This window comes from Telmatherina bonti, assembly GCF_933228915.1.
Source record: "Telmatherina bonti genome assembly, chromosome: 13".
Taxonomy (NCBI): domain Eukaryota; kingdom Metazoa; phylum Chordata; class Actinopteri; order Atheriniformes; family Telmatherinidae; genus Telmatherina; species Telmatherina bonti.
In genome coordinates this window covers 29,534,631-29,797,516 of record NC_136611.1, presented here as the reverse complement: position 1 = coordinate 29,797,516, position 262,886 = coordinate 29,534,631, and the positions used below count along the sequence as shown (strand labels likewise).

The window sequence follows — 262,886 nt, the reverse complement described above, 5'->3', positions numbered from 1 at the left end:
TCAACAAAGCACACGACTGGTTATTATTGTAGTTCAACTACCCACTCAATACCCAATTAATTCAGATATATTTTAAATGTTATTTTTAATGTTAATTTAGAGGGACTTCAATGCCATATTGCATTCAAATATGTCTTGGTACTAGACTCACTGTAGGTTCAGATGACCCAAATAGTTCCACTGTTTTGATATTATTGGTCTTGGTGTAATTATTGATACCATTGCACAACAACTGTCTGCAATTGTGGTCTGAATGTACTGACCCATTCCATCTAATAGTGTTCAGTGTCCTATTAGCGTACATTCTAATATAGTAAAAGTAATACATAAAAGTAATAACAGCACCTATCATTATGTGGTAGAGGTATTATGTAAATCATTGTCTGACTGGTGAGGTGGGATACTTGTTCTGAACTGGTATCTGCATATACGTTATTCTTATTTTACATAGAAAAAAAACCCTGCTGCATCAATATGTTCATGTCTATTTAAATGCATAAAGTACTTCTTTTCAAACACGAGAAGTGCCAACAGTTTTACATATTTACATATATTTAAAATCTGGAAAGCAAGAATGAGTGCCTAATTAAAATACCACAAGTCCTCAGGTTACATTTAGCATTGGATGAGGACTTAGTATTTGCTCTTTAGGATTAAAACAAAGATTTATTTGAGCAGTACATATAACAGCTGCAATAAAAACATTATGTATCAGATTTTTACAGTGTGAAAAAGTGAAGAGTAAACAACAGCTCAGGTAATGTGGGATAGTGTTAAATTGACTGCAAATGTAGCTTGATAAAATTCTCCATGTGTAATCCTGTTTAATCTTATTACATAAAGAAGCAACATGACATAATGATATGTATGAATGCACTTAATGCATTATACGCAATATGTAAGACTAACAAACAGACATGTATGTTATGGCAAGGCACATCCTTATAGCAGAGGCGCTATATGGGGGAGGGGAGTTAGGATGATTCTAAGGGCCCCATGACTTGATAGGGGCCCAAAGAGATGTACAAACTGTATAAGAAAATCATTAAACCTTCATTAAAAATAATAAATACTTTTTCAAAGGTTCTAATAAATTATAGCAGTAATATAAACTGATAAACCATTTATATTAAAATAACCTAGTTAGTTGTATGCATGTGATTTAAGCCTTTATAAGGCACTCAATAAAATACCTTCATGTTAGACATTTGAACCTGAAATTGTCCTGGTACATACCAAGACCTCCATTCTGTTGTTACATTAACAAAAAAAAAAGTTTCATGCTGAATATGAAAGGAAACAAAGTGATCAAAATTGTCACTTGCCCCATAAATGGTTAAACACAGCCCTAGATTTTTATTATTACCGTGAAAGGCTATTCTTTTTATCAGCTTGTAGAAATTGAAGCAAAAACAAAAATCTAAAATTTGTGATCAAGTGGTGGGATCTATGCCATTGTCTTTCTTAGGGCCCAAAATTCCTGGTGGCGCCCTTGCCTTATAAGTGTATACCACAAGATATACTACCAGTAATATTTTACTACATACACCAGCAACATTGTCCGTTCCATAATATGGTTCGTGTGATGGCCTTACATTACATGTATTGTGGGCCTTTCATTAGTAACTGTACAATTGTTTAATCATTGTTATTTGGTACTGAAACTGTAACTTTATAGCTACAGTGAAAAGCCCTGCTGTTCTCTTCCAAGTTTTTAATCTCCTTTCTTTTCATACTCAACGTTGTTGGTGGACTTCTGTTTCTGGTCGGACAGATAAAGGGACGGACACTAAACAGCCACGTAGTAAAAGCGAAGCTCGCAAAAAAGGGTGAGTATTTATTGTCTACGTAATATTTAGCGTTGTTGTCAGTTCATAATTGGCACACTAGAGGTTTAACGCAAATATGCGACAGTGCGTAAATTGTTTAATTGCTTATTGTTTTCCCCAAATTGCGCCTCCAATGGCGCTGACGAACCTAGCGAAAGAGTTAGCATTATTAGCTTCCTTTGGAAAACACACCTAGCTGCTACGTTAGCATCGCTCTCTGGTATTAGCCACACATCTAGTCTTTCACCTGTCATTGATTTGTGTAAGTGAAGCAAACAAGCTTACAAATAAAGTTGGAAAGATTTTATTTTGTGTAATGTTGTGTATATTTTTCGTATTGACAAAGGTGCACTCCTGCAGGATCCGTGCTTAAAAAAGGGAGAGAGACGGGAAATAAATTAGCCACTGAACAGCTTTGTAAATAGAAACGTTTAGACAGTGTCAGAGGTTATCATTATTAGTTAATTTAAAGATAGCATATAATAATACTGTCCCACCACACACAATTAGTACTACTGTCACAGTGTGTGGGTCTGCGACGTGCGACTTAAACTAGTTAGAAAATGGTAAATCAAGTCAGTCTTGACCGCCATTATATTCAAATATGTGACTTTACATTAACAATTGGGAGTGTGTCTTCCTCATTCGGTCAGTATGAGGATACCAACAGTATCAGATAGCTATGGAGCCGTGAAACTCTTATTTTGATCCTGCTATGATTGTTACGAATTTGTCTGAACGACCTTAAAAAATAAAAACTTGATGTGATTCTAATTTCTTGCAATTTAAGGTATATGTAACGCGGCACAATCGACTTAGCTTACGAGCAAGCTGGTTAGCCCTTAACTCCAGCTTATGTTTAAAGCAGGCTGTGTTGTTACATAACTTTGTCAGTGTCTGCCACAGAGCAGAAGCGATGAACTACGCGATCTTCTGGGATGCGCATTGATTTTTATTCATTTCTCTTCTCAGTGTGCTGAAGTGCCCCTGGGTGCTGACATGATCCCAAGTAGTCTCCCTCCCCAGAAGATGATTTTATAGGACTTTCAATCTAAAAGAGACAGCACTGGGACTGTTACCTTTTCTCGGAATGGAAATGGATACTGGCCAAACAGAGAGAGCACAGATGGAGGCTGATGTTAACCAAGATGTCAAATCCAAAGAGACTGAAAACCCTGCATGTGAAACGCGGTTGAAACAAGGGCTGGAGAATACACAAAACACAAAGGAAATTCACAATGGTGAGTGCTTATCCTATACTATATACTATACTACAATACTGTTTTAAAAGAAGATTTGTCTTTAAAACTATATTCCTTCTAAAGTTGTGTGCTGATATGACGGCTCCACCCCTGAGCTGAAAAAACAATGGGCCAGTTGTTAATAGATGGAGTTGTAATTGAAGAAGAACCTGCATCTGAAGAGAAATGTATCTCGTGTGGCTATCATACAATGCTATCATACAATCCTATAAAGCTGCTACCGTGCTCTTTGATCTGCAGTCTTGTCCTTTTATAATATTAGTTGTACCTATTTTTTCTAAAACTTGTATTCTGCCATGCCTGACCTGTTTTAGTGGTTATTGCTGTTTGTTGTTACATTTTCCACGGCTCTTTGAACCTGCTTTGAACTTGCATGTTTAGCTCATCAGTGGAGCAGCTGTGTTCATGTTATACAGTAGGCAAGCCTTTGGTGGGAAAAAATCTAAATGCAAGTGCAAATATATTTCTAGATTTTCAGCTTGGAATTCATAACAAAGACAAAAAAAGTCAATCATTTAAAATGCAAAACAACTTTGAATGTTTTAACATTCCTTTGTATTTCACATGACCTCTTGGATGACTTGGATTCTTGGTATATATGATGTCATAAGTTAGATATTAAGATTATACAACAGAAAGCATTTAAAATAACATTTCTAATTAGTTGTTAAAATTCTATTAATTGTAACTTTTTTTCTTTTTATAAAGAAAAGTTTACTACAAAATGAATTTTCCTCTGGGATTAATAAAGTATTTTTTGTTTATTTTCATTTAATCTCATTTACTTGACTGCTCTGTCAGTTCTTTGTAGGTTTTGTAAGTTTTTCATTGATAGATTAGTAATATGAGCAGAAACTTACAGAAATCCTATGAAGATTTTCTATTTAATTTTGATGGACCATATACGACAGATTTGTGAGTCACATTTGCCTGTTACACCCTGACCGCTTAAATTAGTGAAAAAGGCATATAAAAAAAGTAATTCTAAGTGTGCAAACATACTCCAACTTATGCAGAATAATTACTACAGTATTTATTTAACAAGACGCTGGCAATGGTCTAAATTTGACAAAGTAAATAGCAAGAGTTTACAAGAATATATGCAGTTTCTTTTAGCTTTTTCACTGAAGACATTGTTGCTTGACTCAGTGGTTTAGCTGGTATGTTAAGAGAATCACATTCATGGTGGCTTGTTCGCAGGGTGTTGCATCTAATTTTCAAATTCATAAGCCCTTTCTTCTCCCTTGTCTTTCAGGCCCTGTCACTTCAGATGTGATTCCAAATGGAAATGGAGTAGTAGCTGGCCACGATGCTGCAGGGGACACCCTTATAAATGGGCCCCTGCCTCCAACAGCTCCTCCTCAGAACACCAGCTCCCCTGTCAACTCGCAGACCCAAGAGGCTTCCCAAGGTGTGGCTGCTTATCCACCCATGATGCTAGAGGAGACTGAGGGAGCTAGTGCTGAGGTCACGGTTCACAGGGGTGATGCTTTGCAGTCGCTCAGGCTCAGTATGCCTATGCAGGAGACTGAACTGTGTAAGCATAAAATTATGTGGAGTGAATGCCCCCTCGTTAACAACCTGTTTTCTGACTTCATTTTGGTGTTGAATGTGAGCATCTTTTGGTAATTTCTATGTCTTTTTATTACCTGAACAGAAGGACTCAGAGGGAATTTCTTTTAACTGTTTCAACTGTCTTTCTAAAACTCTTAATTACAGTTAATTCATTATTTTATATTTGGTTGTTTTATATTTGGTGTGGGTGTTTGATTTGGAACACTGTGTGAGCTGATGACTGTGTTTTGGAACTAATCCCTGTGTTTATCTTTGGGTGGTGTTTTGTGTGTAGGCACAGTTGCATCGTTATGAAATGCATTATTTTTAATCAGTGATTTACTTTGACTTCCCATTTGTACTATTCCCACAGATAATGTGTATTACCAAAGGATCATAACTAAGTAAATCTTCTTAACACTTTTACAGAACTCTTGATTATTCCATAAAAAATTTATAATTCCAACTTTATTAACTTGTTTATATTTAGGCGCCAAGTAACTTTGTTCCATATTGTAGACAATAAAATTGCTCATGCATGCACATCGAATCAAAACATTATCACTTGACTCAGCAACAAGATATGGCACTTCCTGTCAATAAATTTGATATGTGAATACAGTCCTGTAGTATATTTGGGCTGTATTTGTTGGTGGGAGCCAGTGTTAAGTCTGGCCTGACGTTTTTTCTTTAGCCAACCACAAGCCATCGCTGGAAATGGAGAATGAGGAAAAGATTCGTTTGGAGGCTCGCCAGCGTCTGGAGGAGCAGCTCAAACAGTACAGAGTTCAGAGACATAAGGAAAGGGTAAGTTACTACAGCTGCAATAAGGTTATGAGGGACTTGTTGTTGTTTTTTACATAATATCTTCGATTATTCTTTTCTTTTCTCCCCAAGTCTCACCGCACCAATGCCAAAAACAGACCATTCAGCACTCTAGATCCAGAACTCATGTTGCATCCCGAGGCCCTACCCCGGGCTAACACAGTTGCTATGACCAAGGAGTATTCTTTCTTGAGGACCAGCGTTCCACGTGGCCCAAAGCTCGGTAGCTTGGGAATTCCCCCTGCCAAGGAGCGAAAGTCCAGGTCACCTCGTCCAAGTAAGATCCACTCTCTGGCTGACTTAAAATCTCCTGAGAGTGATGGTGCAAGTGGGGGAGGAGGAGGCGGCATAAGCATGGCAGATAACACTGGTGGCTCCCTCCAGTCCTCCATCAGCACTGTGTCCACACTATCCGAGGTCAGTGTGGTGTCAGAGTGTAGCACTTGTGAGACGGAGACACAGCCCAGTGTTTCACTCCAAGTCGGTGACAATATATCAGAAATGGATGGCAGTGAATCGGGAGCAAGGCCAGGGAATGATGGCAATGACAGTGACAGCTCCTCTTACAGCAGTGTGTCCACCAGGGGAACCTTTGGCATGCTCTCTGCTGCAGTGGAGCGGCAACGGGGACCGTACACTGTGGAGGGGAAGGAAATTTCCCCTGAGGCCATGGGTCAGTTCCCCTCTCTTCAGGAGGTGCTGCAGGCAGCCAGTGAGGAGCAGCACCTGCTGGAAATGGAGCAGGACAGAGAAGGAACAGCAGAGCCTCGCAGCCGCAGAGATAGTTTCTCCAGCAGGTTTTTTTTTTTTTTTTTTTTTTTTTTTTTTTTGTTCCTCCTTTTAGATACAGAATTTAAATGCTGATGTTAATCTATAAACTTTTAACCTGATGGTGTATTTGATAACTAGATGCATTTTCTTTTTTGAATGTTTAGGTTTGTTCACTTGCTTTAATGTTTGTTTTTAGCGTTTCCCTGGAGAGTTCTGTGATGGGTCATGATGACATGCTCCAGGTGCTGAAAGAGAAAATGAGACTTGAGGGTCAGCTGGAATCGTTGTCTTCTGAGGCCAGTCAGGTAATAATTTCTTTCTTTTTTTGGTCCCTTTGCACATAAGCACCTAATGCATCTACAGTTGTGGCAAAAATTGCATCAGTACCTTAAAACATCATCAAAACAGCTCCATCACAGTTTAGCTTGACTTTTAATGGCTAAATATCTAAACCATTTAAAGTAAAGGTAATTACATTTATATAAAAACATGGCATGTCCTCTAGGCTCTCAAGGAGAAGACAGAGCTTCAGGCCCAGCTTGCTACAATGAATGCTCAGCTACAGGCTAAAAAGGAGGAAGCTCAAGCCAGCCAGGAGAAGCAGGGTGCCCTCACTACGGAGGTTGGCACACTGCGGCAGAACTGCAGCCAGCTAGAGAAGGCCATGGTGGAGCTCCAGGGCAGTCTGGAGAGCAAAAATGCCAGCCTGACATCTCTCAGTAATGACCTGAAGGTTTCTGAAGACCAATACAACAGGTTGATGGTGAAGGTTGAAGAGTTGCAAAACAATGTAAATTTAAGGGACAATACAGGTGAGTGATAGACTGAAAGTCACCTCTGACCATTTGTTTTTTTTCTTTCTTTTAAGTTGTACAATTTGATCCTTCTCTTTTGCAGTTCAAGATTTGCGGCAACAGATGGGTGGCCTCCAGAGTCAGCTTCAGCAGGTGCAGCTGGAGCGCAGCACTCTCCAGAGCCGGCTTAAGACTTCCCAAGCTGAGATCGACTCACTCCAGCAGGTCAGGCAGTGGTACCAGCAGCAGCTAGCGCTGGCCCAGGAGGCAAGAGTACGACTGCAGAGTGAAATGGCCAACATGCAGGTAAGGTTGATGCTTATGCAGTTGGCTTTGTGATGACTTGGCATAAAACATGCAAACAACTGTCTAATTCTGTTTCTATCTAAGGCTGGACAGATGACTCAGATCGGTGTTGTGGAACATCTGAAACTGGAAAATGTGACACTTTCTCATCAACTCACAGAGACCCAACACCGCTCCATTAAAGAAAAGGAACGTATTGCTGTACAGCTGCAAAGCATTGAGGTATATCCTGTCAACATCCTTTTACACTCAACTGGTTTAGATGTAAATGCAAATGAATCCTTTTATCTTGACTGTCAGGTCTGTAACATGTGTCTGTCAAAGTTTGTGTGAACAAGTCTCTGTTTTTAAACTTTATTTTTATATCCTTGTAATGTCTGACACAGGCTGACATCTTAACCCAAGAGGCTGCTTATAAGCAGATCCAGGATGCAAAGACTATGGTGGAAGATGACCTTCAGCACAAACTGGAGGAGTTTGAAGAGGAGCGAGATCGACTAATAAAACTAGCCAACACAGCTAGCACCCTGGAGAGGGAACTCGAGCAGGTGCTCTTCTAAGAAAACAGTACCTTGTTCTCCATCTGATATTGGCTCTGCTTTGCTCTAAACCGTATTTGAACTGTGTTTCCTTTAGGTGAAGTTCACCCTTTCCCAAAAGGATGTGCAGCTGCAGTCACTTCAGAAAGAACATCTGGAGCTGATGCGGCAGCTAACAACCACTCAGGAGAGTCTTCACACCAAAGAACAGTCCATAAACCAGTTGGAGGCTCGCTACCTGGAGCTGGAGGCCCAGTTAGCAGAACTGCAGACAGAGAACAGTGCCAAGGATGACAACATCCAGTACCTCCAGAACGAGAAGATTGTCCTGGAAGTTGCACTTCAGGCGGCCCGAGCTGATAAGAGCCAACTTGACGAGGGTGCTGAGCGGCTGGGAGAAGACGTTTTAGTGGCCTCAGACTTATTGGATCAGCTCAGACAAGAAGTTCAAATCAAAGCCAATCAGGTAGGAGACAGCTCAAAAGATGACATAACCAAAGGGGTTATTGAGACTCAGCCTTGAGGATATATTGTTTACCAAAAGGGAATGTTCAAACATGTTCATCTTTATAGTAAAGGTATTTACATATTGAGATTAAATTCAAGACATTTTTTTTAATGTTTTGGGATGTTATTAAATTGTTTTGCAAACTGAAATTGTTTTGTTACATCACAGGTTGAAGCTCTACAGCAAGAAAACAACTCCCTGAAGAAACAAGCTCAGAAGTTAAAGGAACAGTTTCAGCAACAAAAAGTAAGATCTCCACCTTGCTCCTACTTGAATGTGTCTCCCTCCCTTTGTATAAAGTTAGTCAAAAGCCGGGAGAAGATGAGACTGCATGTACATATAGAGGCGCTTGTCATAAATCCTCCAACTGGCCCACTGATGATTGCGTTGTGGGAGGATGCATTGTAGAGCCAGCAAGCAGTCAGATTCTCTGAAGAATGCCCAAAGTCCTAGATGACATGCCTCAGCGGATTGAGCAGTCATTGCTTTATTGCACTGACAGGCTGTCATAGAGAAGGAGGAGTCAATTGACAGAATGACAGGAATTTTCTCTGTACAGTATCACTATAAAGGCTCGAGTCTTTGTAGACTCTTCATTTTCATTTCGGTCCATCAGATTCTTTATAAATTGCTTTGAGTAAACTCTGCAATGTAAACTATGAGGAAACTTTTAAGAAATCTGAAAATGTCACCATATTTCACAAACATTTTTCTCATAGCAGAATGTGATCAAAACCACTCCAACGAAACTAAAATCTGTGAAAGATTCAGACAATTAAACAAGACTGAATAACGACCAAGCATGTGCATGTTCCTGGAAAGCAAGTATGATGAGGTAATGCAGCTGACAATTTCCAGGTTAAAACAAAACAGAGCAGTGTTTTTAATTTTAGTCCTTTTTGACGATTTTGTCTTTTCTTTTTTTTTTTTTCTCTTTTTTTTTTTTAAAATACGTGATACATGACATGACAGATCATTTCTTTATTCGCTTTACCAAACTTATATACACTAACATTTTATTTTTATCATTTCTGGGTGGAAAAATGAAAATCTATTTCTTAGTTTCTCCTTTTTCTTTCCTTTAATAATGAGTATTCCAGTTGCTACAACAAGGCTGTTTAATAGGAAACTCTTTAAAAAGCAAAACTAGATTATAGGGGTTTTTTGTCTTGGCTTTTGTGTTGTATATTTTTTAAGTTTGGCCTTTAAATCCTGTTGCAGCCCTCTTTTTTTCAGCATCCTGCTAATAAGCTGTTAAAGCTTTTTGCAAGGCAAACATCAGCAAGACAGCTCAGATTCTTTGGCTGGAGAAATGTTTGTTAGGAGTTTGCCATTTTTTGTATCTTTGTTTTCATCAGGCTCACAATGTCTTTGGCTTTACAGGTGATGGTGGAAGCATACCGCCGGGATGCCAGCTCCAAGGACCAGTTAATCAGTGAGCTCAAATCCACTAAAAAGCGTCTGTTGGTGGAGGTGAAAGACCTGAAGCTGGAGCTTCTGGGAGTCCAGGGCGAGAAGCAGAAGGCAGAGCTCGAACAAGCTCGGTTGCAAAAAGAAGTGGCAAGAGTCCAGGAGCAAATGAGTAACATGGAAGCCCATTTGCAAGCCATTCAGACAGAAAGGGATCAGCTAGAAACCCAGATTCAGGTACTGAAATATGTTTGATATTTATTGTTGTAGCAAGTATTTTCCAAAGCCGTCAGGAATTATTTTGTTGCTAAGAGAAATGTATGGTTTTCCTCCCAACCAAGTCTCTGCAGTTCGATCAGAACCAGCTGGCAGCCGTGACTCAAGAGAATGCGGGCTTGAGAAAGCAGGTGGAGCAAATGGAGGGAGAAGCCAAGAAGTGAGTCATGTGCTGCTTTGAGATTTCAGGAACTTAAATGAGGAGTCAATAATGACTTGAAATATGATGTGCATCTTTGTTGTTAGCCTTTATTTATATACAATTACAGTATAATTTTTCTACAAATTTCCTCCTGAAATATGCATGACAATATGTGACTGCCTGTTTATCAAGTTTGTGTCCTATTTGTATCTGCAAATGCACAGTCTGACTACATTGTGTGCTCCTCATACATATGATCAGCTGTCAGAAACGCCATATTTCACTGGACTGTTTTTCTTTCTCTTTCTTTTTTTTTTTTTAAAAATGTGCATCAAAATAGAGCCATCTCAGAGCAGAAGGTGCGAATGAAAAGGCTGGGAACAGATTTAACCAGTGCCCAGAAGGAGATGAAAGCTAAACACAAGGCCTACGAAAATGCTGTGGGTATCTTGAGCAGGAGGCTCCAAGAGGCTCTGACAGACAAGGAGACAGCAGAAACGGAGTTGGTCAAACTCAAGGCCCAGGTATCAGATGGAGGAAACAGTCAAGTCTTACAGGTAATGCACAAACCTGCTGGACCCTGACTATTTCTAGGAATACCATGTAACTTATGGCCAATAGGGTGTTAACCCTGTTACTTCCAAGATTAAACAGTCACTATTATTAAATTATAGTTTTGAGTATCAAATGGAGCAGTAACTTTGGCAGAACTCAATAAATGTCAATAATTTATTGTTGTGAAAACATCAGCATTAGCTCTTAGCTTATGGGACATTACTGTCGTACTGCTTCTTACTGAACCGCGTATGAAAACTATAAAACTAAGCCAGGCCAGTTGCTACCATAATTTTTTTCAGATGTAAGCCACTGTTTTGAATCCTGTGGCTTAAACAATGATGCTTCTAATGTATAGATTTTTGCTGGCAAACGAGTCATTTTTCACTTCATGCACACACCCTCATCATGGAAAACACTCAAAGAAATGCATTTTCACGCAGTCTTCAAGTTGAAGGCAGTCAATGTGGCTGTTAAAGAAGGAAATAGAGCTGCTGCACGCTTGGTGAAGGTGCTGCTTATATTCATGTGCACTCAATGGCCTGGAAATTAATGTATTTGTGTTGTAACTTCTTTGATATTTACATAAATTATAGGAAATGAATTTATGGCATGCAAACCAGCCCAACTTGTGCAAAGTGTTTAGGTAGTCAGATTAGCTTTATGTGGAATAATTGCTGGCTGAAAGATGTAAAAAAAAGTACATAATAATTTTGTACATTTGCACAACAGGCAACGAGCTAACTTGCCAGTGTAATAATATTGAGGCAAATGGAGTGAGCTTTGCATCCACGTTGTTCTTTCATCAGACACCAACAAGCGAATTCAACTCGTGTCTTTGCTCTGGAGTGACCCCTTTCGCGCTTTCTCTTTCTGGCCTCTTCAGACACCATTGTCACTTCCTTACTTTGTTCAGCCATCAGAAATTTAAGTTAGAAGAGGAGGAAAAAGTAGCATAAAGCAGAACCCTCTGTGTTTTATGGAGCAGGAGCCAGAAAGCAAAGCACCTCAGGTCACATGATCCCATGAGAGACGGACACTCTTCTAAAGTTGTGGCTGTTCCCAACATATTTACCTATACAGTGTTCATACCATTTTCTAGGGGTGTCCGAATGTCCAGAGAGAAAAAAATGTGCCCATAAAATTACCTGAAAAGCATCTTAAAAAGTAGTTAACGTTGATAGTCACGGATCAACATAGACCACAGTGCAGGAGCCCTAAACGGTGCACAAAGGAGGTTGGCAAATTAATTTACTAAAAGTTAAAAACATTGAATGTACAACAAAGGATAAAATACAATCTAAGAAAACGCTTTCATACAAGAGTTTGGACCAGATTTGGAATGACATGTTGATGGCATCATGGTTGTTATGGTGACCGCTGGTAGCCACCTGATCTGCAACAAGGAAGAAACTAGAAAACAGATAAATAAATGGATAATAAATGGACTATGTAGTGTGCTATATTGTGCAGCCCCATGTAGCAAATGAGGGGTTAGCAGGGTTCTCCAGCTCTGGTCCTTGTCAGCGACCATCCTGCAGGTTTTAATGTTTCCCTGGCACAACACGCTTTATTCAAATGAAAAGGTTCTCCAACAACTTGTTGTCATCTTCTGCACCTACCTGTTAATAGGCCGTTGATTTGGATCAAATCAAACTTTATTTCTATAGCACTTTTTGTGCTTAAAAAAAAACAATACAAAGTGCTTCACATACTAAAACAATTTACATAAAATACACAAAACATACATCCACAGTCTCCTTACACCCACCCACAACCACCCTCTCCCTTGCCCTATTAGCCCCTATAACGGTTAAAAGAAGACGAATGGCCAGGTACATGTGCACCATAAGGAAACGATATCCTCAGGGTGCATCTACACAAAGGGCTACCCCCACCCACGACCACCCAGGCTATCACCGTGGGAGCCACCCGAGTCCGGGCAGACAGGACCCACGACACAACTGTAAGGCTGCAGCGCTGGATCCCGACCCACCAGACAGGGACAGCCCCCACAGCAACACCCAGGCAGTCAGAGGAGGGGCAGCCCTCAGTGGAGAGGACCCCAATGAGGAAAGAGCTGGAATGATAACTAAAAGTAAAATCCATCCAAAAATAATAAAATTGCAGCCCTGAGGCTCTCAGGCAGCCTGTTCCATAGGCGAGGCCCGTAATACTGAAATGTGGCCTCGCATTTCAGTATGCAAGGTCAGGTGTGTCACAGCAGAGAAACCTATGGGAGAAACACTAAAATTCACAAGGACCAGAGGTGGAGACCCCTGGGTTAGGGAATATTGTGGAAATTTGGACACAGCCAGTGTATAGTTTCTGAAGATGGCACCCACATGCGTTAAACACTGTATATTGACCCCTGAAATCATTATCATTTATTATTATCATTATGACTCACAAAGTCAAAAGTTACATGGTAGCCCTTTAAATTCACTGCTAAAATATAAAATTAAGCACAGAATCTTGCATGTTAAAACTGCATCAGTGTTGGAAAATTGTTATTCTCAAAGTAAACTCATTCACGTCTCTGGTGCCTCTCAAGGCTGCACTGCTTAGGTCTCTGATAAAAGGTAGTCTTTGACAAGCAAGTGCGTTTTGTTTTTATCAAAGCCTGTCTAACACAAAACAAGACATGATTGACTGTTCAAATGTTTCTTTTTCTTTGTTGTTAGCCAACTACAATTATTTGTGATTATTATCTGAAATCTATTGAAATACATAATAGTTTTGTTTGTCAAACAGGAGAAGATTGAGGCTTTACAGACTGAGCTGCAAGCTGTTACCAACAGCAAGACAATGCTAGAGAAGGAACTACAAGAAGTGATCACCCTCACCTCCACAGAGCTAGAGGAGTACCAGGAGAAGGTTCTGGAGCTTGAGGATGAGGTGAAAAGTGTGATCATTTTTTATCCGTTTTTGATTTCTTAACGTTATTGTAAGACGAAATGTTTGTTTTTAATTAAAAAATTATTACTGGAATTTTTTATATGCATATTTACAATACAGACATGTTTAAGTTGTATGGTATCATATCGAAAATACTGTGTTCACAACATGATTCCTTTTACAGCTTCAAGAGTCTCGCTGTTTCAAGAAACGGATCAGGAAGTTGGAAGATGCCAACAAGAAGTTGGCTCTTGAGCTGGAACATGAAAAAGGGAAACTGACTGGATTAGCACAATCCCACAATGCATTGCGGGAACATGCTAATATTTTGGAATCTGCCTTAGCTAAAAGGGAGGCAGATCTTGTTCAGCTCAACTTGCAGGTTAGTCTTAACTCCATCTTTTCATTGTTCATTAGCTCAGTGATGCTCCTTGTAGTTCCATCAGTACCTCAAAGTCAGAACTGTACCTTTAAATGAACATCTTTTTTTTTCCTTGTCTTTGCTTAGGTTCAAGCTGTTCTGAAGCGTAAAGAGGAGGAGGACCAGCAAATGAAGCAAATGGTGCAAACTTTACAGCTTGCTCTGGAGAAAGAGAAAACCAAAGTCAAGGACTTGAAAGAGCAGGTAGATGTTCTATGATGTACTAGATGATGTCTTTTCTTTGAAAATAAAATGGAAAGCAGTATTTCAGCTTATGAAATTTGCCACCAGTCATATTCCTCATTTGGACGCATTCATTTTGAGATCATTTGGTTTTCCTACAGCTAAGTAAGAACTCTCTTGACAGTTTTAAAGTTGGCGACTTAATTACAAAATGCATCCATTTTTTAGGATTTACTACTTCTCTTTCCCATCAGTCTTGGATCTGAAGAGCTGGACTATGGTATTTTCAGGGTGTAATGATTAAATTTGTCCTGTAGGTGGCAGCAGCAAAGGCAGAGGCAGCCCACAATAGAAGGCACTACAGGGCAGCCATGCTGGAACTGTCAGAGATCAAGAAAGACCTGCAGGCCAAAGAGGACCTTGTCAAAGCTCTTCAGAATGAAGCTCAGAAACTACAGTATGTGCATATGTTTAGACTGCAGCTAATTTGTTTTAAATCTAAAATTGTGCTGCAAGTGGCTGAAAATCTCACCTTCAATATATCAGTGAGTATCTTCTTCTCTGCAGGGCTCAGGATGATCAGCACACTCAGGATGTTTCCAGGTTCCAAGAGGAGCTTGCTGAGGCTAACGCTCAGCTTCAAATCCTCCAGAAACAACTCGATGAGGAGCTAGCTAAGCAGCCCCTCACCAACCAAGAGGTATAGGCTCTGAGTCATGATCTGGAATTCCTTTTTTTATTGTGTTTTTCAATAAATCCCTTTTTATGTAAATCTGATATCTCTAAATGGCGCTGACATATAATATTGACTGCTGTCTTAGGTTGAAGACCTGAAGTGGGAGGTGGAACAGAGGCAGAGGGAGATTGAGACTCAGAAGCAGCAGGTGGAGATGATGGAACAGTGCCACCACAGAGAGTTGGACAATTTACAAACAGCTCTGCAGGCAAGCATTCACCGTCCTCCAAAATATGAAACTGTGTGTGACGTTTAATTTACAACTTTTTGTGACATAGAGTTTTGTTTTTTTTTGCAATTCATCGCATTGCCTTTATAACGAGTAATTAGGAGAGCACTTTGGGGTTTTTTTCAGTAGGGGTGCGACGATATGCTTTTGTCCCGATTTGATTCCGATTTTTTTTTTTTTTTTGGAGGGCCGATTCGATTTAAATTTAAATTGCTGATTTTTGTAGATTAAAAACAAAAAAGTGTAAAAAAAAATGTTTCTTTTGCTCGTCATTTTTCCTAATTTCAGTGGGGGAAAAAACAACGCAGTAGCCAGACCATCATTCTGCTGCTATAATGCCCAAGAAGACAAGTAAAAAGATCAAATAAAAAACACAAAAAAAATTTTTTTTAAATTTTATAGTGCATTCATTTTATTTGGAAAAAAAAAATGTTTGTTTTTTTTTAATATAAATGTATTTATTTTTTTTAACAAAAAAATCTATTTTAAAATTGTGAAGGAAAAAAATCCTGATTTTTCGATTAGATTTTCCCACCCCTATTTTTCAGTGTCATTGAAGCCACCTTCCTGATTGTAAAGTGATTTATAACTGAAAGAAAAACAACCTGTCTGTTTCAGAACATCAAGGTGGAGCTGGAGTCTGTGCAGGAGGAGCTGACCAGCACCAGGAAGGACAAATTTATGCTGCAGGCAAAAGTGGGTGAGCTGAGAAACAGCATGAAGACAGTCCTGCTGCAAAACCAGCAACTCAAACAAGATCTCAAACAGAGTCGCCTTAGAAAGGTAATTCACCTGTGTTTGGTACCAAACATGTAAAAAAACTGTCTGCTCAAGATGAGTGGCTAAACCATTAACTTGTAATGATTCTGGAGCAGCAGCGCATGGAGTTGAAGAGTGAGGGGAACCCATCCAATCCAATGACGCCAGTTAAGATCCCAGACTGTCCAGTGCCTGCCTCTCTGCTGGATGAATTATTGAAGCCGTCAACGTCTGTCAACAAGGAACCTCTCAACAATCTGCACAACTGTTTGCGGCAGCTCAAGTAAGCCCATTGTCCTGACTGAATGAGTTAAACATCATCCCCACACCTAGATTAAACTTTTTAAAGGTACCTGAACTGATGTCATATTTATTTTTGTTTCGTTTCTTCCTGACAGGGAGGAGATGGACAGCCTCCAGAAACAGATGGAGGAACACACAGTAACAGTACATGAGTCAATGAGCTCATGGACAAACGCAGAGGAGGGACTGGCTCAACTGGAGCTTCAGAACAACAACCCCAGATCATCAACAGTGGTAAACAACATGGTGGAAAATGATAATGAAGCAGACCAGCAGCAATCATAACAATTCAAAGGTTTTCTCAGGCTAATAGAGGAAGAGTGGAGTTTTATCCACAAAGGCACTTTTAAACCCCTTATTCCCTTTCTCTTTTCTTCACAATTGCTGCCAACATTTGTCTTTTTTTTTTTTTTTTTTCCATCAGCACAAAGGTGCTTTTTGCAAAGTAATACTTTATATATCATAGCTTTATTATTTCCTCTTTTTATTTAGCAGTTGTTTATATTTTGTTTCTTTTGGGGTTTTTTGGTCACATTTATTTATTAAGATTTAGAGATGATGTTTTGTTTGGCAGCCTCCCCCCGAGGACCACCCTTTTTCAGATTTTTTTTCATAGATTCAAACATTGTGTAGATATGAAGGTTAATCTGTTGAGACAGTTTCTCCTAATAAGCAGTTTTACTTATTAAACTGTTGTAAATTCTCTTTCACATGTTAAACCAGTGGCATAGATGTTGCTTACTGGCTAACATAATTTGAAAAGTGTTTTCGATGACAAAAACTACAAGCTGTTCTTCCATTTATCGGTGCCTGTTTACTTGTGATGTCACTCATCTATGATTTTCACAACATGGTTCGACATTCACGCGTTTTTTGAGGAGTTTGTAATGAAACTGTTTCCCTCCTGAATTCCCTTGTGTTAAAATACAGTGTTTATTTTATCTGTAACCATATCACCCTGGGTTCTAAACTGTAAAAACATTTATCTCAGTTATGTTTGTCAAGCATGGACTGCAGTAATTTGTATGCAAAAAAAGCCTTAAGCAATCTTTGATATGCTATTTAAGGACTAACTTGGTTTGGATGAGTGTTTTTATTCTGCAAAGGGGGGTGTGTGCAAGATGTAATGTTATATTGTACTTGTGGGTAAATTATCTGAAGAACTGTTTGTTGTGAATTGCAGCACATCAGCTGATATTGCACACTAGATCGAAATCAAACTGACAGAGAAGGGCGTGATCAGAAACAAACAAAAAAAAAATACTACTTCTGATAACAGTGATAACAGTTGTTCACTTGTTCATTTTTTGTTACATTTGGTACTTATTGTATTTACCCCCCTCCCTCCCAAAGAACACAAAAAACCCTTCTGATGTTGGTGAACTGTTTCTGGGGTTATGGGATAAATAATTGTCTTCAGAGTTTAATATATACAATACATGTCCATTATTGTAAATTAATAAATTGTGAGTGCAAAAAAAAAAAAAAAGGAAATACAAGAGACTATTCCAACCCAATCTGATAATTCTGCTACAGTTGCACCACGATGTTAATGCAAAGTGGACATTGGATGATGCAGTGACAGTAGCTTTCTGCATGCAGCTGTGCTGAAGCTCCTGTCACACAGGAGAAAATCCTTTGTTTCTTTTCTTTACTTTTCAAAAGGATAATAAACATTAAAGTGTTTATGGGAGAATTACTTGCAAATGTATCAATATACTATGTTTAAAATGATTTTCCAATTTATCTATATACTTGCACCTTGTTGGATTTATTTTTATTTTTTCTGACAGATTGGAATAACCTAATTCCTGGTGGAACATTTGTGTTGGGAGACGTGATTGTATTAATCATAAAGTTGCACTATACATCTGCGGTTAGCTTGTGTTCGTTCAGTGTGTTTTTTTACGTGAACTAAAGTCAAGGCCGGATTATCCAATGGGGATTATGGGCATGGGCCCAGGGGCACACACCCATTGTGGGCCCTTGTGGGGCCTACATAGGGTATACACCAGCAGTTTGGACATGAAACAAAATGTATATAAAAGCTTGATAGTTACACCACGCTGTATAGGGCAGGGGTTTCAAACTCCAGTCCTCGAGGGCTAGTATCCAGCAGGTTTTTGTTGTCTTCCTGCTCCAACACACCTGACTGAAATCCATAAATATGTTGACAAGAAGCAGCTGGATCCATTTGATTTGAATCAGCTGTGTTGGTAGAAGGAAACAAAAACCTGCCGGATACCGGCTCTCTAGGAATGAAGTTTGACACCCCTGGTCTAGTGTATTGCAACTGGAACAACTGGCTGAGAGATGTTAGAAATGTTGTTTTACAGTGTATCACTCACAATTTTTACAATGTTATGGTGTGGAACGGGGCCCCTGGAACACTCTGGGCCCAGGGGCCTGTGCCCTGAGAAATGATCCAATTTCACCTGACTGGTCTAAAAAGCAGCTCTGTGTTCATCCAGGGCCCAGGTGAAAGATAATAAAATTCCTTTTTCTTGTGTTTATCTTTTTTCTATTAAAGGCCACGTTGACTTTATATTACTAATATGGGTTTTTCTTTTTTTTTTCTTTTTTTTATAAAAAACATTTTGGTTTGTGGTGTGCCTTGTGAGTTTTCAGTGAAAAAAATGTGCCTTGGCTCAAAAAAGGTTGAAAAACACTGCAATAGACATTGTGATTCTGTTCAGGCAGGGTGTAGGACGAACAGTGGGTCCTTGCTTTTAACGTTTTGAAACCGTCGCGGTGAGAAGACGCCTAGCAATAGTAGCCGGGCAGAGAGAGGAGGAGGTGGGCATGGTATAATTCAAGCTATTATATTTTCATATAGCAGTACACAATGTTTAAATTTTCCGTATGTTTATATCTATGTGTGTCAAAAATACACGACTTGTTATTTTGGTGTTCATTCAGATTGTGTGCTAATACCGCGGTTAGCTTATTGCCATGCTAAATGGCTAACGTCTGTTAGCAGGCTGGGAAAACATTTTCCTTGAATGAAACATGTAGCTTATGTACATTTATTTTTTCTTTCAACGGAAAACTACTTAAACAGGTAACTTACAAACATTTCCCTTGAATGCAACATGTAGCTTATGCACATTTATTTTTCTTTCATCCAATGGAAAACTACTTAAAACAGGTAACTTAAATTTTCTTCAACGTTTATGTAAGTCTCTGTAATGTCTCTACCATGTGTGTAAAGAACTTGGCCTGCATACGTTTTAAGTTTGTTCAGAACATTACATCAATCACTTCCTTTCACTTATTACAAATGTACGTTGGCCGTAAAAACCTATGAAAAAGTTTGCCATGGTTTTGCTTCTTTAGGTAGCCTTTTACCTTGGAGCATGATGCCATATTATCTCACAGAAAGTACATACCCATGGTGTAATTTGGTCTAAATTAGGTGGTCTAATAAAAAAAAAAATCGTTTTTTAAACTAGGGAGGCAGTAAAATCCCCCCGATTAAAAATCAATTGGCTCGAGTCATGAACACGCATGTACATGCCTTGTCATTTTTGGGTTTAGTCTTATGAAAATAGGCACGAATCGCCTCACATTGGCATAATTTGTGACATTTAATAATGTACCATCAAACATGAGGTATCTTTCGCACTTTTACATTTACATTGTGTTTTAATGACACTTAATTTGCTTTGCAATCTCAGCCTTTCACCTTCAAGTCGGCTAGTTGTGAGTTTTCCTACGGGTGTTGAACGCAACATGCGCCCTCCCTTCGCAACTGCGCATGCGCGGGATATGTTGTAAACAATGAGACTATTCCAGACCGCCTTTAGCTTTGTGTCTTACTAACAGTTAATCTGTACAAAACTAAGCTTCTTTCCACATCTCTGGTTATGTTAAATAATATGTTCTGCGGTAAGTACGGGGGCACATATTTAAATAGTTGTCATCGCGTGTGGACTTGATTTTTTTTCGGCTTTCATGGCCACATATCAAATTTGTTACGGTGCAGTCCGAAAACCCATCTCGAATGACATACTTGGGCGTGACAGCATACGAAGGAACAGACAGAAATTGTCATTATTTAGCAAGTCTTGTGTGGATTTGTAGTGGTCACTATTGCAGTCCGGGTGTCATGCTTTAACACACACATTTTAAACAGGAGGGGCTATAATGCTGTTAGCTCTCCAAGACACATTTCCCGGCTTTCAGAGCTGGCTTGCTGCTTAGCAAGCTAGCCAGCAGAGGCTAGTGCAACTTTGTTGTCGTTGGTTTTGTAAAGACAGCATATGAAAAATAATTCTATACTATTAGTCCACATGCAAGATCATTAGCAGCCTTTTCGTTTAGCCTTTTTGTAAAAAACTTCACAGAAAACAATTGGAAAAAGAAGTTGAGTACACATATAAGCTACTGGATAGTAAATGTCCTAGAAAAGTCATATTTTGTGAGTTATGACTTATTGGATTTAAAAAGGTACATCATTTAAGTATTTGTTCGCATGATCTGAAGATTTTGAGGAGTCTACTGGAATGTGAAGACTTCGGTTTCCTTCTGTAGTTTTGACATTGATAAAATGTGGATTTGCTAAAGTTCAAAGTGTAGTGGCCACGGTATTGTATATTAGAATCCTTAGTTATTTTATCCAACACAAAGGTTTGCAATGCACAAAAATAGTTAATTTTCTGCATAATGTTTTTTATATGCTGTTTGTTTACTTTTTGAATGACTGTTGGTCATAACTGCTTGAGTGTTAGGTGTGTTACAGGGAGCTGAAGCATGGAGGCAGTTTTGAGCAAACTGAGGGGGCTAAGTGCTGCTGAGCTGTGTGAGGAGTTTGCTCGAGCAGACCTCAAATGTGGACCCATTACATCTACCACCCGAGCCACCTATGAGAGGAAGTTGGCCCGCGTGCTTGTGGGTCCAGAGGGCAGTGCCACTGAAACGGACAATAGCTATTCAGAAAACCGCTCAGACAGTGCAGCTGATCATGCCAAAACTGTGTCATGTGCCACCTCATCAGCTGCAACTGCTACAACAAGCATCAGGTCCTCTGAGACTGCCACCGAAGAGTTGGACTTTGGCTACGGTGTTGGTTTAAACCCTCCAGATGAAGAGGAGATTTCAGTGAAGATGACCTCTAACAGCTCGGCTGAATGCAGTAACTCTCAGTCCAATACTGAAACTCCTTCAAAACCAGCACAAGTGTCTCCAACCTTTTATGGAGTATGCCCACCGTGGGAGGATGTCTTAGCTAGAAATGGTAAGTGACTCACAAGACCACTTACAGTCACTGCTACGTACAGAATGATGAATAGTATTTTGATATGGAGAATTGTCAGAACATTTATAAAATAGCACTAGTAAGTTGGTGTACAAGTATTATATAAAGTATATTTTACCCCGAGGTATCCTATGTCATCAACCTTAAAACCTAATTTAATTGATAGGGTTAGGTACTGGCTATTAGCTAAAAGAGGCTAAAGTCCTTCCTATCATTGTTGTATGTGTTTACTTGCACCATGTACAGTTCTGTCCTGTGTTTTTGCTGGAGCACTGGCTACTGTTTTCTGACATTTTGATGCCTTTAGTCCTTTTACTTGGATATAAGAGGTCGAGGCCTCCTGACAATTTATCATTCGTTCATTTTCTATACCACTTCGTACAGTCCAGGGTTGTGGGCTGTAGCCTATTCCAGCAGTTCATGGGTGAGCGGGAGGGTACACCCTGAGCAGGTCACTAGTCCATTGCAGGAACAACACATAGATTCAAACATCCATCACACTCATTCCTAGGAGAAATTTAGAATGACCATTTAAGCTAACATTGGATGGAAACTGGAGTGGCCAGAGAGAATCCATGCATACATGGAGAGAACATGCAAATTCTGCATAGAAAAGCCACTGTTCACCCAGCTGAGGCTCAAACCAGTGAGCTTTTTGCTGTGTGGCAGCACTGCTAAAACAGAGTAATTATGATGCATCTTAAGTTCTGACAAAAATAATTTGTGTTGATTTTTGTTTTTTTGTTTTTTTTTAAACTGGGCAGGTCTTGCTTTTAATGGAACTGCAAAACCAGCAACACTTAGTAGAGTCCCATTAAGATGACTTAACAGGCCGACTAGACGGAAGGAAAAAGACAAAAACCATTAATTGATAAGAATGCTACATTAAGAGATGGTAGTAAATGAAACTAGAGACCAAAATGTAAGGAATCACACTGGCCACTACACCACTGACCGCTTAGACAATCCTCATTGGAGAAAATATTTCATACACTCGACAAAGCTACTTCACGTGGGAAGCTATAGATCAATCGCATGGAACAAGAATGTCAGAAAGGATCACACTGCCCTTCGCCTCTTTGTTTGTCTCCTGTTTAATGGCCTTTACATTTGCAGTCTTAATTAGACATGTGTAAGGTGTTTGGATTTTATCTTGCACCATTTTAAGCCAGTTAGGTTGAGAAAATTTGGCAAAACAAACTCCAACACCTACTACATTAGGTGTCACCAGGTAGAAATCTTTCATCGGCGAGCCTTATTACTAATGATGAAATGCAGAACATATGTGAGTATGCAGAACACCAGGTAGTGCCTCTCACTTGCTAGATCCAGTTGCCTTCACTTCAAGAAAGGAGAGGGCATGGCTAACGCTAGAGGTGAGGCATTCATTTTGTACTAATGGCTACTCTTTTATTTTCATGGTAGTTCTGCATGGTACTGTTTGTAACAAGCTTTTTGCTAGACAAGCTATTGAAGAAAAAGAAATGTGGCAATCTGATGGGTAAATCTTCTTTTGTGCTACAGAGGGAGCACATGTATACATGGACAAAAAAGATGCACTTCAAGCTGTAAAGATGATGAAGGGAGCCCGGTTCAAAGCCTTTTCCAACCGTGAAGCTGCAGAGAAGTTTGCAAAGGGAATCTGTGACTATTTCCCTTCTCCAAGCAAATCCACACCCTGTGTATCTCCTATCAAGTCTGGCCTGGTCATCGGAAAAGGTAAATTTATCAGTGCCCTCATCAGATTTTTGGCTCATATGGGGGGCCAGAATTTAACATTGAAATGCTTTTTTAAAGTGAAAGTCAAATTAATGGTTGAACTGCACACTGATCTTAATCCCATCTATACAGAACAAAACACCATTTTGCACTCCAGTCTTAATTTTTTTTTTTTGCTTTCACTTGTCTTTCTTTCCACAACAGAGAATGTTGAAATTGATACCATCAACAGGGAGCGGGCCAACAGCTTTAAGAGCCCACGCAGCCAGGACTTGACAGCCAAACTAAGGAAAGCTGTGGAGAAGGGGGATGAGTTGGGCTTCAGTGAACTGGTCTGGAGCAATCCACGCTATCTCATTGGCTCAGGAGATAATCCCACTGTTGTCCAGGTGAGGACATAAAAGTTTGTTTTGGTATGACTCAATATACAATGTACCTAGGTATTTAGATCCCTCATTTAGTACTGGGTTGAGACCCTTTGGGAATAATTCTGTAACACTTGTGCACATTTTTCTCTTTTCAAATTTTTCTTGTTCATCTTGGCAAATATTTTAGCGTTTAACCACTCAAGGCCACAATATATATGCTCTGTATCACTATGTATTTATGTGCACTTGTCTGCTGTCCTGAGACAAAAAAAAAATACTGCCATCGCCATGTTGACTGTTAAACTCCTTTCATACATGGACTACTTTGTGTCTCATTTTAACAGCACTGGATGCTTTCCCCCTCAGTATGCATTTCCCCATGCTTCTCACATATGCATGTATACAGAAAATGAATACGATGAGGAACTGAAAAGGGCATCATTCATTATTTTGCATATTTTCCAAAGAGAGCCACCCTGCTGTCTTCTTTGACCAACTTTTATAGTCTGGATCTGATCTGTGTGGCTGGATTTGAGGCATAATGCATGAAACCTTAACATGTATGTCAAAATTGTTCTTGTGTTTACAAGCTGTGGAAACTCTGCTGCTCATCCCTCAAATTCAATATTTGTTTATACAAATTGTGACACCATTAAAAAGGATCTCAACAGGGTGGCCACTGGTACAGGATTCATTGATAAGAAGCGTTGTTACAACAAAGAAAAGATTGACGAGACCCAAATTTCCTTCACACAGAAACACACTGCTATATTTACATATCTCAACAGCATAATCTGAGAGCATTTTCTGTTGTGCAGGCAGTGCACTTTGTCAGGCGAGGTGTCATGTTTTGCCTGAGAAAGCAGACATCATATTCCTGCAAAATAACTGCTTGACTCTGAAAACCAAAGCAGAACTTACTTTGCTGTTATTGCTCTTGTAAGGGTTTTGTTAAATCATTATAGCTGTATTATATTTTATGTATGAAGTGAGCTTTAGGTCAATTTTCAGTGTTTTTTTAAAATTTATCTTTGTTGAAGCTGAAACTTTAGGACTCAGTTCAATTTCAAACAGAAAATCCATTAAAATCACTTTGTAATATAAAGACTTGGAAAAGGTTAAAAGAGAGATTTTCTGTCTCATTGTAAGCCATGGCATTGTTTTAGCTTGTTGTGATAATTAGGTCATGGCTTTACAAACCCTGACAACTCTATTAATAGGAAGACTTAACCTGACCTGGAACCTTGACATTTGTTAATACATAAACATTTTTTCCATTGTCAGCGCCAGCCATCCAGCTACTGCCTGTTTTAAACTTTGTTTGAACAGGACTATACAAAAGCCTTGAAACATTCCTCTTTTCTTCTCAAGTTATGAAGAAAATCTTGTTCTTTCCCAGTTAGTCTGTTACGTGCAGACTCTGTACCGGTATCCCTTTTAGTATAGTGACTTTTACGCTTGAATGATTTGCAAGGCAGAGTCTTATTGTTAAATAGAACAAAACAAAGAATACATTACTCTTATACAAGACGGGTACAGGGACTAGATTAAACATGGGTAATTTTTAATAATGCTGACAATGTTTAAATGAAAATTTAAAAATGTTCAGAGTCTGGATAATTATCACACAAGACCACTTCAAAGATTACAAGTCTGGTTTCTTGGAGGCAAGACAAAAGACATGAAGGATAACTTGAGACTCTTGCTGAGTGCAGTGTTTAATAAAACTCTAATCAGTACAATAAATACATCTTTTTTTCTTCTTCTGTCATATCTTCAATAAATCAAGTTCATTTAAGAGCTTTTTAAACCTGCAAATGATAAGAGAGAACTTTTTCTCAATCTATTTTATAATTTAAATGAAAGTCAAAGGTGGTAAATCCCCAACTGTGGCTGGTTAAATTAAGTTCTGAGTCTGCATTTAAACAAAATTGAGCATCCTCTCCTATTGATGGTAGATTGTAGATTACATTTTCTGATCCATAGTTGCTTCTCTGCTTTGTCTCTTCAGGAGGGCTGTCGCTACAATGTCATGCATGTGGCGGCCAAGGAGAATCAAGCCAGGATTGCCCAGCTGCTGCTTGATACCCTGGAAAACCCAGAGTTCATGCGCCTGATGTACCCAGACGACCAGGAAATGATGCTGCAGAAACGTATCCGCTACATTGTAGATCTTTACCTCAACACTCCGGATAAGGCCGTCAGTTCTTTGCCCATATCTTTAACCAGATTACAATATTTCCAACTGTAATTAATGAGTTGTTTGTTATAATTTACTGGGGGGTTTTTTTCCTCTCCTTGTTTAGGGCTTTGAAACACCTCTCCACTTTGCTTGTAAGTTCGGATGCCCCGATGTGGTCAATGTGTTGTGTTCACATCCTGACACTGATAAGAACTGCAAGAACAAGGATGGCCAGAAGCCTTGTGACGTAAGGAAGGAATTATACTTTAAAATCTTATTTATCGCTGCAACCACACATACGAGGAAAAAACCAGTCATAAATGAGTACACAGAACAAATGGGAGCTGCCCAGAAAAACACAATAATTACACATGCTGATATCCTGAATGTAGACGCAGAGGGATATGCCCACTTGAGCTGTGATCTTTTTAAATCTTCTGGCAACGATCACTCTCTGGACACTCTGAGGCTAAACCTTGATGAGCAAATTGTTTCTTCAGTTTATAGCAGCTGCAACGCTGGATATTTCATTCATGTTTTTATTCTTCTCCTTTCTACAGCTAATTTGTAGCAGAAAAAACAAAAACACAGAAGTTAAACAGAGGATAAGTGAATACCTGGAAGGTAAGGATGAACACATCAATTTCAGTATTAAATGTTAGTGTTACTATTTCCTTGTTTCCTAGAAAAGTAGTAAATTATTTTAGTTTAGTTTTCAAATATTAAGATCCATGAGCATTTGGGGGTAAATCAGACAGTCCCAGTGTTAGACCTGCATAGTGAATTTTGAAAGTGAAGACAGATTTGACGATGACATCGATGACACAATGACCTGCCTACTGTATGAATGAACTCCTTTCCAGTGCAGACTGACGGTATCATGGCAGCAACCATGTTACACTGCTGCCAGCTTTGAGTTTATTATTGTAAATGTATGCTGCCACTGTTCTGTAGTGCGGCCTGAAAGAGTCGGGTCCATCACAAAAGTCTAAACTGTCAGTTGTGTTATCTCGCAGACCGCTATTATATCCCTTTGCTGAGGGCAGCCGACAACACCTCTCAGCCCATCATTGGAGCTCCATGGTCACCTGAATCTTCAGAGAGCTTGTCACTGATCCAGCGGCACACAAGAAGCCCCATGGATCCTCTGATGACTGTCACAGCGTTTGCCGGCCCACTGAGCCCATCCAAAGCAAGTTGACTGCCTTGCTGCATATTAATTGATTTAATTTAAATAGAAATTAACATTTAAAAAAAGAGAAATCTGACAAGGACACATTTTCCTGCTTTGTAGGCAGATGATTTTCGGAGATCCTGGAAGACACCGCCCAGAGACAGGGCAGAGCTTTTCCATCACATTCTGAAGTCTGATCCTGATCGAGGGGCAGAGAGAGTGGGCAGGTACACCCACATCCTTACTCTATTGTTTTTGTGATTTCTTAGGTGCATCATTTACTAAAGATACGGAAAGTGTAATTATTAGTACTATTAACTTCACTATGAATATAGACTTCTAAATCTTTGGGTAAACACCTTCTTTCTGTTCAGCATAACACAGCAGCCAGAAAATCCTTCTGCTTGTGATGCTGGACACAACAAGTTATCGGGAAGAGTGCTTTCTATTTTCTGTTGTCATTTATGTGGTTAAAGTTAACCTAGACTTAGGCTTACTACATAAGTTGTTTGAACACCCTCAGATTTTCTGTTGGTTAAATGTGCTCAAAAAAATATTTTTCTCAAAAATTGATTGTTGAATAGAGGATCTATTTTAAAGCCTGCTGAAAAATGTGCTTCATCTTTACTTGAAATTCTCATTATTACATAATATATATATTATATTACATATAACAAAATACATTATTATTTATTATTATATAAGGCAAAAATAAATCATTCAGGAGTTGAGAGAGTAAACTGTGGATGTCAACATGCCTGTTCATCCTACAATTTGCAGCTACACTGGTTACAGAGATTAGATAAACAATCTGGCCACATGGACTCTTACTGGTAATTTGAAATGAGTGTTGTAAACTGAAGAGCATCATCCCAGTTGTGAAGTGTGGCAGTGGAAACATTTTCTTGTTTTGTTGACATCACATTAAAGAATATCAAGACAATTAAAACTGCTTGACTAACAAGTATTCCAAAAGAACAATAATATCAAGCATATTTAGAAAGTTAGGATGAGAAAAGTGCTCAGACCTGTTGGACTACACGCAGAGAGGGTCTTTGTATCTGTCGGTCAGCCTTAGGAAGGATTGGCCACCTGTCTGGGTTGCAGCACGGGTCTTGCCCAGCTCCCAGTCCCTCCACAGGATAAAGAAGTCAAAGCCAATTCAAATCACCTCTGGTGCAACAAAGATGTTTGAGTGGCCATTACAAAGCCATGACCTTTAAGTGTACCTTTTTATTTTAAGAGTGTAGATGGCTTGATATGTGCAGCACCCAATTGTCCTTGTATTCATTCATTTGTTGGAGTTGGAATATGTTTGTGGACCTGGAATGGTATTGTTGTTCTGAAACACTGATATGAATCTGTCTTTTATCCAAGCATATTTACCTTTTAAATGGGGGATTTACGAAAAAAGAAAAAAAAACCCTACAATTTACATCATAATCTGAAATTATGAATTGTTCTTTCTTTTTCAGAGGCCTGGCTCATGAGATGGGTCACCCCTGGGCTGAGTACTGGGGCTTCATGGACAGTTTTGTGGATTTGTCATCTCCTGAGGGGCTTTGCAAGCTGGAAGAGTACCTGAGCAAGAAGGATTTCAGCCCACGGACTCAAGAGTGGACTGGAGAAAATGAAACCAGCAACAGGTTTAAAACTCCCTCTCCAGGTACCAATTTTAATACCCGAAAAGCTGCATGCCCCCAAAAGAAACTTAAAAGCTGAAATGTAAAATTGACTGTCCACAACATGTAGTGTTTTCAGACCTACTTTATACTAAGGACAATAGAAATCCTGGGAAGTTCTGTGAAAAGCAACGTCTAATGTATGAGTTTGTGTCTGCTCTTATTCTTTCCTGGATCCAGGCAAGCCCAAAAAGTTCTGCAACTCAATTTCTGTCGGTGCCTTCCTGGATGAGGGGGATGATATCAGCCTTGAAGAGATGAAAAACCGACAAAATGCAGCACTAACCAGCATCACCTCGTCTGCTACGTCCAAGGACGCCCTGAAAGGAGCTGTGGGTGGCCGCGAGTTCCACATTGCACTGCACCACCGTGGGGCAGACCTGATAGAGACAGCTGCTGAGCAGGATCTTCTGTGCTGCTGCGATGATGGCCTCCTGTCACCAGGTGTAGCCTGCAAAAACGGGGTGTGCTCCTCTACCAGGGACAGGACTCGTAATGGAGATAAGGTGTCCTCACGCACCTCCCCCTCCTCTTCCTGCCTGCTGTCGCCCATCTCCAATCTCATGATGGAGTTTGAGCGCATGTCACTGCAAGAGCCACCTGACAGTCCAACAAGCTGCCGACAGAGAAGGAACAGCGGCGGGAGTAGGAACAAGGAACTCCGGGACTCCTACAGCTCCTCTTCAGCTACAGACCTGAGTTCTGGGCTGAACCGCCTGTCTCTCAGTCATGGCAGCCAGAACAGTGAAGCTGTGGACGGGGCAGGCTGGAGAACAGATGGAGGAGGTAAAGAGGAGAGGCCCAGCAGTGGCAGCTCAGAGGAGTACTTTGAAGCAGAAGAGAGTCTTGAGGTACCAAGTAGGACTAGGGGCTCGGTATCAGGGGTGCGCAACTTCTGTGCAAGGTCAAAGTCATGGGACCATGGAGGCAGGGATTTGAGCAGCTCAGGATCTTCTGGGTCTTCTTACAAGTCTTTAGATAACTCCCATGAGTTCTTACCCAGGACACCACCGCACATTAGAAGAGGACTTTTTATTGAAGGGTGAGTCGCACTGGTTTTTATAGCCTATTGTAGAAGAAACATCACAATGTTTTACAGGTAAAACATGTTCAGTTGTCCACCGGCTGTTTAGTTTCAATGGTTGTGTTTTTAAATTTTAATAACTTAGTTAATGAATCTTGTGTGATTTTTATTTTCAGGGATTCTCCAACCAAACTGGACATAGAGGTCCTGTCAGCAATAGAGGGCGTAGATGTCGACCCCCAGAAGTATCCCAGGATACACAAGTGGAAGAGCACAGTGAAGTCATACCCCGTGTCGGACATGCAGAGGTTAGTGGGCTTGACAAGCATTTTACTGCATTTACAGCTGAATTCCAGTTTTAAGACAAAATAGATAATCACTGTATGCCACATTTTTAGTTTAATTTTATTGAGGCATTGACTCAGTTATTCCAAAACAACAACTTTCTTTACATTTTTTAATGCTTTTGGTTGTGTTGTGACACAACCCGGTTTATCTTGAGACGGATATGCTGACATTTGTTTTATAGAGGTGCAGGAATAACTTAATAAGAATAAAATGGTGCAAAGTTGTTTTGCCCCAGATTTTGTTGACATTCTAAAATCACACGATGACTTTAATAACATTTTATCGATGGGCGATGATGAGCTACAACGGACAGATTTCATCATCCAAACTCATTCAAATCATAAGTTGCATTTTGGTCTGATTCATATTTCAGATATTTTTCCAGCCGTCTTTTTGACTACCAGTAAGGGAATGAGCAAACGGGGCACCAGTGAACTTAGAGAGAGCTGACTTTACTTACAGCTCAGTCATGAGCACCATTATTCTTCTCCTGATGGTGGTCAATGCGAGGGTGATATTTTGGTCCTGTGTGTTCAATTTATGCAGAAATGGTGACATCAGTAAATTACCAGCTGACTCTCTTCAAGAAATGGTGTCATGTGCATGCAGTGAAAAGCAGCAGACAGGTTATACTGGATGTGTAACCATTATTTCTTTTGTTTTTGGGTGTGTTTTGTGTAGCTGGCCTAGCCCTGCAGTAAAACCCCGTCTCAGGATGCAGCATCAGCCTCCAGGCTCTCCAATCAGTGGCCTGATGTCTCCTTCGGGTCGTTTCAGCCCTGTCCGCCAAGCTGCCTCTCCAGACTTCAGCCCCAGCCGTTACAGCCCTGCCAGTGTTAGTTACATCCAGCGCATCCGCCTCAAGCACTTGAATGAGCCACTTCACTGACCGCCCTCCTCTTCTTGCGCCTTCTCGGAGTCCCACCTACCCCTCCCTCTTGCCCCAAACCCAGCTGCACCAAGGTCACGGCACCACAGCTCAGAAACCATAAACCGGACAGAAATATGCACAAGTGTCTAAAATATTTATATTGATTAAAAATGTGGTACTATTCATATGTAATACAGCAATTCTCATCACATTAGGAAGTGATGTCAATTCAAGACTTTAAAATGGGGAGGGTAAAAAAAAAAAAACTTTGATAATGTATGTACTGTATGGGTGTGGACCATGTTGAATTAATGGTAATGTTGTTTGTGGCAAGCGTGAAACACCTGTAAACATAACCTGAGTCAACTTCTTTTGAATCTTGTGAACACAAGCCACACTTCCCAAAGTTCGTTGGTCTCTAAAACCATGGAGCTGAATCCTCAAATGGATCCTGTCACTGAAGATATCGTTTTTTTAAAATAAAAATTTAAAAAAAAAAAAAAAAAAAAGGAAAAAAGAAAAAGAAAAATGTTAATATTTTAAAAATTATTTTTTTTGTATGTTGGTCAGTAGCACAAAAATTCAGTGTTTTTATTAATGGTGTTAAAACCAACTGCCATTTCCTATTGTTTCTCCTCAGTTCAGAATTTGCCTTAATTTCTGAGGTGAGGGATCAGTTCTGTCGCACTCGAGCTCATACATGAAATGTATGAAATATGGAAAACCCTGAGATCTTCCATGGTATATTTTTCTTCTTTAATAAATGCATACATTTTCCATGTTTCTTGTAGTTGCTGAACATGTCTAGACTTTTTTTTTTTGTTTTTTTGCCACTGACAGCGGCCTTAAACTGTGCCATTTTTTTCTTTTTGTGTATTCTCAAATATTTGTCAAACGTCACCTGTAGTGTACGAATGATCAGTAAAGATTTTATTTGTTTGAAGCAGAATCTAACCCAGCCTGACATCACCTTAAAGCTGTACAGTGATTTTTCTTTCAAGTCACCAGAGGACAGAGACTGGAACGAATTGAAAAGCAACACAATCCAGACCTATCTAGTAGGTTATTATTAAGATAACGTCAACTAAACAAACTGCCTTATGCTTCCAGAGAACACACACGATTAGCTGAGAGCTGCATCATACTGCAGTTTGATTCCCATTTTACTTTGCAACTGTTCATTTAAAAAGTAATGCTGATCAGTGTTGATGCCCAAAAGTGGTTGGGAATTTGACTTGCGGTTAAGTTGTCTACATGTAGCAGGTTCTTAAAGTTGCTAAAAACCTGCTAGGGTGAACGGTGGGGTGTGAATGTCCAAAAACAGTATGTAAAGTTACGTAAGAGACAACTTGAAAGTGTTTGAGAGGCTCAGTTACGTCCAGAGGGGAAAAGCCAATTATCTTGTTTTCAGATTGCCACTCCTGAGTTAAAAGGAACAAATTTTCTGAATGTATTTTTACTTTTGTGAACTAAACTTTTATCAGAGAGCACAACCTCCTTCAACTGATTGTATCGTCGTCCTTGTGCTCTCAGGTGGCAACAGATCAAACTCTGTTTAAGTGTTTATGAATGTGGAACTTTGCAAAAATGCACCTAAAAACTTAAAACATGCTTCTTGTGCTTTTAGCGTTCTGTGCTTTAATAAAATAAACTTTCATGGTGAATTCTTTCTGTATGTCTGGACCGAATTTGCTTTTAACTAATAAATCATCACTCCTAAGTTCGTTTGTGTTTCCAGTCATTTCAGTGGCCGCTGTGTGATCAGCAAAATGTGACAAGACTCTGAGGCATAGATAATTATTTATTTACCACAATTTTTTTTTTCTTTTTTTGCAATACAGCACACCACTGCAGACATGCACAGCTAACTGCATGACTTGCATGTACACCAGCTATACAAACACTGCTTTTGGTTTAAAAATCCATTGTAAAAATCCTAAATCACATTCAGAAGTTGCTTCAAGCTGCTGATCACTTTCTGCTGGCATTTTCAGTTACGGAGGTAATTTCAACGGTACGACGTAATGATCATTTACAAAATAAAAACATCAAAAATGATTTTCAAGACACTTGAGGAGAAAACTTGAGTTGTGACCCTGTTCCAGAAACCTGTCTCCCGCCACTAGGTCCGAGTCAGTTTGTCTGGAGGCATGAATCCTGAGTCTCCCAGAGTCCTGAGGGCCACTCTGCCGTTGGGGCGAATGGTGAGCCACGTAATACTGCCGTTATTCAAGCCCATCCGCAACCAACCTTCTGGGGGAAACTGGAGAGCCCTGTGACGGGGAAAAAGAGGGTGTGAATACGGGAGTAAATCTCTATGATGGTGCACTGCAATTCTAAATAAAATATTTTATTTTATGACGTACACTTGGAACTGCTGAAACTACAGCTTAGTTAATTCTGGTGACAAAACAGGGAGCTGAAGCAATCTGTTGAAAAGCAATGCTTTCTCTTAAAGTCTAATTAAACTATGAGTTTCTTTTACTATGACCAGAAATCCACGACTTATTAAAGCAACAAAAAATAAACCAGAGTCCTAAAACTCCTCGGCAACAACAGCAACAAAGTGATTTAGCAAAGCAGCAAGCAACAACGACAACGTCTGTTCTCAGCTGAGCTGCTGCCGACACAAACCTGCAGACAAAATAACGGATGACATTGGCATGACACACGACGATCTCATAGCTGTCCTCCTTCTGCTTGGGGTCAGCCCGGTGGATGTAGCGGCGGAAGGCTGCCTCAATGCGAGCTCCGTCTTCGTGATACTGCTGGAGGACGGCAGAGAGGTGAAAGCTACCTTTGTCACATGAAAGGGTTCTGTTTGAACCCCTCAGTCAGAACTGAGTCAATACATGATGCTGCTGTGCGTTGTGGGGAATGCACGATGCCTTTCATTCTAAGCCAACTATGTGGAAGATGTTACTTCTACAAAAGGCTAAATATACACACAATTACTACAAGCAGGAAATGTTAGTGGTTACACTAACTTTCACACCAATACACTTTTTCCCCCCAGGATTTTTCAGTCAAAAATATTCAGTCTTACTGCTGTCAGCTTCTAACTTATTAAGAGTAGCTGCATTAATGACTTTGTAATGATTTTATAAATTAAAATTTTTGTTAGGTTGAAAAAAATCCCAAACTCATCAGGTTGTAAGTTCAGGTTCTCAATTACACTCGATTTAGAAAATGTGGCCAGACACTTTTGAACACTGGCTTTTTTTTTTTTTTTTTTTTAAATGAACTTTCCTACAACCTATTCCTGTGGAAATGCACTGATGTATTGGTGGAAACCAGCTGAGTTTAGCAGCTTTAAGCCTAAACAACGACTTGACAGGACTTCTGCACAGACATATGGATGGCAAAAGGTGGCCTGTCCAAAGTCGGTCGTATAGGGACGCTGTCCTGCAGGTTTTTGATGTATCCCTGCTCCAACACACCTGGCTTTCATTAAATGGATCCAACAGCCAATGAAGTTCTCCACAATGACTGATTCATTTGAGTCAGGTGTGTGGATACATAGAAAACCTGCAGGACCCTTAAAGGAACCAGAGCTGGACACCCCTGACCTACACAAAGATATGCAAATACAGAACCCTCAGGCCTATAGCCCACTCTAGTGACGAAGGGGTGTAGCTTCTCTCACCACTGCGTCAGGCTTCCAGTGAGTGACAGGTGGAACCGGTTCAATAGGTGCGCCCTCCCTCAACAAGTCACACCTCACCAGCTCTACTCCTGCACACACATGACATTTAAATGAAAGAAAAAAATGTGAACATGGTTTAGAGATTGTTCATCACCAACAGAGAGAAGCCCATGTGGTTTGGAGAGATGCATCTCTTCACTACCTGGGAGGTGTTTGCTGATTATATGTGCAGTCTCTGTAGCTCTGGCCATGCTGGAGTGGATCAGAACATCATATTTCAGTCCCAGTGCTGCTAACCTCTGACCTGTCAACTCAGCCTGCTCACGCCCTGGAGATTGAGAGATGATGATCATAAAGAAAAAGGCAGATATATGAAACTTTTTTTTTTTTTTTTTTAAGCAAATAGACTAAAAGAAACATAAACAATATATAGAATAAAACAACAAACCTAGGGGTGTGAGGATCTTTTCTTTGTCACTGCTCCCGCTCAGGTTGTACTGAGAGTGTCTGATGAGGAGAATGTTGCGTGTTGCTTTGGGCTTGCTGTTGTCCTGCTCAGACGTGGGGTCTTCAGTTGCTTTCTCCTTCTTTTTCCCATTAGATAAAACAGATGGGTCTCTCCTGGATAGCCGGGACAAGGTGATTTTGGGATTAAGTGTGGCTTAACTTGAGGAAATTAAAACTGACTTAACCTACTGGAACAAAGTAATTAGTGATATCCACTCAGTGTTTTTGAGTAACAGGTTAAGAGAAATGCACTTTAGAATTTTCCATAGGCAACATAGAACTCCTTATATTTTGAACAAGATGGATCCTGCAAGATCTTCGTCATGTCTAAAATGTAGGCAGTCTCCTGCTACATATATGCACTGTTTTTGGACATGTCCTAAAGTATCACACTTCTGGTCTTGCATAGCTAAAGAGACTGGGGCAATTTTAAAATGCAAAATTTTTATAGAACCAGGCCAATTTTTATTGGGACTACCAAGTACAAGTAAATATTCCAATTCAAAATTACTGAAAAAACTCCTGTCACTGGCCAGGAAATGCATACTTAATAAGTGGATCATGGATAAACCACCTACAGTCACAGATTGGTACCGTGAAATTTTTAGAGCGATGCCAATGGAAAGGATAAGCGCTAAATTAAGAGGGAGTGATGATTTATTTACAGAAATTTGGCAACCCCTTTTGGATTACCTGCCCAGAAGTTTTAGAAATATTATAATTAAAAGCTCAGGTTTTATATGTTGTAATTGATCTTACGATGCCTACATTGGACTTATTTATTATTATTATCATTATCGTTATTGTATTTTCTTATGATGCATCCTTTGTATGGTCATTGTATTTTAGTTCTGATCCTAAGTCTTGCCTGCTCAGTACTGCATACACGTTTGTAGTTCTTGTTTACGTGTGTTCTTTTTTTTATTTTTTTATTTTAGTATTTTGTCAACTTTATAAAACCAAATAAAACATTATTAATTTAAAAAAAAAAAAAAACTGACTTAACCTAGCAATGATTCAAGACCAGATTTGTAGATATTTTCTGCATCTTCTTCCAGAAACACCCATCTAGATTTAAAATAGGAATAAGTCATATGCCCGCAAAAAGGTGATTTACAACCAGTTATTGTTGGAAAACAGATACTCTCGTAATAAAAGTTTTAATTTTCACCATTATTTGATGTAAACCAAATGAAGCTGAGTGGAATTAAAAGAGTTTAACGTGAACTATTTGCTTTAATGCTCCACACGAAATAAAAAAAAAGTGGACAAATAGAAGATATGCGGGATGCACCTTTAACAAGGGCAATGCACTGCGTTCACAGAAGCATGCTGGGGAAAAGAGCGTGTGTACAATGGCATACTTGTCCCAGTTGAAGTCCCAGGCGTGTCCAGTCGGGACTGGTGTATGGGTGGCGGATGTCCACGCCGGCTGCGCAGCCTGAAGGACGGTGAATCTCGACCAGCGACTTGCCGCCTCTCCGCGGTGCTCACTGAAGTATCCACGCGAGTCAGCAGCTGCAGCACCAAACACCAACACGGCGGAGGCTCCGGCCACGCCAAAAAATAGTTTAAAAGTTTTTCTGTACATCCTGCAGAAGCAAAGTAGCGCTAGCTAATTAGCTGAGCTTATCTGGTTTGCTGCAAAAAGAAGTGACGCCGTCTTTCCTAAAAGGGAATGCCTTTCTGTAGCTTTAAACAGCGTTTGGTTTTAACTAGCACTTCAGAAATATAACCTAAAGACAGTTCACCCAGATCAGATATCTAATAAGCGTTAGGATAAGTTGTTGGGAAAAATAGAAAGCAAATCAACGCAGGGTGCTCCTCTTGCTACGGTGGCCCGTTAGAGTCAAAACAGGTTAGTTTTGCTATTTAAGTCCCAAGACTTGCCACACGAGGGCGCCAAATTCCTTAAATTTACCTGTGATCTCTGAAAAGCTCTGAAACCATAGAACACTTATTCTTTCGATGCGTGCATGTATCTAATTTATGGTCTGACTTTCAATTAGATCTTAAGAAACTTTTGGGTAAGGATTTCCTTTTAAACGAGTCTGACCTGTTACATATTTTTAGAAATTCTAACTCCACCAAAAATAAGTTATATATCATTAATTTGCTGATTATTTCAGCAATGTTTCACATACATAAAATGAAATACTTGGGGGGAAAAAGCCCTCTTTTTCTCTCTTCAAAAAATTTGATCTATATACTTATTTTCATGTGATCCAAAAATTAAACCGTACTAATCTAAAACATACTAAAACCTTACATCTGTAAAAACTGTACAACTACATCACTAGTTGATTCCCTTGTATTATACTGTTTAATTTCTTTGTTGTTGTTCCTTTTTAATGATCATCTTCATGATTACACTTTGTAAAAACTGACCCACGTAATAACTTTTTGAAAACTTAATAATAATTTTAAAAAAAATCTCTGATGAAAAGCCATTGTAAGCTTATGTCAGCCACCAGGATTTTTAGTGGGAACAAACGCTGATTTAATATTTCAATTTTCACCAGGAACCATGCTCCTTCCCTATTTGTATGTATACGCCATACTTACACACTGTGGAAAAATAGCATATAATAGCCAAGGCCGGTTTATCCAATGGGCATTATGGGCACGGGCCAAGGGGCCCACACCCACTCGGGGCCCATTTGGGGACCAGTGATGCACACATAGGCCAAACACCAGCAGTTTGGACATGAAACAAAATGCACATAAGAGCCAGATAGTTACAACACAGTGTCTAGTGTGTGCCATTGGTACCACTTACTGAGAGATGTTAGAAATGTCATTTCACAGTGTATCATTCACAATTTTCACAATGTTGTGCTGGGAAAGTGGGGCCCATGAGACACTCTGGGCCCAGGGGTCTGTGTACTTTTAATCCAGCCCTGATAATAACTGCAGTGACGAGTGAAAGATAACAGTCGAAGCCCACGCGGTTTTGCGTGTACGGTTCGACATAAGCAAAGAAACATGAAACTGACAGACTCCAAGCCCGGATTATCCAATGGGCTTTATGGGCACAGGCCCAGGGGTCCACGCCCACTTGGGGCCCATGTAGGGCAAACACCAGCAGTTTGGACATGAAATAAAATGTACATAAAAGCCAGATAGTTACACCACAGTATCTAGTGTATTGCCATCGGTACCACTGACTGAGAGATGTTAGAAATGTCGTTTCACAGTGTTATCATTCACAATTTTCACAATGTTGCGGTGGGGAAGGGGGCCCCTGGAACACTCTGGGCCAAGGGGCCTCTGCACTTTTAATCCGGCCCTGACAGACACAAGGTGAAGTTTGGTGTAACCCACCATGGGAATGTTATTCTAAAAACAACCTCGGTGCAGCTTCGACATACAACTTTACTAAAGTCTGAGACACATTTTATTATGACAATGAAGAACCACATTGCTCCAGCAGGGGGTGTTCTTTTTTTTCTTTTCTTTTTTTTTTTCTGTAAAACTCCTCGATAAAAGTAAATTATATAATCCACCAAACAACATATCATAACCAGAATCCTCTCCTTTAGGAAAATGTTCTTGTGAAGACTCTTTCGGGCTGTGAAGCGAGGCTCCACCTCTACAAGCGGTCCGGTGACCTCAGCAGTGGGCTGGATTGGAAGGGTGGGATTTCCAGGCTTTCACAGCTCAATGCTTGCCTACAACCGTCTTGGACCTATGCGGCTTCCACGACAGCAAAAGCGGACTGCTTGTACCCCTCCTTAGCCACATTGCACGCTGGATGTGTTTACTTGTTTTTTTTTTTTTTTTTTTTTCTACATGCGCCTGCAATCGGAATAAATAATTGAGGAATGTGGAAATTACAGAATGCCCAACAGCGCTGGAAAGAGATTTAAACCCACCAAATACATCCCGGTGTCCACTGCTGCCACACTCCTTGTGGGATCGACCACTTTATTTTTCGTTTTCACGTAAGTTTGCGTGTTTTTCTTCTCAACCTGCCCGTGTGAAGGTTTTCACTCAAACTGGGGTGGCTGTAGATTACACAAACGAGACTGGTTTGTAGCGGGAAGTTTGCACCGGTGGTGGATTGAGTCACTTAGGTGGGATAAGTGGTCTTAAAGGGGAGAGGATCTAGCCTTATTCCAGCTGTAAAAGCGGGTCTGAAATGGTGATGATGCGAGGAGCTGCCTTTTCCTGTGCAGATCGTGGAGCCGCGATGCCCGTAAGGAGAAACTTCCAATGAGACGTGCAAGTTTAACTAAACTGCAGAATCGTGGAGGGGGTCGTGAATTGGGCCTCTAGACACCCACTTTCTTCAGCAGCAGGCTGTCGGTGCATTTTGCATGCTTGCATTAACCCAAATGATCTTTGTGTCTCACTAATGCCCTCTTATTTGGGATAGTTGCATCGTCACCGCGATCTGTCACAGAGGAGGGGGCTTCTTGTTATCTATCCATCTATCAACATGTCCCATTTAAAGGGTTGTTCATTGGAGGAAATGAGGGTTATAAGTGTACTTTTGTCCTGTGATAAACTGTGGAGGCTCCATTCATAGTAGTTGCAAGCAGAGGGAGTGCATGGTCACACAGTCTCACAAGGACCCACAAGTAGGGTTTTAGCCCCATACCTCTGCAGCTGATGAATGAGGATGTCAGTAGGAGGATGTAATGCTGAGCTGACACTGTAGCAAGCAGTCAGAGTGATCCCTGTGGTCTGAATGATCCCTCCCCTATACATTCTGCTCCAGATAGCCATCAGGTTATCAATGAAATCAACATATATCCTGCAGGCAAATGTCCTGACAGGAAGTGGCAAGTTGTAAATCCTATAGCTCAAGCGTTGTAGTTTGTGTGTATTAAGTGTTTGAGGGTTTTTGTTTTGTTTTTTTTTTGTCAGTACAGTGTTTTGGCTACGGGTTTGTTGGTGAATAAATAGATGACTTAAGTGATGGATTTCTCCGATCAGGACTATTTTTGAACAACTTGGAAAATGCTTCAGCTGCTCTCTGTGTGGTTCTGTGCTCTCAAGCTTAGTCAGCAGCAGAGAATCAAGGAAACATATGGTGTTTTTGGGCTTCGCTCCTAGGTTGATTGTGTCTTAAAAAACCCAGCACTCCTTGGTGTCCCATCGATGACTTTGCATAAACAAATGGCCTGATTTCCAAGTGTTGACACACAGCGAGTGTATCAGGATTTCGCAGTTCAGCCGGACTGTTTGCACAGAAGTCAGAATCTTTACTTCCCCAAAGGTCTTCTACAAAGTCATTAATCCTTGTTTAGTTGGGGCTCATGTCACTCTGCAACTTAAGGTTCATCCCATAGCAGATGGTTTAAGGTTGAGGATTAAGACCTCCTCCATTTCCCAGATAAAGGTCTAGTGGATTGAGTTTTGTGTTTCCTCTTAGAGAGCAGCACACGTCCAAACAAGGCAGTGCCTCCTCATCCTCAAGCGCACACATGTCGAGTCCTTTGCATTGAGCCCAGTCTGGCCTTGTCTATGGCTGCACAGTCACAGTTTAAGCCATAGAGCAGCAACATGACTCTGTCTGAAATTTCTAAACCAGAATAACATGTGATGAGTGCAAACAGAGGTCCATAGCGAGGCAACATGGCCCATAGGGGTCAGAACTGTGCCAGCCTCTCTTACACACACATCTGTAAGGATATGCAGAATGTCAGAGACATGCAAATCTTTTTTTATTTCTGGACTGCAGTGTGTTAAAGGTCTCGGTGTTGCCAGCAGGCCAATCGGTGTCATATGGTTAATAGAGGATGAGACCTGGAGCCAGCAATGGCTCCCAGTCCATGTTGTGTCACTGTGTTTGGCTTCCTGATGGCTGGCTGTTTGTGTTTCCCACAGGGACTGAATTGGAACACGATTGGTACAGAGTTATTTATATATTCTCACAACAAGACCACGGCTCATCACAAAAAATACTGATAGTAAATTAAGCTTTTAGCTGTGATTTAACACGATACAACATAATATCAGACTTGTTAGTCTCGATTTGTTTTCCCAAATTTTTCTTGCTGCATTTAAGTTTATTTATTTATTTTTTAATTTTTTAAGCCTGAATTACTGCCCTTGACTATGTGCCACATGGATAACCTATCCTGGAAACGCAGCTGCAAGGCTGGTTCTAGGTTATTACATGTGGAAATGTGTGGAAATAATCACTGGATCATCTGGACAGGACTGGTGTTCAGCAGTTTTTGCTGTGCAGAGATGAATTATGAGGGAGGTAGAAGGTGGCGGCAGCAGGAGCCTGAGTATTGCTGGACTGAGAGCAGAGCTGCACCCGAGAACGGACCTGACGGGGAATCTAATCTCCAGCTTCCACATCTGTTTCCTCCTTTTCACTCCAGGTCCAATGAATCAGGCTTCATTCAGATCCAACTCAGCCCTTTGTTTCACGTTTGTCTTCCAATCTGAGCTTCTTGTAAAGATTTTGAAAGGTATTTCCGACACGTTTTGTTGAGAGAGTGCAGAGTTGTCAAAAGATGGGGCCAGCAGTCAAACTGCAATCTGCCGGCGGAACATCAGTTCTGTTTCCTAACACATTTGGATTGCACACGATTTCTGACAAAGGGAGCCATTTCTGTACTCTGAAAGTACCTCAGGCTTTATATTTCAAGTTGACACTTGAAACAGGAGTCGATTATGTGATGTTGACGCCATTTCTCCTATTTGCCCCATTGTGCCTCTGAAATATCCTTATAAAACATGTTTGTTAAGATTAACGCTTCCCTCCTCGGTATTGGTATCCTTTCTGTGTGAGTTTGTCTGTAGGTAGCTGAACTGCTGCTTTCACTCATCTCATCAGAGCTCCGCGTGGGGGCCAGACTGTCCGAGCCTTTTTAAAAATATAACATAACACCAGTTTGGGTTTGGTTTGTTTGTTTAAATGTTTAATTGGGCGTCTAATTGAGTGAGTGTGGTATAGACTAAGATGTCACAAAGGCAGAAAGAGGAAATTACCATGTGATTTAATAGGTGTAAGTGCTCATGAGCAAGCATTTATTAAATCTCGAAACCACCCAGCTCTCCTGATGTGACGCTCATACTGAGGAATGACTCAGGACTTGTGTTAGATACAGAAAAAAAAACTTTCCCATGAGAGGAGAAGGAGATCAGTCTTTATGTTCACTGTGTCCAGCCTGTCATGCATGAGAAGCACGCTGTCGCAGCGTTAAGGTTTCAGCCCTTCAGCTGAGAAAGATAAGCGGTGATCTTGTCCTCATGTCACACTCAGGATAAAATTCTGATAATCTTGACAAGGCCAAAAGGAGTCGACAGACGTACAGGCTCACCAGGGACAAAATTTTCCCTTTGGTCTGCTCATAATATCCATGCAGCGCAGTCTCCTGGTTTGCACAGATATCTGCTTTACTTTATTAACTGGGAGATAAAACCAGTAGCAGTTAGGTGCAGAGTGGAGAGCTTTGTCAGATTAGATAAGGAAGTAATATCCTCTGTAGGTCGTCATTCATCAGCACCTTGGAGTGAGGGCCCTGTAGGCAGACAACTACTAGGATGTGCCACTTCTGCTCTGTTTGGATATTTACGGTGACAAGCAGAGAGAACAGCAGAAAACACATTGTTCACAAATACAAAACCTCTCTGTTGAATAGGAAACTTTCAGAAGCAGCATATCTTGAGTCCATGTGGGGGTTTGAAGGTTAATTTCACTCTAATCGTGGTTTATGGTTAACCACACGGCACATATCCAACCTCTAATTTTACTCCAGATTGACCAGTCCTCTGTTTCTGCTTCTCTACATCCACAAATCTGCTACAGCATCATGTTGAAATAAGAAATCTGCCTCCTGCGACTAAATGATTGTGGATAAATCAGAGTGATGGACTGCCTCCATTGTGAGGTATTTATACTCACAAACAGTTGTGTGCCCTGTGTGATGTTGAACACCCTCTCGCATATGCTGACAATATTATCAAAGAATCCAAACTTCAACGAAGGTCTGTTTATTTGATGCTGTCATGGTGCTCCAGTTTAGCTACCGTCTGCTTTAGTCTTTCAGCTTTTTGTTGTTCCCTTTCGTTGCAGAAGCAGAACCGCAGGCATATGGAGGAATTCAGAGGAATCAAATGTAGATAACATAGATATATCAGTGTTGAATAGATGTCAGCGGAGTAGAAAGATGGTGGTGTTTTATGAAACCCCACCACCATATGAAACGCTCAGGCATCCAAAACAAAGAGTATTCCTCCGCGGTGACTATGATTGACCCCCAAAATTTGGCTTTTTGTCAAGTAAAGTTTAATTTGGTCTTTTATTGCTGTACTTTATGCTGAGCACGAACACAAGCAGAGCTCCTCTTTGATGGAGATGATTCACTCAGAGCAGAATCACTACATCAGCTCACATTTCAGGATTTAATAAAAAGATTTAGTGTGGCTCTTTTTACACTAATGTTAAATAATTGTTTTCTTTTCGTTTTGGAAAAAAAAAACACTTTGTAAATCCACGCTACAGACAAACCAATTCAAGATGCCAGGTCAAGTAATGTCCAACTAATAGGTCTCTTACATCTTGCAAAGATTCCTTATATTCCTGAAATAGCTGCAGTTGATTTTATTAGTATGAATATCTCTATGTGTGGCGGCTGCACTTAGTTTCATGTTGCCACACTTACATTCAAAGGCAAACTTGTCTCCTCATCAGAGCCTTCGTGCAGTCAAAGCTGTGCCCCCCTCCCATCGCTATTAATGAGTAAAAGAAACCCAGTGAGTCCAGCTCATTTAATCTCATTTCATTTCAGCCTCCCTGTCAGCGCTCAACAACTGGGTTAAGATAATGCTGACTGATCATCGTTCATTATTCTGCAGTGCATCCTGCAGCAAGGGGACTGATGACACTAAATGCCACACACACACACACATTACATAAAGCTAACCTGTTTTAAAGGGGTTTTTCTGCTATATAACATTGCCTTCTTGTAGCATTAATCATAATTATGATTAGTGGCAGGCAAGTCTGTATAACAGAGCATTCGTTTTACTCCATGTGCAAAATGCAATCAGAGTGAGGTCATTGTTTGCAGCTTTGCGTGATTGATCATAAATGCATGAAATCATGAGCATCCTAATCTGTACCAGCAGGTGATTAGCAATCTAATTTGTGTGTTGGGGTCTTAGCATGATTTTTCCAACACACGTTGAATTTTAATTGAAATAAGTGCTTTTTTCAATCTAAATCTCTCCTCTCTATTCAAACGTCTTAACGCCTTGTCTTTTGTGAATCAGAGAGCTTTGACAGAGCTGGAAATCATGGAGCAAATGTCTTCCTGTTATTTCTACACCCGATCCGTAGAATTTGGGGAACATTTAGATTTATCTTAATTTGTTGCTTCAGCTTGCAGCTTTATTTCTGTTTGAGGTGTATTTGTAGTCTTTTCGGTTGGCAAAGCAGTGAATTTCTGGAGCTCTAGTGCTTGCCAAAAGAGTAAATTGTGCATTGTGATGGTGTAGTGGCGCTAAATAGATCCATGTGTATTCAGTGCACAGCAGTGTGTGGGCGAAAAGTGCGGGAAAGTGCAGCAAAGCGCTCTCAGAGTTTGCAAACCTCCCTCCAGTCGAGCAAACCCAGGCTGTCTGCAAAGTCTCCTCTTGGGGAACATGTGGGATTAATTTAGACCTCTAGCTAGCCTCTCCCTCCTTGGGTGTCTCCACCCTGTTTCTCATGTTGTTTTGCCAGAAGGAGGCCATGACTAGCAATAAGCAGAAACAGAGCTCTGCATCTTAACACCCTCAGCCAGCAAGCCTTTCTGAGAGATCAAGACGTTTGAAGAGATGAAGCTCCCTGACTTTGTAACTGTCCTGCTATGGGACACAAAGGACGACATACAGGCAGATAAACTCTGCAATTATGAGGGCAGGTCCTCTTTATCTTTGCCACTTTTTGAAGTTAGTCTGGAGACAAAAGCATACACTGCAAATGAGGAGAAAGTAGAAAGTCATAGATAAGCTGCTGTTTTTAGTATATTTATGAGGGCATTTTTATATTTTTCTGATGCCAGTAGTTCATTTGCCTTCATTGAAAAGTGAAGGAATCATTTTGTAAACTCGTGTTACATTTCTGTGATGACTTTGTTTTAGTCTTTTCTTCTTCTCAGGTTTTTAATGGATGTGAAAGGTGTCACTTTTTGTGGTAAACACACAGAGAGCAACAGATTTAGTGTTTTCAGCTCAGTGTTTGGATCTCTGCACCACAGTTCTGTGGGATTCACTCTCACTGCTCTCTTCAGGGTTGTTTCCACACAGCAGGGAGCTGCTTAGCTTAAAGACCTCTGAAATCCACTGTACACTACCTGCCAACACCAAACAGACAGCTGATGTTTCAACTGGCTGCTCTGTGGAGTTTGTAAAGGCAGCACTGGGAATAAACCATCAAGCTGCTTCGCTAATACCTATTTGCTAATACTTATCCTGCCATAACAGTTTAAACAATAATGTGTTATTCCAGGGTAATTTTGCTCTGATTGAGTCATTTAACATGTATGTATGAAGTTAATCTATAAATACTTAAAGAGGCTTTTGGCTTTGAAGCCATCGATTCAGGGATTTTACCTCTTCACTTTGTGGTTCACAGCAGAGGTGACCTTACCCCTCCACATCTGTTGTAGTCTATTATTTCATCTCTCCGGACACTTAAAGAATAAAATTTGGTTTGATTTAGTATATATTCTCACAGCTCAGTCTGCTGATATCCATGTTGACCAAGAAATTCCCAATATTTTGTTCGTACACCTGCACATAAATAATCCAGGACAGAAGAATCAGGCACTGTGAAAATATGGTTTCTGACATCCAGGACATATTTTTTATGATCCAAATATGTTTGAAAAGATAAAAACCCTGTCATGTGTTGGTTTTGAAGTATGAGTGAACAGATTTCTTTGACCGTTGGATCTAGTATGCAAGTAATGTTTTATCTAAAGTTCAGTAAAGCCTCACACTGAACATCTGACCCTTGTCTGTGAGAGCTTTTCAAAAGTAGGTATGACATTTTTCAGGATCCTTTGTCTGATCCTGGTTTAAGTTTTCATCTGAGATGACTCAATGAACTTATTCTTGCTTTCTAAGCTGTTTTGCTTTTTTTGTGATTTTTGATAGATGTGAATTCGGAGGGTAATATGCCAGAAAGCTTCCAGCCAGACCAGAGCTGTGGATTACTTCTGCTATTTTGTTTAGTTTGAGTTAGCAGCATGCGTATTGGTGTTGTTTGACTGAAAGACGAGGACGATGTTTGGTTTTGGATCTGTGAATAGTCACGTCTTTGGACAATTCAGCTATGTGCACACAGAAATCCCTGCAGCTCACAAGAGTGACACAACATCAAACAAAAACACTTTTTTTTAATTCGTCCATGATTGTATTCAGTCTAAGCTGGGCCATCTGGAAGTTTACATTGGGCAGTGCAGCGCCGCTCCTGATATCTCAAAATGCTCAGAGTCCTTCCAAATGCTTCATTATCATCCTGCTGTTTCTCTTTTGAGATAAAGATGTTGACTGGTTTTATTCCATGAGTCTTTTGTTTTTTCTCTTTCTTCCTAGACTGACTAATCATAGTTTTCTAAAAATCAAAAAAGCAAAAGCAAGAGCGTGAGAAGGGGATGAAATGAGGATATTTAGCTTTGTTAGCTGCTGCCACTGCTAGCTTACTGTTAGCATGTGCAGCTAACTTACAACACTGAAGTAACCAAGCATTACTTCTCTAGCCAAATACATCATGTAGTAGCTATTTCACATTGATTTATCACAGGATAAACCAAACCAAATAAACAACAAACTAAAACAAATCCAGTTTATGACCGGCCTTTTCACCTGTTTAGTACTGTTCAAAGTAAGCAAAAGCTAAATGTTTAATTTATTTAAAAAACAATTCCAGCTTTCTTTTTTTAATCATTCAACTGAATACATGAAACCTGTAATATAGTCAATAAATTTATTTTAAAACTTTTTCAAGGCTTTCTAGTGTAAAATCTGTTGCTGCTGTTGTAGCAGCAGTAACAGAGAAAAGTTGGAGGTTTAATTTGTGGGGCTAGGAATGGAGCTTAATCCTTGTTTAGACTCTTATTTTGTAAGGAACTGACCGAATTTCCATTCCATGTGAGATGAGCGAAGGTCAGATCCAGACCTTTCCAGAAGAGCCGTTTATGCAAACAGACCTGAAGACAAATTTGGTGGTGAGCTTATTAGGTGTAAGTGCCGAGAACCACTTTACTCCAAATTAGGGTCTTAGCTGGAGCCTTAATCCGACCCACGTTTGTTGGGATCTGAATCACTGACCTTGTTGCTCTGAATTTGTTTAGTAACCTAAAACCGTTTGATTACAATTGAAAAAACAGACTTTAATGTTGCCCAAGTGTGTTGTGTATTACTCTGTTTTTTCTGCTTCCTCAGTAGTGTGAATAACAGCTAAAATCCTGATTAAACGGCCATGGAGCTCTTAGCCACCAAGACAAATCCAGCTGATCCCTTAAATTGATTCAGCAGCAGTTCCTGTTGACATTAGTGCCACTCCTAAGGCATGAGCCAACACCAAATCTAGGCTGACACCTACTGTTAATTTTCTTAGGATCAGGGACATTAGAGTAGTGGATGACTACCATGGCATGCTTCAGCAGAACGGACTAATTTGATTCATGGTATTAATGTTAGAAGTCCAATTGAATGTTTACATTGCTCTCTACCTGAAACGCCACTTAAGTTCCACTTTACTCATAGAGGTTTAATAATGCAGGAGTTTTATAATGTACCTCTGTGTTGTTCCCATGAGTACTCTGGCTTTTAGCTTCCCTGAATATCAGGCAAATCAAGCCGTGAATATCAATTAGTTTGTTTTATTGATCTCTACAGGCCTTATTGAGTTTTTCACCTGCTTAATTCATTTTTCATCCTGCACTTTTTCTTCCACCAAGCGTTTTCTGTAGTAGGTGTTGTATTGCGTTTTTCCACATTTAAAACATATGAATCTGCCTGAGGTCATCATGAGTTCCACAAGGTACAGGATGCTGTCGTAGTTGACACTTAACTAACCTTACTCATTTACATAAATCACTGCCGCTAACATGACGCCAGGATCAAGAAATTCTGTGTTTCAGGTGAACGCACCCCTTCCATGTGTCACCTGTGGGCTTAGCCTGCCTTGCACAATCTATCTTGCTTCCCAGTTAATGAAATCATTCAGGGTTGCAGAGCTTATCTGTGACGGGTCTCAACTTTTGTAGTTCCTATAAGCTTGCACTAATGCGCTGGGTGCTGCAAGTTTCCCTACAGAATGTGTGCAGAATGATAATAGTATGTCTCAGGGCTTCCCTGAAAAGACATCGCTTTTAGGATATTGTTGTTCCTGCAATATTATATTTTATATGATAAACATTATTAAAATATACTATTTAGATTTTCATTTTTCAGCTACACTATGTGCTAAGTAATTATGTACGCCTGTTATTTAATCCAGCCATTATAGCATGTTTGATTAAAGAGAAAAATAATAGAAAAAGAAACGAATTAAAGTTGGGGGGGGGGGTAAAAGAAAAAAGGGGGGTAAAAGAAGACTACAGCAAAGTCTTATAAAAATACATAAATCTTAGTGTGTGTGAGGCTTTACACAGCGTAGTGTTAAATAAATGATAAGCAGCTGAAGCATTCAGTCACTAAACAACATCTAGAACAGGGTGAAAAGTTACACAGACAAGTGTTTCTTTACAAAAAACGTGAATGTTTGCTTTCTGTGGTAGAATAAGTCTATTCAAGAATAAGGAACTGATGAAACTGCTGATGAGCCAGAAGTGACTCCTGACTAAAGGACAAAAACATCAACATCAGCATTCATTCAGAGTGGTACAAGAATGGCAGTTGTACAGCTGTCCAAATCACCCCTTTGCCCCGAGCTTGAGGACCCTAAGAAGTATCAAATGTGACTGAGTTGTCAAATATCAGTCTGGACTCTAGAAAAACGACAGCTCAGCTGTGATTGCTACGAGCCGTGAGTCATAGTTGTTGTGTCTAGAGGGGATGTGGGGAAAAAAAAGGCCCAGCTCTCAGCAGGGGGTGACGGGGACCAGGACAACAGCTGCCCTGGTTTTCTGTGGCACTGGGTTGAGATGCGGCAGCAGCTGGAAGAGGACGGCACTTACAGAGGCGAAGAGGTTAGGAAAAAAACAGAAAGATGAAGTTATTCTTCATGGTAGTGTGGTGGATTCCGACAAAAGTTTAAGGATTAAAAAGATAAATTTCACTTGGTCTGCAAAAGTTGTAAAATCTCATAAATGCTTTGTTTACATACCAGATGGTGAAAGTTGTATACAAGAACTTGTATTTTCTGGAAGCAATCGGGATATTATGCTTTTGTCCTGATTAGATTCGATTCCGATTTTTCTATTTAAATTGCAGTTCTGAAATTTCTTCAATATGGTTGATTTTTGTAGGATTAAAAACAAAAAACAATTTATAATACTTCTTTTTGCTAGAAATATTTCTTGATTTCAATTAGGAGAAAACAACACAGTAGCCAGACCATCATTCTGCTGCTATGATGCCCAAGAAGACAAGTAAAAAGATGTATAAAAACAATAAAAATGACAAAAATTTTATAGTAGATTATTTTTATTTAATTAAGGAAAAATCAAAAAAGATTTTTGACCAAAAAAAACAATTTTAAAATTGTGAAACAAAAAATCCCAGTTTAAGATTTTTCGATTTGATTTTCCCACCATTATTGGTTATATGATTGTATTTAAATCAAAAATTTAATTCAATTCAACTTTATTTATATAGCGTCAAATCATGGCAATTTAATCTCAAGACGCTTTACAGACAGAAAAAAAAAAGAACAATTCATAAAAGCCTATATAAAGAAACCAACAGATTAAGTTGGAAGCTCTAACTCTATCCCCCATCCTGAGCAAGCACACTGGCGACAGTGGGAAGGAAAAAAACTCCCTTTTAACAGGAAGAAAACCTCCGGCAGAGGTGAAGAAAAGCTTTTGAAAAACATGTACACCAAACTTAAACTGCGCCGTTTACGAGTCTCAGCCTGAAGTGTACTATGCAAATCGGGTGACCTGAGGCCACATGGTCACCAAGCAGCAGGCTGGCGCTGCTAATAGATTCTCTGAGTCACACCACGGGTCGTGTCCTAGCTTGGCATGACCTTACGCCTCCTATACGCAGGCAAAAAAACACACATGGTGCTTTGATTGCATAACACTAGACCTAGTTATGCTATATAGTCTGTGAACTTCTAAGTGTTTTCACCCCAAAACTACAATGATTAGAAGGGACATTAGGCATGGCTGCAGGAAAACTGCTGCTATGCATACTGTGGCTCTTCACACATATGTTCCACTGAAATAATCGCCTGCCTAAAAGCCACGCTGACTAGGAGGAAGGCTGCCGGAGCGCATTTTTCAGGCCCTGTTGAGGCGATGGCCTGTGTTGCGTTTAATGAAGCACAGGCAGAATAAGCAAACATATTGATCTACTATCTAACAGGTTATGCATGAACTTGGGGCTAATTGTGCTTTATACACTCCACAGTGAAGAAAGTTTATAACGCCAGTCTTTTGGACATGGCATTCGTCCATGTAAAGATTTAAAGTTGACATGTTAGACATTTTTCTTCTTTGCCTTCATTTTGCTCTGTAATTTACTCTGGAAAAATGATAGAGTATGCTAAAAGTAGTTGCAGGATGTAGCATAAACGGCATGCATTTGTGGTCATTTATCACATTCCCCATAGCCAAAGAAGAACAACTTCACTCCTTTGTGTCAGACGTTGCCTCACTCTGCTCATCAGTGTTTGTAACTGGGTTTTTGGTCACTTCTGGGCAACCCTCATCTGTCAAACACTGTAACAGAGAGTGACACGTCCTCGTGTCCTTTATGGGTCTGCAAGGCAAAAGTAAAGATTTTAAAAGGTGTGTTTTTTTGTTTTTTTTTGTTGTTTATTATCCAATGTTGAGGTCTAACCATACAGCTGACACTCACAGGGTAACAGAACTGCTGCTGTTCTTATCTTCCCCGCATACAGACCCTTAATGCATGATGAGTGTTTACTGTGCAGTTGTTATGTGTGTGTGTGTGTGTGTGTGTGTGTGTGTGTGTGTGTGTGTGTGTGTGTGTGTGTGTGTGTTACTGCTTTACATTCAGTGTGGGTGTCAATGCTCACAGTGACAGCGACAAGGGCTGCTATTCATGCACTTCAGTCTGCTCATTTAAAATCTGTTCTCCGCATTTCCAGGCTAAGTGGTGACTGAGTGAAGCCTATTTTTAACTTGGCCCTGTAACTGGAGCACAGTGCTCTCTCACTGAAATAGGTAACTGGACTAACAGGCAGGTAGTTGTCAATGAGCAACCAGAGAGAACGACAGCTAGCCTTTTAAACTTGCCGTTTTCTACTATCTTCTATCTTTCTCATTTTCCTTTTCAGCCAAGCAAATTGAGAGATCTACATTTTATTAGTGTGTGTTTACTAGGAGTGTTTAAGGGGGCGGGGTTTACCTTAGCTGTGAGAATATCAGTAGCTTTTTGTGCTCACTGAGTGCTTATCCTCGCTTCATATCCACAGGGCATTTTATCGCCCATCCATGTGTACAAACCAGAGACTGAGGAGGTCTTGCCCGTTTACTGAGCAAACAGCTCTCATAAACTTTTTATCTTCCTCTACTTTAAGCCAAACACTCCTTTGGGATCAGGGAAGCACATACTGTAATGAATTCAGGAGCTTCTTGGGGATCTTTACTTCTTGAACACAATAATAGCTGTTGCATTTTGGCGTTTGCAGAATTCTCTCTTAGATGACGTCCGATCACCCGGTGATCATTCTTTGACCCGAAACGCCCGGCTGTGGCTCTGACCTGTCTCTTCTGGGAGGATTAAAACAGATGGGCCAAGGCTTTAAGTCGGAAAGTAGCTCTGTTGGTGACACCTGTGCGTCTCGTGCTCCCGGCGCTGCATGTGTCCGCTCACACGAGTTGATCTTATTATGTAGGCTAAGGTCAGATCAGACTCGGCCAAATGGGGATAATTAGATCATTTGACTGTAAGTGTTGAATGTGAGAATGCACTGGACTCTCTGCACACTTTACTTTTTCCTGCTCGACTGTAGATACTTATATGATTCACTTTGACATCATAAGCATATTAAAGGATGCAGTAAATAAAGTTTTGTTTTTGTTTTACTGGATTTATTTTCTTTTTTCGGTAAAAACAACGGGCTTTATTCACAATGCAGCTAACAGAGCATTCAGGGCCATATTCAAGGTTAGATGTGTGCACGTTTGGTGCTTTAATGAGTTTTTTGCGATAGGGGAGTGTATGAGTGATCAGCTGAAAATAAAATATTGCCTCCATGTTCTTGGTAATGAATTACCATGTCACAGGCAGCACTGTACATCACTGATGTGTTGGTAATAGGTTTTGGACTCAGTGGAGCACTACAGGACAAAGGAATAAGCTACATTAAGCTTCAGTGACACTGGAGGTGTCAATTGAATCAATAGCTTGTATAAATATAATGTGTAAAACCAAGGCATATCATTTCCATATACTTACATTTCGAAATGATAGATGTTAAAAAAGCATTTTGGTCTGCTGGAAGAGCTAAAATAACTCAAGAACTTTGTAGTTATACTTGCATGTTTTGCTTCTCCTCACATGCTGTGTACAGAAGCTCAGACAGACCTTGGGTTGGATCAATCTGAGTGCTAGAGAGAGACCTCTGTCCCCTTCTGACGCTTGGAGCTCCCTAGCTGCAGGTTCTTGTCAGGCTTGCGTGATCCCACAGCTGGCAGAGCCTCTGTTCCAGCACCGGATACTGATTCCGGAGATGAGGATCAGGGCTCTGCTTTCCAGAGGCCTCCTGTCCACTTTGCATGCCTCGCACCCACACACACACCTGTCTCCACGTAGCTAATTTATATAAACTGAATAATTGACTATGATGTCAGAACAAAACATTGAGAAAAAGTCATGTTTGCATAATTGCCACCTACACGGAAACCAAACTGGCCTTGCCCTTTTCTACCTACCTGAATAAAACAGCTCCACTTAGCCACACATGCAGCACATATCTACACCTGTTCCATGCCATGCTTATACATTTATGCAAAGATGTTCAGCAGCAGCTGATTATCATGTATTACTTGAGTCTGCTTGGGGGAGTAAAAAAAACATTGACATCTGGCGATGCTGGACTCTGCTTTGCAAAGCTGGGCTGAATAGTAAACAAGGTCCTTTCTTTTAACGTGCCTAATTGAATGAATAAAATCCAACCTGATACTTTTATTCCTGCCTGCCGATGAAGACAGAACAGCAGTTCAGATATCTAAATTTTCATGCTTCTGAAGTGATCCTGCTGGTACAAGAGCAGTCTTGATGGCAGAGCGATTGACAGCTGCTTTCATAGACCTGTAGTGAGTGATTGCTCCAGCCGATGTCACACTTTTATGTGCTCTCCAGGTTATCTGCCACCTGTTGAATGTTTATTTCTGTCGAGGCACCCTGCTCAGCCTCACATGGTTGCAACCATTGTAAAAGTGTCAGCAGGTTAGAGACGGTGACATCCATTTTTTTTGTTTAGCGATGATGCCACGGGGTTATGGCCGTTTTATGAAACTGACCCCTGCGGAGCAGAGGTGAGCTTTGTGGCGAGCAGAGAAGTCGAGTCAGCGCTGAGAAGAACCACAACGTACTGCTCGCTTTGTGCTAAACTCCCAGTATAAGCATTTAAGCACAAAGGAGCTGTGATGTTCTCCTCCTATGAGATCTGACAGCATGAATAGACAGAGCAAACAGGCTCAAGAGTTTACAAAACAAACTGTTCGCAAACAAGCAAGAGGCTGACCAAGGGCACATTTAACCAGGGCTTTAGCTCCTTATGGGTTTTTGTCTTTTGGCTTTGTAGCCATGAGTGTTCAGGTGTGTGATCACGTCTCAACTGAGTCATTTTGTGGCCATGAAAAGGTTTAATGTCGTGGCAAGGTGACGGTGAATGCAAGGCCTAGTTTCCTCCCCCTCCTGACTAATCCCTGCTGGATGGGATGCCTGGCTCCACATAATCGTATCGTACTGATTACTCTGACTGCCATTGTGTCAGGATGTCCTGCTTCTTTATTTAATATTATCTGTTGTTTAGTAGACTTTTGTTCTGTAGAGACGCACAAACCAAATATACGCGTACACACCCGGATCTGCTTTTATCCAAAGTGCTTTTATTAGGCTGCACATAAATTTAGTATGGGTGGCTCCAGCAATAATGGAAACATTTTCAGTGGCAGCATGGATGCGGTGCAAGATAAAACCCCTACTCTAAAGTTAGTTTACAGCTTTCTACGGATTGTGCTGCGGTCCAATTTTACCTTGTTGCCAAGCAGTCGGAGTGACAGAAGAACTTCGACTGTCACCATTTTTAATTTGGGCCTGCATACGTCTCTGCTTGCTTATCGTAACAAGAGCATTACTTCATTTTCATTAAAGTTTGAACACCCTGTTCAAATGATTAGGGGATAATCTCACAGCTAATCATGTTAATTGACAATAACTGTGTATCATTTTGTAAATATATATATAAAAAAAAAAAGTTTCACAGATGTGGAGGGGTTAGGCACTCTGTGAGAGACTGAGCAAATGTCTGTATTTTGACATTACAACGCATCTCTCAAGGTAAAATTGAAAAGAATTTGGGAACATAACCAAATTACCAAAGTACAAGGTTGAGAATAAATGGATGAACAACCTCAATCATCCAGCACTCAGACTGTTTTCTGCAGGAAATCTTTGCGTAGGACTGAAAAGATTTCTGATTGCCACTGTCAGTAAACACAACCTGACGTTTCTTCCTGCAGGTGAAGAGCAACTTAAAGATGAGTCATAAACAAGAGCAACTTAAAGATGAGTCATAAACAAGCAAAATGGCACTGTCTGGCCCATGGCTATTTAAGACAAACAGGCTACTTGTAAATCTTTCCGGTGGTCTGACCAATAGTGTGTAAAACTGAACATCTGTAAATGCACATATGCAAATGCACCATTCATGGTGAATGATATTTTAATGAACACATATCAGTTGAAAAATGTGTTGATGTGAAAAGAATTACACTAGATGTTTAGTAATGAGACTCCGATGTAGCATTATAGCAGAGCATGACTTGAAGGAAGGACAGGACAAGAGATGAGATGAGAGTCGGTCTGGAGAGAGAATGAAAGGATAAATATGGTTTTTAAAATGATTGACTGAAAGTATAGCATCATATCCAAAGTCTAGACCGTTAAACCAGAGTAGTGATGTCAAATATTTGTAAATGAAGCAAAGTTTAAACAAAGTGGATGTCATGCAGAGTAGCAGTGGAAAAACTGGGAGTAACATTATTTCACACATACAGAAATTTCATTTACTGGTTCTGGAGTGACACATGTTGCCATTTAGAGACAGCATTTTCAGGTTTATGTCAGAAAACAATTCCCAATAATAATAATAAGCTGCATGTACTACAGCAGCATGCCTCTGAAGGTCAGCTCTGTGTGCTAAACTGACCTGCCTGCAGTCCAGATCTGTCATGCATTGCACCTTTTGAAAGGAAAAAAAACTCATAAAGTAACACAAGAGCTCTTTAAAAGAAGAATAGAAAACATTTTACTCTGAGCTACAGCAGTCTCTCCCATCCAGTTCCAAAATATTTCAGCACAGTGGTGAACTATGGCAAATAAAATGCAGCAGCTTGTTCATTTTATTTGCAGCTGTCCATACTATCCAAGACATTTCATATCTTTTTAATGGTATAATCTTTTAATAAGTTGATTTGCTGAACACATTCACTGACTACTGTAATTGGGGCATTGAAAACTTGGGCAATGCAGTCCTTAACTTGTTTATTGTTGCGATATCCACTAAAGTATTGCACTGAATGCAAATGCTGTATGATGCTTGCATCTTTATTTATGTGATTGGTCAATCAATGTAGCAGCTTTAAATGACCCACCTGCAGGGTTCTTATGCCATTAAATGCACTCAAAGCATCTTGCAGTGTAAAGTTACCAGTGTGTGTCTGTTACATATTGCTAAGTGGTGATTGGGCAGTCTAACACAAACTCTTTGTTCTTTTTCTTTATGACAAAATGCACCTGTTAGCTGTCAGAAGAGTGGTTATAAAGGTCACCTTAATGTTGGACTGTAAGGAGAGAATGTGTGTAAGATCTGGAGCCTGTCACACTGTTTCCTCCACCTTTCCTGACAATAAGCAGTTTGCTTTGCTTGATTTGTGACAGATGAGATGGATGCTCATTGAAGATCTATTAAATTCCATTAATCACTTAGATATAATGTTTTAGGAATCTATCTGATGCAGTGATGAAGACAGATGCTGCAGTTTACTGTCAGCTACAAAAAAAATGACATTTTAAGCGGTCACATCTGGACCTGACTCAAAAATCCATTTCAATGATCTGTAAAGAGCCTTTTTAAAGTCCCAAACCAGTCTTGTTACTTAGCTTACTTAATAGCTCTGCAGTGTTTGTAGTTTGTGTAACAATTCCTCAGAAATGACGCTGCTGGGTTCCTTTCTGTGGGTTGTTTTAGTGGAAAATCACTCAGATTATCAAAATGTCACAATGTTCTCTGACCTAATGGGTATTTTGCTGTAGAGGAGTGAGACAGTTCACTATTTTGGCATTAAAGTATGAGTGTGTAAGTAGGTGGGCAACAGAGAGGAAATGAAAGGCACTGTGAGCTTTTCTGAAAGCTGCAGCTGCTTTAACGCTGTACTGCCGTAACACCCTCTTCGCTCCGGCTTTTTAGTCCTTGTGATGCAATTTTCTATCATTATTTGTACATTTTGATTGTTATATAAAATGTCCAAATGCTGCGGCTGGAATATTTGCAACATGCTGGCAACAAATTATCCAATTTAGCTTCTTCCAAGGATACTTTAAAGTAACAAGCATCTTTTCTGTGATTGTGAGTAACAATGCACCTCATTCAGCAGAAATGGGAAGACTGTCTGAACATAATTGGCACTTTTGTGACAGGGCCAAAAGCATGGGAGGAGGTTGTGACAGCCTTTTTACAGCATGGAAATAATCTTCAAAATTGAGCTCATGTGCTGGTTCTATGAAGCCTTAATTTCACTTTAGCTGGAATAAAAAGCTCATCACGCCAGCCATGTTGTTGAAACAGATGCAGTAGTTAAGGTACAGCAATGTGGATGTGTCACCGTGGCAAGCAAATGCAATATTGGTTTTGCAGTTTCAGTGATGCTTGACGCCACACAAGAAAAGAAATGCCTTACAGCACAGGTGTCAAACTCCAGTTCTCAGGGGCCGATATCCTGCAGGTTTTTGTTGTTTCCATTCTCCAACACACCTGACCAAAACTCATAAATAGATCAACAAGAAGCTGCTGGACCCATTGGATTTAAGTCAGCTGTGGTAGAAGGAAACAACAAAAACCTGCCAGATACCCCTGCCTTACAGTGATCAGTGTATTGAGTCAAATGTTCCAAGCCATTTTCGTGCATGATGTAAAGCATTTTGACCTTTTCTGGGACATAAGCTAATTACCCCCCAACCCCTCACCCCTCATCCCCAAATACAAGCATTTGTATGAAGACTTGGAGCCAGCTTCATCTCTTATGTAAGGATTAAACAACAAGGAACTTTGCAGTGTATATTATAACCGTATAATGCACGCATTCCAGTTGTTTAATCCACTTATTCCATGGTCCCACACAGTAAACATTTCATAACAAATCTTGCTTCTCTTTTACAAAACTTGCTAAATATGCTTTGGTATAGGAATTATTTTACCTCAATGTACTTTTTATTCTAAACAACCGTTGTCAGGCTACAGCGCATTTCTCTCATTCACCTGTCAAAAGCCAGCTGATCTGAATCAGTTGATTAATGTGTTGCTATGGTGATGCCCCTTAACGAAGTGATATTTCAGTGATTCAACTCGCTGAACTACGTGTGAGTAGATATGAAAACAATGCAGCCAGTTGTCATTAGGATTGTCACTGACCGTGGTATGAATTATTTTAACAGCATCTTGCAACAAACAGACTGTGGGACATTAGTTTTCACTGTATTAGAGATTTTATAATATTTTTCATAGCACCGTAGTGTAGTTTTAGCAGCTAATGGGGGACATAGCTTTTTTAGGAGAAACACCTGGGTTGACTTGATTGAATACAAGTCAGAGAATTAGGTGCCATAGTTGTCAGACCTAAAGTCCACCCACAACTCCAAGGATGGGATGAAATGGTTGGCTCAGAGGTTTAAATATTTTTTATTTTGTTGATGAACAGCTTGTGTCCAATGGAGTCAAACATTAATACAATAAATATAGCAAAAGAGGCCACACAGCAACTACTTAGGTTTTAGTTCATCCTGACCACTTAAGGTTGCTCTATGTTTAACTGAAGCAAATTTATAATTATAATGGTAATGATGCATTTTATTTTTTTTAAAAAAAAAGCATCTTTCAGGTCACTCAAGGTCACTGTACAATAAAAACACAGAGGAAACAACAATAACAACAATAAACAAATAAAATATAGACACAAAACCGTGGAACAGAGCAATTAGAGAGAGTATGCTATCTTAAACAGGTGTGTTTTGAGTTAGGATTTAAACCAAGGTAAACAGTAAACGTTTGTTAAAAATCAATTAAATAGAAAGAATAGAATAGAATAACTGAAGCATCTACAAAATTACACTGTGTGTGATTGTATAGTTTAAGTTGTAGTATTCAGGGTGGGATTATTTTCCGGTCCATTTTAAGCCTCTTTCACCTGCCTGCTGCCACTCATCATATTTTCCACTGTGGGCTGAGGCAACAGACCATCCAGGCCCCATAGAGCATCTATTCATTCACTGAACCGGGGGAGGAAGGTGGAGACTAAATCCAGTAACGGCTGCATTTCTCCTCCTCATGAATGGGTGTGGATGTTCATGAGTTGTTTGTTTTATTCGTGGCTCAAGAGAGACCAGAGCAGCTTATGATCTGGACTCCTGGGAAGATATAAGGAACCAAAAAGAGAAGCAGCATTGTTTTGTGAAGATGGACAGACCTTTCTCTGTCTGTGGTGGCTTTAAATGAGATCTGTGTGTGTTTACTCTGAAAGCTTCCTGCTTAGTTAGTCTGAAATAGATATGCAAGGTGTTGGCCTGCTGAGATCTCTAGAGTTCACGTTACACTGCTGATTCACAACAAAGGAATCAAAATGAGTTTTTAATCAGATTCCTGCTTGTACAAATTGCCTCATGCATATGTGATTTTGGCCATCACCCTTAGCATGCCTCTGACTTCATGATTAATGGTTTGGGGAGGAGATGAGTGTCCATTGCTGACAGTGAAACAATTAATACTGCTATCTGCGACTTTTCTCTGCAGACAGAATGAGACCAAGCGCCTTCACTTCTCCACCCATCAGTGAATGTTAGGAAACTTCTCAACACAACCGCAGGAGGAATAATGCTCCAGTTAATTCGTTGTGAGCTGTAAAGTGGGAGAGTTATTTCACTGGTGTTCATTTATAGTCCAGGCAGGTAACGGAAACCGACCCAAGAATATTTCTGTTTCAAAGGCTTGCAGTCATGCGACATTTTTCTTTCATTCTTGGAAAGCCAGTAGTGAAGTAACACCCTCCACAAGCGCACACGTCTCCCTCAACAAGCCGCACTGTGAAACCTGCTCTCGAGCTGGCAGACTGCCACTGTCACAAATGAAACTACAATTAAATTCTCATGTTTCACTAAAAACGCACTTTTAAAAAAAAGGTATTGAAATTATTTATTTTATGTTATTTCTCATGTTTATACCTCCTACTAAACCATCACGGCTTTACACAAAACCTCAAGCTTAGCTGTCTTTTCTGATTCAATTTCCTCAAATCTGGCATAAAATGAACTGAACTCCTGCGTGTTCTGTCAGGAGGGAGGCAGTCTGTCAGGATAAAAGCCGGATTTTTAATGGGAATGAGCTGATTCTCTTTCCAAGATGAAATGACAGTAAAAGAAATAGTCAAAAAGTAGAAGTGTCCACGGAAGATAGGGAGGAGAATAATATAATTTGAACAGTGCAAGAAATTTTGAGATAAAACTTTTGCAAATTGCAAAAATATAGAAAATGGGTTAAATAAGTCAGGTGTTGGGAGGAGCTGATTTTCTTTTTTTGTTTTTCAGGGAAAAAATGGTAAAGAAAAAGTTTTACCTATCCTTTTTGTTGATATCTCTTCAATCCAGACCCTGTGTCTTGCCAGAGAAACAAGATAAGGTTCAGGTCCAGAATGATTTGTTTAGATGTGAAGTCAGAGAATACCATCGGCCTCCTGTTGCATCAATAGGTCTATGCCTTTCACGGGGATTGGAGGCTAACTTTACAAATACGCCTTAAAACCGACACAAACCTTACTCACATCCTACGGGTTACTCTTTAGGTAATTCCTTCATGTGAGATATTCAGTTGAATCATGGGGCATGCTGATGGTGTCAGGCTTTATGTGGTAGCCACAATGAATGTGCTGTTCAGTGGGGTGCCTCGTGGGTAGAACAGCATTAATCTGGCTCATCATTCATTGATAAAGTTAATAAAGGGCAGCTCTCAAGTTTTATGTTGATAGAAAATGGAGAAAAGTGGTGCATGGTTGTCAGATGAGTCTTGGATGTTTGAAGCAAATGAATCACTGAGGAATGAACTGAATTTATGGGAATTTGCTGATTCACTTGCTACACTTAGACTGTTGACTCCGCACATATATTCATGCTTTTAAAGTACTATAAATCATCTTTGTTGGACTCAATAAGAGACATTAAAAAAAAAACAACCTTACAAACTCTGGTCTTCCATGGCTACTGTCCTGCATGTTTGTGTTAGAGCAGGGAAGCATCTCAGAGCTTCAGGACAGTGGCCCTCGAGGTCCCTCTTTTATTCTCACTGTTTTGACTTGCATTCTATGTTTTCATACTTCTGTCCTGATCCAGCAGACAACATTGAAAGGTAAGATGTAGATAAACACCTTCAACTTTTATTAATCATCTACAATTTGCACAATATGAAATATGATAGTTCACACCAAGAGATAGTTGCTTGTTGTCCACAGAGAAGCACCACGTTAGCAGTCAGCCTGTCTGGGACATGCTGCTGGTGGTCTGATCTAATAGAGATTTATATCTACATACGGGCTGCACAGTGGCATGGTCGTTAGCACTGTGGCCTAACAGCAAGAAGGTCGCTGGTTCGATTAATTGTTAACACTAAATTGCCCATAGGAGTGAGTGGTTGTCTGTCTCTGTGTGGTCCTGCGATGGACTGGCGAGCTGTCCAGGGTGTACCCTGCCTTTCGCCCAAAGACTGCTGGGATAGGCTCCAGCTTCCCCACGACCATTCATTGGACTAAGTGGTTAGGAAAATGAATGAATGAATATCTACACGTACTGACCTTTTTAAATTATTGTTTTTCTGAATGCAGAAGTTTTATGATCGACCAGTTTGACTTTGTTATAGAAAAGGACTAAAATGCTGCAGGGATTTGCATTTCACAGGTGCTGTTGTGCTTGTTACGGCCAGTGGAGGTGTGTCACTCATACATGTGAAACTAATTGAATTACTGTGTGTTCCCATTGCTTATATAGCGTCACCATCTGTAACACTTTTAATGTTTCATGTAAAGCACTTTGACTTGTCTTGTACATGAAAGATGATGTACAAATAAACTTGCCTTGCCTTATTTATGTATTTTCAGGTATATATTATGTAAATGAAATAGCTTAACCAGTTATTCAGTTACAGGATAGGTAAAAAAACACGTATGTAGTTGACCAGAGGCATCAGGTTGGAGTTAGAAACTGTGCAATGAACGATGGAGATCTCGGAAAAATAAATCTGTTTGGGGAAAATGGTTTCTTTAGTGAGACTGGAGTAATTTAAGCAATGATTGTATCAACACCGAAAATAAAAATGAAATCAACAATGGTCTTTTAAGATTTTAGCTCAAACTAACTCTTCTTGAAATTTATTTCTGCTGACTGTCAACAAAGCATCATTCTTAATAAAATACAGAAATATTTTAATAGAAGCGCCATTGAGATTTAACTGAATTCTTCTGTCCTTTGCCAAATTGTTACACACATAAAGACCCTGAATACCTCTCTGTAGCAATAATAACAAAAGAGTGAATGAACCTAAACTCAGATAATATTCTGTAAGATTTAAATCCTGATTTATCTTGTAGGAGAGCGACTTGAGCTTTTCTTTGGTTACAAGCTGCATAAAATTTCAAAAAGTTTGACTTCTTGACTCTGCAGTAATGCACAAGTGTATGTCATCATGTTGAGGCTGACACAAGGATATTCATTTATCTACACTACAAATCAATCAATCTTTATTTGGAAAGAAATTTTCTTATAATAATTTTAAAAAGTAGCGCAAAGTGTTTTACATTAAAAGCAAAAGAAAGAGAAAAAACAATATTACCCATCAAATGTCTTTAAATCAAGAACCTATGAAAGCCACATACACACAACGCAATGACCCCTTTTTTTTCATTTATTCTTTTTTACAGAGATATTAATTAATATAAATCATAACAGAAGTACCTCACCCTGTGATGATTTTAATATTCAATAATAACTTGGGAAGAAAATATTTAAAAATATCAACAAGAAACAAAGTATAACAAAATAAAAGGACAAATATATTACAAAAAAAAAAAATTCTGTAGAAATTATGAAAATCTTACACTGATGTGGTTCATTCTGCAACTCTTTCGCTTCAGTAGAAAAAAACCTCAAAATCTGATGTGTAGTATTACCATGGTGCCTGACCAGTGAGGTTGTTACTGTTTGCTATCTGACTGTGGGAGCAACATCAAAAGGTCATATTGGGAGTCCACCCTCAGGTGGGGGAAGGTCACCATTCCCACTGAGAGCCGATGACAAACTTTCCACTCTTTTATATTCCACCGGGTACATCGAACAACGGATGTCAGGGCTTGGTCTGTTCCCTCTCCGTCTGGCCTATCATTATCTCATCTCTCTGTGGATTTGCTGGGCGTCTGTGCCACTGAGCTTCAGTACCAGGAGGGAGAGGGCTGAACACAAAGTCCTGAATGTTTCTCTGCCAGCAATCCTCCCTGATGAGAATCAGTTTTTGGGGTAAATCTTCAGCCCCAGAGATGTTGGGAAGGCTTTTTTCATTTTTGTAGAGCCAATTTTTTTCACTCCAGTATGTTTTTTTTTTTTTTTTTTAACAGTTAGACACCATTAAAAAGATAATGTTATTAACTTTGCCTAATGCTTCCAGCCTCAGCACGGCTTGTTTGATGGTGGTGTTACTGTGCTTGTGTTTAAGTGGAATAAGAAAAACTTTAATGGAGTAAAATTGTTGTCAATGTAAAATAATGTGAAGTTGTAAAACTAAATAGTTTTTTTAATTGAAAAAAATACATGAAATTCTTCAAATATTTAACAGAAAACGTGAATAACTTAACTGAATGGTCACAAGAGGATATGATCTTCTGAGATGCTCATATGTTGCCCCCCCCCCCCCCCCCCCCGGAACATCAGTTAAGTGGATAGGTGATGTTCATGATGAAAAGTTTAACATCCTCCTTTCTGCAGTAGCAAATAAAATGTCCATTTCCACCACCGAACTGGTTTTTTGTTAGTGTGTTCAGGTTTTTGGTGTGACCTGCCTTCAGGATTTTGTCCACATGAACAACATGTAGAAAATAGCACCACAGATTCATCCAGAGGAAATCAGAAGATAAAGACTGATAGCCCGTCTTTCAGTGAGCTGCAGACTTTATGGTCGAGTCCAGGTACTTCTCAAAGTGAACTCCCAGCTTTCTGTACTTCTATATTCTCCATCTTCTCTCTAGAAACACTGTCTACTCACTCCCTTGTGTACCTCTGACAAGAATACTACATTTTTCTCATTCAGGTGGTTTTTCCTGTCTTTTGTGGCCCAGGTCTTGTTTAAAATATCATGTTTTTCCGTTGTTAGGTTTATCCATGCAGGATCCAAATCAATCTGTGGTTGCTTATGCAACCTTGTTCTGAATAACATTATGATTTATGTCTAGAATTCTGTAGTTTGGAGTGATGTTTACATGTTGCATAATTTGATAATTAATGGCGGATGGCCAGATTATATCCCCTTATTCTAATGCAGTGCTTGCACTTGTACAAGTGAACCTAAAAGCATACTGCACTATTCTGGCCTTTCCATAAGGCCAAAACTGTTTCTTTTACTGCCATCCTGATCTACACTGATTATGCAGCATTTACTGTTAATTGGGAACACAGAATTTCTGATTTAAGACAAAAAAAAAAAAAAAATCTGAAGAAATGCAATCAGAGGTCAGATTTACCAGTTGATATCTCGGATAAATCAAGTACAGCTTCAGTATCTTGCATTATTTTCTCTGAAAAGCAGCTTATCAGTTATGCATCAGATCTATCTTTGGTTATTTTGTATGTAATACAACAATGAAAGCAGTACTTTGAGCGTATATTAGCTGACTTTGAGCAATGTGAAAGAGAATTTGCTGATGGGAAACAAACAAAGCAAACCTTGACATCAACCATGATTCATTCTGCTTTATACTGATTGCTTGCAAGTTGAAAGTGGCATGAGTCTGAGTCAGCACCGTTTCATGTTTTGTAAAGCAGCAGTGTGTGTTTCTAAATTCTCACACTCCGTGTAGCTCAAGGTGATTATTGCTTTCTTTGGATTAAGGTGATCAGAAAATCTTTACTTGGCAGTGTGCTTTTACCAAGCGGCAACCTCCGACGGTTAAAAGTGAAGCCAATGTGGAAGTGCATAAAACTGCAGTTCCCCCTTCATCCACTAGGGGCTGCAAAACACAGTAAATCCCCATAGACTCCCATATGAAAAAGGCCAACTTCACGGCAGAAATAAACATGTTTACAGCCTGGTTCAAAAATCCATTTTCGGTTTAATAGGTCAGGTTTACCTTCATGACAACTGTGAGGGGGAGTGAATTTTTTTCTAACTCGCCCGTTTTAAAGTAATTTAATCTCCGAGTTCAGCATATTTAGAGGCGGGTCCTTTTGATTGACAGGTACTGATCTCCGGCTTCAAGTCAGAAGAACGTAAAAGCGCAGTTTTTCATGTGACTTAGCTTTAGCCCGCTTACCTCCGTTAGCTGGTTAGCTCCTGTTATCTGGGGGTTAGCTTGGTTAGCTTTTAGCTACAGAAAGCTCGGCGTTCGCTCGATGTCAATCATCTGCCATGATGCGCACGGCTTCCCTCTCAGCGCCACTTCTTTGCCCATATATGTATTTTCCGGGCAAGACGATGCGCATGACGCTGCCAACATGGCGACGGTAGAAACCGCCCACCGAGCTTCAATTCAGCTCTTCAGAAACCTATGGGTGACGTCACAGAGGCTCCGTCCATCTCTTTATATACAGTCTATGGTTTTTACACTCATATGTTGTCTTGGTCATTTGTCCTCCCTATTTTATACAAAGAAAAAGATCTAAATAGTATGTCTCCTCAGACCTCTTCAGTAGAATCCTGGTGTTGGCAGATTCACACACTACCAAGCAATCTGTACCTGGACTGATGGTAGACCAAGGGCTATAGCAGTTGCCTCTTCTATGGTATAGGGGATTTGTATTGGTAAGAATCTGGCGATACGATATTTATCACGAAATGGGGTTGTGCTGTCCTCACAACACGTGCCTATGTGAAGTTAGACAGTCAGCGAACAAAGCAGCAAATATTTAAAAAAAAGTTCTCCACACAAGGCTTGCTTTTCTTGTTTCTTATTGAAGATTTTTATGAATTATATTTGCATTTCCATTTTTTCTTTTGTAACTGAAACATACAGAAAAGAAAAACAAATTACTGGCTGACACACACATCTCAATGCTACAGTGGAAGTTGGTGGCCTAGCTCAAACCTCATGTGCATATCACATTACCAACATATCTCTAGCAACAAAAATAATACAAACACATATGCCAGTGTTTTCTTAACATTAATACTTACAAAGACGAAAGTTTTCCAAGGTACAAGAGTATGAGGGTACATTTAGCGTGTATATGAGCTGCTGCTTTACTTTCATCGTACCAGGCAAAATACGTCAAAGACCTTTTCTATGTTAAGAGCGCTCACTCGCTCAGGTAACGGTATGATCGATATCACAAAGATTGTTTGCAATACAGATGTCTTACGCTGTCTAATTTTCGATTTTAACATATTTAACCCTTTTAAGCATGGACTCATTCTTAATATTTATTAACTATGAACTCTTGTTTTTTAACCTTATTTATGTACATCATGAACAAAATAGAATTAGTACGGTCCTTGGCCAAAAGGCATGACACTCCCCGCTTGATATAATGATATTCTATCACCATTAAACATCACAACAACTTCCTTAAACAGATTAAACAGATATAGTTATTTGGCATCAAGGAATGTTCATTCAGTCTCTGAAAGCAAAACAATGATCTCTGAAACTGGTCTGAGGAGTACTTTAACAGTCCCTCCACGTGCAATTCGTACTTCCACCTTGCGGACCTTCTTGTCACCACTGGGAAAGGTTTTTACTACTCGTCCCATGGGCCATTCGTTCCTGCTGACTTGGGAGTCCTTAAGCAGCACAACACCTCCTTCTGTGACATTAGGTCTAGTGTCTGTCCATTTTGCACAGCTTTGTAAGGTGGACAAATATTCTCTTTTCCACCTTTTCCAAAAGGTGTCTGCAAGACGTTGAACATGTTTCCACTGTTTCCCAAACAACTGCCCCGAAGAGAAGTTCCCAGATGGAGCATAAACTGCACTTGCCTTTTGTGTTAATAACGTCGCTGGGGTGAGTATTGCAGGACAGTCTGGGTCTGTGGATATGGGAATTATTTTACAACATGAATAAGTCTGGCTACGACTCTGCACAGCGTGGTCCAACTAGAGTATCTCCCAAAACGCTCAGAGCCCAGCTGTGGCTCTGATGTCGTAGTTTTCAATACTTTCACTTCTTGACGTATCTCTTTGTCATTTTCAGGTTCGACAAGCCCAAAAGGACTGGTGTTGTTTGATTCTCTGTGTGTGTCAGAATACAAAAAGTGTGGACCTGAGAACCAGGTACTGTTCTGCAGGTCAGCTGCTGCCATAAACCTTGTGGCTTGATCAGCTGGATTTTGGTCAGTTGGTACATAATGCCATTGGCTAGGGTGCGTGGTTGTTCTAATGCGTGTAACCCTGTTGGCAACATACATGTAGAATCGTTTGGAGTTGTTGTTTATGTACCCTAAAACAATTCTACTGTCTGTGTAAAACATCACATTGTTTACTTTAAAGTCTAGCTCATCTCTGATGAGCTCAAACATTTAAACTGCAAGCACGGCCGCGCAGAGTTCTAGGCGTGCTACTGTGTGTGCAGGGCGGGGTGCAAGTTTAGACTTCCCCATGACAAATCCAACATGACACTTTCCTTCACTGTCAACTGTACGCAGATAAGCTACTGCTCCTATAGCCACCCTAGAGGCATCAGAGAAAATGCACAGTTCTTTCACTTTCAATGTGCTTAACGTACCTGGCCTGTAGCACCTTGGTATTTGAAGGTTTTCAAGAGCTTGTAAAGAGTCTTTCCATAAGACCCACATCTCATGCCTTTCAGGGGGTAGGGGGGCATCCCAGTCTCTCTGATCAGATGACAGCTCTCTAAGTAGCACTTTTCCCTGCATTGTTATGGGGGCAACAAAACCTAGCGGGTCATAGAGACTATTAACTGTTGACAATACTCCCCTTCGTGTAAATGATTTGATCTCGTTTGATACTTTGAACATAAAGCTGTCGGATTGCAGGTTCCAACAGAGTCCTAAGCTTCTCTGTACAGGGAGAGGATCCACTCCTAGATCCAAGTCTTTCACATCCTTTGCACGATCTTCGGCAGGGAAAGCTTCCATAACTTGACTGCAGTTCGATGTCACTTTGTGAAGGCGTAGATTAGATTCTGCCAACATGTTTTGAGTCCTCGTAAGTAGGTCGATTGCTTCCTCTGGCGTGGCGAGTGATGTGAGCCCGTCATCAACATAAAACTGCCGTTCAACAAACTGTCTTGCATCAGAGCCATGTTCTCGTTCACCCTGCTGTGCTGCCCGTCTCATGCATTAGATGGCAACAGCGGGAGATGGACTGTTTCCAAACACATGAACTTTCATTCTGAACTCAGCTATGTTTTTTGTCATGTCATTGTCTTCATACCATAGGTAGCGCAAATAGTCCCTGTGGTCTTCACGCACGACAAAGCAGTAAAAGATTTGCTGCACATCAGCTGTCAGGGCAATGGGCTCTTTACGAAAGCGCAACAGCACTCCTAACAAGGAGTTGTTTAAATCTGGTCCACTAAGAAGCGCTTGGTTTAAGGATATACCATCACACTCTGCACTAGAATCAAACACGACTCGTATTTGTTCTGGCTTCTGTGGGTGGTATACACCGAATGTGGGCAGATACCAATGCTCTTTACCTTCAGGCAGGGGAGGGGCAGGCTCAGCTTGATCATAATCCAACATTTTCTGCATAAACTGGATGTAATGATCCTTCATTTCTGGTTTCTTTTCTAGAGTCTTTCAGAGACAGTGTAGGCGTTTTAGGGCTTGCTCTTTGTTGTTTGGAAGTGTTCTCCTTGGAGAGCGAAAAGGTAACGGTGCCACCCAGCTATTTTCTTGATTTTGACTAACTTCATTGTCCATTATATTCAGGAATGCTTTGTCATCAATAGACAGTGCTTTTTTGCAATCACATTCCGATCTAACAAAAACAGAGTGTCCCAGGTTGTCTGTGTTAAGCGTAGTGTTTACAGCGACACCATAATTCTCTTTGACATGAATGATGTTTGGACAGGGTTCGAAGTAGGACGCTCGGCCGTTGTCCAAGGTGTGCGTTTTGTACACATTGACTTCTGACTGACCATGTGTTTTTCCTAAACATACTTCCCCCACGATAACCCAACCTAAGTCTAGCCTTTGGGCATAGGGTGCGTTATTGGGCCCATTGATTTGGTCGTGTACCTTATGTACCCTGAGGATGTCTCGACCCAGGAGTAAGAGGATTGGAGCATGTTGATCAACAGGTTGGATTTTATCTGCCACTGGAAGCAGATGTGAATGATGCTGTGCAATCTCCGGAGAGGGTATCTCAGATCTATCATCCGGAACAGAATCACATTCGATTAAAGGGGGTAGCTGGATGTTGACCTTTCCATCTATGGACTCAAGAAAGAAGTTAACAGTTCTCCTTCCAAAAGTTTGAGCTTTTCCAGAACAAGTCTTTAAGGTGTATGGAGTTGGTTTGGCTTCTATGTCAAAGAGACTAAAGAATTCTGACTTGGCTAGTGACCTATTAGACTGTTCATCTATTACAGCATACATTTTTATTGCTTTCTCTTTTTGACCTGCAGGGTATGCTTTAACTAAACTGATCTTAGAACAAGAACGTGGGCTATTGCTTTGGCTACATACCTCTGTACACTTTGAGATGACTGAGGGTGAGCTCTCAGTTTGCTCTTCGCTGTCATTGCATGCTGGTGTGGTGCTCTTTGGAGCTGGAGCTGGAGCAGGACCAGGATGCATCGCTGATAAGTGTTTAGGGCTGTCACACTTGATGCATTTTATCACTGTTTTACAGTCTTTTGCAATATGTTGGACAGACCCACAGCACCTGTAGCAGATGTGATGCTCTTTCAGGTAGGCCTGTCTTTCTTCAACTGGTTTGTCTCTGAAGAGCTTACACTTCTTAAGCGGGTGAGGTTTTTTGTGCAAAGGGCACTGGCGATCTGGTTCTTCCGTTTTCTTCGGATTGAGACTATTCTGGTTTGGTTCTGCTACAATGTCTGTTTTGTGTGCTGACACAGTAGTTTTGCGGCTGTAGGGCCTCAGTTTTTCTGAGTGAGATGCAACATGACTGGTGGCATTGGACACAGTAAAGCTTGGGTCGTTCCTCATTTTTGCTTGTTGCTGCACAAACTGCGTAAAAACTGAAAAAGGAGGGAATGACACATTATGAGCCTCTTTGTACTGTATCCCTACTGCTGACCATCTTTCTTGTAAGTTAAAAGGAAGTTTGTCAACTATTTGTCTGACTCCTCGAGCAGTGTCCAGGTAAGCAAGCCCCGGTAGAGCACCATCTTCTTTGGCACAATTCAGCTCCAGTAAGATGTCGCTAAGCTCTTGTAACTTAACATTGTCTTTATTTGTAAGTTTTGGAAAGTCCTCTACCTTTTTTAAGAGTGCGTCCTCAATGGCCTCAGGTGAGCCGTAGCACTCTTCAAGACGTTGCCAGACCATCTTGGCACCCGCAGCAGGATTCAGGATGTGTACAGCACGAATGCGTTTAGCTTGTTCAGATGACTTTGGACCTAACCACCTTGTTAACAAATCCAATTCCTCTCTGGGAGACAAGTTCAGGTCATTAGTTGCACTAAGAAATGAAGTTTTCCATGCCCAATAGTTTTCAGGTTTATCATCAAATTGCAGGAGGCCTGTGCTCACCAGTTCTTTACGAATGAGATATTTTGCAAATTCTTGTGCATTGTTAGTTGTAGGCATGTCGCTGTTAGAAGGATCAGTAGTTTGTTTTGGAGGGTTAAGCAGGTGGGTGTTACCTGAGTATGGGTTCACTGTTGGCTCCAGTTTCATTTCCCTGCTTCCCAGTAGTGGGTTTGTTTGAACATTGGCTGTAACAGGATGGGTCATTTGCGTACTGTCTTGAACATCAACCTTCCCATTTCTCTCGAAAGGCTGTACAGCATCATCTTGAATATCTGAATAAAGTAACTCACTTTGTTGTTGAACATATTCACTAGTGCGCTGTGCAGCATTGATAGGCTCGAACTCTACATACTGGGGTCTGTTGGGCTCCCCGCTTTGGAGTTCTGCCTCTTCATATGCTGTGGCTTCAGCTTCAGCTGCAGCTGCAGCCTTCTGGCACTGTAGAAGATGGAGGCTTGCATCTAAATCAGCTTTTTGCTTTAGCATACTTGCTTCCAATTCTGCTTTCTGTTTCATCACATCTGCCTCTTTCTCCGCGAAAGCTAATTGAGCTCGTGCAGCCTTAGCTTTAGCATAGGCTTTTGTGGCTGAAGAGGTAGTTGATGATGACTGTTGAGACAGCTTACTTGATCTTCTGGATGACAGTGAATTGGTGTCCCCTGGTTGTGACTGTTGCTGTGTTGTAGCTGGTTGAGGTGAAACGTCTGGCTGTTGCTCACCACCGGTTGCTTCACTTAGCTGTTCAGCAGCAAGGTCTTTGAGATAACTCTTTCCTGAGTGTAGACTCATAGTTGCTTAATGTAGCTCTGTATGCTTGAACCCGCCGAGTGAACGTCTTTTTACTGTGCTGTCCTCACAACACGTGCCTATGTGAAGTTAGACAGCCAGCGAACAAAGCAGCAAATATTTAAAAAAAGTTCTCCACACAAGGCTTGCTTTTCTTGTTTCTTATTGAAGATTTTTATGAATTATATTTGCATTTCCATTTTTTCTTTTGTAACTGAAACATACAGAAAAGAAAAACAAATTACTGGCTGACACACACATCTCAATGCTACAGTGGAAGTTGGTGACCTAGCTCAAACCTCATGTGCATATCACATTACCAACATATCTCTAGCAACAAAAATAATACAAACACATATGCCAGTGTTTTCTTAACATTAATACTTACAAAGACGAAAGTTTTCCAAGGTACAAGAGTATGAGGGTACATTTAGCGTGTATATGAGCTGCTGCTTTACTTTCATCGTACCAGGCAAAATACGTCAAAGACCTTTTCTATGTTAAGAGCGCTCACTCGCTCAGGTAACGGTATGATCGATATCACAAAGATTGCAATACAGATGTCTTACGCTGTCTAATTTTCGATTTTAACATATTTAACCCTTTTAAGCATGGACTCATTCTTAATATTTATTAACTATGAACTCTTGTTTTTTAACCTTATTTATGTACATCATGAACAAAATAGAATTAGTACGGTCCTTGGCCAAAAGGCATGACAGGGGTCAACGATACAATATATTGCGATATATCAGGATACTATAAGCAAGACAATAGATTGCCATTTTTGATTACTAGTAATAAACACTGAACATGCTTGGCATCACCTTACTGAATAAGAACAGAGGATCTACAAACTCACTGCAGAAGACTGACTTTGGTGCATTTGGTGCAGATCAATGCTGTTCCTAACCCAGGGCTGTTTTTTTTCTTAGTCTTCTTCTTGCACACTTTAATTATTCAGCCTTAAAGGGGGTTTAGATTTGATAAGCCATAATTAATTTTCTGATGTTTTTTTTTTTAGTGCGATTCAAATTAAATAAATATATACAAAAAATAAAAGAAATCTTATGGCAAATTATGAAAGCTTGTAATTTTAAAGAAGAAGGGGTGAAAAATGATGAATCTCAGTCCATAAAACCCCTAGTACCTCCATTTAAAACCTGAGTCATCACAGAGTCCTGTTCTGTTTTCTCATAGTGACCTCATCTTCAGGCCACATCAAGAAAAGGAGAGTCTTTAAGTAAGCCAGAAACACTTGTCCCATACCGCGATCCTGCTGGCTTTTTTCTACTTTTTGTTTGTTGCTGAATTGACGCAGGCCATGCATGTCACATTGTGTTCACAACAAAAGCCAAGACTGTACCACTTTCATATTTAGAAAGGCCGTGATTGTGCCTGTATGAATAGCCAGCTCCGTAGACTAGCCCTAGGGGGCTGTCAACCCTACTCCCCTGTTAACAACATAGCAAATTTAGGCTACTACAATAAAATGCGTGTCTGCTCACTCTCCAGCTTCTACACCCGTTTGTACTGATGGCAGTGGAGGATTTTTTTTTTTTTTTAAATCTTTTATTTTTTTCATGACTGAGTCTAGATTCCATCAACCCCCCTACTGGTTTTTAGTAGAAATAGTTTTCATTACTGCTTTTCAAACAGTGCCCTGAGCCCTTCTGTCAGCTTGAATAGAGGAAGCTTGGAAGTATGGAAAATGAGACAAATTGCTTTCTGGTCCGAGGGGAAAATTAAAATTAGCAGGGCTTAAACTCTGCTGCTTCTCTGAGAGTTTTGGCTAGCCGTATCACAATGTGGCTGGGATGATTCTGCATTTGAAGGGTGTGATTAATCTGCTGTCAACGGCAAACTTGCACCATATTGTCCCGTCACTCAAGTGTGCCAGGTGTTGCACTGCCTCACAGATCACTTATCTAGAGAAGAAAACAGAAAAAAAAAAACTCAGTCACCAACTAACAGCAACAAAACATTTTAAAAAGAAAAGTTCAGATTGTGCAGACAGATTTCATACAACTGGTTTATAAGTAAACTTATAGCAGGTCTTCATGTAAGTCATAACTGCAGATATTACATGCAAATGATCAGACTTGCTTGTACCCATTACTTCATATTTCCAAAAGTAAATTCAAAAGTTCATCAGTATTTTCTGAACATATGAGAAGTTTTAGTCACATTTATTTGTTTTTGTCTTATTTTAAGGTGAAAAAATATATGAATAAGACCAGTAAGACCAAACTAAAACCCTAATGCTTCAGGACATAAAACCAAAACACAGAACAGCTAAGTGCTTTGACAGTCCTGCACACCTACAGGTACTTGGAACTGAAGCATTACAGGGCCAATTCCTTATGGGCTCATCCCTACAACACAGGGATCCACAATCCTGGTCCTTGAGGACCAGTGTCCTGCAGGTTTTCCAAGCGTCCCAGCAGCAACACATCTGATTCAAATCAATGTGTATTTAGCAGACGTATGTAGAGCTTGTCTGAGTCTGAGTCCTGTGTGTTCCAGCAGGGACACTTGGAAAACCTGCGGGACACTGGGTCTTGAGGACCAAGATTGAGGATCCCTGCTACAACAGACCCTGTTCATGCTGTATGTCAGGGGTCACTGACTGCAGTCCTTCATGGCTACCACCCTGCAGGTGTTAGTGCTTTCCTGGTACAACACACATATGATTCAAAAGAAAAAGTTTTCCAACAACTTGCCATCTTCTGCACCTGACTGTTAACAAGCTATCGATGTGAGTCAGGTGTGTTGTATCAGGGAAACACAAGGTTAAATAAACAAATCTTTTTCCAAATGTGCTGCAACAGTTAAGGTTTACTATTTTGCTGATTTAAGGTGTGATGAATGTGCAGTGCATGTTCACCATTGTTTGCAAAGGCCATACTCCGTAGAACCTTCAGAATCTAGAGGAAGGGTGGTGAAAGCTTTCGTCTGTCAAGTGCTTTTCCTCATGCACATTTCCTCAACTCATTCAGGCCTGAATGCTTTTGTTTCACTGTTCCATGATGAAGGGAAGGCGGAAAAGGGGAAGGAAAAAAAGGGGGTGGGATACTATGAAGAGTGATAGAGGAGAAACAGTGCCTGGATTCCAATGGGTGGATTGGAGAGGATTTGGTACTTTAAATAGAAGCACCTGTTCAGCTGGGATTAGTAGGAAGCAGAGCTCTATTTTGGTTCAGTATGGATGCTTGCCCACCATTGCACTGGGTCCTAACGGCTGCCTGAGTGTAAAGACGAGTTGCGGTACACTAATTTACGATTGTGGTGTGTTTAAGCTCTTTCTGCCTTGACACCAGGGTACTGTTGGTGCAGATGCCTGAACCAGCTGCAGGGCCTTTTTTTCTTCGTTTTGTTTTTTTTGTTCAAATGTCTTGAAAATGCCTGAGAGTATAACTCATGCTAATCAACTGAGCAGTGAGCTCACACATTTACACATAATTACATGTATGAAAAAGCATGCCATAAATGCAAGTTGTGGGTAAAAGGAGCTTTTTAGGGTTTTTCTGATTTCAGAATTTTTGGAAGATGTTGGAAATGGGGGTGGGGGGGGATCCCAAATGTAGGCATCTGACATCCGTCTAGGTTGATAAGAGGATCCAAATGTGCAGTTAGCCTTACAGCTGGACATTGCAGCTGCTTGTCCAAGAATGCATGTGAATTCACAGCATACTTTCAAAATGTGGACCCATTTTCACCAGAAAATATAGCTTTAGTTAGACCTCAAACCAGTTTCTGGAACATAAGAGAGAATCACAAAATATTTTGGCATTGTAATATTATATAAATCTTTCAGCAGCATGCATCAGTCCTAAATTGCTTTTCAATGCTTTTGCAGTGGTTTCACTGGCAATCCTCACCCATACTCATAAGACCAATGACCCTGCAAGAAATTAATAAATCAAACCCACTTCCAGTTTGTGTTTTCATTTCTTTTTAGCTGTAATTGTTTTAAGAGTTTTAGCTAACCCCACCCAGCTCACTCAAGGGAACTTTGGCAAGCTTCAAACAAACTAAATCACAAATGATTCTACTCCACCTATAATTGGGTCAGCATGTATATTTATAGACCAAATCTGTCTTTTAAAACTCATGAAGCACAAAACAGAGCTACTTGTTCTAAATGGCCACAGTAAGACACAAGATAATATCAGTTCCCTATTATTTAATGCCAAAACATCCAGTTAGAAGACCACCTGGAGAACTCAGCTCCTGTAAGAGCTTCTAGAAAGGAAGGAGATATAGCATGTAACTGCAGAGCTATGGAGGAAAAAATAATCCTTCCAAACTTCTGCAAGGTGGCAGGCTAAGTTATGGTTAAGGCTACAGTGATTTATCTTGATGAGCTTTCATTTCAGCAAGTTGCCAACTCTCTACTTCCCATCCCTGTATTGGACCTTTCAACAAAGGAGTAGCCAGGAATTACTTCACGACCCAGTCATGAAATTCAACACCCTTAATATGAATATGTTGTCATTGGAAAAGCCTAGCAGAGCAGTCCTAGAGTCCCCCAAACACCGACACCCCACCCCACCCCCTGCCTTCTGTTATTGAATCAGCAGTGACCTGACATCACCATTTATCCCCGCATATGGCTCCAGCCAAGCTGCTGCTGCTCTGATTCTCCAGTGTTCTCCTGATGCCACATGGAGAAAAATTTCAACAACCCCCCATAAGCGGATCAGACCTTACATATTGCTCCACAATTTCATTAAGGGTCACAATTGGCATGGTTGTCAGTGCCGTAATAAACTCTCCACTGCTGCAGGAGCAGATGGTGCGACCCGAGTGTCGACATGCATCCCCAGGAATCCCCTTAATAAGGGAAGCAGTCCGGCACTGCCACAGGCGCTTCAGAGGAAAACTCCTGCCTTTCCATATGATATTCACAAGATCTGAAACTGTCTCAGAGAGTCACAAGGTCTACTTTTCTTTTCTCATGGTTGCCTTTAACCAAGTTTACACCAAATAAGTAAAGTATTCACATTCTTTTACATCCTTTTTTTTTTTTTTTTTAGTATTTCCTCATTACTGAGTTGTTGACTACATTCACAACACAAATTTAGCAACTCAACAGACTATTGAAGCATATAAATAAATACCAGAATAAAACATAATCAGATCCATAACATGGAAGAAATATGGCCACAGGGTGCATATTTAATCCAAGCCTGTGTCGCTGCTATCCAACCCTATTATGTTTCATTCAGCAAGTTTATAAATTGTCCTCAAGGAAAGAATGGGTGCTCAATTGACTCTGCATTTCTGGAGGAACGCTTATTTTGGTTGGTGGAGACTAGACACTGTAACAGTCCCTAAGAGGGTTTAACGTCAGCGGCCTATATTTACAACTGTCCGCTGGCAGCAAGTTTGCCAACTAAGCAAGGCTCACTGAGGAGTAGTGTTTGAGACGGCACTTGATGTGAAAGAACATATTGATGGCGTCTGTTAAAACGCTAAAGCAGCTTTAATGTGAGTAATGCCACCGTTCGGGGTGAATGTGCCCAGTCATGTATGTTCTATAACGTTGCCTGTGTGTTCGGAGCTTTCATGGGAGACTGTTCAGCCCAGTTTATTGACCCCTCCACTCATTTTCTGTCCCCTTCTTTGTTCCCAAGTTCCCAGAGAACACTGGTGGGATTCTGCCCAGTGCTGCCAGCCACTGTTACTAAAAGGAATCATTGTGTTGTCTCGTTGCTGCCCGGTAAATCAATGGGACTCTTTGTTCCCTGTCGAGCATTTAGGACGTGGAGGCCTGGCCCGCACAGTCGTGTCATGATAGCAGCTTGCTGAACATAGACTCAGCAGATCATGTTTTTGTGTCCTCTGCGCTTTTAGAGCAGTTGCAAAAGTACCACTAGATTTCGTTTCATTCCAGTCCCTGAAGCCACCCAGCCAGAGAAGAAACACCGGAATTATATCATAGCGCTGCCATGCTTCGTCTCCTCGGTGGTTTCCAATCATGCCTTTTTCTCACTCTTAGCCTCTGTGAGGGGTTGTAACTATTTCTCCATGTGTGAGCAGGTTCATTAATATGTATTGTGTTTTTTTTCCCCCATAAATGTTATACTTATGCATCTTGCTGTGGATGTTCTTTTATGCACACATTTCTGTGTGCATACTCAGCTACCCTCCAGGCCTCCAGCTGATCCAGCTCTCCTTCTTTACTGAAAGAAAAAAAAAAAAAATCCCCTTTGACAATACACAATTAAGATTCCTGCAGATGTGAAGAAACCACTGATGATTTCCTTCAGATGGAGGGAGCAGTGTGTGGGAGGCGTGGAGACGGATGAAGGAGGAGGAAGTGGGGGTGGGATGGGCACTCTTTAGGGAGGTTTAGTGAAAGCACCTGCCTCAGCTCTGGGACTCATGATGGATGAAGAGGAACAACTGATACATGGAGGAAGGGAGGGGTGGGAGTGGATTTGAGTTTGAAGTGAAGGACATCTTGTCCTGAAAGTGTTTCCCTTGAAACTGTGTTTGCATTCACATATTATTGGACTGCACAGGGACATGGTTAGTTTGGTTTAACATCACACGAATAAAGCATACTTAAAGAGGAGATCCCATGATGGAGGGGATCTTACATTCTGTTAAACTGATTAATATCAGTTTTGGCTTCATTTTCCACTGTTACTGACCATAAAGGATCCCATGGAAATATTTTTTAAGACCACCTCAAAGAGAAGTCAAGTTTTTCCTTTTATGTTAATGCAACTTTAACTGTAGGTCCTTTGGGATGCACAATTAGCTTAAGCAGTATGAGCTGATTAAATCTAGTTAGTTTTTTAAAGAGTTTGTTTTGTCTTCTTTTCTAACCCTAACCCTCTCCTCATATGTGGGTACCCTATTCCAACTCATGTGTTTGAGTTGCTCTTTTATTGCTACTCTATGTGCTTCATTCTGGTATGATGTAGATTTTTACTATTTTTGGGTGGATGAGTTAGGCCAAGCTACGTAGGGCAAAATCTGTTTAAAAGCATAGAGAATAGTAATAAAATAAAGTTTATTATAAATGTGGATCAGCAATGTCCACATATTTCCTTCTGATTCATCATTATTAGTCCATGGTACCTATTGATCTATACAAACATAATACTTTTTGTCTTTATCAGTAAATTAAATAAAATAATTAAATATTTTTTAAATTTACAATGAAAAAAAACTGACTTAAGATTATTGAAAAATAATTTATTACATTTCTTAAGGCCTAAAAGCTACATTAAACCGATAGATTAACACACAACATCACTAACGCTAGCAGCAGCATCATCATCATTGTGACAACTTATTGGCTGCCATGATCATGTGACACAGAAGACAGGAGAGCACCAGGACTGGTTTTTACTCTTTAAATTTCCAAAGCTCTTTGATGAGAACACAGGTATCATGTTTTGTTTCTGTGAAGTGGTGTCACAATATTTAAAAAAGCATTCAGTCCAATATTTTCACAGATATTAAAGGTTAGGTTGGAGATGTTTTCCAGGAGAATGTTTTACTATATTGCTTAAAATCCCTCTCACCCCCCCCCCCCCCCCCACCCCCTGACTGCAGCCAATAAGTAAATGACTTCACATACCAATTAAAAATGTAGGAACCTGTGGAATATACAGAACTGAAAAAACGGCATCTGATAATTTTAAGAGTCCTGCTCTAAACGATTGGATGGTGACATGTCTACCAAACTCAGCTGCCATTTGTTCCTCAGCCCCTATGAAAAAAGCAATGCAGGTTGCTGTGCTTTGGAGGTGTGGTTTTGGGGTGAAGTCTGTAAAAAGAAGTATGGACTTTACTATTGCATATTTTTAAAATTTAGCTTACTCAAACCTTTTTTTACGCCAGGATCTCCTACTTTAAAGTATCAATTAGAACACTGTTTCTCAAATGGGATTACGTGTACCCCTGGGGGTACTTCAAGGCATTCCAGGGGGTACAATAACTTTTTGAAAACATATTTCTTTTTATGTTTCCTTTAAAACATCCTTAAATCAAATTATATAATATTATAAATGTAAGTGTACATTCATAAACAGAATTTACATTTAGATTTACACCATATCATTCCTCCCAAAATCCCACATTTCAACGTGAATTGAACCCCACGCGTTACGAGCCAAATCATATCTGTCAGTCAGTGTCGCCCTGACAACGCAAACAAACACAACTGGCAAAGTGCAGTATTTCATGGTTTTTTTTCTGAAAAAAACAAAAAACTTTGCAGTGGTTAGGGGGTACTTGGCTGAAAAAATATTTTACAAGGGGTACTGTGTTGAAAAACATTGAGAACTACTGAATTAGACAGTATTGTTCCACACGTTCCTAACTGTAAAGCTTATCAGAATGAACCATTGCTGTTATTTAATATCATCAATCATAAATGCACATCTGACACTTGAACACGAACATGATTTCTAGCAAAAATCCATCAGATATGTTGATGTAATAATTGTTTTTCTTCATTGTGGATACAGCCACTCTGTAATGGGAGGCATCAAGGCTCTGTTTCAACTCAGAGGTAGCAAAGCACACAAAGACACAGCCTGCTTAAAGTTATTAATAGTTTTTGTTGTGGTGAGGATAGAATAAAAGGAAAGAGTTTGTCATATCCAAGTTAACCTTTCCTAAGAGGCAAGTCACCAGAGTTTTGCCACACACACTGTGAGCTGTATGTGTTGGCCATTCAGGAACTGAAACGAAGTCTCTGGAGCACACCACTGTAAGCCATGGCGGGGAGGCGGGGGAGTAGGAACCTAAACTGTCAAAACTTAAAAAAATAAATAAAAAAATAAATAAATAAAAAACAACAACTTTGTTTTGCATCACTTATTAATACATATGCTTTTAATAGATAATATGAAAAAGCAGCTTCCTTTCAACCTATTTATTAATTTCAGTCAGGTGTGTTAGAGCATGGAGACAACAAAAACCTGCAGGATACTGGCCTTCGAGAACTGGAGTTTAACACCTGTGCTGTAGAGACAGAAACCAGTCGGTATATTCATCAACTAGTGCAAATATGTATTTTCTTCATCAGTTCAAATTTAATGCATGCATATCATTTTGTCAGATGAGTTTTTTTTTATTTAATAAATGTCAAGAAAGTAGCTTTATTCAGTAAATCAGCATTTTCAAAAATGCATTTACACCCCCACAAAATTCAGTTTCCTCCAGGACAGAATGAGGAGATTTTTTACATACACCAGGCAAAACTGGTAGCATAAATCTTCCCATCAATGTGTGAACATTGAAATACACACAAAAGCATGCACAAACATTCCTAGCCATTTTTGCCTTATAATAGTAAGCATCAGATCAAGAGCCACAGGGAGGCACATCTGGACATTAGTGTTTGGAGAACAGGTTTAGTCCTGGGCCTAGTCTATCATAATGCACCCAGGCATGCAGGCAGCTGTGGAGGAAAGGTTATTATGGAACCCAGCACCACACCATATACCTCTCCTCAGTGGTTTAGTACGATATGCTCTAGTGAAAAAAAAAAAATGAAAAAAAACCAGTTTTGAATATAATTTGGGATGGTTGTGTTTTGCACAACATGCTGAACAAAGGCTTCTTATGTTCAACACAAACCCTGCATATACCAACTGGGTGCTGCTTTTTGTTTGCTCAAACTAAAATGATATATTTTGTAGAGTGAGTTTCACAAAGATAGATTTAAAACAAGGGATAAACCTTGTTTGAGACTAACAAAAACTGGTGAATTAGTTTAAGTTTGTTCAGAGGACGGTGTGATAAAATAATTGAAGCTGTCTTGTTAGAACATGTTTCGTTTTGTGTTGAGAAGAAATGATTCATACTTAGTCAGCAGACTGAGCAGGATATTCTTTCAAAAATAATGACTCACACAAAACAGTGTTTTATGACCCATGAAAAGTTCATGGTGACATCTTTTTCTGCAGAAAAACAGCCCCTTTACTGATAATTAAGTTCATGAGATTGTTGAGTTTTAATGTAAATTTTGATGCAGCCAGATGCATCAAATAGCTCGCCAGGATTCTTCGGGACGGCCATTTGTTTGGGAGTTTTGGGGCTTGTCCACCCATTCTATGTGGGTTTTATTCCAGACTTTATTCATCCGTGGGATACTAAGGTTATATGTTCTTATCTTCTACCAAATTACCTGTTACTTTCCTTCTATGAAGCGCCTCTGCTACTCTCACTTGTGATGCAAGACAGAAGTAAAGTTTCAGTGCTTTGTTTGCAACAAATTCTAATACAGACAAGAAGTAGCTAACAGTGACTGTGAAGCTCTTTAATCAAGCTTTCTGGGGAAAACCTCTGGCCTGCTGCACTTCTTTACACCAGTCACAGTTGTGTTGGGAAAAGTTGGACTCAGGATGTAATATTATTTAATTCAAAATGAGCATCTGGTTGCAGCTTGCAAAAAAAAGGGGCCTGGGTTTGTTTATATTGTGGGGTCAGCATTAAAAAAAAACTTATTCTACCCACTGTGACTTCCAACTGGGAGGTTTAATGGAAAGTCCCTTTAACCTTGATCAAAGAACTAATGCGGATGTGCATCAATGTAATGTGTTACTAAAACATGCAAAAACCAAAATAAATCACAGAGGGTGGGATTCAACATTGAAACCAGGCTAAAAGCAAGATGCAACCAGGGATACCAGCAAAAAACTTTTTTTTTTTTTTTTTTAATGTCCCTGTGCAGATTTTTACTGCGTTTGTATATTTGATTGTGATGGAAGACAAGTAAATGTTAACATGTCACTTTACTATATTACCATATGTGTTGTCCATCTCTGCCATCTTTTGTACCAGTCAGTGCCTGTGTGTGTACATTAAACTGATTGATGAACTGTTCATTAGGCTGATGGGGTTTGCAGGGGCAGAAAAGCATCCGCCAACGAAAACTGGATTTCAAATACAGGCACAGTTTGCTGTGGCTCAACATCAGCTGCATTAGCATTTGCACTTGTTTGTTCTTTTCTCAAAGTGAAAATACACTTTTATTGATGAGATTAATAATAGTATGCTCATTTTGTAGGTTATATGTGATATTTTCTTTTGTTAATAAGGCAGATTAGCAAGACTCAAGTAGTGAAAATTACAGTGTTTTGTTTTGTTTTGTTTTTTTTTTGGTGGGGGGGTTGCGCTTTAAATATCCCCAGAACCAGAAGGTGGATAAGCAGCTGATCTGCCAACGCTGCCTGCTGAGAGGCAACATGACTGTACATGTCACTATGTGACTGTGCATTTGTGTGTGTGTGTTGTTATTTACCAAAGGATTTATGTTTACTGTATACTCTATCACAGCTTCACGTCATTCAAACTCATGCACACCTGAGCTGAGTAATCCTCAGATTCTGTTATTAAATCTGCAATATGAGTTAAAAACAAAAAAAAAAACCACATAGATTGTGTCAAAGAAAGAACCTTGTCTCACTATACTGGTGCCTTTTTAACATGCTATGCATCCTCCATTTAAAGTATTTTTATGGTATCTGCAGTGTTGAGTGTGCTTCTTTCTTGTATGCAGAAGAGCTTGTGTGTGTGTTTGTGTGTTTGTCCAGTCTGACCTCAGTCTCAGCTTCCTGCAGGAAGTGGAAAAAAGAAAAGGTCTGCATTGACCTCAGTTGTTTGGATGGAACAGCTTGTAGATGGAGCTCACAGATAAGTAGTTCTAGCAGTCATAGTTGTGTTGGAGAGGGGGTGGGGTTGGAGGAGCCGCTGTGCATTAAAGCACAGATATTAAGGTCAACAAGTTCTTGACTTGGTTCTTTAAAACTGCAGTAACTCGTACCTTTACTTGTCTGTTGCCGAGTGTGTTTTTCTATCCATTTATTTCTCTGTCTCTGTATAGTCTGCTGTATTTCTGGAGTAGCTCCTTAAGTTTCAGCTCAGTTCCTCTTATCTCCTCCTTGCTTCTTCTTAGAATTGCTGAGTCAGCTGGGTTGTTTAGTATTGCTACCGTCTGCTTTTGCTGTGCATAAGAATGTATTTACCATGTCCTTACTATAGAGTTGGCTTATATGTCACATGACTGTCTGGTTAAAGGTGTAATAGTGTGTGTTTAAGATTCTTTTTGTTTAAATCATTCATAAATGTAAAAAAAAAAAAGATGTGACGTGAACATTATTTACCAATATAAATTGCAAAGCTGTCTCATGTGATTAGCATAGCGGCTAAATAGTGCCCTCTGTGTGTGTGACCTTATGAAATGTCATCAGGAGTTTGTTTAGATGCCATATTGTATTCTGATTTGCTCTGAGGCTGTTGTTTTATATGCACACCCTGTACTGTAAAACCAGAATGGCATTTCTACAGTAAAACTGTAGGTTTACCCACTAAAATGATATCTCAGTCCATTACTAGCTTGCATAACCAAATTTTAGATATATTTGTCTACCGAATCTCTTAGAAATAACATAATTATTTAACATTGGTAAAAGGAAAAGATAAACATGGGTCTTGTATTGTCCATCTCTTTTTTTCTCTTTTTTTTTTTTTTTTTAAATCTCTTCCTCTAGATTTGATCTTTTTAACCAAACAACACTTTTCTCTGTTTGTCTGTAGTTGAGTAATTCCACTTGGTTAGTTGTGGAGAACTTCAGTAGCTGAAATGAAAGAAATGTGGTTTCCTGTTTGCAAACTGTTAACTGACCCATTAGCAGCAGGTTAGCAAAGTAATTACCTGTTCACCACGAGCAAGCGAGACTTGTCATGGCTCGTAACTCCATGTGTGTTTCCAAGCTAGTCCTGTGAGTAGTTTTTATATAGTTAAATTCATAGACTACACATCATAGAACGACGCTTGCTTTTCCCCATAAAAACACATTTAGTTCCTTGTTAACAAACTCTGATAACTAATTGACCCATTAACAGCCAATTAGCAAGGTAATTGACCGATTACCACTAACTAGCCTGGAGACTAGCATGACTAGCTTGTATGTGTGTGCGTTTCCTTTTTTTTAACCGGTCCTGGCCAACAACATTTTTCTTTTATCCTATTCTGACAACAGAATAATGGTCTGACTGCTGTGTTGTGTTGAATAAATCTACTTTTCCAAGAAGAGCATTTTGGATATGATATATGCATGTGTGTTTCCAAACTAGTCTTACAAGTAGTTACTTTGTAGTGTAGACATGATAAGAGGAAATCTGTTAAATTCAATGTGCTGCTTTGGAGTGGCCAGTCAGTGCTGGTTGAGCTTAAAGTTGTGTCACCAACAGTTTTTCAGCTCATTGACTTGAAAGGTTTTATTAGTTGCTTACAACACACTGGCATAACTGTAGATCAGCGCTGTCCTGCACCCACTTAACATGTTGCAAAACAAACGAAACGTTTCTGTCGCCTCTCAGCCATAAGTATGGGGGCTCTTGACAGTGGGCACACAAGTAATAGTGCTTGGGGCTCAGAATAAGCATGGTGAGGAATGTAATACAGGGAAAGCCAACTTCAGCAGGGATTGCTTTCCGTCTCTGCATATCAGCCTAGCAACAGAGTGAACAGTTCCAAAGGATTTTTTAGGCAGTGGCGTTCTTGTTTGCTAAATCCACCCACTCATCTGCTCCCCACCCACCATGCATAAGGTAGTATCCAGATTGGATAACATGTAGATCCATTTTTCACACAGGCTGGAAAAGCTTACACAGATAGACACGTACACAAATACAAGCAACAGTTGTGCTGGCAGAGTGTCCTGTCTCTGCTGCAACAGTCTAAATACCCTCAGATATTTACTACACGTCTTGTTAAGCCTCAGTGTCTTTGGCCTCATAAGCCTGATTTATTCCATCTGACCCGTGACACTGTACTGGTTTTTAGTTTCCCACGCGGTGCCAGGAGGGGAAAAAACCAAATGAGTAAAAAAAAAAAAAAAAAAAAAAGCCAACACATGTGTCATCACTCCCTCAGGGGAGTTACTGGCCCAACTCACAGCACACAGTGGATGTCAATTCATATGCTTGCAAACCAATTTTCATCAGAAAAAGTAATAGACATTTATTTTATTGGATTACGAGAGCAGGCGTTGCTGATTTATTATGTTTGTAGGAGAGAGATTTCATGGCGAGCGCTTATCAGAGAAATGAATGCAAAGATTAACTAAGCTTATGTGTGTGTTTTTTCTCTTAATATTACACAAACTGTTAGTAGGAGGTTGTGGGATGCAAGAGATAAGGCAAACACCATTTTGGCATGCACACATATTTCTAAGCACATATGCCAACGCTTTCCTCTTCTCTACACAAAATAGTTTATCCGTGAGAAACCATGTGCTCGTTTACATATGACTTTTCAGGTAATACAAGTGGGATTTGATACTTATACTTACTTACTAGTTAACAATACATTTATCTGCATTATACACCAATTCAGTGATTAACAGTTAATTAAATCCAAATAAAAAAGTACTGATCTAATGCATTCATTGTCTGACCCACTTAAGAAAGATTATGTAGAATTTTATTTAGATTTGATGAGAAAAACATTGGTATGACAAAGTCAGATTGTACTACCTTGTTTAGTACGAATAAAAATATTTTGTGTGAGACTTGAACTAAGGGAAAGGTTTACACTACATGAGACATGTCCAGTTCTGATTGAGTTCAAGAATTAAATTATATTTTAATATTTTAGTTGTTTTTTTGTGATTGAATTTGGTTTTAAACAGAAAGTAAATACATTTCTGGCTCCTGAATAAAATCCAATGGAAATGGACTCACAGCACATGATACTGGCAGCAGGTCATGATTTACTTAATCAAAATGATGTTACATTGTGATCAATGGGGATTTACAACTCTGTTTCAAAATATATGATTAATTTTCATTTTATTACATTACTGGTATTATTGGGCAAAATTTAAGTCTGTTTTTTTTCTCTGTAAATATTTGCCTATTGAATAAAGTCTTAATTTATTTTACATTTTTCTCTTGAGGAAGACCTTATTTAGACCTTGTTTTGTACAGGGCAGTCAAACAAGGTGCCATCTGCGTATGTAAACATTTATTTGGCAGTCAAAACCTGAGTGCTGCTTTTTGTTGGTTTTCTTGTTTGGAATTGCACCACCTCTCAATGGAAACAATGTGCATTGCTCTCTGCATCCTAAACATGCCTTTTTTTCTGCTACCAGCTGCACCACAGTTTTAAAATGAATCAAAAATGAAATGAATCATTTTACTGATATTAACTCTAATCATGATATCTGTCCCTAAAACAATCGTCTGCACCTGTTTAAGTTTTTATTCTTAATATCAGCTAAATAGTTAAAGCTCAGAGCTAAATGATGTCAAACTGTAAATATAAATTCAGAGTTAAATGGTTTGTTTATGCATGAGCCCAGTACAAATGGTGCCTGGCAGTATTTATGATATTATGCCTACTCACTCTGTTTATTTTCAGTTTCATGTAATTTACTGCTGTAATCTGGTTAAACTCCATTTAATAGGTAAAGAAATAAAAATGTTTTCCTTCACAAGGCAATGTTCCCATCTTTGTATTTCTAAGAACTATAACAGTTGGCATGATAAATATGTGAAAATATCTAGGGGTAGACTGTGGGGGCAAGTATTTAATTTTTTTTCAAATGGACCTCTTTATGCATTATGAAAATGCAAATGATGCTGAGCTCTGAACAGAAATGCAGATGGATTTGAGTGTACCTTGCAGCTGCACAGGTCCCATCTTCGTTCTGAGGTGACCTTTCCCCAAGGCTCCAAATCAGTAAGCAGAGCTGAAGAACAACTTGATTTTGTGTTTTCTAAAATTCATATTCGTTTGCAAATCTGTAGATGAATCTAAACGTAGTTGGAAAAAAAAAGATAATGAGAAGGACCTTTTTTTTTCTCCACATAGGCGGCTGCAGGTTTTTCTGTACAAAATAAATCCCAGCAAGTGCCTTCACCAGTTTGGTTACAGTGTGGATGCTGATCATTGTCCAGTGAGCCTCCAGTGATCAAACACATGAAGACAATTTAAGCAGCTAGAACAGGGGTGCCCAAGTCCAGTCCTTGAGATCTACCATCCTGCAACCTTTCGATGCAACCCGTGTCCAGCACGGCTGAGTCAAATAGCCGAATTCCTCTTCTGCACGTCATTCAGCTCTGCAGAGGCCTGCTAATGAGCCACTTATTTGATTCTTAGTTGCACCTAAAAACAGAAGGATGGTAGATCTTGAGGACCAGACTTGGGCACCCCTGAGCTAGAATGTTAGTAAATTTACACCAGGGGTGTCCAAAGTCAGTCCATAGGGGCCGCTGTCCTGCAGATTTTCACTGTATCCCCTTTCCAACACACCTGGCTTTAGTAAATGGCTCCAACAGCTAGTAGTTCTGTGCTATACCTGATTAATTTGAGTCAGGCGTATTGGAGCAGGGACACACGGAAACCTGCAGGATTGTGGCCTTCAAAGACCGGCGCTGGACACCCCTGACTTAAACCAGCCACTCAGGCTCAACATTTTGTACCAGTGGTCCTTGCTAATGACTAAATGTATCCCATCAGTGTTGACCCATGCAGGCTAAATTTGTGCTGCTTTACAATTTTTTGGTGCGAATGAAGAAAGTTCATTTTTTATGAACGACTTGCGGCTAGAGAAACAGCCTTTTGTGATGGCTGCTCAATCTGTGCAGCTCTGCTTCTCATCTGACCTTCCTGGAACTGTTCGGCTCCGTGCCTGCAGCAAACATCACTTCGGTCTCCACTGACAACAGGCCCGCTGCCGCTGTGTGTGGAATACTAAATACCATGTGTGTGAATGCGGAGAATCAGAAATATCTTTGCGCTGGAGACGGACAGGTCTCAAATCGGTGATGGGCAAGTGATGCTCCCATTCATTGATCCTATTAAGAGCAAAATATGTTGGATTAAATGGGGGCCGTGTGGATAAATTTGGAAAATAACTCAACTGGGTGGGGAAAACTCTTTAATGGACTGTGGAACATCTGGGTCAGGTGAGATAAAATGTGAAAAATATTTCCTAGTGTGGGATTAAGGCTTTCAATTGAGATCTTGCCCTATTTTTTTTTTTTTTTTTTTTTTTTAACTTGAAAGCCATCACAATTAAAATGTTCTTGGGTGGTGAAAAGACACCAGCCTTGTAACAGATTCTGGATCACTGGATCTCAGCAGGCGTTCTGTAGGAGAACAGGCTTCTCATGTGTGTCCCAGTGGGCTCAGACTTAATTAACTAATCAATAGGATGGCTTTCTCAGCATGAGCTGAATACATTGCGTTAAGTGTTCCCAGTGGCTGGCTCGCTTTGTCGGATATTACAGGAGTCGGTGCCTGCGAGCACTGTCGCTTTATTTCTGATCCAGATTAAGGGTTACATGCATTGTATTGCTCCTGTGAACAGCAGAAATAACAGTGTTCAGTGTTTTCTGCAGAATATTTTCCTTTCTGCTCTTGATACAGTGAAGAATATAAATGTTTTAATAGTCTTTAGGACTGTAAGTGCATTAAAGTTTAAAGCATTTTTTCCAAAATCTTGACTGGCTTTGTGGCACCATAGTTCAAAAGAAGCACCCTCACGGGCATCTTTGGTTGATGTATAAGATTTTTGGAATTTTTTTACCCCTGTAAAGAAAGTGGGATATAAGATAAATGGAAAACCCACCAAATTTACACGGAGCTCATCATTTAGATGGTATAATTTAGCTCAAAAGCATTTATATTTGTAAATTTGAATGTGATAAGCACACCTTGAGGAACAAACAAAACAGACAAGCATGTAATGAAGTGTTTTCTCACTTAGAAAGCCCTTCTTTTAAATACAATGCATTTTCCACCACTTAAAGTTGCAACAGGTGTGAAACTGGTGTACACCTTCTTTGTAGTAGCTTTTGTCAAATCAGAAATTATGCATTAAGGTTTCTTGGCTTTGGATTTAGAGCATCTGCATTAAGAACCGAGGATGTGTTTTACACACATTATTCATACAAGTCGTTAAAGTGGAACTATTATGTGCATTTCAGGCTAATTTATTTTTATTTCTGAGACAAGAAGGGCTGGGATTGATCGAGTTATTGTCACAAATCGCTTTATTTATTTCAGACCAACTCTCTCCGTAGGCTGTCAGATCAGCCTGTGGGCAAAACGAGTGGATTGAGACTCTTCCGCATTAAGCCCCGCCTCTCGCCACTGCACTACATCGGGAGCGCGCACCGCACCTGCTTTCGCCGTCATTGTAACATCTCATAAACAGAAGGATTAGGCTTATATGAACTCAATAAAAAAAAACAAAATACAATGTTAACACATAGCATACAGCCCTACATGTTGGAACCTGAATCAGACCCTGAAAACGAAGTGGAAAACAGCAACCCACAGCAACGAATGCAGCAGGATGTCTCTCTTTGGTAAACTCACCAGCCATCGTTGGAAATAACTTTATCCCACGTTTTCCACCCGCCTGATGTATTTGTACATGCCCTTGTTAACCAGTAGAAGGTAACCAATCACCGAACCTTATCCCCCGGGACGTCACAAGGATTTCCACGTAGAAAAAAACTCTCTAAAACGTCGCGTTTTTTGTCGCCATGGAAACCGGACGGAGAGAGTGCTAGAACTCAAACACAAACTCAAACACGCGTTTAGGTGATAAGAAAAACCGTGCCGTTCACATGTCTGATGAGGATTCAACACTGTAACACTGTAGAAAGCTCAGAAAACTGGAAATACCATCATAGCACCCCTTTAATAAAATAGTCCTTTGGTCCTGAGTATGAATGGTGACTTTATGCTACTTACTTTCCCCAGATTGTTCAGGTCAATCACCTTGATTATTATTATTATTATGGCCATTTTTTTGCTACACACGGCAGTGAGTTTCTACAGTGGATGTAAAACAGTTCATTTAACAAGACAATAAAAACAGCTGAGAAGCACATCAGCATGAAAAGAGCAGATTAACAGCAGCAGTAACAGCTGGAGTACACAAACATCGCTGAGCCATCTTCCAGCATCCAACACATTAACTACTCACACACACATCCGTGCATGTTAGTCTGTCTTCCTCCGTCAAGACTGCAATTGTGTAAATATGTCCACCTTTATTTGACATAAAAGACTAGTTCTTTATATCAGTCTCTGTGCCCAAATCTCTCTGGACTGACTCGGTTTTCTCTTTGATGGTTGTTCAGAGTCTGCTCTGGGAGCTACAGTATGAAAAGTACAGATAAGAGCAACTTCAAAGGAAGGGCTATTTTCCCATCCAGAGGCAAGAAAATGAAAGACAGGCAGATCTGAGCAGTCAAATGGCTTTGGGATGTGTAGCGAGCTTGCAGCAGGGGTTTTCATGCTGGACATGGTTATCACACCACTATTAAGTGCTTTTAAGTGGACCCACAGTCCAGTCCAATCATCTTAAAAAGCTCTGCCTTCCTTGTGTAAAGCCTAATTACTAAAAAAAAAAAAAGAAAAAATAGGTACAGTCCCTCTACATAATTTGTTGCTTTTGCTTTCATTTTAGAATGTATCGACCTCTATTGATATATTGTATCCTGTTGTTTCCAGAAAAGTGTGAAGATGCAAAGATTTTAAACTTATTTACAATTAAACAATGAAACCATGAAGTGAAAGCTGCTGAGGGAAGGTGTTGTTTTTGCTTGCAGTCTGCTTCCTAACATCCCACTCAATGCAATATGTTTTCATCCTGTCATAAGACAAATGTGGATTTTTTTTTTTTTAATCCCTTTTTTTTTTTTTCTTTTTGCCTTGATTTCCTCTTTGACTCACTTTGGAGATAGATTCTAAGTTTCACCGTGTGTGACTGAGTCTTTGATGTATTCAGAGCTTGAATGTTGGCATTTTAAATGCTGATGGCTTTGAAGGCGCCTCCTCGCTTAGTGTTCCTCTTTCTATTTCCAGGCATTTCCAGCACTTTCTTTAATTTTGGCGAGCCTCGGGCTGTAAAGCTTCGGCACGACCAAACTCATCACTTTATCTCGCTTTTGGCAACAACATACCCTTCAGCGAGACAAAACTTTATTCAAACTTCTTGACAAACAAGTGTGTTTTCTGCCCCTGTTGAAGTATCGTGGATATACAAACAGTAAAATTGGCTCATAAATAATGTTGATATGCCGTCTGTGGTTACTTGTCACTCCTACACAATTAACAGTGTGTATGTGTCCCTAATTACTTATCCTGTGACATTTTCCTCCCACGCTGTCGGCTCTCAGACTACTAAAATGGTTGCCATAAACTGCATTTAATTTATTTCTCCTCTGTCAGGCTTGGCAGCGTCACAGTGCGGGCAAAAATAAACAATCCTGGCAACTAGAAAACATGTTTGTGAGACATTTGAGGTGCTTTGGATTGTGTTTCTGTAACAGCTTTTGGACCTTGTCTTTGTGTTGCCAAAGCTGTCTTGATACAGCACACTATTGGTCACAAAAGTTGTTTCTTCTTTAAAAGTAAATGTGTTATCTGATGTTCATCAAATACCAGCAACAAAGTTGCCATTGATATAATTTCTTAAGTAAAGACTCATGAGCAATTTTAATATGTGGGGTTTTTTTGGGGTTTTTTTTTTTTTTTGTCATCTTTTATATTTCTGTTAATTTGATCTTTAGTTTCCATGCAGATTGGGGGGGAAAGAAGGATCTTTGTGCAAATGGCACGTTGTAAAATACTGCAATGCTTTGGGAAAGGTATGAAAACATTTGACATTTCACAAGAACTTAAGCGGATTCAAAGTGCCATTGGGTTTGTTCTGATAAAGGCATATGAAGGAAAGTCTGTCCGGTAACTGCGCCGCTTTTGCTAAATAAACACTAATGAGCAGCAAACGGGTCTTTGGAGCTGCTGGTGTTTATGGATCTCCTCATGCAGGATACCTCAGAGCTGCATTTCAGCCACTATTAACCAAATGCTCATGAGGAGAAATGCTTGCAGTGCACTCAGAAATTCTACATGAAATTAGTTTTCAAACTATTTTACTCACTCATGAATGCCATGTTACAATGGGTGGTCCAGATGGATGGGGTTCTGGATGGTTGGTGGATGGCCACCATGTCCCAGTAAGGCCGCAGTGACAGCTAGATGATGGAGTGATAATTTTGTCTGGACTAATCGGAAGCCAGTTGTAGACCTTTTTTGGGTGTCTGCGGGTGAAAAAAAAAAAAAAGACTTCTGCAAAATCCATGCAGCTTTTTACTGAGCGTTTCATGTCATCATATGAAAGGAAGAAACGTTCCTTCTGCAGTGAAGACAGTGCTCCATCACACGCTGCAAAAAATACCATTAAGTCTTTGGCTGCTATGAGTATAAATGGAGAAAAACTCATGGTGTAGCCCCATTTTCTGACCTCAACCCTACTGAAAACCTGTGGAACAACCTTAAAAGGAGCTGTATGAGCGGTGGGGGGCAGTATACCACCAAAGAGCAACTGTAGGAACAAAACTTGGTCTCTGCTAATGAGATCTGGGCAGAAATTATTCATACAAATGTATTAGACGAGAGATAGCCTCCAAAGTCAACATAGAAGTTGATCTGTAAACATTTTTACTGTTGTTTTTAGAAAGATTATTTCTTACATTCTGACAGGTGAACTTTTCCAGTTCTGTTCGCTCCGTTGTTTGTTTTGGAACCGTCATACTGAATAATTTAATCCACTTTATTTTGAGTGACTAGCAACAAATAAAATGATTTTATGATTTCATCAGCGTTAGTGTTGTTCCATGAAATCCAGATTAATATATAAAGTTATATCATTTTTAATTATTAAAAAATGGTATTCACTGTCAATCACAAAAGCAGCAAAATACTGTGGAAAACAGTGTATTAGCGACCATTTAAGCACAAAATATTTCAGCATATATATTTTTATATATATATAGTCAGTCAATAATAGGTGTTACAGATGTGGGCAGGTCGTCATGACAATGTACAGATGGGATCATTTTCAAAGAAACAAGTGCTCAGTCACATGATGACAGGTAGCTATGGCTTGTGATGATGCTGGTAGGACGGATCAGCTGACGAACAGCACTGAGTGACTACATAAGTGGGGCCAGCTCCTCACAGTTAACACCTCTCTTCAGTGTCAGGGCCTTTTTACAGTCAGCGCTCTAAATAATTCAACAAAGCAGAAGAGGAGGATGTGTGGGCTAAAGATGGTCTCGGGGCACAAGCACAAGGAAATTGACTTTCTGACGTCAGAATAAGGTTCATGAGAGAGTATCTATTACATTAAAACGCAGTGCAGGTGTGTTAGGAGAGAGCAACACGTGTAAAAGTAAGGATCCATGTTTGAAATGCTGTCATCACTCCATTAACTGAACGATGATGCATTTTATTTCTTACAAAGGTGACAAATCAAGTATTTGACATGTATGATGGGGCTAAATGTTTTGCAGTGCGGTGACTGAGCGGGATCCTTCATGTTTTCACCTGTTTGTTTTAAGAAAATTTGTGCCACAAGGTAGGGCTTGGCAAAAAAACTGGCCCACATAATCACTCCTTTGTAGCTGAATAACATTTGCTTGGCTCACATAATTTGGTGTATAATAAATGATGTGCACATGCCTTTTTAAACTGAATTTTATTCATGCTGCACAAGGTCAAGAAAGCATCAATGTGGATTTTTTAAATCCTCTTATTTTCATGAAAAACCTTGTTTTCTTTGTTTATCATATTAAAACAACAGAAATGCACTCACAATAAACGTATGATGGTGTGAAAATGTTTGTCTTTTAAAAAAGAGAGAATCTAAATCCCTGTTTTCTTCTGTCTTTTTTTTTTTGTGTCTTCAAGGTGCCCCTGGTTGGCGAAGGTAATCTCCCCCGCTGTGCCTCTCTACAATGGCCTGGTCTTCCTCTTTGTGTTGGCCAACTTCAGCATGGCAACCTTCATGGATCCTGGTGTTTATCCCAGAGGTTTGTATCAGCACCTGACCTGTTTTTCTTACAGCTTCCTGTCATCAAATGATATAATCTGCAACAGGATCATGTCTTAACGTATGTCCAACAGAGTCATGATTACAGTTGTGACTTCAAGAAGGAACAGCATAACATTCATCAGAGCAGCACAGAGTTTCGCTACCTTAATATCCGCCTCTCACAGCCTGTTGAAGCTGACACACTTCACATGCAGTTATATAAGCCTCCATCGTGGAGGTTGTATTCAGCATCCCTGAGCTGCTCCGCCTGCCAAGCATAGTGCAGGCAGCTCCTTGTCCTCCACCGTACCTAGGTTAAGTAGAGATGATTGGACCCGTCCCAGGGGCAGTGTGATGCTGTTGGAAGAATTATTGTAACTTGCAACGAGATTATCATGATGTAATGCTGCTGGTACCCTGCGTGGCTTTAACTACAGAGAGGCAAAAAGTTATTTTATCTGTTGCTATGTAAATACAGTTGTCCTAGCAGAAAATTAAATAGAAAAAATGCTTACAAAACACACTACAATTTGGGAAAATTAGGAGGATTTGAATTTTTGTTATCAATGCATTTTTTCCCTTTGCATCTTCACACAATTGCTACAATATGGCTGACTTGTGTTGCTTAGGAAACTAGAAAAAAAAAAAAGTAAACTAAACCAGATGAAAGTTAAGTAATGAAAAGAAAGTCCTTTTTTCCTGCAGAAAATGATTCCCCAAATTATATTCAGCATATTTAATGTCCATGAGTAAAATGTAAAGCGTTCTTAGAGCAACAAATCCATAATTAACAATGTTTTTTGTTCCCTTCAGCTTCTTGTTTTAGCTGAACAATAATCACAAAGAAAGATGTGTTGGATGTAGTTACAGTGCTGGTGTCAACAGCACCAGCAATACTACAGTCAGTCCAGTGTAGATAAGTGTCTCAAGTGCTCATTATATCAGGCCAATGGCTTGATTGTTATTAACGGCAGTTTAACTCGGTTAAGTGTCATTGAGCAACATCATAAAAATTTAGTGTCCTCTCTGTGTTATTTGCCCAACTCATAGTGGAGTAAGTACACAGCTTGGTCCCATCATGCAGATGCAGACATCTGTGTATGTGTGTGTGTGTATGTGTGTGTGTTTGGTGACTCATAATTTCAAAGATAATTGATTATTGCAGCCCTGTAATGTCAGTGGTTCAGCTGACCTTCACATGAGCATTCAGGCTGAAGGTAATGAACTCTGTTAAAAGACTCCAGATGCTGGATGAGGAAACATGAACGTTGCCTGTGAAAACTAAGAAATTAAAATACTTTTAATGCTAATTTGTACGAATACACTAACTATTGTCTCAAATCAAGACAATGATCTGTCAGCCTGAATCAAGATTCAGGAAAAAAAAAGAAGCTGAAAGAGGAGATTGAAGTGTAGCTGCTGTTTGTGTCTGCTGGTTTGGCAGGCGGTTCACCTTTAAAATCTATTTGAATCGACTTGAGAGCCATAATAACAGAGCAGTCTCCTGCTATGGAACTGTTTATTTCTGTTCTCTGCCTTTGTTTCTCTCTGCTTTCCTTTCACTCTCCTGCTTTCATTTTTGTGTCTGTCTGTGTATGTGTATGTGTATGTGTGTGTGTGTGTGTGTGTGTGTGTGTGTGTGTGTGTGTGTGTGTGTGTGTGTGTGTGTGTGTGTGTGTGTGTGTGTGTGTGTGTGTGTGTTCAGCTACCTGGTTTCCCCTGCAGTTATTATTGTATTGTGAAATGATTTTCTCAACTTGGAGCTTCAGCTGAATGAACCCTTTGATGAACTGAAAGATTTTTTTTTCCACAGCAGCTGCAAAGCAGAAAGCCTTCAGTTACAGGAGAAGCTTCATATAAACTGTGACTAGAATCCCACCAAAAGCTACGACAATACTTCTTCTGCCTCTCATATTACAGTCATGATGTTTTTGTTAATCAGTCTTAATGTTCAAAGCTGATTGAATAGGTCACAGCTACAGAAATGTTCATCTCTCTGTGTGTTTGCTCTCTGCTGACAGCTACCAGCAGGGATGGGCTTCGTTTAAGGTTCTCTCCTGTAGTTCCTGTCAGATGAAGTCGTAAATCAAAACCAATCTCTCTTGTATGCCTGTTTGTGCTCCATGAATGAACTAAATGTCCCCCCCCTCGAAATGCATCAGTGCTCTGTCAATGTGCTTGTCTGTGGGTGTGTTTGCATCCCGCAGCCGACGAGGACGAGGACAAGGAGGATGATTTCCGGGCGCCGCTTTACAAAAACGTGGAGATCAAAGGCATTCAGGTCCGGATGAAGTGGTGTGCCACCTGTCACTTCTACAGACCACCTCGATGCTCACATTGCAGCGTCTGTGACAACTGTGTGGAGGTGTGTATGTGTTCAAACGCACATCCACAATCTGAAACAGACTGTTTGGGTTGAGTAGACGCTGACTGATACAGAATCACTCCTTTATCTGAATTTTATGGCGTATTAACTATTAAATATCATATCTAAAACACCTTTTTTGGTTTGAATGAACAAACTGTGCAAAGGTAAGTGAACTGTACAGACACACACGTTACAGCACAGCTATAGTCCTGTTTCAGAATCCTGTTCCTTCTGGGTTTATTTAAGAAATATTCATTAAAATATGAAAAAACAAAAAAGTCAAGTGGATGTAGATGATTAGGATTTAAAGTAAAGTAAGTTTAGAAAGACTTGACAACAACTGGATATCTGTTAGACCACGTTGATCTGCATGTTGCTCCTCTGAGGAAGTACAGATCGTTGGCAACTAATCTGACTTAACGGATTTTAATGTGGGCAGGATGTTGAAGTATACATAGTATTTCATCGTGTCTAATAAAATGGTAAAATAAACTCATTTTCGCTTTTTAAAAAATTAAAAGAAAAGCTGTCATTTGCCTGAGTTTATCACCTTTATAAACAGGTTCTGTTTCAATAGCACAGTTTTTCTTTGCTGAAATCTTTTGAAAGAAAACACCTCCTGAGGTTTTTTCTCTTTTTTTGATTACTGTGACTTCCTCCTTCCTCCTCAGGACTTTGACCATCACTGTCCCTGGGTGAACAACTGCATTGGACGGAGGAACTACCGTTACTTCTTCCTCTTCCTGCTTTCGCTGAGTATACACATGGTGGGAGTTTTCTCCTTTGGCCTCATCTTTGTCCTCCACCATAAAGAGAGGCTGGGAACATTGCACACCACTGTCACGTATCCTTCCACTTCAGAAATCTTGTGCAACATTTAAGCTGTGCAACATCAGTCCTGTAGATGTACGTTTGCTTCAACCTCCCTATGAAGTGAACTATGCCTGTACACGATCAAAATGATCAGACCGACCATGCATTTTATTTTGGGTTACATCGTTGTGCAGCAACAGATTTTTTTCTATCATATTTTGCAAACATTTCTGACGTTCTTGCAGAATAAATATTCACCTTATTGTGTTTTTTTGTGGTTAACCTTGACTGTGTGTCCAGCTTGGTGGTGATGTGTATAGCAGGGCTTTTCTTTATTCCAGTCATGGGACTCACAGGTTTTCATATGGTGCTTGTGGCTCGTGGCCGAACAACCAATGAACAGGTGAAGCAGTGAAAAAGTGCTGTTTTTCTATCTGTCTAGCTGTTTGCTTGTTTCACACAATTTTACACAAAAAACTACTGAAAGGATTTTTCTTTCTGAGAATGGATCTTGGTCTAATTTAGATTCCATTACATTCTGGGAGTGATCCAGATCACCATCTGTATCCAGCAAGTTTTTCTAGGATTCTTTATCATTGTGAGATAGGACCGTTTTCAGTATATTTGCATATAACAACACTATAAATACATATAACAACACAAGTGTACTCGGCTAAAAAATACAGAAGTTCTCAACAGGTTTTACAAGATATCAAAGATAGATCAGGATCCTTGCAAAACTCTGGATACTAGGCTCTGGAACAGGAAAAAGTAGGAGATATTTGTAATTTTCATCTCTGCATGAGAACATATTAAGATGTAAACATGCAGCAAATATCAAAATTCAGCCAGGATGTTAGATTTATTATCAATTAATCTAGGACTTTAAAAGCGTATCTGTAGAAAAAAGACAGTGGGATAAGAATATAGAGTGAAAATCACAGTATGGGGGTAATGAGCTGCTCGGCGGAGGTCTGCGCTCTCTGAGGACTTTTCTAGTTTTGATTGTAGTCAGTTCATTCAGTTTTTTTTTTTTTGTTTTTTTTTTAAACTGAACAGACAGCACAGAGGATAATGATCAGCACATATTATATTTCTATACTCACTCTTTTTTTTTTTTTTACATTTTTTTTTTTTTTATGAATCTACTCTGTATTCAAACGCAATTCCTCTGTGTTAGTGTGTTAGCATGTAAATGGTTTTCCACACACAGAGTGTCCTTGTGCTTCCATTGCTGTTGGCTCTAAACGAAACATTGCATTCCTCAGGTGACAGGCAAGTTTCGTGGAGGAGTAAATCCTTTCACCAAGGGTTGCTGTGGCAACGTGGAGTTCGTCTTATGCAGTCCCCTTGCACCCAGGTAAGATGCTTTACTAAGCTGCTTGTGTGCATTTTTGCATTAAATGCATTTAAAATGCTGTTTGTTTGTTTTTAAATAAAAACCATTGTCTTAGTACAGATGTATGCACGTGCATGTATTCATGCAGTGCATTTGTGGCTTATTAAAGCTCATGACATCCATGCAATTGCACAGACACAGCGTGTCTAATCACTGCAATGATAAAACAGACAATACTACAAGTGCATGCACATGCTCTGAGGTGATTGCAGGGGTATGCATCGAGTTCTGCCTGAAGACAGCCAGCAACCCTGGGGGAATGGCAGATGGCTAAGAGAACTGACTCACTCCGTAGAACAACAGTTAATGGGAATCAGTGCAGAGATGCACACAGAGCATCACAAAAGTTTTACATCCTATTGGGACAAGTCTCTTTCCATAAAAATCAACAGCATGACTGCAGAGAGAGAACTGTATGTGGGAGGGAAATGTTGTGTTGCCAGCATCTCCTATTAAGTTGTTGCAGGGTCCCTTGATGGAAGATGTTTGATTTACTGAACCACTGGCTCAGATTATGTTTAACCAGACTGTTACTAAAAAAAAAAGCCATTTTAAAATGCAACAGTAATGTGTGACAGTGACAGCCATTTAATTCTTGTCCTATAAGACTGACTGACAGGCCAGTAGAGAAATGTGTTTGGGGACTTAAATAAATAAGGTTTTGAAATGCAATTTGAATAAATGTCTGATAATGATAAGCCAGCATAGGTTGAAAATTATATATGAAGTTAAGTATAAGTCAGGATGAAGTGGTGTGACGTTACCAGAAAGATCCTGGTTTTTCATGTGCCCAATTTTTTTTATGTGTTTCTCTGCAGGTACACGTTCGACCCCAGGAAAAAGCCCCATGTCAAAATTCAGCCTCCATTCATCAGACCAGACTTCTCAGACAGGCAAATCACCATCAAGGTCAGCGACAATGGTATCCACAGCACCATAATCAGCTCCAAGGTGAGAGGCTCACAATTGCCTCCGAGCTCACCTGTGTTACTCTGTGACTGCGTTGACCTACAGCTAATCGTGTTTCTGATGTACCTTTGTCTTTTGCTTTGATTTCTGCACATTTGTAGCACGGCGCATCTAAGCCTGGTTACAAGGCAAACTGGGATCTAATAGCTCAGTATAGCCATGCATATCTGAGCATTTCCACTTCACTTACAGCAGGATTTCATTAGAACTATGACTACAAAACAGGTGACTCAGACAAGGGATAATGAGTCTGACAAACACTGACCCTGCAGAATGAATTTAAGGCAGAAGCTAATGTTTTGTGTTGATGCTTTTATCTCTCACTCAGCCATTAGTTTACATTGGCTGTGTGTGCCAGAGCCGCAGGTGAAGCCTTCTGTACAGACTATACTGAACATCTGCATTCAGTGCAGCTCTCACCACCACATATGCATCTCATTTTCATCTAATTTAGGGGTATCAATAATTTCTTATTAATACTTTATATTCTGCTAATCAAATATAATCAGCTTCTGTAGTGGTGTTTTAGTTAAACACAGAAGAAGAGGTCCATGACACACAGACTAAAATGTTTTCCTTTATAAATATTCAGGTCTGTTGACTTTATATTGGTCTAAAAGCTCAGATGATACAAGAGATTTACTTAATACTGCAGGGGGGTAACATCAGCAAACAAATAGTGATTATTATTCATTGCTAATATAATAATATATTTAGTTGTGTGGTACGGTGTTGTCTTCGAGTTTTTTTTGTTGGTTGAATGATCTCATTTTCAAACAACCTCAATAACAACAAAAAGCAGTTTCTGTCTTGAATCATCGAGTCAAACTCTAATATTTGTTTGACCCCTGGGTTAAACTGAACAGACTGTGACACTGTGAGATATTTAGACAGGGATATGGGAACAGAGCTGGGAAGTGACATGCAGCAAAGATCCAGACAAAAGAGGCACTCGTGCGTGTGAGCTGCTATTTTTCATTTTGTCAAAAATATTGAGATTGTTTTGTGTGTGGATGTGTGTGTGTGTGTGCGCGTGTGTGATTTAAATGTCTTTTACCATGTAAGAATGCCACTGCAAAATGTGGCTAGTGTAAAGGCAATTATTTTGACACCAGTCATGTAGTTTAATGTGCTGAAGCTCTAAGATTGTTTTAGCATTTCCATTCAAGAAGGAGATCATTTTCTGTGACAGGGAGGGATTAATTTTTTTAGCTTCAAGTACACTAAAAAAATGATTATTTTCTCTTAATCTCTATGCTTTCTTTTGGTATTAAGTCCTCTTTAGTGTCCAGTTACAGTATATGTGTTGGGACAACATATTTGTCACAGAAACTAGCTGAAATCTTCAATAAGTGTTTTGTCTATGCTGCTTATGTTAGTTTGGTTAATGAATGATACCAGATCTTGATAAGCCAGACTGATGTGAGTTAACCTCATAAAACCTCTTAAGTGTTCATTCAACAACTGATGTAAAAATGTAATCAATCAAATTTAGACCTAGTCACTGCAAATAAGTTAAATCAAACCAACCTCAACAGTATGATGCAACTGAGCAGAAACCCGCCCCATGTTTTTCATATGTTCATTCGAAAAGGGCTCAATTTACATACAATTAACAAAAATGAATGATTCAACTGAGCTAAATTTAGTTTATTTATGATTTTTTTTTCTTTGCTTTTGGGATTGTATAAGATCCATTTTTCCCTTACAGTGAGATGCATTGATTCTGCACATCAAACTTTGTATATAAGTGTTGTGGTTTGCTGTTCAGTTAGTGGAAAATCTGAGTAATTTCTAAGTATCTTGCTTGACTGTGGCAGTCATAGTCACTTACCACCATGACGCTGTTAATTCTTGAACTAATAGTGTTTCACTTGTAATTTGCTGGAATCTTGAGTTGAACTAGAAATGTATGTTTTCAAGACATCGTTTTCTGTTTGCCTCATTAGCACCTTAAACTATATATTTAGGCTCATGTAGAGCAACTACCTCGTTTAGCTTCACCACAATGCAGCCCTCTGATAGAGCTGTGTTGATGCATCCTTAGCAACAACAGATGGTCCTCTCTGTTAAAAATGCCGATCCCCCACCTGTTCTGGATGCTTTTAACACCCCACTTTTCTCCTTGCAGTCCAAAAGCAGTCTCGACGGTCTGGACAACAAAGAAATCCAACCACCACTGCCACCCAAAGCTGACAGGTACAACCAGCTTAAAGGCCAGCTGACCTCTAGCGAAGGTAAAAACCACAATCACACCCTTCCTCTTCCTCTCAATCATTGTCGATTAAATTTATCCTACTTATCAGGGCTGCACCAAACAGAAATTCCCCAGACTCCCTCTGTACACCACCAGCGTCCCAGTTTGTGAGTTGGCGCTAGTTAAGCCTGATGAATGCCTGTCCCTATGGTAGGTGACAGCCGATGGCCTTTTTCAAGCTTGGCCAGAGAAGCAGTGTGATCTGTAGTGAGGACGCACAGATTTGTGGTGCTGTTTGACAGTGAATCACCATCGAGATCAACATGAATCACCACCTTTTTTTTTTTTTTTCCATGTGATATCTGATAAGATTGGGAATATGGTGCACAATCAGCTTTTCTGTGTAGACTGGGAATTTCTATGGATGTGGTTTTACAGTTGAGGGTGCAGATCCATTCAGTGGTATGAAGTGTCAATAATGTATAATGTAGTGTGAACAGCAGGTTCCCTTCTGAGGATCAACAGTGTCGTGCTGCATTATGTCAGGGAGTGAACATTTTCTACTCATCCACAGAAAACTACTGCATTCTGCTGGTACCCAGAAGTACTGCAGTTGATCTAAATGGATGGCTTTCCTTTCCAAATTTTCCAAATTTTTGGAATTTCAAATTTGTGGAAATGGGACAAAAGCAGCTACTGGCTAAAATGTACCTTTTATACATTTTCTTTTGCTCAAAGAGTGTAACATGTCAGTCATAATCACTCACTGCTTGCCTCTGCGACGTTGCATCAATCAGGAGTCTGTGGATTTCTGGCAACTCCTTCGTCCTCTAAAATCTGATATTTATTCGTTCCCAAAAATGTCTGTTCTAGCTGCTGTTATGTAGTTTAATCATTTTCATCTTTATTTCATCCTTTCTTTGTGTACTATAGAAAGTTCTCTTTCTGGTAAAACCCACCCATCCACTCCAGCCATGTACAAGTTCAGGCCGTCTTTTGGCACCATGCCTAAAGTCCACTACCATACCGCTGGAGAAAAGGTAAGAAGACTTGTTTTTTTTTAGTGTGAAGTTCATTTTATATTATTTCTGTGAAACTGTGAGACACATTCCCTCTTTATTCCATAGATTATCATGACTGATGAACGAAAGACTTCAGCCATCATGGAAGAAGGTGTCCGTGGTCATGACTACCGATCTGAGCCAAACCTGGACCTGCCTGAGTATGCCAATGCTCCACTCCATCGTACTTTCCAGTCCTCTCCTCACCAACTGGACTCTGACCCCATCAACTCCCGCACTCTCAGCTTGAAGCAGGGTCACCGCCGGCCAGAAAAGGGCCACCTCCAGGCCCTGTCGCCCCAGACGGTCACTTCCACTCCATACAAGGGTGTTTTCTCTCCAAACACTCTTTCCAACCGTAACGGTAGTTTGTCTTACGATAGCCTGCTCAACCCCAGCATCTCTCCAGCCAGTGCCAATGAGTGCATGGCCCATCGCGGAATGCCCTCTGTTGGATTTCACTCACCCTACCTGCCCACCAAAATGTGCCACATCCGGGAAACTGACATCCATAGACAACAAGTTGCTCCCACCTACAGTCCAGTGTTGCCCCCCAGGGCGGTGGGCAGACAGTCCCCTCACCTACGGGACAGAGAGCCATCTCCAGTACGCTATGACAACCTCTCCCAGACCATCATGGCCTCCATTCAGGAACGAAAGGAGATGGAGGAAAGGGAGAAGCGGCAGATGCTGCACGGATGCTCCCAGACCCACATCTATGCCCAAGACTCTGGAGTTTTTGATGGGGGTTATGGTCCACCTACCAATGCTTGCTACCAAGATGGACCTCGTGGCCCTGGCTCCAGAGGTCCAACACCCCCAGCTTATGGAGGCTCCAGGGACAACCTAATGGGGGTTGGGCTGGCGAGCTACGGTCAAAGAACCCCTGTGCTGCGCCACGCCGGCTCCACGCTGGGCCGTGCCCCTCGGACTTCATCCACCTCCCTGCACACAGATCACAGTAGCAGCAACAGCAGCCAGTGCAGGGCACCGGGCTCTGAGGGCCCCTATCGCTCCCCAGCTCACCAGCCCCACTCCCCTGCTATCCCCCGATCCCCTTCCTACTCCCACCAGAAACTCTCCTACATCAATGCTCACGAGAGGACAGACTCACCTCGCCTGGGGGTCAGGTATGAATCTTAACGTCACCCCCCCGCGGAGAGTAGTCTGCATGCAGTGTAGTGAGCCACTGGAAACTGGAGGGCTTTGAATGAATTTCCACTGAAAACTTTGCTCTGTTTGCCGGACGCAACCAGGGATTCCTGGGCTCTAGTGTTCTACTAAAGTTACATGTAGCATTTCCATTTTGATGTATGATATTCTGTTATGACCATTTATTCATATGTTTGCTGTTCATTTGCACTTGTTCTGTTCTGTTTGCCTTTCTAGAAAAAAAGACATCTTTTTTTTTTTTTCCATTATCTCACACATGAAACTTAATAAAACTGTGACTCCTCATTCCGTTTTCATTCGCATGCTTTTCACCGTCTTGTCTAACATTCCCGAACGTTCCTCGTCACTAACGAGTTTGCATTGAAGCAATCTTCCGTGCTGCATTTTTCCAGAAGACTAATCTGCATGTGCACACAGCTCTTTTTATTCCGTCTGTGCTGAAACTCTCTGGTAATTTTTTTCTTTTTTTGCTAAATCATTCTCTCTTCTTCTCTTTCCACTCAGAGAGGCCATGAAAGTTAATGGGCAGATGGACTGTCACCTGAGCACTCACGGTGCCACCCACAGCCCCAGTCGCCACAGTAACGTGAAAAAGGTGACCGGTGTTGGAGGCACCACATATGAAATATCTGTGTGAGCAACAACTCATCTATAAAAAAATTTAAAAAAAAGACACATTACTATTAAAAGAAATGATCCAGTTTGTTATTTAAAAATAATAATAAGCGGTCAGGGACACTTGGTACCTGCTGTTTTTGGATTCACTGTCCAGTTGGAGGATCTGACTCCTCTTGTCTTGATTCTGTTGAGCCAATGGCCATATGTACTTTTACTGGAGGTGAGGTCTTTCAGTTGAACACCACAGCCTGTGTTGTATGTGTGCAAAGTGTTTTGTGGTTTCCATCGCTGCGAATCATTGTCTTGATCGTGGAAACGGAAAGCGCCCGGCAAGACTGTGTCACTCATCTGCAACTACGAAGCATCCGTTGTCCCAGATGTTGCCCATAAGCGTCGCTCCTGTGAAGTCTGGGCACCACAGACAGTAAGCTCAACATCCTCACCTCTGCAAGAAGACTCTTTATCGAGTCGGCTGACTTCAAGGATTCGCGGTGCTTCATGTTAACTTGTACTGTTCATGTCGTCTTTGGCGTATATGGAGGATGTTTACAGCTTTCGACAGTGATGTGTAAGTTCAGAAAGAACACAAGGGAGAGGATACGGGGCATATGAAGGATGGGGAAGTCATCTTGTCAAGCCTGGTTGCAATTCCAAATTAAATGAGAAAGGTTTACTTTAAAGAAAAAAAAAAAAACATCTTAATTTTCTCAGGAATTAAAGCAACCAGCAGAGATGCTAGTTGGCATGAATTCATACAGAATAAATGTGTCCTTTTGTTGACGTGTAAATTACTTTCACAAAATGCAGTGTGGTTTCAGAAATAGTTTCAAACTGAACCACTATCCAAGTGATGGGTTGATATATTTGCATTCGGAAATGCCACAATACCTCATCCCAATGTTTCTCACAAAGTCTCGGACAAGTTAAGCCTTGCACAACCAAAAGAAACAGATATGAAATGATACTGAGTATGTTTCTGCTGTAGTCATATAGCATATATAAGAGAAAGGATATTACAGGAAAGAGATTACAACTTATCATGTTCACACAATTTATCATTTTGTAAAGTTTTTTTTTTATATCAGTTTGGGTTTTTTTTTTTTTTTTTGCATACCCAATCTTTAAAATGCAGTTTTGATGCATCCTTTTAAACAGTCGCTTAAGCCTGGAATGGATATTATCCTTTGAGTGGAATTTCTTTTGAGCTCCTAAATCGTGAAATTACTAAATGAATGAGATCATGAACAATGGGTAAATCTAATATAGCCTGTTATACTTTGCTGTGTTTTTAGTGTATAATAAGTGTAATTGATTGATTTGTGATGTTGTGAAAAAATGGAATCATAAAAGTCGTAATCTTTGACTAATGAACGGACACATGGTTCGTGCAGAGCTGCCAGCATGCTGCACACAAGTCGAGGAATGGGCTTCGTGTCAAAGCTGCCTTGAGACACTGGTGCCAAGTGGCCACACACACACACACACCTTTAACTTCTCGAAGTGTCGAATGTGGCATCACTGCTGAGTGAAAATGCTAAATCAGTTGGTTTGCAGAAGCTGTCTGGTACAGCTCGGGTATGATCCACCATTAAGAGAAAAATTAGAGTCCATGCTTGTATTACTTTGTCCTTTAGTCAACAGTTATTATTCAGACACAAAATGCAAGGAATTATATGGATGTAAAATGCTACATTTGTTTGCATTAAGGAGGAAAAAACCATTGTTGCCTTTTGAAAAGATAAGTTTCCTACACAATGATCTGTGGTTGAAACATTACTATATAAGGGACAATGTAAAATACTTTATGGGGTAGAAATGGAGCTTTTTGAGCATCTTGGACTGGGTACATATGGAATGAAAACTTCCTGACAAATGGCTGACGTGATGTATGATCTTTTTAGTAAAAGAAAAAAAAAAAAAAAAAGGAATTGATGGTTTAAATTCTCCATAGGTTGCAGAATAAAGGCCTGGGGCTTTCTGCAGAGGATGTTACTGACACTTGTAGTTTCAGCTCTTGCTAGCATGGTTTGTGAGGTCTCACCCAGCTGCCTTACAGAGGAGAGTACAGCAGAGTAATAGGACTGTGGTTAAACCACGTGTCTGGTGAAATGCTGAAAGTTTGATGTAAGGCTGTGGTAAACAGGGCTAGCTTTTTGACTAAATCTAAATAGGAACATCTTTAACTAGACAAACCACTAGCTGCTGAGGATCCTTTAAACCCATCTCTCATGACTTTCAGACCCCCATTTGACCACATATCAAAAATGCAATCGATGTCATTCCTCAAGATGACTGCCATGAGTCCAATGTTCCTTTTTCTGGGAAGGACATCACTGCAGGTCAGGGGCCATTCCTGACAGTCAACAATGTCTGAGTTTGTTTTTCCAAAACAGATGTTATAATATAGAATACACTATAACTGTATGTGTTCCTATTTTTGTGAAGAGGAAATATTCCCAACGACATGAGCAAAGTAAATAAAGTTTCCAACTATGAGTGAATTGGATGTATTCTTGCCAACAATCAACTTGCCCATCAGTTCACGGGCCGTCGCACAGCTTGCAGTTTAAAAACATTAATGAATGCAAACATGGTATTTAACAGCTTTTATTTGAAGTTTGAGGAAACATTTGAGATCATCTGAGTGCAAACGAGGAGCAACATTTCATCCATATACATGTATTTACAGATGCACTGGCACTTGGATGCACTGAAGAGGCAAGGTTTAGAACTTATTTAGTGGGGGGGGGAAATGAGTGATAAGCACATAGATCAGATGGGGCACACTCTGTTACATATACTCTACATGCTTTGAAGCCTGGGAATGTAATAAGCTAAACGTTACAAACGATCTCAAGGTGAGGAACTTGAGCCAGAGAAGTTGCACCAACTGAGGAACCGTTTACTCTGGGTTAAATTATTATCAGATACTCTCGATAAAAAAGGAAAAATGGAATTATAAGCAAAGTGCATCTGACCTATCAGTAAATAGACATCTGCAGCACTCATCCAATATACTTCAACGGCCCAAAGTGGATGATTCTTGTCATCTGCTACCAAGAACACTGATTAAAGAGGGAACCAAGAAAACTATCTCTACAAGGCATCCACTGAGACGTCTTCATCTTACTTGTTATCTGACAGTGGAAATGTGAACAGGGTGTGAAGGCCCACTGAGTTGCATCATGGGTTTACCACCTAATGACAATGCACCTCCATAATGCCTGGTCCCTGACCCTGTGCTGCATAGAAGCAGGCTACATTATCCTCTCAATCTACAAACATACTCTGCATCAGAATAACAAAAAGGAGAAAAAAAAAACAAAAAAAAAAAACAAAACCCAATGTGGGAATTATCGCCATAACAAGCCTCCTTTCAGTTTGTCTAAAGTAACTGTTGGATGTAAAAGATGGAGAGCATGGCATTCTGAGGTGGGAAGGAAAGGACATTTTCTTAAAATAAACTCGCTATCTGATATATTTTCCCAATGGCATCAAGAACGTATAATCTTGAGGCAAAACAGATTTTTAAAAAAACAACCCCACCCACCCACCCCAAAAAACAAATGCAAGTGTCCAAATTCAGTTCATTTAGAGTCTATTGTAGAAAAAGAGGAAAAAACTCAAACTGAAAATAAGCAAAGCGAGTTCTTGGTTTTCAATTCTTTTCTGCTTTCACCTCCTTTTTCTCTTCTTTCTTTTCAGGCTCATTCGTGCCCTCTTCCTTCTTTTCCTCCGATACCTTGTCTTTTACAGAGAGTTCCTCCAGCTTCTCTGCCACCTTGTTTGCGCTTTCAGTGTTGCCTGTGTCAAGCAGTGAAATGTGTCATTAACACAACAGTTTTCCTTATTGGCTGCAATTAGAGAATATGCTCCATTTTCATTTTATCTCTCAATCTGTTTTCAGAATGTTCCATAACTTTGGGTAAAAATTTGTTTAGATAATTCAGGAAACACCTGTGAAAAAGAATTTGCAGTGTAGCAGAAAATACCAACACCAGCCTATTGGAAAGCCAGTACTGTGTTACTTTCTGCAGGTTCATGTAGCAGACAGAAAAAGTCCCATGCTGGGGTGCACAGCAAGGAACAGAGTGTGTCTGCATCCTCATGAAATTTATTAAATTTATTCATAAAGTTGGAACTTGGCTTGAACAGATGAATTTCACTTGCTTAAACCTTTGCTAGTTGAAACCGAGCATCATGAATAAATTATCTTTTACAATGGAAAATTACCTGAGATGACGTCACTAGGATTTAATATCTGATAAACATTTCTTCTCATTTGTCATTTACTCATACTTATCAGAAAATTTTCTTTAAAAAAAAAAAAAATCCAAAGTACCTGTTTCTTGATTTTTCCTGACCTCCTCTTTGCATTCATCGAACTTCACCTTGAACTTCTGAGCATCTTTGGACACAAGGCAGAATATATCTCAGTGTAAATGAGCACCCGTATAATACTGGATATAATGAATAAATACTTACTTTCTGCATTTAAAAAGCGTATTGCAAGGAGTTCAGGTTTCGGGCATTCATCGGCATAATCTGCTAGTGTGTTCCACACCCACGCTCTGTCACTACCAGCATTGGGCTTCAACTCCATCATGGGAATAACTGCAATTCACAGGGTAGTGATGAAGGTTATGGATCAAATATACAAGTATACAGTTTGAATTATTACATTTCGTGTTTACATGGTACTGACATGGAGCTATTATCTGTTTGTTGTGTTTCAGAACCCCAACTCTGATGAAAAACCAACCAATCAACAAAAATGTGTGATCAGTCACTCAAACCAGACTCAATCTTTTATACAAGACACCTTAACCATAACTCATTCCTATTTCAACAATTCTTTCTACTCCCTTCTGCTTCCCTATCTTTACCAAACATGTATTTTGGCACAAGTACTACTGTTAAATTAATGAAATATTTCATCAACTTATTGCTCTAAATTTCTTTATACCTGTAAAACACAACAGGAAAATCCATTTAAAGGTACATGATCCTAAATTTAAGAGGCTTCCGCAACTGAGCTCTGTACAACTTAGGAGATGAACACAAGATGGATAACTTGTGATCGACACTTGACATCTATGGTGATGACCCTCTCAGTCTGGTGCAAATAACACAAGAAGTTGAGAAAAGGTAGAAGGCAGAGCAATAATTACAGCATAGCCCAATGCCGGCAATGTTACTTTAGCCATCTTTAACTCAGTCCAGAGTTTGCTGTGTTACTTTGACCCAAAATGTCAGAAAACTGATATTTTTTTTATTAAGTTTACTAACCCTCACTTGACCCACAGGTCAAATTCATCAATCACAGCATTACTACAATAAAGGTGGATTGACTTTAGCCAATATTTGACAGTAAGCTAACGAAATAAAAACATAGTTTATTTAAAAAAAAAAAAAAAAGCATTTATTTTTTAATCAGAACAAAGTGTTCATACATATAATCTGAACTATTTTTTCTATATTCACCTCACATCTCTTCCATTCATACTTGGATTGGCCGAGGACAGGGATGTCTAAAGTCAGTGCTCTTAAGTCATAGTCCTGAAGATTTTCCATGTATCCCTGCTCCAACACAATTGGCTTGAATTAAATGGATCCAGCAGCATTGGAAATTTCTGCACAATGACTCATTTATTTGAGCAAAGTGTGTTGGGACAGGGATACATCAAAAACCTGCAGGATCATGGCCCGTGAGAACCAGAGTTGTACTCCCCAAGCTTAGAGCACACAGATATTTGTTATGCGTTTAATGTGCATTCAGAATACATAAAAAGTTTGAGCGTAGCGTCCAAATGAACAAGTATACTTTGCAGTCCCCTGTTAGTACATCATACATGCAAGTAGTATCACTATTATAAGTTGTAAATAAATATGAAGGTGCAACTTCTTCATAACTGTCAATTTTACTTACTGTGATGATTGGCACAAATCTTCAGAGTCCGGTCTCTCCTCATTAGGAGGCGGATTGTGCCTTTCTCTTTGTGTTTCAACAGCTTGACATCACCAGTTCCTCTCTCCTTCCACTCTGGTGGATCATTCTCAGAGGCAAAACGATATAGTTTAGCCCGCCTGGGAATAAAGCAGCTCACTTTATTATAGTTCATCTTAGTTACTGAAACCAATAGATTTTTTTTTTTTTTTTTTTTAAATTTGACCTGAATATCCTCGCAGGTGCATTTAAATGCAGCCCTTCTAGCAAGTCAACTAAAACATACATTAAATGGCAAAACTTGTGATAAAACACACATTAACAATGAGCAACTTACATTTTAAAGAGCTCCTCCTCATCCTCTTCTAATGTTTTCACATCCTGCTCAGGGAGTGAAACGATGGGTTCAAAGTGGGGGTCATGATTCGAGTCATCGGCACCATCTACAGTGGTGTCATGATCTTCTTGGTCCTAAAGGGGAAAATGGATGGGTTACATTCAAAGACAAGCAATGACGAGTCACAAACTGAAACTAAGTAATTATTATAGAAATTGTATTTGTTAGTATGGTTCTTTATATTTGCCAAAACAAGGTGATGTCAGTAAAAGGGGCCAACAGTTCAGGAATGCTTCAATAGAGGGATTTGAGAGCTCATTGGTTAAAGTAAGGAATTTGTAGGGGCAGCAGACAAAGCCTTTTGTCACTGTTGCTGAGCAGAGCATCTTCAATGCCATCTGAGTTTACATTTCCTCGCACTGATGAAAGATGAAAAGCTAATCAGTACTGTTGAAAGGACTTTAGCTTTGACTTTCATTTTTATATAGAATAGGGGCGAAATAGGGCGTTCATTTTAGGCTGTGCTGGAATACAAAGTTGTTAGTGCACACATAGTTTCATGTAAAGGATAAAATACTGGGTGTTGTATGCAGCACACGCTTTATAAGACGACAACCTTGCTTCAAGGGACCGCTAGTTAGCTGCAAACTCTGAAGTTAGTTGCTATTGTTACATCCATAAATGTCACAATATGCACAATAAAAATTAATATTTCACTGGTTAGAATGAGCAATAACAATGCTTTAAATTAGCTAATGTTCGATCAATTTGACATAATCACTGTTGGTAAACAGTTGTTGAACTTGTATCTTTTTTAAAAGCTTATTTAAGTTAACAAGCTAAGTGAACAGGCCTCTCTACAACTGGCTAGTTATAAGCTAATTGTTCGGCTTTACAACAATTGTGTGTTGCCGTCCGGGACTACTGTAGTATATTCGGGGGATGAAATTGAATCATTTAGGTGAAACTTAAATTAAAGTCACCGTGTTAATTCTGCTAATAGTCCTATTAAAAGGAGGACTACTTGGTCAAGCGCCCTGCCATCAAAGCTAACATTAGCCAACAATGTTAGCAACTGTTGCTATGCAGGACAAAGACAAATAACCAGCTAACCTCGTTGTATTGATCTGATCGATTATGTCAAAATGATAAACAACCCATTTAAGTTAATGAAAACCAGAAATTAGTTAAATCGTTCATAGTGTTGTGTCTATATCCCCTACTCGTGCTGGTGAAACAGCAAAGATGCTAATGTGCATGCTGACTGGCCGCACACTTCACATTACTTCTCTGAGCTCGTAAATGTTAAATCTAAAGAGATGTAAGGGATCAAATCACGCAGATAACATGCAGCGTATGTTTAGTAGTCAGGGAAAAACTTTTGTTTTCAGAAACTTTCATTATATCAAATGTAAATCAAAGTGCATTCGCTTTTTCCAGCATCACGAAACGCATCATTGTCGGCATCTCTGTCTCAGTTTCCTTCCCAAACTTTGACCAACAAAATGCAAAGTTCGTCACAAAATTCCGACTTCAAAGTAAAAACTGTGCATTAAATTAACCAGAACACGTAACCTTACCTTCGGGTCTGCCATATTAATGTAGATGTTTGTAGATTATGAAATTTGTTTGAGAGATTCAAATCCTGAACTGGCCGCCGTTTCCCTTAAACTACCCTCACTTCCTGCTAGAGCTTTCGCGCGCTCAATTCTTTACGCATGCCCGCGACATGAGGAGCGCGCGCAGCTTCGCAAATATAAAACCCATTTATAGTTCAGTTGCTATTTTACTTGTTTCATAAATTTTAAATAAAATAAATAAATGCAAAGGGTATTAGACAGACAGACAGACAGACAGACAGATAGATAGATAGATAGATAGATAGATAGATAGATAGATAGATAGATAGATAGATAGATAGATAGATAGATTCCAAGGGGGGAAATTCAGGACTTCGAACAATGTAACATAATTTTATGCATACATATACATTTGTCCCATTTTGCACATGCATTTGTTTCATGCCTTTACATTTAAGTAAGTAAAACAAAGCAAATTATCTAAACATTATATAAACTTAAATGAAAGAGTCAAAATCTATCCCCAAAGAGAAATTCAATATTGTAGTAGATTATTGTTGTTAATAAGAGTAGGTCTTCTTCTGGAGGCTGTTGGCAGGAACGATCAGTATCTTTTAGTCTTACAGTGAACCTGAAGAAGCCTCTCACTGAACACATTTTGTTCTTTCTTCACTGTGATGTGGAGAGGGTGTGAAGAATCCTCCATCATCTTCATCAGCTTGTGCAGCATTCCTCTTTGGACAATCGGCTCCAGCGGCTCCAGAGTTACTTCCATCACAGAACCAGCTTTCTTGATCAGTTTGTTGATTCTCTAGATTGTATTATTCCTCTACCTCCTCTCCCAGGGTGGAAACAGTGCTTTTTTTTTGTTCTTGTTCCTCCTGAAGTCAACAATCATCTCTTTTGCTTTGCTGGTATTTAATATGAGATGATTGTTACCGCACAATTTTCACAAACTGACTGACCAGTTCTCTGTACTCTGCTTCTTATCCTTCACTGATACACCCCACAACTGCAGTCATCAGAGTATTTCTGCAGATGACAGGACTCAGAGTTGTACTGGAAGTCTGAGGTGTACAATGTGAAGAGGAATGGTGAGAGTACAGTTCCTTGTGGTGCACCAATGCTGCTGACCTCAGTGGAGGTGGTGGAGGAATAAAAGTAACTTGGAGTTTAGCTGGACAACAAACTGGACTGGAAATGCAACACTGACTACATTGACAAGAAAGGTCAGAGCAGACTGTACTTCTTAAAGAAGCTTAGATCGTTTAATGTCTACACCAAGATGTTGCATATCTTCTGTAAGTCTGTTGTGGAGAGTGCAGTCAGCTTTGCAGCTATCTGCTGGGGTAGTAGCATCAGAACCAGAGACTTGAAGAGAATCAACAAACTGATCAAGTAAGCTAGTTCTGTGCTTGGAGTAACTATGGAGCCGCTGGAGCTGATTGTCCAAAGAAGAATGCTGCACAAGCTGATGAAGATGATGGAGGATTCTTCACACCCTCTCCACAACACTGTGATGAAACAACAAGGTGTCTTCAGCGAGAGGCTTCTTCAGGTTTGATGCAAGACTGAAAGATACAGAAGATCATTCCTGCCAGCAGCCTCCAGAACAATACCTCCTCAATTAATTACTATTATATACTATAATATTGAATTTCCCTTTGGGGATTAATAAAGTATTTTTCATTTCATTTCATTTTCATATAGTAGTGATTAAAGACATGCAACGCAGGGTTATTCTCAGTTGTTTTTTTTTAGTTTATTGTTTAAAGAGAGAGAGAGATCTTAGTTAATTTACATGTGCTAACCCTTTCCTGGCCCGTGCTACTGTTTGGCCTCCTAACCTCTCAATTTTCTAGACCACAGGTCTCAAACTCCAGTCCTCCATGGCCGGTATCCTTCAGGTTTTTGTTGTTTCCATGCTCCAACACACCTGACTGAAATAAATAAATAGGTTGACAAGAAGCTGCTGGATCCATTTGATTTGAATCAGATGTGTGGATAGAAGGAAAAAGAGGGAAGCTCCAGCTCTGGAGGACTGGAGTTTGACACCTCTGTTCTACACCCTCCCATGTACAGGACATCTAAGTCTCATTTGGGTTTATCTTCCATATATCTAGATATACAGTTTGTGTGTTACAATTGGTACAATAATCGTAAAAGTAAAGACCCGCTAAACAGTATAGCCTTGGTTTATTTGGCTTTCCTAAGAGCACTGGCCAGATGTTTTTCAGAGCTGGAAAATGACCACTGTCTCTTTAAGAAAGTTCAAAGTTTACCGCGCACGTGGTTAAATCAACATGGCGGTTCACTGTAGAGTTGAGAGTGAAAATTAGAGTCGCAGATAAAATTATAAAGGTAAGATTTGTGGAAAAGTTTACATCGACTTAAAATTAAATGTGGATAAGATGAAGCTTAGCTTCAATGGTACAAACAATCACATATCGATTAACATAATTGTCGTATTTAAAGTCATTTTCATATTTACTTGGGAAGTTAAAAGATGTAAACGTGTCTTTTCTTTTCTTAATCTGCATTCAACACTGTGTGCAAATAGGCTATAAGCAGTAAAAGCAAGTCTCAAACGCTAGGTTTAACTGCAGTGACATAATGGTTAAAAACTATTTCTGCTACTTACAAGGCCGGATTAACAGTGCACAGGCCCCAGGGCCCAGAGTGTCACAGGGGCCCCCTTCCCCACCGCAACATTGTAAAAATTGTGAATGATACACTGTGAAATAACATTTCTAAAATATCTCAGCCAATGGTACCAGTAGCAATACACTATTGGTAGTGGTGTAACTATCTGGCTTTTATATAACATTTTGTTCCATGTTGAAACTGCTGGTGTTTGCCCCACGTGGGCCCCATAGAGCCTATATGAAAGATGGACGGAGCCTTCGGCAGCAACTAAAAGTGAAGCCTATGCGGAAGTGCATAAAACTGCAGTTCCCCTTCATCCACTAGGGGCTGGCTGCAAAACACAGCTAATTCCCGTAGACTCCTGTGTTAAAACGACCAACTTCACAGCAGAAATAAGCATGTTTACAGGCTGGTTCAAAAATCCATTTTCGGTTTATAGGTCAGGTTTACCTTCATGACAACTGTGGGGGGAGTGAAATTTTTTCTAACTTGCTTGTTTTAAAGTAATTTAATCTCGAATTTCATCATATTTAGGGGCGTGTTCTTTTGATTGACAGGTACACGATCTCCCGCTTCAAGTAAGAAGAACGCAGAACAACTGCGGTTTTTAGCCGGTTAACAACATGACTTAGCTTTAGCCCACTTACCCACGTTAGCTGGTTAGCTCATGTTAGCTCTGGGTTAGCTCTTAGCTACAGGCTGCTTGGAATTCACTAGATGTCAATCATCCACCATGACACTCACATCCCCCCTCTCAGCTCCACCTCTTTGCCCATATATGTATTTTCCGAGTGAGACGACACACATACCTCTGCCAAGATGGCGATGGTAGGAACCACCCACCGAACTTCAGTTCAGCTCTTCAGAAACCTACGGGTGATGTCACGGAGGTTACGTCCATCTTTTTATATACAGTTTATAGTGGGCTCCCAATGGGTGTGGGCCTCTGGGCCCGTGCCCATAATGCCCTTTGGATAATCCGGCCTCTGCTACTTAATAGTTTGGTGTTTTGTCATCCAGCAGAGTGATGGCAGATTTTAGCGGAAGTCCAGCGGCTGATGCAACCCTATCTAACGAGGAGAAACCTGAAGATCTCCACCAAGACTCCAAAAATGACGCTCCAAAGTCTGAAGTTCAGGGTGATGGCAACAGCGACCCCAGCATGTACCGCTACATCAAAAACGACCTCTTCACCTCCGAGATCTACAAAGTAGAGATCAGGAATCTACCCAAGTTCGTAGGATTCAACGACCTGAAAAAGTTCCTGGCTAAACATGGTCTCAACCCGCACAAGATCAAGCTGTTTGGCAAGCAGACGTTTGCTTTTGTCACTTTTAAGAATGAGGAGGAGCGTGATAAGGCCATGAAGATGGTGCATGGCATGCAGTGGAAGGGCCAGGTGCTGAGTGTCCGGCTGGCCAAACCCAAAGCAGACCCCATCCTGAGGAAAAGAAAGCAAGAGGAGGGAGCGGATTCAGGAGGGCAGCCAGCTCCGAAGCGAACAGAAGGGGATGATGAAGAGGAGCCACTCCATGTTCAGATAGCCAATGTGGTGACTCCTTTGTGGAATGTGCCTTATGAGGAGCAGCTGAGGAGAAAGGAGCAGGAGGTGGTGGGAGTTCTGCAAAGGCTTGCCAAGTAGGTGGTGACATTTATATGAAGTCAGAGTAGATTGAGACCAGGTTATTATTATTATTGTTCACCACATTTAATTGTGTCCTCGTAGAGAGATTGGCAGCACCAACAAAGCTATGTTGCCATGGTTGTTCGCACAGAAAGGGAAATTCAACAAAATGTGTTGTCCCCTGGAAGCTATTCGACCGTCTCCAACACAGGTACATGTTTTTCCCCAGTCAATCCATCACTCATTCATTCCCAAATGTTGCTGGTTCCACTGGAGTAAAAATGAAAAAAAAACCTGAATAAATCAGGGTGTACATGTTTACTTTGTTTTTAATGCAAATTTAAGTTCCAGTTTTTGACACCTTTAAAGCTGGGGTAGGTAATCTTACTCAGACTTTTTTTTTTTTCACAAGAATACTTTATTCATCCCCAAAGGGAAATTCAAGGATAAAAAACTACCTGTCCAAGATTTTACAGACAAACGTAGAACCTTTACACAGAACACAGGTCCAGGCAGTATTTAGGCCAAAGCTGTGAACTCAAAAAGCACTCTTGAGAGTGCAAACCTTCACCAAGGCCTTTAAAAAATTCCTGGATCCAAAGCATCACCACCAAAATTAAATCAGTTCTTCTTTTTCACATTTCCAACAACTCCTGAAAATCTCAATAAATTCTGTCCATAACTTTTTGAATTATCTTGAACAAAAACGGATAAATGCTGGTAAAAACCAGAGGGGTAGGAGTTAAGACAGGGTGCTACTTTTACATCTTGCTCGTTCCCTAACATTACCTACCCCAGCTTTAAGATCTAACTGACCTGATTTCTGCATCATGGCAGACAGAGTACAGAAACAAGTGCGAGTTCCTCATCTCAGTGGGTGCCAACGGCGAGGACAAGACCATTGGCTTTCGCTTGGGAAAATATAAAGGAGGTTCCTGCGCTGTGGTGGGGCCGGCGGAGACGAGCCACGTCTCTGCTGAGGCCAAGAAGGTGGTCAGTGAATTTCAGAAGTTCATCAGGTATAATTGCACTAAAAGCATTTCTTACCAAAAGTTGTTGTTTGCAATGAAATGTACATTTTCCAGATGGATTTCAGTCAAACTTTACCTAAAATCTGAACACAAAAAGACTCCAATGGTTTATTTTATTCTCTCCCTGGAGTCCGGGCATCTTCCCACCGTCCGAAGACATGCATGTTAGGTTAACTGGTTACTCTAAATTGCCCATAGGAGTGAGTGTGAGTGGTTGTTTGTCTCTGTGTTGGCCCTGTGATGGACTGGTGAGCTGTCCAGGGTGTTCCCTGCCTCTTGCCTTAAGTAAGCAGTTAAGAAAGTGAATGGAGGATTTCGTTTATTTAATTTTCATTATTATTTTGCAAACAGGACAACACCATACTCCGTGTACAGTCCTGAGACATATGAGGGACACTGGAAGCAGCTGACTGTACGTACCACAAGGACCAAACAAGCCATGGCTATTGTCTTCTTCAACCCACAGGTGATGAGACATTGACATGTCAACTACATCAAACGGAATAAGGTCACATATTGCAAAATGACTGTTTTGATGTTTCTTTTTCCTGTTCAATAACGCCTAGAAACTTGAAGAAGAGGAACTCGATGCTCTAAAGAGCTCCATGAGGAAGCACTTCATCGAAGGAGAAGGGAAAGAGAGTGGCATAACCTCTCTTTACTTTGTCAGGGAAGGTCAAAGGTGAATAAAAATGAACATAACGCTCAGCATTTAATGACTGATGGTGATCAGACCTAGTTTTTTAGGCAAACTGCTGTGTGTTTCTTTGAAGGACATCTCCCAACCTGGAGGACCTGCCCTGCGAGCTGGTGGCTGGAGAGAACTGCATTCACGAGGAACTCCTCGGCCTGAAATTCAGGATATCTCCTCACTCTTTCTTCCAGGTGAATGGACTTGTACTTACATAGCACTTTTACTGTGCGACCACTCAAACATGCCATACACTACATGTCAGTCACCCATTCACACACACACACACACATAGGTACACACTGATGGGGGGGGGAAACACAGGGTTTGGTGCCTTGCCCAAAGGCACCCTGGAATTCACCAACTTTCCAGTTAGAAGACAACTGCTTCAGCTACCCAGGTAACTCAAGCTCAAAGGTGCTACACACTACTCCAGTGAATTCAGCACACTAAAAAATGTAGACAATATTATCCAATGAACATTTCCACTCAATTAGGCTGGAATATTATTGTTTATAATCCTTTTGCAGTAAGTGCACTGCATGTAAAGACTGTCTGTATTGTAAAGTGTGTGTTATTCATCAGGTTAATACAGGCGCTGCAGAGGTGCTGTACTCGGCCGTGGGAGAATGGGCAGAGCTGGATCAGGACAGCACGGTGCTGGATGTGTGCTGTGGGACAGGAACCATCGGCCTCTCACTGGCAAAAGTAAAGCTTGCTGTTTTTCTGTAAATATATCTGCAAGTAGAATCCACATTTAGTCGGTATTTACTAAGTTTGTTGTTGACAATATGATGAGATGTAAATAGAGTGTATGGTGCAGACAATATTACGTCTTTTATTCCATGGGGTTATATCCACTCGCAGTTAGGAGCTACAAAAAAAAAAAAAAAAAAGAATTCAGCAAATGTTCCCTGAATTTTTTGAGTCTGGCAGGTTTCTTGTTTTTGTTTTCTAGAGAGTGAAAAAGGTGATTGGGATAGAGCTGTGTCAGGAAGCAGTGGAGGATGCAAAAGTCAATGCAATGCTCAACGGTACATCCTCAGATAGCATTGTATGCCAAATGCACAAAAACCATTATCATGGAACAATCTACATGATGAAGAGATCATTATTTATTAAACTTGTAATGTTTTTGGTAATTTCAATATGCAGGCCTAAGTAATGTCGAGTTTCACTGTGGAAAAGCTGAGGACGTGTTTCCCAGCATCCTCAAAGCTCTTGTGTCGCCCAACATCACCGCCATTGTGGATCCACCGAGGGCAGGGCTGCGTGAGTACATGCCTATAACCTGAAAGGCAATTTTAACATATTATGTTAAAATTACTTTTTTTTTTTTAAATTAAAAACAGATTCCAAGGTGATCCTTGCCATCAGGAGAGCAGAGCATCTAAAGAGGCTTGTTTATGTGGCATGCAATGCCAAGGCAGCCATGACCAACTTCATCGAGTGAGTTATTTAGCAGCCGAGATAAGAACACAAAAAGCCACAGAACTGGGAAAAGTTGTATTAACACAAAATATATTTTTTTTCTGTCTCCAGTTTGTGTAGAGCTCCTTCCAACAGAGTTCACGGAGCCCCGTTTCGTCCAGTGCGTGCCATGGCTGTGGATCTCTTCCCGCAGACGATGCATGTAGAAATGCTTCTGCTGCTGGAAAGAGTCGACTACAACTCCCAGCAGCAAACGGGTCCAAATGAAACAGACCATGTGTAATGCTGTAGTCAACATGGGGTTATTTTTTCCTTTTCCAAATGTATGCACACCTTCTTATAGGAACCTTGATAACATAATTTTTTTTAACATTTTTTCTTTGGCTTCATGGATGAAGAGATGAGCAAACACAAGAAAATGACTTTTCATTCTGCTCGTTACCTTCATTTGACCCTGTGCTGGTTTGAAAATTATGTCAAGTTAATTTAACATGTGGCTACTAGTGTGGGTTAAGATCATAAAGCTATTTTTCCATTTCTAGGCCTGAGTGGAATTAAGATCCTCACCATTGCAAAGCCTTTTTTCCTCTGCCAGTAATCTGTGTCTGAATAAAACAATACACTTGTCATTAATACATTTTATTTTGCATAACAAATATCACTTAAGTCAGCTCGGGTTGCAATACATTTTCTAGGCAGCAACATTTCAAACAAGTCATTGGTACAACTCAACACAAAAGCAACTCCCCCATCCCCTCAAATTAGCACAAACTTGGTGATACAAGACGCGTACAAAGCAGAAAGCACATTCTCAAAGCACTATCACAAAAGCCTGGTTTTCTTCAATGTTTAGTTGAAAAGAAAATTAAGAGGCCAAATATTGGAGATAACACAGCAGTTTGGTTTGTTTCAGCTAGTTTGTGACTTTTTCCTAAACAAGTTTGTCTTTATTCTGTTTGCAGCAACATCAACAATTCTATAAAATGCATAAGACTGTAAGCTTTGGTATACACAGTTTTATCTGCTTTTACAAGGTTGCCTTCTGAAGTGTTTTCTACTTGTGGTCAAACAGCGTAAACTGTCAGGATAGTGGCAACACATACACAACCTATTAAGTCTTAAAAATCTGCACATGCTGTAGAACTATTTTCCTATGTATATCATCTTGCAGGCTGTTATTAAAAAATACTAATTGCCTGGACAATAAATGCTTATCAAGTAAATAGGGCATGGTTTTTCCACTTCCTGCTGGAGGGTGTTTTAGGTCCAATGCATTAGAGTCTGAGCCCTTCCTGAAATGGATTAACTAAGGCAACATGTAGCCAACTTGATTTTAGTTTTAAAAGGGCACCAAAACTGAAAAGCAGCTTCAGACTACTAAGTAACTGGAGTGCATGGTGTTAGAATAGAGCAAAAACTAAAAGCATGAAAGGAATTAGATATTACAGTACTCTGGATCTGTACTGGGTTTTATAGCAGTGTCCACATACAAAGGATGTCAGGTTCTTGTGCCATCAAAACAAAAAAAACAAAAAAAAAAAAAAGGCAACAAGCCCTCTGCAAAAAAAAAAAAAAAACTCCCCAAAGCAGTTCTTCCCGTACCAACAGTATTATCACACCACAAAAATATCTGACAGGACACAAGTGCATAATAATTGCAAATAGTGATCACTTGACAATGCATGTTTTTATCATGCAAACCAACTTTCCATTCTGAGGACAAAACCATACACATTTGCATTCATCATCCAAAATATCCAGAACAACTAGCATTAAAAACTTCAATAAAAACAAGGAACTGTTCAAAATTAAACCAATGGCATAAATACAGGTATTAGTAGTCCCTTTGAAATACTTCAAGCACAAACCAAACAAGCAGGTGCTGGTACTAAAATGTGGTCACTGCTGAAAACATTTTGAAAGAAAAACCAATGGATGCAGTGTTTTTCTGATTTAAGAAGCATGCTGATGTGGTTCATGTTTTAAATCAACTCTATTTAGCTTCTTTGCATCCTTTTTTAAGTGCTATAACAAGGATGAATCTCGAGAGGTTGACCGGATGTTCTCTACTTGTCCTTCCTCACATCTACCTGCTCATTGAAGTAAAATGAAGGTGAAGGAAGCAAGCAGAGCTACCGGCCTGGCCAATGAGTTACTATATTGCCATTAGATCTTAGTGATGCTGCATTGATGGGTGGTGCTGTGTTTTTGTGGACAGTGACAGGGTTTCAGTGCTGTGGTTCCTCAGTGATTCCAAGACTAAACGTCGACAGTGCAGAGAGGCTCGCTTCCTGGCTGGGCAGACTCCATTATGGTCATCTTGGGTTTCTTTCTGGTTTCCTCCTGATATGGAAAACAAACAAAGCCACTGCAGTGTGAATAATTTGTTTAGAAAGGCAGCTCAATTCTTCTAAAACACAAATCTTTGTGATGGGAGTTTTCTCAGTGGGAGACTGTTGGGTGTATAACTCAAAGCTGTAAATCTTCAAACATCTGTGTAGCTGCAGTAAAGAATACTCTCCCACAACATAGAAACCCTGCAGCTTTAGCTCACTCAAAAAATACATTTATTTGGAATTAAAAGTCCTCCTTTTCCCCCTTTTAGTAAGCTCTCTTGACAGAATATCTGTGGTAAAACTTCAGTTCAATTTCAGTTCTTAGAAAATGAAAATAACCTCTAACACCAAAAACGTCTGGGTTTAAGACGTCCCACTGAGTGTGTGTGTTTCTGCAGATGATAAAAACATTTGGTGAAGGAGACCAATTCATTTTTATCTGTCTGGGTTAACATATAGAAACTATGAAAACATCAACAAGTAACAAGTTGGTTTAAACTAAACTAAAGATATAGGTAACCTTCACTTTTTTTCCCCCACACTAACAAACCAAAACAGTTCTTACCCTCTGAGCTGCCAGCTTCTTCATTTCTTCTTGCAGTTTGTTCAAGATATGAAGGTTTGGCTTGTTCTTTTTGGCATACTGCTGAAGCTCAATCACACTCTTGTCTGAACTCTCCTGAAAAAGATAATTTTGTTAATCATGTGCAAACAGAAATGGATGTACACAGGACAGGTGATAAACATCTGAATTCACAGAGCCACATCACTCAGCTGATTAAGATACGACTTCTCAAAATATACTGTAACGTACTCAGATACAGAAGGTGAAGAACATGGATTTATAGCAGTAAAGCCTTGTTCACATTCAAACGTTCCCATTCTTCTACCTTTTGCGTAAAGCATGGAGAAACGATGGAATAAAAACCCAAAACAAACTGCATTTACACAACAGCAGGATGACATCTATTTCCATTCAGATGGAAAAAGTAAGTAGGTCTGGAAATGATGTAGTGTGAATGCCAGGCCTGGAGCAGGGCAGTAAAACAACAATCCACCTGATTGGAGGTGAATTGATCATCTGGCACATGTGCACTACGCATCTTTGCTGACGCAGTTGCAAAAATGTAGGCTTTGCTTTGAGAGACCAAGTAATTTAAAAAGGTTCAGGAGCAAACAGAACATGGAGCTCTGCTATAAATACTGGGCTGTTTGGTGTAAACATATGTTCAACTTTTTTTTTTTTTTTTTTTAAATGGAATTTTTATAAAATGTTAAATCAAAAAAGTTAAAATCCGTGACGTAAAGCTGACAAGACATCTGTAGCAAAAGACACTGAGCTTCAGGATAAATAACAACCAAATGATGGTGGATAAACAAAAACCCCACAAAATTCACCTGGGGACCATGCAAGTGTTGCAGCTGTCGACTGTACTCACCTTTTTGACCATCTTGTTACTCTCTCTGCCATACATGCGCAGAAGTGAGCCCCAGTTTTTTACATGGGGGTGAAGCATCTGTAAAATCTTCTGAGAAGCTAGCTGTTTGCCAACCCTCTTGTTCTTGCCTAGCGACAACATGCAAAACAAAACCCCATGACCGATAGCTCCATGTGGGTTTTAATCATCTTCACATAAAACATACAGGAACACAGCATCCCAACAGTGTGAAAGTGATTAAAAACACAATATTCCAACAGTGAGTGTATAAAAGGATTAGAATTTACTTACACCAGCCACGTACTGTATGTTTCCCACATGTCATCACATATTCACTCTTCTGGTTTTTACCTGGGATCACCTCAAATTTAATGCTAGTGTCCCCCATTCCATGATTTCTGCAAGAGAAAAAAAAAAAAAAAAAAAAAAAAAAATTCAAATAAATATCCTAAACCTGAAACAGCAGATGTGGCTGCAATGTCACCCAACCTGGCAGCTCAAACATTTCTGGCATTGTTAATGAGGATGTGCTCCGTAACGTCACTCACACACACCAATATGCACATTTATTTTACCTTTTAAGGCACTCGTGAAGAATCTGATATGGCGAAAGTAGTCCTGCTTTGTTGGTCAGCTCATACACTCTCGAGTCTTCTATACTGATATGATTAAAATACTGTGGGAGAAAGCAACATCAACATTACAACTGCAGCGTCACTTTAAAGTAACAAAAAAAGTGCTTTTCCAGAGGAATCAGTTCAGCTTGGGCACAAAATAACTACACACCTCTAGTTCATCCCCCTCGACGGGTTTCTCCTCCGAGGTCTGCTTTACAAAGTCAGGGATGAGGATTTCCAGTGTGGCTCGAGCTGCAGTCCACAACACATTACCAGTGAGGTAAGAACAACCCATGAATCACAATGAAGGGATGTTACCAGTGCAAGCATTTACTGCTGGTGTTAGCTATGTACATAATATAGCATGACAGTGGTACAGATGGGAGATAAATTGACAAGGACGTTATCTCTTCATCTGGTTGACCCCATCGATCATACATTACATATTTGTGACCCAGTAACAATCTACAGACAACATTATGTAAACTATTCCAGTTTAGCCGTATCAGGACAAGACAAGCTGACAAAATAAATCTAAGTCATTTGACAGTCCTCTGAGCTCATCCACAGTTGAAGAGGACAGAATGTTACCTTGTGACATACACTCACCAAACCACCACAACGTACTGCAAAGTAGCAGAAATAAGTTGAGTTACCAGCTTTATTCTTGGCCAGTTTTTTACTGCTCGCTGTTCCTGTACCGTAAGTGACTCCATCTATAATGACTGAGGCTCCGAAGGGTTCACTAGAGTTCTCTGTGGGGGTACAGAAACCGTCTAAAGTTAATATTGGGAAACAGCAAAGTAGAAATATTTTATTCACAGAGAGAGAGCACTGGGTGCAGACCAGCAATGTGTATTTGAATGGTTATTTATGGAGTGCTTAAGTTTCTCATTTCTGGATACAGAGAAATCCATTTTTCTAAGGTCAAAATACAGAAAATGAACTGTCTCAGCTTGCATGCCTCGTACTCCATTTGCTCACTAGAGAATTTCACAGTTCAGTTCATCTCACTGTTGCGAATTAACTGATTGGCTGCCAGGAGTTATTGCAGCAGACAGCCTCATGCACTTTGGAGCATTTTGACTCATTTGTCGGGACTGGTACGTAGAGGGCTGATTTAGCCGGGTGCGTGTGCAGGGCTTCTTCTGAGTGCACACTCATCACATGTTGGGTGCATGCTCCCAATTTTGGAGGTGTTTCGACCAAAATCGGCTTTCCATATGCAGATCTGTAAAAGCTGTCTTCGGCAGCCAATGACTTAATCATTTTTTTGAGACACTTTGCAGTTTTTTACCCCCCAATAAATGCCTTATGAAATAATGAGTCAGGTTTTGGACCAAGTACTATACAGCCAAGATACAAATACAAAAAACCTACATGAAATTCATACGAAATAAGAACTTACCACAGTCGAAAAAGTTGTAAACAGGTCGAACCTTCAGGACACGCTGCATGTATTCATGCAAGATGCAAACTTCAGACTTTCCATTAGGGTTGATGACAAATTCTGTTCAAATAAACAATAATTAAAATCAAAAGCAGTTTAAAATTGTAGCATAGGTTGTATCTAGGCATGAATAAAATTCTACATGAATGAATCTATCACCTTTTTTAGTTGGAGCATCTTGGACAGACAGCGTGATGAGTTTCTGGTTTGCAGGCAGGATAGGTCTCTCCGACTCGGCCTGCTTCCTCTTCATGTCCCTATTGAACTGCCTTCGCTCAGCCCAGGTGCGAAACTTCTTGACAGTGACTTGTTCAAAGTCAAAGCATTTTTCCAGGTACAGACGAAAATCTTCAAGTTCTGCAAAAAAAAAAAAAAAAAAAAAAAGAAGTTTTTAAGTCAGTGTGAGCGATTTATGGCAAGAACGAAAACTATGCTGGTTCACTTGCCAGTGTAAAAGGTCCTACCTATGGACTCATCTTTGCACACCTCCACCTTGGCCTTGACCTGCCCCAAGGCTCCTTGTGCAGTGTCAAAAGGCTGAGGCACTTTATTCTGAACACTGTCATCAGGGGTACTCTCTCCATCTTGGCCAGCAGTGGCTACACCAGAAGCAGCAACATCATCTTGCTCTTCAGCAGACTGCTGTGTCTTCTCTTCACCACTGGCCTCTTCAGCAGGCTTCACAGGAGACTCCTCTGCATTAGAAATAACCTCCCCGTTAAGCTCCTTCTCCTCCTGTTCCTTCATTTTTTTGTAGTGCAGGCAGGGGATGCTACTGACAGGTGGGTCATGTTTCTGTATGACACAGAAGAGCAAGAATTGAAACAAAAATATTTAGATGATGTTTTACATATGGCTTCTTCTAAAACATATGCTGTACACGTTTCAACAAGTGCAGCACATTTTCCCAATAAAAAACAGTAAAGCATTCGTTACAAACAGAAACGATGGGTAAATTAAAATATACTTGCAATTTTCTGTAAACTGTTGAGACTTTATTGAAATATCTGGACTTCATAAAGTGTTAATTATGACCTAGTGAAATACTCATAAATGACACGAACGTCAGTAAGACACTATGGAAGTCACAATTATGTAATTTCACAACTAATCACAGTATTAAACATCAACATTAATCTTTCTAAATATCACCTTCAACAAAGATTATGTCTTAACCACAGGAGCATATCAGAGCAATTTGCACATGAAAACTAAGTTATTTCATGCAACAAATGAGACTTTCTGCAGACATTCCCTTAACACAAGGCTTGAAAACTATCACTCTTCTTTAAAAAGGAGGATTAGTGGCTTTTGTTACTCTTTTCACTGTGATGACAGAGTGCTGTCCAAAATAAGCTTGTCTCACAGAGAGAATCCAAACTGAGTTATTTCTTTTACATAAGGCATGATATTTACCTTTACTGTATAAGTGTTAATGTGCAGAACAATCATAAATCATTACCGCTTTAATTTCACAGTCATTTTTGTATTAAAAAAAATTAATTGACGTCCATCATTAAAACTTAAAGCCCCATAAGGAGTGTTAGTTTTACACATTTATATTGTTGGAAAATTAACAAACGCACAGTAATCTTGACAATCGTAAAACTGTGATCTCCTTGACAATAATTGTACCAACTGTGCCATGCAGATAATAAAATCTCATCCATATCCTGAAGTTACGGTGACATCTACTGATATGTTCCACAGTCAATTTAGGTGACTTGTGCAGTTTAATTAGTGTTATTCAACATGTTCGAATAAAATATATGAAAGTTTAATTTTCGCTTCTATGTTAGCAACCAGCTTAGAGCCACAATGCTGTATAAACGTTAGCTTGTTATATAGCTTTGATACACCGCTTGCTTTGCCATGACCTGCTCCTAATAACATTAAACTAAGGTTAAAATAAATAAATAAATGCTATATCTGTAACATCTCTAAAACACATGAGAAATACAGACATTAACATGCTTTGTTTTGGAGGCACAAGCTTTATAATGAACAGTGCCAACTGTTGCTAAAACTACCAAGCAAGCAAGCAAGCAAGCAGTGAAAGCAAAATGAGCTGATGCCTGTTGTTCAGACATGAAACTTGTTGCAGATTACCCTAATACTGCCAGTTCCAAGGAAGTAGGGTCTAGACCAGGTAACCACTCTGGTTTCTCTGTGCAGGTAGACTGGAACGCCTGAGTTATGGAATGTCATGATCCATCCATCAGGTAGCGGCTCAGTAGGTGGGCGACCTCGACCTGGCACAAAGAAACGTGAGCACATTAACAATATTATTACTATATTGTTAGTTAAACAAAAAACTGAAGGAGTTTTGGACTTAAACCTTAATTTGGATGTATTTGCAACCTGGAAGAAAGCAGAAATATCACCACAACTGAAGTATGAAAGAAGTGAAAATCAGCTTTATCAACAGTCAGTCATATAAGACACAAAATATGGGGTTTAGGTAAAGACTATGACTTCAGTTCTTCTCACCAGATGTCAGAATGTAACTGCAGTTTAACCTGATCATTTCAGCATTTAGGTCCTCTTTCACAGAAGTGGGACTTAAATTTTCCTTTTCAGAAGCTTTATAGTGGTAGGATGAACCTTCGTCCTTCAACTGGAAAGCTTCTTATCTGATTCCTACTTTTCCAAAGTTTTTTTAGAATAAATACTGAACCCCTCAGTGTGGATGTAGAAGATTCTGAACTGAGTCACACGTAAAGAAATGTATTCACTATATGAGGGGTGTCAGAATTCAGTCCTGGATGGCCGCTGTCTTGCAGGTTTTCAACGGATCTCTAACACCTAACAATAAATGAAACCAAAAGTCTATGAAGTTCTTCGCAAAGGCTGATTTGAGTCAGGTATGTTAGAGTAAGATGCATGAAAAACCTGCAGGATTGTGGCCCCAGATGGACCAGAGCTGGATACTCCTGCTCTAAAAGTTAATAAGAAAATTCTGACAATGCAAAACAGTGAAAAAGCAGAATGAAGCTCCCACACAGCTTACAGCACGCAAAATGGAAAAAAAAAAAAAAATCTGACAAGCCCTCTGTCCCACTTAAGACAGCAGATAAATAGCTCTAAGGCGTGATGCATGCCACATTGTTTAAGAATCTGCTTGAAATATTTCCTCCATTTGCCTAATATTTGTATTTGTTTGTATTTAAAAAGTTAAAGTTCCCATCATGACATCTTCAGATCAAGACAACCCCGAACACATACTGTTGTGTTCGGGGTTGTTAAGTTATTAAGACACTAATGTTGCTGGATCTTCCTGCAATAAATTGCTTGAAAGTTTCCACGCATATCATGCAAGAGGTGAACATCTGTAACGTTCTGCGAATAGCGAGTCGTAGCCGACACTTTAAAAATACCCAGCGACAGGATGAAAATCTTTCTGAACTGTAATCTGAGAATTCCTCGCTGGCATCTCCAGACATAAAGCTCTAAGAACAGATCCACCACTTACTCTTCAGGACAGTCTTAATTTTGGTCACCATGGGCTGAACACCTCCATCACCATCAGACTGATGATCACTCTCTCCACCATATTTGTCCTCAGCTGGGCGCATCTTCTTTGGGACTGGCATGCCCTCTTCCAGCAGAGCGTCAACATCATTGTCAAACTCCTCCTGGAAGAGTCAGTGGTTAACACCGACACACATCTATAACCAAAAGCTAAAACATATTTTAACCTCTTTCTTGGTAAGAAACTTGAGCTGATGGAAACAATTTTTAGAATAATGAAAATTAAATCACAAGCAGGGCTTTTCGACCGAGCTGGTTCAGAACCAGAGCCAGACTTAGCACCGGTTCTTTGGCTTTCGACTGCCTAAGCACCGGCTCCTGGTTCTCAAAACTGGTTCTAGCCTGGCACCAACTCTTTGCTGAGCCAGAGATGAGACCGCATTAAGTTGCAGCTGGGGCTTTGACTACTGGTCAACAAATAAGTTTCAACAAAAATTTCTGGGGACCAAAAAAAAGAGCTGGGATGCAGCAGCAATAAATGACCCAAAAGAGAACCCATATTTCCAGATCCTGGATTCTGTTCTTGATGACCAGCCAGTAATGATGCACCAAAGACCAGACTCTTTAGGCTGAAACCAAAAATCGGTTCTTTGCTAGCACCGGAGCTGAACCATCTAAGCACTGGCTCCAGGTCCAACACCGGTTCTTTTTTGGTCGAATAGCCCAAATTTAATCACAAGTCCTTCATTATGAATGATTACTTTTCCATTCATGGGAAAGTTAAAGTTTGTTGAAAGAAAAATAAAAATGGCACAAACCTCTTCCAGCTTCGTACTTGTCATTTTCAGTTACAAAAATATACACAGAAAAAAAAAAAAATCATCATTTAGACTATCAGGAACAATTAAACCAGTTGAGGGTAGTTGTACTCCAGAGTTTTAAGTGATGAAACACCAGTTTAAGATTTTATTACAAGAGGTGTCTTACTGGTCCTTTTTCCCAAAACCTGTTGAATGAACGCTGCAATAAAACTGTTTTTAAGATGTTGCAGGATAAAGAAAAGTACAAAACAGAGTTTTTACTGAAATACCAGAGAGGCTAACATGGGTTTAGTTGGGATTCTCATTTTTCTCCAGTTTGGAAGAACAAATTGCAATGCATAGCTGATGGTGAGATGGGATACTGCAAATATAACAGACATACCTCATAGGAGTAAGTCACAGCCTCGTCATCCGCTTGATCCTGCTGAACTATGACTTCAGACTTAAAGCCACTGTGCTCGCCATCATCGTGATCCAAGAAGTTCTCGTAGAATTCCTCCAACTCATCCAGGACAGCAAACTCTACCTTATTTTCTAGGTCTACCTCGGTCTCCTCTGATTTCCTGCCTGAATTGTTTCCTATTCCTGAGCTACCTTCAGCTACCTGTTCCAAATTTGTCATGTCATGCAATTCACCATTAAGACTGGCTAAACCATCTTGACTTCCCGCCTCCTGCCCCTCACCTGTGTACAGAACTGTCCTGTCTTTGCTACTGATAGTGCTGCTGCTTTCAGTGAAGCTTACGCTGATCTTAACATCTCTGAGCAGCTTGAGGTCTGGCAGGAACTTGGTGACCGGTGGAGCGTGGCGAGCCGTTCTGGGACATGGTGCGCTGGAAGTGGCCTCATTTGAAAGGTCGGTACAGAAAGTTAGTAAGCCCTTGCTGATGGGCTGCTGTGTCTTGGATTCCCCTTCCCCATCCCCTGGGGTATGTGTGTATCCATCACCACCAGAGCTAACGTCCATTACCTCTGCGTCACTGGACGTTTGCAGGGGAGGTGGTGGAGGTGCTCTTTCCTGGTCTAGGTCAAAATCATCAGGTGGCTCCAAGGGGAGAGGGGGTAGAATATCATCCATTTCCATCTCCTCTAATTTAACACTTAAAATACTATAAACTAACAATTATGTTAAAATCTTGAATATAAACTTCCTTCTGATCTCAGCTCGGAATACATGCAGAAGCTCATCTCTGTATAGACCACGTACCAGAGGTGAATATGCTAAGCTGACTACATTGCTCTTTTCATTAATGTAGACAGCTTGCAGAATCACTGTCTCAATTATTGGAAATCACAATGCATTCAGCTTATGGTATAGAGGAAATGATCATCTTCCACTGGGATCTTCAGAGAGCTAGAGGAGGAGGAAAGCAAGCGAGAACAATGTTAAATATTTCAACTTTATGCATGCTAAAATAATGAAATTAAGAAATGACGCTATCGATCCTTTTAGCTGAGAGCCTAAATACGTTTAATCGAGTTGAACAATCCAGAAAGAAACCCCCCCAAAGACAAGGAATATCCTCGTCGCCTAAAATGGAGCAAGCATTATTCAGTCTGCAGATGCATGCTGGGCCTCGAAAAACGTTGCTAATGTGCTAACAAGCAGCTACCCACATGCCACATGCAGAAGAGGTCATGCGACGGGAAAGCAGCTAATTACTGGGTAATGGAGGTACTCACTGAAAACTATGACACGGGTATCTCTTGGAAAACTAACCACTTTTGTCAATTATTTTATTCCCGAGTTGCTGCCATACGGATTCAGTAGCAGCCCCGCCATCTTAAGAGGCGAAGCCGCGACTCAAGACAGGTCCCGCCTCCTCACTGCCGGCTTTTCCATGATTGATTGAGCAACTAGCCAATGATGGCATCCTGATGTTACCGCGGTGACTGTTCAGCCAATACCAAAAAGGAAAGGAACGCGCATGGAAGATGATTCACTTTAAATAGGATCTGGTTTCATCCATTTTCATTTTAAAAAAAAAACAACAACATAAAAACTCCTAAGTTTGACACCCCCCACGAATTATATTGATTATGACCGGTTTTATGCACTTTTATACCTGTAAAGTTTGGATCTTGCAGAGCTGACTGTATATATGTACTTTCTTAAAGTGGCCATTTGGGGTCGCTGTTTGCTTATTGTTAATGATCAGCAGGAAAACGCAGCACAACAGGAGAGCTACAAACTGGCAACAATTAAAGATAAAACAGTGTTTTACTTGACAAAACAGAGGAAACACCGGTGTGATTAATAATGTTTAACACTAGTGTAGGACCAACATTAGGAAACCAAATGGGGCCACTTTGTGGGACCACATCACAAACTAGCAGATTACAGGTTTTTAGCATAGACCGCATGTGCTTTTTAGTAATGTCACCAAATAACTAAATCAAATTTGAAAATCGGCCTCTAATCAGATAGTAATCTCACAAATTTGACTTTGTAAGCCACATGATAGAAAACCATTGTGCACATAACATCCTCTGTTGCTTTAAGATGCTTTTAATCACACTGTAAAATGCTGTGTTTATATGGCAATACAACACATGAGGCAGAAGTCGTGTTGACTTTTTTTGGGGGAAAATTGAGAAAAATATTGCCTTTTGTCAAGGTCCATATGTCATAACACAACGTAAATGTCTGAAAAGATGTGTGAAATTATTGAGTAGCTGTAAAATACATAAATCTGCCATGGAAAAAAGGCAGTAATTTATTCCCCAAACATAAGCATTCAGCACCAAATTATCTGCTGTAAAAAATGCTGGAAGTCAGATTGACAACTAAAGGTCAAAATCTCATTTCAACAAGCTTAGATTGTACCACAATAATATTACTTATAGTCAGCTGTAATAGATTAGTTTTTTTTTCTTCTTTTTTTTTTTTTTTAAAAGCAAATCAATACTGTTTGTGACAGAAAGTAAACAAAATCAAGGTCCTTTGGCTTTTTATTCTTCAAATTAGCAGACATTTTCCAGAGTTGCATTTTACCTTCAACTAGTTCAGGAAACACATATTGCTCATACTTATGAGGCAGCTAGTGACTAGCTGAAGAAAAGAAAAAGTGCAGACGAGTCTTGATGTTCACATCGCTACTACTGGGAAACAGGACAGGGGCCGAGTGGGATGGAAGGGAAGATGATGCTGAAAGGCACAGAATGGGTTTCCTCCATCTTGTCTTCACACCTGTAGGTTGAACTGGAAAGAATTGGTGCTCCATTTGCTTGTGTCACAGTTGACCATGGTGCGTTCAGTGAAGCTAACATTCCCCTCTGCATCTATGAGGATTATTGTGTTGGTTCTGAATGAGCAGGAAGAGGACAAAACAAAGATATCACATTAATGTAATAGAATTAAGAATAAAGACAATCATGTTCAAATGTCACATTGATTGCCAAATACAAAAAAATGAGTAGGGTATCCTTGCCAGTGATATTTTAATGACACTGGTGAAAACATAACCCCTGATCCTTGGGTTTCAGGAGAGTCTATCAACTAACCCAGTGTGCCATAACAACACAGATGATCCCCTTTCATTTTCTCACTGTGGAAGGATGATTACATTGGGGATTACTGTGTTCCAACAATGATCCGATCTTGAAGCCTAGTGAAATCCTTTCAGTCACTACAGGTGGAGACAAGCAGAAGATATGAGGAATAAAAAGATATGGCATAGGTGGGAGATGCTGACCTTGTACCATAATGAGGGGAGCGAACACAGACAGCTGACAAAGCCTGGATCATGGAGTTGCTGTAGCCATCACCCTGGCTCTCCTGTACTGGATCAGGAGTGTTCCTATAAGACAAACAAGCCTTGTGAGGAAGGCTTTTCTGTACTTTCCATCCATTTACTCTTTCATTTCTGCCATTTCACCCAAGTATCTTTACAAGTCAAGTAGAAGCTCAAGGGGCAAACTACAAACAGGTGCAGAGAGTATACTACAGTGTTTCTCCATCTCAAAATATATTTGACACTTTGAGCAATACTTTTCCTCCTAGCTTGTACAGTCGAAGCAGGCTGACAGGACAAAAGCTAATGAGGATGACAGGACTCCAAACAAATACACTTGGCCAAAAAGTCACTACATACTGCAGGTTTATACATTTTCGAACATAAAATTCCTCTTCAAAAACGGAGAAAATCCTGTAAAAAAACCTAAATCAAAATTAAATATGCACTTAATCATATGCAAGTATGCAACAGAGAGGAAAAGGGTGTTTAAGATGGCACTCATTACTCACAGTTCCTCATTATTAAGGACATTAAGCAGCTCTTGCACCAGTCCATCATAAGACAGTGACTGGTCATTGACGACACAACTGAAGTGCTGCTTGCCTTGCAGAAGTTTCCTCCACGGAGTATCCAAGAGCGAATTACTTAAACTGTAGATTCCTGCTGAGGGTCAAAGCAAACAACACAGACAAATATACACAATAGTCAGCTCTGCTGGTGTCCTTTTTTGTCCTTTAATAAATTAAAAACAATCTGAGAGCAATATCAACACTGAAATGTCAGGCTAACAGGGATGGGCCAGAGGCCAAAAAGAGAGGTGAATGTGAAATGAATGGTTTCTACAGCAACCACATTAAAAACACAGACCTGGATTTAGACGGATGGGTTCAGGGCTGCCTCTGTTTCCATAGTAACACACTGTGTCTTGTTTTGCTCTAGATGGGACACAGTGCAATGGAAAATTAGACATTGTATTTAGATAATTAAACTTGTTTATTTCCATTATGACGCTGTATCAAGAGTCATAATACATCAATGTTAGTGAAATAAGCAGAGGTACAGCAAAAACTATATGTAAAGGAAGAATGTTTGGTGAACATGCAAGATAAGATGAAATATAAACTGTACAGAACCAGTTTTATTTTAGTTTTTCTCTTGTGGTGGATGCAGTTTGAAATAGAAAAATAACAAACAATTACTATCTATTCTAATAAGGTTTTAAAACACAAATCATTACTACAAACATTTAAAACTGTCAAAAAAATACCCCGTTATGATATTAGATCTCCTTGCAAAACCCTTGGTTAGAAGGAATTAATTCTTTTTGAAAAACCTCCCCAACATCAAGGGCAACTGTCACGGCGCTGGTACAGGATACAATGAATAATAAATTATCACCAAATGCTTTGAACTAGAAGGCAAGTGAACTTTTTCATTTTAGTTCATGACAGCTATACAAGTGGCATCAGTCAATCTGAAAAGTGGTGCAACAGTGCTTCAACATCTATCTTGGAAAGTTTCCCCATCAACAGCTGCCAAGACTCGGACATAAAATGCTGCTGGGCTTGTAGCCTTGTAACTCAATTTATTGGGTAGTTGTAAAAGCGAAAATGCAAAGATTATGCAAATAATGTGTTTTGGGTTTACGCTATGTATATAGCACCGTAATAGGAAAATATTGTGAAACCTTGCGAAAACAATTATGGAAATAAAGACTCCATCAGTCCATGCTCAGTCCATCAGAATTTGCTTTGATAATGAAATGATTTGGTTTAGTTTTTTGAACAGAAAGATGAAACGTTTGTCAGCTCCGGACTTTGCTGTTTAATTTAAAAAGAAAAAAAACAAACAAAATATTGACTTAATTTGAAAAGGTTTTGACAAAGATGATTAGTACTATTTTATTCCATTTTTTATTATCATTATTTTAATGTTTTAGAGATCACTTGATTAATTACTTCAAAAAATGATTAGGCAATCACCAAAGAAAATAACCCTTGCTTTATTCAGGACCTCATTAGGGATTAGGTTGAACAGCATTGGTACACAATGTAGGTAATATACTCTTCTCATTTCAAACGTTTTAGTGTCACCTTGTCTTTTTTTAGGTGGTGTATGTTATACTGGAATTTAGTATATGATGGAAACCCTGTCATGGTTTCTGAAGAAGACATCTGAGTTAAAGCATGTTTCCTGTTATCTTAATCCCAGTCAAACCAGTCAATTACCATAAATTTAACCTCTAGTATATTGCATTTTGAAGATTCAAATGAGATATCTATTTTGTTAAAATACATTATGCACAAAAAGATATCATTTTTGCTTACCAATGGTGGAACAGCTGCTCTCCAACACTGCTTTTAGCACTTTTAACAAGTACTAAGAGGATCACTGCATATTAAAATAAACTTAAATATGTAAACCTGATGATATAAGAGAGGGTGTGTGGATGGGGCTAGCCTGGAGGCCTTTGCTGCATGCTCCGTCTCTATAACTGCATAATAGAGACCACTAGACCCGGAAAATCTTACAAAAAGAAAAAACAGAAGAGATGATAAAAATGTGCTCTTTTGCTGTATTTTATTGTTAAAAATAGTCTGAAGAAGGAATAATATGATGCCAGGCTAAGATGAAAAAAAATCACACTGTAGTGTTTTTTACATGCAGGAAAATATGTGTCCAAACAGAAAACAGATCAACAGGCGGCCAGCAAAATCCTCAAAGCTGTCGGCTGACATCAGTTTTCATGACAACAATTGCTCTCCTTAATATTGTGTCTTGAGACCAAACTCAGTTGAACACTATAAATAAAGAAAAACAGCAACATTGGTTGGGTTCCTGTGGTGGCAATGAACACAGCAGCACTAAGCAATGCTGACAGGGACAGCAGTCCCTGTCCTCCCCAGCACTGTCAGAAGCTGTTCAATGAGAACCAGATGGAACTGTAACCTAAAGAGAAGCAAAGGAATCAGTGAAGCTTTTATTTATTGTCACCTCTGCCGAGGACAAACAAAATGCCTAAAAATATTGGGTTTTGGTTGTGGGACCTAAACAGAAGGATGTTTGTGTATACAGTTTGCCTGTGATCCAAATTACATTGTGATGGAACCAGGTGGAAGAGTTATTGAGAGACAGCTCAATTACTGCCGTTTGAAACTGGGCAGAATATTGAAAGTCCCATCAGCAATGCTGTAGGCTGATTTGGGCTGAGATGAGTAAACAGCAGGAGGTCGGGACCACTCGGCAGGGAGAGAGAGCAAAGAAAGAAGAGTCAAAATCAGGCTTTTTTCAGATCTCAGGCAGAGAGGTAATCAGTATGCTGACAGAGACATGCTCTAATGAAGAGTCCTCTATATAGAGCCTGAAGAGCAATTTCCCAATTGCCAGCTGTGGTGTAGTTGCCTAGAGATGGTAAAATGGGATTTTGATTCAGAATGTTGGCTGGTGATGCTGGTCAGGAATCTGAGAGTCATGTGTTATCAACCAACATCTGCAAATACTTCCACGTATGTTGCCTTATGGATGGCAAAGTGGGATTGTTAGTCAGTAAGTCTGCCAACGGGATCCAGACTGACTTTTGGTACAGTTCCCAGATGGTGAATTCTAATAACACAAGCAATTTACTGGGTTTTCATATATATATATTTCTTTTTACCATTCTGCAGACACAAAGTCTGCAAAAAAATTATTTACTTATAGTAAAATCTGAACAAACCACAAACCATCTGGGACAATGTCCTAGCTCCATGGCTCCATGAAATGAAATGAAAAAATACTTTATTAATCCCCAAAGGGAAATTCAATATTGTAGTATATAATCATAATTAATATGAGGAGGTCTTGTTCCAGAGGCTGATGGCTGCTGACAGGAATGATCTTCTGTATCTTTCAGTCTTACATCAGAACTGAAGAAGCCTCTCGCTGAACACACTTTGTTGTTTCATCACTGTGTTGTGGAGAGTGTGTGAAGAATCCTCCATCATCTTCATCAGCTTGTGCAGCATTCTTCTTTGGACAATCAGCTCCAGCGGCTCCAGAGTTACTCCAAGCACAGAACCAGCTTACTTGATCAGTTTGTTGATTCTCTTCAAGTCTCTGGTTCTGATGCTACTACCCCAGCAGATGCTGCAAAGCTGACTGCACTCTTCACAACAGACTTATAGAAGATATGCAACATCTTGGTGCAGACGTTAAACCATCTCAGCTTCCTTAAGAAGTACAGTCTGCTCTGACCTTTCTTGTAGATGTATTCGGTGTTGCATTTCCAGACCAGTGTGTTGTCCAGTTGGACTCCAAGATCCTTGTATTCCTCCACCACCTCCACCTCCTCTCCAAGGATGGAAACAGTGCTTTGTTTATTCTTGTTCCTCCTGAAGTCAACAATCATCTCTTTTGTTTTGCTGGTATTTAATATGAGATGATTGTTACAGCACAATTTTCACAAACTGACTGACCAGTTCTCTGTACTCTGCTTCTTGTCCATCACTGATACACCCCACAACTGCAGAATCATCAGAGTATTTCTGCAGATGACAGGACTCAGAGTTGTACTGGAAGTCTGAGGTGTACAGAGTGAAGAGGAATGGTGAGAGTACAGTTCCTTGTGGTGCACCAGTGCTGCTGGCCTCCATCTCAGACACACAACCTTTCAGTCTCACAAACTGTGGTCTATTTGTGAGGTAGTCATAGATCCAGGTGGTTGTGGAGGTATCCACCTGGAATTTATGGAGCTTCTCACATAACGGAGCTTTAGCATCATAAAGAAAATTATTTCACCAAGGATCCACTTCTAAAAGATGGTCCAACAAGCTACTGAATCCTCTAGTGATTTATTATTAGTAGTTATGAGTTTTTCCAACATCACGATTCTACATATGTGCCAAATGACACTATATCTCATGTATGTTAAGCTACGCTGCGATGGACTGGCGAGCTGTCCAGGGTGTACCCTGTCTGTCGCCCAAAGCCAGCTGGGATAGGCCTCCAGCTCCAGCTTCCCCGCGACCCTGAATTGGATTAAGCGGTTCAGAAAATAAATGAATGAATGAATGTTAAGCTACGTTTAAGATTCGGAAAAGACCAGCTGATTTTAAAACTAAACTGAATGATGAAACTTAAAAAGTGAACTAAAAAACTGAGCTTACTTCTTCACATAAAGGCATGAATGAAAAAAAAAAAAAAAGTAGGATTAGGATCTTATGACCCTGTTTAAAAAAAAAAACAGGTTTTCTTCAGCTTTCTGTCCTGCTTTGTTTCCTGTTCGTTAGTGCACCTGGTTTCATTTAGCTTATCCATTCCACTGATGTCTTGTTGCGTTTCATGTACATACAGTATATCCCGCTTGGTAGCTCAGTTTGCTGTTGCCAGCTCGTTGTCTTATTTGTCCTGTTTTGTTGTAATCAGCCATATCGTCTCTCCAGTTAATTAAAACATTTATTGCATTCCACCTGCCTCGTGCCTCTTGGTCCTGCATTTCCGTCCACATCTCTGCCATTCCCTGACAGATTCACTCCGCATAAAATATTTACACTGATTCAAAACAATATGGTGCCGTGTTTTTATTTAAAGAAAATATCATTTTGCAATAGCTAATACAACAAGCTTCGGGGAAAAAAACCCCAAAACCCATCCACCCCTGATACTCTGGAATGTGTAACTAAAAACCAGCCATTTGTGTTTACCTCTAACAAGTCTATGCCAAGAATAACAAGACAAGATTGGAGGCAATAAACCTGAACCACTTTCTAAAGTTGTTTTTACGAAACAGTCACACTCTGTTTGACTGAAAGTGCAATAAAGGAGGCATATCTTTGCTGGCAAACATCAGTAGAAGCATTCATTAAAATGAATAGTCTCTGGGCATTGACTTTCAAGAGAGAGTTTCTCAAAATGGGATCAAAAACCCAAATTTATGGAAATGTCAGATGAAATGTTGGATACAGAGCCTAGGGAACAGCAGCACAGACCAGAAACTGAATATATATGGTTTCAGTTCCCCAATGGGAGGGCTCAATGGAACGTTCTGGAAACTGCAAAGCTGCCATTAAACAAATCAGTCAATTTACAACTCAATCCAACATGGTTATAGATTGGACCTCATGGGGGTACTGATGAACCAAAGCAAGAAAAAAAAAAGACATATGAGAGCCAGGCAGAAATATTCTGCATATAAAAAGGTAAAATGCTGCTCTCCAATGCTAGCAAGGTAATAAGACACTCAACGAAGGAGGCCATGAAAAGAAAAGAAAAAAAAAAACAAAAAAACACACACACCTGTCCTGTCCCCCCAGTTAGACCACATCATAAATCATGTCTCTGGATACAGATGAATGAAAAATCCTTTAATTGTAAAATAAAGCAGCTCTCTATTGTCCAGATGTTGTTATTGATTCGAAAAGAAACTAGACACCTTATTTCCGCCGTGCTGCTGGACACACTACAGCGGAAAATCAAACAGGCTGCTTTAAAAAAAAAAAAGAAGACAAAAGGAAAGCTTGCTTTTTGCCACCGAGTGTCATCTCTACCTGAGGTGAGAGCTGCTTCCATCAGATAGTGTCTGAGGGAGAACATATATGCTGCATTTACACTCAAAGGCTCCATTGACTGATTTTAACTGCAGATAATGGACCAGTCAAAGATGAGGACAAAAAAAAATGTCTTATCAAAAACACGCAGTCTTTCACTTCACTGGTTTCTTCTGAATGTGGTATGACACAAGGAACAGCACCATAGTTTTACAGGTGCAATTACAGCAGCGGCATGTCCTAAAGGCCCAAACCTCCATTAAAGCAAGCAAAAAAGCAAAACATGCACATTATCAGTCAAAGGTTTGGACACACTTTCCCATTAAATCCAATCAGAAAGGGTGTCAAAATTTTTGATTGGTACTGTAGCTCAGATATTCTTCTGAACTGAAGCAACTACAAAGTGAGTGACTTTGATGGTGGTGCACCAACAAAGCTGCACTTTCCATCCATTTCACCCCCCACAAATCTAGGACTGATTTGAAACAAAAATGTGAAAATATATAAATGAAATTATCATTTCCTTATTTTTTTGTCAATTAAAAGGATCTTTATAGTAGTTATTTAGTTATTTAAGATCTTGTAATGCATGGTAGGAATGACCTTCTAAAGCCGGGACCCTCAATCCTGATCCTCGGAGGCTGGTGAACTGCAGGTTTTCCAAGTGTCTCAGCTGTAACACACCTGATTCAAATAAATGTGTATTTAGCAGACACGTGCAGAGCTTGTCTGAGTCTTATTCCAAATGTTTGCAAAATGTTTGCTACAAACATAGAGCGCAGCAGGCAGAGATGCAGGTAATGCAAGTACAATTTTAGTAAAAATGAGTTCAATTCATTTGTCCCTGGTAGTTTGATCCACTGATACAGGAAGACCAAAAACATTTGGGTGTTGGTGTTGACAACTGAAAACCCAACAGCTGGCATGGGATCGCTTTTTCAACATTGTCTCCTAATGGCGACTGCGGCTGGCTGAAGTGATTTTAGGCGTTATGCAATCAGCTTCCAGGGTGATGAAATCCCAGGAGCAAATCTAAATCACGCATTGGCAGGTAGTTCTGCAGTGAAAAAAGGGTCCATGTGGAAAACTTGACAAGTTAACACTTGTATCCAACACTGACACAGCTTGAATAAGTGCAATTTCTGGTTGATGATTCCTTTTCAATTAATTTTCAATTTAACGACACAAAATTCTGAGACAACCTGACAGGAACTGGTCAAATACTCTAAAAGGTATCTATCATATAAAACTAAGAAAGTATTTGCTTGGAAGACATTTCAGGGTGTGTGTTTAAACCCCTTCAACCCTTGTGGTTATAAAGTCTTACCATAAACCAAAGGACCACAGGCCTGACAACAATGTCTGTGTGCGCCGGTTTACTTTGATTTCTCTCTTTTTAGCAGTTCACAAATTCAGTCAAGCCTGAAATCTGACCTGGTATTTCTTTCGACTTTAAAACTGATCTTTCACAGCTGAGCATCTAAAATTCTTCCTTGTTTTTTCTACTTCTAGTTGTGTAGAAATACGGAAATCAAGAGGCTGTCTGGGTTTCATTCCTCTATAACTGAGTGACACCCCAGTCTTAATAAAAAAAAAAAAAAAAAAAAAAAAAAAAAAAAATACTCTCAGCAAATCACAATCTATTCTAAAAAAATTAATCTTAAACTACAACAGTCTTGAGTATTTTAATGACTGAGGGCTAACTTTCAGTCCATGAAGTAACCTCCTGCAGGACAAATATCTACTTTTATGATCAGTCTCGCAGCATTCATCTGTGACTTCACTTTTTCAGTGGACGGACTTTACACCAAGGTGGATTTCACCACACCTTTCACTCACCTGAATTCTGCTGTGATAAGGTTGAAGCCATTGTACAGGTGACCTTCTGCAGACACCTTCTTAAGGTAGGAATAGCTGTCTAGGTCCTTATCCATAAGGTAGTTAGACACTAGAAATCCTGCAGGTCAACAAAAGTTCACATTTAAAACCATTAATGTTCTTAAATCAAACACACAAAACATTTATACATATTTAGACCTGAACTGTTTACAACATGCTGAATACCTGATAGGACATCTAAAATGCAATAACAGGAAGAAATTGTATTGAAATGGCTGGCTAACCTCTTCCTAGTGCATCAGGGTTCGGACGACTTTCCATGTAGTTGGTTATCGCAGCCAACTTGCCCCTTTTGCTGATCCCAAGCCATGAACCACCTTCTTTTCCACACTCCAGGTCCAGGCCTGGCAAACAAAGACAAAATAATGTTTAATAGATCCAGGCCAGGCCAGGTCCTATGAACATTATAAGAACACAGACCCAAACATATAAAATGTACCATAAAATCTTTCCTTTAATATTTTGGAGAGGAAAAATGATATTTCCTGTTCATACATCATCTGCCTTCTAAAGTAAACTGCACAACAAAATGATTCACCGTCATAATTTTTAGGATGATATCTGCAAAGAATGAAACCATTTGTTATGAATTAAACTATAAACTTGTGAACCTCGCTGCATAAATCATCATCTAGGAAAACATTCAACATAATTAAAGTAATATTTACCTAGTTCAAACACATAAGTGTTCCTTTAAAGGAAATTTCAAAATGATAAAGTTCCAATTTTGTCATTTCTTCTCAGCATATTGTGGATGTGTAAAATAATAAACCTTAGATCCAAGAACATAATAGTTCAACTTTCTATTTACACTACTATCATTTAGCAACAGGCACTATGTTCATAAATGTATTATTAGTATGAATAGAAAAAAATTGTTTATCAATAAATAAGTTATAGACTTCCTACATTTTTTGTCTTCTTTGTTAAGTGGGCATGCTTGCCGTGATCAATTAAGACAGGCCCCCTTACACTGACAGTAAGCCAAAGAGCCAAATGGTCTTATTCCTCTGAGAGTGGACAGAAAGCTACTCTGATACCACGGGGAACCCTTGTGTACTTTCCTTCTTGTCATGATATGTCTCCTACAGGCCTCTGCGACTGCCCTCCACCCCCACCTCACAGATAAGGCAAAGCCATTTATTCCTGTCACATCCCATAAAAACAGCCATCAATTAAAGACCCGCTAGTGGAGTCCTGACCCCCCCCCCCATTACAAAGGCGAGAGGGGACTGATGAACAACGAGGCAACGTCTGTGTTTCCTTTTGTAGCAGAAAAAAGTAAAGGATGATTGATTTCTTCTGCTCGGCTATAATCTGTATTGTGCACCCGTCAATTAAATATAGTTTACTGTGGGAGGGGATGTGCTGGGACGGATTAGAGGAGAATTGGATTCTGAGGTGAAGGAGATAGATTTTTCCTTCAAAGACTGCTAAAAGGCTCACATCTGTTGCAATTACAGTTATCAACCTAAGATGGCTGTTTTTAAGTCTAATATGTTCATTGTAAATCACATCATTTCCAACATTAGTGTAACTTATCTGCATAAAACAACTTATAAACACGGAACAAGTAGTTTGTTATTCAGTGCTATTCAAAGCATGCGTAGCTACTAGGCCATTAAATGGGCAGTGAGACAGTCGATTAGTGATCTTTATTGAACCAACTTACCGCTGAGGATCTCACTGTTGGTCCCCCAAAAGTCTGCAGCTTTGGATGGCCTGTTGTAAAATTCATCTCTGTTTGCAGCCAAAATTAGCCTGAAGAGTTGGACAGAGAAGTTGCAACAGTTGCATCGTTACAATTTATCATCTGACTCTCAGCCACTCACTCAATCTCTTTCCTCTAAACATAGATGTAGATGATACAAACAAATGTGTTTACAAGACAATTAATGTCTGCTATAAAAGAGGACAGCATGACTTCTTTGGCTCATGATGTATAATCTAGAGTAGACAGATGACCATAGATGGTAATCCTTTAGGCAACATTCAACTTCAATAAGTGTCATCAAATGAGTCGAGGAGCCTTCATCATTAGCATCTGGTTATCAACACACTGACTAATGTGGATGTGCATTGTGGCTGATTTAGCAACAGGAAACGCAACGGGTCATTACTGAAGGATGAAAGGAAAAGAAAGAGAGAAAATAATAAAGCAACAGGTTAGGACCAGAGTCAACATCAGACTGACTTTCACTGGGTGGAGGGAGCTCAGAGGAAAGGTAGGATACAAGACGTTCAGAGTTATCCATCTTTAGGGGGTACCACAGTGAGAAAATCTGCCAAAAGTTCATCAGTGTTGCTTTAAGACTCTAAAATATATAATCTAAAATAACGAACAAGTTATTTTAGGTTTATTTGTTTGCTAACAAAGGACTCTAAAAGTACAATGAGGCAGTTTGGAGTTAATTAATATAACATTTTAAGTACTTAAAAACAAACAAACAAAAAAAAAAACAAAACATCATTTGAACCATTTTCTCCATATACATGGCAGCTTTAGACATGAAAAAAACTTAAGTTGACAATAATGACAATATGATGACAGTCATGATGGTAATTGGTGACTGTGAGGACCTGGAAAGTCAGTCACACACAGTGGTTTCATTATGGGGAATTAAGAGGCTGAGAGAGTTCAGATTCCAGAGACATGGTCAGGAGTGAGCCAAGAGGTCAGAACACTAAGAGACAGGTGAGGTACTTACTGGAGGAAACACAACAATGATCATCTTAATTTTGAAATTAACAAAGTGTCCAAAAATATTATTTTATAATCTCATAAATTGCTTTGAGTGGATGAATAGTATGTACAAAATGTTGATTTACACAGCATTAAGTTAACATTTAAAGAAGCATTAGGCCTATTTCTGACCTTAAAAATATGTGTTTCAGACTCATGTTGAAGGCACAGTGACATTTACTATTATATTCCCAGAGCTGTCATTGCCCAGCAGCTTCCACTGGCTGAGAAACTGCCCTCTACAACTTTTACTTTTGGGACTCTGCATCACTTCAGCTGAGTTTCACTTCATCCACCACGTAACATGTCAACAACTGGATATCAACACACTGGCCACTTTGAAGGCACACAGTGACGGATTCATCAAAGAAACCCAAGAGGACATTATAGGTAGAAAAGAGGAGAGCAAAATAGAGAAAGGGACACAGCAAGAGACAAGACAAGAATCAACTAGAACTCAGTGAATAGAGCTTAGAGTAGCAGTAAGATTCAAGATGGATGCCAAATTAGTTGATGTGAGGGGATGCCACACTGGAAAAAAAACCATCTACCAAGCTTCAGTAGTACTTATTTTAAGAAAACAATACAAATTCTCAATACATCAAATACGCTGATTTAATTTTGGAGAAATGTGCATCAGAGGTGTGTGACACATTTTAACTTCAGAGAAAAGTCTGAGCCTTGTGTTAAAAAGGCAGTATGTGATTATCAAATGACTTTTACTGATGGCCATAGAGCTTTGAATTGTGAATAGACTGAAAACTGTAAACTGAAATAACATTTTTAGACATAAATAATCTGATGTACGTGTCATTTGGCAAAGCTGGATACGTCTGCAACATGTAAATAATCTTTACAGGTGTTTTCCATTCTGAATATGTTGTTCTCTCCGTGGAAGGATAAAACTAGAATATTTACAGCTACAAACAACAGAGGACAGCCTGAACAGATAAGATTTACAGTGAATCCCCTGAGATGGACGCAGTTTTTCTGTCTGTTAAGGGTTGCACAACACTTTGACCTGTATTACTACAAGGAAGTCACTCCGTAATGGTGTTATTACTATTGCTACCAATAACAAGTAAAGACTGTGCTGCAGCTTGAATCAAATACAACAGTTACAGTAGATTCAATATGTTTTTATTAGCAGGTCACTACTGTCAAGTGTGTGTGGAGGAAAACTAGCATCAGTTAAATGCTGCACATGCTCCTTACACATCTATTCACCAACATTTGCAAAGCACCATGCATGATCTTAATCAGACTCATTTCTCCTATTCCACAGCTACAAAACAAACAAAACAATTGTTCTCCTTGCTTGGAGGAAAGGGCAACCTCTATCCCACCATGTGATTTAAAAAAAAAAAAAGAAATTAGCATTTCTGCATGTAATTATACTGCTGTTAGTCTATATTTGCAAATGCACAAGCTAAATCGTTATTATTTTATAAAGCATTGTGGCACTGCAGTTCACACAAGCAATAAAGAAAATGCTATTTGTTAACCTCTATATAAGCTGTGTGTTCCCTCTGAGCATGACAATGGTCTCCCAATTAATCGTTCAGGATGGGAGCCTTTCATGAGCAAACAAATAAACCAAAGTGTGCTGATAGGGGTCGACCTTGGTGTATCAAAGGCTAATAATGGCTTGTTCCCATGGCACTGTGTGAGCCCCCACTGTTCCCAGAAAGAAAAAAAACGCTCACACTAATGATGCTGCACAGGACAGAGCATCTGCTACTTGATCCTGAGGGGCAGATCCAATGCAAGCATCTCAGATCGCATGTACAGTTGCATCATGTAGGAGGCATGGCGAGAAACAGAGGAATCACGGCTGGTCAACATTTAACATTTAGCTTCCCCCCCCCCCCTTTTTGATATTTTTTTTTTTAATAAACAGCTTGCAAAGATCAAATAATTTATTTGAAAGCATCAGACTACTGCAATAGAGAGAAGAAAAAAACCCAATGAAGGAAAATGTATGGACTATGTGGTGACCAGTTCATGAGTGAAAATATTTCAGGCTTTATCATCTTGTAATTTGCCTGAAGGTCTTTGGGCCCAGACCTGACCATCCAGAGAAACCCCAAACCAGCTGCTTTGGTAAATCCAGGTAGTGGCTTTAGTTTTGTCATAGCACTGTACACAAGAGGGGTCAAAATCCAACTGCAATGCTGCATTGTTGGTTGCAGCATGGCTTTGGTTGTCAAAAAGAGGGAGGAAAAAAGCCAACAATAGACAGGAAATGTTTTTGTAATAAAGAAATGTCAGCATGTGGGTGATCAGCAAGTCATTTGTGCAGAACATGAAGCCATTTAACTCCTGCGGATACAGTCCTGTAATTTTATACTGCAGAGTTTCAGAATGGCACTTTGTAACAAATTCATGTTTCCCCTCCCCAGTCTTAGCATGCTAAACAATCCTTTTGTTGTGCAACACAAGAAAAAAAAAATTTCTGTAAACAGTAGTCTATATATAGACTCAGCACAACAGCATTAGGACGCAGAACAGTTCACCTTTCCCCCAGGTTCACATCCAAGTCAGTACTCATAACACACCTCTGCTGTCCTCTCCTTAGGCAGGGTCAAACTCCCAGAAGGAAGGACAGAGACGGACTGCGCCCAGGCAGAGAGCTCTCTCTCAACCTCTGGGGGATTATAATAAGCTGGAACTCCACAGCACACCGTAACCCTCATTGACTGCTTATAGTGTACCAGTCTGTGCAGTCGGCTGGAAGAAGTTAACATTTACTGCTGGGTAGGACATGTGGACTCAGTTGAAAGATGCAGCGCCCTTATGAAAATTGTAGATTTGAGCAAATGAGGTCTTACTTTCCATGTTGCACTTTAAACAGGGTGTAGAAAATGAATTAGGAAAATGAAGAAATGTAGCCTAAAGTAACAACTCGGCCAGAACAGGAGCTTTACAATAATTCATGTAAAAAGACTAAACAGTTAGTGACACTTGATTGTACAGATGTGTTTTTTTTTTACTTGGTGCTTGATACTCTAGATCAGAGGTCTCCAACTCGGACCTACGAAGTCCGCAATCCAGCAGGTTTCCCATGTATTTCTGATTCAACACACCTGAATCAAATTAAAAGGATCTAAAAGCCTATCAGGTTCAGCACAAACAATCAATAATTTGAATCAGCTGTGTTGGAGAAAGGATGCATGGAAAACCTGCTGGATTGCGGACCTCGCGGGACTGAGTTGGAGACCTCTGCTCTATATCCAAGATTGGCATCCATTTAAAACTGAAGGTACTTCTTAAATACTCTAAAGATAGTAAATATGATGTACTGCAACTTACTGTATGTACTCTTTCTGTAGTAGGAAAGAGAAATTGTTTATTTTTATTAGCATTCTTTACCATGCACTCTTGATGCATTACGTCTTTCATGTGCTTAAAGGCACTTCTCTTGTTTGGGTTGTCTTGTGCAGAGTTAGATTATTGTATGTATCCAGACTGTTCTCTTAGTAATGATGAGGATATATTTGTAAGTGTCTGTCTTGCAAGCATTCCAGTAAAAGATCTGTCTTGTGAAACCAAATATTCCTTTCCAAATTTCAGTGACTAATTCTTGTGTCTTGCTCTTTTTTCCTAGAATACATTTCAACCTCTTTCATAATAAGTTTGGTTCTTTGACCTAACATTTAAAGGGGTGCTATTATGGTTTTTGGAGTTTTCTGAGCTTTCTACAGTGTTGAATCCTCATCAGACATGTGAACGGCACCGTTTTTTTTATCACCTAAACGTGTGTTTGAGTTTGAGTTTGAGTTCCAGCACGCTCTCCGTTTGGTTTCCATGGCGACGAAAAACGCGTTGTTTTAGAGAGTTTTTTTTCTACTTCGAAATCCTTGTGACGTCCCGGGGGATAAGGTTCGGTGATTGGTTACCTTCTACTGGTTAACAAGGGCATGTACAAATACATCAGGCGGGTGGAAAACGTCGGATAAAGTTATTTTGAACGATGGCTGGTGAGTTTACCAAAGAGAGACATCCTGCTGCATTCGTTGCTGTTTTCCACTTCGTTTTCAGGGTCTGATTCAGGTTCCAACATGTGGCGCTGTATGCTATGTGTTGACATTGTATTTTGTTTTTTTATTGAGTTCATATTAGCCTAATCCTTCTGTTTATGAGATGTTACAATGACGGCGAAAGCAGTTGCAGTGCGCGCTCCCGATGTAGTGCACGGGCGGGAGGCGGGGCTTAATGCGGAAGAGTCTCAATCCACTCGTTTTGCCCACAGGCTGATCTGACGGAGAGGGTCGGTCTGAAGTAAATAAAGCGATTTGTGTTAATAACTCGATCAATCCCAGCCTTTCTGGTCTCCGAAATAAAAATAAATTAGCCTGAAATGCACATAATAGTTCCACTTTAAGCAATCTTGTAGGTATGCTTTTTTTTCCTTTTTTCTTATTTATCCTGATACCTTATGTGTTATTTACCTCAGAAATCTAAATTAGACAATACTGTCTGCTCCTGCTTTAAAGGAGGCACTAATGCCACCCTCAGTTGGAGCTCCTTTTACTCAGTACTTTTACTCAGTATTATTGCCCAGATTGTAATTTACAACAACCGATATAAACAGGTAATTTGCAACCTTTACTGGTTATCTGTTACAATCTCCTTGGATGTGGAAACTGAACTCAGCAATTATAAACAATAAAATTGCCATGCTTAAAGCAAAATTATATAATTACTTATAAATCTATAATGCATTCTCAAATGTATTTAATTCAGTGAATGGGCCTTTGTTGGTTCTTCTAAAGTCTCAGTATGGTGTTGTTGAAGTACTGAAACCAGACAGTCAATAACTTCAACAGTATTTGTTTAATGTGTGTTTGATCTATTTTAACTCATTTTGCTCCTAATAATTTAAATTGAATAATTCAATCATTAATTTTCTTATCTGCCTAGTTAGGTTAAGAATCACAGGAAAGCTGGAGCCTATTCCAGCATTCATTATGCGAGAGGCTGGGTACAACCTGGACAGGTTGCCAGTCCATCACAGTTACATTTAAATTTATGATTTTATCATGATTTCATTGTAATTTTTTTTTTAACTGCCTGTACCTTTTACATTTTTAACACTTGTTTTGCTTCATCTGCAATGCATTTAATGTTTTATGTAAAGCATTTTTAATTGTCTTGCACATGAAATGTGCAGCCTTGCCTTTGAACACAACTTTCTGGTGTCCTGCTTTTGCAGTCTCATTTTTATGTAACCTTATCAAAGGAAATGTTAAAGTACATCTTTATTGAAATAAGGTAATCATCTTACCTGTAGGCATTTTTGGAAGCAGGTCGAGGGTCAAACTTTAAGAAGATTATACACATGGATGTATTGGTAAGTGATGAGCTATGTATCACTCAGTCCACATCTGCATTTAAACATAAGTCATATCTGAGAAAAAGAAGCAAACATGAGTCAGTATCAGCACTTAGAGCTGTAAATGTATTGTATAATGTTAAATTATGGTATGATGGAAATGCTGTGATTGCACAAATGAGGACAGATGTTGTGAAGCAAATCAATCTAAGAAGAAAAAGCGTACTTTATGCATGGATCAAGTTATGTATCTTTACAGTGACTGTTTTAGTACTTACATTGTGTAATTGGCTGTAGGACAAACATATAGACAACCCAGAGTACATGCTGTATGTGCCCCTGTGAACATAAACCAAATTCAGCATTGCATGCTTCACAAGTAGCTTACAATCAGAGGTTACTCACCTTTAACTAAATGCTAACGACAAAAATATGCTTATTGTAAGGCAGTAATACAATACTTGTAAACTCAGCCATGATTCACTACATTTCACAGTTCATTAAGGCCCTGAACGAGCAAGCTGTCAGGTCTGAAACAACTTCTAAGAAAGTTTATGTTAGCATTAAACCCAAGAGAATGGCTTTATGAATGACTATGAGTGCTGCCTGGGTTAGCTAATGTTAGCATGGGAAGAAGTGAGAGAAATACAAGCCCAGTGAACTTTAGCTACTCACCTAAGTTTAGCCGATTGTTAGCCAACCTGCAAATAATATATGTCCACCTAACTCCCTGCTGTCTTCGACACACTATCCACTGCTTTGTACTGTCAGCTGCTTGTACTCACTGTCCCTTTACACTCGTTGTTGACAACCACTCACATAGAGTGAACTCGATTTGTGTTTCAATCGTATCCTAAAGCGCAACAACTAACTCTCTTTCTATCAATTGCCCTTAACCCCACCCACCTTGGCTTTTTACATAAATAAAACGAATGCACATCATGGGGGCTCAGCGGTTCGACGCTATTGGACGCTGGAGAAAAAAAATACAATTTCCGGTTCGTACTATTACCTTCAAAACAAAAGCTTGCAATACTTTAAGAGGTGGTTTGACCACAAAATAGGTTACTTGCGTTTCTGGCTCAATTAACTTTAAATGTAGGAATGCTAAATATAGCTCGTCTTTTTATTTGCGTTTAATTTATAATAATACAACGATATAAGGACATTTGAACGATGTATTGATTGAATATACAGAGGCAAATGGAAGAAATAAAAACAAAACAGGGCAATAAGAAACAGAATTGTGTGTATTATTGACAAAATCACTGACCTGTTATGCGTTTTATATATTTAATTAGGTAAATCATTGCCTAATATAATAATATCTTCAGATAATGCGATAACCAGTCAGAAATGTCTTCCAGTACTGTGCTAGTAGCGATGGGGCGGAGACACTCAGCGTGAACGACAGCATCCAGCACTGTTGTGGATGAGAGGGATAAAGGCTCTTCTGCATTTCATTCAGCACGGCGTCACGGCCACTATTTATTTTAGCAATTGTAATCCATACAGGTTTTAAATATAACTTTTAAACCAGTGAAGTTACTTCAGTTTTTTGCATGGACACACCAAACGCAACCCGCTAACTACTAATTCGAGGTTTTTAGGGTGGTAAAGTAGTAGGGTGTGCAGAGTTGCACACAAAAATAACACACAACGGTTTTCGACTGGGGTTTCGGACGGAGTACTGCTCAACAAAGTGGAGTCGTTTCGCCTGAAGACAGCGATGAGCAGGAGAAACTGAGGTAAACAGCGACGCAGCTCAATGCCTTCTTGCGCAAATCTGTGGTGATTTACGTCGCCAAGTTTTATCCTGCGCCGGTGTAACTCAGTAGCAGGCAGGTGCAACATTAATGTAGTAACAATCCTGTAATAAAATTGTAATTTTATACACGTGAAGCTTAAAAGATATTCTCCCCACTAAGGAATGAGTAGACGGAGCACGCTGATTAGGGCGCGCGGACATGCTGTGTTATTACTGTAGCTTAATTATGGCGTTTTTTATGTAGTAAAATGAAGCACGCGGGGTATTAGATGTTTTACTTTGCAGTATTGCACCAAATACGTCAATTAAAAGGGATTTACTTTGCTAGTTCATGTATTATTATGAAGCCCCTTCGCGTAGAGGTGCAGCCGCAACGACCTGTCAATCAGCATCCTCGTAGCTTACTAGTCCATTGTTTCCCCCCCTGTTTGTGAGTGAGTTGCCATGGAGAGTCTTCCGGTTTCCCTCTTGTAATTACCTTATTTGGAGAAGGGGCGGCTGGACTGATGGAGTTGTCAGGTTAACACTGCTCTTACATTCATGTCTAAGTGAGTAAAAACCAGAGAGGAGGGAATGCTTCCAGACAGACATATGAGCTAAGGCCTCAAACGAAATTCTTCGTTTTTGATTGGTCCTGGTCAGCTTTTTTCCCCGCACGCCGCTAGCCCCTAATGGCCTCAGGATGTGGTAGGATTCAATTAAAGTAATTAACTCTCAACATGTGCAATCAATTTGTCTTAGCTTGTACTTGAATTTGAATGCACACCACACACAAGTGTTGAGATACTGAGCTTACAATGTGCTGTAAAAAGCAGGTTTGATCTGAGGATTTTTGATAGGCATGTAGGGGAATTTAAAATTCTTCTTAATCATTTATCTAAAATTATATGTTCTAAAATAAGAGGATAATTTTTTTCAAGAAACAGGTTAGGTGCTATCTAGTGCATGTGAATGCAAAAAATGCCAGACATCTTAACGCATAAGCATGTTTCCTTAACTCTGAATACCTTCTTGCGACTGTTGTAGGACTGTATGCACCCCTACAAAAAAGATTCTGTTTGCACACAAACATTTTGACAGATTATATTTTGTAGTCAGAAAGTAGATAAATTTAAACATAAAATATTTGGAGAGCATATAGTGGATAAGATGAGAATATCTTTGCAGAAAACTGATAAATGTTGGGTGAGTGTGGTAAACCAAAAGAAAATATATCTCTTTGACTGTAAAAAAATATTACTTATCTGTTCTTATAAATGTTCTTCCAATATATATATATATATATATATATATATATATATATATATATATATATATATATATATATATATAATCTGTCTTCCACTTTTTATTTGTGAGTTCTGCTCTCCCTAAATTTGTCACATACCATCATATACCATCTTATACAACCATCACCACATCCCAAACTAACTGATGACCAAAGACTTCCTAATGCACAACAATGAGAACTTGGAAATATTTGCACACTTTTTGTTTTTGAAGAAAGCTGTAGGATTTGTGTAGTTTTTCACCTTGCAATAAAAACGGCATTTATTTGCCTCTGAAAAGGAAGTGGCAGAGCTTTTGCTTTTGCCAGTGTTTATTAGTCACCTTAGCAACTTTACACTAAAGATTCAGAATGGATTTTCACGATATTTTATTCTTTTTATGCACAGAATTTTTTTTTTTTTTTTTTTTTTAAATTAAACTTAGATTCTATTAAAATTTGTTGGTGATCCAAGTTGTGGGTTAGGGTTTGAATTATTCTTTCACATTGCAATATAGGGCCTTATCATATCCTGCCACAATAAATGTTCAGGGTACTTGGCCAAAAATGCAGAAGTTTCCACCAGGTTTTACAAGATATCAAACTCAGATCTGGATCTTGACAAAATTCTAGAAACTAGGATCCAGAAGAAGAAAATATTGGGGATCTTTGAAATTTTCACCACTATGAAAGAACAAACTGAAACATTAACATGCAACAAACACCACAATATAAGCAAGACCGTGTGGGGACATTATCATCCATTTAAAATGAATGTAGATCTAGAACATAGGGTGGAAATCACTATATGTGTGGAAGTGAGCTGCTTGGAAGGGATCTGTGGTCTCTGTGTGCTTTAATAGTTTATTTTTTTAGCACCATGTTAGGATCTCAAAGGTCAGTTTTAATCTTTGTATTCTTATTTAACAATTAGGATTTAAAATGCTTGAATGATATATAGTAGGCTGTCTCTAACAGCAGTTTGGATAGAAAGTGGTAGGTTACTGTAAGTTTGTATTTATGGTACATGAATTCATTCATTCATTCATTGTGCTTACAAATAAGGTTTATGTCAGTTTTTGCTGATGGCTGCCTTTTCTCACATCAAAAAATGTTACCTTGAATCTTGAAAGGACTCATGAAAGGAAATCTGGATAGCAAAGCTTTTTTTTTTTATATGATGCTAGAGATAAAGGCCTTAGATCAGTCAGAGTATGCTGATATTAATATCTCTGAGCCAAGTACAGAGGAAGACGTCAGAGGTTTTGCAAAGCCCTGAATTGTAAAATGAGTTGCAAAAAGGTGCAGTAGGGCACTGATATAACACCGTCTAGGGATTTTGTGTATCTAGACACCCATAATGAAAATTTAACTGTTATTGTGACCTGTGTATCATTTACACTTGGAGGCCTGAAACAGCTGAGTGACAAAAAAAGGGGAAGAAAAATATTTTATTTAGTCTCAGAAGAAAACTAAAACGTTGTAGTATTTTTTTTTTTTTTTTTAAATTAAAAACACTCAATATTTAATTATGATAAGAAGTTATTCCCTTGTTCTGGAAAGTGAGGAGTTCTGGCATGAATCATCTCCGGTACCTTTCTGTCTTGCATGAAGTCTCTCACTGAACAAACTGTTGTTCCTTTACCGTGTTGTGTAAAGTAAGTCAGGAATCTTCAACTATTTTCAGCAGCTTGTGAAGCATTTCTTCCTGGACAATCAGCTCCAGTGGCTCCAGAGTTATTCCCAGCTTTTTTGATAAATTTGTCCAGTATTTTTAAGACTCTGGCACTGACGCTGACACCCCAGCAGATGCTGTAAAACTGACTGATCTTTCTACAACAGACTTATAAAGTCTGATCTGAGCTTTGTTAGGAAGCAGGGTCTGCTCTGTCCTTTCTTGTAGATGGCCTCTGCATTGCATTTCCAGTCTAGTCTTTGTAGTTAAACTCTGAAACTCTTGTATCTCTCCACAGCCTCCCCCTGTTAGACAGTGTTTAGTTTCCTCTTGTTCCTCTTGAAGTCGACATTCATCTCGTTTGCTTTGTTTTTTTTTAAAGGTGAGTCTAGGAGACATCTTCAGCACAAAAAATTATGTCCCTTTTATTTAAACTTAGAACTGATTTCACATTGTGGTTGCATTTTTTATAGCCTACACTTTGACTTATAACTGCAGACAAATAAATGATACCAAAAAAAGGTCAGTTTTCCGTTTTTTTTAAAGAAAGGGCACCGCAAATTTGTAAGTCTTTTAAAGCTAAACGATGTTTTCATAGCTTACATTTAGACATGTTAATTCATGAAAACGGGTTCATGTCTTACATTCTATATTTTAGATATTTAAATGTCTGCAGCAATAAAGATGAAAAATGACATTACAAGTGCATCTCAGAAAATCTGCATATTATGAAAAAGTTCAATTTTTTTGTCACTCATTTCAGAATGTGAAAGCCATATATTATATAGTTTCATTACACCTAGACTGAAACATTTCAAACATTTATTCCTTGAAATTTTGATGATTGCGGCTTATAGATAATGAAAACCCAAAATGCAGTGTCTCAGAAAATTAGAATATTGTGAAAAACTTCAATCTTAGAAAGTCATGGTGTCACACCCTCATCAACTAATTAACTCAAAATACCTGCAAAGGTTTCCTAAACCTTTAAATGGTCTCTCAGTCTGGGTCAGATGACTTCACAATCATGGGGAAGACTGCTGACTTGACAGATGTCCAGAAGACGATCATTGACCCTCCACACGGAGGGAAAAATATAAAAGCAGCTGCTTGTTGACAGAGTGCTGAGTCCAAGCATATTAATGGAAAGTTGAGTGGAAGGAAAAGGTGCACCAGCAAAAGGCAGAACCGCAGCCTTGAGAGGATTGTGAAGCAACATCCATTCAAGAATTTGGGGAGCTTCACAAGAAGTGGACTGAAGCTGGACTCAGCACATCAAGAGCCGCTACACACAGACTGATCCTAGACATGGACTACAAATGTCCCATTCCTCGTGTCAAGCCACTCCTGAACCAGAGACAACAAAAGAAACATCTCACCTGGGCTAAGGAGAAAAAGGACTGGACTGTTTTTCAGATTAAAGCAAATTCTGCATTTCATTTGGAAATCAAAGTCCCAGAGTCTGGAGGAAGAGTGGAGAGGCACAGAATCCATGTTGCTGGAAGTCCAGTGTGAAGTTTCCACATTAGTGATGATTTGGGGAGCCATGACATCTGCTGGTGTTGGTCCACTGTGTTTTCTGAAGTGTACAGTCAACACAGCCGTCTACCAGGACATTTTAGAGCACTTCATGCTTCCTTATGCTGACAGACTTTATGGAAATTCTAATTTCATTTTCCAGCGGGACTTGACACCTGCCTACACTGCCCAAGGTACCAAAAGCTGCTTCAATGACCATGGTGTTACTGTGCTTGATCTGATCTCACCTGATCTGAACCCCATAGAGAATCTGTGGGGTATTGTCAAGAGGAAGATGAGAGACACCAGATACAACTATGTAGACCACCTGAAGGCTGCTATCAAAGCAACCTGGGCTTCCTTTACACCTGAGCAGCTCCACACGCTGATCGCTTCCATTACCACGCCGCATTGATGCAGTAATTCATGCAAAAGGAGGCCTGACCAAGTATTGATTGCATAGAAATGAACATACTTTTCAGAAGCCTGACATTTATGTTTAAAATGTCCTTTTTTTTTGTTGATCTTATGTGATATTCTAATTTTCTGAGACACTTCATTTTGGGTTTTCATTATCTATAAGCCGCAATCATCAAAATCTCAAGAAATAAATGTTTGAAATGTTTCACTCTATGTGTAATGAGTCTGATGCCAAAGTTGGAGATCTCTGATGCATCTTTTTTCATTTCACCGTACAGCTGTCCTTTGTTAAAATGAAATTTTCACTTGATTTTTATTATTTGATCCAGTGTACATGCTGTAAGGAGATCACAATGTCTGACTGTCTATTCTTGGGGTGGCAGCCCCCGGTCAGCCCTCTGGCTGTGCCCTGGTGGGCCTTGTGGTATGATTTATTTAAACATGCAAGCAAAAGTCAGAGGATCCTCAGCAGTAATGATCTATCCAGCCTGAATTGCTGTTGTGTTATTGTGCAAAACACACATGCTGTTATTAAAGTGTGTTGCTAATCCTAATTAGCTTGGTTGTCGAGCAAATACAATAATTAAATTTTACTAGTCTTTCGATTTGCAACTGGAATTCAGTAAATTCAAGTGTAATGTCATTCCCAGCTCTGAGGAACGACATTACATTATGAAGGTTAAATACCTTCATATAATCTCTGTTTTTATAATTATCTGATACAAATTGTGCCTTTGCAGACCGCTCATATTATGATTTTACAGTATGAACGTAGCTGAATAGTGCAATGCCTGAATTGTAATGTATCATTAAATTCTTCCACTATATATATACATGCAGTTCTGAGGAGACTGTTCAGGTGTTCAGGCACACCTGTGGAGCATAGGTTTGTGGGGTCTACAGCTGTGTTTGTAATTTCATCAGTGGAAGGTGAATTATCTACTGAAGTAACTCCACATATCAGCGTCGATTTGTTTCCAGTAATGTTCTGCATTCAGATGAAACGTTAGGTTAATCACCTCAGCTTTGCACGCACCGTGGTGTAGTTTCATGGTCAGTGTAGCATTTCATTACAGAATGTGCATGGAAATTACAGAGCTACAGCATTATTATGTAGCTATAACAATGCATTTGTCAATTCAGTTTGTGGCAAAATTGATGTGCTTCCCGCCCTGATGTGCGCAGTAAAAAGAATAAGCTGTGTTAAGAGGCGTACGTTTGGACTCGAATGAATTTGAAGGTAATTAAAAGTAAAATGCATCCCAGTCCAAATGAGTTGTTTCAAGGGAATTTACAGGCTATTTCTTGTGTTTGCTATCGAGATTGTGTTTGAGAAGTTCTTCTCTTGTGATGGATTATGTGTGAGGCTGTGTGTTTTTGCTACTGTGAGCGGACTAAAGTGGTGTGTGATAGTGAGTGGCCAGGGGAAAGCCAAGCTGGACCCAGAGTGAATAGTCCTTCTGTGGGAAAAGCACCTGCAGTGCTCTGCCTCCTGCTCCTGGAGCGATTAACATTCACCTCCAACCTCCCTGGCCTTCCCACTCAACAGTCCCTCGGCCACCCATCCTGAGTCTACTCTGTTGGCTTGGCACCTGCGCTGCTTTTCCGATCCTGCGAAGCCTATAACTCATGTCTTTGTTTGGACTGTCACCACAGTGTGACTACAGAATGAAAGGTTTTATCTACTTTCTGTAAAAGGTTAAATTTATAGGTTTATTATTATCATTCATTCATTCATTTTCTCAACCGCTTAGTCCAATAAAGGGTTGTGGGAAGCTGGAGCCTATCCCAGCAATCATTAGGCGAGAGGCAGGATATAGCCTGGACAGGTTGCCAATCCATCATAGGGCCAATTATTATTATTATTATTATTATTATTATTATTATTATTATAAAGACTTACACGATCACTTTGTATTTGACCTTTAGTTATCAAATAGAATGACCGATGATGCTGTAATGGGAGGTCTGCAGATCAGTCTAAAAGTTTTTATAGGTTCATTTGAAGCTGGTTCAGTATCAACGATGACTGATCTGTGCTGTTAACATGACTTAAAATAAACTTTTTCTTTAGTTTCTTCTCATAACTAAAACACAAGAATATTGTGGCCGGGAAGTCGTGAATCATCAAGGCTCAAAAAGGCCATTTTTCACGCTGAGCGACTTTGGTTAAGGAAGAGAAATTTGTTGTCCTACTACTATTAAAAAAAAACGAAAAGCAGAGTAAGCTTAGAGCGGTGATGTACTGTGTCATGCTACATTGCCTGTGTGTTTTTTTTTTTTTTCAGATTACCTTATAGTTAAGTGATTTACTCTTTAAGCTGAAACTAAGTGCATAGATGAGTGAAAGTCATTAGCTTCTTGTGCAGTCATTTTGTAAGATATATTCTCACATCACTAAGCCATAGATTAATTCCCGGGTCATGAGATCATTAAAAACCCTCCAAATATCCCTGAGATCATTTTATTCGTTAAAACCACAAATATACATGTTAAAGATGCACACACACCAATTCAGCTTTAACTCCAGCATCTCTGTTAATACCTCTGACAGTTTTTTCAGGCTACACTCGGTTGCTATTATTACAAGTCATATTCTCCATGGGATTAATGTTTCTCTCGATGTGTTTTAGTGTCCTTTGCTGAAATTGCAGGGTCAGTGCAGGCGACTCTCTTCTACTAGATGCATGATGATGGTTGTGTCAAAATTGGTTTTAAATCAGATTTTCTCAGCATCATTTCCTCACCCGATTGCTGGGACCTCGGTTGGCGTTGTTATTAGAATATCAACTGGCCTGAGCTTTGCAGAGTGCTGAATCGCTGATAATCCACTCTCCTTCCTCACACCCTCCCTGTGTCAGGCAGTACATTAATAAAACACTGATTGAATTCCCCTCCTGAAAATTCCCAAAACTTGCCCTCCTTCACACTTGCTCCCCCTTCTTTGTCAATAGACTGAAATTGCTTTGCATCTTCATGTTCACATCTGCAAACCCCCACAAACACAGAGCTATTCTCAATATTGTGGCCGAGTGTATTGTAACTGGATGTTTTATTTGTTCGCTGCCAGCTGATACCAGCTATACAGAACCACGTCTGCCCGTCTGCTCATCTCTCTGGCTGTCCGCACTCTGAACCACACCTCTTGCACTCACAAGCTATGGGTCTCTGTGCCACAGGAGGATTAGCCCCACCCTCTACATTCTGGTGTGCCTTGATTATGTCCAGGGATAAGAGCTGCTTAATTGTAATCACTGGAGCTGCCTTGAACGGTGTAAACACAGGAGCATGGATCAGTCAGGGTCACATGCTGAAGGAAAATATACTGTAGAGTATGAATAAGCAGCAGTCCTGCTCCTACACCTCCTACTTCTGTCTGTCCCCTCAAAGAACGGTACATTTCAGTTAAATATATCTAGGCCTGTTTTGGCTTGTGTGTTATAAATGCCATGAATCGTGCATGCATCCACCATTTACAGTTGAAGTTACAAGGTTTCTAAGTATTATTACTGCAGTTTATTAAAAGTTTCAACACCTCAGCAAAGTCACGAGTTTCATTTATTCACTTGTTTCATTTTAAGAATTTTCTCTATTCAGTCTTGAATTTACTTGAACCCAGGAAACCTGGAAAATCTCTCTTCTGCAGAGTCACCATGTCTGTTACTTTGCTGCTGTGTTTTTGCCAATAACAATGAGACGGATTAATAAGTTTTGAATTAACTTTTGAGCAATATGAAAATTCCTGTTTATCAAATTGCAGCAATTTTTTTTGCTGCTAATTTTTTTATTTATTTTTTTTATGTTATTCTTATTTGTTATTTGCTCTGGAGCTTGAGAGTGGTAATGAAATTGGCTCATGATTGAATGACTTCCTGCAGGGGGACAAAGCACCTGAACAGTACCAACAATTTGTTCGCTTTAGCAAGTAATTGCTTCTCAGTCGCTCCATAAATATTCTGATGGAGTTTGATTAAAGAGTCAAACACTTTATTCCTGTGTCTCTGCAGCATCTGCACGGAGACTGTCTGGAATCAGCCTGCCAAGGTCTTTGCCTTCTCCCACCATCTGGAAAGCAGGGCAGTGAAATATGTCTTAGCTATTTGCGGTGAGCTCATTTTGTGAAGATGCTGCATTGTTTTTCCTCTTGACTTTTTTTCCCCTTCAAGTCACTCTGATATATTGTTGGTCTCTGAACTTCTGCATTCATTTTAAATAACTTCCGTCAGCTTTAGGATTTTGCAGTTCATCATTTAGTCTCTGCTTTTTCCCATAGCCGTCATTGGACTCATCCAAAAAGTGAAGGTCAACAGTAAGATACAGTGTGGGAAAACTCTGTCCTTTTGAACTTCCTACTATGTACTGGCCCAACCCTCTAGAGAGTACAACCTTATGTCTGTTCCACTGAGAAAGGCATCTTTATGCTCTATGCTTTATGTCTGATAATGATTTTACTGGAGTATGGCTAACGGCAGTGTAGCAGCACAGTTTGACCATCTGGCATTTTGGTCCTGTAAAACCTGGGATCAGGTCTCAGACGACCTTTCCTTGGACTGTACCATCACAGCCAATTACTGCTTTATTAGCGTCAACTTGCAATGCACTTTGCCCCAATTTCAGCTCCACAATGTTTGGATGTTAATCTCTGGAAGTAATTAGTGTAGTTTCTGTAATATTACATGTATCTATGTAACAAATATAGCTGAAGTTTTCACAAATAAGCTTTTGTTCCCTGCGGGAGATAAGGAGCAGATATAAGAAACTGCAGTGAGAAACGACTTGAAATGGGGAAAGTATGTCCAAACACAAAAAGGACTCATTAACATTTAATATGTACAAATAGAAATCCAAAAAAACAAAATAAAATGTGCTGATTTTTTTTTAATTAGGTCAACTTCTTGAATTGAACTTACTTGTTTTTCTGACAGTTTTGATTAAACATATATAGATTTAAAGGATTAAAAGATGGATTTTCTTACAGCAGCTCAGAGCCATGCTACTGTTTGTCTCCGGCTTTCTTTCTCTGCACTATAAGCTTAACCTAGTTTCATCACAGAGCTATTAATCTAATGTATAGCTGAAACTAGCTGTGCTATTTTTCAGTAAATCCAGGAAATGTCTGGTAAAGCCATCAGACGTAACAGCAGATGAGGTGAAAAGGGTGAGGGAATTTTTGTTCAGCTTAACGAAACAGCAAAGGTGCTGCAAAAAAAAAGGCTTTTTCTCTCTTCTTTTTTTTTTATGTTAATTGAGCTATAAAGATAATTTTTTTGTCCCTTTTTCACATTCAGGCCCAGCACCTGATTTTACTGGCATGAAGGAACTGGACTTGAAAGGACATGCAGAGAATCAGGATCAGGCAGGGACAGTTTTAAACTAGAAAGCAAAAAAATTACCTTATGTGTGTAAATGTACGGTGATTCTGTGTGTGAGAACCTAATTAGAGATTTAGATACTGAAGGTATTTCCTCTCACAGCACTTATGTTTGCTCTCTCACTGCGCTAAGCCATTTGGTTTGCCTGAACATACACAGATGGTATAATTGAGGTTTGGAAGGTAAGAGAGAATGCATTAATCAATTTTGGGGAATTTAATTGAGAAAATCATTGCAGAAATAGTCCCAGAAATTATGCATTAAGGACGTAATGAGATCATTCACATATAATGTCTTTTGGAAGTGGGTGTTGCCATACTTTTAATGAGTTTAAATGAGTTATAAAGACAACAGTTCAGTAAAGACTCTTGTTTTGGCTGCATTAATCTTAATTTGCACATACAAAAAGGATGATTTTTACATACCTGGACAACAAGCAGGAGCTCATTACTTTGGCTTTGCATTTTACGGGCAAAAAAACTTCATGCTCACACAGCTTGATATGTCCTTGCATGTGTTCCAAATGGTCACGTGATTATGCAAGTAAGCCCAAACATTATGTACAAGAAACTGAGACATAGCCACCTGTTGGTGCCACTAGACATTAGACCTGATATGCAAAGTATGGCTGCAACTAACGATTATTTTAATAGTCGACTAATCTGTAAATAATTTTTTCGATTAGTCACGATTATTTCTGTCATGCCCAGCATCTGTGCTTCCAGTTGACGCAGCTCTTTTTACTGGTTCCAGTATGTTTTACCCCACTCTCTTCATTTGCATCATATGAATGTCGCCCTGATTCCCAGTAAGTCACAACATGATGTTCTTTAGTAAGTTAAAAGAACGACTCCTGAACCAGCTGAATATTAAATTTAAGCTCAACAGCTTACTACTAATTTATTTTGAAACATCCAAACTCATATCCAAGTTGTACAGAATTTGCCTAAAAAGGAAAACAAAATCAATAAAATAATTTAACATCTTAATTTTTGTAGAATTGCATTGAAATGATTATTTACCTCTTGAAAAAGTCTGTTTTGTAGGTAAACAAGTGTCAGAATCCTTTAAAACATTCCTGAATCCAAATGGTGATTTGGATTACCATCAGAATTAAATCACTTCTTTCTTTTCACATTTCCAACAACTCCTGAAAATTTCATGAAAATCTATCCATAACTTTTTGAGTGATCTTGAACACAAACAAGCAGATAAACGCAGGTAACAACATAACCTCTTTGGCAGAGGTAACAGCACATCACTACTCGGTATGCTAACTTTGCCATCTGGAATGCTGGAAACCATTTTGTTTTAAATGGTTATGCATGACTGTCGTGCTGCCGTGGTACACCAACTCTGCGTGGAAGACGACACATTTCACCTGTTTAACTTTGTTTAGCGTGAAATATCCCCAAACTTTGGACATAGGTTGCGCTGCCATCAGTTTGTTCTTCGTTGTTTAAACAAAGACGCTGCACAAAATTAAAAGACCGCCCCCAGCACTTCCTGTGGTGCTTTGCGTCATTTGCTTGGTGTTTAGAGTTCTTAAACTGTCTTAAAAGCTGTGGTTGGTAAATGGCATTAAGTCGCCTGGCGGGTTTTATTAGCAAAGTTTTTACGGGCGTTTATAACGCGACGTGTCGACAATGAAATTTTGCGTTGATGAATTTCAATTGACTTTGTCGACAAATCTTTGCAACCTTAATGAATGACATTACAGTAAGGTTGAGACATTAATCCAAAGTTTTATCTGTCTGTTTCACATCTAAAAGGTGCATTGTCACAACCATTTCCAGGTATTATTTGTAAAAAAGCAACATGAATGACAGTAGACCTCATGAAATGGTAAATATGTGTTGGTAAGGAGTCCTGCATGAGACCCCTTCTACACTGACAAAAACATGCACAGCACAACATTATGTACCAGCACTTGTGCAGAAATATGACAGTTCATGCATCCATGATCTGTACGTCTCTTATGTTCAACAACTCTTCCCAACAGTTTCCATGTCAGGATCTGCTGTTCCATTCAAACTGTGAAAGCAACATTTGCAGATAGATCCTACTTCTTGCTGCACTCACGGCTTCTGATTTTTGTGTCTGTAAAAAACAATACATGCCCACAGTAACAAAACAAACAAGGTGGTTTTCTCATAATGGCAGATCAAGTGTGATTGAAGTTGATTAAAACATAAAACAAACAATTTTCTCACACATAACTAGTGAGGAGAAAATCACTCCAGAAATCCCGCTGTGTTTTAGTGGGTGGTCTTCCACTGTCACACACTTGATGTCCTATCCACCTCCCCATGGGGTCTAAATAAGCTGGATTTTAACCATATACAGCTCCGTATTTAACTGGAAAATAGTGTCTAGTAACAAACGAGTGCTCTTTCTCTTGAGTCTACATGTAATTACTTTTTACATTATTGGAAAAGTGTGATATTTGGTAAACAGCTACAACCTTTTTATATCTATTTCCATGATGTGGCCAACGTGACACCTAATTTATGCAGCGGTCATGTGAGACAGCCTCATGAAGAGGCTGTCAAATAAAGACAGGAAGATGTTTTTCTCCCCTACTTAAGAACTGGCAGCAAATATAAAGGGACACTGTCACAACATGAATGTGGCGAAAAGGGATGCCAGCGTATTCATCAATGCCAGGCTTTATGTGTGCAGGGGTTTTTGATGTGCAGGGCTCACGCTGCAGCAATCCTCTGAAAGCCAGGAGCCTTGCCCAGCTGGGACCGAGTGACGGTGGATGCAAACTGCCTTTCCTGCCTCCTACTGCAGAGTGTTCTTCAAGCACTCGGAGAGAATTCACTAAAACATGGATATCAGCAGTACACATTATGAGGGATTTTGCTCAATAGAAAACACTTGTTTTAGGTTTATAAAACTTAATTGGGGAACAGTTTTAAATGCTTTTTGGGTGCTTGTTTATTTATTAATTTTTTCATCTTTTTTTTTTTTTTTTTTTTTTCGTCTCGTCCAGCATTTAAGCAAGCAGAATGATTTTCTGGATGCTGTGTTCTGCTGGGCAATTTTACTTTGCCAAGATGAACTCTGATCCCTTTGATATTCTGGATTCTTATTTTATTTTTCTATTTATTTTACATAATTGTTTGCATTACAAAGTTTGTACTGCTGGACCGGACTGGAGAGGATAGAAGAGGGACAGAAAGAGAATTGAGAAGAAGAGAAAACAGAAAAACACCTCGTAGAGAGAAAAAGAGAGAGAAAGACATTATTAATGAAGCATGTTTTTCATTTTGCCACTTTTCCCCATCATTTTTGAAATGTAGATGTCTCACCTTCGTTGTCCAGGGAAGAGAGCATGAGAATCTGTACTATCCAGTGTTGTGGTTGGAATGAAATCAATTCAGGCTGCTGCAGAGCTTTGCAGCATGGAGGGCAGCATTGCAGTGAGTACGAGGCTCTTTCAACCATGGGACCAGATGTACTGCACTAATGTTCGTACTACTGACAGAGTAAAATGATTCTGAAGAGGAGACAAGTCATGTGAGACCATGGGACAAATTATGCTTCGTCAGCAATCAAGTCCAGTTAATTTGCCTAAATTCAATCGCTGATGATAATTCTCAACCAGAAAAAGCTCGGCTAAGCCTTTTTGTGCCCTACTTTGATAAGTGAATAAATTCAACCATGTTTTCCTTAGTTGTTGCTATGAGGGTCTGTGCTAACGTGCCACCGCCCCCTTATTTGCTGGAAACACAGTAATCTTCTTATTCTATTAGTACCCCTGCTTCAGAGAAACAGTTCCAGGAAGTCCTGTCCAGACTTCTGCTGTGTGACGCTTCATTTGTGCTAAGGTGCGAGGATTGGGTTGTCTTTGCACTTAGTACCTGTCAAAGGTACTGGTACTATATAGAGAAACTGTGTCCAACTATTGACTGGTACTGTATGCTCACTAAAGTCATACTGAAGCAACACCACCACAAAGGATTGTAGGAGCTTGCAAGCAACATCATAATGTGAAATGATGCGTATCAACGTATGCAAGCCAAATCTGCATCTCTGTGCCTGTGTGGTAACTAGAACCAGAGTGATAGTGCTGCATCTGCAGACAACCTCTTCTTCCATTTCACTTTGATAGTGCTGCAGGCCTGCGGGTTGTTGCTGTTTGAAGAGAGACGGGTGTTCATGCTGCAGCTTCAACCCAGCCATACATGATTTGGTCTGGATGTTCAAATGGGAAAGATGGCAGTGATGGGGAGAGATATGAAGAAAGAAAAGGGAAACATTTTGGAATTAATGAAGTATGGGTTGATTTAATCACACATTATTTCTTGGCATTACTGTTGTTTGTGTATTTGTTGGAAGAAGCATAGAACTGGAAGACTGGAAGCTGCTTAAAGACAATATTCTCTCAATATGATACAGAAGACATTCAACAGTCTCAACCTCTGATAATCAAATCTAACCTTGGTAATGTAACTGCTCTAATCTCTAAACACAATTCACTGTAAATGATGCTTTAAACAGATCACAAGATATGACTTTTCTCTGTGTATTCATGTGTTTGTATGTAGAAGATCTGCAGAGATGTAAAGCATCTAGTTTATACACCAAAGGCACATATTCTCTCCAACAGTGAACTGTTCCTGAACGGCCCCATGCAATGCCTTTATCAACCTTTTTTCCAGTTATTAATCTGCTCTAAAACAATTTCTGAAGATGACTCATTCACTGTCACATTTACTTTGTGGATCAGAAAAATGAATATGACAAAAAAAACAGCATTAAAAAATTAGCAGCTGAAACCTCTGAAAGATATTGATGCTGCTTTTTAAGATATTGATTGTAGTGATGGGGCTGTGGGATGTCACTGCAAAACAAGCTGAAAGATGGAAGAAAACTCAATAGAGTGGAGTTGGGTTATAATTCTTTTCAGGTTTATCTCCACGAACACGTGGTTGACATGTGATCAATTGTTTGGATTGATTTGATCCAGATGCTGTGTCCTGGATGCTGTCTTTTTAAGAGCACTGTACTCATTTTTTTAAAAGCAGTATGGGTAAAAAAAAAACAAAACAAAACAAAAAAAATGCAGACTGAGAAAATGAGATGGATAAGATGGCACTAAATGACTCATTCCTCTATATGCTGATAAGAGTACAGTATGTCATCCTGTCACAAACACCCTCCTCATCCCATCCCCCTGTTTTTCATCGGAGTCTAACAGATGCTAGCACCATGCAGGGAGTACAGGAAGGAGCAGAGACAAAGCTCTGTGGGAAGGACAGGAGAAGGATGGTGGGGCTGGGGTTCAGGGGCTGATGTGAGTGTCATGCCAGCGACCTATCCCTTGGTGTTACTGGCAGAGGACAAAGCCATCTTCATAATGGACCCAGTTTGCCAAAAACAGGATGGAAAATCATGCAGTGAGCTCGGTTAAAGTTGATGTATTTATTGAAATGCATGGGCGACCCCCCCCTTCTTCAAGGTCTGAAACATCAATATCTGTGCAGCTGAAATCCCTTGTTGTCTCTCTGAGCTTTTTCAAATCATCACTCATGAATTTGAGTTAAACATCTGAGTTAAATAATCCATAAATAGTGAATAAAATCCAAGCAGCAGTCACCTCTATATGCTCTGCTTTCTAAATCTAGAATGACCACATCTGTAGAAATAACAACCCAGATCTGCAAGTCTCTTTGTCTTAATCTGGTGTTTTGTTTTCTTTCAGTTCCAGCAGGTTGTTTTGGTTTCTGCATGTTTACTGCAGGCAGACAAATTTGATCCATGTGCACAGAGACCCAGAAGGGTGTTCTGAGAGGTGATTTAATAACAGAAAGTGATTTGATTTGATTTTATGGTAAGGGTATGTTTCTCTTATTTCTTTCCACTCATCCACTCGAGTTTAAACCAGAAACTTGCCTAATGGTTTATTTTTCAAATAAATGGCATGAAACTAATTACAACTTTCTGGAAATCCTCAAAGAGGTAATGAGAAATGTAATAAGAGGCTTGTTTTTTATAGTGTTAGTAAAAAAAAGACTATCCCAATATTTCAAACTATTGTGCATACATATATTTCACTTGTAACAAGCCTGATTTTATTTACATTTCTTTTCTTCCAAAAAGAAATCTATCTTAGCTGTGACCTCATTTCTGACCTTTTGAAACCTTTGCTAAGTCTCAAGATTAAAATAAACGTAGAATAATGGTTTTCATGGGTCTATGTCATCATAACCCCTGTTTGAATTTGAATACTGAGTTGGATTAGGCGCCACAGCTTCGGTGTAACGTGGCAGGACTTTTCCTACTTCTGGCACAAACACACTTTGCTCCATTACTATTAAACCCCAAATGTTCCTTTGCCTCAGCTTAAATACCAAACACTTTAAAAGTAATTAGACTAATGATAAGAGATACAACTCCAATTACCTCACATTCTTGCTGAGATACAAGGGAGGTCAAGTGTTTGAATCCTCCAAATGTCAAGATGTTTGCAGAATGGCAGGATTATTAAGGGCAGCCAAGGTATAATCATTTCACCTGAAGATTAAAAAGATAAAAGATTAGCTTTGTCATTGCACATCTATGCTATATTTGTTTGACTTTACCGCCTTGATGAGATTATTGCTGGATTACCAGATATACATCCATTTATATTAAATTACAGTGCAGCCAACTGTTTCTGAATGCAGAGAAATGCAAAAGTGTTTTAGCCAAGAATTGTGGCAGTAATGGCTTCAAATAATCTCCAGTTTCAGTGTAACTGTGTATGTTAATGTGCTGTTTTCTGTTTATGATGCACTGCACACAGTGGCTGGAAAGGATATTACAGAAATCATTTGACTGGCTGCAGGGAATTAAGTTTGACATTATTTCCAAATGTCATGCCATCTTCTTGCAGGTCCCTACTTGCAGCTCCTGCTGGGTCTCCAATCTGCATTCAGCTGTTCAGGGCAGGATATGAATATTTTGAGAGGTGCTTTTGCATACAGAGCTGAGGAAGCATAAACATTCTTCTTAATTATAACATTTGGAAAATTATGCCAAAAGGCAGTGGACTTTTGCAAGAAGACACTGCAGACAAATGATTGACAGTGCATCAAGAATGCAATGGCCAGGCCTTTACTATGTTCCCTGGTTGTGATGAGAGCTCACCCATCTTCCTCCCCCTCACTTCCTCCTCCCTGTTCTATCCTAATCTGCTCTTTTATGGGTCTCAGCCCACGGCATCTTAAACCCCTCCATCTTTAACAGCTGCTGAGGACAGGGAGGTGGAGGGAGATTAAATGAATGTTTGCAGCCCCCTGAATGAATCCCACGTGCCTCACTGCCTCTAGCCCCTACAAGTGTCTTTGATCCGGGTATATTTTCCAACACAGTTGAGTCCCACTGGATGCAAGGGGGCTCCTACACATACAGACCCTTTTTAAACTTCAAGCAGGGTGTTGAGCTTCTCATCATTGTTTAGTTCAGGACAAGTGAAATGCTTTTCTGCTTTGAAACACCTTCATTCAGAGCTGATTGTGATCCAGATGTTTTTTTTGTTTTTTTTTTTCTTTTTACATTATACTGTAACTATGGTTGTCATGGCAGCTTGAAAACAAATGCAGAGTAAAATCATCACTAAACCTCTAAAGAGTTCTTCATATTACCTTTTTTTATGTTAATTATAGCCTGGGATGGCCCTGGATGACACAGCTGAATGTGAATTGCCTGTGCTTTACCCTGCACTCCAATGAACACAGAAACATTACCAGGAGAGCTATAGTCCCATTCTCTGTAGTGCTTTTATTCAGGCTCTTTTTGTAATCCAGATCAGACTGCCCTGCACCAAAATGCATCCATGTTGCAAACCTAGAAAACCATATGAGGATGAAGTGAATATCAAGTTGTAATAATTCCATTTTGAGCCAAGAAATACCACTTTTCCATTTCAATGTATGAACATTTTTGGCAGAGCAAAGCCTCACCAGCAGTGGAAACTACGGCAGTGCAGAAAAAACTCTCTGCTGTCGAGCTGCTGTAACCCTGGTAACGTAAAGTGGGAATTGGAGAATGGTTTGTAGATTATTTACAGTGAGCAACCACTAAGTTAATACAGTATGTCTCTCACGTGGGCATTTTTCACATTTGGGCTATGAGCAAGCCTCCTGTGGTGTTTAATTTCTATTTCCCCACAACTAAAGTGACTCTTGGTATCGGGGGAGGATTATGTGACGATTCAGCATTCAGTGCAGTGCAAAATGTTGCAGTCACTACCATATCAGTAAAAAGGGTTAGAAAACTCTTAAAAACCTTTTTTCTTAGCTTTTAATGGCTTTTTCTGTTTCTTCTCAGACTTGCTGAATGGCTTTGATTTCTTTGGAATTATGGATCTTTCATATCTGAGCACTATTCGAAGCACCATTATTGATGTCCGCACTACTGCTGGCTTTGAAGCTTCTCTCATACAGCACATTTTCCCAGGTACCTCTCGATGTTATGTGTGCAATACTGGTGCATTGTTGCATATTGCGTGGGCTTACATACAGTATGTAATCACAAACACACACACACACACACAGAGCACATGCTAATGCCTCAGGTATTAGTATGTAAGTTGAATATGTAAGTTGAATATGGAAGCCGGCTGTCCTCGTCTTTGTTTCATATCAGGCTCACTTCCATGCATGACACTTATATTTTTCAATTTTTTTCCTTCACCGTGCAAAAGATTTTTTCTTAGAAAAACAAACAAACAAACAAACAAAAAATAAACAAATACAGCAACTTTGTTTTTGTCTCAAAATGATCATTTTCTATTGTCAAAATATTTGACCCAATAGTGTTTTAGCTGCAGTTCAGATCTTTACATGCTGTGAACAGTTTTGCAGTGCAACACCAAGAAGAATATCCACACAATGCGTTGCTTCAAAGCCCTAAGGATTTCCCTGTCTGGAGGATTACATGGAGCTCATGCCTGCACTCATCTGTCTGTCTTCTTCTTTATAGTAGATCCTGAGAGTTATCAGGTTAGACAAACCCATGATCGAGAGGATCTTTGCTTTTCTGACACATTAATGAGTGATTACCACAGCTATATTCAGCACTATAAGTAAACATAAAAACTTTGCGTCTTATTTGGAGTTAATGCCCCTTTGCTGCCTGAAAGAGAAGAATTTAATCCCTTTTTGTCTACCTTTCTACTTTTTCAGATCACTTTGCCAAGGATTTACCACTGAGCATTAGAAACCACGGATGTTGAGCCTGATTAGTGAAGCTCATCTGTGACAGATAGATTGTGGGAATCTGGTCTTTTTTGAGTATTTGAGGTACATTACAAGCATTCATGTTGTCTTTGTGCACTTTGCATGTCTTCCACTTCACTGTTAGCATCATAACTAAACTAGACTTGTCAGTAAATATTGCACTTATTGCTTTTTATTTTTTCTATGAATATATGGATATGTATTTGTACATATGCAAACATTTTAGGTGGTTTACTGTGTTCACACAGAAATTTATAACCAGTTGTAATTATATGGTTAGAACATGGGTCTATTCTCAACAGGAAGTAATGGTGATGATTGTTTACTGACAGTGGAGAAGAGGTGTAAATAAGCTTCTTCCGACTGCTTTTTTGAGCATGTTCAGTATGATGACTGTTTTTGGTCTTATTTTAGGTTTTGTTGTTTTTATTTTATAACCGTGAAAGCAAAGAGTTGTTTTCAGCAGGATTGGTTTGTCTGCCTGTTTATCTATTAGCAACATAATTTAGAAAGTTATAAAGAAATTTTAATGAAACTTTCAGGAAGTGTCAGAAATGAAATAAAGAACAAGTAATTATATTTTGGGGTTATCTGGATCACTGTCTGGATTCAGGCATTTTCAGAAGATTCTTTACTACAATGATTCAACAGATAATACCCAGAATCATTGGCAAAAAAAAAAAAAAAAAAGACAGCGGCTTTTTACCAAAAAGCCAGTGTCGTGACAATAGGGCAGGAGTAATGATGTCTTTTCCTTTTCTTACAGTCTCTAGCTGCAGCCTTTTTCCGGCTTTGGCTGAGACAGACCAGACTGGAATAAATTGATATAAAGAGAATTACAGACATTGAGCCATGATTGTAAAACTACTGTAACTGTTTTGTTATGAAAGAGAATTAAAAAAAAAACAAGATTTGACAACACGGTTAATGTGCTTATCAAATGCAAAATTTGAGTAGAAAATCGTCCCAACATTCCTGGCTTGTTCATGCATACAAACTGACAAAGTGACTTTGGTTTTACCCTCATTTAACTGAAGATTTTAATTATTTCTTTATTTCTCACATGGTCATACAAAAGGTAAAATAAGACTTTACAAAAAAAAAACAAAAACAAAACAAACAGAACACCATGCTCGAAAAGGAGCAGAAAAAAGAAAATTTCTTGGAATATCGCCCCCCCCCCCCCCCTTTTTTTTTTTAAAGAAAACATAACACACCAATAAATGGTTATTGGTTTTCTTAGCGATACTCAATGAACGAAGACAAAAAAATCATTATCATAGCATAACATGCCATATGTCTTATTGTTCACTTTATAGATGAATAATTTTCCACATTTTAATTGCTTGTTATAATGTATCTTCATATTAGTCTTTCATTAGATTCTAAGTGGTGGTTCTGTTACAAAGTTTGGTAAGAATTACAGTATCTTTTAGTAAAATACTCTGAAACAGAATAAACAGCAGTGTTTTAGGGCATTTTATAACAATTATTTGGTTAATCGGACACTAAGAAAGTATGTTTACACATGGTCAAATAAGCAGCACTCAAGGACATCTTCAGAGTTTGCATAATCTCCGACTCAGTAATAACAGCAAGACATGTAGCTGGAAGGATGTAATAGCAAGGCTGGCAATGCTGCAAATGACCAAAGGGATCCTGCAGGATTCTGTGTCAAGGTTGGGCAGTGAGTGCATTAGTCAGGGGAAAGGTCCACTCTATGCTTGCTACACACTCCATGGTTGTGAATATTCTTTACCAAAGAATGAATAACAACAATGATGGGAAAATGTGTTCTCTGGACATGCAAAAGCAGTTTAGACCAACACATAAAAGCACAAGCATGCAGTTGTAATATAGGCTAAATTAGATTTGCCTTAGTTTGGAGGTTGTTTTTTCATTTCTTCAGTGAATGCATGCCAACACTGGATGCTTTTAAATGTTCTGATTTACATTTCATGCAGGTGTTTAATGGAACAGTCTCCTTTCAGAGCAAGTTGTAGAGATGGATGTGTGCATTGATATCTTTCTCTCTCTTCTAACTTCTCTCTCTTAAAGTCATCCATGTGCTCAGACACACCCACCCACACATGTTAACTAATTTAGACATGAAAGCCTGCTCTGATGTTCAGTTGTGCAGCAACTGAATGCACTTCTTGTGCCTAATGGATTGTTTTATTTAGATATTTCAGTTTGGGTGTCATTTGCTAAACATTACTTCATAACTCTGTGATGATGGCAGCCTTGCCTCCTGTGACCATATCTTGTTCTGACTAACAAACATATTATACAACCTTTTAGTTAAAATGTGGTAAAATGATTTGATTTTGCTGTTTTGCATGGCTTATACTTTTCTTTTGTTTCTTTCAGGAAGGCTTGAGATATTTAAAAGAAATTCACATAGTGCTTAAAGATTTACGCAAATAAAAAAAATAGAGGAGGAAAAAAAAAGGAAACAGGGAGCAAAATGCTGTACATACAAAGTTTTGTCTTCTTCTTTTTCAGTATGGGACATTGTCTTTCTGACAGACCTCTGTAATCCCAAAGCTGTAGACCAATCGCCGATGTGGCTCAAAGCCAGTCACTTTGCTCTGGCCTTCACTGACAAGTCGTTTAGCCACGCTGACCACAGCTCTGTTTGTCCAGCAGCCATCAGTGTGGCCTGTCTGGAAATATCAAGGTCAGGCTGAGATACTCCGCGGTGGTTTTTAGGGCACGACACACACCAGAACTGCTGTAGAAGGGAAATCTGGTTCAGACAGCAAACGAAGGAGTGTATCTGTGTGTGTGTGTGTGTGTGTGTGTGTGTGTGTGTGTGTGTGTATGGGGAAGCTACATCTCTTGTTCCATATATCCAGAGTGTAGACCCAAACAAATGATCCTGATGAGGTGATGAGATTTCTCTTGCATGCCTGTCTGTTGGACCTGCAGGAGGCACCATGCAGTTACTGTGGGTAAGTGGTTAATCTGCACTGTGGGACTGGACCTCTAACAAAGCTATTAGACTGCAAATACAAGAGCACTGAAGTGAAAGTGAGCAGCCAGGCTGAACCCTCCTCAGACATGCATATGGACAAGTTGTGCCTCTGGGTGTGTGCCACTCAGACTCTTCACAGATCAAAGCTCCTTATGTCACAGCCCACATTATCCAGCTCTAGGGCTGCAGTTTTTTTTTTTTTTTTTTAAGTAAAACTGAATTTCCTTGTTTGTTCTCATATTTATGAGTTCTTCTTCTCTCAGCTGCTTGACACTTAATGACATTTATCACATAGACCTGAAAACTCCTTATTATTTATCCCAGTCCGAGCAGACAATAGAGACCAGGCTGTGGCATCCTCTCTCTTTTTTTTTTTTTTTTTTTTTTGGTAGGGCTTAACGGACATCCGCTCACAGACTATCATCACTCTGTGAAAGGTTACAAATCAGTTCTCGTCAAAATTCTTCCTCTTTTCAAGCATTGCCCTCCTCTAAAGTGAGAGACTCTAATCTCCTCCGCCTCCCCTTATTTAAAGACTTTGACACAATAATCTGACATAGTCAGGTTGATCAGATTTTTTGGGAGGGGATTTGTGATATAACTACAGTGTGGGTACAACGTCACTAGGACACTGACAAAGCAGATCTGTCTGGCCGTGTAGTGTAGAGATTATGTGACAGAATTCAGGAGAGTGTGCCAACTGTGCTGAGATAAACAAAGCAGGGCTGGATAAGATTCACACAGTGATCATTTACTGATGATACGGGGAATGTTTTAATTAGAGACGGCAGCCAGAGTTACTCTCTTCAGTTTTTACATTGAAATGTTTCTAAAAAAAACAAAAAAAAAAAGTCCTTTAGTGCCACCTTACCATAGCTTAGTGTTCTTTTTGCCAAATGGATGATCAAACTATAAATCAGACATCTAAATGATCATTATTGTTCATTTAAGTGACTGCTTTCCTAATTTTACTGTGCTTAAATGGATAGTTATGAAAAAGACCGCTCCACACCATCAATTTTCTGTTTCTTTTCTGTCTCCCATGTCAGCCATCTTTCCTTCGCCTCCTCCGTCCTTTTTCTTTCTATCAAACGCCACTGCTACCATAGTGACGCTATCAGCCATTGAGGAGCTTCCAACATATGGGAGACGATCACATTTAAAATTGCTCGCTATCTCGCTCAGATGAAATCTTGCTGCACAAGGATTTTCTTCTTAATGCAGTGAAGGGATTTTCAAGCCTTTACAGTAGAGAAAAGATAAATTCCTCCCTTTTCTCACTTTTCTTCTGTACAGCATCCCTCATATTCCCACTTATTCTTCTGTTGCACTCATCTTGTGTTTTCTATATCTCCCTCCTGTGAAGATTTCAGTGCTCTGAAAGGTGTTGCGTCCAGGTTCACCAGGTGTTTTGTTACAAGGTGTTGGCTTCTTGTTGAATTTGGGATGCTTCATAGATGTGGCAGAAACCTTATAAGGTGTAAACATGCTTGAATTATTTCAGATATATATATTTTTTTTATTTTGTGCTTTATTTTGAAAAATCCTGAACACAGAGAAACGTCCTGATGTGTGGAGGTCAGATGATTATTACAGTGCTTGGCAGCGAGCCCAGGCCAAACGGACAGGTGTTGGAGTGTCAGGAAATCCTTGGCAGAGTTAATTTGGATTAACCCTCTTGGCACAGAATATGGGGCGTTATCACTGTAGGCTTTATCTGCAAAGCAGTTTCTCATGCGGGTCCATAATGTGTTTGAGAAAAATGTCTGTCCTCATGATAGGAGCCCCACTTTTGTTGCATTTTACTACTCTGTGCAGAACTGACACAAGCCAAGCCTTCATGTTTTTCATCAATGATGGGAAGTGATCATTGCCATGTTTATATGCCCAAAGCTAATGACTGAGGGAGACATAATAGGCTTTGACTCACCTCACCTTTATGCCTTTCATAGTCACAGCTGCAGTCTCTCGGACCACGTGCCTGCTGTTTCAGCTTCGACCTGGCTGAATTTGTTATTACATGGATCACTTTGACTATGAACTTGAAGATGTTAAAGGTTGCTTGAATAAAAAGATAAAAACAATATAGAAATTGTTACAGTTAAAGCAATAATATTCAAATGAAAAGACTGAATGAATGTTAATGGAAATTATAAAAAGAATAGTCTGACACTGCTGTTGCCATGACAGCTACACACACTGGTCTTATTATTTTACCTTCATACTTAAGAAGTGCATTTCACTCTGACACATAATCATGTGGAAATTACCAAAGTCTGTGACCAAACATAAAAAAATAATTTTAGGTCAAGTTGTAGAGCTGCTTGTTTTGTGACCTGACGGTCGGTGGTTTGAGTCCTGCTCCCCTACGCCGCTGCAGCCCCGAGTGGGGCATGATGGTTCTCTGAAGGCTGATCCTAAGCCGGATGAATGCAGAGGGCTGCTTCAGAAAGGGCATCAAACATGTGTCAATCCAAATGTGTGATGATTTACTGTGGTGCCCCCATCAGAGGGACAAGCTGGAAGGAAAAACACCTTGGTTCAACATTATCTGATTAGCTGTTCATCTGATCTGATCTGAAACCAATATAACCCATTTATTGAGACTGAATGCAGTCTTCCAGTTAAGCTTTGTGTAACTGCAAAGTTTTTTTGTTGGCTCAATGTCAATTTAGTCGAAATATATACAATCACAGTGGATTTAATACTCCACATACAGTCTGACCACATTTAAGCAACTCTCCAGATGTAGGAGGTACTCCGGTGTGTTTCCATATTCATGAGGTGGATCACCTAATCAGTATGCAGGTAATGACTACACATGTGACTCGCAGCATCAGCATCTGGGCGGTGTGTGTTGTTGTGGGGGTGTGTGTTATGAAGTTTGAAAGGTGCATGTACCAATTTACCGACATATGGATGACTAGATGAATGAGAAAGTAGGGTCAGCTTGGAGGTGGACATATTTTTATTGACCGTGCATTTTGTGTATTTTGTGCATTATGGAATGTGTGTCTCACTTGGATCATGTGTTATTCTTTAATTGGAGTAAATGGACTCTGTACCTGTGGAAGGGTGGAAGAATTGCGTTGCTGCTTGTTATGGTCCTGGGCCTGCTGCCCTGTTGGGCCTTTATGCAAATTGACTGTGCCCGTGCTTGTAGGTTGTTGGTCGCTGTTGCTGTGCCTGTGGCTCCACCCTCCAGGATTGGTCAGCTCTTTCTCCTCTGTAATTGGTCAGTCATGATGACTCGTTGTTATATAAGCACCTGATCACCTTTGTTCTGAGCAGTTCTGTCAGGTTAGGGCACAGTTTACCATTGTGGTCGAGGTACTGAGTGTGAATACAACTCAGTTTGCCTCTGGTTTCTTGTTTGCTGTCTTGTTTGGTTGCTTGCTGTGGAAATTGCAGGACTTTTTTGTTTGTTTGTTTCCTTTAAAGGGGTGCTATTATGGTATTTCAAGTTTTCTGAGCTTTCTACAGTGTTACAGCGTTGAATCCTCATCAGACATGTGAACGGCACTGTTTTTTTATCACCTAAACGCATGTTTGAGTTTGAGTTTGAGTTCCAGCACGCTCTCCGTTCAGTTTCCATGGCGACGAAAAACACAACGTTTTAGAGAGTTTTTTTCCACTTGGAAATCCCTGTGACGTCCCGGGGGATAAGGTTCGGTGATTGGTTACCTTCTACTGATTAACAAGGGCATGTACAAATACATCAGGCGGGTGGAAAACGTGGGATAAAGTTATTTCCAACGATGGCTGGTGAGTTTACCAAAGAGAGACATCCTGCTGCATTCGTTGCTGTGGGTTGCTGTTTTCCACTTCGTTTTCAGGGTCTGATTCAGGTTCCAACATGTAGGGCTGTATGCTATGTGTTGACATTATATTTTGTTTTTTTTTATTGAGTTCATATTAGCCTAATCCTTCTGTTTATGAGATGTTACAATCACGGCGAAAGCAGGTGCAGTGCGCGCTCCCAATGTAGTGCACAGGCGGGAGGCGGGGCTTAATGCGGAAGAGTCTCAATCCACTCGTTTTGCCCACAGGCTGATCTGACAGTCGGTCTGAAGTAAATAAAGCGATTTGTGACAATAACTCGATCAATCCCAGCCCTTCTGGTCTCAGAAATAAAAATAAATTAGCCTGAAATGTACATAATAGTTCCACTTTAATTACCTGCCCTTGTTGGCCTCATTGGTTTATGTGCTCTTTTCACAAGATGATTTGACTTGTTTATTTTGTTTTATTTTCTTTGCATAAATTGGGTTTATTGTTGTATCATTTATTCAACATGTAAAAAAAGAACTTTTATTTTATCTGGCCATCTCAGATAGTTTGTTTTATCCACCCTTTCACCATGGACAACCTACTGCAGAATTCTTGCCAGAATTGTTTTTTGGAAACCATGTCAGACAGTTAAACCCGAGTTTAAAGCAACAAACAAGGCAGTGGCCCTCAATTTAGTCACCACCGATGCCATAACAACAGTTTCCAACCTTTAAAATGATCCTGAATAGTTTTGATGACACACTAAAATTCATTGTGCATGTTCCTGGGCTCCTTGTTGCCCAGCACCATCCTGAGGTCGAGAAACTGCACAAGAGTGTCACATGACAGCTGTGTTTTTGCCATATGGGACTAAATAACATGCTAACAGTCAGCACACTTTCCATTTTTTGGATTTGTGCCATGGTTGTTCCAGCAAAGAAACCCAAGAGAACATAGTTGTAGGAAACAAGGAAAAGAAAGAGAGAAAGTGGCAGAGCAAGAGACACAACAAAAGTCAATCAATCAAACTGACTTTTACTGAGTGGAGAGAGCTCAGAGGAGTGCAGGACTTAGAATTTTCAGATATCTCCAAGGAAAAAAAATATAATCTAATCTTTCTTGTATTCATCTCTTTGTTGTCATCTTCTCAGCCCTCGAGGGAAATGTCAATAAATATTCATCTTTTCATTTGCTATAAACTCCACTATGCTTGCCAGCTAGATGCTAGTTTTATCTGTCTAGATAAGTTACCAAAAATAATTTATATTTTATTCAGATTTCAAACAGAATGTAGAGACACATTATAGGGCATGTGGCAAAAGTATTTAAAACCCAAACTTAAAAAATTCTGCTGAAGCAAAAAGCAATGTAAAATTTTATTCGGCTCCATTTTATATTCAACCCCAAAAAGGAATTAATTTTTTTCTTTCAAATTTATGTTAAGCCCTTCATTGAAGTGAGAAGTGTGACAGTGATAAATCAAATAGCACTTCAGTTCAACCACCTTGACAATTTATTGACGTATTATCACCCTGTGATTTGCATTTCCAGCTACATCTGTGCCAAAGGTGCCAGTCACATTATCCACTAAATTCAAACAGTTGAGCAGCTTTACATTAGACCCAGTGATTAATCCACACTGCTGTGACTCATTCATCATTGAATCTGAATGAGAACATCTACTGACTCTTTCCCCTCCTCTGATCTAATCTCCCTGCTTCTCACACCAGGACATCTGACAGCTCAACAGGTTCAAATGCATATCAAATGTTTGCCACATGTACGAAACATTGTCATGACACAAACCATCCTTTCATGCTTTGCCACTGGTTTTTCCCACGCTACATTGGTCAATGTGCTCTAAAGTGGTGCAAGTCATTCACTAATGAATGCTGGAGAAACACTCGTCATGTCTGCCATCTGGACTCATTAATCAGACTCTCAGATCATCGTTTGAACATTTGTAGTGTTTATCAGTTTTCGGGGATCAAATAATTTTGTGTTGTGCAGCTTCTGATATATAAGTAGAAAATGACAAAAAAAAATCAAGGGTCATGGTGTCTGCTCTGGTGGCAACACTGGCTAAAAGTTTTCAGGTTGTTTGTATTTGTTAATTAAGCAGTTCAAGGGAATTTTTAAATTAGATTTGGTGTTTGACGTTCCATCCATCCATCCGTCCGTCCATCCATCCATCCATCCATCCATCCATCCATCCATCCATCCATCCGTCCATCCGTCCATCCATCCATCAATCCATCCATCCATCCATCCATCCATCCATCCATCCATCCATCCATCCATCCATCCATCCATCCGTCCATTTCCTGAACCGCTTTGTCCATTTCAAGTTGTGGAGCTTGAGTCTATCCCAGTAATCAGTGGGAGAGAGGCAGGGTACACCTTGACCAGGTTACCAGTCCTTTGCAGGACAGTGTTTGAAGCTCATATCCACAATATCTTTAGACAAACACGTCTTCTGTGGATTTATTCTTTAAATGCTGCAATGTGTGTCCAGATTTTCTCTGCTGCTCGTTGAAGACACATTCATGAAGGAAAAAAAAAAAAGCTTTTGAATTTTACAGCAAAATCTGAATGTCTTCTGTTCTGCCGAGAATGTCCTGCTCTGTGGCAATAAGATGTATTTGCTGAGCAAAATTCTACTCGATACACTTTATTAAAGTGAAAAAATATTTCTTTGTATAGACGTGGATGTTAGCTGCAGTTCATCTTTTTGTTGTGGCCATTTAACCAAGATATGTCTTTTGAACATAGTCTATATATATATATATATATATATATATATATATATATATATATATATATATATATATATATATATATATATATATATATATATATATATATATATATATATATATATGTTAATGAGATCTGATATTATAATTAAAAGTGAGCATTTCAAATGGGGCAACTTTATTATCCAGTCAAAGAAATGCACATTTTCATATTTAATATATACTGATGTAATGATGTTTTGATGCATATCTGTGTTGATTCAAAACTGATGCTCTAAGTAGTTGTGACACATTAAATATTAAAAATGTCCTTTTTTTTTTGTTTGTTTTTGGTTCATTATAATGATTAATTCATGTTGAAAATGAAATTTTAATACTGCAGATGAAGACTTGATTCATTTGCTTAAGCAGTTGGGGGTTGATTAAAATGTCAATTAGTTTTCACAATTATATAAATTTGTCAGATATGAAAGAGTAAAATGAGAAAAATGTCAGCATTTTGCTGGTCAGGAAATGGGGGAATTCTTGCAGGATGGCTGTTTTGACCCCTATAACCCATCAATTTGAAATGTTGTTTTTGTCATGGCTTTGCTCTGTAAGGATATATTATCATTGTTGAACTTGGAGCAACACACTGGAGTGTTCTGAAAGAAAAATACAGTAAATTAGATGTAGGTTTTGCTAGAAATATTTCAGCGTTGGGCCAGTATGCTGGAATGTGGATTTTGCAGTCGAAATGCTGACAGTAAGGCTCGAAATGTTTTTATTCAGACAACATCTTTCATTTATGCTCATTGTATTTGAAAAATACATATTTCCTTTGTCACATTTCATCCTGAACATTGGTTGCAAAAACAAGCATATTTTCAACCATTCATTGTCTGAGTTGAGATGGGAAAATGGAGCTGAAACCTGTGGAAATCATGTGGCCTGTTGAGATAATCCTGCAGCTGAGTTCGCTGGACTGTTTTGTCTCTTGGTATTTAACCCCTTAAAAATGTCAATTTTGGCCTAAAATGGGTTTTTATGGATCAGACTTGTTGTGAAGCAGCTATTTTACTGGACTATTTTTATTGGACTCTTGCTGATGTAACTTGCTGTGTGTATTATCTGCTACAGTTTGGTTGCAAAGATAAAATACAGTGGTAACTGATCAGAAATATTGAGTTAATCTGCAGTTATAACTGCAGCTTGGGATGGTCAAGACATTATTAAAACATCAAGGTGCTTGCTTTCCAGTGGTGTATAGCATGTGTAGGTGCTGGGAAGGTAGACTATGTAAAATACATTTTTAGTTGTCACATCCTGCCCATGTGATGATCGGTACTGACAGGTTAATTATACAGCCCCCTCGGCCTCATCAGTATTCATTTATATTCCTTATCTGGGCTACACCTTATGAGGTGCTTTCAGGGCCAGATAATGTGTGTTAGAACATGCCGTTTTTTGCTTGAGTGCATTTTCTGCTTCTTCTCTAATGCACTAGAAGTGTATATATACACATATACATATACATATATATATATATATATATATATATATATATATATATATATATATATATATATATATATATATATATATATATATATATATACATATATATATACATATATATATAAAATGTGTGCGTGTGTATAATCTAAAGAAATGCTGACAAAGTGCATGACTGCGCAAGCTTGTGAATGAACAATTCGGTGAGCAAGCAAGTTACTTAGCTGAGTGTGTGTTTTTGTGTGTATGTGTGTAGGCAACGAAAACAAATGAGTCAGTATTTGAATGAGTGTGTGCGGTAGTGATTCATTATTACTGATACAGTGTGTTTTCTCCCGGTATCAGTGCTGCAATGTGTTTAATGTCTGCCAGCCAGAGGTCTGCAATCCTAGTATAATGGAGCAGTTGTTGCAATAACTGGTGTTACAGTGTGAGATGCTGCACTGCTCACAGCTCTCAGCCAACCCCGACACACTACAGTGATCGCTGCTCTTGCTCGCTGTCTCACTTGGGAGCTGCTCAGCTTTACTCTGGCCTCTGGTGGATCTTTGCCCTGGTTGACATGGCAGCTGATGCAGCAGCTGGGTCAGACCTTCATTTAGTCACCTGGCTTCTGCAGCTCTGGTGGGGAAGTTTAATATAAATTGCTTTATCTCTGAATTTATGACATATTACATATGCATATTCTGCTATACACGATGTTACCTTTTGAATCTCTCACTGTGTACCACAACCTACTTTTGGCATGTGGTGGTAGCAGCAGCTGAAACAGGCCAAATTTGTCCATCCTGACAAGCAACAGTCAGCGCAGGCATTCCCTGACTTTCTCTCTTGCTGGATCACACATCACAGCATGTTGGGTATGATCAGGGGGAAGACCTCTGAGTAGCTGGGAGGATTCAGACATCGCCTCCCTCCATAGCAACATGCTTCCCAGATCTCCAGGGGTCTCTGTGGTGCAGCAGAGAGGCCTGCCGACTAAGCAATACGAGCCTCGGCTCCACTGGCTATTTGAAGCTCAGTCAGCCTGCACACAAGCTTCATTTGTTTGAGCTTAAACTATAAAATTCTCACCAGATCAGTTCTGTGTGTTTCCACCTTGTTTTTCATGGTGTGTGTCCTCAGTACAGGGGCAGCGAATACAAAGCAAACACTGCTTCTCCTTTGGCTTGTATTGAACTTGGCATGCAAAGGCAAAAAATTTGAAACCAGAGAAACAAGAATAGTTTGTGGTGTGGTGGCTCGGGACTTGAGATTATACTTTATAAGCATAAGAAATTATACGAGTACATCTAAGATGCATAGCATTCCTAGTGAGAAATAGCTGCTGTGCTGCACTGAGATATCCTCCTACTTCCCTCTGCAGCTATATCTGCTTGATGGCTGCAACATTGGCAAGATAAGTTGACTAATTAGTGCCAGATAACAGCAACTTTCTGGTTGTTTCAGGTGAGGCGCAGCGGCAGAAGAAATCGAGGTTTCATCTCTGCTCTAGTTTGTTTTCACACCCATAGAGGGCAGCTGTGCTCTCTGCATCCACCAATCTAACTGTGTAACAGACACACAAGGATAGAGACATAACACATGAACAGAAAAAAGGGTATTCTGTCCTGGCATACTCTGGAGAGAGAGTGCATTTTTTATGGGTTGTTGATTTAATTTAGTGTATTAAAGCGTTTTTTAAGTCAGGCATCTGCCAAAGATACCTTGTCTTAAAAATATATTTTAGTACACTTTTTAAAAAACATTTTAGACTAATATCTATAATTATATTTATCTTAATATTAGTTTTATATTCCTATTGCACTTTATATCTGATGCATGTACTTATTATGTTAATTTAGATCAGTGTTTCTCAATTCCGGTCCTCAGCACCCCCTGCCCTGCCTGTTTTAGACATGATTCTCCTCCAAAGCACCTGAGTCAGATTATCTAACTTCCTTATCAAGTTCTTTGCAGCCTGTTAACGAGTCCTTTATTTCATTGAGGTGTGTTAATGTAGGATTTCCTATAAAACATGCAGGACAGGGGGGCCTGAGGACCAGAATTGAGAAACACTGATTTAGATAGATAGATAGATAGATAGATATTTCTTTATTTCAGACAAAATAACACAATTTAATCAACTGGTTAAAAAAAAACAACAAACATTTGTTATAGAGTCCAAAAAGGAGCAGTAATGGAGCAATTCTTATTTATTCCTGCCCGACATTACAACTATAATCTTTTCTTTGTTGCAGTTGTTAAAATAATCCCTTAATTGTCAGTTTTCTTTTTTTTTTTTTTTTTAAAGAAAAAGAAATAACTGAATACAAAAAAAAAATATTGGCATGTACACATACATACCAGTACGCATACATACCAGTACACATCTGCATATATACATATATACATTCACATATACATACCCACATACACTCACAGAGACAAAGCAATGACATATATACCTCTGTTGGAGGTCATACACCTATCTATATATTTATACTCTTAAATACCTGCATTAGTACATACATTTATTTAGAACATACACAATGCAGATACCCATAACATACGCCTATATATAGTTATGCATAGTTATGCTATAGTGGTGCATAGCCATGCACATGTGCATGTACCCACATACATTCATATAAATTAAAAATATAGCTTTACGTCCGTATTTATGTACCTAATTTAAACTTTACTTTTTTACTATATAATGTTATATAATTTTATCATTTAAAAAAAAACAAAAACTTTGTTACTTATTTACATGTCTCTGTCTTTCTAGTGGACTCTTTGAGCTTGGCTGAGCTTACAGTACAGTGGAGTAACCACTGCCTTAAAACGACTGTGTGTAATGGATCATAACACACTGAATGGTTGGTTCCTGACACTCAGACATTCAAGCTTCAAAACGAAAATGCCAGCTACTTGCAGAATGTGGCTCCAGCTGTGTTGTGCTTTTGTAATATAGTTGGCTCTAGAGAAAAGCTCTTGTAGATGTAATATGTTTTAGTCAAGCTGCAGGCAGAGAGAGAACGAGACGGAACAGAGTGAGCGCTGGCATCGGATCAGCTCTCTGTAGTTGGGCTTCTGGCAGACACTGGACTGTAATAAACCAAAAAATATCACATTAACACTCCAGGTCCGTCATTAATGGGTCCCAGATTTGGCCAGCAAATGATGTTGAACATACACACATATTTGCATATTGGGGCAGGCAAACACACATACACACAAAACTATGAATGCCCACATTTTCCCCACTGACTGGTTAGCACCATGGCTCATAAATTACAGAGCTTGTCAGCACCCATTAATTTACATTGTATCATAAATTAAGTGGCACAAGTTGCTTTTTATCCTCTTCTTTGTGGGGGATATTGAGGCACTTTTCTCTCCGTCACATCACACATGACAGATATTTGCTCTGTTGTTTACAACCCAAAGAAAGTAAATTGGATATCAGTTACCCAAAAAAACTAAGAAAAACTTTCAGCATTCATGCAAATGAGTAATTCACCTTCTAATCATTAATGCAGTGTTACAACAGAGACCTTCCTGTTTTTATGTCGGATCATGTTAGCAACTTGTTGCTTGACTTTGGCACCTAGCTGATAATGAATCCTGTGCTTTCAGTCAGCAAATTGCATAAATCCTGTGAAAAATGTTAAATCTCTATCTGATATGGAGCAAATGATTTTAGTGACCTTTTTGAACTTTAATGCATCAGAAGTCACACAATATTGCATGACATGACAAGCTGTTGAACAGGAAGGAAGGAGCATCAAAACATATTATATTTGACCCAGTCTCCATAAATTATCCACAACGTACAGACAGACAGACAGACAGACATACTGCTACATTCCTGTCATTTTTATTAAAAAAGCATTTTAAGTGTGCATATGTGTGAAAACCTAGTCAAGCTAAATTGTTGGGCTTGCTGGTTTGTTACTGTAGCTATGGATCTGATTGCTAAGGTGTCAAACATTGAGAGTTATTGTGGAGCTAGTCAGCCATAATAGCTCTCTGCACCTTTCTGTTTTCTCTTCTGGACCATTTCCTCCCTGACACTTTGTTTGCAGGATAGAGACGGCCATTTGCAATTCATGTGTCTTTTGTGAATCACTTTAGACTTGCATGGGAGAGGCTTAAATCAAAGCGGATAATGCATCGCAGCTAAAAAGCGATGATTTCGTCCGCTTTAGTTCTCTCATAAGTCAGTTGTGCGATTTTGAAGGAAAAAGTTAATAAAAGAAACATGAAAATAAGGAAAATGCTTGCTTTGTTCATTTGTTACTTTTTTATTTGCTTAAAAAAACCTGTAAATGTTTGATTTATTTGGGAAAACAGAGACGTCCTGCAACAGTTGGACGGATAAATACAAACAACACATCTTTCCAGAGAGGAGTGTTGATGCTGTTTGACATCTTCACTGACAGGCTGCCACAAAACCCACTTTTAAGGGACAACGGAGAGACGTTAAAGTCCACCGTTGCTCCCTAAATCCCTCCCCCCCAACGTTTTTATTTTATAACCTTCTCATCCTTGTCCCCTTTCCCCCACTGTTGTTTCCTTTCTATCTTTGTCTTCTACTATTTATGCCCCCATCACTTTACCCTTTCTTCCCACCTTTTTCTCATTTCAGATTCCCTCTTGTGGCCGCCTGCAGACACTGTTTAAATTGGATGGAGTTTGTGCAGCCGATACAACTCCAACAAAAAGGGAAAGATGTGATATTTATTTTTCTGCTTGAAAACAGACGACTGTCTCATCCTGGCTGTGGAGGGAAAGATACTGGGCTGATAGTGTTCCTTACTGAAAGCAATAAACCTGGTGCGTGTGTATGTGTGTGTGTGTGTGTACACGTGGTCCTTTTATACAAAACTGTGGGGCTCATTATTTCTGCAATATCCCATGACTTTTCAAAAAGGTGTGACATTTGCTGCGAGACATTGTCTAGCATACACTGCTCTGCAGTTCTGCTACAAAGGAAGCCCTCGCTGACAGGATAAACTTTACAGCTCACTTTGAACACTTAGGATAATGTTTGCTGCCATTTTTCTACTCCTGTATTCACTTCTATATGTGTTTCCGGCTCCACGGCTTTCACCCTGTCCTTACCTACACAGACTTTGCACAACAAAAAGCAAAATATTACCATATATCATTTCATGAGCAGAACAACTGTTGGCAGTCCAACCATCAGCTGCAGCACAGAACTGGTATCATTTGGCACTATGTGTTTTGTTTTTCACATTTATGTAATAGTTCGGGCTATTTATGCCGCTTCAACTTTGGAAGCCTCCACTCTGAATACCAATCTTTGCGGTACTGCTGCTCCTGCATGGGTATTTACTGCTCCTGGATGGGCTCCAGACACAGATATATGGCTGCAGGCTCGAATAGATGTCAGAAAAGGTCTGCTCTTGCATTTTCTATTGGGAGAACTCAATATGGTGTTGCTTTGTTGGGTATGAAAAGAAGAGTAAGGTGAAGTGGGCCAGAGGATATAAATGGAAAGAGACTCACTGAATGAGCAAAATATTTGGGACACAATATTAAGTTGCAGCTCCCTTTTGTGCAAGTTTGAAATCTAAGTCGTCTCCTTACCTTGTGTGAAGCAAACGAGAAAAGACAAGCAAAGATTTTGCAAGCTGTGAAAAAAAAAAAACTTTTAATTTTATCCACCCACAACTTGTCCAGTTTTGTGTTTGGACTCCTGAACAACGACCACCTCTGTCCAGTCACCAGGGGTGGGATGCACTGAGCACCAAACCTTAAACGGAAGCAAACAGGCAGCCTGAGGAATGGGGAGTTGCTGTGAATGTTTGTGTGTGTGTGCATTGTAGTTCCATTTCTGAGTGCCACAGACATGGGGATGGGGTAGGGAAGGGATTCCACGCTGCATTAAGTCCATCTGAATGGATTTTTACTGGGCTCCGGTTTTTATAACAGTACTGAATCACCATTTCCATTTCCCTAATTCTTTCCATCTTTTGTTGAACGCAGCAGACTTGGCAACTATTGTTTGACACATTACTTGTGCCAGAGAAAGCTTTGTGTGTGTGCTTGCGTGTGTGTGTGATTTGAGACTCGCTAAGCCATAAGCTGTAATAAAAGACTGTTGCTTTTAATAAAACTTCAAACTAAAATGTCTTCGTCTCTTGTAGTGTCCATTTTGCAAACTGCCAGAGGTGAGATGGGATGCGAGACCCTGACTGAGCGAGATATGGACTTTACTGCAGCTGGATTGATTAAGAGAAAAAGAAATAACTGAACATTATTTTTACCCAACAGTGTGTTTTGTGAGACCCTAGAATCAGAGAGTTTTGCCAGAACTCATCATTTATGAACAGAAAAACCAAATTAGTGTTTTGAGGATTTTCTGCTTCAGTAGCAATAAACCTTTTATTAGTCTGTGCTTAAAGATAGATTTATAATTTATATCTGAAGATGGAGCAGGAGACTATAGGTCATAAAGCCAAATGATGGCGTACCTGTATTGAATATGTTCCATAATTTGGAGACTGGCTCTGCAGTCTGTGGAGAATGATTCCCCACTCCGATGGAAGTCACGACAGAAACTTTTTCACTTCATAACCATTTAATTCAGCCTTCAAGGCAGTTTTACTGCTGTAGTTTTCTTTATGCCTGAGCTCAGTTATTTCTGAGGAAAAGCAGTTCTACCTGAGTCAAAGAAGAGATGCTTTAGTATCAGTATCGGCGAGCTACCCTCGGAGGGTTAATGGACGAAGGTATAAAAGTTCAGATGGATTGTCTTTACTCCCACAGAGGTTTTAATTCTGCTTGTTTCTCCGAGACCTCTCTCTCGCCACTGACTCCCACCATCACCATCTCATCCTATTAGCACTGTCCTCATTGGACTTTTGCTAAACCATGCAAGGTCTCTCAGTCATTGAGAAAAGACACGGAGGTTTTCCAGTCTTTCCAGTAGATGTTGGCTTTAGATTGATTAAAGCATGACAGCCTCACTTTATTGGTAAAGTTCTTATTATGTATGTTTATGCAACGAGAATGTCATTAATAAGTACAGAAGTACATACTGTTCATAGCAGCTAAACTTCTCAGCAATCCTTGACTTTTTTAATGTTTCAGTAACAAGTCATGCTTGGAATAGATTAAGTCCTGTCCAGATAAACTCAAGACTATACATAATTAGAAAAAAATAGATGTTAGAATGAAGTTGCCTGACAGTGTAAGTTTTGTGGTCTGTGCTGGTTTGTTCAGTTTGTGTTTAAGTGCTTCTCATGTTTTAGAATATTTTCTGGTTTGGCTAGTCTTGGTTTCTTATGTTCATTACTGACTTCTTTGTCCGGTTTCCACATAGTTGTGATTATTTGATATTAGTTGGCTTTCCCTGCATAGGTTTGCATTCTGCTTCTGAGAGACTCCGGCTTTCTGTCTCCGACTGCTTCACCTGGTCTGAAAACTGTATGGCTCGTTTTGTAAATCCTATCGCTAGTTCATACTTGTTTTTTTTTAAAACTTCCTGATAAACTTAGCTTCCAGTGAACAAACATAAGCCAACATGCTGAAATTCCCTTCGACCTGCGCCCTGTTGTTGTATTTGCAGTTGTAAAAGATCATGTAGGGAAAAGAAAGTTTCCCTTTTGCTTTTTTGCTTCTTGCTTTTGTTTGAGGTGCAGCAACAGCTGTGTTGATGGTTAAAACAGATTTATAACAAGGTGGCTTGTTTCATACGGGGACTTGCTAAATCATACTTAGTCTTCATCACTGAGACTTTTGTGTTGTCTTATTGTCTTCAAGCTTTAGTTATGGCTACCATAACTAAAGCTTGCTGTTTAATCTCTTAACCTGCATAGCTGCAGAATTAGTATTTCAGGAAAGTTAATGATGATTGTGTCATCTTGAGTTTTTAACATTGCTTTAAGAGAAAATCATCCAGCCCTATTTCTTGTCTAGAAATAGGAAAAAAAAAAAAAAAACTACTTAAACACAGTATTAAGGCTGCTTGTTTTAATACAGCTAATATTTATTAATTTGTCATTTTTTCTTTGCTGGATATAACAACACCTCACATGCAAAAGAACTTGCTCAGCTAATCAGTTTCCTGGTGCTTTGTTTTCAGTTAGAAAATGAGTAGGTACCACCTCCTTTTCCTCTGTCACCTGACCTCTTTCAGTAGTTTATGTCACATGATATAAGAAAAACTAATATCTTAATAAAGTGCAGTTCATGCTAACAATCACAGATCTACTTTACAATAGAAAATGAGCAGTGATTACCTGTTTGGCATGCTTGCAGCCATTAATCCTCCCAACACTTTGCATGTGGGAACATGAGTTGTCTGGACAGGGTCACTGCTTTTAACTCCTTCCCTGTTGTCTATGTGTGTCATTGATAAAGAAGCCAGATCTCTTTCCAAATGACTTCCACATTACCTCATCTGTCAACATCAATTAACCTTCAGTTAGTCTGAAGTCTAGAGCTGAATACAGCAATGAGAGTCAGTGCATGGAAACCTTTTAACAAGCCTTAAAAATGTTGAGTCTTCATTTGAAAACTGAAGAACCTAAAATGATGTGGGTAGATAAAGGGGTGACTCGTCTTTTCTCTATGTAACATGTTTAATTCAAGGGTATTTGATCATTTGTGATTACTCAGTGTTAAAAATTTTTTTCAAAGAAAATAAGAAAGAAACATTGAATGATAGATATTTCGTAGCCACGGCTTTACATAAAAGATAAGCATTGAGTATGGGGTGTATGGGGTGTGAAAACTTACATTCTTTAAAAGATTTCTTGCCTCCAAAGACTCACGTTTTAAAACGTTTGAACTCCTCCCATTAGACACTAGGTAGATTTAGTTTTTCCATAAGCAGGGTTCACTATGTGTGTGTGCTGTTGGTCCTTTGGTTTCACCATCGTGCACAAATGTTCCACTTTTGACTCAAAAAGAGCGAATAATGGAAATGGCCAAATGAGAAACTCAGAACAGCAATGGCAGCAAGACCACCAGTGGTCCAATCCCCCAAAATGTGCTCCCACTCAATCAGCCAAACGCTGTGGATTGAGTCCATTTGATTCAGCCTGCTCTCCCATGGATTAGACCATGCAGCACAACAATGGTTGAACTGTAAGGGGAAAGAAAGAGTTGATTTTATTACTGGAGTGAAAGAAAAACACTCTCTCATATAAAAGTTTAAGTTACAGCATTATTTTTCCTGGTCTAAAGACATTTCATTTTACATGACTAAAGCCACCTTGTAGAAGCAGATGTGGCAGGTGTTGATCCAGCACATCTGACAGAGAAAGCTGAAGGAAATCCATATCTCATCTGTTTTCTTTTGTTCCTGTTGTTGTTAACTTTTCCCTCATCTAATTCAGCCCTCTCAAATCCCCTGCACATTACAACAAAAGTATAAAGTTTCTCTGAACTACAGCTTTGTCACCTTCAAGGTGTCTATCAGACTGTGACTGAGGCTCCAGCTTGGGAGCAGAGGTTGTGTGTTTACGTTTGATGGGGGCATAGCTGCTGCAGATGGAGGAGCAGGCTGGGAAAGCCGACTCCTCCGACCCCTCAGAGGTTCTTCTGGTCTGCGAGGGGCTGTCATGTAGGAGTGGAGGACAAAATTGCTTTTTAATCGATCATATTCCCAGTAAAAGCCACTCCTAGCAGCTACAGTTCTGACTTCATTCTATTATGAAAGCTCAAAGTCTCAGACAGTACAGTAAGACCGATAGAAAAGAACTGGTGGACGTAAGATTTGTTGATCTCTTCAAGTCAGTAAAGATAAAGTTACATTTTCTGCTGTTTTTCTCGATTCACCCTCTCTGTGTGGATGTGTTCTTGCTCATTAAAGTCAAAGTATTCAAAGACTTGTAAGACTCAAGTGGTTAGGGATTTTATGAGAGAATTCTGGCCGGTGTTTCTGTAGAAAGCAGTGATTCCAGGTCAGTGAAACGTGATCATCTGTCAGCATTTTACAGACAACAAAAAGAAAACCCAACACCACAAGGATACAGCCAAACAGGTTATGTATTTCCATGGAAACTCAGAGTAAATTTTCCCATGCAGCTTATTTTCTCTGCATCTCATAAAAAAAAAAAAAGATTAAAAGTAAGTTTGTGAATGTTGCAAAGAAAATGCAACTTTAATTAAAAAAGTAGTGATGTAAGCAGAAGATGCAATAGTTTGTATAGTTAAAAACTAATATTTTGATGAAAATACAGCAACGTGCCTCAGGCAGTCGGGACAGGCAGCATAGTATATATTTCAGGAAGACAATGATAAAACACATACTCCCAACTATTATAATAAAATCGGTTCATTATGATAGTTTTGGTGTTGGATGACCCCCCTGGAGGTTTTCACTAAATGAAAATATCTAGCCCTCCTTAAAATGCAGAATTTGGCCGATTAGACGTAGGTCTGTTGAACATCCTGCACGGTATGCTATATTAGACAAGAACGGGAGTACATTCCTCTGCTAAAGGTCCAGCAGCTGGTCGGCTCAGTTCCCAGATGTTTACAGACTGTTGTTAAAAAAAGAGCATCTGTTACACAGTGGTAAACATGAACCTGCCCCAATATGTTCTTTTTTAGATGTGTTACTGCAATCAAATTGAAAATGAATCAAGATTTTTCATTGAATAATAAAATGTCTCATTTTCAGCATTTGATATATTATGTAATATTGTGAAATGGCCTTGAGAAGTAGCCAATTAGACTTCAGTGTGAGCAAACATATCGCAGTATAAAAGGAAAGCCTACATTCGCATTCAGCCCTATAGCAGAACAAGTCAGAGTAATTAAAAAGTGTATAGCATGGCAAGAAAGGTGAACGGATGGAGAGGTCAGGCACTTATCTGTGGGGCATGTATTGCTTCTGTCAGTATCTTGTCACGGTTTCTAAACAAACAGGACGTGGACATCATCACTTTGCTGCTGTCAGGCTCTGCTGCTGTGACGTCCTTACTGTAGCTGACCCTTGTTCTCTGCGTGTGGTGATTGTAAATCAAAAATGCATTAGCAGCTACTCAATACTGTCAACTTTGGACGAGCTGCAGTTCCTTCTTTAACAACAGAAAGTCAATTTGTTGATGACTTTATCAATGTAACGTGTCTGACTGGAGAAACAGAGTGGATGGACTTTATTCGGCACATTCAGGATGTAAGTCAGGAGAGTTTACGGTATTCTATGAAAGAATAAAATATTAGGAATCAGATCCAAACAGAATGATGCCCTGAAGCACGACTAAAATGCGCCTGCAAAACGTCTTTCTCCCTTTTCAGTGTCATATGAAAAATCCTCTTGACTTTTCAAGTCAAATATTGTATTGCATGAAATTTTAAAACATTTTCTTGGTATTAAAGAGGACAATAAAAGAGCAAAAGGTTTTGATTGTCTATGCATGGTGATGGACACATTAATTCCCTTGTTAGTGTATTAACCAGTTGTAATAACTTTCATGGGGATTTTTGACTGTAAATCAGTTGTAATTAAACTGGACTTTACTCCATTAAAGAACAAAATCCATTTAGTTAATCTACTTGTTAACTCTTATATTTATCACAATAAAATAGACAAATGTACTTAACTCTGTTTTATTTTCAGGTGCAGCAGCTCGAGTTGTGACGCTGGTCTGATAAATGTCAACCTACTCCAATATTTGAATGGGTCTTTCTCATCAACCAAAGGTAAGTTTGTCCTTTTTATTGGTATAAATCAGGTGAGGCTTTGTGCAGTTAGAAAAAAATGGCAATTGGAAAACTACATAAATAAAACAAACTTTATGTGGTTGTTACGTTTATCTTTGCTGAAAGTTTTCAGTTAAACCAACAATGAAATGAAAGATCGGCCTCTGGTCAAACAATGATGTAATCTACAAGATGAACATGTCTGAGGAGATCTCTGAGGACAAACCTTCCCAAAGTTTACTACAACAACACTACAAAACATTCATTCCCATGTAGATTCGTAAACTGACTTCCATTATTCATATTTAACATTAGTTATGAAACAATATCACAGTATAATGTAGTTTTTCAGCATTGGAGCCACTTTATCACCTGATTGTTTATCAGAAATGAGTTCCTGAGTTTTAATATTTGCCTTGTTATACACTTAATACTTTTTTTTAAAAAAAAGTACAAAATTCCCAGATTTAAAAAGGTCAAATTGTGTTTTCCTTTTGTTTTAATATTTGCATAAGAAAAACAAATAACTAATTAAGTTAATTAGCTACCGTTTCAGCTCATTTCTTTTTACCTCAACCTGCCAGGTAAATGTAAATAAACAAAAATATAAGTTGTTTTCCTTTGAGTGATACTGGATTAGGATTCAAGTAAAGCACACATAGCAACATGCTTTATTTTAGGGCTGCAAAAGAGTGACAGTAATCAGAAATCAGAAACCTTGGTTTTTGTAGTCTGGATTGGTTTCCCTGCATCAGCAGGGTTTATTTGTGTCAATAAATAAATAAATCTCCACTTCCTAACTTTTTTAGAGTCCCACTTTGACGGTTCATACTCAGCTTCAAACACCACCTGCCACTGCGGTGGATTTATATAACAGGTGCAGCATATTTTCTAAAAAACATGCCACACCTCATCTGCAGTGATGCGATGCTGGTAGAATTTATAAAAAAAACAAAACAAAACAAAACAGTGAAAGAAAACTCCTCCAGTAAAAGTTACACTGAAACATTTAAAGGCAGGTAAACTTTGATACAGTAAAGTTTTTGCTAAGCTTTGTTGCAAAGTTAACATTACATGTCTTGCTTTGATTCTTTTAGCAGATGCACATTGAGGGAAAGGGAATCAGTCAGTCTGTTGCGCGGCATTAGCATTCATGAGACTGTCTCCTCTGTTACATCCAGCTTCAGTTTCTTGTAAAGATCCTAAATAACTGCTGCATGTTCCTGCTGTCTTTTCAACAACTTCCTTGGGTTGTTGAAAGGGCAGTGATGTCCTTGCTTCAGGGAAGTTGGATAACGTTTTGTTGCCACCTGACAAACAGTTCAGGCATTGATGATGGTTGCCCGGGAGCCATAACCTAAAGTTGAACCTATTTATGGAAGGAAAATAAAAGAACCAACAATAAGTTCACCAAAATGGTCGGCCCTTTCTTTGGTAACTTTGACATGAGCATTCTCCATAGACACTGAAATGTATGTTATTCCTTTTTTGCTACTGAGGTTAATGTTGTTTCTGCCATTTAAATTTAAGTCATTTGCATAGTTTGTCTGAAGAAAAGGGCTCATCCCAACTCCGGGTCATGTTTTTTTTTTTGGCCTCAGTCTTGTGCTTTTTGTTCAGTGGGAGCAAGCTACTGTTCTGGCTGTTCTTAGGGGAGCAGTAGATCACCGGAGCAGCATCTGGGCACCTCGACCAGGAGTTACGACCTGGCCCCGGATGAGATACAAGCTTTAGGGCTGGACATGAAGGAAAGATTTAAAGACTTGCAAAAAAATTCACACCGAATGGTGAGAACAACCATGCTGACATGCAGTTATTGAAAGCAATGCCACCTCCACCACCACCCCCGGGCTGTGGTTCCGCACTGGTCGTTTTCTCCTATTCCCACAAGAAGCATTGCTGCTGGGACAGAACCACTGAGTGACTCTTCACCGTCTTCTGCTGCATGTTTACAGTACATAGCTAAAACCACAAATGTTATTAGTTTGGTTTTATGATTTCATATTTCATTCTTACCCCTTAAAAGCCCTAAAAATCCTTCTTTCATAAGTCATGAATTCAGTGGCCATCTGTGGAACGACTGTTTATGGCAGATTGGCTGTAAACCAGGTCAAATCAGGGACACACACTCAGTTACTCCTTTAGCACCTCAAACTTGAACCGGCACTCATCCCCCTGATGAAATATAAGAACTTTTTGAACTACTGCTTGGATAGATTATATCTAAAAGCAAATGCTTTGTGTGGATATTTATTTTTTGAAAAAGCAAAGTAAGGCTGTGTTTGCAGAATATGTAGGGCTTATCTGTAAAAGACTACACCATATATTGTTTTTCTTGTGCAAAACCTCATTGTTGTTTTCTTTTGTTTATCAAACTCAGGCAAGACAAACTTTTTATTTATAGTTTGCATCATGTTGCAGTATGTTTCTAAAAATTAGCTGCATACTTTTATTTTAAGTGAATGTTTCACAGTTTGCAGCCAAAATGAGGTCTTTTTCTTTGCTAACATCTTCCGTTTGACCTTTCTCTGCAACACTTCAGCAGGTGATTTTCAGCCATAAATAATGATCTCATAAACCTTTACTAAACCCAGAGAAAAAAAAATCAGTTTCAGATACAACAGGATCAAGCTGCAATGCTCAGAGCAAATGCATGGCAGATAGGGTTAAGTGCACAGATATAAAGACAGTGGAGTCATCCATCCTCAAGGCTCGCCTCTCATATCAAGGTCAGTTTATCCTTAAATCCTTAGCCCTTCTAAAATGTCATTGCTTTAATTAATTCTCTGGAGCCTCTCTAAGAAAGGCCGTTTTAATATAAAGGGAATGCATATTAATCTGCTGGCAAGGGGCCAATTATAGCTGACTGTCACTGTTTGCACATATGATGTGAGGACTAATTCGACCTCTCCAGGCCGGAGCTCCATGATTAAACTCCCGTGTTCTCAAGTTTTATGTAATTGAACTTCAGAAATGTGGGCAAAGCACCTCATTCAGTGTAGTGGAAAAATAGATTTAAAATATTGCAATTGTTTAGATTTGCTAAGACATGTTATATATTCTTATCACAATCATTGTTACTTTTTGTTATGTAAATATTATTAAAAATGATGGCTTAGTGAACAGTAACAGGAAATGATGGGAGGAGGTCTATATGGAAAGCAGAAAATGAGTTGAGAATACATGTGCAAGATTAAAATGCACATTATAATTTTGAAGATTAAAATGTTGAAAGTATTTCAACTGAAAACACAATTTTTCTACTATTTCCTACAATGCATTCCTCAATTTTGATTCTATTTTGCAGGTACGTGTGATTTTTATTTAAAGGAATGTCTTCTTTTCTTTTCAGAATATTAATATACAACAATATTATACTTCATCAGCTTTTTCATAATGCACTGGTCTGGTCTTTAATCAAACCTTTTTCTTATAATTAATGAGAATAGACTATTAACAGAGTTTCTACACAAGCTGACATTTAAGCCATGTTGCCTGTGAGATGAGCTGATGTCATCCAGTACCTCATCTTCAGGAAGTGCTCAGATATTTCTTACGTCTCATTTAGATTCATTCAGTGTCAGAATAAGCCTGAAGCTACTGTTTATCATTTTATACACGCAAGGCATTTTAATGGTTCAAGAAGAATGACTAATAAGTTAATGTAAACCAAGTCATAGGCTTTTTTCCCTTCTTCTTCTTTTTTTCTCCTGACTATATCTAGCGACATGAATTGGATTGGACAGAGCGCGAAATGGGTTTTCAGACAACACCAGTCTACAGCTGAAGGTGCAATCTTTTTAGGAAATTACAGGTGGTAATGATAGGGCCTTGAAGTTCCTCATGCCTTCATTTACTCCAGTAATGAGTCACACCATACTGGTTGCATACCATTTCCTGCACTGTTTTTATGGCAAAGCTCTCAGCTGTGAAAAGAACTGGGTTTCAAACCTCCTTAAGATTGTATGTTTGACTTCCTAGCAGAGAGTATGGTGCTGGTGGAGGTGTGGTTGGCATAAAGTTGTCCAGACAGAAATGCATTTGGTTTCAGTTGTCATGCTGAACCAAGGTCCCTGTGTAATTGCTGCACAGTCAACATGCTGCTATAAATATAACATATTTTCCTTCTGTCAGGCACCACGTAAGTAACACTGTGTAAATGCTTTGGGACCAAAAGCCCATTTTAGTGGAATGGTTCATGAAGCAATGAGATGTGTGTTTAGAGCTTTTCTCAGAAGCAATTACATCCCTTATTGCAATGCAACAAGAGCACACTCTTACATCTTGTAGGCCTTAATTTCAGTGTCACAGTTTTAATTGTCTTTTTTTAATGGACAAAAAGTATGACACTAACCCAGAATGGGTGGTGTCTTCGGTTTTTCTTTATATATATATATATATATATATATACATATATATATATATATATATATATATATATATATATATATATATATATATATATATATATATATGTATATGCAGGGACCAAAACAAAAATAACACAGGGAAAAAACAATTAAAATGTAATTATTTTGAATAATAACAAGTAATGTTTGCAATATGCAATAAATATCATGAGGAATGTCGTTGATGCTGCAGTGCATGCACAACTGAGATGCTTATTAAAATGATGAACATAAAAATAGATTTTCATGCCCCGCCACACAGTTTTCCATTCCCTGCTAAATACTTCTCACATGTGTCACATTGCTTTGCAATTTCCAAGAGTAATTGTCTCCTATCAGAAGCTTTGACAGAGCACACTGTGTCTATTTCCAGTTTGTGCATTTAGTGGTGGGTGGTGCAGTGGTGCCCTTGCTGTGGTGTTTTGAGACTGCATTTGGATGCATGGCAGTCATACAGTGGAGAGTAGCATCAGCCGAGAACTGGTAAGCGTGACTAATCCAGGGATCTCCTGTGTGTTGTGTGTGGCCGGCCGTCCTTCACGCCCAACGCCTTGCTGAATGAGCGTGCTCACCCCCGGCCTCACACGCTGATGGAGCGGTGGGAGGATTTGTTAGTACTTTTTGTGGAGTTCAGTGCGTTATAATCAAACAAAATGTGGTTTTGCATGTTAGGCTGCCTGCAAACTTTTTGATTCTTTGAGTTAATGTGTGTTTGCCTTCCAGGCAAAAAAGCTGAAGAAGAACCAGCTGCTCTGTCCTTTACAGACAACAAAAGACTTTATAATCTCAGAGGATTTTTATTTTAGACTGATGTTTCCATGTGTCATTTCTTAACATCCATTATTTTAGTCTTTGACCTTCTTTTTCTTTTTTTACTGCACAGCCTTCACTTTATATGAATTCTCTATCATAGCCAAAGCCCTTCAGTGACCTTAATACAGTTTTAATATGGCAGTTTTCATTTCGCTTGTTACAAAGAAAATTACAAGAATGATGTATGAGGACACTGACCAAAGCCTCATTTTTTCCTTTTCTTAGTTCCAAAAGAGGGAAATTGGTAGCGCCTCTGTGTTAATGGGATTACTTTGTTCTTATTCAGCTACAGTGAGGGGAAACTGACATTGCTATCTTCTGATTGCCTCTCAGCTGTCTTGTGCTCCCCATATTTAACCCCAACACAAAACTGCTCATATATTTTCTGGACGTATATTAAAGATTATGTGTTGCAATGATGTAACTAAATGGTACAAATCTGCAGAAGCTGTTATTGGTGCTGGAAACACTTCATGGGGAAGTGGTAAAAAACCATAGACCCCATTCAAATGCACAAGGTCATTTATGTGATTTCTGTACTTATCATATTACTTGTCATGTTAATGTACTAATAGAGTACAAAACATTTGCATGATATAGAATATATGTGCAATACATGCAAACCTAGACATTATCAGCAAAGAAGTGTTAGCCGTCTCACAGCTGGGTGCAGAAGAGTGCTTAGTCTGTTGGCAGCGGATATGAATTCTGCGTCAGGTGGAGCTGGTTGTAGAAGTCGTGACTGCGACCTCACCTTATTGATCACTGTGATACCAGTGATGTTCTATATGAGGTTTCAGTCACTCACTGCAGGGTCTTCTAGCCCTTGGCCGGCTACATCCCATCCCAGGTTGTCATGTTTCTAGTTGTGATGTAGAAACATAAAGAACTTTTTAGGAATTGAAGTTGAAAAGCTTCTTTAATTGCTTTTGTCATTTTGTAACCCTGGTGAAGATATAGCTGATATTCCAACAGCAGAAAGCTCAACAGGCAAACACCATCCACCTATCTGGACTGCATTTGAGCACCACTAATGGAAATTGCACCAGTATTCTATACTGCATCATCAGCGAGCATGGTCTGCCTATTGAGCTCAGTGATGGATCCAGTAATCATAAGAGATGTGGGCATAGACAATCTCTGGTGCGCCCCAAATTCCATCCATCAAACCCATCACCTGTGATCAAATATCTACCAATGATTGGCTGGATGGAGCAATAACTTCAAAGCCAATCTGCCCTTCGCTTACTTTTCCATTCCTTATGTGGGTCAGTTTACTTTTGTAATGTTGGTACTGAAGGTTTTTTTACTGATTGATCAGAGGATACAAAGAATAGGACATGCTCTCAAGGTCCAATCTCCGTCTTTCTGTTTGCAAAATCAATAAAGCTATAGGTTGTGGTTGATGATAACACAACCCCCCCAAAAAACCTCCAGGAAAATGAGCTAAATTTATTGGAACCACTTGCCACTATTTATGTTTATACATGAATTCCAGACTTTTTTTTTTTTTTAGCCTCTAAATGATCTTTTACATTAGATTGCTTCTTCTTTTATTTGCTTGATGACAACAGACAAAAGACTGCTGATGTGTCAGAACCGAGCTCAGTACTGAAACAAAAGTAAAGAAATTTCTTGATTCAAAGCCAGAACAATACAATCCTGCCTGACTTTGCTGGTATCAGCTCGATATTCAGGCTGCTGCATTACTGCCTCATTTTATTGTATCTTTGAAATAAAACATCCCCATGTTTGTTTTTAGCACACTGTCATAGTATTCTGATATATTTAGTTTCCATATTTATAATGTACTGTAGGTTTTTTGATAAAATGCACCACTATATGTATGGTCTGGAAAGAGGAGCAGAGTTAAGCCTCCTGTTCTCTAGATGCTTAACCACTGTACTGGAATGTTAATTGGTATGACTGGTCTGGTTCTCAGATAAGATAGAAGGCAACTGTCTACCCCTTCAAACTAAAGGGAAGGAGGGGATGTAGGCTCCTCTCTCCTCTCCACATCCCGTGGCCTTAAGAAGAAGAAAAAACAGAAATATCTCAGAGTTTGAGGTGATTCACTTGGAGACTCATAGCGTGTGTATTATTAAGACTAGAGCGGCGAGGTTTTGAAGTTATGCTAATGTGGAGCCTTTTGGAGCTACAAATCTAACAGTCATTTGAATAATTTCTCTCCACGTCCCTCCTTTGCTCTCTTCTGTCTTTTTTTTTTCCTCCCATCTTCTTTCCTTTCGATTAGAGCTACGCATTCAAGGACGCAGCGCTGGTATGACGCTCTGCCCATGCTGTTTAAAGGAGGCGATGGTTGATTAAACAGCAGCTACAAAAATCTCAATGCAAACCTCTGACAGGAGACGTCTCCTCCCACAGACAACCTATAATAAAGAGCTCATTTTATGTTAACCTCCATTTGCCATACATATAAATGCATGTAAATGTACAACACGGAAAAATCTACCTGGATGTGTGTAACACACACTTTATGCCACACAATCCCCACATCTAGCATTTGAGCAAAATTAGCTGGATATCATCATATAATGTGTTTTACTTGCTGATTTGGATGTGATATAAATCATAAATACTGATATGCACATAGAATAAAGAAAGCATGTAACAGATGCAACTCTGTAGGTATTATTATTGCAATATCTGATGCATTTAAGCTGTAGAGCACAGAAAGACCATGAGGATAGTGTTGACCAGTGAAGCAACGAAAAGATAACACTATTTTCCTCTGTAACAGCAGAGTTAAGTTAGTCTGGTTTATAACTTTGCTAAACGACCATCACGTTGGCTAGATTTGGTCACTTAAATTCACTTTGGAAAATGTCAGATTTTCAGTGTTAAAACATGACTATAACTTCAGCAGGAAAGATCTTCTCTTGTGTGCATGAGCCCTCATTTTAACAAGCTCCAACCACAGTGAACTGCCGATTATACAGCTACCTCCTTTTATAAAACGGAAAGGGCAAAAACATTGCAAATCAAAAGCACTTCATGTATGAACAGTTCTTTTTATGGGTTAAGAGGAACTTTCACACTGTTTTGATAATATATCAATTTGACTGAATATATGCCATGCAGATAGATTCATGCTTGTCTGACTGAATGCAATTTGAGTTATCTTGTTATGTCTGTTTCTCCCCTCACACCCCAGGGATTGGCCAGTATGAACACAGTTTTCCATTAAGTAGCTTCACTAATGCAGTTAGTGGGTCAAAGTGCTTTACCCCCCATCATCTACTGTCTGTTACGTAGCGTAACACCCACAAGAGGAGGATCAAACCATTGCAAACTTTTCCAGTCAGGGCCTGATTTTGTTTAATTGCTGACGGGTGACAATTTCTACTTCACTGACTCCCAGATTGTGCCCACAGCAAGACCTCCGGCTCAAGAGAGACCACACATGGAGGTAGAAGGGGCGTTAAGGTTGGCTGAGTCTCAGCCTCATTTTTCTCTGTCATTCACATCACGCTGTTTGTGGTTCCTCTGTGCCACATCGGAAAATATCCTAAAAGTTAGTTTCAAACTGTTTCTGATGAGTTCAGGATTAAAATTGAACAGTAAATCGATCTCACCAACAGATGATGTAAGTTCTGGTTATTAAACACAAACAAGATCAAAGCGCTGGAAATTTAGTCCCTGAATTTTAGAGAAATTTATTTTATGGAATGCCCCTTGAGATGTACCATCTCATTTTCGAGGGGGTCCAAAAACATAAAACAATACATCATAATCAACAATTACACAAATTATACGCAAAACAATACATAAGATACAGACAAAACAAGACAAGACAAGCTTGCTCACTCCTACACCTCTCTACACTCCTGCCCATGTACAGATGTAAGACACAAAAATTACAAAAATTACACTACAGGGGATGTCAGAATTAGTGATTATTGAACATATCACAGAATTGTAAAAGAAAAAAAAGGCATTAATGTAAAGAGCAATATGTGAATAAATTATGTTTACTTATTATTTTTTAGCAATTATCATTTTCTTTTTTTTTATTAATTTTTTTATTTTTATTTTTATTATTTTTTTTTTATCTCTGATTATATCCAATGTGCCACACAGAATGACATAAAAACACATCAGTTCAGGGGAATTTCATCAGTCAATCAGATCATCATTTTCTTCAAGCATTGTCTTGTTCAGTGTCATGTTGCACTTTTAACAGTTCATTTTTATCTCGAAAGACATAAATCAATGAATGAATGTGGGAAACCATTGATATCTTTTATTTGTCAAGCTACACGCCTCTGAAGGTTTGCCATTTTTCCCATCACCTGCCCCCTATCGACTGCTGATTCTGCATCCATCTGGCATCCTACCTGACCTGTTAGCTTTCTCCAGCCAGCAAAAGACAATCTTATGATGGTTCTTGTTTAGTCTTTTTCTCTCTTTTAATCTTCTTGTGTTTCTTTGCTGAATCATAAACGATGCATGTTCAAAACAACCAATTCCTTATTATACCGTGAAGCGAAACTCTGCTGCAACATCACGTTGCATCCTAGATGTAAAAGTTGTACAGTGCGGTTTCTCAGCCTCAAGACAATGCTGGGTAGCAGCGGCTCTAGACATCACTGTTTCATCTAACAAGTCCGGGATGCAGAGTTTTAAGGTTCAAAAGTTATGTAAGGTATCTTTGAAACTGCACAAGTACAGTATGGCATTATCAGGCTTTTTTCTTTTGCCCCTTCACCAAATTCTGCTCTCCAACAGAAATGATTTTACATCTGTTTTCACAGTGATGCAGGACTGCCCAGAATACCAGACAGGTGCAGTAATACAAGGCTCGATGTGCTCTGTGCATGGTAGAAGGCACATCAAGGCACTGCAGGCATCTTTCATTCATCATCATCTTTATGTAGTTGTATATGTATCATTTGTACTCCCCCAAAAATGACCCAAGTTAGTTTAGAAAATTCTTCTCAATTTAGCACATGCATGTGGTCTGATAAAATATCTGGGTTTTTGTCCACATATAGTGTATAAGAAAGAGAGAGAAAAAAAAGATAACAGCAATGCCTTTTTTTTAAACATATATTTTTCTTCAAATACTACATATTAACAAATTATACACAGTGACCCTGTGATTCACTAGTGATCTGTCTGCAACCTGACATGCTAATGGTAACTAGGTGGAGGCTCTCCCCATGGCGCTCCGGCTTCCTCCCATCATCCAAGGCATGCATGTTAGGCTACAAGTGAATGTGAGAGTGAATGGCTGTTTGCTTCTCTGTGTTGGCCCTGCGATGGACTGGCGACTTGTCCAGGGTGTACCCTGCCTCTCCTGGGATAAGCTCCCGCTGAACAAATGAATGAAAAACTGACAAGTGTTTCATGCAAAAGCTCCTGTTTTTGGCTAAGAACACTTGAGCCAATTTATCTGCTTCAGTGTTTCAACCCCTAAAGCTGCAAGCGGCCCAGCTTCATTCTTACAGCTGCTCCTCCAGACCGCTAAACAGAAGTTAATTTATAAATTCTGTAGATGTCCCATCTTTCTTTCACTGATATTATGCAGGAAGAAAACATGAATTGCTGTTCTAAGGAGAAAAAAAACCCTGAGAATAGACTGTGACATTCTGTGACAAGGTCCGTTCATGGGAAGCAGAATTTGGCCAGGGTTGATTGGCCCTTCTGTCCTCCGTTTACTCTCACCTAAACGCCACTAATGGCATCACTGCTCACACGGATCCTCCTTCTTTTCAACCGTCTCCATGGACTCAGGCTGGCAACTGAATGGTCAGGGCATCAAAAGAAGAGGAAGATAAAGTTTGGAAGTATTAACATTACTTTTCCTCATCTCCAGGGATACAGAGGGAGAATCAATAGTTTTTCATTAACCTGTCTTCCTGCCTTTAAATGACCAGGAACAGCCTCAGGTGACACTAAATGCTGCAGCAGTGATAGTGCTGGCGATGATATCTTTCGCTCACACTCACACACCTGCACAAGCACAAACTTTTTTTTTTCCCTGACAAATAGCCGCTTTCCAGCCATTTAACTGACTTTTACTGACAAGTTGCTCGGGAAAAATAGAGAACACAACTTCTTTTAAGTCGGTTTGGTTGAAAGAAGCACTTTTTATTTCAACTTGGCTCGAAACTAAACTAATGAAAACGGAGGTCTAAATATTTCATTGCATTCTTGCCAGAAGATGTTTTTGAGCAACATCATCACAGAGGTGTGTGTGTGCAGCTCTGGAGAAAAACTGGTTTGTTTTACAGAGCCAAATAAAAGATTTTGAAAAATAGATGACAATGCGGCCGTCTATTTCAAAAAAGATGGATGGAAACTGCTTAAAATTCCAAGAGCTGATGAAGACTGTGGATTCTGGCCAATAAAAGAGTGGACAGATGTCATGTGATGCACAGATGCAGCACAACACAATGTGTGAATGTTTCAAAGGAAAATCTGCATATAATTTTAAAAATACTATGAATATTACCTATGTGTATCCAGCTACATAGTTGCTCACTGACACACCACCACTGCTGATATGGTCAAATAAGAATCGGAAACGCACAAAATCAATATCAATCAGATATATTGGTTTGATTTATTACATTTCACACAAATTTATGTCAAAACTTAAAACTGTGAAATTAACTTTAATGTCTTTAACCATTTCTTTTATTGTTAAAAAAAACTTTTCAAATGATGAAAATGTACATTTATTGAGGATTTTCATTTCGTTTCCATGCTGTTGTGTCCCTCATTCGTGTGGACATTCATTAATGTCCATAAGCAAGAAACCACGTCTGTATTGATTTAAAAGTTACACACTCAAACTCGAAAACTTTTATTAACTGAGATGGATGACTTGCTGCAATTGTCCTGCTTCCCGAGAGGAATACATATAAAACTGAGAGTGTGTCTGAACTTATAAAGAAATATGAGAACTGTACATAAACAACACTAAACATACTGCTCCCGGAGTGGCAAATAACCCTTTGACCTATGCATCTATGATTCTAGCACTGTCTGACAGCAGTGTATGGGATACATGAATTAAAAGACAACAGAGTGTAGCTCTTTTTCTAATACAGGTCCCTTTTCCCAGCATCAGCATGTGTCTGTGTATTAATTTTTGATTGGTCAAAAAGTGAATTAAAGCCTAAATTACACTCATTTTGAAATTTGCTGCATAATACTACAGCAATGTCACAAAACACTGTATTATAGCTCAGGGGGTCCACGGTAGGGCTGGCCGATTATGGTGAAAATAATAATTATGATTATATTGACTGAAATTGAGATCTTGATTATTTAACACAATTATCCATTATCTTCAACAACATGAATTTGTTCATGCACTTTACATTTGCAGCTGGAGCCGACTGTGAGACTGACCGCCTGTGAGTGCTTTATGATGGGGAGAGGCTCCCGCTGCTCGTTCATGACAGTAACTGCAGAACAATATGTGCCTTCAAGTCAGTCGTAAAAACGCCAGAAAAAGACTCTAATAACTCTAGTAAAAGTTGCTAGATTTGTTGCTAGTAGCTTTTAACAAAAAAGTTGCCATGGGGGTTTGGAAAGTCACCAGATTTAGCGAGAAAGTCGCCAAGTTGGCAACAGTGGCTGAATGAAACCAAAGTGGCTGTGGGAGGAGTTTACATCACAGTGCAATGCCAGTGAAGCTCGATTGGCAACTGAAGACCATAGGACAGGAAACTACAAAGAGAAAAAAAACATTGCACCCTTTTATTTTTATGATCATTGAAAATTCGAATCCCAATTGAAATTAAATTCCAATTAACCCTAGTCAAAGGGATCTGTTCTTGGTGGAATGTGCCAAGAACACCTCAGCAGGGAGGTGGTCCGTGGCATCCTAACCGTCACCTCATCTGACTCCCCTTAATGTGAGGGAGCAGCTCACCTACTCTGAGCCCTGTCACCCTGAAGAGAAAACTATCTTTGGCAGTTTGCATTCGCTAGTTCGATCTTTCTGTCACAACCCACAGCCCATGTCCATAAGTGAGCTCCTTCTTCAGCACGACGGACCAATGGAAAGTCCATATCACTGCAGACTCTGCACCTCTGTCGGTCTTGTGCTCCATCCTTCCCTTACTTGTGAACAAAACACCATGACACTTCGCTTAAGTCCTTCACTTGCGATAGGACCCTATTATCGACCTGGAGACGACCCGCCACACACTAAGGGTCATGATCTCGGATTTGTAGCTGCTGATTCTCAACCCAACCATTTTGGTACAAATCACTCCAATGATCAAGCCGTGATCATTTGGAGATCACGGCTTGAGGGGGCAACAGAACTACATGACCTGCAAAGGCAGAGATCCAATCCTGAGGCCAACAAAAGAAATCCTGTTAATATATCAGCAATGCGCCCCCCCCCCCCCCCCAACAAAAGGAAAGAAAACAAAAGATTGATGTTATTTTAATTAATGTAATCTGAAATTTAGAGAACACAGATTATTTGTACTTTAAAAAAGGCTTTTTGTGAGAAAAATACCTCAAATTTGTTTAATAAAGTGTTACGGCTGCTTGTGTTGCTGTTCAGTCCACTGTTTCTGACACTTCAGCTGGGATTCTGGCTCAAACACAGCTCTGATTGCTGCCTCCTGGCTGGGATTGGTCCTTCAGGTCACCTGCTCATCTCCACCCTGCTCATTGGATAATTGGAACTCCGTACTCAGCTGACTCCACTAATCACCAGGACTTAAAAGACACCAGGAGTCCTTCATTCAACGGCTACCACTGGCTTAGTAGTGGTCTGCCCTCAGCTTGTGTATGGTGACTCTAAACTGTTGTTTGTTGGGAGGACTTTGACAGAGCTGCCTTATTTGCTGTGGTATTGTTCATTGTCATGATTCTGTGATATCTGTTAGTTTTTTTGGTTGAATAGTTAAACCAGTGTTTTTGTTTGGAAAAATGCTTTACAGGCCTGTTCTTACTTTGTCTACCACCTTTGGACAATAAATCTGTTGGTCCATATGTACATCTGGCCACAGGTCTTTCTTTTGTGCGGCTCAGTTGCCCTAGCCGAGTCTGGGTCGTAACATAAAACCTGGAGGTTCTTTTACCTTGCCAGAATTAAAAACCCATTCAAAAGCAGATTTCTCTCCCAAATCACATTACACCATGTTGTCTGTTCACTTTTTAAAAATACCAACAACACATGATGCAGAACGATGCTTGATCATCTGAGGGGTGCTTTTTGTATGTGTGTGTGAGGCTTTTAATGTGTGAAATTAAGTGTAACTGATAAAAATGGACTCATTTAAAGGTTGAGGCAGCTCATCCTTGAAAATACAGTGTCAGCTTGCAGTTGCAGCAGGTTGCCTCTCTCTCACCGGCGAGGAAACTTTCTGGCTGTTCCACGATTCCATTGGTTTTTTGTTCGACATTTGCACATTATTGTTAGCCACTTTAAAACTTTTTCCAGTGCCACACATCCAGTTCCCATTTCAGCATTCCTGACTGGTCAGAGAGCTTCTTTGCTCTACGCTGGCTCCATTTACTTGGTTTCACAATCCCCCCTTCACTACATGGCACTAGAATTAGGTCCATTAAACCATTAAGAAGATATAACACTGTTAAGAGCTTTTGTAGAATGCCATAATTGTCTCTCCCATTTGCCAGTTAGATAGCTATATATAGAATTATCCAAACTGACTTTCTAATGTTGAGCAATGAGTGGTCATGTGTAGAGAACTTGCGCCTCAAAATAGGCTCCTTTGCTTGACTTCTGCACTCTGCAAAATGCTGCAAGTGCCTAAATAAACATTTCTTTCTTTCTTTTTTTTTCTCTCTTCATTACATGCAAATAGGTTTAAGCTCTACTAAAAATGGAATACTGATTAGAAAGTATCTCAAGCCATTAAACTTGTATTACATTGCAGACTATAGCTGGTCTAGTTGTGTTTTCAAATGGTACACTGCAGTTTACTACCTGTTTTTTTCCTGACTGATCATCAGTTTCTCACATCTCTCCTGCTTTACACACAATGTAGTCTGTGTTTTGGAATGACCTTATGCCTTGTTAGTGCCAGCCTTCCATTTAAAATGCATTAATGCCTTCTTTCCCACATGAGCTTTCACACTGTGTCCTGTTTGTTGCAAACAGAAGGAGATAATGTGCAGCCAGCCTCATACTTATTACTGATGCTCTTTGTTGGCTCAAGGCTCTTTAAGGGTTTAGAATGGAGATTGTGTCACATGTTTGACAATGACACATATCATATGTGAATGTACGAAGCATGTTTGTAGCATCTTTGTCGAGGCGGCCTGTTTTTGACAGCATCTGGTCAGTATCTGGCTAGAAAATATTACAAGATAATATCTAGCTATCCTAATAACAGAAATAAATAGTGATATTAGCCTGAAGCATGTGTAAGAGTATTGGGATGGGGATAAACTGGTTGGGATGTTGGACCTTTTAGGGCTTTTCTCAGCTGTGTGAGCCTAAAGCTTTGGAAAGGTCTGAGTGCATCATTTATATGATAACAATAAATGACAGGAGTAGGGTCGGTCAGATTTAGGAGGATCAGTGTGGACCAGCTCTATACCCTCCTTGGGGTCCTGGAGGGGCCATGGGAGTTTGTCCAACAAGTCTATATGTGCTTAGAAATTTGGACTTGGAGAAAGCATTTGACCATGACACCTGGGGACTCGTGTGGGGCGTACTCTGGGAGTACGGTGTACCAGACCCCCTTGTACAAAACTGTCTGGTCCCTGTACGACAGGTGTCAGTTTGGTCTGCATTGCCGGCAGTAAGTCAAATTCGTTTTCAGTAAGGGTTGGAGTCCGCCAAGGCTGCCCTTTATTGACAGAATTTCTGGGCAAAGCCGAGGTGTTGAAGAGATCCAGTTTGGTGGCCTCAGGATTGGGTCTCTGCTTTTTGTGGATGATGTGCTCCTGTTAACTTCATCTGGTCATGATCTCCAGCTCTCGCTTGAGTGATTCGCAGCTCAGTGTGAAGCGGCTAGGATGAGAATCAGCACCTCCAAATCTGAGACCACGGTTGTTAGCCAGAATAAGGTCCATTGTCCTCTCCGGGTCGGGTGTGAGGTCCGGCCCCAAATGGAGGAGTTTAAGTATCCCAGTGTCTTGTTCACGAGTGAGGGAAGGATGGAGCGTGGGCGTCAGACGGATTGGTGTGGCGTCTACAGTAATGCAGACTTTGTGCCAGTCTATTGTAGTGAAGAAGGAGCTGAGCCAGAAGGCAAAGCTCTCGATTTATCAGTCGATTTATGTTCCTGCCCTCACCTATGCTCATGAGCTGTGGGTCGTGTTTTGTCCCCAGGGTGGTCAGGCCCTCCCCTAGAGATCAGGTAAAAAGCTCGGTCATCCGGGAGGAGCTCGGAGTAAAGCCACTGCTCCTCTGCAACAAGAGGAGCCAGTTGAACTGGCTTGGGTATCTGGTCAGGATGCCTCCTGGATGCCTCCCTGGTGTGGTGTTCCAGCCACGTCCCTCTGGGAGGAGACCCCGGGGAAGACCCAGGACACGCTGGAGGGATTATTCCATCTCTCGGCTGGCCTGGGAACACCTCAAGATCCCCCCCGCAGGGTTGGCAAATATGGCTGGGGAGAGGGAAGTCTAGACTTCCCTGCGTAAGCTGCTGCCCCCGCAACACGACCTCGGATAAGCGGCAGAAAATGGATGCATAGATGAATGGATGGATTATTTATATGCACAGTTGTTGCAGTTGTTGCACTTTTAACAAGTGGTGTTCCTGAGATGAATCAGAATTGGATTATTTAGGAATGCACAACTATCTGTGTTTTTCCTGTCATCTGGCTTGCAAGCTTGTCTCTACATGATGGACAAGAAGTCCATCCAGGGTCCCTTGTCTTGTCCATACAGCTGAGGTTTATCAAACCTTACATCACACTGTTATAATAGGCCAAACATGGTCGTTGTGCAAATAGCTGGATTATTTCTTGCAGATAACAACCAGTGAGATAATGAATATAAATGATCCAAGATAGAGAACTAATTCAGAGGAGGTGATTATCGCTGCCAATGAAGGCTGAAATTAAGCAAATGACTGTGAATTAATAAGAACATCAATGCTCAATCTGCAATCCAGGGAGTTTAATTTTTAGTTTATTTGGATAGGACAGTGCATAATAATGAACATAGAATGAATTTAAATGACAGTGTGATCTGATTTTCATCTGCATCCCCAAGAGAGAAAGCACACAAAAATAAAATTGAGAAAAAATTATGCATAATGCCAACAAACAATCAACCACAACAGCAGAGAGGTCAGAATACTTACGCTGTCGCGGAGCATACATGTCAGGAGCTAAAACTTCAGCCTCTTGCCATTAAGAGTCATTACATTACTCAAAGAAAACGGAAAGCGGTGAATTAGCTCGGTGACCTACAGAAGTGACTGGTAGAGTAGAAGAATTAACTGGCTGCGGCTAAAATTTGTCAGCATTTGGCTGGTGCTAATTTGCTGACCTGAAGGGGAGATGAAGGAGGGATGACTGCCATGGCAACCCATAGATGGCTCATAGATGTATATGTATATATGTATATATGTATATATATATATATATGTATATATGTATGTGTATATATATATATGTATATATATATATATATATATATATATATATATATATATATATATATATATATATATATATATATATATATATATATATATATGTATATATATATATATATATATGTATATATGTGTATATATATATATATATATATATGTATGTATGTATAGTACTGACAAAGTTTCACCATTGTTTGCTCTCTACGTTTTCTTTTCCGTCTTGATCAAACAACAGTTTGTTGTTTGTATCAAGTGTTGCTTTTCATAGTAAAGCTGGTAATAACAGTATAAACAAATAAACAGTTTAATTGCTTCTGTTAAAGTGTAATAATTTATATTTCACATGTTTACCAAAATGCACAAGCTGAGATCCCCAGGTCTTTCTAAGGACTTCTTTGGTCTCATAATTTCATTCATTAATTCCTCACAAACATTAAAAAGTCTTTTAAAAGTGAGGATCGTCACAAGAGACAGTAATTGCTTCAGCAAATGTCTGATAATTACAGTTCAACTCTGAACTATAAAATTTAAAAGGAAATGCAGTTTTTAGAGTTATATTATGTAGTATAAGCTCACAACATGAAAAGCTTCATGTTACTGAATGAAGTCCTGTTCCTATGAGATGCAAAACAAACAAACAAAACAAGAGAGTGCATAAAATTGCAGCATCATTTGTCAGATTAGTCAGGATCATGTCCCAACCCTGCAGTAAAACTTCCATCTTAAACTGTGTACCTTGTTTTACTTTTTATTTAACAGTAAATTAAGGAACCTGCCTTGAAGCTCCGGTTTAAACTTGTTTAACATGAGTATTAGCAGTTTGTCATGTTATATCATGTCTAACAAGTTAGCGCAGATTATGCTGAGGTTTGTAAAGTTTAGGGTGATTATGCTTTATTAATCAGAAATAAGGTGCTATTGGCTGATTTTCCACTTCTGTTACGTGACTGAAGTCAGGAAGAATTTTTTTTTTCCTTTAGAATTTATTTCGAACAAAAAACAAACAAACAAACTTTAAAACAGAACAAATAGTCATTACAACAAACAAAACAAGCTTCTAAAGTTAGCACTTTACACTTATCTGCTCCAAACCCCCCTATTAAAAAATACCCTAACATTTTACAGGATCTCTGAAAAGTGATGGACATTATATTACATTACAATAAAACTTGAACAATAAATAGTGGTAATACACACAATAAATCATAATATACAATATACATTACTTTCAATCCATATTTGCCTCATAACTTTTAATTATCTCAAACATATCAGCTAACAGATTCATGGAAAAAAGGCAAAGGCAGAGTATTTCTTTTAAACAGATGTCTCGTAAAAATAGTGAATTTGCATTTATTAAAACCTGAGAAAAGTGTTAAAATACCCTTGTGTTATGTCAATGAAATGAAAATGAAGTGATTCTTAATCACAAAGTATACATTTGGACTGAGTCCAGAAGAGCCCAAGTCTAAAAGAATGCCTGGTTGCACAAAGTGTAGCATATTTTGCCTGCTTTTATCTTCACATTAAAAAACTATACTGAAATCTGGTTTGTTTGAAGGGTCGTTTGATTTTGATTGAAAATAAATAGCAAAGTACGTTGACAAAAACTAATTAAATTGGAATTTTCTTCTGCTTCTCTTATTTCTCACCAGAGCCAACAGCAGTTTGAATCAGGTTTCCTATCAAATCTAATATTTTGTCGTTCATATCTTTTCCAAAGTACCACTCAGTTCATTATGATTTTCAGCTGCTTGTTGCATGATGCCAAGGCTTCCTTTTGCCTCAGGCTGCCATCCTGATCAAAAAACTGCTCCGTTTGCTCACCAAAAATACTCCAAACTATTTCACTGCCACAGGCTTCAGTGATTAACCTTCAGTCACTGCTGGAGGTCAGATTTATGCATGCATGGATTTTAAATTTCTACGATTTAATTGTAAACAGGATTTAATGCCAAGGAGGATTTTTATGGTGAAGACGATGAAGGTAAAAGTGCTTTGCATAACACAAAGGGTCCATTAGGATGAAAACTAATAGAGCAGAAGTGAAATGGGTTAAAGTGGAGCTTCAAGGTGGCTGAAAGGTGAGCGTTGTTTTTTATGTGTATTTTTCGCCTGAAGTATTTAAAAGTAGATTTGCCACAAACAACTTGACAAGCTCTGTTGTTATATCATATTTCTGTTAAATGAATCGTCATAGACCATCAGATACTTTAAAACATACTTATTTTTTGCCGTCAGTACTATCTATTTAAATTTGCAGAGGATGTGGCAGACGTTCTGGTGGAAGAACCTCTCAGATGACATGAGCCTTTATATTTGCACAGGCTCTTTGCAAGCGCACATGAAATTCAAGACACAAGCTTGTAAATGTGCATGTGCATAAATCGCATCACATGCACTAGATAATAAGATGTGTTGCGAGTGAAATCGGACTTGAGTGTGTTTTTAATGAGTAGAATTATGCTGTCATTGTGAACATTTCAGCTGTGATTTTTCTGATTTAATCTCTTAAATGAACATAACCAGCTTTAACAATTAGTTTTACATCATCAAGTCAGAAATTACACCTGGCTTAAAGATATTTTTAGCGTGACTTCAGACTAAGTTATTACTGGGTATGAAGGCTTTGACTCAACAGAGGATGTCAACATGTTTACTGATTCATCAGGAAGCCTGACAAATTGCATCAAACGATTTCTTACAGACTGAGTTCTTGCTCATTTTATGAAAATATGGACAGATTTATGAAAAAGTTGCAGCCTACATCTGTAAAAATGTGTTTCAAAACAGCTTACTGTATGTAACATTCACTCTCTAAAATGAGACTAACAAGCTGATGCAAAAAAGCAAACATCATGTGGTGCAAAGATGCCGTTAATGTTCAAGCTGAGGGATGGAGTTGGAGAAATGTTAAATGAGGAGATGCATCAGTTTCCACTGCAAATGAGACACTTTAATGGCCCTGTGCTTTATTATCACTGCTTTTTAAGGGATATGAAATTCAGTTGATATTCAGGGATATGAGCATGCTTTGGTGGGAAATTATTCCAAATAATCGGTTTCAGCTTAAAAACAACATGACTGTCAAAATCAGAATCAAATGAGAATACATTTTCACGTCCATTTGCCAGGTAGCCACCGTTGTGTTTCACCCTGCTTTATGGAAGACTGTCTGTCCTTTATATGAAACATACTTTAATTTAAAACAACATGATCTCAGTGCTGTGCTCTTCAAACCATAGATTTACACCTTTGTTCATACAATGTTTGATCATCTGTTCTACGGCTTTGAGCTACCACGCAAACCTAGATTTCAACACAAATGATAGTCGATTCATGAGCTGACCTGTGTTGGAAAAACACTGTAATGAATGAAAGTTGTGAGCCTGTTTGATAAAATGTGGTGGTCTATGAAAGGGGGCAGTTAGAAGCAGGACTGAAAGTTTCTGTGCACAGAGGATTAGCAGAAGTGAATTAAGATTAATCCAGCACAAAACACAATTCACTCTGACAATTATTTTTATTAGTTTTCCAACTGATCAAATGGTTGCCTATCTTACCTGATGCCACGTTAAATAAGCAGCATCAATAACAGGTTCAATAACAGAAATATAAACTGACTTTCTTACATGTAGTATATAATCAATACTATTCAAAAGATCTCCTCCACCTACCTCGTCATCCCCAGTGCCCGCCTTGCCACCATGAGGAGCCGAGCATTCAGCCACTCTGGAATTCACTCACTGGCATGCTCACTGTAACGTTCCACACTGTTTCTGTTTTATGCATCTTTTATCAGTCATTCATGTTTTTATTGATTTGTTGTTGTCTTGTAAGGTGACCACGAAAGGTGCTCACAAATAAAATGTATTCTTCTTCTTCTTCTTATTATTAATAATAAAAGATTTATAAATCTGGATAAGTGACCAGTACTTCTATCGATGTGTAGGTCAAATCACCAGTTATTAAAATCTAGGTGTATTTCATGTATTACAGTTTAAAGGAAAGAGATTTAATGCATAAAACAGGCAGGTTGGTTCAAACGAATTATGTTCAAATGTAGAAGGATTTCATGGTGATATCTGTTTGGTACGAACCATAGACTGTATATAAAAAGATGGACGGAGGCTCAGTGACGTCGCCTGAAGGTTTCTGAAGAGCTGAATTGAAGCTCAGTAGGCGGCTCCTACCATCGTCATCTTGGCACGGGCATGCGTGTCGTCTCGCCCGGAAAATACAAATATGCGCAAAGAGGTGGAGCTGAGAGGGGGGCTGTGAGCATAATGGTGGATGATTGACATCGAGTGAACTCTGAGCTAACCAGGAGATAACAGAAGCTAACCAGCTAATGGTGTTAAGGGGGCTAAAGCTAAGTCACGTTGTTAACTGGCTAAAAACTGCGGTTATTCTGCTATCTTGTTACTTGAAGCTGGACATGGGTACCTGTCAATCAAAGGGACACGCCCCTAAATATGCAGACTTTTGAGATTTAATTACTTTTAAATGGGCGACTTAGATAAAAATTCACTTCCCCCACAGTTGTCATGAAGGTAAACCTGAACTATAAACCGAAAATGGATTTTTGAACCAGGCTGTAAACATGTTTATTTCTGCCGTGAAGTTGGTCTTTTTAACATGGGAGTCTATGGGGGATTTGTTCTGTTTTGGAGCCTCTAGTGGATGAAGGGGGAACTGCAGTTTTATGCACTTCTGCATAGGCTTCACTTTTAACCGCCAGAGGTTGCCTCTTGGTACAAACACTCCAACAGAGAAAACACTTGAGAAATGAATCTTCCATTGTAACCAATATGACCAACTGAATCTGAGACAAATTCCTTCATGCTCGCTGTGCTTTGTATTCAAAATCACTTGTCATTCGTATTTGAATACATTTATTTTTTATGATTTGATGCATCGTGAAAACCGGTTAAGTCTTGTTACAACATGTTCTGCAGTGAGAAGAGTGTTGCAGAGCGATTTAAATAAATATCCAGTGGGATTACATGAAGCGTAAACTAACCCCACAGTTTCCTGAAAAAGGAAGCCTTTAGAAACCAGACTGCTCATCAGCATGGGTAATCTGACTTTGTAAAGTCATGCAGCACACTGCTCCCTGTGCTGCTGTGCCCCGGAGGATGCCCCGAAATAAGATGCCAAAGTGGAAAACAAGGGAGACTTATGAATGCCAGATTCAACCTTGCGCGACTGATGCTTAGAAGCTGAAGGAGAACTGCAACCTCCATCACTTCACATACCCTCTGTGATCTTATCGCTAATTAGGACTTCTTTGTTTATATCAGCTCACATTTGGGATTTGCACAGTTTGAGAAGTCTGTTTCACATTTAACTGTCAGCACTTGGATCAAAGTGATTAGAATGAGGCCTCCTGTCTTAGCAAACATGCTTGCACTGCATCCCTGCTAAAATATGAGTCTAATTGTGTTTTGTTTTAGTGAAATATAACAGCTGCCGATTTTTCAGATTAACCGAAAAGCCTCTCTGGAGTGAACCATTCTGACTTTGGGCTTCAGATCTGATTAAAATGCTTTATATGTTTAATTTTGGTCACATTCTCTTTTTATTTAGTTCCCTTTGTCTTTAATAGCCGTTCCCAAAATGTTGTTTAATTCCTGTTGCCCTGCTGGGCATCAGTGTGCTACTGGCTCCATTTTGGGAATAATTTCCCTTACTGGGGCACAACAATACAATCCCATGCTCCATAGTGCTTTTGTACGCTAGATCTTAAAAGCATGAAGCATATCTATCTTTGCTTTAATTTGATTCTGCAAATATGATGCAGAGATCAAAGCTGATATTCATTTAAAACATCTTTGAACTTCATCCGTTATCAGAGGAATGATCCAGCTCCTGTGATGGGATTTGTCTTCACTGCGAGAGCTGAATGTCATGTTATCTTCTCTGTTGAACCTATTTTGCTTCGATTTGCACCACAAAGAAGGTTCTCTTTACTAATCAATACTGTAAATTGTGTCTAAAGGAGAGGTGGAAAGAAACCAAATGTTGCAAACAGCCGTCTCACAATTGTCTCAGTGTGTTGCTATGATGAGTAAAACTCGGCTCTTTAACTAGTCTTTCTTGCTGATTTTGTGAGATTTGAACTTGTTAAATTGTTTTTGCAGTTGCTGCTGGGATTTGTCCCAGTATCGCTCATTGTCATAGAGACTCAGTGTACATAAACGTGTGACAGGTTATCCTTGTTTATGAATGAGGATGGACGTGCACCAACTCAATCAATGCCACCGATGTCCCGGCTCATTTACTTCTCTCCCCCTGCCTCTTCCTGCTCCTGCTGGTTTACATGTCTTTCACATCCTGCAGGTGCAGGAGAAGAGTGGCTTTGCTAGCACACAGAATAATCTTCTTTTGGCCACTCTTTGGCCATGTTCCAATTTGGAGTACGGTGTTTTCACATACTTTAGCTGAGTGTCATTTCTACCTTGAATAAATGGATCATGGAAGTATTTCTGTCCATTTTCGCTCCTTTGACTGTGGTTGGGTGGCTTGTGATACATAAAATAAGTATTAATCTTTATCCTTGTTGAGGCATGCTCCATAATCTGTGAACATTTAGGCTGTTTTATCTCCACTCCCAAGCAGTTTCTTCTAAAAAAGTATCTTAAGAAACACATAGTTATACTAAATGTACCAGTTATTATGTCACTTCAGTCATGCATAGATGCGCAGTTCTGTTGGTTCGGTTTTTGTTTTGCACGTTTGTGGAGGCATTGAACCTGGTTTGATTAATTTCACACATTTAAAAAATTTTCAGGTACCATAAGAGTACCCTTTCATCTATCATAACTTCAAATGATAGTAGTAATTATCACGTGTAGAGGTAATTATTGCACAATAGCAGAGATCTCTCCTTGGGGAAGCATTGTTAGTAACAAGAAAGTATTTTTTGACTGGTGAAATTCTTGGAAGCTTGCTCATTACTAGGGCTGAGAATAATATGCTTTTCTCACAATTAGATTTTTAACAGTTTTTTGGGTGCCAACTTGGTTTAAATTGTGATTCTTAAGTACTGCTGATTTTTATTTTGCTTTGTAAACAAACCATTTGAAAAATCTGTGTGCCGACCAAGATTACAGACTATATCGCCAGCCAGATTTCCTAAATAAAAAAATCAACTTTGTGTCAGTTTTTAAGATTTAATCAGCAACAATACATTTAAACCAGCTGTTTGAACTTATACTCTTCTTTCAAAAGCTTGGACTGCATACAAAAGAGCTGGTTTGAGTGTCTGTTAGCTTGCTGCTGTGGCACGTTTGGCTATTAGCTTTGCATTTACCTCAGCATGGGGACTTGCTAGATGGGCAGCAATGTTAGACATGTTACAACAGTATGCCACATGTGCATTACAGAGTTTACAAACAGCTTTTGACATTTCCAACTTTGCTTTTCCTTTCAAAGCAAAAAATCCAAAATCTCTCCACATTTTTGACTTAAAATGTGATGGACAATTTATTTTTGCAGGTTTTCTGCCATGTCTGTTTAAGTGTTTTCCAAAACGGCTATAAAGTCACGTTATTAGACAGTTAAGATTTTGGACCAAAAAAATGTATTTTAAAAATTGTGATACAAAAAAAAATCACAATATTTATGTGAAATGATTTTTTTCTCCCACTCCTACTAATTCCATGGGAAAAGAGGTGATGCTTAGTGAAAACACACAGATTTCTGCTGCTTCTTACAAGGCAAACTTAAAAAACTTTAAAATATCCTCTCAAATTATACACGTTTGAGTGAGAATCACATTGAGAATAATGTAATAATAAATAAAATCAGATATGCCAGTTGTTATTATCCAGTTATTAAAAACTTGAAGCCATGTTTGCGTCATCGCTCAAATGCAGTTCCCTTTACACAGAATATGTTTTGATCATAGTGTGAAATGGGCCAGGATTTGTGCTTGTACTTCAACTTACCAGTATATACACTGTTAAACATGTGACTAACAGGGTGTTTTAAGTGTGCTTGAAGTTATGTCAGCTTCATTTATCTGAACCTGGTTACTTGTTCAACAACATGACCCTGATGACTTTACTTTGCATATGTATAAATTTACTCAGCTTATAAACTGTAAGAATGTAGCCTTGCAGGATGGCGATTAATTTGTTTACTGTGGTGAGCGTGTGTGCATGTGTGTTCATATTTGTTGCTGAAACACAGTCCCCTTAAAAAGAGCAGTGGTACATTTTGTCCCAGGAGGGGACAGTGCTCTGACCCCAGAGGGGAGCCGAAGCAGTGCAGGGTCAATGGAGATGTACTGCCTCAGCTGCACAATCTGACAGACCTAATGCAGCTATTTGTAATGGGATTCTCTGTCTTCAGCTCTGGGCCCTGTTATCAGTGGCCAAGCACACTCGCTGCAGCAGGGCTCAGGCCAGCTCATCAGTGTAACGTTCCCCTGATATCGTCTGGGCACTGAACAAATGATCACATTAGGCTGAGTGGACTGCTGTTCGGTCATTAAGGCTGTTCGTTATGATACCAAATCGATTTTACATTTCACTTAGTGAGACATCCAGATATAAATAACACCAAATACTACACTCAGGTAAGGAAAGAAGAAAAACATGTGAGCATCATAATCATCTATTTGTTTTCGGTAAGCACAGGTTTCTTACATCAATACTGTATGTCGCAGTCTTTAAGAACACTTCAGGTTTGAGATAGAGGCAGCATAAAAAACAGCCTTGGTCTGAAGGCGATGGCCATCATTAGGAGTAGATGAAAGGCAGGTGTGCTTACTGATTGTTTAGTTGCATTAGTTAGATTGATGATTCATATGTCAGTGAAATCAAACTCAAAGGTGATGACTGCCATAGAGGTAAAAGAAATAAGCTGATCAAAAATATGTGTTCCTATCCTAAAAGTGGCCATTAATCTTTAGAGGGATTGAAGTTATTTCCATCAGTGATCCCCAGCCATGGTCGTCAAGGTCCACTCCCATGCAGGTGTTATATGTTTCCCTTCTGCAACACACCTGATACAAATTAAACGGATCTCTCACGAGTTTTGCACAAGTCTGTTGTTGAGCCACTCATTGAGTCAGGTTTGGTAAGGCAGAGAAACACAAAGTCTGGAGGAGGATGGGCCTTGAGGAGCGGAGGTGGGGATCCCTGAATTACATGATGAATTATGATGCAGTGCTGTACATTGAGGTCTCACTCCTCTTTAGCTAATTCATTAAGCTGTTCCTGAGGGTGACTTTAAAGCTACATAAGTTTCTGACCATGGCACACAGACCTTTATTATTTACCTTCCTTTTGCTGTTGTTACCCTGCAGAATCCTGTCGTTGAGAATCCACACTTCATAACTTCTTTTATCAGCTCAGGGCATCATTTGACAACCGTGTTTTGCTTTACTGCGCAGTGTTACATGCAAGTAACTGGATATCAACGCACTGGCCATTCTAAACATCCATCATGGCCAATTACTATCCATCCATCCATCCATCCATCCATCCATTCATCTTCTGCCGCTTATCTGGTCGGGTTGCGGGGGTAGCATCCTAAGCAGGGAAACCCAGACTTCCCTCTCCCCAGCCATATTTCCCAACTCTGCGGGGGGATCCCAAGGCATTCCCAGGCCAGCCAAGAGATATCCCTCCAGCGTGTTCTGGGTCTTCCCCTGGGTCTCCTCCTGTAGGGACGTGGCTGGAAAACGTCACCAGGGAGGCGTCCAGGAGGCATCCTAACCAGATGCCTGAACCACCTCAACTGGTTCCTCTCGATGCGGAGGAGCAGCGGCTCTACTCTGAGCCCCTCCCGGATGACCGAGCTCCTCACCCTATCTCTAAGGGAGAGCTCGACCACCCAGCGGAGGAAACTCATTTCAGATGCCTGTGTACAAGATCACGTTCTTTCGGTCACGACCCACAGCTCATGGCTAATAACGCAAAAAAAAAAAGAAGAAGAAGAAGAAGAAAAAGCAAGATGACATCAGAGGAAAAAATAAGGAGAATGACAGAGAATAAGTGACAGAGAAAGAGATGAGATGATGTTCGACATCAGACTGACTTTTACCGGCTGGAGAGAACGCAGATGAGAGACAGGATTGCAAAATTGGTGAACGGCACTAAAAACTGGAAAAGCACAATGTGAAAATATGTATTTCTGTCTGGTTTTGTGTGTAATAGTGAAATTTATTTTGTACATTGCTGCAGCCATTGTTGCCCAACAGCACCCTGGAGCTGAGAAACTGCTCTATGCAGCTTTGTGTTGCAGCCTGGAGCATTACAGTTGAGTTTTGCATCATGCACTGCATCACTCCAACTGGACAACATGATATCTGTCAATCTAAGAAGTATCTCTGTTCTGTGTACAGATGGTTACTCGATGATAAAGCTGCAATCCTAAAATGTCTTGAAGTAACAATTTATGGAAATGAGGATAGTGGAACAAGTTGTAGACCCAGGCACATCTTATAGAGTTGCAGTGGAGATTGTGTTTAGAGTGTGGTGACTCTCTCTTTTAGCTCTTTCTCAGCTTTTTATTCACTACTGTGAGAAATACCTGGCTGTTTAGCTGCAAAATGCTCTGCTATATTCACCAGCTTATGATTTATTTTTGTGTGTCTGCCACTTGCTGCGATGCAGGCAGTGTGGATAGAATGCTTATTAGAGATTTTTCACTGATCTGCCGTTGTTGTCTGGAAGTTACCAAACAATACAAGAAGAGGAGCGTTAGCTGAAAAACTCTTCAAAGCAAATTCAGCCCTAGAAAGGTGAAAAGAGTCATTCTTAGACCTTTACACTTCAAAGGCATGTTTTATACGCATGTAAATTACAAGTTTCTTGAACACATATTGATGAAAAAGAAAATGTTTTTATCTTATTAGTAAAATTTTAAAAAGGTCATTATCTTCACACTTTATTGGTCTGCAGGAAGAGTTTATAAAATTTGAACAAATTTTCTGTTTGTTTTTTCCGTGAGGTCTTACTCCATTTTCAAAAGACATTTTGAGATATAAACTGCAGCCCCCAAACCAGCAATCTCCCACCCACAGCAGGCAACCCCCCCCCCCAAAAAAAACCAAAAACTGTTTAATCACCCAGATAGTGCTGAGAAATCCTTCCAGGCTTTGCTCAGATTAAGAGGACATTATCTAGACATGAGGGATGAAAATGGTCTATGCAATCTTAAATAGTCTCAGGAGAGTCTCACTCTTTTATTTAGGTAATTTTCATCCTGCTTATATTTATCTATGTGCAGGTTTGCTGATTATTTTTACCCCCTCCCCATTGCACCTTGATTCATATTCATACTTGCACAAACACGCTGGAGTTATGCTGGAAGAGGTGCACGTTTGCTATTGAGGTTGCTCAAATGAGTTATTGAGTCAGGGGAGTGCTGCATGAACAAACAACACTGTGGGTCTTCATCTCCCAACCCACAACTCCTAGTATTATGCCACAGAGTACAGTATCATGTTTTTCATCTATCCTACTGACAAATTCCCAGAAATATACTCTTCTCATTTTTCCTCCATTTTTTTTGCAATATAAGCTTGTTTGATGACAACTGTTAAATTTAGGATGAATTTCTGTCATGTACGGAGCATTTCGGGTCTTTCCCGTCAATGTCAGCGAATGTTGGCAGCTGGAATTAAATCTGTCTGCTTCTCTCTCTCTCCCTCTTATTGACTTGTCTTTGCCTCTGGATTCGCTCCTCTCTTTAATGAGTTGTTGTTTGTCAGTGCTGGTGTGAGTTTGTCACATGATGCCAATCACACAGGGACAGCAGGACAGTTTTCTGTCTTTCCAGATAAAGCTGCAAACGTCAGCCTGAGAGCACAACAATAGATGGACGCAAATCTTTAAAAAGGACTTTTTTTTTTTATTGGATTTGCCACTCTGACTCTGGTAAACACTGTCAACAACAGTCTTTTTGTAGATAAAGTAGCTGGTAATAACGCTTCGGTAGAAAAGAACGTTTTTTTTTTTTCTCGAATAGTTAATGATTCATTTTGGTAAACAAGGATTTAATTGTCTCTCTGGTGATGTCTTTGTACAAAGCCCTGACATCTGACCTTAAATTATAGCTATAAAACTCTGGGAAAAACTGTGTTGCATTTTGAGTGCCAAGCTGGCACAGACTGTTGGACCTGTTCAATTAAAATCTGTGCTGAATAGAGGTGAGGCAAAGCAGGACTCACAAGAGAAGTCGGACGACTGATATTGAGTCTTATGGTTTGAATTTAATTCTGAGAAAAGCTGAAGGATAATACTTGAAAATGTAGAAAGAAAACAATGAAACGCTGCATTTGCTTGTTATCTACAACACTGGAATTGAGACTTCCTTGTCAGGCGACTGCTCAGAGATGTGCGCTTCTCTTTCATCCTCCTTCCTCTCAGACTGGATTTCCTGCTTCCTTCCACTGCTGCAGTCTGCATGTCATGAATGGATTTCAATATTGTATAAATTATTTTTTCTCCTCCATAGTTATTTACTTAACCTGAATGCTGACTGGAATGAAAAGTCCTCTTTACACAATCATTCTTATGTTTAGTTTTTCCTTTTAAATTACTGATAACGTTAAAGATATCAGTGTTTCATGAAGGTTAGCGTGACCTAGTGTTTACTTCTGCACACTTCTGTTTTTTCTGCTTCGGAAAAGTTTGCATTTCTATTAAAGAGTGATTCCTCTAATCTGCATCTCTGGGCTCATGTGAATGACTCTTTCGAATCCAACAGAGAATCCTTTAAAAAGAAGAAGAACTATCACCAAAAACTTAAAAGATAAATAATTTTGTACCAGAATTTCTTTGTTTTCTGGCGGGTATCACAGATTGAATGTGATGCCAGCAAGTGAACTTTGTTTGAGTAGAACTGTCTCCAACTTTCCAATCTTTGTGATATTTCTTGGCAAGACATACCATTCATTAGCAGAATGTTTAATGAGGCCTTCAGCCCTCTAATGACCACTTAGATTTTTCTGGAGAGGGCAGGTTGACATTCACAAGACTAAACTATCAACGAAGTAGTTAAGACTAGCTCCACTTCAGCCCGCTGGAGTAAAATGATACGTGCACATTAATAACTGAGAATGAAATATTTAACATTTAATACATATATAAATAAGAAATCATCTTTGTGTCTCAGGCTTGTTAACAGAGTCTCAATTAGTTATAGAAAGATGTGGTGTTGTTTTTCTAGCATATTATCCTCTTAGTTTAAATGTACAATAATTCCTATTTCTTAATAAACTCCATTTAAAATTAGATTTAAAAAAAAAAAAAAAAAAAGATCTCCAAAGTAAAAATATACAAAACAAATTATTTAATCCAACTTACAAGTTTGCAAATCTCATGCAAGACTTTAGATTTGCAGGGATTAAGGTTGCATGCAGGTTAGTGGCGTTAATATTAGTGGAGATATAGATGGATGCCTTTTTTTTTTTTTTGTAAAGTAGCAGGTTTGTTTTAAAGCATTTGTTTTACTACTATCATGGACTGGTGACCTGTCCAGGGTGTGCTCTGCCTCCTGCATGATGATTGCTGGGATAGGCTCAGCCAAACCAGCGACCCTGAATCGGACCAAGCGGTTAAGGAAACTGATTGAAAATGAATGAATGAATGTTTTACTACTTAATTCCACATTTGCAGTTTACACCTCTGAATCATCATTTAGTTTTAGTTTGGGTGCTTTGGATGTGAAATTTCCTTTTTAGTAATTCACAAATAAAACTGAGAACTGCAGTAAATCACAACGTGCCCCTTTTCGTCAGGAAATGTCGGCGTCATTTCCGAGGCACCTGCTGTGACCTTCACACCCACCCCGGATACACTCACAAAAATATCGTGTGCAGTTTCAAGCCTCACTTCACATGGATGGCTGTGCTGTGGTGGTGTTTTTCACCACTTAGCTGCAATTAGACTTCGGATTGTCAACGATTAATCAGCTGTACTCCCTTGGAGCCTTTATCCACTTGCTACTGCTAAACAGTATGTCCTTCTTAATTACGCAGTAATCGACATAAACAAAGTGTTTATTTTTGCATAATGAACTGTGGCTCATTGCAAAGAAAATAAAAAAGATGCAACATGAGAGGTGTCATGGTCACCTTTAATCCCTGGTTTTTAGCAAGAGATAAGAATTGGATTTGAACCAATGAGTGGAAACGGTGTATGAATTTTCAGTGTTTTCTGTCAGACTTCAAAATGTATGATTTATGGTCTGAAGCGTGTTCCGTTTGAAGAACCGATCACACACAGACACATTTTTAAGATATATTGTTCATTTTTGTCAGTATCAGAGTTGCACGCTGATGGCCGCAGATTATTATGTGCCTTTTTTTTCTCCTTGTGTTTGCTATTGCTAATCCAGTTCAGTGTGATGCTTGTGCAGACAGAAGTTGCTAATAATCTCCAAAAACAATGTTTGACACATTCCACCACACCTTCTCATTTTTTGATATCTTTGGGGATACCCACAAGAGACGAGTGTTTGGCCAAAGCCACAGATGCATGTTAGACACGCCCTGTCATGCACAAATCCTTACATGGATCTTTGAGTTAAAAACAGCATCAGATGAAAAACCACCTCCTGGCCTCGGCTGCTGTTCAATCAGTTAGACTGATCCTCCATACGGCTTATGTGATGCTCTGGGTGATGGGTTGAATTCAGCACCATCCGCTCATGAGGTGTACCTGCATATACCCACATACACACACCTAAAGGTAAAAATCTTTGCAGTGTTTTATAATAATTCGTCACATGAGAGCTATCTTTCAGTGTTGAATGTCTTTAGGTTCCTTGCTGTTTACTGAAATCTGTCAAGATTTGCTTTTGTCTTGTTAAATGCTTCCATATTAACTTTTAGCTGAATGCCGTGTTCTTAAAAAATGATGCCAGATTTCCTGACTTTCCAGACAGCAAACAGCAGAGAGATTACAGTAGAGAAACTCCAGGTGGCAAATTCATCTCTGTATTTATAGTCCTGTGTGCATACAGTTCTGCTGCTAATTTCTGTTGTTTTGAGCCTACACACACATGCACGAGATAGATATCCACTTCTGTTTATGCCATAAATTGATGTAAACATTATTTAGTGGAATCATTTGAATATGAAATTAGTTTTCATCATGATTAAGTAAACATGATTGTGAAAACAAACTCCTGAAAAGGGAGAAAACACATGCATCAACTTAGGAATTTCAGTATAAAGAAGCTTGCAGAGCTTTAAAAGAAACCTCATCAGCTCCACAAAGACAGCATCAGGAGTCCCACAGAACCAGTTCCTTAAAAAATTCAAGAGGAACAGCTCTATAAAACCTGAAGTGCTGCATGAGCCATTTATCATGCTGTGAATGCTGTAAAAATCTCAATGCATTTCCCTTCTAAAAGTCACATTTACAAGTCCTACCAACAACACTGGAGCAGCCTTCCTGATGTGCAGCCATAATGCATGTCTGCAGTTTGGCTGAGCCCTCCAGTTAAAATAAGACTATATTATAAAAAAAACAAACCATTTGATTAATAAAAGGCACTAAATAATCTCTGTCGAATGATCAGTTTTAGGGAATGTAACAACACATCATCCATTGATTAAGTGACCATATTTAAAAAGGAAAAAAAATCAAAATATTGATGAAAGATTGATGCAGTAATAGTAGCTTAGAAAATGTGGAATTTATCATCTTTTTTCAGTTTCACAATGAAAATGCCTGTATCTAAAAGTTTGGTGTGTAAGTGTGATCGCATCTGAACAAAAATGAATCCAAATCATATCATTGGTTAGTTTCTGAAATGGTAAACGTCAAATTATTAATCATGATATAATATCGTATTGTGATCAAATTTGTGATTAAAATGCCTACAAAACACACAAGTGAAGAGTAAAGGGCTTACCTTACTACAGTTAATTTGCTTTTAAGATTTTTTTTCTTTAGCAAACTCTCCTGTTTTTGTTTTGCTTGATAATTTCCAGGCAAAGATGGCAAATAAGTGAAAAATCTCTATTTAGCATTCTATCCACGCTACGTGCCCAGCAGCGAGTGGCAGATATGCAAAAGTAAATAATAGCCTGGTGGATAAAGCAGAGCATTTTGCAGCTAAACAGCCACGTATCTCTCACAGTTGTGAAGGAAAAGCTAAAGAGCTGAAAGAGAGTGAAGAGAAGAAAGTATTCTTCCCTTCACATCTATAAAATATGCCAGCATTTACAGCTTGTTCCACTGTGCCCATTTCCACAAAATGTGTCATACACCGGTAGTATTGATGCATTTCATCATCCGAGCATTCACATCAAGTAACAATCATGTTTAGGGTGTGGAAATAGAAAGAAATTGAAGAGAAATAAAAGCAGATCTAGTGTTGCACTTTAAAGTCACCCCTCAGGAGCAGCTGCATGAGCTAAAGATGCCAGAGGCCTCAGCGTAGAGCAATGCATCCCAATTCACAGTGCAAACATCTTTCGTTCCCATCCTTCATGGATGTCTTCTTCCTTTTGGCTTGATTCCACTGATGTATGAATCATGGACCAAACTGATGACACTATACCATCAGTGGATACACCTGCATCTTGATGGTCATCATCTTTAGAATAGGCCATAAATCTACATCCGCCTTGTACCTGAAACATTCTCCAAGACAAGCAGTTCTGATGCAAGAAAACTGTGCTAACCACATCTAGATTGATCATAATGATGCTAACATCTTTTTGGTTCACCTACCTGGGTGCATCATTTGATGTTACGCATGCCTGGATGTCTTACATAATAATTTCATAACAAACAGCGTTAATGACCGAGCATTAATCCTGCACATAGTTACACATATTAGCTCACACATCCAGTGCATCCAAAAATAATATATAGATGTAATTCTTTTTAGATAAATGAACAAGTTCTGGCCCCATCCAGTAATGCTGCACGGCTGACAGTGTCTGGAGCAGCAAAGTGAGACGGCTCAGGTGGTAACAGGTTTCTCATTGCACCAGAGGTCTTATTAACCCCCCTACACCAAGCAGGTCTTCAGGATAAGACAAGAAGCACAGAAGCAGAAAGTTATTACTTTTTCATTTTGATACAACCTACAGTAGGAATGGGCTGAAATATTTCACTCTGTACTGGTCAAAAATAATCCAACATAGATTCCAGCTGAGAGTTAGAAAACTGATTAGCAGCAGTGTCATGCTGAGCGCTAACGCAATCCTATATGTTTTGCACAGATCTACATGCATATTTGATCTCAGAGTCTTCAGCTTAAGACCTTGATGAGCAAATGTGTTGGAAGTCCTGGAGAAGACAGTAACTACATTTTGTTGCACATTTTAGTTCATTTCAGTGTCACTGTCTTAATTAAAGCCAGAGTACATTGCGGTATAATAATGATCTGAGAAAAACTGCCTTCTGTCTGCTGCTTTGCTGGTGTTTAAAAAAAACCCAGGGGTGAAAAGTGTCGGTATGTTTTTCCAAGAAACTTTGGTGTTGACTGCGGTCACAAGGTCAACCAATATAACGCAGAACTCAAACACTGGTGCATGAAACTGGATCATCCCTCATTTTAACTTTGATATCTAAGTTATTATCGTGTGATAGACCAAGGCTACAGCTTATGGATTCTATTAGTGCTTGGTGCCTGCCTGTAATGAATCTGTAGCACACATTCAACTTTGAAAAAGTATGAGAAAGCTGTAATTGTGTGCTCAGTAAAAGATACAAACAAGCAAATCAATTTCTTTCTCTCCCCACTCCGTGCCCTTCAAACTTCTCATTGAGCTTATTTTGCTCTTTCTGCGCCATCGTATCTCTTCGATTACTTCTTCATCATTAACATTTTGTTCTGATTTTCCGATGAAGTAGAAAAAAAAACCCTAATAAACATAATGCTGGTCTGTCTGTTTACGACCATGGCCGTGCGCTCCATGAGCAGAGCAGCACAATGTTATGCTAAACTGGCATGGCATGTGCTGCTTCATGAATGCCAGTATCAGGCAGGCAACCAGTTCATGAGTGCAACAGAACTGTTCAGTGTCATTTGTACTTTTCTGTTCCTATGTAGAGACTTACACACGTTTGTAGGCCAGTTTTTCTGGTTAGCTCCTGCTCAGAGCCAAAAAATGACTGATATGAATCAAATTACCTTAAATGTCTTGAATCTGTGCCATCCTGTCCACCCCCTCATCTCATTAGATGTTTCAAACTGTTGACTTGGCCATCAATCCTTATTGTAGGAAGATACGTTTGCAGATTTTTGAGCAACACGCTGCAAATTAGTCACACATAGTCACAGATAGCACAATATTTCCTCTCAGCTTTATATTCTCCATCATCCTGAGAATATATTTGGAAGTTAAAAACACATGAGCAGAATTAAGATACATGTTAAGTGTAGATGTTAAAAAATGTATAGGACAGATATTATACATGCGTGTGTAGATAACTATTCATAAGTTATGTACACAAAACGTGCCACTATACCTGTCATGTGACAAGGAAGCTGGTAAGTAAAATATCAGCATGCAAATATGTTGACAATATGTCACGACTACTTTTTGGTGATGTGATGAGACATATTAGATGAGTGTCATGTTTTCTGGTGAGAAGACTGGACTGCACCCTCCCACATGCAAATATTTCTTTGTATTTGCATGTGAAAATAGAAATATGTCCATTTGTGACAAATAATTACCCACATAGACAGTAGTTTTAAATAATGAACATCTCCATATGTATTAACAATTAACCATGTTGCTCATTGCATCCATGAATAACAAAACACAGATAACAACATTAGTTCTTCCTTCGGAGTGCAAAGATGCTCTGACAGCAGAGGGGAGGCCTTGATCAGTGTGGCATTCCCCAGACAGTCAGCTCTTCACTCAGCCGGTCCATCAGCTTGCCGGCAAAGCCTCACTCCACATTCATTATTAATCACAGAGTTACACTGGGGTCCTCTTCTGACGATGTGGGTTGAAGAGGGACAAGGCTTGATAAAATATGCAATCTGCATGACACACAGCAAGTAGGAGGTAAAGTATGATACGCTGATGCAAAGCTATTCCAGGACAGTTTTGCCTTAATGTTGATGTGACTGACACTGTCAACATGTTCAGCAGAGTCAAGACAAATAAAGCTGATTGAGAGTGGGAACACATAACTGATGGAGGCAAGATAGTGACTTTTAATGTCTTCATTTACCCACAAAATGGCTTTTTTCCAAACTGCAACATTGTCTTGTGATCTATAGTCCTCATATTTGCTAATGCAGCATTTTAAACCTCTGATACTAAAAGATGTCAGTAAAGGGTCAAAGGCAGCCATTTACCAACCCCTCTTTAGCCACAGGAACCCTCAGCTGCCACCCAAATAATCACAATTTCCTGCCATTAACCTCCGGTCAGCTCCACAGGATCAGGTGGGAGATTAAGCAGTATTAGCTAAGGGCAGCAGGCGCATCATTTATTCATTTATCATCGCTGGCCTTCAATTTTCGCACTCCCAAACCAGTTTATTGTGCTCCAGACTCACCACTTCAAAAAGCATTACTTTACTTTAACTAGAAATTAAACCTGTATCCACCTGGGTGATGCTATTAAGCTGTGACTTTGTATCTTTTTAATCTCCATTCAGGAGCAAAGTGAGGCCTCCTCCAGTATCCAGAGAGGGACAGATAAAGAAACAGCCTGGCTTAGCTTCACCTTTGATGTTTGTATCAGAAATCCGAGGTGCTCACAGCCTATCTGTCCTAGAAGCGAACACACCCAGGAATCTCCAGAGAAACAGAGATATCCTAATCCCACATAGAGCAAAGACGTACAGAAGAAAACTGCACTTTTCATCATGTTTTTTTTTTTCTTTACCCTAAGTCACTTAGAGCCCTATGATCATAGATAATGAAACATTTCAAGCTTCCCTATTGAAAGATGAATATTTTGCCAGAAGCCAGAGTGGCTTCTGTAGATACTTAACATGTATAGTTCAGTGGTTCATACTTTGTTTTTCAGGCATGATTTCATGCAGTTAAACTCATGAAACCTGAAGGTGCACTCTTTGCTGCTCCATGTTTTTCCTGACAACGTTAGTATGGAAAAAACGGGGACAAAAGAGCTTTTAAATTTAGTTTGAAGTCAATTATTAAAGGCACCTCATGTCAACTAACCCTTTGTCTTCTTCCAAGAAAAGTAGATTGTTTAAAATATATTGTTTCAAAGAAGCAAAGTGAATCTCATTTTCATTGTGCATCTAAAATGTGAGACAAACTTTTTGTGAACTCAGTTTAGGATTTTATTGTAAATTAAGAGTTGAATATTTCTTTAAAATGAGGTATTTTTAAGCAGGAATTATGTCTTAAACAAAAGCATGAATGTTTTTCTGCAATGGTGTGAATAAAAATAAAATCTGACATCATGGTTGACATATTCAAGGGGGCAGTCAGTCCACCTGTTCAGCTAACAGGCTTTTGTTTCCTCAGCCATCAAAGGAAGCAGAGCTTTTGGACAGGTTGGTGTGCAGAATGACTCATCCCACGAGCATGAGGCATCAAAACCAATTTCCACTGCAGCATCGGTCAGTGGCCTTTATCTTTCTTTGTGCTTGTGATGTTTATATTTCTCAAACATTACAGTGCAACCATCAAGGTGAAGTTTGTTCAAAGTACTGAGTAACTCTTACCTCATTAGCAGGAATCAGATATCGGCTACACAGTGTCTGCCTCTCATATTTAGTTATGAATTGGTCATTAGTCTTGCTTTTTATGTGCATGAAACTGTTTTTCCTACTGTGGCAACACTAGTGCACATTTGTATTTGTTATAATTTAATTTCACAGTTATAGTTGCTATCAAAGGTTTTCTTTGAGGATGTTTGGATTGAAACTGACTGAAAAGACATTTCTGTTTTTAAAAGGGACCATAGCTACATACATATGTTTTGTACTTAAATGCCTAATTAAAGGCTCAGTATTCACACTGAGCCTTTAATGTTTAATGCTTAGGAGCATCCGATAGAAGAAATGCATCATAATTATATTATTGCATAATGACACTTCACCACTGGATGTCACCAATTCCTGCTCACTAGTTCTTCAAGTCTTATATATCATCGCAATCAGTGGCGCATAAAGTTGGTTATTGAGGGCTGCTGTGGTGCAGGTTTTCCTGCTCCAACATGTCTGGCTTATGTTGGAAGGATCCAACAGCCCAAAAAGTTCTGCACAGTGACTGGCTAATTTCAGTCAGGTGTGTTGGAGCAGGAATACAGTAAGAAACCTGCAGTGTTGAGGCCCTTAGGGACTGAAGCTGGACATGCCTGATCCAGATCTATATTGTTTATGGGTTTTTTTTCAATTTTTTATTTTATCACACGGTCTACTTCAAGAGTAGCATTTGTCATCTTCAGCCTGAACCATTTATTCATACTTTTTGGAGCCAAACTAAATACTAGTGGTTTTGAGATCATTTGGAAAAAAAAAAAAGTGCAATTAAAAAATCTTTATTGTAAACATTCAGCTTCAAACAGAAATCTCCTCACACAAATGAGCAATTTTTGTAGCTGTTTATGTTAAAGTGCCTATTACACAGATCCACAGGTGTTTATAACACTGGTCTACAGCAGGGATCGTCATTTTTGGAAGTTAAACTAATCAGACTAATTAAAATACATTTGTTGATTAGTCATTTTTAATGCAAACCCTCACTCACATGAGAAATGTGTGATATGTACTTAGAAAATAAAATTAGTTAAGCACATCTTTAGCCTAGAGGTGTACTGAAAAGAAGAATGCAATTTATTTTTCTTTGTTTACCTTTTCATGGTTATTGTTGTTTTTTTTTTTTTTATGTATATACAGTATACATATATTTTTTTATCCTAAAACTTCACTTATCACGTGCTATGGTTGACATGGTGAAGGTAGGCTAGGAAATCCTAGGAAACCAGCTTGAGCAAGCTGCATTTAGAAAACACACAATTCAAAAGTCCCAACCCCTTTCTTCAAGCATCCCCCCTGAAGCACAGAAACCTACAATGCTTGTTGCTGGATGGTTGAGGGGGGAGTGAAAAATGGCAATTGAGTTTGATAGAACAGGCTGGGTTAAATTACTGGATGATATTGTCTCAGTCCTGTCCTTTCTGCAGGTGACTAAATATTTTTACCTTTGTGTTGGAGCATTTCGTTTATTGGCTGCAATCAGGCTGTGAAGGAGATTATAAGTAATTTAACCCACCTATATATGAAGGACAGTTAGCATAAAGCTACATGTGCTACTTAAGCATAGAAGAGGACAAACTATGAAAACAGAACATGTCTCTTTATGATCTTTGCTGCTACATTTTGATTGAGGTCCAATCCAATATTTTATTGGCCTAGATGACATGAATGATAAAACTCCAGTCAGGGTGAAAGCGTGGTGAATTTATGACATTTTCCATCAGGTTTCAAATGAATTTTTAAGATTTAGTTACAGGCTTTTGTTAATACCTTCTACTGGTCTGATTTCCGAAATATTCATTCACAGTCATGAAGAGTCGTGACCATTAGCATTAATTTATTTTAAAATATCATTATCCTTAATCCTTGTTTCTATATTCTTTTACATGTCAATAAAGAACTGAATGGTTGGATTAATGGACAGTCATAGTTGTTGCTTATTGGCTGAATTGTAATGTTGGACATGTGACTATGTCAGGACACTATGTCTACAGTGTTTCCAATCGTTGCAGGTACATTTAATGTTTACACCTGCACAGAATTAAAAATGAAAGTTAAACTGGCAAATAACATCTAAATCATGATTCATATAATATATGATCTGAAATTAAATGAGTGGTGAAGGTTTTAGCTTTAACAAAAGATTTTGATGGCGTTTATCACTGCACATAACATAAAAGTCTTAAAATGATGTTGAACTGTCAGTAGACTGGCCGGCAATGTCATTTCTATTTGATTTTTCAATCAACAGATTTCCCCTGGTGGACTAAACAAGCAACGTGACCCCAACAGAGCTAAACCTGTCCCCTGTCTACTTGTGGTCTGACGGCACTCACATCAAAGGTACATTCGCTTCTCTCTCTCTACACCTCCTGACTGCTTTAATCACTTTGTTCACTTCATCCCTGCAGTAATTACATTTCCTTACAGTCTTTTTTTTTAGCTTACCAATCTAAGGTTTTCTCTGTTATCTTTCTCAGAGCTTCACCAAACCACAGAAGTACTTTGTATGATTTTTTTTTAATACATTCAAAAGCTTTTTCCTTGACAAAGTGTGCCCTAATTTCAATAAATCACACAGATGAATCACCTGAGGTAAAGCGGTTTTGGTTCACTTCTTAGATTTCAGTGTGTTTTAGAGCAGAACGAAGGAGGGTCTTGTTCTGGTCCAGTATTTCTAAAGACAGACTCAGTTGTGTAATTGCACATTTGAAGTCTGTCACCTGTAGTCAGATACAACCAGAGACGTTTAATTGCAATTTAGATGTCTCACATGCTACCAAAGTATTTGCCTAAAAACTTTCCTTCAGAAGTAGGACAGCGGGGGAAATTGAAATACTGACCAATGTTCATGTCTGTTATCTTTGGCTTTTGATGTTTTCATGAGAATATCATTGTGGCTTTAATAAGTTTACAATTATTAACAAACCGAATTCATCTCTTTTATTCAGGTTTGCTTGTTTTTAATCCAACCTTTGACCTGCTTTGTGTTTGTATTAGTCTAATGAAAGTATAGTTCTATGTCTTTAGGCGCCAGAGTTTTAACATTTTAAAGATAAAATCTAAACGATAAAAAATGTTAAACATGAACTATTGTTTATCATTGCTGTAAATTCACTCATTTGATTTTTGTATTTTGGCTTTGGCAGCCAAATTAGATTCCATAACTTTCACTGGGAACTGTGCATGTTTAGCCATATATATGACTAAATGGGTTTTGTATTTAGTGAATCTAAATACCCAGTTGTCTCACCAAACTGTCTGAGCAACTTGTGATGTTATTCCTCAACTTTTAAATTCACCCTGCACTCATACGCCCACACACACTATGCTGCTCCCACAGAATTTTCAGTGCTGCGTTTTCAAGCCTCGCTTCCTGGACCACGTCCAGAAACTCTCCTAAGTACTGGAATTCTGCCATGTCGACTTTGGTTAGGTAAAACTTCTGAATTGTCATCGCCCACATGTGATGCCTCAGATATGTTATTATTATAGACAAAATGCACAATGATTTCCAACAGAAGCCGCACTGTCACGAGATGACCAGTCATCAACCCCAAGAGCAAGGAAGGGGAACCGTGGTCCTAATCCTGAAAATGTTCAATGTCTCTCTGTTCCAACCAAGAGGCAACCTCTGGCGGTTAAAAGTGAAGCCTATGCGGAAGTGCATAAAACTGCACTTCCCCCTTCATCCACTAGGGGCTCCAAAACAGAGAAAAACCCCATAGACTCCCATGTTAAAAAGACAAACTTCACAGCAGAAATAAACATGTTTACAGCCTGGTTCAAAAATCCATTTTCGGTTTATAGGTCAGGTTTACCTTCATGACAACTGTGGGGGGAGTGAATTTTTCTCTAACTCGCCCGTTTAAAAGTTATTTAATCTCGAAGTTTGGCATATTTAGGGGCGTGTCCTTTTGATTGACAGGTAGCAATTTCCGGCTTTAAGTCAGAAGAACGTAGAACAACCGCGGTTTTTAGCCGGTTAACAACATGACTTAGCTTTAGTCCGCTTACCTCCGTTAGCTGGTTAGCTCTCGTTATCTCGGGGTTAGCTCGGTTAGCTCTTAGCTACAGAAAGCTCGGAGTTCACTCAATGTCAATCATCCACCATGACACTCACAGCTCCCCTCTCAGCTCCACCTCTTTGCCTATATTTGTATTTACTGGGCGAGACGACGCGCATGACGCTGCCAAGATGACGACGGTAGGAACCGCCCACCGAGCTTCAATTCAGCTCTTCAGAAACCTACGGGTGACGTCACAGAGGCTCCGTCCATCTTTTATATACAGTCTATGGTTCCAACACACCAGATTCAAATAAATAAATCAATGTGCAGATCTTGATAAGCTGTTGTATCCATTTGACTTGAATCAGGTGTGCTGAACCAGGGATATATGGAAAACCTGCAGGATTCCGGCCCTTGAGGACCATGTTTTCCTACCCCTGCCCAGGATGCAAATATTCTCCTCCAGAATCAGAGATGGCTAATAGCTGAGAAAGTGCTACATCGACAGTGTAAAAGTGTTTCGATATCTTGCTTGTGTTTTCTGTAATCCACGCTGCATCGCTGAATATGAGTACTTCGGTGTCAGCTCTTTGTGGTGTCTTTCAGATGCGTTTCCCTCATAAACCCACCAGCCTCCCTTCACCCTTATGATACCCTGAAGTTTCACATGTCTGTCATCTAGCAGTGGAAAGTGATAAGAGGTTAATCTCTCCTTCTGGAGATATGGCTTGGTGCTTGTCATAATTTTGCGACTTTGGCGCTTAAAGTTGTCTGAAGTCTGAATAAAGTTGTCTGAAGAAGACAACTTGTAACGCCTCAAATCACATACAACCACATAAAGCCGCATAAACATTTTAGTTAGACAAAAGGCATTTAAAACAATATACAGCATATTTCTTTTATGACAAAATGTACTTTCCACTTAATGTTTTAATTAACTTGTCTATTTTCCTAGACTAACAGAGACATTCATTAGCATGTGAATGTGTCATGTTTTGTGTTTAAAATGTATGAGATTGCTCGTGTTTTCCATCCCTAAATACCCCACACTTGGGTAAGAAACAGCAGCTAAATTTCTTTTCTTCTAGCTGTGAAAATAATCAGGTATGGACTCCACGCACCTCTTTAAACTAGGCTTATCGTGGTTTCATTCAACAATACCCTTCTGGGCATTAGCACCTACTTTAATGTTCCTCAAAGCAGAACAACTCCTAAATAGAAAAGGAGACTCAGTCCTGGTGACAATGCAATTAGTTTTTTCTCTGATCTTTTGTTGCATTTTTATAAAAAGTCACCATTCTGTCAGTAATTGTGTTCAAGAATAGTAGATATGTGGTGAAAATGATAATTATCTTTCTGTAACCATTCATTACATATTACCGTGCAAATTGCTATGTTTATTTTTTATGATTTGCCTTTGAAACACTTGAAAAGGCAAATGTTGAAAAGTGGGAAAAAGTATCGCTGATTAATTCAACTTGTTTGATCCGTTCAGTAAGGAATTTAAAAAATACAATACACTGATTTGTCACATCGATTACCTAAAAAGTAGCCACATTTAAATGGAAAAATATTTCTTATAGTTGATGAAAATCATGAAAATCATTTACATGAATGCAAGATGAAGTGATTAAAACTGATGTGATTCTACATAATGGAAATATTTAATACCATCTTTAATGCCTTTGACATGCTCAGTGTGTATGACTTTAAGCAAAAAAGAGGCTTTTTTTCCCCAAAACAATTAATCGTTTCAAGTCTTTTCATTGTCAAAAAACCCAATAATCCTAAACTGTTTAGAGTTTACAACTAAACAATGTATGTTCTGTCCTATTTTGGTTTATGGTTATGGTGCCATTTTTCAGGGCACCAAAAATACTATAGAAACTATTGGGATGAATATGTACATGGGTATTTTTTCCTACTGATCAGATCATGAAAAGGTTTAAAGCACCCATCTTGATCATGCTCTTTCTGATCGAGGCCTATTGGTTAAGATGAAGTGTTTACAAAATGCATCTTTATTCTAATTGGACCATCAGTCAAATCAAAAACTGTTTGCTCTGTGAAAATTTGTTAGCCCCCATAAGTATGTATTAGTTTACAGTGATGTTCTTGATTGCTGCTTTTAAAAACTTTTCCATAAATCACATTAAAACCGGTTTTAATAACAACTGTCCCTGTAAAACTACTGACATATTAGACTTAGACACACACAGATTCATACACACACAGCAAGAGGAGGAGCAGGTGTTTTTAAGTACCCAATTGTGCTCCTGAGAACTGCAGCCTCAGATGGGATTCAGATGGGTTTAGGTAAGGAATTAATTCAAACTGCCTCTAGAAAGGGTCAAATTAGTGGTGAGGAGGAAAAAAAGAGCTCACCACCCACCTTGTCCCTAATCAGGTGAATGTTCCTAATACGGTATCAGGCACCAGTGGTCTTACTCAATTATCCTTATCCTTTACCCCCCTATCTGTTTCCCCCATCCCCCTCGTGACCTTCTACTCAAACCCCATTCATGATATGCTAATTCTGTTCTGGGCAACACCCTTATAGCTACCAATGTCAGTTGTCTCTGTACTGTTAAAAATACACAGTCCAGAGAGTGCATTTGGGGAATGAGGGAACGGTTCTAAACACCTCACTACTGTGCAGCTCCCATTTATCTAAAATTGACTTCATAGTCACATTTTGCTCAGTAGCTCAAAAAAAAAAAAAAAAAACACTTCACATCAATGGTGCCAAATTTAACACTATCACAGAAAAAACACAGGATTAAATTAATCCTGAATATCAATTTCCAGAAAGTCTTTCCTGCCTTTGTACAACTTAAATATTTGAAAAACTCACAGCTAAACTTTGGCAGATTTTCTCACTGAGGAACCTCCTAACAACAACTAATTCGGCATCTTGAATCATACCAGTGCTCTGCTCTCTCTCCGGTCAGGAAATCAGTCCAGTGTTGGCATTTATCATATCTCTCAGTTTTTATCTTTTTTTTCCCGATCTTACTCTCTTATATCCTCTTGGGGTTCTTTGCTGAATCAACCACGACTCAAAACAGTGTGTTGATATCCAGTTGCTAGCATGTAAGGCAAATACCTTCTGGAAAAAAATGTGCCAACACAGGAAAAAAATGTTGTGAAGAGTGGTTTTTCAGCCGTGGCACATTGTTGGGCAACAACAGTTTCAGGAATGCACATAATACATGTCACTGTGCCATCAAAACAAGAAGAAGCAGAGTTGGAAAGTTATGTTGACTTTTCACTAAATTACATGAGAGTGATTGAGATTTGTTTAATTGAAAAAAAATACAACAACTTTAATTTTAATTGGTTTTATAGTTTTCTAGAATTTAAGTTAATTATATGAACAGAATAAGTTGTTACCCAAAACAAAAGTATTTAACCCTTTATGGGGCAAGTGACTATTTTTGATCACTTTGTTTTCTTTCATGTTCAGCATGAAACTATTTTTTTGTTAATGTAACAACAGAATGGAGGTCTTGATAAATACCAGAAGGACAATTTTAGGTTTAAATAATTTTAAGGTATTTTATTGAGTGCATTATAAAGGGTTAAGTGAGATTTATGTGTAAAAAAAAAAAAAAAGTGCTTTAGGTAAACTTTAACACAAATATACTCTTTAGAATGACATATGGCTTCCATTTCAAGGTCTTATCTAAGTTGTGGCAGAGGTTGCTCGTGGTTACAGACTTGGGTTTGAGCTCCTGGAAAAGAGGCGAATCACTGTGGCAAACTGCTCCCTGGGTGCTGAAACTGGGAGCTTGTTTCTTTCTAGTACTTTCTAGCTGAGATTAATAAAGTGAAAGCTATTATTTCTTAAACTCGCAGCATTCTCCAGCTGCAAAGCATGAGAGGCTGAACACCATGTCCTCAGAGAAATGTCAGGCTCTATTCATGCATGCATCTGGAAACTTCTGTCATTGGAAGGCTTGAAATGGCAGAGGGAACTGCTGGAATACAACATGAGCAGCCATAAATCCTGTTAGATGTCAGTCAAGGTCTCTCTCCTAACAACTGGAATAATTTTGATGCTTTTCACTAACATAAGAAACAAGAGCGGCATTTCAACTGTTCATTGTAGTTTGCTCTGGACAAAAAGTGTCCATGCTGCTCAAGGCAATACATATTCTACACGGGAAACAAAATAGAGTAATAAGATGCTGTTGCAGTCTATATAACCAAACAGCTGACTAATCAAAGACGAAAATCAAGGTCTTGTAATGGGAAGATTTATTTTAAGGGAGTCCAAAATACCTCATATTTATTGCCTGTTTTTATAATAAACCTGTGAAATGAGTAATTACTCGATCTCATCTGCTGATCTACATTCAGATTATAGTTGTGTTGTTTTTTTTTTAGATGTTTATTAATGGGCTTTTTTTTTTCAAGCTCTGGGTTTGTGCTGAAATTTGTTTATGGCAAAGGAAAAATCTTGCAACAGCACGTCTACTCCACACATGGAATTTGAGGCTGTTTTTCCTTTTAATCAAAGATGTTTACGCCTTAAGAGCACTCAAAACTAACCAGCATGTCTTTGTGGAATTAATTAAACATTTTCCACTTCTTAACTTATTTCTTTGATTAATTATCATTCACCCCTATGCGTAAAATTCCTGTAGTGGTGTCCAGAAATGATGCTTCTGCCTTGGGGTTGTACTCTGATATGCTTTCGCCACATAAAGTTGGGAGTAAGTGGAGTGTGTGTAATTGAGGATGGGGTTAAACGTGCAGACCTTGGCTCTGTTTTTATCCCCTCTGACCCAGGCTATTAGCAAACATCTGCTGGACCAAAGCTGTAAAAAAATGGGGCTGTCATGATGGCGGAGGGAAATACTTTAGATACCCCTCCCTGTGCATTCTGGGTTATTTTAAGTAAGGCCAGAAGGTGGTGTTTAATGATAAGCTGTGGGGTGTAGCTGACATACTTGCCATATTATTCCCCTTATGACTCAGGAAGCAATGGCTATGCCATCCCACCAACCCTCATGGGGGTGTGAGTCATTAGGGCCTGTCTTCAAGTATGACCAATCAACATGGCTTATGGAACTATATTGCTGTCACTTATCTCAAGTAGTGGATAAAATAGACACTGGGGTGCTATTTTTTGCATGTAGGCACAACCAAGCACTGCCTCCACTTTTAGACAAAGTTACCAGCTGCTGACTCTAAACGCATACCAGCCAGAAATGTTTTTTTATGAGAACAAGAGAACTATAGAAGCATAAAGAAAATGAAACAAAAGGATCTCTTTTCCTTTCGTTTGCATCGATGCGGAGTTTAAATTTCAAAACGGAGCCTCCTTGGAACATACCGCTTGCAGTGGAAGAGTCAGACAAGATAAATAAATGATCAGCGTGCAACAAACATCAAAGAGGGATTGTGTGCTTCAAAGGGAATAAGGGCTTTACGCTCACTGGGTCCTATAGCAAAGAATGAGTTTTTTGCACTTACACATTTACACACACGTGTGGTTTCCGTAATCCGATCCGTTTTAAGTTCTAATTGTTGAACCTGTGTTGATCATCCCTGCTGAGCCAAAATGCTGTATCACACTTGTTTTTGTGTGAAGTAGCTGCACATCAAGCCGTATTGTGTTCCATCTGTGAAGTATTGCTTTTAAAATGGTTTACAGTTCACTCTTAGGTGTATGTGTGCTTATTCTTCAGTCTGTGTTCTTATTGGTTACTTCCATTGCTTCATCTTAAGAATTTACTTAAAACTTTGGTTAGGTGGTTGTTATGAAAAAAAAAATACCATTAAAAAAATTACCAATGAACTCCAGAATATGATGTGTAAGGATCAAATCATGCAGGATGTTGAAAGAGGCTTTAATTACACAGTATTTGCTGCTGATGATCCAGTCCTAAAGATCAACATGGAAGCTGACCAATGCATATAAAAATGTATGTGAAAACAGTAAAAAGCATATAAGCAGAACTGATTTTAAACAGACTTTTAATGTTTTTTCAGAGCTACATGCTGCTTGTTCCTTTTTTAATCTCTTGTATTTTCTCTCTTGTCTTCCCCATGTTTATCTTCCCCCTTCTCCCTCAGCTCTGCATTCTTCTCTGTTTCACCGCTCTGCTTCTGTTAGAGCGGGGGATGACTGTTTTCTAACACTTCTCAGCCTGCTTATCTACTTGGTCTGTATCATTGCAGATTTGTATTCCCACCATCATTTGTTACTGTGCCGTCAACCTCTTGACATTGTCCCATTGTCAGTTATAGATGTCAGGGTGTGTGTGTGTGTGTGGCTGTGATTTTGCACTGCAGCTTTATGAAAGACATGATGGTGTGTCTAATGCAAGGCCTGGGTGTCTGTATGTGTGACTGTGGGAATCTTGCATGTGGTGGAACTGTGTCTGCAACAGTGCTTGTATGTCAGAATGCATTACGGTTTTGTGCATGACTATATCCAATTACGGCACCACTCCTCCACACTGGCTGTGATGGTTCATTTGGAGGGGTAATGTCATTCCTTTCCATCTTTAGGATGTCCAAAAACAAGAATCTTTGTTTGAGTGAGTCTGCACTGTGCTGTTTCATTCCCATTGTTGTTTTTGGAGGTGGACTGGTTAATTCTGTTTCCATCTGGCAATGCTGATGTTTTAGCAGAACTGCACTGAAGTTTATTTGCAGTGCCAGGGTTGTGTCGTTGTAAAAAAAAAAAAAAAGGCTCAGACTTCTGAAAGCAAACATATAATTGGCAACCAGCTGAGAAGCATCATCTGTGTGTTTGTCATGCTGGGTGTGAGTATCAGAGACTTCCCTGTGTAATCACCCATCAAGGGAAGAATTTAATCATGTCCCTTCAGGGTTTTGACACTACAGACTACAGTCAGCCATAAGCAGACTGTCTGAACCATGACCCTACCTCCCTACTGATCCAGTTCACAACTGTGCTTGCCTTTTATCCTGCCGATCATTTATTCATAATGCTTAATAAGAGCCATGGTGTGTGCTTTATCATCAGTGTCCCATCTTGGCCAGTACATAAGCCTTGTATTTAATGTTAAACTTGAGGCATTCAATCCACCTGTTGATGCCACTCATCCAACCTGTTGGGTCTGGGTATAGTTATTGACCTGGTGCCCCTCCCTCCTCCCTTTTCTTCCCTCCCTTCCTGACTTGGAAGATCCATACAACTTCAAACATCACTTGACATGGAGGAGTATGATGTTCGCTCAGCTGCCAGCATCCTGGCCTCAGTGAAAGAGCAGGAAGCACGTTTTGAGCAGCTGACCCGAGCCCTTGAGGAGGAGCGTCGCAACGTCACCCTGCAGCTTGAACGCGCCAATCTGCCTCCCAACCCCCCCACAAGCCAGCCACTAGCATGGCAGCAAATGGTGATGCAGGTAAATGATGCCAGCATGCTGGCCAACTTCCTACGTTTTCGACCACCATGTGTGTTCCTCCCTTGATTTAGTCTCTGCCGTGACATTCACTTGTATTGTTCCATCCTTCCATCCGAGACATCGCGTCTCATCATTGTTGGAAGTCTGTAATCTCTGTTTGATTTGGGACACTTGTTTCCCTTGTTTGAACCCATTGTCATGGATGTTTCACAGAAAGGTGTTCTGTGGTGATTATTTATTAAAAAAACATACTGATGAGATTTTACCTCTCATTAGGTCCTACTTTTCCCCCACTTTTTATGCTCCCTCTTGTCATCCCTTGTCATGTCCTTTTGTCTGCTGGTTTCAAAGATTGTCCAGTAGTGCTATTCATTCAGCCAAGCTCCTCCAAGCATCTGGATAGCATTAAAGCCTTGACCGTGGCTTATATCCATGCTGTCTTGATCTGAGCGGAGAATGTAAGATGTAGAAACAGTACTGTGCAAGCTTTCTTAAAAATGAAGGAAAGGTTTCTCTGCAAAACTCCTGTTATTGTTGTTACAGGTGTTTGTAACATGGTGTTCTCACATTGCCCTCTTTCCTGTTTTCATTCTTGCTTGTGAACAAATCTTTAAAGAAACCCTTTAGCTGTGCACATGTTTTACAAATAGGACAGTCTGTCTTCTTCGTTTTGATTAAGGGCAGTGGTGTAGTGGTCCCACGAGAAGTGGGTATACTCTCAATTTTTTGCCCTTTTATTAAAAAAAAAAAAAAAAAAAAGAAGAAAAAAACAGAATAAAAGTAGCCCAGAAAACACATTTTCAGAAAGAGTGACATGTAGGACTACTCTACATAAATCCATCAGTATTTCTCTTCAGCGTCACATCATTTTTGCTCTTCAGTTTCAGGGAGGCAGAGTGATGGAATAACTAAACCAGTACTGGCACACAGACTGGAGCGAGACAGGCTCATAGACATATATCTGTATTATGTCTATGTTCAGGCTGAAGTTAACAGAGCTGATGGCTAACTGCACCTGTGTAGCATACTGGTAACCTTATCTGAGCTGCTGGGCAAAGTAGGTACATGTTTAGGGATGTTTATAATTGTGAAAGCAGCGTTACAGGCAGGTTTAGAAGTGGGTATACTCAATTCTGACTGAAAAAGAAGTGGGCATACTCCATATACCCGTGTATACCCTGGATTACACCACTGATTAAGGGTGATGAATCTAATGTGTTGCAATGGTAGCCTCATACATAATTGATATAACCAGACATTTTGAGATTAATCATTTGTCAGTAGATGCATTTGTCTATGGTAACATTTCATGTTGAGGTTAATTTTTAAAGGGCTTACAGCAGCTTTGGTTTCACGAAGGAAAATCCAACGATACTTCATCACGTGTACCTGGGAAAAGTAGAAAGTATTTGATTTGCTGATGTGTAACAAACTAGCACGTGGTGCTTTCTGTAGGAAAATATTGTGTTAACCACTGAAATAGTTTTTGACCCAGCGTACTAAACCTGTGTTGCTTAAACAGACAGCTAAATGTGTATTTACACCACAATACATGACAAAGTTTCCAGTTGTTTTCCATCTGTTTGCTACAGTTATGCTGCTGTTAGCTTTTACAACTTCTGTTCAGCTGCTGATGTTGACTGCTTCAGTGTCTTCATGTAGGATGAAGTAAGCTTTATATCTGTATTTCTAACAGGAGACGAGTCAGGGAAAACACAGTGATGATACAATTTCTGAGTCTTTGTTGTAAAACAGCACTGCTGCAATGTGAGCTATCATAACAATTAAACAATCTGAAATTAAATAGACTTAGTGATGCTTTTACATACTATCCATGTGCAGTAAAGCTGCCAGCAATAAGCATTTCCTTCCTTCCAGAATATGTATGTATTTGCCACTTAGTGGCAAACACACACCTGCAGTAGCCTCTAAGTAATAGAAAAGTACTATGTACAATAATATTATTCCACCGCTATAAATCACAGATCATACTCACAGGGATTGTTCAGCCCTGGCTTTTTGTTAAGTAGGGTGTCAGTTTGCTGTAACAGGGTACCACTCATGTCATGATGCCTCATTTTGCATCCCTTTGAAATGTCATGTTGTTACAGGAATTGAATACCTGAATACCAAGCCAATTTGCATGGTAGGAGGGTAGTTGAGGGTGTTGAGCACCTTTGTGTCTGCATGCCACGAGACACACTACATTTATATAATGAGGCTTTAGAAGGTATAAAGAATGCATCAGGTTGTTCTCTTTATCAGCAGCTCTTCCTCTCTGTTTCCCCCTCGCACACTTGCACGCAGGATGCATGATGGATTAAAACAGAGTAGGGATCAGCAACCGAAGTCTTAGATACACAACCCGAGGCCAAACTTAATGACATTTACCATTATTTAAAGTTGAGGTCATAGAAGAAAAAAGTGGACCAAGTCTGATTAATGAAATTAGATGAAAGTAGACCACTAATGAGCGCGATAAGCCGCTGATCTAGATAGAGCGCTGCTATAGGGTACTCACCTCTGAACAGACTGGGTCTAAATATTGTTGGGCAGCTTGTACTTTTATCTGGCTTTATCATTGATATCAGCTCATTAACACAGGCAGCCGAGCATGTAATGAATATAAGCCAAATTATCTTCAGTTTGTATAGATGGTTGCTTTTAAACATGTTGGTACAGCACTTTTACATTCAGTCCATTTAAAGCTTGATTTGATTTGATTTATTCATTTATTTTGTGTTGGTGTTTTCAGCTATTTCAAATGGTATTTTTGTATTTTAAAGGTTATTGCAATTTAATTTGTTTCAAACTAGTAATATTGTACCATTTTGGGAGATCCTCATAGCAAGAAGGTCGTTGGTTTGAACCTTGAGTAGGTGGGGTTTGAGCAGGGGCTTTCCTGTGCCGAGTTTACATGTTCTCCCTATGTATGTACAGGTTTTCTCAGGGTTTCCTCCCACACCCTAAAGACATGCATGTTAAGTTAATTGACCACTCTAAATTCTACATAGGCATGAGCATGAGTGGTTTATTGTCTCTCTGTGTTGTCCCTATGATGGACTGGCGACCTGTCCAGGGTATACCCCGCATCTTGCCTACTAATTGCTTCCCTGCAACCCTGAATTGGACTAAGATGCATAGAAAACGGATAGATGTATGGTATTCTGGGGAAATAAATCCAAACAATGCTTGTCTGATGAAATTATCTGTACAGATTCAGTGACATGAACCAAGAAGACTTATCATCCACATCCACTGACAGCTCCAATATGTGATCACTCACATGCTAAGATCTTACCCTTTCTTTATTTTATATCATGTTTGCGTGTGGTAATTGATTTTAGCCTGGGGGAGTATTATCACCAAAGCTTTGAAAGGTCAAGTGGTGAATGGTGACAGTTCTGTGTATGGAGACAGACAGACAGCACTCAGTAAACCGTGTCTGTCTAGAGCTAAGGGAGAAGGTGACCTCATTTCATATACACCAGATAGCTCATCTATCTCCTCTCGGCTGCCCAACACATGCATAGATGCCATCTCAAGGTACACACAGTTCATTGAAAAGAAAACTTGGGGATAATTCCTCGTGTGGTGGATGTCACAAAATATTGGTGTTTGATATTCAGATGGTATATTCAAAAGGGCGCTAGTATTGCAGAGGCATCATGCCTTTGTGCAAATGTTGTGGGAAATTTTCAAAGGCTGTGAGCTTTAGAGAGAGGGAACAGTGCAGCCTTTGATCTGTGCTGCTGTCTGTGCTGAAGATGTACAGACCCTGGCCCTGCATTGGCACCACAGTACTCAGCCAACAATCGCCCCAGCCTCGCTCCACCCACTTTCATCTGCACAACCCACAGACCCTGAGTACTGTCTAGGCACAATGGATACAAAAGGGCTGAGGGTGCTATAGCGACAGAAGATCTATCCTTCCACTGGCAGGACCTGGAGCCTTTGTACCCTCGTAAATCACCTGCCTAACAATGAGCCTTGGTTTACCCCCTCCCTTCTCCTGTCTGCTGTCTTCTTCCCTTGCGGTGGCATCAACAACCTTCTTGTCTCCCATAAACTCCCTAATTTTCTGGTTATGAAAGTGTCCCCTTTGTTTAGTATTGTACACCGCACTGTTCCCAAATCGCTCCAACAACACTTCTTTTCATCACGGAGCAGCCTGGTAGAAAAGTCACATTTAAATTCCATAAACACAGCTGCTTGTTTTCCTTGTTTTTGCCATTTTTAATTATGTCTCAAAACAGTTCAAATGTTGCTTCACCTTCTCAGTGATATCTTCATCCGCAGAGACTTGTCAACCTGTGGATTTAAACAATCTGATGAATGTGACTGAAACACACGGAGGTGCAGCGTCGTTGTACAGGTGGAAAAAAAGATTGAACTAAAATTACAATCAAAGCTGTTTTCATTCACGCACTGCAGGAGGAGTGGCGAGAATGTAAATCACCCACATGAATGTGAACTACCAGCAGCCTTGTACAAGTGTTTGGAGAATTCACAAGCTCTGGATTTTTTTTTAGGATTTCCTCTCATGCAGCTGGTACAAAACCATCAGAATACCAACAACCAAGGAAGAAGAATTGAGATTTTGAGAAGTTTTAAAACTAAAATATGACGCAGAAGGTGGAGAGGGAAAGAAAACCTGCTACCTGGATGCTGCTTAGTCCTTGCACCTTGTTTTTCCTCCACCACAAGGATGCATTATCCCTCACTTAAATCAAAGAAGTTTTTTTTCCAAATCTGATATCACTGGAAAAGTCTTTAGATGTTTGCTACATCATTGAAGGGAAATTTATACATTATGTCCTGACCTGAGTCTCTCTCTTTTCATAGCGGCTTTGGGAGGGCACTACAGGCAATGCAGCTTATATTTATAAAAATATATAAATGTATAATTTTAAGGTAAGGAGTGCATCTCTTCCATAAGATGTAGAGCCGATGTGTCATTTATGTTCTGAATATTCTTTTATCCACCTTTTCCACATTAATAATCAAGTTTAACACAGAGGCTCAGTAGTACAGGGGCTGACATGGAAGGACAGGAAATGTTACTCAAGGTTGAGGTTCTGCACTTTACTCTTGTTCAAATGAATGAGATGAACAAAGGGGAGAGGGAGTTTTGATGGGGAGGCAGTGAAAAGCTTCCTGTAATGTTGGCTATTTATATTCCTCTGGTATGGCCAAACCCTCCATGCTTCAAATCAACCGTACTGCTGGTGAACTTAGCACTTGTCACGGTGCACCTCCCTGATATTTGATCACAATCCATTAAACCATTATGCTCGCTAAAAGCACTAAGAGGGGTATCCAAAAACTGCCTGTATTCCCTTCACAACTCATCCTCTGCGTGTACCCGTGTAGAAGAACAGACAGGTGAAATATCCGCCTCAAGCTTAAAGTTCTGGACAACATGGAAGTCTACTTATGTACTTGAGGATGACCGTGGTAGTCTAAACACAGTTGGACTCGGCTTTTGAAGCCAGAGACTGAACTGTGGCCCATATGTTTAAAATAAAGCTTTCCTTCTCGACAAGACCTCTCCGTCACCCGAGGAATGTGACCTCACCCTTTTCAGTGTCCAGAAAGATAACGAAGCGGGGCTGGATGCTGACCCCATTCAACTGAAAACAAAAGCAAAAACTAAATTGAAAACAGACTTATAACTTTATAGCTGGACTGGAGGTGTTCTTCAAAGCATTGATTTAATTATCCCCACGTGTTCAACATACCTGCACGACATTTTTACTGCATGACTTACAAGCACGTAAATGGTGATTAAATCAGTAACAGAAGCATTACTGAGCCTGGTTTTGGGAGGCTTGCATGTGTAAATTAACACTTACTAAGCAGTAACGCTCCTTAAATTGCAAATGGCCAAAGGGGACATAGAGCAAAACAAATCTTTTCAATTTTCCCCCAGTGCATTCTCTAATAAAAGCCACCGCCGTGTAAATAGTACAAGAACAATTAACTCCTCGGCAAATTCAAATAGTCATTTAAACCGGTTTATGGAGCTTATATTGTTTAGAAAATATAGATGCTAATGCAGTTTGGCTGCATGATTTACATTCACATTTTCCAAGAAGCAGCTTTCAATCAATTTAAGAACACTGCTAAAGTTACAAAGTTACTAATGAAAAACAAGGGAAAAAATCCTCACAAGATGCATAAACTCACTGGCAGATGAATCACTTCAGAAGTGGTAACAATTACTGTCATTTGGATATTTTCCTTGAAAATACCTTAAAATATTTGTTATATTTACCAGTAATAAAAGCAGTCCTTCAGACATCATCAGATTCCTCAGTGTGTAACAGAGGCGTTAGCATGTTCATCTCTGTATTGTGTGTTGCAGCAACAGCAGTCTGTAGTGTGAGTTCCTTCATATTACAGCAATGAAGTCTGAAACAGCCAGTGACTTCCGAGTGTAGGTGACAGACTTGCTGTGTTCTGGCATTGCCATAGGCTGAGGCAGTCTTCACCTCTCTGTTAACAAATTGGACAACTCAGTTTGTTTTAAACTATACTCATGTTTTGGCATATTTTATAATACCAATTATTGTAGACACTGGTTTCCAGTAATCTCTACTACAATAATGCCAGTTAAAATAAACATCAGCCCCTCTAACTGCAAAAGCAGAAGTCATGTCGGCTCCAGGACTTCCAGTGGTCAAACAAGCCAAAAATAGCTGATATGTAAGGACAATGCAAGATGTTTTCTGGCAGGTTCACACACTAGATACCTTAAAAAAAAGGTGATTTATGTTATAGCATAAATCCTTACATATTATCCAAGTAAAAGTTATGCTTTGAATTTGAGGAATGACCATCAATTCAGGTCCCTGACATCTAAAACAGTCAGGTGCTTCACATAAGTAAAGCAGATGAAAGCAGATGAACGTATGGAAAGCTTTGGAAGCATATATACCATGTGAATGGCTAAACACACACACAGCAAAAACATTGGCTGAACTTGAAATTAGCCAACTTGAAGTGAAGCAGCTGTGCGTCTTTCACCTCATGAGCATTAAACAATCAGTTTTATTTTATTTGTTGCAATGGGAAAATTTGTCTTTGCATTTTCCGTATTTCTACATTTATATATTTTGACACTTGGGGAGCATTTAGGGGTCAAGGGACTTGTTCAGGGACGCATAGTGGTTAGGGGACTTGAACCCAGGTCAGCCAGACCCATGGCCAGCCCCACTAGTTGACCATTACCCAAACTTACCCATAAAATACAAGAAACTTAGAGAAAGATCCTAATCCATAACATGATTGAAACTGTATTTTAAGTCAGCCCCATTTCATGTAAACAAAAGGTTTGTAAACCCATTTGATGTGTTTAATAAAATCTTTGGTTCACTGTCCCTTTTTTATAGCTTTGGGAAAACCTATGAGGTAATGTCAGTCACATTCACAACTGGGACGTTTACAACAACCAGAAACAACACACAGGTATTTTCTGGCAGTCAAGAACAGATTTGTAACAGACACAACTCCGCTGGTTTGGCCGCCACTTCCTGCAGTGCCATATTTAAGCCTGACTAAAGAGGCAGAGATGATGTCATGTGACACAAGCCATACCTAAATTCACTCCTTTTTATCAGTGTACAAGTGGTTATTTGAACCTTTTAACCTTAAAAAAAAAGAAAAAGGCCAGAGAAAAGTGTTTCTCTGTTTTTCTTTTTGTTTTGGACAAAAATAATCAGAAAAGATATTTTTTAAAGCAAATTGTTAAGATGTAAGTTAATAATAACACTAATAGACACCTTGGGTTTTACATTCCTAACCGATTGGTAGAGATGGCTCAGGCAGGTTTATTTCCACTTTCTTTAAAAGAATTTGATCAAAGTCACTGCACATTTACTTCTGCCAAATGGTAGACCAGGACCTGAAAGCGTTAAAGATCAGATCAGTCATCAAATCTATTATATCTTAATCATTTTCATCCAGTCTGTTTGCAGGTTTCAGGCTCTGAAGCTCCATCATCTAGGTTACATATGGACACTTCTGGCTGGCTGGCAGTGGATTGCTGATTTACTGTAAAGCAGTGCACAGATACTTCCAAATAAAAATGCTGCTGACTTTTACTGACAAAGTCGGCTGAATTCCTGAGAAACTGAGCAAAATGATAAAACACATATCAAAGACTGGTGAGGAGTGGATCAACATGGAAACGTGTTCAGATATTTAACCCTTTCATGCACAGTGACCATATAGTGGACAGCTATTTACAAGATTTTTTCTTGCAAAAACATGAATGAAGATGGTATTTTTTGTAAATAAACCACTTCAGTGGATGTCAGTGAGTCATCCAATATGTTTCCACTCACTGGAGAATAAATAAATATATGATATAATTGAAAATAATGTAATTACGCAACTTTGCCTTTGTGATAAATAGGAAAAGGAAATGATACAGCTGTATTTTATACAAGATTTACATAATATAATTTTGATTATACATTATTTTATTAATATTTTATAGAATACATTAAGATAAATCATAAATCATGATAAATTCTAATTATCACTAATAAATAAAAAATATCATTGCATATGTCTGTAGAGGTAAAATACTGCATTTCAGGAAAATCCTGCGTTGTTTTTTATTAATTCATGCACAAAAGGGTTAAACAAAAACTCAGATTTTACCATCTGACTTTTTTAGTTAAAAAAAAGTCCAAATAGAAAACAGCTGACAGTTTAGGACTCTGACAGATGTAAAAGAAACGTAAAACTTTAATTAACAAGGTGGTGTAAAATGGTTGAATGGAAAAAGTTGTGTCTTTATATGATGTGCCATTTCATCTTCTTATAGTTTTACTGCAAATTTTGCCATGCACAACATTTCGACATAAACACAGAGAAGGCAGCGTTTTGGTCTGAAGTGGTGAGATTTAAATTAAGAGAAAATTGCCTCTTAGCAAGACAAAGCCCTCAATAGATGGAACTCTAATCCTCTGCATCGCTGACTCGTCATTTTCCAAGGAGAAAATAAAACATAAGGGCTTTTTTGCCAGCTGTGCCATTGTTAGACTAAACAGCAGTCAGCTTTTTGTCACGTTGACTGTCCTAAGCAGCAACTCAGCGTTATCTTTAAAATCACTTTTTTTTTGTTGTTCTGAAGACCTGATTTGTGCTTCGTGGGATATTTTGTTAACTTCTTCACCCCCACACTTAATGACGAAGTTCAGTACTGTGTCCCAAAAAATGTATCCTTGGCAGTGGGGAAAGAAGTCAGGAATAAATGTCATTAGTGACTCCTTTGAAACTTGAAGATTACAAAAACATTATTTTATATAATAACACACCACACGTACTTTCTAACTGGAAGTCTATTTTCCCATCATTATTTCTCCCCGCTTGCTTTCTCTCTGTTCTTCTTAGTGTCTGCCATCATTAATGGAGGCATAAAAACATGATGTTAACAGATGTAGCTTCACTGGAGGCGTCTGGCTGTCAAAGTGGGCCTTGTTGCTGAACATTAACCTTTCTACCATCTGCTTCACACCATACATCTCTACATACTTGAGCTGACCCCGCTGGCTTTGATTACAACTCCTGGATTATTCATACTACTCATGCATTTATTATATGCTGGTCTAATTGTGGACTGAATGGACGTAAGAGAAGAAGACGTTTGTCTGACAGTTTCACTTAGATTTTATCACCAGGCTGTGGTGCAAGCTAGAGGATGGTTTCTGAATGAAATGATAAATATGTTGTCATTTGTTTGATATTCCATTTTTTTCTGCTTTGTTAAGAGCTACTGGAACGTGTTAATAATGATTATATTGTTTTATGGTTTGCCTGCTTCCAGGGATGGAAATATCTGTTTGTGATATAATCCCTACGTTTGAGGCGGAGCAGTCTGAACTACTTGATGGCAAAAATGATGGAAAATCCTTCAAAAACTGCTAACACTAGACACGAAGAGCAGTCGTTAAAGGGGTGCTATTATGGTATTTGGAGTTTTCTGAGCTTTCTACAGTGTTACAGTGTTGAATCCTCATCAGACATGTGAATGGCACTGTTTTTTATCACCTAAACACATGTTTGAGTTTGAGTTCCAGCACTCTCTCCGTTCGGTTTCCATGGCGACGAAAAACGCGTCGTTTTAGAGAGTTTTTTTTTCCACTTGGAAATCCTTGTGACGTCCCGGGGGATAAGGTTCGGTGATTGGTTACCTTCTACTGGTTAACAAGGGCATGTACAAATACATCAGGCGGTTGGAAAATGTCGGATAAAGTTATTTCCAACGATGGCTGGTGAGTTTACCAAAGAGAGACATCCTGCTGCATTCGTTGCTGTGGGTTGCTGTTTTCCACTTCGTTTTCAGGGTCTGATTCAGGTTCCAACTTGTAGGGCTGTATGCTATGTGTTGACATTGTATTTTGTTTTTTTTATTGAGTTCATATAAGCCTAATCCTTCTGTTTATGAGATGTTACAATGACGGCGAAAGCAGTTGCGGTGCGCGCTCCCGATGTAGTGCAGTGGCGGGAGGCGGGGCTTAATCTGGAAGAGTGTCAATCCACTCGTTTTACCCACAGGCTGATCTGACAGCCTACAGAGAGGGTCGGTCTGAAGTAAATAAAGCGATTTGTGACAATAACTCGATCAATCCCAGCCCTTCTGGGCTCAGAAATAAAAATAAATTAGCCTGAAATGCACATAATAGTTCCACTTTAAATACTGCTGTGCAATGTCAAACATGCATTAACATAAAGTGGCTGAATTAAAAAGACAAGGACGCAAACATTAAAGGTGGAGTTTGTAAGATTTTTAATATTTTCAAAATAAATTAACTAAAAAAATAACAACAATCATAATTAGATAGTTTGACAAATGACAAAAAGCACTTTTTTTTACTGGTAGGCAAACATTTAAGAAGAGTCTTTGTCATTAATTAAACTTGTAATTTAATAACACATGAAATATGGACAGACTGGAAGCTACATCTTAAAAAAAAACTATCTAATTATGGTTGTAGTTATTTTTTTAGTTAATTTATTTTGAAAATATTGAAACTCTTACATACTCCACCTTTAAGTCACAGCAGACATTCTTCTGTGATCTGTTTTTATGCTGCCTGTAACAGTGATAAAATAAATAAACAAAAGAGCAACAATAACTTCCCTATTCTGACAATTTCTATCAGTGCCATGACAGATATCTGTTCAGCTTCTTCCACTTAAACAACACAAGCACTCATAAATTCATTTGGACATCTTATCTTTCCTCCTTTCTCTGGAGACAGAATCCTCATATTTATGTGACGAAGGCTTTGTGGAGAAAGGGAGGATATTTTGATTTATCTTAGTTCACTTTTGGCAAAACAAACCTGTGCAAATAGAAGATGAGGCTATTACAATAAGCCGTGTACTGTATAATTTCATAATAAAAGACACATGTACAAAAGGACAAAATACATGTAGTAAACATAAAATTTATACCACAGATGGGTTGCCTTAGTTACTTAAGGATACTAATGATCCATAGAGGATGAGTCCTACTGACTACGGTGTTTGCTTCATGAGCAGAAGCCTGTTAGCAGAAGATGAATCCTGCTGATTTTACAGACCCCTCAGCTTGCCTTTCAGTCAGTTTAAGAGAAACCATTCATCTGATCGCACTTTTAGATATTATGTAATAAATTTTATGTAATAGACGTACACAAATGGTGGTAAAGTAAATAAAAGTAAAGTAAATAAATAAGAAAAAAACTATTTTTAAATAAAGGAAAAATAAAGAATTGAAAAGTAGTTCATCAACTGTGTTTAATGTGAAGGCTTCAGTTATGATCTCCTGCTGCTAAATACTTTCATTAGTCAAGTTCATTTGAAGTTGAGCAATGTTGCATGAAACCATTCAGCCTTTAGATTCCCTATTATGAAATGAAAAGAATATTGCAGTGATACAAGCGTGCTAAGAAAGTGTAGATCGCCAAAACTCACAGACGGGAGAAGAAGGGCATTAATCAGAGGTCACCCAGTGGTCAAAGATTAGAGTGTGTGTCTACTGGAGTGCTCAATTTTACATGTGGCAAAACTGGGCTTTTATGGAAGAGTGGTCAGAAAATTGCATTAATTGATGGGAAGAAGTAAAAGAAGTTTGAGTTTGCTGAAGGGCTCCAAGGATGTTTTAAGTTAAGAAAAAAGTTTCTTTCCATCTTTGTTTTCCTCTGAAGGTCAATAATATGAATCAGCGTTTATTAACAAATGGTTTAAATGACTTAGAAATCTAGTAAAAATAATGAAATGGTCAAAATATGAAAGAGTAACGAGAAAAGAAACACTTTTGGAATTCCATTGCAGAACCAGATGGGAAATTTGCCTCAAATCTCTCATAAAATGCGTTATTGTGGAAATAAACACATATCAGACATCTCTGCTTCTCCATTTAGGGGACTAGCTATTCTAGATAAGGCTGATGGATATTACGCCTTATCCAGTTATTCAATTGAACTTAATTCAGTTTTATCTGTACAGCACCACTTCACAACAATGTCATCTCAGAGCACTTTACAGACACATCAGTTTGAACCAATTCATAATAAATAGCTTATAAGGCAGACCAACAGATTGCATCGAATCTTGACTTTGATCCAATCCCCCATCCTGAGCATGCACAAGGCACAAGTGGAAAGGGAAAAAAAAACTACATTTTTCTACAAATTAGTATTGTAAACATTTGTTTTTAAATATCAAATCAGGTCAAATTGACTTTATTTATGTGTTAGGAAGTTTGTTTGCAGAAGAGATGGCGCTACAGATACAATAAAATCATAAAACAAATAAAACATGAAATACATTAAGAAAATTTTAAATTAGAGCCACAGTTTCCAGATCAGCTGTTTAACAAGAGAGCAGAGGTTGGGACAAAACTAGAGGATGCTGTCTTGCAACGGATCTGTACCTGCGTCCTGAAGGTAGCAGGATGTAGGCACGGTTCAGTGGGTGTGAGGAGTAACTGGAGATCTGGGTGCCTTTTCTCAGAACTCTGATGTCATAAAGGTCATCAAGAGACTGCTTTTGCTGGCCGATAATTTTACTGCCCAATTTGATGATTTTATTTTAGAGTGTTTCTGTGAATAGAAGAAAGTGATCAAAACCAAGCCGCTATGTTAAATGTGAGAATGGATTCAATGAAGCACTTATAGAAAGCTGAGAGAATGGACGAGTAGACCTGTAGCTTCCAGAGTTTATGGAGAAAGAAGAAGAGCTTTGTGACATTTTGTGAAAATATGTTCAGCGTTAGGTTGAAATGTAAGTTTATGATCTGTTATGGAACCAAGACATTAGTATGAATGAACCTTTTCAGTGATTTGATAAAAAAAATCAATATACGTTGATTCTTATCAATGTTCTCCAAAATAAAATTTCTCTGAGGAGCTCAAAGGCATTAGAAAAATATTGTAGAAACCTTACACCTCCCAGAGCATCATCACTGCAGCTAAAGCTGGGGTAGGTAATGTTTGGGAACTAGCAAGATGTGAAAGTAGCACCCTTTCCTGGCTCCTCCCCCTCGGGTTTTGCTCCTTGCGTGATCCGAGACTTTTTTCTTACCTCCACCAAGGAGGTTATGTTTTTACCAATGTTTATCTGTTTGTGTTCAATATAACTCAAAAAGGTATGGATGGATTTTATTCATTTTTTTTAAGTTGTTGGGAATGTGAAGAAGAAGAACAGATTTAACTTTGGGGGTGGATCCGGGAATTTTTTTAGAAGCCGTGGCGAAGGCTTGTGCTCTCCGAGTGCTTTTCTAGTTTGCAGCTTTTTCCGCCAATGATTTTCTCTTTCTTGTCTGTTTAGCAAATAAACCGAGCCAGGTCGGGTATCCCTTCCTGCATTTTGTCAGCCATGAAGAAACTTACGAAATATCAGAAATGAACGACTTCAATTCGGTCCGGACGTTTTGATTGGTCAGTTTTTTTGACAGACTTACAGTAAACTGAGTGGTCTAACAATATTTCTTATTGTTCATGATTACAAAATGTATATACTACTGTCAGGATGATGAACCACTTCACCCAGAGTAAAAAAAAAAAAACATGTTGAATATTAGCAGAACCCATCTAGCTCGGATCAGTTTGAGAAGTGATATTCCCAGAAAGTACCCCAGTGGTTAAATGTAACAAACATACACATTACCAGCCAGAAGTTTGCACACACTTGAAAGCAGTAAACAAACAAAATACCAAAAGGGAATATTTTTATTTAGAACTAGTACAAAAAAAAAACCTAACATATCCTGTTACCTTCAATGTTTAGTCTTCACCATGTTACAAGAAGATGAGGAGGAGGCTAAGTAACATATATTGACATTTATAGTAACATTTATTAACATATTTACATCTAGATAGCATAGGAATTTGTCAAATTTTCCTCCAATGAATGAACTCTACATAAAAAACCCCCAAATTGAATGGATGCAAAGCGAATATGCATTTTAAAAGTAAAGATCACATCTGTTCCCATGAGTATCCCAAAGCACTTAATGGATTTTTAAACAGGATTGTGAGACCAGAGTGTGTTAATGGTTTAAATGCAAATCACATAAAGGAAACACATCAAATGAATGAAAGAGGCTTGCTTTTGGAAATCACTTTCTACGTGGTAACAGCGGTTAAATCTTAATGCCATTGTTGAAAGTAAATAGATGTAAATGCAACGGTGGTCGGTGAGCCAAGGCTTTACACGAGAAACAAATGGAGCAGTATCATTCTGGGACATGAAGTCGCAATGCCAGGCTAGTGGAATGTGAAACCTCAGCCATTTCCCCTCCGTTTGGCATTTCTCCTTTCTGTTTTCTTCTTTTAGTCCAGTCATGTCTTTCCTCGCTCTCCTTGTCTTTTCAGGCTTCTCTCAAACTTGTCTTCAGTAAAGCTCCAGTCGATGTTATTAGATTAACATTCCTGCTTAGTCTTGGTCACAGTCATAGATATTTCAATGTGAATTCTATCACGTACATCCAACCCCTCCTTTACATCAAGTGCAGTGAGAAGAGCTGCACAAAGAGATTGAGAAAAGAAGTTGTGTGTGTGTGCGTGCGTATGTGTGTGTCGGGTGTAAAAATTTGCAGAGTAGCCTATGGGATGCCTTCACTTCAATAGGGACAACTTTTTGTTTTGAGTATGAGCCCCTGTCCCTCCCCCTCTCCTCCTCCTTTTTTTCTCCTCTCTCTCTGTCTGTGCCAATAAGGGGGAGGGGTCGGCGGATTGACAGACATACGCAGCTGGAGTGCAACGAGGGAGCTGGTCCCAGTCCCACCCCACTGATGCCAGAGATAGAGTTCAAGACATTGACCCAATGAGAGAAAGAGAGAGAGAGCTGCTACTTTTCCAGCTTCTTGCTGCCCATCTGGGAATCTTCTTCTCCATTAACACACCTCCTCTTCTCCCCACAGCTCTGTCAGGCCTGGAGGTTTTCTTCTCTCGCTACCAAACTTTCTTGTTGGGTGAGCGAGTGTGTGCGTGTGCGCGTGCAAGTGCAGATCACCCACATTCCCCGAGCTCCTAAAAGGACAGGGTTCTGTCTTTAAGCTTCATCTCCTCTTATTCTTTACATGAATTCAGCATCATCAAAGAGGAAAGCACCTTCATCTTAGCTCAGTCTTTTAGGCAGAATTACACAGGAAGTAAGGAGACATTTCTGTCAGAATAAAAGTATTACTTCTCTCTGTGGAAACACAAAAAAAAAAAAAACCCAAAACAAAACAAAAAAATGAACAGAAAATGAACAAAAAACACAAAATCCCAACACCCCCCAAAATTAATAAGATTTTTCTGCAATAATAATAATAATAATAATAAATACAGTCAGTTTGCTTTTCTCAATTAAAAAAAAATCCTTCAGTTCCACAATTTGTTTTTTTTTTAATGTTTTTTTTTCTAAATAAATTACATATTTTTACCAAAAGAAAAAGCATAACAGTGATAACGATGTCGGTATAATAAGCAGGACAGCTAACTTTTAAACAATGGGTGCTTCTTTTTCCTCCAGAAAAGCTCTGAAATACTTTGCGGTTCATTTTAAATTGGTTTTGGTTTGGCACATTGGCAGATACTCTTCTTTCTGATTTATGTTGGTTAGATGATGTTGTAATTGAGTACTGACTTTATGCAGGTACCTGAGGATGTTGGGATTGTTCAAAACAGCCATATTGGGAAACAAACATAACTTTACCAACAATACAAAACAGATGCTTATAAACTTGACAAGTGATTTATTTTTTTGGGCACAGTTACGTTGTAGCCTGACTTTACTGCAAGGCCACATCTCAACTGATAAAGTCTCTGGTATATCTGGATTATGCTCTGGAATATCATATGAAACATTTTTCTTACTGGATTTGAAAACTTTTTTAATCCATAGGGATAAAATTATGAGACAGTATACACAATTACAAGATTATCAAATCTATCTACAGATATACAAGACAGATGTTTTGATGTAATTGTTGAAGTAGTGTGTGGTAACCTGGTTAGGGTGGGGGTTAATTTACAGAAGTCAGCTCAACCTACTATTATTATTTGAAATTAGCTTTAAGTGTCAGATTATACAAGATTTATCTTCTAAATGTGCCTTTTTGTTCATGTAAAACAATGTAAAGTCAAACTGACCATGAAATGAACGAACAAATGAATCAATAAATAAATTAATCAATCAACGAATGAATTAATAAATGTGTTTGTAAAATGATCTAACCATAATAATGTTGAAAAACCCTTATTTACACAAAATAAAAGACATTTAAAGCATATGGTAATTTTTCATCCACTCATCTGGTAGGCATTAAATACGACAGGTTTCCTGTTATCACTAAAGAGGTCAATATTTTCTCATGAATCCAAATTCCTTCTTTTCTGTATTTGATTTTAATTTTTTCTCGATGAAATACCAAAGGCATTTCTTATTTATCTAAAACAGCACTGCTTCCGCTCTGTATTTTGCTGTAGTTTCAATGTCACTATAAAGTTTCCTGGATATCAGTAAAGATGCCATACTTGTATTATTTTGACACTGGGCATTTAGCTTAGTCTTGAAGCTAAGCTTAAATCTAAATGTGCTTCATTTTGCATTGCCCATTATTTATTCATTATGTGCTTCGCATCTATAAAGCTGTCCAAAAAGATGCCCTGCAGTGTTATTTTGAAAGAAGCGGCGCCTCGCTTCCGGTGCGGCTCGCTCTGAACTCGCGCAGCTTGACGCGGCGGAGTTAGAGGATGGCTGCTTGCATGTGAGCTGCTGCTTCTGCGCTCACAGGGGGAAAACTCAGCGCAAACAAACAAGCAAAGCGTAAGGGTGACGTGGGGAGGAGCGGATAACTTTTCTCGAGAGGAGGACACGGCTATCATACATTCCCTCCGGATTTTGTCTTTTTAAATTTTTCATTTTATTTCCTTTTTATTTTATTTTTTTTGTCGGGAACGAAACGGGATTTCGGATCATGCCCGCTGAAGTGAAACAGGTTCGTGCTGCTGCGCCTGCCGGTCTCCCCCTTTCCTCCTCTTCCTCCTTATCTTTCGCCTTCTCTTTCATTATTCTTCATTGTTTGGGTTTTGCTGCCTTATTTTACTCTTTATATGTTGCACGTTAGTTTTTTTCCTCATCCACTCAGTTTAATCCTACAAGAGGGCTGCGCGTGCATGTCGTGTTTGTGTGCACATCTATGATCAATGTGCATTTACGTATTTGACTGTGACAACAAAACCAAGTAGATAGTATGTAGGCTACTTACATGCCACATTTAGTTGCAGTCGTGTGTGTGTGTGTGTGTGTGTGTGTGTTTTCTTAGGAGGAAAGCAGTGTTGTGACTTATGAGTTCCCTGCCACATTCATGTGCTCAGATGTGTCAGTGTCATTTCCAGAATGACGATGCATCAGAGAGACAAGCAGAGAAGCGCTGAAAGTTTGTCCCTGCTCATCGCCTGCAAGGCGCTGAATGGGTCTAGGTCAGGATTTATAGCTGGTGAGCTGTTGGAGCAATTGTGTGAGACACTTAGCATTACACCCTTTTGTCTTTCACTTGCACAGATACCACAGGAATGCGCTTTTGTTCGCTGTAGTGAGTGTGTTGCCATGTCTGTGTGGGTGTGTGTACATTATTATCATTATTATGATGTGCATACATTATTGGAAGTGTTTCCTGTGCTTGAAGCACATCCACAGGCAGCCTACACCATCTCAGCACTCTTTTCCCACCAAGCCTTGGCAGCGCACAAAAGAGGAAGGGAGGACAGACCTGTAGAAAAAGAAATGAACAGAAAAATAATGATTGAATGTCAACTTGTTGTCAGTGCCGCTCTCCTTTACTGGGGGAGGGAGGGGTGGAGTTACCAGGCTCCTGTCTGGGAGATAAAAACATCCTGCCAGCTTTCCGCATTGCTCTGATAATGAGACGTTAACAGTTGCCCCTGTGGATGAGTGCCACCTGATAACTGAGGGAGCCCAGGCCAAATAGAGAAGCTGATTTTTATCACCAACAAGCTCTTTGTTCTTTCCATCTCGTGGGTTTTGATAAGTTTCAGGGCTGGACTGAAGTGTT

General features: G+C 39.3%; 9 protein-coding genes across 18 annotated transcripts in view; 5 read left to right on the top strand and 4 right to left on the bottom strand.

Moving 5' to 3' along the window:
* The first annotated feature begins 1,779 nt into the window (after positions 1-1,779).
* golga3 (golgin A3) lies at positions 1,780-18,729 on the top strand. Of its 2 annotated transcripts, none has more exons than XM_079250699.1 (24): positions 1,780-1,829; positions 2,802-3,070; positions 4,347-4,502; positions 5,340-5,452; positions 5,543-6,267; positions 6,438-6,546; positions 6,747-7,053; positions 7,139-7,341; positions 7,426-7,563; positions 7,728-7,889; positions 7,978-8,346; positions 8,557-8,634; positions 9,772-10,035; positions 10,140-10,234; positions 10,557-10,773; positions 13,526-13,669; positions 13,854-14,051; positions 14,178-14,294; positions 14,591-14,730; positions 14,841-14,973; positions 15,095-15,217; positions 15,857-16,021; positions 16,114-16,280; positions 16,396-18,729. In XM_079250699.1, the coding sequence occupies exons 2-24, from the start codon at positions 2,920-2,922 to the stop codon at positions 16,583-16,585; spliced, it is 4,464 nt and encodes a 1,487-aa protein (XP_079106825.1). In that variant the 5' UTR covers positions 1,780-1,829; positions 2,802-2,919; the 3' UTR covers positions 16,586-18,729. The 2 variants fall into 2 exon arrangements, with proteins under 2 accessions (XP_079106825.1, XP_079106824.1); XM_079250698.1 differs by having other exon boundaries at positions 4,347-4,628.
* A 1,297-nt stretch (positions 18,730-20,026) lies between these two features.
* ankle2 (ankyrin repeat and LEM domain containing 2) lies at positions 20,027-32,633 on the top strand. The gene is made up of 12 exons (XM_079251932.1): positions 20,027-21,536; positions 23,082-23,276; positions 23,481-23,665; positions 25,656-25,844; positions 25,951-26,073; positions 26,387-26,450; positions 26,843-27,022; positions 27,125-27,227; positions 28,476-28,666; positions 28,863-29,724; positions 29,883-30,014; positions 30,736-32,633. Exons 1-12 carry the CDS (start codon positions 21,053-21,055, stop codon positions 30,941-30,943), a joined length of 2,916 nt encoding a protein of 971 aa, XP_079108058.1. The 5' UTR covers positions 20,027-21,052; the 3' UTR covers positions 30,944-32,633.
* An 80-nt stretch (positions 32,634-32,713) lies between these two features.
* Positions 32,714-36,900, bottom strand: pgam5 (PGAM family member 5, serine/threonine protein phosphatase, mitochondrial). 2 transcript variants are annotated; one of them, XM_079250957.1, is made up of 6 exons: positions 36,443-36,900; positions 35,020-35,192; positions 34,774-34,899; positions 34,572-34,660; positions 33,560-33,693; positions 32,714-33,198 (listed from the first exon to the last, which is right to left on the bottom strand). In XM_079250957.1, exons 1-6 carry the CDS (start codon positions 36,667-36,669, stop codon positions 33,048-33,050), a joined length of 900 nt encoding a protein of 299 aa, XP_079107083.1. In that variant the 5' UTR covers positions 36,670-36,900; the 3' UTR covers positions 32,714-33,047. The 2 variants fall into 2 exon arrangements, with proteins under 2 accessions (XP_079107083.1, XP_079107084.1); XM_079250958.1 differs by having other exon boundaries at positions 33,560-33,690.
* Positions 36,901-38,763: 1,863 nt separating this feature from the next.
* On the top strand, positions 38,764-107,441 carry zdhhc8b (zDHHC palmitoyltransferase 8b). Of its 2 annotated transcripts, none has more exons than XM_079252128.1 (11): positions 38,764-39,022; positions 94,144-94,265; positions 96,475-96,632; positions 97,307-97,479; positions 97,749-97,851; positions 98,717-98,808; positions 99,666-99,756; positions 101,948-102,053; positions 102,947-103,053; positions 103,141-104,204; positions 104,752-107,441. In XM_079252128.1, the coding sequence occupies exons 1-11, from the start codon at positions 38,919-38,921 to the stop codon at positions 104,882-104,884; spliced, it is 2,253 nt and encodes a 750-aa protein (XP_079108254.1). In that variant the 5' UTR covers positions 38,764-38,918; the 3' UTR covers positions 104,885-107,441. The 2 variants fall into 2 exon arrangements, with proteins under 2 accessions (XP_079108254.1, XP_079108253.1); XM_079252127.1 differs by having other exon boundaries at positions 99,666-99,798; positions 104,752-107,439.
* A 963-nt stretch (positions 107,442-108,404) lies between these two features.
* ranbp1 (RAN binding protein 1) lies at positions 108,405-112,831 on the bottom strand. Its single transcript, XM_079252129.1, has 6 exons — positions 112,730-112,831; positions 111,150-111,283; positions 110,795-110,952; positions 109,351-109,479; positions 109,208-109,273; positions 108,405-108,669 (listed from the first exon to the last, which is right to left on the bottom strand). The coding sequence occupies exons 1-6, from the start codon at positions 112,742-112,744 to the stop codon at positions 108,524-108,526; spliced, it is 648 nt and encodes a 215-aa protein (XP_079108255.1). The 5' UTR covers positions 112,745-112,831; the 3' UTR covers positions 108,405-108,523.
* Positions 112,832-115,017: 2,186 nt separating this feature from the next.
* On the top strand, positions 115,018-120,781 carry trmt2a (tRNA methyltransferase 2 homolog A). 2 transcript variants are annotated; one of them, XM_079251055.1, is made up of 12 exons: positions 115,018-115,090; positions 116,396-117,013; positions 117,102-117,210; positions 117,837-118,018; positions 118,382-118,496; positions 118,597-118,712; positions 118,804-118,915; positions 119,307-119,429; positions 119,680-119,755; positions 119,877-119,993; positions 120,074-120,170; positions 120,264-120,781. In XM_079251055.1, exons 2-12 carry the CDS (start codon positions 116,403-116,405, stop codon positions 120,433-120,435), a joined length of 1,830 nt encoding a protein of 609 aa, XP_079107181.1. In that variant the 5' UTR covers positions 115,018-115,090; positions 116,396-116,402; the 3' UTR covers positions 120,436-120,781. The 2 variants fall into 2 exon arrangements, with proteins under 2 accessions (XP_079107181.1, XP_079107182.1); XM_079251056.1 differs by having other exon boundaries at positions 115,046-115,090; positions 116,399-117,013.
* A 132-nt stretch (positions 120,782-120,913) lies between these two features.
* On the bottom strand, positions 120,914-132,080 carry dgcr8 (DGCR8 microprocessor complex subunit). The gene is made up of 14 exons (XM_079251054.1): positions 131,970-132,080; positions 130,669-131,640; positions 129,467-129,629; positions 128,104-128,246; positions 126,459-126,789; positions 126,154-126,351; positions 125,953-126,054; positions 125,201-125,299; positions 124,714-124,796; positions 124,503-124,603; positions 124,219-124,325; positions 123,928-124,055; positions 123,054-123,167; positions 120,914-122,495 (listed from the first exon to the last, which is right to left on the bottom strand). Exons 2-14 carry the CDS (start codon positions 131,368-131,370, stop codon positions 122,412-122,414), a joined length of 2,355 nt encoding a protein of 784 aa, XP_079107180.1. The 5' UTR covers positions 131,371-131,640; positions 131,970-132,080; the 3' UTR covers positions 120,914-122,411.
* A 797-nt stretch (positions 132,081-132,877) lies between these two features.
* On the bottom strand, positions 132,878-151,339 carry tango2 (transport and golgi organization 2 homolog). 2 transcript variants are annotated; one of them, XM_079251844.1, is made up of 10 exons: positions 151,200-151,339; positions 150,803-150,863; positions 150,477-150,599; positions 144,119-144,207; positions 142,671-142,790; positions 142,387-142,504; positions 134,891-134,958; positions 134,533-134,686; positions 133,982-134,086; positions 132,878-133,591 (listed from the first exon to the last, which is right to left on the bottom strand). In XM_079251844.1, the coding sequence occupies exons 3-10, from the start codon at positions 150,530-150,532 to the stop codon at positions 133,471-133,473; spliced, it is 831 nt and encodes a 276-aa protein (XP_079107970.1). In that variant the 5' UTR covers positions 150,533-150,599; positions 150,803-150,863; positions 151,200-151,339; the 3' UTR covers positions 132,878-133,470. The 2 variants fall into 2 exon arrangements, with proteins under 2 accessions (XP_079107970.1, XP_079107971.1); XM_079251845.1 differs by having other exon boundaries at positions 134,533-134,683.
* Positions 151,340-235,198: 83,859 nt separating this feature from the next.
* arvcfb (ARVCF delta catenin family member b) overlaps positions 235,199-262,886 on the top strand; it is a 130,985-nt gene continuing 103,297 nt past the window's right edge. For 4 of the 5 annotated variants that reach the window (XM_079251398.1, XM_079251397.1, XM_079251396.1 and 1 more), the window contains exon 1: positions 261,619-261,809. In XM_079251398.1, the coding sequence (XP_079107524.1) occupies positions 261,789-261,809 (21 nt within the window). In that variant the 5' untranslated portion in view covers positions 261,619-261,788. Of the gene's footprint in view, positions 235,270-261,618; positions 261,810-262,886 lie in introns of those variants that run through there. The other variant, XM_079251399.1, reaches the window with a different exon arrangement.

What these genes read in the sequence shown, in the direction of transcription:
- golga3 (XM_079250698.1), top strand. Translation starts at nt 2,920, where the DNA reads ATGGAAATGGATACTGGCCAAACAGAGAGAGCACAGATGGAGGCTGAT. An exon ending in CACAAAGGAAATTCACAATG is followed by an intron (nt 3,071 to 4,346) that starts GTGAGTGCTTAT and finishes CTTGTCTTTCAG; the next exon opens with GCCCTGTCACTTCAGATGTG. An exon ending in TGTCTTCTGAGGCCAGTCAG is followed by an intron (nt 6,547 to 6,746) that starts GTAATAATTTCT and finishes CATGTCCTCTAG; the next exon opens with GCTCTCAAGGAGAAGACAGA.
- ankle2 (XM_079251932.1), top strand. Translation starts at nt 21,053, where the DNA reads ATGGAGGCAGTTTTGAGCAAACTGAGGGGGCTAAGTGCTGCTGAGCTG. An exon ending in GGATGTCTTAGCTAGAAATG is followed by an intron (nt 21,537 to 23,081) that starts GTAAGTGACTCA and finishes TTTGTGCTACAG; the next exon opens with AGGGAGCACATGTATACATG. An exon ending in GATAAGTGAATACCTGGAAG is followed by an intron (nt 26,451 to 26,842) that starts GTAAGGATGAAC and finishes GTTATCTCGCAG; the next exon opens with ACCGCTATTATATCCCTTTG.
- pgam5 (XM_079250957.1), bottom strand. Translation starts at nt 36,669, where the DNA reads ATGTACAGAAAAACTTTTAAACTATTTTTTGGCGTGGCCGGAGCCTCC. An exon ending in AAAGATCCTCACACCCCTAG is followed by an intron (nt 34,900 to 35,019) that starts GTTTGTTGTTTT and finishes CTCAATCTCCAG; the next exon opens with GGCGTGAGCAGGCTGAGTTG. An exon ending in ACTGGAAGCCTGACGCAGTG is followed by an intron (nt 33,694 to 34,571) that starts GTGAGAGAAGCT and finishes GCCGTCCTCCAG; the next exon opens with CAGTATCACGAAGACGGAGC.
- zdhhc8b (XM_079252127.1), top strand. Translation starts at nt 38,919, where the DNA reads ATGCCCAACAGCGCTGGAAAGAGATTTAAACCCACCAAATACATCCCG. An exon ending in GCACCATAATCAGCTCCAAG is followed by an intron (nt 99,799 to 101,947) that starts GTGAGAGGCTCA and finishes TTCTCCTTGCAG; the next exon opens with TCCAAAAGCAGTCTCGACGG. An exon ending in ACCATACCGCTGGAGAAAAG is followed by an intron (nt 103,054 to 103,140) that starts GTAAGAAGACTT and finishes TTTATTCCATAG; the next exon opens with ATTATCATGACTGATGAACG.
- ranbp1 (XM_079252129.1), bottom strand. An exon ending in GAGGAGGAGCTCTTTAAAAT is followed by an intron (nt 110,953 to 111,149) that starts GTAAGTTGCTCA and finishes CTTTATTCCCAG; the next exon opens with GCGGGCTAAACTATATCGTT. An exon ending in ACGCTTTTTAAATGCAGAAA is followed by an intron (nt 109,274 to 109,350) that starts GTAAGTATTTAT and finishes TTGTGTCCAAAG; the next exon opens with ATGCTCAGAAGTTCAAGGTG.
- trmt2a (XM_079251055.1), top strand. Translation starts at nt 116,403, where the DNA reads ATGGCAGATTTTAGCGGAAGTCCAGCGGCTGATGCAACCCTATCTAAC. An exon ending in GTTCTGCAAAGGCTTGCCAA is followed by an intron (nt 117,014 to 117,101) that starts GTAGGTGGTGAC and finishes GTGTCCTCGTAG; the next exon opens with AGAGATTGGCAGCACCAACA. An exon ending in GCCATGACCAACTTCATCGA is followed by an intron (nt 120,171 to 120,263) that starts GTGAGTTATTTA and finishes TTCTGTCTCCAG; the next exon opens with TTTGTGTAGAGCTCCTTCCA.
- dgcr8 (XM_079251054.1), bottom strand. Translation starts at nt 131,370, where the DNA reads ATGGAAATGGATGATATTCTACCCCCTCTCCCCTTGGAGCCACCTGAT. An exon ending in TTACAACTTTTTCGACTGTG is followed by an intron (nt 125,300 to 125,952) that starts GTAAGTTCTTAT and finishes GTACCCCCACAG; the next exon opens with AGAACTCTAGTGAACCCTTC. An exon ending in TCGAGGGGGATGAACTAGAG is followed by an intron (nt 124,604 to 124,713) that starts GTGTGTAGTTAT and finishes TTTCTCCCACAG; the next exon opens with TATTTTAATCATATCAGTAT.
- tango2 (XM_079251844.1), bottom strand. Translation starts at nt 150,532, where the DNA reads ATGTGTATAATCTTCTTAAAGTTTGACCCTCGACCTGCTTCCAAAAAT. An exon ending in ACCCATCCGTCTAAATCCAG is followed by an intron (nt 134,687 to 134,890) that starts GTCTGTGTTTTT and finishes TTTGACCCTCAG; the next exon opens with CAGGAATCTACAGTTTAAGT. An exon ending in TCCCCTCATTATGGTACAAG is followed by an intron (nt 133,592 to 133,981) that starts GTCAGCATCTCC and finishes CTGCTCATTCAG; the next exon opens with AACCAACACAATAATCCTCA.